At 39.4% G+C, this 288358-nt stretch overlaps 2 protein-coding genes across 3 annotated transcripts; one reads left to right on the top strand and one right to left on the bottom strand.

Annotated features, from left to right (window-relative positions):
• Positions 1-60828: 60828 nt before the first annotated feature.
• dph1 (diphthamide biosynthesis 1) lies at positions 60829-123898 on the bottom strand. 2 transcript variants are annotated; one of them, XM_031759802.2, is made up of 12 exons: positions 123775-123898; positions 118666-118815; positions 108351-108414; positions 84825-84946; positions 80853-81007; positions 79201-79322; positions 76420-76488; positions 75542-75698; positions 71728-71828; positions 64498-64576; positions 61994-62128; positions 60829-61636 (listed from the first exon to the last, which is right to left on the bottom strand). In XM_031759802.2, exons 1-12 carry the CDS (start codon positions 123824-123826, stop codon positions 61556-61558), a joined length of 1287 nt encoding a protein of 428 aa, XP_031615662.1. In that variant the 5' UTR covers positions 123827-123898; the 3' UTR covers positions 60829-61555. The 2 variants fall into 2 exon arrangements, with proteins under 2 accessions (XP_031615662.1, XP_039454265.1); XM_039598331.1 differs by lacking the exons at positions 108351-108414; positions 118666-118815; positions 123775-123898 and adding an exon at positions 88107-88239.
• Positions 123899-124584: 686 nt separating this feature from the next.
• Positions 124585-269106, top strand: rtn4rl1b (reticulon 4 receptor-like 1b). The gene is made up of 3 exons (XM_039622261.1): positions 124585-125408; positions 264822-265273; positions 265578-269106. Exons 1-3 carry the CDS (start codon positions 125396-125398, stop codon positions 266469-266471), a joined length of 1359 nt encoding a protein of 452 aa, XP_039478195.1. The 5' UTR covers positions 124585-125395; the 3' UTR covers positions 266472-269106.
• The last annotated feature ends 19252 nt before the right edge of the window (positions 269107-288358 follow it).

The following is a 288358-nucleotide window of genomic DNA, read 5'->3' as shown; positions in this document are numbered from 1 at the left end:
CAACATGACTAAAAAGTCTAATACGTAAAAATACAAATCATATGCTCATACAAGTTTTACTCACTATTTGTAACTAAAATTGATTTAAAATAACATAATTACTACTTAAATAGTAGTGTTTTTGCTGAATTAAGCAGAGACAAGATATCTGACCTCCAAAAAAACCATTTGCTGCTAATCTGGTTAAATATTTAGCTTTTAAAACACGCTCAGCTGACTGCTTGTGTGTCTTGGTAGTTTGATTCTAGATAACTTGCAAACTTCATCTCAGATACTTTAAGTGATTCATTAAGCGATTGAATTATTCTGATGTTGTTCCATTGCTTATGATTCTGGCTGTAGCCAACAGTACTTAAGCTTGAAACTTTAAATCTACTCATCATAGACACAAATGTCCACGTAATATTGGACCCAGTTGTATCCATATTTCATCTGTGCAGCTGATTGTTTTGGGCCACGTTAAAGAATTACAAGATAATCTGCGTCATCCATCTTTATCTCTTCTCTTTGTGGTTGGCAGCAAATATTCAAAGTCCAATATGTCGATTTTAAAGTAGGCACTCCTTTATTGGATAGGAGCTTCTTAGTTCATTGAAATTTGAAACTCGCTTGAAAATACACAGAAACACTGATGTTCTAGCAGCAACCAGTTCATGACAAGCCTTTGCCTTAGGTATTTGTTACCTGCTTGCTTCTGACTGTCAGAACCACCTCCATGCAGGTGAGAGTATAGGTCCTCTCCAGACCTCGGTAAACTCTTGAGCTCCTCAATAACTTGTGCAATGTACAATCTCTTTCAAAGATCTGCATTGAGCTCCTTGGATTTTTCCATTGTACAGTGTATTGGTCAATCCAAAGAGTGCTGCCAAACAAACCATTTTTATGTTGGCACAGAGAAACTACCAGATGCAGTCAGTAATGATCACTAATAGGTAGTTACGAGTCACTGGCTCTGACAAGTTAAAAGACATTTTGGAACTTTCTGAAGGCATGATTTAATAATGAAGTGGGTGTATCTACATTTTTGACCCTGCATGCATCATTTTGATCTTGTGTTTATTCCTGATTTGTTTTTATTTTATAAAAGTATGTGTTCTGTATCAATAAACGTCATGAAAAGACCAGTCAAAAGAAATTCTTGAAAGACCAACAGCACCAACATTCATTTCAAGTATATGTAAGTTGTAAAAGTGTAGCTTGTCGACTAGGTATACATAGGAAGATAACAGATCCATTCATTCCCTTGTATAGTACTTTACAGTTGCTGAAAACATGTTGCAACTTATATGTCGACTTGGTGGGAAAAATATATAGCTTAATATATATTGTTGAGATGAAAACAACCAAAAAAGACTTTTTAACAAGAACAAGAAATAAGTTGAACATGAACACCACAGTGAAAGAAAATGGCAACAAGCAATTAGAAAAACATTGCATAATGATAATAATATACCTGTAGTAATAAATCTTAAATGTATCCTTTTAGTAAAAGTGGTCTCCTCCTTCAAATGCACTTGCCATTACATAGTTTCAACCATCTGTGCTGTAATGGTTCTCAATCAACCGTGATCAGAACTGAAATAGAACTAATAGTCCCTATACTCTTGTTTTGGGGATTTTATAACGCAGACACAGACCACCTATTTTTGTGGTGTCTGCTTCAGCTGTGGCGAGTTATTCTAGACCTCACTAAACTGGAGCACTGTGGTTTGGTGAAGTCAACTAATTGGCTTATGATCACCTCAAAATTGGCTCCCAGTGGAGCCTATCAAACTCAAAGGCTAACATGAGTGGAAAGGTTGGCAGCTCAGATGTTTGACAAGGTCCTACGAGCTTCTATGTTTTTTACAGACAAAAAAACAAAACAAACCCCCAAACAAGCAGGAATATACAAAATGCTCTTATTTAATACTACTTTTTCTATGATTTAAGCATAGCTATATAGGAATTGTACCTATGTAAGTGTAAAGTCAAGGAATAGTAAACATTCAGTTATGACTTCCTACATGTGTTTCCCTGTCATTTAGCAATAAAACCTTGAGAGCATTTTGTTAATTTCCAAAATAGAATAAAACTACTCACTCATAATTTAATTTTCGAGGCTTTATTGCCATTTAAACATAGTTCATGAGATTTTGCTTTTAAGTGCAAGAAAAAAGGAAGCCGTCACATAATCCCGGAAAAACCCCTATTATATGCAAAACATATCAGTGGTATAGTCATGCAGAAGTAACCTTTTATCGCCACATGCAAAGTCTTCCATTAAAGTTTTCTACATAAGCAAGCACAAGCTGTAAATGCTTCAGAGTATGCAAACACACGCCCACACGTGTGTGCGCTTGCGCTTTTCGGTGTGTCAGTGTGTGCGCGCAGTGCTGTTGTGTTGCTGGTGGCTCGGCTTCAGGATTGTGTCGAGGCTGTCTGTAATAAATGTGCCCAGGCGAGTGGGCCCAAAAAGATATATCACAAACAGGAGGGGAGGCAGAGTGCACAGGGGAAGGAAGAGGATGGAGAAAGTGGGGGTGAGAGGGGACTGGAGTGGGAAAAGAAATGAAGAAGAGGAGAAGGAAGATGGGGGAGAAAGGGGAGGATCGATTGGTAAGGAAAAAGAAAAATGGGGGCAGGGGCTGTTTCTCCTGGGTCCTGCTATGTTTCCCATTATGTAAGCCCTGGTCACCGGCAGCATGCCAGCAGGCAAAATAAAAGAGTCTCTCTGGCTTGGCACGGCTCGTATTTTCCTATCCTCGGCGCGGGGTCAGGGAGGGGTCAGGCAGCTGGATGGGGCGCTGGGGGGATTGTGGGGTCTGGGCTGGCCTCCAAAACCCAAAAGGCCCAGGGTTCAAGTACCAGCTGAAAGCAATCAGGGGGAAATCTGGGAGTGCCACAGCTGCTCGCAGCAGCGTTGTTCTGTGGCTCAACTCTCTCTCCCTCTTTCTCCGATTCTCTCTTGTCCCAATTCTCCCTTCTCTGTTGCCTGTTTTCCCCCTCCTCTTACTTTCCTTGACACACACAAACACACACACACACATACAGAAAAAAGATGCATACTTTAAACATGAAGCCAGAAGTACATGTCTGCTGGTGTGTGTGTGCGTGTGTTTGGCCACAGGCACTGAAGTTGTGTTTGTGTGTGTTTAGATGCATGAACTGTTGTGTGTTTGCGAGTGTGAAAGTAGGGTCACTAAAAATACAAAAGGATTAAAAACAATAGTAGTGGTCCAGCCTGCTTAGACCATAGCGAATTGTACACCACAACATTGTGTGAGTGTTTGACCACAGAGCCTTGAACATCTTAGCGAATGTGCTTGTCTGGCACTGTATTTTACATCAGTGTGTGTGCGTTTGTGAAATTGGATCAGTTCAATCAAAACAAAATAATATATAATGACACTTTTAAAGATTCTAAGCCAGCTATACTGTGGAATATCCAAAGTGCCAGCCTGAAATGAAGGATAAAAGGTATATTGGAAACAGGTGGGGTGCATTTTCCTTCTCTGGTTTTGGTCTAATCTTTCCCTCAGAGGGCACAGCAAATGCCAACAAATACAATACCATTCTCAGTGATTACTTCCATCCTTTGGAAACTTTTTAACTAGCCCTTTCTTCCTCTAAGATGACTGAGTCTATATTTACAGGACACAAGAATTTGCTGAACAGTTTGATGAGCCTAATAAACAATGTAAACCTTACTCCAGAGCCAGCTGAGCACTGAGCTCTAAACACCATTGAACAAGTATGACTTATTTGGGAAACTTATTTAGTTTGCATTTCCTTACACATGCTTATGTGTAGTTTGTTATTTTCTTTTCTTGTTTTTTTTTGCAGAAGACGTTTTGGGGATAAAACGATGTTTGACTGAAGTTTTGAAAAGGAGGCAAATAGGCAGAAATCTAACAGTAACAGAATTACTTATGCTTATTTAACTCTTTTATATCTGCTGCTTATCTGAATGTAGATTGAAAGCCAATAAATTATGTTTCATATAGTAAATTTGTGTTCAAATGCGTTCAAACATGGCTATTAAGCACATGCCGTCTCCAAGTGAGTGGCTTTTAGATGCAAAATATATCAGATTTAACTGTTACACCTCCACCATGGTTTTCACTACACTATCAATAAAATATAGAATTGAGGTGGAGGAATAATGTATGACTCTTAAGGTTACAGACATGTGCAAACTTGATTTGGCAGGTTACAGCTGCCAATGAGCCCGTATGAGCTTACCTACTTGCATCATGTCATGAACACCATTTGTCTCGACTTACTTTAGAAGGATTTGGCAGAACCATTAAGCTTTGTTTAATGTTTATGATGAGTCAATGATCTCTGTTATATCTTGCTTAATGTGCACAGCAGATTGTCTCCTTGCCTGCTGTGTATCCACTGAGATGGCACCGAGTGCTCCTGCCAAAGCAAGAACACCCATACAGATGAGCCAGGTTTGCAACCTTTATTATCATCTGTATTCCCTGTGCCGGTTTCTGGACTCCCTCAACTCATACCCCTCATCCAGACACCTGGGAGGAGAATAAAGAGGGAGGAAGGAATGGGGAGAGGGCAGAGGGATAGAGCGGTGCTGTGATTGAGAGTGGCAAAAACAGAGGAAGTGATAGAGACAGGGAGCCAGCCAGCTGAGCAAGACCCCAGACACAAAAGGCTGGGAAGACGCATGCATGCAACAGACAAATACACACACACGCACACACACAGAGATACATGTGCTGACTTAAGGTCCAAAAAAAGGGGGGGACTGACAGATAAGACTTGTGCTTGGGGCATGTGCTGGAAGAGACACCCACAGTCGTTCGCTGATTCGTTCCTTGCTTGGAGTGACGGAAGGAGTGGGGCTGGCTGTCGTCAGCTTGGTCCAGAGCAGGAAGTGTGCTGGGGATAAGGCGGCCATGTGGCAGGATGTTATGTATTTCTAATTAGAGCAATTCATCTGTCAGCAAGGGCACGCTTTCACTGGAGCTTTCTCTGGCCATACTCTCGCTGGACCTCCATACTTCACACTCCCAACTTCACCCACACTTTAAACACACATTCTTCACCCAGGGCGAGCATGAACGTTCATGCATTTCCCGCGAGACTTCACAGCATTGCTTGTCCGACATACTTCATCTCGGAGTGACTACACCAGAACAAATCATTCAATCACCACCGCTCACATCAACCAAGCAGCCCAAACTGAGCTGAAGGGATCCCATGAGAGAGCTCATTCTTCAGCAGTGTAAAACCATGACTGAGATAAGGGCTGGCCAGTGCAGAAGGTGGGAAAGAAACCACTTTTTTTGCAGACCTAAACACGCCATGATGTAGAATTCTCAACTTGCCTGAAGGCTAGTGTTGCAAAGAGTGTGCTGTTCCCTGGACAAAAGCGACAATGCTAAACTTGATGTACCAGTGGCCTTACAGCACAGAGCAGAGAGCGCTCCCCGGGGAACAGACCCTGCTATTGTGTTACACCAGATATCCTGCTGGTGCTCTTTTGGACAGGAGCTGAAAATCATACAAATAAACAAACAAAGGGAGGTGTGCTATATGTCTGACATGCGTGGATGTGTCTGCATGTGAAAGAGTAAGTGATTCTGTAAAAGCTTGTAATTAATGCACAAAAATGACAAGCTGTAAAAGATGTGTGTTTTCTTGACAGGCATGAATTTTGTGCAACCCTAGCTCAAATCAGTACATTTGAACTTTTGTGTGATTGCAGTTTCCAACAACTGGATGGTCCACACTGATGCACATTGATCTGTACAGGGCCACCAACATGGGCTAAAGAAAAACCCACAACAACTGTATATGGCAGGATTTCCAAAGGGCTGCTATTCTATTTAGTTTCATTTTTTATATATTTGCACAAATATTTATTAAGTACACTGTGTGAGAGGGTAAGGAGCTCTTTTGCTCTGCACTGGTGCTGGCAACAGTGTGGTCTTTGAATATCAACATGTTCTGGCCAAAAACAAAAAAACTAAATAAAACAAACGGCAGACCTGGATCTGTGTGATGTCTGTGTTAACCTGACTTTTCATTTATTAATACATTGTTTTCATTTAATCAGTGACCTCCAAAACTATTGAGGCTCCTTCATATTTTGCACACCTTCTTGCATGTTATTTGGATTTTACATTAATAAAATTTCAGCTTTTGCAGAGATTACAGTATTCTTGGGTCAGTCTCTGTGAGCAAACTTAGATTCGTAGGTCACCCATTCTTCCTTGTAGAGCATTTCATACTCAAAATGGATGTGAAGGGCCCATAAATGGCCATCCTAAGGTTTGTTCACAGATGGGCTTTGATTTGAGTGAGTTACAGGCAGTCAAAAATTTGTACTGTCACATCACCACTGATCTCTCTATATGTTTTGTGACTGAAACTGGTGCTAGCATTGGATGATTTTGTTCTTTCAAGGATATCTGTATTTGAATGCATTGGTTCTTTTTTTCATATGCCACAGTACAACGACCACCATGTTTTACCATAGACTGCATAAACTGGGTGATGAACGGTACCATCTCTGCAGAGGATTTTTGAAACTGTATTAGAGTTACCACTAGGTTCTTTGTTACTTATTTTATCCTTGCTTGATCACTTATGCAGTTTAGCTGTAAAGTTGGTTCTAAAAAGGTCACAATGTCTTCAAATTTCATGATTATTGAGACCACCGTGCTCAGGTGAAAGTATGACTCAACTACCTTCACTCTGCAACAGACCTTTCCAGGGTGTACCCATCCTCTAGTCCAAGCAGCTGGGATTGGCTCCAGACAAGGCTGGACTGGCAATCTGGCATACCGGGCAATTGTCCAGTGGTCAACAGTGTTGCCGTCAGCCAACTGTCATCGGTCCAAAAGACATGATGATGGGTCAATATAATTTTTTTTATCTTGTCAATATAATTAAACAAGCTACATTACATTAATTATTCAGTATGCCTAATTATACAGGCCACTGCGCACCTGACCTACAAGCACTGCCAGCAGCCCATTCGGTGATTTTCATCTTTTTGGTCACTTATCATTGTGTGTATATATACCTGGTGGCAATGACACTAAAAAAAAGAAGGAAGGCTGAATCTGAGGTCACAGAGTTGAAGATGTTAAGATTTTCACTAGGAATCACGAGGAGGAACAGGATTAGAAATGGTTATAGTAGGTTGAATGGTTTGGAGTGAAAGTCAAATGTTGAAAATGGGGCTGCCAGGCAGGAAGAAAAGAGGAAGACCACAGAGTAGATTAATAGATGTAATAAGGGAGAACATTCAGAGGGTTGGTGTGTCAGAAGATGTAAGGGATATGAGGTGAAGGCCTAAGTTTCCATCTCTGTGGCGACCTCTAAAGGGAGCAGTTGAAAAAAGAACTGTACGTGTGTATGTATACATAAGTGAGTGCAGGTCAAGGGCAGTTACATCAAACAGATTTCAAGAGCCCCAAGAATGGTCTTGTTTTGTAAAGGAGAGACTTTAAAATGTTTAAGCTTTAATACCTAGCATTCATTCTGCACACTGGTGTTTTGCTTCCTGTTTACACAGGTCCATGCATGTCCAGAATGGCCTCTTGATATGCTTTAATAGGCATGTTATTATAACAGGTGATTTCTGAAACTATGCTAAACAAAGAGACTGAACAACTGTTGGTGTAACTTCAGGGATTACTTCCACAAGGCACTATAATCATGTTTCAGTATATTCAGTTTTGGCTTATTATGGAAATCAAAATGTATGGACATTTAGTCTCAGCTGTAGTTTGTTTCTAAAGCTTTTTATCAAAGTGACGGATCTTATCTTGATCTAACATATTAATGTAAGATGCATCATGTGCATGTCACCACTCTGAGGATGCCTAATCAGTTTTGTGCAATCAAGATTAAAAAGAGACATATCATGAGAAAAATAAAAATAAAAACTGTTGAAAAAAGCACGAATCATGGATATTTAGCAACATATACAACAAGTAAATACATTTTTAAAGTTTTAAAATATTAGTCTTCTAGTTTAAGGAAAAACCATTTTGAAGTAAGCGTACTTTCAAGAATTCTTTCTCCATCCAGTTTCGCATACTTTTTTCTCCTCTACAGCTCTTTAACAGCACGAACTATAAGACCAAACCAAATCATTAAAAAAAGAAAAAGATAAGGAACAACAAGAAGAAGAAATCCTGTCAGAAGAAGACAGACGTAAGCTAAAAAAACATGAGAAAGGGAAAGATGTGATTAGAGAGAAAAATCAAAAGAGGTACAGCAAGATGGGATAATGAGAGGACCCACAGTGAAGGAGTGATAAAGAAGGAGGAAAGAGGGTGTGAGAGAGAGCAGAGTGAGCCGGGTGGGGATGAGCGGGTGGTGGAGGAGGAGGTGGGGCGGAGGCTGTGCGAGGCCGGGAACACGGAGCAGCGGCCGGGGGGATGTTTAGATAGGTGCAGGCTGCCACTAGGAAGTCCACGCTCCAGTATAAACAGGCCGCCACACAACCCAGCACTCCCAACTGTGGGAGAAATCTGCCCTGAGACGCATGGAGTGGCGCTGGCCAACAAAGCGGAGGAGGGAGGGAGGGAATGAAGGAGTGGGTGGTGGGAGGCAGGGGAGGATGGGTACACGGCCACTTTCAGATCCCTGCAAAATATATACACAGCTGAAGCTGGCCTCTGGACCCATTTCCTCTTGCTCCTCTCACTGATGTCCATGCAGTAGTCCTGAGGCCATTTTGACTGCTCTTATCTTGATGTAATCTCTATCTCATAGACCCCCTTACCCACCCCCTCATATGTACACATACATAAACACACACAATTGTATTTTAAACAGAACAGCAGGACCTATCAACAATTTAATGTGAACAATATATCAAATGGATATATGTTATGTAAAAGGCTCCTTTGCAGTGACAAACACAGAAAGTTATTGGGTGGACATTTAAATCCTGTCAGCTCTTCTGAGGTTTTCCCCATATAGTTGTTTCTATTTCTACTTTATTTTTGGTTCATTTTCAATAGTCTCTACAGCAACCTTTCTATAGGTGTAGGTATCTGCTTTCAGACTTTCTGTGTAATACATTTTACAGGAATCCTGTGAGTCTTGAGATTCCTAAGAGATTCCTGTGGTGATTAGACGTGACTAGGCCAGAAAAAATTCTCTTGGGTAGGGCTGCTTGATTCTGGCCGAAATGATTAACATGAATATTTTGATAAATATTTAGATCATGATTATTTGCATTATTTGAAAATGTTTTTTTTTTATTGCTCTATCATATAAACATAACCTTGCTTTGGACGTTCATGTTGTGCCGTATGCCTGTTTCTGATTTTTAGTGTCTACAGTCCACAGTGCAGTCAAATCAGAAACTGATTTTACTTTCAGCGCTCCTGTTACAGGAGCGTTCACACTGTGTGGGGCAGGATGATCAAGATCTGATCCGTTCCAGTTTTCATTAAACCAAAAACTGCTGCTGTTTTAGAGTTAAAAGTATGTTAACTAAAATAAAAAGATGAGATCTGCAGTTTCTTCTTTCAGCTTTGTGAATAGCAAGATGAAAGAAGATGTTGCTGTTGATTCTGGGTTCATCCAATTGTAAAGAGAAGGCAGCAGCAAGGAGAATGGAGATGTTGGCAGAGTTGGGACAACATCTGAGGAGGTAGAGAAATAACTTCAGAGAGGAGCCCGTTTCCGCCACTAAAAAACAAAACAAACAAACAAAAAAAAAGTACCCATAACTCTAAATTTTGAGTTATCTTTCTCGAAATTTCGACTTATTAACTCGAAATTTTGAGAAAAGTAACTTGAAATTTCGGGTTAGCTCTGCCAATCGGAAATCTACGTGAATAACATCATTTTCTTGTTACGCGGAAGGACATGGTGCAGAGGAATGCGCGCTCAAAACCGGATCGAAACAAATTAGAGCTTTCGAGTATGTTTGCTGATAGTAACGCCATGTGATTCAGCTAATAACACAAGGATTTCATCATTTGTGAAGCCACATTGAAAATGTCTGTAATACCGGTAGCTTAGCTTTAGCATTTGTAGCTGAGAGCTTCAGGTTCCGGGTAACAAGGAAATGACATCATCATTCTAACTCGAAATTTCTAGTTACTTTTCTCAAAATTTTGAATTAATAAGTCAAAATTTCGAGAAAGGATACTTTTTTTTTTTTTTAGTGGCGGAAATGGGCTGTACAACAGGTAATATTTTACCATTTTTCATATCATTGTATATTCAGTACCAGTGTGCCTTTGGAGCTATAAGTGCAGTTTTTCCCAAACGCAATGGTCTGATTGGTCAGATCTGTTCATTTGGATCCGAAAAATAGGACAAATTAAGCTTGGTTTGAAAAATTTCACAGTCAGTGTGAACGGGTGACTCCAAAAATTAATTTTAATGCCCAAAATATTCGCACAGATTGTCTTAAATGCAATCATCTAATGATTGTTACATTGGACGCCCTGTGTCTGAAGAGACAAACATGAGAGTGATAATATTTCAAATTGAATTAAAAACATGCTACAGTGTAACACCCGTAGAGTATAATTGTTCATAATTATCAACCTGACATTGACAGCTTCAGCCTTCAGTGTATATGGGACCATTGTGGTTCCTACTCACCACAGTAATGAATAAGAAAGCAATATGAGAAACAGTGACAGCATCAGCTGACATCGATGATGACATATGTTTACAAAAGGAAATTTACATTTTCATCCAAATTCTCTTGGTTATGTTGAAAGTTAAGTAATCAAATGATGCTTTGTGCCTGAAGCAATCATTTGTACCCAAGTTATATAAAATGATAATCATGGATGATCAAACCTATCCTTTACGTTCTTCATTTAGGTCAGTTAGAATCCTTGCTGTCCTTTCCTATAAACCTTTCCAGTTGGGTCTGAGCTTACTACACGATGCACACAAGAATTTCCTCATTGTGAAAGAGGTTCCTCATTTTTCCGACCAAAAGAAATTTGGTCCTCCAAAGAAAAGAAATGCAAAAACATTCCCACCTATAAAAGACTGCTAACAGTTACACACACACACACACACACGCTTAAACGCACGCACTTAAGTCTTGTGGTTGCTGTGTTACGCAGAGGGTTTTCAGGGGAAATTCCTTTGAACATGAAACCCAGTGAAAATAAGGACAGTAAGTGAAGAGAAACATTCAACATTCCATGAGAACCAACACAATGGTAAACCCCTCCGTCACACTGAAACTCTGATTTCCAACTGACATCATGTCCTGTTAGCTATCACATTCCCCTCCACATCACCTGGAGGAGAGCACAGACACACAGTCCATCTGCACCTGGCCCAGACACCTCTGAGCTTAGTGAGGAGAAAGGCCAGTCTCACCATGTCACCATGTTTAGTCTGTTCTTCTGGCCTTTCAGAGTGTGACAAGATCCATGAAGGGCTGAGGCGTAACTGAGGGGACTTACAATGTCATGATAGATACACAGCTCTTTTCGTGTAGACATATATTTAGTGGAATATTTACTCAGTCTCTGTCACTGTGAAATAGTGTAGGTAGAATTAGGCTTGGAAAGAGAACACGTTTGTAGTTACAAGTTTTTGATTTTATGTCTTCAATATATCACCTGCGGCATATACAGCAGGGAGTAGACCAGTATCACAGCTATCTGTGCACTCAAAGCACACAGAACTTTAAATTTTAATAAAGACTGTTATTCCTAATAGATGTCATAGTGAGGCCACTTTAAACCAAATTTTAAAAAACAAAGGAACAAAAATGAAACTGATGTAAATCAGCTTTTTTCACTCTTTAAGCAATGTATAGTGGGAATTGTACAAAAAACAAAACACACACATGTGATGCGTTTTAATAGGCGATTTAATTGCATGGAAAAATGTAAAGTCCTTTGACATCCGGCAGCTCAGATACTAAATCTAATCAGATTCATCTATACTCGCCTACAGTGATGTGAAAAAGTCTTGGCCCACTTCCTGATTTCTTAGTTTTTGCATATTTGTCATACTTGCATGTTTCAGATCACTGGACATATTTTAAGACTGGTGAAACTGATTGTGTTATTTTGTGCACATAAAGCCAAATAGATTTACATAGCTTTTTTCCCCCCTGATAATTGAAATAATCATTTAAAAAATGCATTTTGCATTTACTCTGGTTAAAATTTGTTGATGATCTGAAACGTATAAGTTTGGCAAATATGCAAAAAATAAGAAATGAGAAAGAGGGCAAATACTTTGAGCACTCGGAGGATAGCAAAACACAATTTTTATGTGGCTCATTTTGCGTAATTGTGAGATAGGATGGAGTACAGTGAGACCTCTTTGCCCATTTATTTAAATGTGCACCTGATACACTAAAAAAGCTAAAGACTTCCAATTGTACACACCTTAAATTTTCCTATCTACCTATAACTATTTTAGAATTTTTAATGCTATAATTTTGCTATAATTTTACTTACTACATTACGCTACTAAATAGCTAGGAAAGGGAATTGATTAGAAATTCGTGATTTGGTGTAATGATTCTGGGTCATTTTGACCCAGCATTTTCTGTTTCTTGTGTTTTTATATTTTTCTATATTATTGTTTAGGTTCTGATTCCTTAGTTGTGCTGTTCTGATTATTATTATTATCCTCGTGTTTAGTGTAGGTTTAGTTCAGTGTCAGGTCTCTGCCTGGCATGTTTTCTGTGTTACTTTGAAAGTCCGTGTCTCATGTCAGTGTGTCTAGTTTTGCTTCCCTTGTCTCGTTAAGTCTGATTTCTCCCAGCTGTGTTTCCCTCCTGTCTCCCGTTCCCTGATTACTCCAGTGTGTATTTAAGCCCTGTGTTTCCCCTTGCCCTTGGTCGTGTTGTTAACATTAACATTTGTTCACATCCTCACTGTGCTGTGTTTTTCCCTCTAAGTTTATGGTAATGTTCAGGTTTCCCAGTTTTTAGTTTGAGTTTCATGTTTGCGTTTCTAGTTTTGCTTTCCTGTATTTCATGTTAAGGTTTTTCTCCAGCAATAAAGCTGCCGCCTGCAGTTTATCATTCACTATCATTCAGTCCTGCATTTGGGTCCTACATCCTGCCTGCCACGCAGTACAACATGACATTCAGTTTCCACTACCAGTATCACTTATCACTTGATTCCTTATTGATTCTCATTTGCTCTGCTTTGAGAGTCACCACCATCTCTAAGCAGCATATCAAAGACTTTAAATTCATACAAATTAATTACATGCTGGGTGGTTAAAACTGTGTGCATGTTGGAGGTATTTCCCCTCTTTGTTGTGATCAGTGCTGGGGTCATTTCTAAAAAAAGCCATAATGTATTACACGTATTACGTAGAACACATTTAATAAAAGTAATGCATCACATCACTTAATTACTCCCAGGAGAAAGGAATTCGCTATACTACTCTTTACATTATTTTCACGTTTCTCCATAGAAATGATCTGAAACCCACCGTCTCATAATTACCAGTTAACAATATAAACTTCTAAGCTACAGTCCCACACACCAAAACAAAGTGGGACTGATAACCAGGATCAATAGACTGGCAGACTAACAACTCCAAGGAAGTGAACTACTTGGAACCGGTTTGCTACAAAAACCGGTTCTCAGTTCCCATCCCTATAAATAGCATTGTTAAATATTTTTAGAAAGAGAGCATAACAGTCTGTAAAACAGGTACACTGAGTCATCTTCACTACAGAACAGTCAAAAACAAAGAAAAAATGTGGAGGCTTAAAAAGAGAGACAGGGGATGCGGTGGTAATTCATGTAGGTAAGACATATTTTGCTATGAGCTGTTGTCTGGTTTTTATCATTTCATCTCTTAGTTTCAGTTCAGAATGGTGCCGAGCAGCTCCTTCATGCACAAATACCACTGAGGTGGCCACTGAGGTGATGAGAAGATAACATGTTACTTGAGGGTCATTATGTTTCCCTAACGACTCGGTACTTCTAAACAGACTAACTACATAACATTTCTGTCCATATTATTTCAGTTGCCCTGATAGTAGAATAAGCCACTATAAAGGTATGAATATGCACTAATGTAGCAGTAATCATAAGACAGTGATAAACAGGGCAGAATCTTAAAAAATACTGTAATACAAATTTTTGTTCATACCACTTGATCAAAGCACTGAAAGTCCATTTTGAAACTATTAAGTTTATAAACTTAAATTATTTATATGCTTTTGATTGAGAATGCAACTCTGAAACTACAATGACAATATCTGCAACAGAGTAAATGCATCATTCTACTGGGATAGTTGCTATTGGACAAACATGGCTCTGAGCCGCTGTTTAAAGTAATGAAATTCAAAAGAAGATGAGTCGTGTGAGGGCAGCTGGGAAAGAGAGGATGAGTGGCCAAACAAGAGTGGACCAACACCCAGTCTGAAAAAAAAAATGATGCAAAGATACACACACAGACACACACAAACTGGCTGCCAGTAAACACCAACAAGCCCAGCCGTGCTTCCTGGAACAGCACCATGAAACAGCTGTGAGTCCCAGCAGAGCCTGACTCTCCCACTCGCTGGGCCTCTCACACACACACCCATGCCCTCACATGCTGATATGCATACGACAACACTCTCACACCAAACCTCACACACAGTTCTTTTGTTGGTCACTTGGTTTTCCTAATGCTTACACTTAAGAAATACAGCTATTAGATTGTGCAATGACAGAAAAACAGTACTACCGTTACAGTTTACAGTACTAAAATGACAAAAGTACAAAACTAGAATGACATGCAAAAAAAACCCCCAACAAAACATTACAACAGATTCAATTTCCATTTTTTAAATTTTACATTTAAAAAAAAAATTGCAAATTTTGTGGACTGTAGCATTAACCTTCTCTAACCCTGCTTAGTCAGTGCGTCATACCTAGAGTATCACAGCAAGCCACAAACATTCAAGGTCTCAGTCATTGTAACCCTTGAGTCTGCACTTATTGCTCATGATGCCTCAAACATAAATGGATCTTTCCTATCAATCATTTCAATCACTCAATCAATGATTCATTATTTACTGGTTACATATTAGGCATTAGTTCATCTGTACTTGACAAAACACTACCATGCTTCATGACACTACTTACCCAACCCTTGACCATTTCTCTCCTTTAACCTTTGGTTGATATCTGAATTTAACTGTTTAGTTCTCGGAGAGTGCCTGTGCATTGTCTACAGTCTTGTAGACTGCTTGTGATTGCAGACATGGCAGCCAGTACTAGAAATGTTATGAATATATTACTGAGAACAACTAAATGGAAGCTGTTAACTTTCACAAAACCAATTAATCAAAGTTGATCTTTTTGACCTAAACCTTTACCCTCTTGACTAATAGCATGTTTTCTAACCATCATCGTGGTGTTGCTGTATGATACATTTTTAATGCTAACTTATTCTATTTGCATGATATGTAGTCTCAACATCAAACTCCACAAGGTATTACATGTAAGCATTTAATTCAAAATCTTGAAATTATTCACAATCACTGCTAACTGGCAAGCATTATCCTGGGGGCTAGCTACTCAGCATATTGCTTCCTTTCTCTACTAGCATGCTAGCCAGCTCACTGTTGTGATGATTCTCAGTATTATTCAGCTCCAGGAGGATTATCCAGGAGATATGTGGCAAGAGACTCATTGGCGAGGCACCTAATACTGGTGACTGCCTTCAGGTAGCAAAATTTCTTACTTACACATTAGGCTTTGTGCACTTGTACTGTGTTGTCCAACAAAATTTCATATACAAAACTAAAACAAGGAAGGTTATAGGGAAGAAGTGGATTTGAAGAAGTGTGCCCTCCAAACAGTGAAACACCCAAAACTCCCTGCGACTGGCAAATGCATGACAAAAACGATACACACTGTTTTCTAGTTTTTGTGGTATTTCCAGATTCTGCCAGTTTCAGTGTTTACTCATAGATATTTGTGCCTTCAAAGAAAACACCTCATAGCTCTGCTCTGGGAACTGTGACAGAGTCTTTCTTGGATTCTACCCATTAGCTCATGTCAGTAAGCTCTGTGTTTGACTGTAGTAAGTATACACAAACTGTAAAGGTGTTAGACCTGTTTATGAAGCAACTTGTATTTAATCAAAGCTTTTCACTTTACTAAAAACTTTAAAAAAAAAACAGGATATAAAGTCATCTTAACAGTTACCCTTCACATCCTGCTGCTTTTAATAAAAAGTCCAGCATTGCATAATTCTGTCGGCAAGTTAGAGGATTTATTTGGACAAACAAATAATCAGTGCTCACTTACATGCAGATGTTCCAGTTTTCCTAGATCTAACCTCACATGTTTCACATTGGATTTACAGTGATTTCTGAATCTACCCAGTACATGATATAAAGAATAATGCACTTTATAATGTACAGTGAAAGTACTAGTTATCGATGTGACCTGTTTAAATGCAGGAATTACTGTCTTAAAACAAAAAACTCTGTAACTTGCTGAGACTATTGAAAATAGGCATCCAAGTGTTTCACTACATGGTACTAACAGACTCGTGGAGGATGTAAGATGCACTGCTGCACTTTCAGTGACACAGTTTCCCAGGCTTTACTCCGGCGTTTGTCTTGCGTCACTACTTCTGGTCTCATGTGGTTTTTCTGTGGTTGCAACTGCTCCAGTTCACAGAGTGAACACTACACTTCTAAAACAGCTCTAATGATTACAGATCCATCCACACATACTTACAGGCTGTAACACATTAGAAAAGCAACTCTAGTACAGACTACATATCTACCACTCAGGACAAAAATACCTAAAATAGATAATCATTGCTCTGGCATTTCAGCATGAGAAATTTGTGCCAGATTTTCCTGAATTAAGCAATGAGCCACTCACAAGCCTTGGGTTCAGACATCGCCCCAGTCTGAATGACCTTAACAGATCCCTTAGTAGGAATGCTGCAGTTAGCGTGATACTCTCTTGTCCTCTGACTCTCATCCATGGTGAAGAGAGTGGCAGCCATTTCATTACATAACCCTCTGCCCTGTGGGACATAAACCTAAAGAGCAAAATGATGAAATCTGTTCCCTTCCCCTAAGTCCTTACCTTCACCCCAAGCTATATAAGCATCCAGGCCAACACGGTAAGTCAGTTAGCGCAGTAAGCAGGCAGTGATGAAACTGTTCTTTGACATTGTGGTTCAGGAAGGAAGACAACTAGCAATGCAGAAGTCTTCTGCACATAATGTTTGATGTCTTGCTCTATTTAAAAAAACAGCTGAGGTAATGGAAGATATTTTCATTCAGACATGAAATAGTATTTGGAAGTTGGGGGCAGCTACAGCTTTGTTCTGCAGAACTCAGCTACTATTTGGATTCTGTTCATTTCTACGTGATAATTTTACGACTTGATAATTCTTAAGTTATTTGTCAGATTTATCAGAGACAAAATCTTAATGTTTTGCCCAGTAAATAACCTATATTTAGATGTGTCTCTTAACACTGTGGTCAGGAACTTCTATTAGTCTCTCTTTGAAACCAGAGGAGTCTTTTAATAGCAACAGCAATACCTCACAGAGCATGGGAGGTACAGGCCTATGTAGGAAGTAAATATCTCTCATATGTTAAATAACCTAAAGTAACCTTTTAAGGCTGTGCATAGTGCAATCCAATAATTTGGTGAGTAAGCCTATAAAATGCAAAAATATAAAAGGAAAGCTGGCAACACAAAAAGATGACCTTGACCCCAGGTGGAATCACCTGCAGGTGGAAATTTCTGATCATGCCTTATATGGAAAACAGTTCAGTGCAATAATAAAAAATTCCAGTTAAGTTGGAACATTTGAATGCTGTATGATTATGTTCATGATAAATATTTTGCAAAACCAGCTGAGTTTATTTTTTCTTTATATTAGTCTACTAGTAATTTTTTTTTAAATTTTTTACCTTAGTGTGGACGGGGTGGTCTTCTTTAAGTGTAAACAAACTTTTGAAAAAGACATCAGCCTCTTGAACTTCTAGATACTCTACCATGTTCATTAGGTAGCCATTGTTCACCCTGTGCTCTCTGGTACTGAGCTGATAGCATAGTGTCAATTGTTCGCCGAAACCACCTGTTCACCAATCGAGCATTAGCTATAAACTGTTCGGTTGATGAGTTATCTGTCATACCTATGTGTGTACGGACACAGACTTCAGAGGAACCAAGAGTAAACACAATAAAGGTGCATCGCTGTCTTTTGTAAACCCGTTCTCTGACCTGGGCGCCCATTCAGACAGGGCAGACAGCCAGGATGAGCTATAACTCCACTGAACAAGCCCATCCACAAGCCCATGTGTCTGTCCCAAGCAGTAAAGAGAGTAGTGAGACTACCCAGTGACTGCTAGTTTATAATCAGTCAAACACAGGCGTGTCAGCCCTGCACTGTGCGACACTGTGCTTTGCACACTACACAGAGCTGGCGGCCCAGCGAAAGCCCACTGAGCTCTGACATGCAGCCTTGCTTTTCACTAAACTGAGTCAATTCATTCTCATGACCCGTGACAAATCAACGTGACCCATTTACGAGGGTGTCAGTGCAGCCTCTCTGGTACATCAGGCAGAGATACAGGTCCTGCAAGTGACAGTGTGGAATTTAAACATTTCAAACCATGGAAAGTGTAATATTCATTTTTCTCAGAGTTTGAGCCAGATGGGCTTTGGCACATTCATCATAGGAACAGTAGAGAAGAACTAATGGAGCTGTGGCATGGTGCTTATCACACTTTGGGTTATTATTGGATCATGAGAGGCAGCTCTGTATTATGTCTCCCGATGCTTATAATGTAAAAGTTTGATTTTTTTTTGTTGTTAAGACTCAGATAAACAGCTATCTTTTTTGCATATTAAATTTTCTGTCTCAAAAACCTGCAAGCACAGATATTAGTATGATCAAGTTTCATTCCCCACAGGCTGCAAATGATAAAACTGACCTTACTCGACAGTTTAGGGTCTTGTTTAAATATCCAGACATCCATCAGTGCCTATGAGAAGGGCAATAACTAGAGAAAGCAGAGAGTGAACATGAAAAGGACTTGAAGAGATAAACACAGTTAATGGGATAGAAAAGAGGGAGACAAGGAAGAGGAATGTGCAAAAAGAAAAGCGCATGGGCACTGCAAAATAAAGGGGAAATTTATGATGGAAAATCCCATTTTGCCTCGCAGGTTAATCTTCTGATGTACTGAAATGTAAATTCCGATGAGCTTTTTATGTCATCATCGTGGGGTAGCTCTTGTTTCTGTTTGCCTGAAATGCGTGTCAGACAGGTTATCAGCTCGAATGGAGAGAATTATTTAAGAGGAAAAAAAGTAGCATGTGGCCTGGCGCAGATGCACTGATAAAAAAAAAACCATATACACGTGTACAACTTCACATCTTGGAATAGAGTTAAGGGTCTCAAGAGGAAACAGTGAATACTGTACACGCACACATAATGCATGTTGCAATGAGTGTGTCGGACTGATTGAGAAAGTTGCATTTGTGTGCTGCTGTTGCACATTCATGTGCGTGTGAATATGTGTGATTAAGTGGGGGGAGGTTTTGCAGGTGGCTTGCTGCGGTGTACTGCCAAGAAAGCAGAATACCCTGGGGTGGGGTGGAATAAATGAGACTGGGAGAGGTGAGGGAGTGGAGAAGGAGTACAACAGGGGAGTTAAAGAGTGTTTAGAGGACTTGATTTAGATGGTGGTTATCATAATCGATTAAAAATTGTTTTCGCTTTAGTCTCAGCGCCCTGTGTCTCTCGCTGGGGCTCGGGTGTGGCTTCCAGAGCAGGGCCCGGCCAGATGACTTCATTGCCATATGGTATCTAACCTCTCAGTCACACTCACTTACAACAATACACAGCATACCCATTCTCTAAACACTCCCTTTGTTATGCAGCACTCAGTAATTCTGATAAAGCCATGCCCATACACACCAAGTCTTGATGGAATCTACAGTAAGTGACCACAGTCATCCTCCTTGATGAAGTGAGATCACGGGTACCAAAGGGAGTGAACTTGTACTCACACATTCTCATCAGTGGGGTTATTTTTTTTTTTTGCAGTGTTCTGTTGCAATGTGTTGTGTCTGAAGCCACAGTCTTGATCTCACAAGTAAAAAGTGCTGATTGTGTGAATTTTTTGTTTGATCGTGTACAGTAGAGCAGCTAGAGGATTCATCTGTTAGGATTTTCTTGGGCAACAGTTTGCCATCGGTCCCTGTGCTTCTTCACTTATTCTACTTTTGAGCATTTGATACCCTGTTTACTGCAAGCTCCCATTTTGGACAATGCAAAGCTTCAGCAACTAAAAATGCAATTCTGGACAGGGCATCACTGCTGCTTCATATGTGGGTGTGAAAATGCAAATCTGCACTAACGAAGCTTTCACATTTGCAGTCATGCAAGTCAGCAACCTCTGTTCCCACTTCTTCATTCCACCATCATTTATGTAAAGCTAAACAATCTAATTTTTATACATTATTTGAGCACAAAATTAATAAAAATATCCACATTATTATGTCGGTTGAGACAGGCAGTCTTTGTTTTAATGGGGTTGCCCCAGATCCCTGCTGGGGTGAAATGCCAGCCTTGTGTAGGCCAAGCTAAACTAAAAATGAATCCTGTTTTCTAGTCAGATGCCAGTAGCCAGCCGGCTACTGGCATCCGTTCAATAGCCAGTCCACAAGTGATACAATTTAGTTTACACCAAAACAAATAAAACCACATAATTGCACAGCACAAAGTATACCTGAATATGAACACAGGGCCACATATCTCATCCAAATTCCAGCAACAACCTCAACTGTAGCCGTAACCCTAAACCAAAAGATCCCAGTGTGACTGAGTGTGCAGTTAAAGCATCACATACTTGTGTAATTACTATGTGTTTTAAAGAAAATGTTGCCTCTATAGAAGTCAATAGAATTAAGGGTTACAGTAGGCTGTGTGTATTGACAAGGATTTGGAGAGAGGAGAGTGAAAAGACACTGTGAAATGCTATATCAAGCCAGTAAACTCTTGCTGGTGACGGCAAAAAATATGGAATGCATTACGGAAGTGACAGAGTTGAGGACGAAGACACAAACAAACACATAAATCCGCCATAGACAGACACATAGATGATTGCGGAGACAGACAGGCACCCTTTGCCATTGCTATCTCTCCCCATCTGCACTCTCTCTCTCTGCCTCTATCGCACCATCTTGCAACCTTAACCCTCACTTTCATGACTTTGCATGTCGCACTCCCCTTTTGTGCCTCAAATCATCTATCACGCAGTTCTTTGGTTTCCATCCCCAGTGCCCAGAGCGGACCAGGTCCCACTCCTTCAGTCCATCTTCTTCCTCTTGTTTTCTTGCCTGAGGCCCAGAGAGAGAGGCAGAGAAAGTATTTGCCCTGTCTCTCCCTCTCTCTGGCTGTGTCTTGGCTCCTCTATAAAGGTTAGTGAGAGCATGGTGTGGGTGTTGGTGTCTCAGGGTGAGTTATGGGTACTACAGCCAGGGGACCCCAGAAAGAACCGAATGAGTGTACTGTTGGGAGAAGGATGAAAGGGAAAAAGAAAATAGGGAGGGATGGAGGGAGGGCAATTTAAGGGTTCAGAATGCCAAGTGCTGATGTGTTTGTTTTCCATCACTGCTGTTCCGGGCAATGACAGAGAGAGAAAACAAACGGCAACACTGATATATTACATACAGACTTTCAACTCAATTCTCAAAGCAATAATTCTACAATGAGAAAGTCTTATCGCCAAACCTTGGTTATCTCTTCATATAAAATCTTCACACGGAATCTTGGAAGCAACAAACCAACTTCAAAACCCGATTCATTAATTTTGCTTGCAGAAAAAAAGATACAGACACCCGAGTGCATGCATGAACAGCATAAGCCTGCGCGTGTAGGTGTGTCTTCGCAGCGGACTCTTCGAGCTCAGCAACACAACTGACTGTGCTGGGATGAGCGTGAACAAAAAGCTGGTGTTGGTTACATTAACCATCACTGCGACTTGACCAGAGTGCACACATATTCGCGGCATGGCGTCTGTTCAACCCCGTGACGTTTACTGTATCATTTCAGTGGTGTCTGTCAACTCTTACATTGTGCAGTGGTGCTTTATTCTAAGTGTGAATACCTGTCTTTATAAGGTAGTGCATTGCTCCTATTACGTGCAGAGACAGCTCCAGGCATGCTGGATTGTCTAGCCCTGCTGCTGTAAGGTAACGTATGGGACAAATTGGAGAGCGGAGGAAGAGGTGAAGGGAACAGCAGAGGAGAGTGAAGACGGCTTCCCATCAGTCCCTTACAGGCATGTGAATCGAGAGACATAAGTCATTCAACCGAATGGATGGAAGGACTGAGGAAAAGAAAAGAAGGAAAAGGAAAAGTTTTGAGGAAGAGAGGAAGAAGTACATGTGGGCAAAAGTTAGCCTTTTAAACCCCGATGTTCCACCAGTAGTTCAGTCATTACAGACTCCTGCTGTGTAGCCAAATGTTGTTCAACCCATATAACCTTCATTTAGGCTGTAGTGGAGATCCCACCAAGTTTCCAAGGATACCAAATATTACAGGCTAAATGATGGCTTTATATAAACATTGTAGCGCTTCAATGATGAGCTGGAACAAGCCAACGCACAATATATGTGATACTGTCAAACAGAGTGGAAAAAGGTAATTTTTTCCAACCTGAAAATGCATTAATGGGAAGTGAAAGGAAGAAAACTGGATGTCAGATGATAGAAAAAAAGAAGGAAGAGCACAATAAAAAGTCAATGGGATAAGGAGACAGAGGAAGGGGAAGACCCCCAGCAGCCCACACAGACCCAACCTGTTTGCTGTCTGACCCACAGCATTTCTTATGAATGGAAGGAAATTGTCTCCTGATCAAAAAAAAGCAAAACACATGAGCATTATTAATAGAACCAAGTCAGCTACTGAGAGCAGGACAACAGTGTGCGGGACACAATACAGGGGCACGAAGAAGGGAAATAAAGAAAGGACAACACATAGGAAGGTAAAAGGACAACAAGGGAGGTTTATTTTATTATCCTTTAATAAATATCTGACAGATTTCCTGAGGAAATATCGCAGATCACATGTAAAATAGTTTAAGACTGATGTCAACTGCAGCAACATATGAAATCTATTAGCTAGGAGCCACAGCAGACACAGGGTGAGAGGGAGTGAGAGAGCAAGAGAAAAACAGAGTGAGAGAGGGAGCGCTGCTGAAAGTCATGCAGAAGAAAAAAAAAATCTCACAGCCTATCCAAATTCTTCGAGAGGTAAAAAAGTCAGCCAAGACACAAAATCAGAAAAAGGAGGAAAAAAAAGAACAGGAGCACATGCCCGTGCTCATGCACACGCACACACACACACACACACTGATCTCCACATCCTGCTGGGTTCAGGGCCAACATTGAAATGAGTGCCCAGACACTGCTGCCAGCCCCAGGGAGGGATGGGGAGAGGAGACACAAACACACTCTAATGCAAAATATCGGAGAAAGGAAGAAAAGATAAAGAGGAGGGTTGGCAGGAGGAGAAGCCTGCCAGGAGTGCTACCATCTGTAAAATAACGTAACTTCAGGGCAAAGTCTTGAAAGTTACCTCTTTGCTCTGGTTAACCTCTTCAAATACTATTGTTTACACTGAAATTAGGGCTCACTGTACATCATTTCACCCCCAACCAACCCACCCCGTTAGCAACTAAAGGATGCCTGTGTTTGTAATTCTGAATGAAACTTGTATTTGTCAAAGTCACGTGTGAAATTTAGCACAAGAAAAACACACTACACAAGGCAGTACAAGATCAGTTTTTTTTTTCACTCGCATTGCACATGTAATTATATCTGTGAGAAAACTCATCAGTTCAAGACAGCGATACTGAAAGTCACAGAGGCGATCGCTAAATCTCACGATGTTAACACGCACACACAAGCACACGCTCAGACTCAGTGGTGGTTCCGTATTTTGGAAAGAGGAACTTGTACTGGCTCGGTGGTGCCAGTATGTCTGTGGCAGTGTGGCAGCCATGGTGTTCCGCCACCCTTACCCTTGCTCTCCACCAAGACCCAAACCACAAGCCAATACCCACAAGCCAGTGAGGCCTGGATGAATATACCCACCACTACACACACATACACACACACACATGCATGCACACACCTCTCACACAGACACAGTCAACCAACCACACATACCAAGCAAAGAGGTAGAGTTATGGAAAATGAGAATGAGTGAGGTTTCTGTCTTTCTCTGTCTTTTCTTCCCCCTTTTTAATCATCCGGGCCTGAAAGGGCACACAGAGTTCAGTGGGGACAAGGAGGCTTGTAGGCGGGGAGGTGCTGCTACAGAGATGAGCAATAGACTTACTACATACAGTACTCGACTGCCTAGCATGGGAAACAGAGGTGGTGACTTCTCCAGTATTCGTCTGTCACAGAGCACGTGTATGTGTTGGCTCAATCAAGAAATAAACAGACATACTTTCAGTAAGTGCGCACTTGCATTACAGGTTCAAGCACTAGAAGAAAACGCATTATCGGTGTTGTTCTGAGCCTCTTAATATCAAAGCTCTTAGGTTAATTAATTTATGATGAGGGATCATGCCAAGTTTTTTATTGAACACCACTCACAACCACAAGGGGACACCAAAGTCAGAAATATTTAAATTGGGCTGATATTGGTTTTAAGAGATGTAGCACTACCCCAAAGTAAAATATGTAAAGAAATGAACAGTAATAGAAAAGTACTAATAACGTAGAAGTCCTCAGCTTGTAAAATGACCACTTAAAAAATTGTTATGTTCTCAATGTGTAAAAAGCAACATTAATGATGGAATCTTCAAGTGTACAAGTACACACAATTTGCAAAATTGAACAGCATTAATTCCTATTGTACAAAAATGTATTTGCTTTTCAAGATTATAAAAGAGCAATTCAAAGGTTACCGTGTATAATGCATTTAAAAATGCAAATTGAAAGCAAATGTAACTTATACAGATACTGTTTGATAGCAGTTGCGGTTCATCTTTTCATATAAATGCAGTGGAGTAAAAAGTTTGAATTGTGATGAAGTAAATGGGAAATATGTTTGCTACAAATCCTTTAAAATTGTTCCTTTGACGCTGAGTAACTTTATCCTACTTCGTTACTTTCCAACCCCGTCCCTGGTTTCGAATCTGTTTATAATAAGAAGAGCAGTTTGAACTCTGCTTGCGGCAAAAGCATCAGTTCACTTTAGCGTGGAACAGAGTGTACACTACCCAAGGTGTCCATTTGAATCTTACACCCAGAGCTCCACATCTCACCACATAGTGTGTATATGTGCGTGTAAGTGTGTACACTAAGTGTTGAAGGTTAGGGTTCCTGTATGTGTTCCCCAAGTTGTGTAATGGCCCAGTGGAGTAGAAAGTGATGAGAAGCTGGTGTTTGAGCCCAAAGCAGGCCCTTATATGGAATGCTGGACCTGTTTTCTCTCCTCTCCTCTGTCTTGCTTCTCTCCAAAAGTGCTACAAGGTCGGAAGAGAAGAGGACATCCTTCCAAGTCAACATATTTACATATTTGCAGTGATGTGGGGATATTCAGCCGAGTGTTGGCAGGCGAGACAGTGGTCAGCCAGGACAGCTGAAAGTGGACATCTGGGCCTGGGCCTTGGCTGTGGCTCAGTTGCTTACCCTTATCAGCCTATCTCTTACAGACAAAACATTATGCATTGACAGCCTCATAGAGCTCTTTGGACAGCTCAAGATTTTATCTTTAGTGCAAACTTCGAAAGAACTTACACATGTAGAACCAGACGTAATATATGGTCATCATCTGCAATATGCTCTGAAGCAATACACGGTGGTTTTAATACGTGATTACTGAGATGTAACAAATTTTACAAGAAAAGTTTTTCCTTCACGATCAACACACAAAGACATGTCATCTGTTTAAATATCTTATGCATTACTTGGCGGTGCCCTGGGGAACCCTTTGTCCTTTTCACGTCCCCTCTACTCACCCACCCACCTTCTTTCCTCTCTTTTCCTAATGCCCCTTCCCTCTTATGTCTCCTTCATAGCTCTTGCAAGGAACACAGCACCATGTTTCTCTTGGCAGAACTCTGCAGGCTGTCCCTGCGTGCCTGAAAAACCAGCGTTCTCCCCCTCATCCCTGCAGCCAACGTGCACATTTCTCACATTTTCTGCCTGCTCTCTGTGAACAGTTCACTTCAGCCGCTTCACATCATCCAGGCTCCCAGGCACTGCAGGACAGGGCGGGACAGATACGTCCTCTGACTTACATTACATCCATATCCTCCCTGTCTCTCCTTCTCTGCCTTCAGTGTCTCTCACTAAAGTCAGTTTACTCAAAGTGCAAATGTCTTTCTCTCTTTCTCTGGCGGTTACTTGCCCTTTTTGCTCTGTCTCAGTGTGCTGAGCACAGGTGTGTGAGATATTAGGGGAAAGCTGGTAATATGAAAGTTTCTGAGCTAATAGAGAGGAAACCGGGTGTCTGGTAGGCACTCATAGACGAGGGTCAACTTAGGAGCACACAGATGTCTCAGCCAGTTGAGAAACTGACTTTCAGATTAATCCAGTTGCACAGGTGTGAGTTACAGTACTAGTCATACCTAGGAAGTGGTATACCCATTACAAAAAGACGGTTAAGCTCACTAGAGCTTAATGGAATACAGACATAAGCTTGGTAAATGTGTAGTCGTGCACACAAGCATATTTGAGATAAACTGGGTCTAATTCAAACAGCTGGAGCTGAACACTTTGCTTTCAAGAGGATGGACGTTTCACCTCTGTCCCACACACCGGGCTGTTTGGCAGTAGATAACAATCTGTATTTATTATGTAATTTATTTCTTCTAAACTTTAATTTAAACTTTATTTCCTCTGAGTCTGGGGTCTGGGCATTGCTACATAAATGAACCTTCTCAGAAATCAGGGAAGGGGAAGAAAAGAAGGAGAAGGAGGGAAAAATGAAAAAAAGTGCAGCCTGTCTCTTGGGTGCCCTTTTTGCCATCCCATTTCCTATGCATCTGGTCTGTGTTTGTGCGGAGAGGGAGAGGGGGAGCAAAAGGGGGACGGCCGTCTGGGGCCGATTAATAACCAGTGATTTATAGGAACTTTTATAGAATAATACAATAAAAATGTGTGTGTACGTGTGTGCTAGCGCATGTGTATGCATGCGTTTGTATATGTGCTCGCTTTACTGAGAGTGCACACAATGCTTTTCTAATTCTGGGGAATCAAAAACAAATTATCGGGAAAAAACACAGGCACTGCTTGAGATAAATTGGGCGCAGATGGAGGCAGGAAATAAAACAAGTGAGGAGAAGACACTCGAAGAAAAAAGCCAGAGAGGAGGACAGGAGGACCGCGGGGAAAGAAGGGGCACCAGACAAAGCGACCGAGTGGGGGCAAGACAAGGTGAGGATGCGATGGAGAGAAGTAAAGAACAGGGGTAGAGAGGACAACAAGAGAGAGGGTAAAGAAGAGGACAGAGATGATATGGAGGAAGAGGGGAGAGTGGGAGGAGAGAGAGCAGAGGAGTTCCCATGCCCTGTGCAGAGGAAATGGGCTTAAGTGAGGGAGTTAGGATATAATGTGTGTCTGTGTGTGCGAGTGGGCAATGAGATGAGCAGACCTCTCTGGCACATAGCAGCATTTCCTTGCCAAAGTGCAATCTCCACCCCCCCAAAAAATCTCTGTTCATCCCCATCCATTCTCATCACTCTGTGACACACACACCCACACAGGACCTCGGTAACCAACTGCTGGTAAACTGATGGGTCCTCTTGACACACCCACATGGCTTTTACATTAAGCTTGGAAGACTTGATGATGCACCGCTAACAGCAGCAACAGCTCTCTTACCCGTGAGCAGGTACTGAGTTTGTCTACGTATGGACAGTTTTCAGATAGCGTGTTAGAAACTAAAAATAATGACAATTAAATATTTCAACTTTGACTCAATCTATGTCTTTAATCTGAATGCAATATACACCTTCTTGCACATTTGTGCAAAATATGGCATAGTTGCTTAACTTGTTGCCTTGTGGGATAATTAAAATCCAGTATATTGGGGATAATAAGTCTCTCTTGACATGGAAAAACTACCTATTACCAACATATCAGACTAAACGGTATACTATACAATACAGGTATATTTTGACATGCTCATACTCCAGCTAATGAGACTCGTATGGATGTCAATGTATTTGATTTCCGATAAGTAACGCTACATTTGCAATACAGGAACATTAAATATACAGCATGGTTAAGGTTATTTGGAAACATACCACTGCACAAAACGGTCTTGTTTATTTTACTAGCTGTCTTGCCCATAATCAAAAGTATAACATTATCTAATTTCTTTAAAGCTTCCAAATATCAATACTGGCATTGAATCCAGTTCTGATCTAGTTCACCTAAAAGCCATTGCATGCGCTACAAATTAAGTTACTTAAAGTCTAGAGAGGTCCAAGCCTACATAAGAAAGAATGAAAAAAAAAATACAACATGACCTAATCAGAAATACAGTGTGTCATACTACATTATGTTCTATTTAAGAGTCATTTACTAGTTTCGTGCTTTGAGTAGGAGCTGGTTTGACACAGGATCAGAAGTTGAGTAACTGTACACTCTGACTCTGCTGCGGAGTGGACAGTAGGAGCCGGCAACAAGCGCTTTCCAATATGAATGACTTCCTGTGCTGCGAGCCTGGACTGTGTCCACTAGCACTCCCTGTACTCATGCTTGCCTTTCCTCCTCCTTCTTTTTCTCTCCATCCCTTTGCCCTCTTGCACACCCACTCACCCCAACTGGGGCCTGAGTCGCACAATGTTTCACTCGATTTGCTGGTAAGTCCTCCCTCCCTGCAGGCCTCAGGAATGCCCTCCCACCATCTTCTTCTTCCTCTCCCCTCTTCGACCATCCCTTGGCACTGCCACCCACACACCAATTCCTGTTGATTCCTCTGACCCCCTTGTAGCCCCCTGGGCCTAATTTTGGTTGCCCCTGGGTAAGGGTTAAAGCCAGGAAAGAGAGAGGGGTTGGTGGTTATTGGCAGGGCAGCAGAAAATTGAGAAGGCCTTCACTGGAAACTCCATCAATGGCTGAATCAGTCTCAGCTGTGCTTTACTGAGAAGTAAAAGGCTGGTCATGCACTTTTAGCCCCTGAGTATTTGTCTTTTTCTCCAATTTTGATGTCTTTATAAAGTATCTTCATGTCAGTGACCATATATGGCACAAGGGAAGATTGCACATTGCAACATTTTAAGGCTTCTTTGTGGTAAAAGACATTGTCCAACTCTAGATAGTGCATTTCACAATGAATAAATCATCATGAATTTGTAATACCCCAGAAAAACCATCAAAAACTTCTTGTTTTTAATCTTTTTTAAAAATCGCACAGGTACACCAAACATATGTTGTGATGATTTTGTATTATGAGCTTAAACTCTAAATCTCATGTCCATTATTTATAACAGGCGATGTTTTCTTTTTCTTTTTGCACACTTTTTCAGCACTTTGCCATCTTTGTATTCTTTAGGGGAAATAGCTTGACAGGTTGCCCTACAGCATGTTAATGTATTATTATTTTAAGGGAAATTTGGTTGATGTTTATTGAGCAAATGACTATCAAAACTAATCATCATTTCAGATTTGATGCAGTTTCCAACACAAATACTGGCAGCAAACAACCATATCAGGGTTTCAGTCAACTGTCATTGTGTATTGTACGTTAACATGGTATTAGAGTTTCATAATGAGAAATTCCTCTCTTTCGATCTTCATGATGTGTGAAAAAACTGCCAAACAGTTGCACTCAACATTCTCTGTTTAACAGTCTTTGCTCTCATGCTGATAGAGGCCAATGGACATCTCGTGTTTCTCCCTGCAAACCACAAAGACACATGACAATTGTTATCTTTCTGCGGACATAAAAGACAAATCATGCAGCATGTAAGGAATAAGAGTGAACTTGCTTTCGCAATCACATCCACTCAAAGAAAACGTATCAGCGAGTATGTGAAATTGAACACATGTGCCTTCCCATGCAAAAGTGACGGCTACAAGAAAGGGGCAAACGATGATACGTGCACAAATCCGGCAGAGTACGTGCCGACCTGCCACAGTGTGTATATGAAAGTGTCTGCATATGACTTTTAGCCTCTGTGTGACTGCAAGAGTGCGTGTATGTGTGACCACAGTGAAGTGAGCATGCCCACCACAAAGGGAGAAAATGAGAGAGAATTTGGAGAACAAAAAGAGAGGCAGGCGTCAGAGGTGCAGCAAAATGCCGTCTGTACAAATGTGGGTATGAAAAGACACACATATAGGCACATGATTAGAAATACACACACAGCAGGTTGACACAAAGCCACACACCCACAACTTTCACTTCTGCCTGGTGTGGCAGCACTCTTGAAACACCAAGGTTAGGGTTCATGTACAGGTCATGGCACACATACAGGAGTGGCAAAAAACACATTACTTTTACTTCAACTTATGGATGTTAGTTGAAGTTAAAGAGGTGGATGTTATGTGATACATGTTACATGGTAGTGAAATAACATCAAAAACAACAAATACGAAGTGAGGCATAAATTCTTCCTGTTTTGCACTTGCTAGTTTTTTCCACTTACTTACACATTTCCACCTTAAGGTGTTTTTAAGCTGCTGATGAGAAGATAGCTGACACTAGAATAGCTGGGTAAAAAGCTATCAATGCTGGGAAGGCCTCTAGGGCACCAAGAGATGCACGTATAAAGGAATAAAAAGAGCCACACACCAAAAACACACACATGAAGACCAGTAGAGGAATGTGCCACTGTGCCAGTTTGTGCATGTTGCTCATTATACAGCAGGAGAACACAAATCTGTCAGAATCAAAGTTTGGGAAGCAAAGCTGGTGAGAATGCTAAGACTTGCCATCGTTGCTACAGGGGAAATTAGCACATGAGAAAATGTGTTTGTGGTGACAATAAAGAGCTAAAGTGAGATGGGGAACTTGACCCTGGGAAATGAGCAGGAGCCTTGTTTTGCTTCATTTGCATGGTCGCACTAACAAACTATTTCTTAATCAACCAGCAGTGCTTATCTGTGACTTTATGACCTCTGGCTACAGAAATAAATCCACCAAAAGTAGTAGTAGAGTTCCTGTCTTTTTTCTTTCTAAAGATTAGTCAGTTTTACACCAGTGTGATGCATGTGATTGCGTGTGCTCGTGCTTGTTTAGCACATGGGGCAAGTGCATGTGTGTGCATGTGTGTGTGTGTCGGAACGTCGGCAGGGGTGAGACCAGCGCTCCTTAAGGGGGAGCGGCTGCTGGTGTCGGAGGGGTGGGCGAGTCTTTCTCATGGCCTTTGAGCCCTCTCTGGACCCTGTTCTCATCTTGTGATTGGTTAACTTGCAGACACTGTCACTGAGACCAGACAACACACACACACACACACACATACAGACACACATGCATATCTTAGAGAGAGACGAGGGGAAGAAGTACAGAAAACAGAAAAAGACACCAGCAGTCACATTGACTGAAGCAAAAGCAAAAGGGCAAAAGAGAGAAAGCACAAAGGCAAAATGGGGTTGAGTGAACATGACACTGAGTGCCAGAGTCAATGTGTCAATCAGTGGCACGGTGTTTATGCAGCAAGGTAATATGTGCAGGAAACACAACCAGAAATGCTCCTTCTGTCTGTGGAAGGAGGAGCCTGCCCTCTGCTGATGGCATTTTTAACTGCACACGTAAACTTAAACTACTCCGTTCAGGCTGATTTTGGATGTGAGATCAGAGAGCTTGCACGACTTAAGTAGCTGCAAACACAGGAAGGTTTTGTATCTCTGAGATCAAACTCTCTCAGACTCTTGTTTCACAACGCAACATGCACACTCTTTTTTTTAAATTTTCACAAGGTCAAGTGAAGCTGTGATCATGACAAAATTGCTGGTAATTTAAACACATAACATAAAAATGCGTGTTAATATTTTCTGTCGGTTTGCTGTTGTTTTAGTTGCTTTGAAAAGAAAAGATAAATCATATATAAACAACTAAGACAATCCCAGCAACAAAGAAATGTCACGTTACTGAGCTGGCCTATTAAGAGGATCATGAAAGTCGTCTATGAGCTTCAGGGCTACAAAGCTGGAATGAGGAAAAATATGTTAAAAGCTTGGTAGCTTGGTAGGACTACAATTTGAGAATTATATTTCCAGTTGATAATTTTTTATTGTTACCTTTGGGCGGGAGGAGCAATGTGGTGAAAGTGCTGCATAATACCTGTGGTCACTTTACACAATCTCTTTTGTAAGTGTGTATAAAAAACTAAAATACACCTTCAATAACAGTAAAAACTTTTTGTTGATAGATAAAAATTTCCCTAAGATAAACTGATCTTTAAGATCCAGTCATTAACAGACAAAAAAAAATCCCACCTAAAAAGTAATATTTTTGTAGTTGGGAAATAGTACAAAATTAACCTATAATTCTTGTCTTTCTAAACATGGTGGTTAATGAAATACAAAAAACCCATCAGTGGAAGTAGGAAAAACAAACCCTAAAAGAACATCCTGTTAAACAGGGTAATCTCTCATTTGATTAAAAGATCAGCAGGACACTGGTAGCACTGCACCTTTATGTGTCTGAGTCAAAGCTGCGTCAAGAGACAGGGATCTGTTTTAATGCAGCCTAGGGCACAGAGAATCAGCCATTAGTCAAACGCTAATGGCTGTCTTAATATGCAGAGTTATATAGACAGACATTAACAAGGTAATGACCCAGAGCAGGCAGGATTAAAACAATAGTTTATACAGTAGTCTTTGTTGAGCCGCCCATAAATCACCCTCAGTATCAACACGCTATAAGAGTGTTTCTATAGATTATACACACTCACTTGTGGGTGTGTATACAGATGCACTCATGCAGGTCTGGCACTTTAGTGTCAGCACAAGTGGCCAAGGTGTTTATCCTACAGACAGCTGGTAATCCCTCTGTTAGGTTAAGCGCTGTCCTTAGAAGTATATGATATGCACACGTAGCTTGAGTGGGCACACATACATAAAATCATGTGTTTAAAATAGAGCGAGTGGGGGCATTTTTCACTTCTCAAGGCCATTCTGCTTAACGTAGGTTGCAGGGTCAGGCTGCAGAAAATATCAAAATTATTATTTTTTTTAGTCAGTCTGTCCAATCCGGTCCAAGTCAATCCAGTCCTGAATCATTACTCCGGTCTTACACACATGTAGCATACATTAATCCAGTCACTCATGTATTCGAGTCTTTTCATTGAATTTGACCTGTTGACACTAAGAACAAATATTTCCAGGCTTTTCCTTTCAGCGCTTCTCTTTGAAGGATCTTATGTAGCAAGACTTCACAGGAGGAACACAGGTTGATTTTCTTTCTGTCAGTTCAAAACTGACCTCAGCCTTCATTACCACAGAGATAAACCTAAACTTATGTAAAAAAAAACACCTTGTTTTCCCACAGTGTCTGCACTACAAAGGCTTAAAACTCAAGCGGAGTTTCACTAGACAAGTGGTTTTTAACCTGGTGAGAACCAAAAAAAAAAAAAAAGAAAGAAAAAACATGGTACAAATCATAAGAATTTGCTTTCATACAGAGAAAGCAGAGAAAGACCACTTATCCCAATAAAACAAGCCTATTGTAGCCATTAGCCTCTCCATGGTTACTTTTGGGGAAATAGAAACTCTGATATGATTGTGACATACATACATACACTGACCTCTTTTAAGGTGAAATGAACCATTAAAGCTACCACACAGCTGCTTATTAACCATGCAGTTGTAGTGATGCAAAGTCCAAAACAGCCCCTGTAAGGGGCAGAACTGCCAAGGAAGACTCCCTACCGTTTGTGCATGCTTATACACGGACAATACAGATTAACACAACACAACACAAAGAGTTTAAGAACAATTGTTCAAGGGTTTTCTGCTGTCCACCCAGCACATTTTAAGAAGTGCACTGGCCTTGCCTTTATAAGAGCAACGCTCCTGCGTGTGCTGACGAGAGGCGGTAACCCTGGCAACAGCTGCCAAGGTGCTGCTATCTCTTCTCCCTGCCCACTGATACCTATCACTTGCTCAGCCTCTCTCTACCTCTCTCTCTCTTTGCTGGAGTGAGTCATGATAGTGATCATCAGCTTCCTGTGCAACCCCTCACACTTATCCTCTGCAGCACACCAAGGATATGTTTTGTGCTAGTGTGAGTATGTGCTTGTGCTACAGTTTGAAATAATTGTCGACTCTCCCACACTCTTTCACGAGTTTTCACAAAAAAAACACAACTGAAAAAAAAGAAAACAGTTCTCTAACTTTAAATGTTTTTTTTTTTTATGACAGCTTTACAGAAGAATGTATTTTTTTCTAAGGCATCACTTCTTTTAATGTGGCTTTCTATCTAGCATTTCTCATTAGGTGAAAAGTGGTACGTGTCGGGAAATGCATACCTTTGTTTCCACTCCCACGCAGGCCAACTTATGGTCATAACTGCTGTGAAAATAGGCCACATCAAGTGTGACGTTTACTACAGAAGATGTTGTGATACCAGTGGAAAAACCGTGCTGGTTTAAACATCACAGCGAAACCCTGGCCTGACATACACATGCAGTGAACTCGCACTGCAGTCAGTTTTGACACATTGAACAAGTATAAAAATGTGTGATTGCATATTCTCACAATCTTAAGAAGAGTTTTTTAATCATTTCTCCGCAGATCTTTTGGGGGAGTTTTCCTCTGTGTTCCAGCTGGCCATGTGCGTCTGTGATCCATGTGTACAGGTGGAAAATTGCTACACTGTAAAGAGCCAACACTATGATCCAGGGGCTTCCAGCATCCGATATGCAGAGGAGATAAGGTCTGTTTGAAAGGCTAGTCACTTAGCCAAGACCCATTCATGGCCAACAACAGCTGGCTTGGCATCCGCACACCTTCATCTGTCTGATCTGGCCCCAGACTCTGACAGCAGATCATAATCACATCCATTCACAATTCAATCACTTTTCTGGAACTGCGAGAAGAGTGAATGAGAAGTATGCACCTTGGCTGAGGCACATGTGTTTCATTGATGTCGAAGGGTTTCTTAGAGACGAGTATATTTTTATTGGAGGGGTACAGGGATATAAATGAAAGTCTAGGTCACGAGTATATGCTTGTGTCTGTGTATATGTGTGTGTGGCCTACTGCCACAAAGTGTGAGCACAGTACAGGATCAAATTTAAGCCACCATGAGGCAGAAACAGGTCACGAATTGCTACCAAAAATAAGTTAACATAGAATCAGATAGATATGCCAAAAAGTTGCACTTCTTCCTTTAACTCAGAGATAACTGTAGATAAGAAAACCTCTTCTGCTTGTTTTATCATTCTGAAATGTCACAATGTACTCTACATTACAGGATGACTTAATTACAAGAGAAGTTAAGACATTTCTTGAGCATAAATTGAGGTAATTTTGGTATTAAGCATGATGCCACCTCTGATACAATTTATTTTGATGTATTCATGCTGTTATCAAGAATGCAAAGTCTAATTTTTATTGATTATAAGAGGCATTTTGGAGCAGCAGTGACTGTATTAATAATCACTGTATATATAAGCTACGCATCAACAGAATTATCACTTTGAATTTGTATGAAATATTTGACACATGTTGATAAATTCTGACATGGCTTTTATACTTTTCTCAGTGGTGGGAAGTAAGTATTAAATCACCATTATTAACCACTTGACATTTGCCTGTGTGAAAATCAGCTGTAGTTTTTTTTTTCAGAATATTTAAAACATAACATCATTATCTGGAAAAAATTAAAATTATGAACACGATTCTTAAAAGAAAGAGAAGGCCTTGTTGTAGGTATTGAACATCTTCCTAATATCAACACTGACACATACGCACACACATTAAAACTTACATGTAGAAGACTTTGATGCATGTCAAGATTTTCTGTTACGTTACGTAAAGTGCATTTAGTTTCTGGAGACTTAGAAAATGCACACGGTGGATTTCTGTGTCAAACAGGAACTGAAAGAACCACAATTATTCTCCAAAATTTGGGAAAAAACCCCTCATTATTTTATGAAATATGAATTTGTTTTAGGTAATTAAGTAAAAGCCTTTGGTGCTCATTTTTAATATGCATAAACAAACAGATGAATATTTTTTTTGACACGTTTGCACAGATTCAACAGCTCTGACTACATCCTGTGGGGGGGAAAAGTATCACAGAGCGATAGAAGGTACAACAAGATGCTGCTGCTGATTTTAGATTATCTCATTTGGCTCATGGCTGCAGCATCATTTATCTTTTGAGAAAGGGTTGTGACATTTATGGCAGGAAGAAGGCCTTCCAAGGGTTTGAGGGCATGGCAGACGCACAGAGATGGAGATTTTAAATGAGGCCAGGACAACGCTGGAGCTCACTGGGTTTGGGACCTCTGGGAATTGGTAAAGCCCTGTGGAGCCAGCGGCGGCTTAGGTTTCTCCCCTGACACTTTCACAAATGCTACATTACCATTCACACAGATGTGCAACCAACCTGAGGTGGCCGTGTCTTTGTTGTACTTACATAGAAACAAAAAGCAAACACATCATGAAACGGACCTATTAATTTCACATGCATTATGAGCATACATGCAAACACAGGCATTCGCACTCGCTGAAGCTCATTTTAATATGTGTAAAATATAGGGATGGAGGTCTCCATTTAGCTTCTTCACTTTACAGAAAATGAGACCTGTCAACGATGATCTACACTTGTGGTGCAGTGTTCCATGGACTGTAATGATGCATAAAACATCCAACAACCACTGATTTACTTTTGCTTTTAATTATTGCTTGGCCCATACTGTATGTGTGTGTGTGTGTGTGTGTGTGTGTGTGTGTGTGTGTGTGTGTGTGTGTGTGTGTGTGTGTGTGTGTGTGCGCATGTGCGTGTGAAAGTGTGAGAGCAGGACCCACAGAGTGCACTGATGGGGCAGAGGCACTTCCACCCTCACTTGTGCTGTTCAAGTTGACAAGAAAACCGCAAAGTAACTTCTGCTACCTCTACTGGAACAAAAGGTCAAATATCATTCTTAGCCAACTTTCAGTTATGTCCAGTTCCCTTTAAATGCAGCTCTTGTGCAAAATATTTTTAATTTCTCTTCTTTAATTGATTCATTTATGAATTTGCAACATGTAAGTTCTTTGCGAAACTTCTACAATGTGTAGCATTTGCATTGGCCAGGAATGAAACTCAAGAAGAGCAGCAGCTTCTGCAAATGGTGTGCATTTATAGCACAGAATAATTTACTTGGTGCATCAGTAAGCTCTTCTTTGAGTTTTAGTGTACTGTTTCAGGCCTGTTGGGTTGTCATTGGGTACTTTTATGGCTTTCCTACACATTCGGCATCTAGTATTAACCGTTTCACTTGAACACTTTGCTGTTGCAACAAGTGGTGAGTTCAAAATTTCATAAATAACATTACTATCAGACCACATCAGCACATAAACTGGTTGTAGCTAAAAGTCACAAGAACAAAACCAGCTTCAATAATAACTTCATTCTTCTGTGTTCAGGTGAAGTGAAACTGGTCACAGAGACAGAACACCACAGCAGCCGAGAGCTAAAGGTCCTGACCCTCGGGTCAGCTGAGCAGCAGCATGTGTGGGACAGAAAAAGCAGCAGTTGAGAGAAGCTCACAGCGCTGGCTGCCTGTGTGGCTTCCCCATTGGTCGCTGCTTCCTTGTCTGCAGGGGAAGCAGGACAGTGCCAGGGTGCAATGTTTTATGAGCTGGTCTCAACCGAACTCACCACATTCCCACAAGCATTGCAATGAAGGACGTGACTCTGGCCACGCAGCTGCTGCAGCCAGACCACAGGCGGCGTGCACTAAGCATCATAACACATACACATTCACATAATATACTGTATGCGTACATATACATGCACATAGACTGGTAGAAATATTGACTCACTGTAGTTCCGTTAAGTAACACAAGAATTGCAAAGATTTGTTTAATTAATGAGGAATTATTCAGTCATTTCGTTTCTGAAGCGCTACATTTAGCAACTTTATTTATTCTTATGTCGCAATCTAAAATAAAATCTAAAGTTTTTACTTTCTGGCTTTTTCACTCATATCTGTTGACCTCATTAAACAAATGGAAACTTTCTCACACGTTTGGGCTTTGCTAAATCTGCTGTACATATGAATAAAAATCTACTTACGTAGCAATGCAGATTCCCAGTGTTCTCTTTTAATATTTTTGAAATTGCCTTTTGGCTTTTCTAACTCACATCATTTTTAGCACTAATATTTTTTTCCTTTTTATGTTTGTGGCATGACCTGTGAGTCAGCTTCTGCATGCAGCTTGTTTCTCAGACTTTATTGACATTCTGGACTGACTCACTACTGATGCTGATCCTGTCAAATAGTTGGAGAAAAGGCCAAAGTAAATAGAAAAAAAGCTATTACATGCATTTTTCTCACTACATAAAAGGCAAAGTTTCTTAAATTCAAATGATAAAGTATTGTAACTATCACATTACAAAAAAGATAGATGTTTGGAGCATGTGTTTGTGCATGGAATATGTGTCGACACTGATAAAACTAATCCTGTTTATCTAAACCCAGTTTTAGCAACGGAGGCTGAACTTTAATCTCAAAACTCAGCTCATCTCAAAATTAGACTTTGTTTAGCTACCTTAGCTTGCTAGTAATTATTTTGACCCTATTAATTTGACCATAGCCATCATTAAGGAGGAAAGTGCCTGATACACGCAGACAGGTTCCCAGTTTTCCTTGTCGTGTGCTCTGATGAGAGATTCGTGCACAAAGTTGACATAATTTACATCCTACAGCTTGTTTCCTGTTAATGGACTGATTGGCAGATGGTCATAGTAATAATGCCATTAAACTTAAAAATGTCCTATCATATAAATGTGGCAAAACTGAAATAACACAAAAAAAGCTTTAAATATATAGAAAAAATTAAAGAAATTAAACTTTATCCTTGTCTTATTTTGTTGCAGGGAGATTTTAAACCACTTTTCACTTCATAAATCCTAAATTTTGATCTCCATAACTCCATTCTCTGGTTGAGAAAAAGACCCAGTATTAAGAAAATGTTGGCCCCCTTTCATTATGTGCAAATCCTCTACGTTGACTCTGGCCAAATGATGTTCTCCATGAGCATAAACTAGCCTACAAATCTATGAAGTGTGGACATGGAGAATTCCAGTGGCCTTTTCATACCTGTCACACAGTCAAATGCCACATATTGTAATAATAAAAGGAAGGTTCCCATGTCCTGTTCAGCCCGACACTCAAACATTGTAATAAATTCTTGACACAATCACGCAATCACAAATCACCGCAGTCCTCCCTCGTGACTCAGATCGCAAAGTCAAAAACAGATTTTGAAAAGGAAGGCATTCAGTGGGTTTCAAGTGTGTGTTGGCATATCCTGTGTGAGGTTGACCAGAGATAGATTACACGCCCAGAGTGTGTGGTGACCTGTGCCGCAGCCAGCCAGCAGCGGTTTCGATTGTAACACTAAATCATTTCATATCACATCCATATTTGCTCTTCCCATGGCAGTTAGGAGCTGCAATCTTAACCCGCAAGTCACTACAGGAATGCTCAATGACACAAAGTTTCAACAAGTTAGAAAAATTATACAGTTTACACAAATAAAGAGTCCGTGTTCAGCTCCTCCAAATAGGAGCTTGAAGCACAGCTTACAGTGCTAATAATGATATACAAGCACCTGCATGTGTGGTATTAAACTAAGATAATAAGTAACGAGCATGCATAAGCTCTGCATGATGCATCCATACCAGTTCACAATACAATGTACAATGCTACTGAATACAAAGTGTGAGCCACCAGAAGCATTGTTTGGATAAGATGGCCTCTGTGTTTCGAATCTTTATCTCCAAGGAGAGTGAGGAGAAAAACTGAGGAAGGCTTTTATAGCTATGGTATCAGACGGATTTGAGTGTGAGAAAATGAATAACTCAATATATGAGATATGTCTTTCTTGGGTGTTTGACTTGTTTTGACAGAACTGTACCAAAGTATACATGCACAGGAGTTATCAGTAAAACTTTATCAGATCAACACTGACATCTGTTGGTGGTCTGATCTTTTACATCTCTTACGCAAACGCTAATGTCATCATCACAAGAAAATATTTTTACAGTATGAAGTCATTTAAAACCTGCCAAAGCACACATTTTTCTGGTTTTTGAATGTACTAAATTTCTAAACATTTAAATTTGTAATTGTAACTTTCTGTTAACAATTTAATGACACATAAGAAAAACAAGAGGTACAGCAGTGCTCTCAAACTTTTAGCACTCAAAAGTTATTATTTTATACCCTTCCCCTGATCTTTGCCTTGCTTCCACCTAGAGATTTATTGGGTCCTTACAGAATGTTCTTGGCTTGGTTTTAGTCCTGACATGCAGTGCTAATTTTAAGACCCTATACACATACAGTATAGCGTTGTCTACCTATGGAAACAATGTTCAGTCCTTTCTATTTGCTACAGACAGACTCCAGTCAGGTTTTATGTGCATCCCTAGGATTATTAAAACAAACAGAACGTATATTGCTTTGTAAATGTAAAAGATTTCAGCTTTTTGATCTCCAAAACCAAATTCTTTATGTCACATTTTGTGTCTAGACACACCACATTTATTCATTTAAAACCCATTTAATGACAAAAGTGTACTGGATCAACTACACCACACACGGGCGCATATAATTTTTCATGCTTTAGTGTGAAAAAATAACAAAATCAAGGAAAACACGAAAACACATTCTTCCGCGATTGCTTATAAAACGAATCACACTGTATCATCCCTTAATCACAAACGAATCTAAAAAAAAAAATCAACTTACGCCATTTTTAAAAGAATGATGTTTGCGGATAGTTTTTTTTTTTTTTTTTTTTTTTTTTTTTTTTTTTGAATAATGCTAATATTTTTTAAGGCCTGGTTCATGGTGCACTTATATAAAAAACATGGAGGTGGTATAAGGCTGCAGATTTCCAACCACGTCTTACAATACCAGCACCTTTCTGCGTTCCTCTGTCAAGGTTAGGCGGCGGAGATAATACAAAGATGTGTGAGCATGTGGGGGAGGGGTAGGGGTGTGTGTGAGTCATCTGGATGAGTCATGTGCAGTGTGTGTGGACAGCTCGGGGAAGGATGGATATGGAGAGGAAGGCTGGGGTGTGGAGGCCAGGGCGGAATAGCTAAGGTGTCACGGTGCTCTGTTTGACTGAACTGAACCACCGCTGAAGAACACATGTTTTACTGTCTGACTCCGTTCCATCAGAATAAGTGAGCAAACTGTATGTGTAAGAGCCGCTGCTGCTACTGTATGCTCTGCCTGATACATTTTTCATGTATTCCTGAGGGACGGAATGACGAATGCAGTTTAATAACATTCATATGAGTGAACGCATGCCTGCAGTAAGTGCTCACGGCCAGCAGGGGGGCCCTAAATATGCAGATAAGGCAACATCTCAAAGAGAGCTATATTGTACTGTGAAGGAAAGAGTCCACAGACTACATGAAAGTTGGGGGGGGGGAAAGAAATTAATCTTCATGGCTGTAATTTAGGCACTCATAATTTTTATGTTTGCATTTTATTAAGACTCATCTCTCAGAGTTTTAACATTTGATTCAGAAATCATCCTAGAAATCCTTTATTTTCTCATTCAATTCTCTTTTTTCTCCCACCCAGCAAAGAACAGAGTCACATCAAGGATTCCTCAGTGTCTCTGTAGCTACACTCACCATTTTATCCTTGTAACCTAGAATATAGATGGGCTGCCACCATTTCACACGGCATATAGAGAAAACCTGAGATATTTAACTTACTGACAAAGTAAAAGTGCCATGACAGGTATAAAAGTAAGCGATCAGTGTTGTGCTGTGTTAGTATCTCTTTGGTTAGGAGAATCGTGATCGGCTGAGTCAGGCTGACGAATTTGTCCAAATTTATCTGATTTATCCTGAATGAGTCAGTGGAAGACTCTATACATTGATTACACAGCTTCCTGCCTTAAAACAAGCCTGTGACGAATGTACTGTACACATGCGCAGAAGGTATGAAGGCATCTACATTACAGGATTCATGTACTATAAAAGAAAACGAGTGATCATCCTGGATGGGCAGCATATTTGGATGAGCTACAAACGCAATTTGTCTCTCTTTTACAGAGCCCACACCTGTACCAGTGAATGAACAGTTGTGTTTTGTGGTATCCAACTAGCTTCAGGTGATACAGTTTAATTAATTCGCTCCCACTAACACTGGCTTTTCAACAAGGAGGGGGTGATAGAGAGCTGGGGGTGGGGGGGTGATGATAAAAGATTCATGAGCCGTGGAGATGTTAGGATGAAGACGGAGCTTTTATGTCAGTCTAAGTGAAAGAGATGTTTTTACCAAGGGAGCCCCCAAATAAGAATACATGACAACCAAATACATCACAGTACATATGTAACATTATTTAGGGGACTGAATATGATAAAAGGCAAGAAAAGGTGAGAAATCCCCACGTTGCTTTCTTTCATTGTCGTACTCAGCAAAGGGTAATTCCAGATTTTAATAATTTTTACATAGCTCCAGGCCCACAGATCTAACAAGCTGCAGACTAGAAACCAGGCTGAATCATTGTTGTGCCTCAGTGCATGTAAAACTATGTAGCTGTGGTAGAATGAGGGACAGAGACAAGGGGAAGAAGGAGAGAGCGTGACTGGGTAGGAAGGAAAAAGGAAGGAAAAAAGAGAGGTGAATGAGTAGGAAGAGGAAGAGTGGTAAAGCAGAATACTGATTAGGGGTTTGTGGGAGGGTGTGGTGGTGTCAGGGGGGAAGTGAGGTAGGAGAAGTAGTCTGCAGGTGAACACTGAATCCCATGGGGTCTTTCTCCCTCTCTTTCCATCTGCTTATGATCTCCCTGTAACCACCACATAGAGAAATGACCAGATAGTGACCGGATGGAAAGGGACCGCATGATAGACGGAGGAGTGTGAAGAGCAGCATAATAGCAGGGAGAATCATTTGCACTTGCAGAAAGAAAAATGGCATAAGGAATCAAATAGTGGGAACACAGAAATTCCCTGGACATCAAAGTGGCACCTTCACATTACCTCCAACTTGCTTTTTATCCAGCTATCTCCATGTGCTCTCTCCTTTCTCTGATAAAAGCAACTGCTGCATTGGAGAGCAAGGCTGGTTTTTTTTTGGTTTTTTTCCTGAGGTAAAAGTAAAAAGCAACTGGGTTGAGGGTTGAGACAGGGGAGCTAGGGATGGTACTCCAGTACAACATGAGACAAACAGCGAATTTGAAGCAAAGAGTTGTGAAATATAGCCTGAGGGCAAAAAATGGGGGGTGGGTATGTTGAGGGGGTGAAGTAAGCGTAAGAAGATAAGGTGCACTGAGATTTTTGCTCCCTGTGACGTATTACTTTTTCATTCTTAATTCATGAAACCCTAGTGAGAACATTGATGGCTGGTTCTGGCATTTGTGTGAGTAAGAGGACTGACCAAAGTTACCTTTGATTGTGCATGACTTATTCATGTTTGACTCATTAGTTTGTATAACTCATCATATCTTCAGGTCTCTCTTCTAGACATGATTTTCTGGAACTCTAAGAGAGCTGGACTTTAATGAATATGGGGTTTGGGTGTGTGTAATTGGGGGAGGGGAGGTGAACTAATGGCTTACAAAATTATTTAATTAATTAATAATTAAGGGGATTTTCAAACTGCTTTTTAACTGCTTCATATCACATAACTTAGTTGGCAGCTATATCAGCAACGATTCAGACACTGACCTGATTAAATACAGTTTCTTTGTCAAAGTCATAGAATAAATTTGGGAATTTCTCTACAAGTGTCCACAGATATCAGAGTCAACTCCTCAGTTTTTTGTCATTTTGCATCTGTACACCACCACACTGGAATTTACACGATCAAGATGCAACTGAAATGTAGACTTTCAGCTTTAATTCAAGGAGTTTTAGAGAACGCTTTGCATTGAGTGTTTAGAATTACAGCCATTTTAAACACATTTTTAAAACAATTTCAGATGCTGAAAATTTAATTGGACAATCTGACATTCTTGTGAGAAAAATCCTTTGCAATCAATGATTGCCTGAAGATTAGAACTCGTGGACATTACTACACCCTGTGTTTCATCTATTGCACAGCTCTGCTAAGGCTTTATTGCAGCTACCTTCAGTTACTGCTTGTTTGTGGGTCTTTCTGAATTCAGTTTTATATTTATTAACTGAAAAGCATGCTTTATTGGGCTGAGATCAGGTGACCAACTGGGCATTAAGAATATCCCATTTCTTGAGAAATTTGCCATCTGTTTGATTTTGCAGCATTTAACTCAACACTCTGTATTTCCATTTTCATTAAATGGAAATGCAAAGGGTTGATAGTGGACTTTGAATTTGCCATCTGTTTGATTTTGCAGAGGGATGCATTTAACTCAACACTCTGTATTTCCATTTTCATTAAATGGAAATGCAAAGGGTTGATAGTGGACTTTGACAGTTAAAATGACCATGAAACTGATGTCCAAGAATGTACAAGACTGCTTATTTTGCATCTTCTTAAGTTTTAACGATCTGTCTGATATGTTTATCTAGATTATTCAGTCTAATTCTGGCCTCCTTCACTTGCATCGACACCTCTTTGGACCTGATATTGAGAGTTTCAGCAAAAAAAGATCCAAGTTCAAGACTTTAAATCAATTCAAATCAATTTTATTGCCTTAAATTGTCAGAAAAAATGAAGAAACTGACCTAATCTGGCAATGAAACTGGTTAGTCAATTACTTTGGGGCTTAAAATGGGGAACTGTACATTAAAATGGTGGTCATTCCTAAACTATATAAATATGCAGTACTGTGATATCCCCTTTTGATTTAAAGATTTAAAGTCTCCACTTCAATCACATCTCAATACCTTTATATAAAATCCACTGTGGTAGTGTAAAGAGGCAAAACTACAAAAAATGAAGTCTCATAGCATGCAGATTTTGCAGTGTGTTATTTTCTCTCCAGTTTTTAAAAAGAAAACACATGGGATCGATGTTAGGCATTAATAAAACTGCAGTGAGGCAGCACAAATAAGAGTGATATGAAAAATACTGTACCATTCTTATGGAGATCATAATGCTTACACAGTATCAGTTAAGAATTGATTTGCTTATTATAGTTTTTCATATCGTTGACTCAGGTTTTTCATCTGTAAAGATTTCCTGCTGATTTATTACAAACACAGACACACACACAAGCAAACAACAACGTACATTTAACTCATTGTTTACTTGATTATCTGCAAGTTGATGCGGTCTGTGTGATGAACTCACAGGTCTGCTATCACTCATATACTGTCCTAACCTGTGATGTCACGTGTCTCCATAACACCTTTGTTCACCAGCACTAACTCTCATCCTTTAATCCTTATATTTGTGCCCCCCCCCTCCCTCCGCTCTTTCTTTCTCACACTAAACTAGTGAATCATCACTGTCACTCCCTCCCTCTTCTGTTAACTGCAGTTTTCTTGCTTGTACACTCACACATTGAAAATCAGCCATCAGCAGCCAGTGAAAGAATACCACCTATGAGAAGGAGAGATCAATGTGAGAGAAGAAGGAAAGAAAAAAGGGACGCCATTGCAAAGATAGAAACGTATTTACAAGGATCACGACACCTTTTTGCCTCATTAGAATGTCGTTTTTAGCATGACGAAGGCTTGCTGTCTAGCCATCAGTAGCTCCTGTACACCTCCTACACACATCTGCAGCATGTCTGTCCTTTAAGTCATTATAAGTTAATGATAATGTAAAAGTCCAACTACTGCCACAACTTTGGTCAATTAATTTGGAAATATTTACGCAACACAACTTTGTGGTTGTGTCTTTTAAAACACACAGTCAAAATCTTTTTTTTTCTGCCTGTATGCTCTCTTTGATAGAGTTCGATATCAGAAAAAAACACACCTGGAATCAGCTGAGAGGAGTGCCAAAAGAAGAGGAAGTATTTTAGAAGAGAAGATGGAGGTGATATAAGTAAAATAGCTTAATATTAAGATTACAATCTTTCTGTTAAGGGAACCGTATTATATACTAAACCAGAAGGTCTAAGTATCTAATATTGTTCATATACTTGAAACACTACAGAACTGCTGAATTTGTGCATTCTGACTTAATCATGTGTGTCTCAAAACTACAGACATGTCTGTAGGTTATTTAGAGACATTAACTAAAGGTGTGCTGACAATAAACCACTAAATACCTTTCTGTTACTCCAACCTAGAATGGAGCCACCTTGTAATTGTAATTGTATGACATAAAAAAATGACACATCAAACAGGTTCATACCACAATCTCCACTTGCTCCATTTCTGTCTTGATCTGGAGTACAGTAGCTCCGTTGTGCCTCCTTGAGATGATTCACAAATGGCAAAGATCACTTGGATCTTTGTAATTATTCTCTAATGAGGAGAGGAGGGTGCTTTTTATAAAATTGGTTCAAAGGATAAATTATGTTAAGGATCATCTACTTGGCACACGCAAAGATGAGACAGAAGAGTCACACGGATCAATATAGTTTTATACGAAACAACTTTTTCCCCTCTCCTGCGAGATGTCTTGCTCACACCTCTCTGTCGCAAACAGGCTTGTGCACTTCCAGAACAATTTCCTGGAGGACAATTACAACACTGGTCTTAAATATACCCGAAAAGTACAAGCTGTATCAGGGGGTGGTATTACTGTACCCACCAGAAAAGCTAAAGTGTTTCTCCCCGACCCCTTATCATGCCCCCCCACCCCTTCCTTTCTTCCTCCCCTCGCGGAACCCTGAGCGTCCTCCTGTTGACTAAATTTTCTCGATGACGTAAGAGTCCACGTACGACGGCCATGTAGGTGATGCTTCTGAATGAATGAGTATCCCCTCCCATCTCCATTACTAGTACTACGGGATGTCTATAAGAGCAGATCGCTGGGACAGCCCGCTGAATTTCATGCGATACTGAAGAGGAAGAGCGAGATGCTGAGAAATATTGAAAAAAACACATTTAATTTACTTTGCCGAAAATTACGCAGTAGTGCCGAGGATGAGGTTAGGACATGACTCTTATATAGAGTCATGAACACGTTTGCCACCATCACGTTATAATTTTACGAGGTGGGAATGGCAAAACCTGTGTTTTCTTTATAGTTTGATCAAGTCTTGAACTAAAGAAACCTCAGCTGCGCCAGTGAAGTCTAAAGGTAAGGTTTTTTTTTTCCTCTCTCTTTTCATTATGTCAGTTTTAGTTGTCTCGAACCACATGTAGCAAGAAATTCGAAATAGTGACGAGCTCGTTAAATTAGTGTAACATCACTCTATCTAGCCTTTCACATAATTTTCCTCTGCGTGTCTTTTTGTGAATGTACGGTAGACTACAGAGGCTGAAAGTTACTGCAGTGTGAGTCACTTTGGCGCACATGGGCAGTGACAACTGTGGAAAAAAAGAGGAGAATGTCTTGTAGGGTGTAGGCTACGTTGATTGCATGTTAACCAGGTTGGATCCCCGCAGATAGTAAGCGAATCACGACTAGAGGCTGAATCCTTTTTTTCTTTGTTCCTTTTTTTCTTCTTTTTCCCCGTAGGGAATCATTCTTTGTGGGACGTGTCAGAACCGCCTGGTTTTTTTTTTTTAAATTTATTAACACCAAAGACCCGTCCATGTAATCAGGGCGATAACAAACAACGTGAAGGCATGATTGTTAGATTCAAGATGATCTTATTTATAACGAGCATCATAGCGTAAATCTTAAGGTGCCAGTCGGTGAGCTTAACGTTGTATGCATACCTGACGTATGAAACACGTACTTTAAATACAGTGACCTATTATTCAGGCGGAGATCCTCTCTATAGTTCGCCAGTTTTCCCTTTCCCCCCCCTCATGGTAAAATGACATCGTGACGTATTCTTGAGATGAAGTCAATTTTGCGTCATTCCTGCGCACATGCAGACGACTTCCAATCACACAACGGAGGGCTTTAAAGACACAGAGCGAGCCGCCTATATACGTCTGCCACCTGCATTGCGATGTGTCTCCACACTAGGAGAGAGGTGAGGGGGTAGGAAGGCCTGGGGGGTCTGATGAAAACTCCCCAAGGTAACTCCTGGAAGGGGGCATGACAAGAATTATAATGCGCATGGTCCAATAACATCTCCCACGGGTTTTTGGCTTTAATGTCCAATTGCGCCAGGTATCCACATGGGCTATAAAGGATTTGGCAAGTGCACTAGTTTAGTGTCGCTGTCCATTGTCCTGTAGATGGTCTGAAAATTGATTCGCATTTGACTGCATGTAAATGACACTGATGATTATGACAGTACAGTACTAAGAGCCGAGCGCTGATGGTTAGAGTCCGTAGAGTGTCTCATCCTCCAGAAAATTATTAATGTAAAAAAATAAATAAATAAAGTAAATTAACAGATGTTTTAGATTTTTCTCAGCGTGACCTGGGAAAACCTTTACCCAGTCCTCCGTGTTAGTTTCTGCTTTGCGTCATAGTTTAACACCAATTACTTTTTAAACTCTCTGACCTCTGCCTACCGTGTGTGCGGCTCTTAAAAATAGAGTCGCGCATCTCTGGGGATATTTACGGCTGACGTAGCTGCAGAAACTCGACCAGCAGTGTTTCTCTGTCACTGGATGATCTTCAGGACCATGGACAGTGACAGAATCCAGCTACTCTGTTAAAACTAATTGGTCTCATTTGAATGAATGAAACCCACAAAATATTCTTACATTTGTTACATTTGTTGCTCCACATGAGTAACAGCTACACTTTGATAAATGTCATTAATGTGAGAACTAATGTAAGGTACTGACAGTGACCCCATTGGAGATAGACCGAAAAACAAATATGATGCAGGAACAAGCTGAAGTCAGTGGTAACCTCTGATTGGGCTTCAACACCAGCTTCTACACTATCCTCACTCACAGTGCTTTTCCCTTTTTTTCTCCACACATTTCTAGATTCCTCCAGAAGAGAAACTGTTTATGTGAAAATACACAAATCACCATCACCAACCACTTTACCCTGCCTGAAAGAGGCCAAACAGCCAATACACAAATATCCGATGAGCGCTTGAGTGTACATAAATTTCCTGACTGCTGACGTAAGTCCGAGAGTTACTCAGCTGGGCTTGCATAAGCCGCCAATTCACCCCATTCTTCCGTCCATCTCTATCTTGTGGCTGACTCATAGATAATCGGCATGGAAATCAATACCACAAACACAAGAGAGCTATGAAACCGCCAGTCTGGCCTTGCATTGCCTAGGGCCTCTGGCAGGAAAGGCCATGTTGTTTGTTTCCTGGAGTAATGTGTCATAGTGCATGATCTAATTTGGCTAATTTCATACTATGTGCCAAAGCAATATTCTAGAAACTGCAAAGAACTAATTTTCCTTTGCACATCGGACCTTGACTTGTTTATGTAATGCAATTATGGCTGACATTACATTGTTCAGCAAAGGGCAACAGCATGCTATATCCCTTACTCTGCACCCCCACCTTTCCTTCTGCATGCTGTTATGGGCTGGTATGCGAGTACTTTACTCACTGCAGCCAGATATAATAATATGCTAGTGCTCTGTTTTATCAGTCAGTGCATCAATACCTTGGCTCTAGACTGCTTACTGCTAAAACTCCTCCAAAGTACAGTAACAGTCTACAGTCATGGCTACTGACGTCTGGCAAGCCTCTGCACTGAGTGACAAATTTCACCTTTGTGACTGTAAGAATTAAGCTGAGTGGGAAGATGCTGATGTACTGTATGAAGTTTCCTGTCGGAGCCCAGCACTACTGAAGGCTGCATCACCAACATCATAAAACCACAGAGGACGTCAGTGGTTACCACAGCCAATCATATTTCTCCTGCTGTCTCCATGGTGACCGTGGCATTAGATTGTTACTGTAGTAACAGCACCAGTGGTAACAGTCTACAGCCATGGTCGCTAGGGGGCAAAACATACATCTGAACCAGAGTGGTTCACATGAGGAAGTTTATGAAAGACACATTAGACACATCATACATCTAAGAAACAACATGGGACTTATTAATCACAGTAATAAGAAGATATTTTCAGATAGATAGATAGATAGATACTCTTGAGCTGCATGTTTGAATCTTACCACTGTAAAGTATGGCTTCTTATTAATAAATTATTTAAACATGAGCACACGACACTTTGTGTTTTTAATGATTGGAGCTGCTTTTTAATAATCAAGTCAGAGCTCAAATTTAACCACACAGGGGTGACATTTGGCTTAACATAAGTTCATTCCTTTGGGGAAGGACACAGGCTGGATAAATCAGTTTAAAAATTTAGTCAAATCAATCAGATAAGAGAATGCAATCACCATCAACTGTTTTTCTTTTATTTAAAAGGTGATTTTTGTCTGTAGATCACCACATGCTGTTTTTTTTTCATCATCACAAAAATTTACTGTTCAGAGACCAAGACTCAGATCAGGAAATTAGCACAGTAATAGTAATCAATCAGATTTTAATATCTGCAGATGTAGTAATGTGGAGATATTAAAATCTGATTGATTACCGTTACTGGGCTAATTTCCTGATCTGAGTCTTGGTAAAGATCTGAATATTTCTTTCATGCTTTGCAGCATTTTTGGCAATTTAAAATTAGAAGAGGCTGATTGTAAAGGGTTCAAAAGAAGACTCTAAATCATGCTGTGTTCTTGGTGCCAAAACAAATGAGAGGATATGAATAAAGTGAATGATGTGATGTAGGACTCCATAAATAAGCGTCATTTGGTGAATTGCTCTCATAATTTCATGGTAATCTTCTGTTCCACAAGGTAGTCTCAAGGTAAAAGATATTTCTTTTAGAGCTAGGATTCCAAGTAACAGAACGTGTTCAGGAAACTGGCTGAACGATATGCATGATATTTTCTGAATCTGACAGCTAGAAAGGATAAAAAAGGTATACAGTTGAAAAGATATCTCCACATTCAGAAAATATCATAAATATGGCTCAGCTAGCTTCTGTCTCATTTATTTTTTTTTTAAACAAACACAACTCTCTTACAGTCTTGGAAAATAAAATGTTACAGTCTTTGAAATGAAGTGAATTTTCACTGGCCTTGTTATTTGTAGCTTATAGTGATATATTTTGGACCTTTGCTAACTTTATATAAGGGTACAAAAAAAGTGCAAAATTAGATAAACAGTAACTATTATTTATTCAACCCAGAGAAATCACATTCAAAATGATCACTTAAAGTATCAGCATGCAGTTTGATTTTAGGGTGTGGGCTTCAAATCAGAATGCTGTGCAAATATAATACAGAGAAACTGCCAGTGATGAGTAAAGATCCATATGGAGTCTGCAGGTGGATGCTGGGGTGGTGGAGTGGTTGAAACACCAGGCAGCAGTGATGCTGACATGTCAGGGTTAAAGAAAGGACATTTTACAGTTTAAATATACTACCAGACTGGGAGGATGTGTTTGGTAACTTATGGTATGACATGAAGTGAGTGAGGTATGTTGCATTGCTGCTCGAGATGCCTTCCTGAACTAGCTTGCAGACTATGCTCCATTTTTCATTTATTAGTTATTACTCATTCATGGCTTTGCCAGTCTTACTAACTATTCAGAGACTTTTCTATCTCACATCTGCATCGATGACTAAGAGGTACAGCGCGAACAAAGGCAGGTTGAAACTGTGTGGGTGTGTGTTAACATTCTTAATCTTGCCAAAAGTGTGTGTCCAAGTAGAATGACTGACTGAGCTGAATTTAAGAATCTACAGGTGTCAGTTAGCATGTTAAACAGCTAAAAATCTTGACAATACAATAAGAACAGAACAATTATGACTTATTTAAAAGGGTTGCTACATAGGAGGCAGCATCTGCTGTTATAAAAGAACATGGTAGCAAAACTTTGATTTGCAAAGTTGCATCTGAATAAACCAAAAGACTTCTGGAACGATGTTCTTTGGAAAAATGAGACCAAAATGAAGATGTTCAGCCACAGTACACAAACATGTATATAATAGCTATCAAGCACACTGGTGGAGGGGTGATGTTTTGGATTTGTTTTGCAGCCACAGGACCTGGGCACCTTGCAGCCATTGAGCCGACCACAAACTCCTCTGTATACCAAAGAGACAAATGTGAGGCCATCTGTCCAACAGCTACAGCTTAGTTGGAAATGAGTCATGCAAGAGGACAATGACTCCGAGCACAGCAGCAAATCAGAAACATAATAACTGAAAACAAAAAGAATCAAGGTGTTGCAATGATGCAGTCAAAGTCCAGACCTCAATCTGACTGATATGCTGTGGTGGGACTTTTACGGAGCTGTGCATAGATGTGCTTCTATAGTTTTATGAATCATGGGATGTATTTCACAGGGCTGCATAGGGTTATGTGAAAACCCAGCTATATGTACTCAAGGTCAAATAATTAGCCCTAAAGTCTACATTTATCCACACGGTACCTGTAGGCATGTAGCCATACCCCTATTTCTGTTTGTTGTTTAAAGATTGCACATGATCATATTTTGAAGGTAAAAGTAATTAAAAAAAAATATTTTAAATAGAATTTTATTGCATCCATTAGCTTTTCTCCAAATCATTGTTAATGAGAAACCAATAAGTGACGTAGACATTTTTATTAAAGAAAATCTTAATAAAGCACATATGTACTTAAATGCAGTGTTATTTTTAATGTGTCAAAACTACTAAGAAATCATTTATATAAATTCATAATAGATTAGCAGACAAATAACAGTGATGTTAAATTATTTATTTATTTACACATTTACTGGCTCTACTGAAAATGCCAAGATAAGAACTTTTGTCATGACAACAGTTATGTTTAGATTTCAAGTGTTCATTCAAATATGAAATGTTTTATTCTTATTTTCAGTAGCTACCACAGCAACAAAGAAAGAAACATGTGAGAATAACTTAATAACTACAGCATGCTATCAAAACCAAAAAAAGTTCTTAAGAGTCTACTCCTAGTCACTGTGGGAGTGATTTTCCAAGACGAACCAGCTGCAATTAGTCCGCTTTTCATTGTGAATCTGCATGCTTACTACTGCCTTAATGGATTTCCCGTTGATTAACTTATAATCAGATGCAAATGCCATCACATCAATAATTATAACAATCATAGCGTTCACTAAGAAAGCATCATTAGCTCATGAATGACACAAGGCAGATGGCTGAAGTACATAAAAAAAGACTCAATAATGTTCAGGGCGTTTTATTAATATTCAAATCCATATGTTATATTATTAACTAAAAGATAACAGATACTGATAAAATTACATGATGTATGTTTGTGGCGAACTACTGGATGATCCATCAATTTAAACTGACTCATTTCCTCTGTGACTGAAAGAACTTCCTACAGGTCATTGATTACTCCAGCTTTTAGACAATGACCTCTAACCAGGCAGTCATGTTAAACCTAACCGTATAGAGAGTGTGAGTATGCAGATTCAGAAACATCAAGGAAGTAATCATTAGAGACAGGTACATTAGCACCATAAAGAGTGTTAATAAGATTTATTATGTAAATGATCTTTCAGTTTGGTTTTGGGAGAAATACTGAGACCAGATTTACACGTGTTTAGACTGAACTGTAGATAAAATGGGTGTTGCTGCTCCTGGACGATCAAAATCTTGATAAACCATTATGAAATAATGTTTTCATGAAAAGCCAAAAAGTGTTTGAAGGTTTTTAATAGGACTTGCTTGTCCTCACAGCATGGCTATAAAAGGCCTGAAAAAAATAAACAAAAAAGAGAAGAAAACTGCAACAATCGGTACCTCATTTGTTCAACAGGTTTCCCCCACTAAAATGAATAAGAAAGAACTGAACGAAATGAGGACAAGAAAACACTCACAATAGAGTGCAGGATGTGGACGTGTTGAGGAAGAAGGTGACTTTGTGACAGCCCTGTGCATGGGTGGTGCTTGGCCAGATGATCAGGGACAGGCTGACCTCCCACGCAGAATTAGTCATCACTTTACACCACTTATTTTTTTTTTCCCACAAAAGACTCTTATTCAACCTTCTAGCAACCTTCCTTCACATTGTTGCGCAGCCTTGTCTCCCCCACACACAACGAGTCTGCAGGATCTAGACATCAGCCTTTATTGTTCAAATTTCCCCAGGGATGCTGAAGAGTGATTTAATCAAGACGTGATTAAATAGATTGAAGAAGAGCTCAATCTTTTTTTTTTGAAACCATTTTAATCAAACTAATTCAAAGAAATACTCAGAATTACAGCATTTGAAACTTTACATAATAAGCTGTTTTGACAAATTTAGCTGTTCACTTTTGTAATTCTGTCCTCAATAGAGCAGTAACCTTTGTTCCGAGGGATTTGCTTTCCTCATTGTATTGCAGATTTGATGCTTCTTAGCAAAATCCAGAAATGGGAAACGACAAGCCTTGCTGTGTTTTGGTTTACACATGCTGTAAAGAAAATGATCCCAGAAATGTCCAGATTATGCAGAAACATCTTGCACAGTGACAGCATGCGGCTCTCCTTTTTCGAGGGCTATTCTTCTGAAATCGAAATCGCACATGCACCGTCACACCACAAGTATACTTTTGCACAGCACACAACAAGAAATCAGCAGTCTCCATCATCCAAACATCAAAACACAGTTTTTTCTCCTTCATATGTCTTTATAAACAGTTTTTCGCCCACCTACGGTGTCCTGACAGAAGTAAATACAGGCAATGTAAACGAAATCATTTATTTTCTGTTCTAATGTAATCCAATAAATGGTAGCGGGAGAAAAGAGAGAGAGAGAGAGAGGAAAACAACAGAAACACAGGAGCAAACACTGGAACACAAACTCCATCTGGATTTTATATACATGCCCTCTACTGCCCCACCTCCCCCTGCCCACCCTCTAATAACACGCAGTATGCGTTAAAATGTACATCAAAGACAAACTGGTATGAAAAAAAAGAACATACAAAATCAAACTTGCAAAGCAAATCTACTCCTCTTCATTTTTATTTTTGTTGTGGTGCCATAAGCCATAAGCCTCTAACCCCCTCCCCTACTTACACCTGATTACCTTTTTGGACAGAAATAAGAAGAAACAAATAAGCGATATGAAAAAGACGAAAAATGAGTTTACTCTGTGAGTTGCCTAAAACGCATTAAGGTGTTGGGGCTGGTGAAAATAAAGGCCGGATGAGCCATCTGTGACTCAGCCTTTCCCTAGATAAGAGAAACAATGACTAAATACATCACAGGTGCTGACATGTTTTTCTCTGCTTTCACATAGAGAGAAAAAAAATCCCAAAAACATTAACCCAGGTAGATAGTTCAGAGTTACTAAAAATGTGTTTTCAATCAATCTTCGGCTTCTGAATGATGAGTGGTTGTCGAGAGTGCATTAACTGATGACTTTTGAGTCACATCACTGCTCACTCACTGCGGGCTACACAAACAAATGCCGGGCACCAATGGCAACCAGCTAACCGTCCAGTCAGGTTACATCAGTATCACTGCGCATGGTACGTGACCTGAGCACCTGTTGTCCAGGATAACTAAATCGTGTGGCCTGTGTAGTCATAAGACCCATAATAAATACGTCATAAATTCTCCGTGGGACCAGACACTCGATGTTGACACAAAACAAAGTGCGATGGCAAGCACACTCAGGGCAGAAGGGATGCCAAGCAGGATGAAGGAGCGTGGAGTCAAATTCCCTCCACGTCTGGAAAATAATTGCACACACCAGCAACCAAAAGCACACTGGGTACTTGCACTCCACCAAGTACACGTAATCACGTGCGATCATGCAGTGCACAGCTTCTAGTATGAAAAGTGAAAAGTGACTTGAATGGCTTAAAAGAATGCAAATAAGCTGTGCAAACAGTGCCCCTTTGTGGTCACTCAGCTTTTGGCATGGAAGAAAATGTACTTGAGGTAACAGGTCAGACTGGGAGAGGCTGGCAGAGCTGTGCATGAGAAGCTCATTGACTTTCAGGTCTACCTCCCCCAAAGCCTTGCAGCTATGTGCACAAATTAAGCTATCACAATATGTTTTGAAACGGTTACAGCCAACTAGAATAATACAATCCCAACTGTGAAAATGTTGGCATGATGTTTAAAACATAAATAAAACCAGAATGCAATGATTGGGAATCTCATAAACCCACATTTTTTCCACAAAAAACACAGAAAACATGTGAAATATTTATACTGAGAAAATGTAGAATTTTAAGAAAAGTATTAAATTGTTTTTGACACTTTTCAAAACAGCTGGCACAAGCCTGTGTTTTTACCACAGTGTAGCTTTCCCTCGTCTTTTAACAACAGTCTGTAAAAGCCTGTAAACTGAAGAAACCAGCTGCGGGCTTTTGGACGGGGAATGCTCTACTCTTGTAATATAGGATTCCAGCTGCTGAGACTGAGAGCTGATAACAAGAGTTTCAAATTTCAATTTGAAATTTGATCGGTCTGATTTCAAAATAATGTGTCTGACCATAAAACTATTTCCACTTTGTCTCAGTTCATTTAAAATTAGCCTTGGTCCACAGAAGATGGCAGTATTTCTGGATCATCTTCATATTTGTGGATTGTACAGCAAATTCTGTTCACAGAGTGTGCTATTCCATCCACACCGTAACATTACAGTATCATCACTACTATCTGCTGTACCATTCACAGCCCATGCAGTGATTTCCAAGACACAATGCAGGGTGAATAAAATATGGATTTATGATGTGCTAATCATTGCATTCTGTTTTTATTTACATTTTACACATTTTCAGAATTGGGGTTGTAACAGGTTTGTGTTTTTCATCATTTCAGCTTCTCTTTTTAGACTGGTTAGTTTATAGAGAGAATTTGCTTCTTTCATATATGTTTGTTATTGTTAAAATGTTTGGTTGAATTTGTCAAGACAAAAATAAAAAGGAATTTTAACCCTCTTAAGTGTTGTTCCTTTATAATAAATTTTTTTTTAGCTAAAACCAAACTGTTAAAAAATGATGTTTTTAGCATTTCTTATACAAATATCCTTTCCATTTTGGGATTTGTCTAAAGCTTTGGTTTTACTACATTTTTTTCACATCTAGTTTTCATTTGGTTTTGTGAACTGTAATCTTGCATCCAAATACTCATAAATTTACTTTTAAGTATTTGATTTCCGTATACAACACAAGAAACACACGGGGACTCATCCCAGGGGAATATTTAATCAAATTTAGAGCATACTTCAAGAGCAATAAAAAGTCTTTAACATCCTCAGACCAACGCCCTTGTTTGGAATCCATTTTTAATTTCTCCTAGTTATTTGGACCTTTTACGTATAAAACTAAGCATTAGCTTTGAACATTAAAAAAAATAAATCGTCTTTATGAGGGAAAATGAAGCAAAAGCAAAATGAAGTATAAGGTGCTTAAAAATCAAACTAGAAAGTGTCAAATTTCAAATGATATATTTAGTATGTTTAATTCTTATGTAAATTTGAGGTGATGGGCATAAAGGTGATATTATTATTATCATGGTATTGATACACCACATTTCATGTAGAAGCTGTAAATGTAATTTGTTACTCTAAGGATTTAAATGCATCAGAAAAAAAGTTATTATTGATGATTTAGTTTATCCTCACAAAAAACTACAACAATGTCTGGTGCTTTTTGGTAACATTTCCTAATGACCATCATTTACAAACCTGTAAACTGATAATTTGTTACAGTTAAATAATCAAATAATAATCTTCACTCGCTGATTAAAAATGATTTTGTTAGCTATATATACAGTGGCTTGCAAAAGTATTCGGCCCCCTTGAACTTTCCCACATTTTGTCACATTACAGCCACAAACATGAATTAATTTTATTGGAATTCCACGTGAAAGACCAATACAAAGTGGTGTACACGTGAGAAGTGGAACGAAAATCATACATGATTCCAAACATTTTTACAAATAAATAACTGCAAAAGTGGGGTGTGCGTAATTATTCAGCCCCTGAGTCAATACTTTGTAGAACCACCTTTTGCTGCAATTAGCAACCTTCCTTCACATTGTTCTACCAGCCTTGTCTCCCCTACAGACTGAAAGTCTGCCCATTCTAGACATCAGCCTTTATTGTTCAAATTTCCCCAGATGCTGAAGAGTGATTTAATCAAGACGTTTTCAGATTAAATAGATTGAAGAAGAGCTCAATCTTTTTTTTTTGAAACCATTTTAATCAAACTAATTCAAAGAAATACCATTCCAATTACAGCATTTGAAACTTTACATAATAAGCCTGCTTTGACAAATTTAGCTGTTCACTTTTCTAATTCTGTCCTCAATAGAGCAGTAACCTTTGTTCCCTGTATTTGCTTTCCATCATTGTATCAGATTTGATGCTTCTTAGCAAAATCCAGAAATGGAAGCGACAAGAGCTTGATGCTGCCACCACCATACACATGCAGTGGGGAAAATGATCCAGAAATGTCCAGTGTTATGCAGAAACATCTTGCACAGTGACAGCATCTGACCTCTCCTTTTTCCACATATTCTTCTGAAATCGAAACATGGCACATGCAAACTTCACCACAAGTATACTGTTGCACAGTTTTCAACAAGAAATCAGCAGTCTCTTCATCCAAACATCAAAACACAGTTTTTCTCCTTCATATTGTCTTTATAAATTCCCCACCTTTGTAGCCTGCAGCTCCCAGAGTCACGGTGTCCTCTGACAGAAGTTCTGATCACAGGCAATGTAAACCTGAAATCATTTATTTTCTGTTCTAATGTAATCCAATAAATGGTAGCGGGAGAAAAGAGAGAGAGAGAAAGAGGAAAACAACAGAGACACAGGAGCAAACACTGGAACACAAACCCATCTGGATTTCTATACATGCCCTGTTGTTGCCCCAATATTCTCCCTGCCCACCTTCTAATAACACGCAGTATGCGTTAAAATGTACAACAAGAATGGGCAAGAATTTCAGTCTCTAGATGTGCAAAGCTGGTAGAGACATACCCTAAAAGACTGGCAGCTGTAATTGCAGCAAAAGGTGGTTCTACAAAGTATTGACTCAGGGGGCTGAATAATTACGCACATCCCACTTTTCAGTTATTTATTTGTAAAAAATGTTTGGAATCATGTATGATTTTCGTTCCACTTCTCACGTGTACACCACTTTGTATTGGTCTTTCACGTGGAATTCCAGTAAAATTGATTCATGTTTGTGGCTGTAATGTGACAAAATATGGGAAAGTTCAAGGGGGCCGAATACTTTTGCAAGCCACTGTATGAACTTTATTTAGAAAAATATTCCCTGTGTGGAAACTGGTGTTTTATAAAACTTGTAAATGGCTAATAAATACAGTGGATTGCAAATATAAAAATATTTCATTTCTTACTCTAAATTCTAACAGATTCTTCACATACTTTTTTTTAAGGGGTCTATAAGCAGGGAGGTGAGGCGGCGTTACCAAACATTACAAAACCTGTGAACCAGTTTTTGTCCCGTTTCACTAACTGCCATCATCTTTGATGAAGTTTAGATCACAAGACTGATCTCAGCAGTATCTGATTTCAGCAGTCAGTATTTGAGGTCGTCATAATTTTTTAAGTTTACTTGACTAAGAAAGTAATAATGATCTAATTTAACAATTTTGTATTTAAATATAAGGGAGGCATGGTGGTGGTGGAGTGGTTAGCACTATTGCCCCACAACAAGAAGCACCTGGGTTCTTTCTATGTGCAGTTTGCATCTTGTCCCCATACCAGGCTTCTCTCTTGATACCCCTTCACAGTCCAGATACATGCATGTTAGGCTAATCAGCAATTCTAAACCTGCCATGTGTGTGAATGTTGAGTGTTGTCTGTGTTACCATGCAGTAGACAGACTGGCAACCTGTCGAGGCGGCACAGCGCCTCTCGCCCTAGCTGTGAGTGGCTACATCACCTTTGTGACCCTAAATCAGATAAGCAGCAGAAAGTAAATGGCTGGATATTAAATATTAATTTTTTTTTTCCTAGCTCGTTTCTAGTATGGTTAAATTTACAACCATAAAGTTCAATGTATATGATCTGTCTTTAAAAAAAAAACCAAAAAACCCTTTTATTTATGTTGTAATCAGTAAATCATTTTTTATTTAAATCATGACAAATCTTTAGACTGGGATAACAAACCTGAAGGGTTATTAGAGGAGGAAAGGGCAGATTGTTAACATTCCTCCTTCTTTGCCTGTGACAGAACAAACTAGAATATAAATCGAACATCAGCTGAAAGAGAGCTCTGCTGGCCAATAATTTATTCCCGACTGCTATGCATAACACACGGTACTGTGGCAAATACTGAGCTCTTAAAAAATGTAGCTGCTAGCGGGACACGTGACGCATCCCGGATATGTCTGGCAGTATCGCTCTATCTCACTGGCATTTGCTGTTGAAGTGATACAAAGGTGGAAAGCAGAGTGAGGATGTGATTGGAGAAGCTGGGTAGTTGTTTAGAATTAAAACTCTCCAAAGATCACCTGTCACACTGTGCTGCCACCTGGGGAGGGTTCTTGGGATCAGCTGAGGCCACGGTGGGCTTCTGTCAATCAGTTTTTGCTGTAACGGCCAAACAGCAATAGGAGGATTATTTATTTATTTATTGACAGACTCCACCATCAATAAATAATGAGAATGGAGAGCAGTCGTGACTAGCTCTGCACGCATCTAGGAACTCATACCACTCAGCTTTAAAAACAGGCTCATAGCTTCAGAACAGCACTGCATTTAGGGGGAAAAAAACCTGCTCCCAACAAGAAAGGTTTCATTTCTGATTTACTGTTTTCACAATTTCACCACAAAAACAAGAAAGCAAAACAGGGTCAGGTCGCATCTCAACTGCTCACATATCGGCAGAAAATGTGAAAGTATGAAAAACACAAAATGACACGCTGAGCGTACAAAAGTGCTTCCTACAATGTGGTCGGCTGTTTTTAAAACGCAGCATAAAGCGAATCTCATTTTAAGTGTCAGTTTACAGTGCTTCGCCCAAGTGGATTGCATTTGACTAGAGCCACCCACATTGGCAGACACTTAATTCCTTACAGCATGCTCAAGGTCATCTCACGCTTTCTTTTGGAACAATCATAAAAGAAGAATCTCCATTACAGAAAGGCCCACATATTTCCCCTTTGCAGGCAGAATTCATTTCGTAGCACAGCAGGAAGCAGCTTCGTCATAACAATCAGACTGACATGAACATGCAAGAGCCTGAAAATGTAAGATATTCTCTCACTTGCATGTATTTTTAAACCAGAATACATGCAAAAAAATAAAATAAATAATGGAAACATTTTAGTTTGATCTGCTGTCCTGTAAGATTAGAAGCCATATATATAACTCCCAATCTATTTGAAAAAGAAGCTGAAAACTCCTCTGAAGTTAGACTGACTGAAATTCCCATTTTTCCTCTTCTGGTCTGACCTCCCTCTGCTTATTAGCAGATGCAGACACACGAGTTAAAGACAGCGCTGGTCACGATGTGTCATTCCCCTTGGCAGCCACAGGGGGCGCACTGGTTCTGCTCACAGTGCTTGGCAGGAATGGCTGGCTCCGAGCCTTTTTTCTGCAGGCAGGAAGAGGGATAGCATTAACACTTGGAGCGGTGACAGTACCTACCTCAGACATACAAATGGTAATACTGGGAAATACGGCTACTGTATCCACAGAGCAGTAATTAAATCAATATCTATGCATCCTTCTTCATTTTTAATAGGTAAAAGGAACATCAAGGTCAAGGTCATAGCCACGCCTTACAAAGAGATGTCGAGATACATGTCCTGTTGTCACGGTGCCACTGGGTGTCAGTGTGGTGACATTCTGATAAAGACCATCAAGCATGAGTTGAACAGTGTGTAATCGCTTTTTATCAGCGTTCCCCACCCGTCACTCATTCTTTTTTTTATCTCCCAGCCCTATTCACCTGGGTCTGTCTACGAGCAGGCCGCACAGGTTGGTTGTCAGGGTGGTTAGGTGCCCACGGACCCAGGCTCTGATTGGAGTAGAAGTCCATGGGGTAGACTTCCTTCCAGCCTACCTCTTGTAAAGCAACAGCTGCCTGAAAGATACCAAGAAATACAGATGGCGAGAGAGTGACAAATCAGAACCAAATCAAAAAAGGACAAGAAACCCGATAAGCAAAAGGTGCAATAATGGCACCCTCCAAGGTGTTATGGTACATGATTCCGCTGATTTTCACTGTCACCTAGTACTGTATCTGCAGTTTTCAGCGTTTTGGACAAACAAGCGGCAGGAAACCACAGAGTGATGAGAAGACACAACAGACTGACTATACCGACAAGACAGGTGTCATAATATTAAGCTTGGATAACAGGCAGAGTTGTCATGTTATCCCTATGCAGCTGCACTGAACGCTACAACAGCTGTTAGAGAGGAACAACAACAGTGGCATGACAGAGCTGTGACTTAAGTGAAGACTGCTCCATATGGAAGAGAAATGCCTGTGAATACTGATTCCGAGCGAAAGTAAAAGCATACATAACAAGCGTTCTGAATGAAAGAACAAATCATTTGAGTGTTCATTTATTCATTTATCCGAGTACTCGTTCATCTTTCAAGCTGTTTAGATGCCAAGACCTAACTTCAGCTTTGAACTATTTGGAATAATTCCGATGATGTATGGAATTATGATGAGAAAACAAGTCATAGAAATTTTATAAAACTCCAAATACACCCGTTAGAGAATTTAGTTCAAAGGAGACATGAAAAATTCAGCTTCAAAGTGATGAAATCTTTCTTCTAGTGCGACATAATTCATCACTGTTGCGCAGCTTGTGACTGTCGTTCGTTAGTATAGCGCGCACCCAAACCGACAAGGCAGTGTTCGGTTCGCTTACCCAAAGGCTTAAGTTTTCTGAATAAAACCAGAAGTAAAAACATTATTTTTCTTTAAAAGAAAGTACTGGAAACTTAATAAAGCTTCTTTCTTTCTTTTTTAAGATATAATTGCATCCCAGCTATGTTAAAAAATCTCATAAATATGTGTTTTTCAGGCAAAATAACTTTCTCCATATCCAGATTTTAAAACACAATCTATCAAAAAAATAAAAACACTACAGAGTAACCATCCCTTCCTTTCTCCAGGCAGCCTTCTACCAGAGTCTCCTCCTCTCGTCTACCCCTTATTCAATCAGTTTCTCGCTTCTCTCTCTTTTCCCCACTGCTCTCGTTCTCTCCCCTCTCACACCAACTGCCTCTCTCTGTGGAAGCTAGCTTCTCTTGCTAATCCCTGCTCTGACAGGAGAGCCAAGTGTGTCTTATTGACTATAAATATAACATGAGACGCACTGAAAATAAATCTCCTTGCTCACTTCACCCTCCCATCTCGTTCCTCTTCATCTTCCTCCTAAATGCCACAGTGAAAAGCATAGCGCACCGAGACGTGTAACACTCATAGGTATGAGATGCGGGTGAATTAAGACTTATCACAAGCGCGCATATACAGACACAAGAGCAGCACCAAATTATTTAAATGCACAAACATCGTTCCCAAATAGCTGGCGGGGAGAGCAAAGCAAACTGTAGCACAAAGGGCTTAAGAAAACAGATTGCTGCTTTCCTCATTACAGCAGGGCGAATTTCCGTCTTCGCATGCGCCGTTATAGACCTCAGTCAAAAACAATGCAAAATAACCATTACTTTTTCTTCTAAGGTGAATGCTATCATTATTCTTAATGGCCCCGTTCTGAAATCTAAGTGCTTTCACGTCGTGTGCGGCGCACAAAGATGTGTAGTCTGAATATAACAGCAGCCATTTCAAATCACAATCCAATATTCAAGACAGCAATTCCCCTTGCAGCCATTTCAGTATTCAAATCAGTGGCATACATCTGAGGGAAAAAAAATTGTTGAACGAATTAATAGTTGACTTCAAGTGCTAACCAGTGAGGTCACATAACAGCATAATGTGACATAACTGCCAAGCTCATCACAAAACAAGCCTGCTTTCTTTTTGCTACAACAGCTGCAGACAAACAAACACATGCTTTGAAATGGATCTTTATGGGATGCTGTCCGATCCATTTCTCTCCCTTTAGAAAAACAAGATAGCTGAAAGGGGTGGGGGGTGTCTATATGGTTCTGCAGCCAGCAGGGGGGGCTAGTCTGCTGCTGATGGTGTTTTATATGCGTGTGCTGGCGTGCTTTATGGCAGGGAGAGGAAGAGGGAGGAAGAACTAGACATAATTCTTCATCTCCAGCACAAGCAAGGCCTTGATGAGTCTTATACAACTTGAAAAATCACTTAACAATGTAACTTTCTCCTTCTGCACTTTGATGAAGGCTTCAACACGACATCAGTCAGGTTATGTGCAGACAGGAAGGTCTGTGTGTGTGTGTGTGAAATGTGTGACACTTGTATGAAAAGCGATTAGCGGCTTGTTGAGAGGCTGTAAGGTTGATGCTTACCTCATATGGAGAGAGAAGGGGTTTGGAGAAGGCAGTGCCCCAGTCGATAGAAAGGCGTGGACAAGCGATCTGAACCCACCTGTAAGAAGGAGTAGGTGCAAATTTTAGCTCAAACGTACACTTGAGAATCAGTGCAAATGCGAGTGTAACAGTTAAGCAATAACGTTGAGAGACTAAGATCCTATTAGACAGGCAGAGCACATCTACAACTGCACACTGCATGTGGGTACGTGATGCAGTGGGTTGTGCGAGGAGACTCCCTCCACCTGACCTCCAGCATCTGTTGGAGAGATCTGTCCTGATTTGCAACAGTTCTAAAGACAGCCATGCGACACCATCTGAATGCATAGTCAGAAAGAGGGAGGCTAAAAAGACAGGGATGAAGGCTTCAAGTGGTCTAGTGGTGCCGACTGGTTGCAAGAGGCAAAAACAGAGAGGAAAAAAAAAATACAGCAAAAGATGCAAACAGGGGTAAAAGGAAATGCTGTGAAAGGAAAGAGGAAGAGGTTAGGTGAGTGTGAATAAAAAAGCCGCACCAGCCGGTCTCCACGGAGGTAGCCTACATTGCTCGCAGACAGGGTGGCGGAGGGATGGGGTGGGGTGGGCGTAGGTTTAGTGGTGAAGCGGCTGTGTATTAAAGAGATGGGGAGGGGGGTGGGAAAAAAAAGAGAGAGAAGGACACAGATACAGAGCGATAGGGAGAATGAGCAATGAAGATGAAAAACCGGAGGGGGGGTTGAAGAGGCGCAGGCAAGAAGAGAAGACAGAAGTGAGGCAGAAGAGAGGAAGAAGACAGGCAGGGAGGAAAGTGTTTACTCTGGAAAATGCATGGGAGTAGGATGAGGAGGGTGTAGAAGTAAACAGCTGCAGGGAAAACTGAACAATGGGAAAATGGAGACGGAAAGTGGCTGGGGCTACGGGGGTTAGCTTTCACAGATCAATGCTATTCACAGCTCCGTCTCTACTGAGGAAGCATAGCATTCCCTGTCCCTAATCCTTATGATGAAGATCCATCAGAATGATTGATAAATACAAAATGAACTGCAGTGTATATAAAGACTAATGCTAAGTAAATGTCAATGAGGACACACCAGTTTGAGATTTGGTTTGCGTGTGCTTGACTACTTTCAAGTGTATGGTACTGCGTCAAATTTCCTTTCTGTCTTTCCCTCATTTTCCAACTTTCACACAGTTTCTCAGCTGCAGAATTGATTGCACCGCTGACGCTCACTCCACTCTGCTTTCTGTCACAGAAATATTCCACCCCCTCTGGGCAAATGCATGGCATTTTCTCATTTTCAAATAACACTTAAAAAAAAAGGCTCCCCCCAAAGAGTGAATTCTGATTCATCCTCCTAATTTGAGAGCCAGCTGAGTCAGAGACATTTCAACCAAGCACCAATCTCCTCAGTCCTAAGTTGGCCAAGTTTAGATGGAGATTGGAATCTGAAATGTGACCTTTAGGTCTATCAGCCGCTATTCATAACCAGAGCCTTTAAACACACAAACACTGCACGTGCATCAAAGCAGCCTTAGTGCAGGAAAACAGTGGGGAAAAGGGCTAAATATAGGAGGAAAACCGACAGTTTGTATATGCGTGTTTTTATATGCAACATGTTTTTGAATATGCAAATTTGCAGTGCAAGATTCAAAAAGAACACTGGAAGTGATAAAAAAAAGAGAGAGGGTGATTAATAAGCAAAGAGTAAATCCTCAGGGCTAACTCTGAGAGTAGAGAGGGAAGTAAGACAAAAAGCATGAAAAGGGAAGGAAGAAAGGATTCGTCCTTCATAGGGAGAAGATAGCTGATTGGCACATGAACTGAGGCGGGACTTAAAAGTGTTAGCAATGAGATTTTCTGAATGTTGCAGTGTGGTAAGGCACATAGTGCCACTGTATTGTTCCTTAAAAGCAGTGGAAACAGTATTTATAACCCCTATCTTTGAAATCATTTTAGCAAGTGTGGAAGAGAACTGATATCATCATGACGTACAGTAAAACACAAAGACTTCAAAAAACAGGAGAGGTACATGTCTCATTTGAGCCTTGTTCCACAATTTGCTCACAAACCAAGATTACCTAAAATAAATAAACAGTGGAACAGACTGTGGGCACAGTGTGGTTTGTAGCTCAGCTGCAGGGGAGGGGTGGAGCAGTGGGTTTAGGGTGTGGTATCAGGGGAGGATGACCTACAACGTTGTTTTCCATCACCTGGTCATGCCTTCCCTATTTCAGTTGGATGCAGGGACCTGAAAAGAGAGCTGTGTGCTGTAAGGGGACAAGGCAGCGTGAAAGTTGCGCAAGAAAAGAAAGTATGGCAAATAAAAGCACCCATGCTGTGTGCCTCGGGTACTGCATACCACAATGGGACCAAAACCCAGTCCGGTGAAGGATGATGGACCAGCGACTGGCGCAGCCATTGAAGGGGCTGGCCCATATGGTGGTGAAGCTAGCTGCCATGCATATGGAGCAGGCGATGGTGCACCGGAAACAGTTTGACCAGTTGCAGCACCTGGCCGAGCACCGGACCAGAGTGTTGGAGGATCTGGTACCACAGTGGTCAGCAAGGTACATGTGGCGGCGCTGAGCCTCCCCACAATGGTAAAGGTCAGCTTCCAGTGTGTTCACCAGGCGATACTGGATCGGCTGGAGCTCACACCGAAAGACCATCGCCGCAGTTTCCAGGGAGACCTGATGGGGCCAGCAGATCTGCCCTCGCCAGGTGGCTGCAGCCTGGCTCAACCAAAGGAGAGGCTTTGCTGCTCGAGCATTTCATGGAGAGGCTCCCAGTGGACACAACAGAGTGGGTCCGCTACAACCGACCAGTCGGCCTGGGGCAGCTGCAACCACGAGTAGTTGGCTGGTCCCGGCTCCATGGAGGCAGCTGCGGAATGCATCACCATTGAGGCCCGCCACCAGCATCATCTACCCTTCCCACCTCTCTGTCTCTTTGCAGGTCCCACCGCTAAAGATGGCACACCTCACTCACCGGGAGTTGCACGAGGATCAGGGCAGGACTGCTGGAAGTACGGACGACTGGGATATGTCCGGCAAGAGTGTGTGTGGATGGAGGTGGGACAAGTGTTCCATGTCGCTGGCCCTCCAACACCCTCCCTCAGCCAGGATATGGTGGACTCAGGCTACATACAGAACCTGGTCAACGAAACCCTAGTTTGGCCCGGGGCTTTAATGGAGGCAAAGTGGGTGGAGGTTAGGTGTGTGCATGGGGACATGCACAAATATCCCATAGAGCCACTTCAAATTAAATAGCAGGGCAAAACACAGAGTAAAGGCTGGAGTTAGCTCGCGACTGATGCATCCCTTAATTCTTGAGACAGGTTGGCCCGGGGTTTAATAACCTTTTGGCATAGTGTGTGGGGATGCATTCAAGGCCTTTAGCAGAGTGTAATGTCTTCGACCAAGTGATAAAAACTGATGGTCAAATGGGGCACCCTGAAGCAGCGCCGACCTACCTGCATTTTGTATCGATTAAGGAAAGGTTTTATCGAGTTAGTCATGACACCCTCACAGAAGAGGAACACACCCAGTTGTTGGTGCCTAAAAGTCACCGGGAAATTACTTTCCAGGAGGAAAGTGCTTTGAGTCTTTCATACCACACAGACTTTTGTGGACAGTTATTTAGTCAGCCTCTATGAAAATGATCTGTCTTCTCTAAAAAACATGATGCTTTCAACACAACACAACATATAAGGTTTAGAGGAGCAGCATGCAAGTGATATATAAAGGTAAAACTGCCTGACATTTAAATCTGGATATGCAATGTGAGCTCCAGCCTGAGTACACTGCATTACCCGCTGTGGCCCATTACACCCCAGCCTCCACCTGTGTGGCTCTGCTTCAATTACACTTACAAACTTGACCTGCCAAGAGCAAGAACAATTAACCTTTCAGAACTCCAAGGAGAGAACAATTTCTTCACCTTTGATTGCAAACTAGCTAATTGAATTAAAATAAACAATTTCTTTTTCTTTGGAGCCCCCCTCCCAGACCCCAAAAATATTCGAACAGAGATAAAAGGCTGAAATATAGCGGCTGGCATTTGCTGTCTGGCTGAGATAAGTGTGTGTGCTGTGCAGATGTCTGCACAACAGTTTAAAACCTGCTTGGGGACAGCCTAATTACACTCTTAAGAGCATATGTTAATGGTGCCTCTCACTTTATATGAGTGAGTATGTGTGTGTCTAATGACAAAGAAAGCCTGAGGGTGGGATCTGTACAGTGTGCTATGTTGGTTAGTGCTGAGCAGTAGTGAGTCTTTTACCGCCTCACCGTCTATCGTTCAATCTCCCTCGCTTTGTCTCTCTCTTTAATTCCTCCTTTAACACAAGCAGATTTGACACAGCTTCAAACACTTGGTGAATTGTATTGTCTATAATTGTCTCACAAACTATTTGGAGGAGCAAGGTGAAAAAAAATAGTAGAGGTGAACAAACTAATGGTTTGATAAATATATAAATAAATGTTAAAATTATCATCAGAAGAATTCCACTTAAAGTTGTCACCCCTAATAAATATTTATCACCAGTAATATGGACAATGTTGGCAGCAAGTCATCTTCAAATGTCAAATTTTTTAGGCTTGTTAAGGAACTATTTTATGATTACAGACAAAGCCACATTATTAAAAATGAAGGAAATGGCTCTAAATAGCCGACAATCGTCCATCAGTCCTGTTTTTGTTCTTTTGCACTCGCTGAAATGCATCTGCAGCAACAAGTGTCCATAAAAATACTGGCAGGCATCGGTGCTACCCCTTAGCCTCCTAGTACAGCGGTCCAACCCCGCGGGCCATGGAAACCATCAAGCCTAAAACCCTCCACAACTACCACTAACCTGGTGAACTCCAGCTTCTACCAGAAATGAGTCTGACTTCTTATTGGTGAATAAATGTCAGCAAACCATGCTGATGTGACAAGTGTACAGGGAAGGAATAGCCCATAACGACCAGCCCAATAGTAACTTGAACTATTTAACCAAACATGAACTAGACAAGATTCTCAGATAACTTTTATGACCAGCACAGAAACTCAGGTTTTGTGTTGGCTCCAGCACTCTGAAATGATAAACAGCCCTAGTCTGCAATAGTACAAAGGCAGACTACTCCTGCACTATTTTCTGATGTATATACATTCCATGGACAGCTTATTAGGTGCACCTAGATAAAACTATTACAAACCAATAAAACAGCATAGCAATAAATCATCACCCTGAAGGTTAATAATATTCTGGTTTTGTTTCTAGTTCCAGACCTGCTGTAGTATGGTGCTAATTTAACTTCATGGTCACTTTGGGTGATAACATGAATTTGTCATCTATTGAAAGCTGGGTTTTTTTTTTTTTTAAATAATTAAAGGAAAATCAAATCTAGGGTTTACTGATGGTATAAAAAAATTGTGTAAAACCATACAATAAATCTCTACCTGAGATACATGTGTAGATTGGGCTTTAGTTTTAATGTTAGTGAAACAGATCTTGCTGGAAACCTCTTTGTCTGTAATGAGGGTTTGTTTTGGTTGAGTGAATCGTGCCTGAATTACATAATGTTTGAGTTGTACTCATACGTCAGTCTGAAGACAAGAGCCAAAAAAACAAATAAAAAAATAATCTTTTTACCGTGATCGCTCGCTTTCCAAACACAGCCCCCTCAACTACCTCTGCATCTCTCTCTCTCTCCCCAACTCTCTCTCAGACCTTCTGTCCCTTTCTCACCCACTCCTCCCTCACACATCACACCTCTCATTACTCCACAGTGAGAGGCCAATCTGAGGGAGTGTGAGTGCTGTGCCTGTGCGAATGTGATTGGCGCTGCTGCACATCAGTGTTTCACTAACCCCTTATCCATCTTTAACTCTGCTCTTGTGGTTGGAAGTCAGATAAATCAGAGAAACTGAACCTTGGAGCCAGAGTACTTGATATTTCATTGAATAAAACGTGAGGAGTTCATGTCTAAAAGACACCTGTAAGTTGCTGGACTGGGTTACAGTGCTACACAGCAGAGAATGCTTCAGGACCTGCCACTACACATATCAGGCTGTTAAAGTCAAGACCTTAGTGTACGAGGGAATGAGAGCGTCTTTATCAAGTTGCTTCAGGTTTCCTGGCTTCACAAGTAAAATTCTTACATAAACAGAAGTAAAACCTAAAGAAAAAAACCCTGAATCTTCATCAAGGGCAAGGTTGATGTACTTTCTACTTTAACTTTACTGCAAAACAGACTGAAAGTATGCACTTCAATGTATGATTTGTGTATAAAGATCCCTTTTCAATGCACTTTGTGCCAAACTGAAATTTTATGGCTTGTTCAAGTTCATTACATTGGACCATTTGCTTTTATGCCATATGCAAAATCATGGATTCTCCCCAGGACTTGAATGCCAATTTTGTGTATAAAGCTATAAACTCTGTTTGTCAGCTCCCTGTTATAGCACCCATTTGCAAATTATGCTGACTACCCAATTAAGTGTGCAGTGATGCTTACAGAATACATTTCAAATGCTGCTGATTGCAAATTTTAGGTGACTACTAGCTGCTGAACACTAGATTTCTGGCAGGGTCCTTGATGTGAAAGATAAATTACCCAGCCTTTATACCAGAGAGACACAGCAGTGATAAAGAATTGGCAAATGAAGAACACAAAGAGCCAAAGGAGGAGTTTTAGGGATGTGTGTAGGTTAATTAATTTTTGGATTTAATGTTGCTGTATGGCATAGCACACGAACAAGGAAAAACAGAGCACAAAACAGAATGAAAAACAGTGCAAGAGAATATGAGAAATCATTTTGCTTCCTCTGCTTCGGCTCAGCATTTCTAACTAAATGAAGAGCACGCTTTAATTAGGGCATGCGTTAGCGCATGTGTAAATAAGTCCATATTTATATTTGTTGCAACGCATATTCAGGAATTTGGGTTTAAAGGGCAGAGTTTCAGATTTAATTTGAGAAGTTGAACCACAACACCACAGTGAGAAAGTAATGGCTGTTTCATACAGACTCCCCTGTTTTCAGGGACTCAATATACCAATGAATAAGCTTGAATGCTTATTTTTCATACTGTGTTTCTAGAGTTGTATGCATTTCCTTGATCAAATATATGTCTTTAATATGTCTGGGCAAAAAATAATTATTTCTTTTAAATTGTGACAGTGTCAAACAAACCATCAAATGAATAACATTTTGAAAAAAAAACTGTGTGTATGCATTATAATACTCACGCATCTACATCTGGTATCAGATCCAGTTTGCTGGGAAAGATCTCAGAGAGAAGCACTCGAGTGAAGGACTTGCCCAAGGACTGGAGCTTTGACTCCAGGTGCTGGAAGAAAAAGAGATGAAAAAAATTTTGCCTTCTACACATAAAACAACAATCTATGGCTGTGAAACTCAGTCACATATAATAAAGTACAGGTCACATGATGCATGACATTAACATGTGCTGATAATCACTCCAGAGGTTTTGCTCTTTCACAGTTTCAGCTTGACTAGACTTTTTCATCTGGATATCAAGCTTTGAACTATCGCATCTCTGCCTATTTATTTTTTCTGCTAATGCACATTTACACTTTGGAAACAGCATCTTACACTCCATCCAGTATAATGTGATTCTCCCCTTCAATCTCTTTCCAATTAGCTCTGGCCTCAACACCTCAACAGGGAAGCTTAAAGATTAGACCCCCAAACCAACTGGCTATGTTCAGAGCAAAGTGCATAGTGTACTATTCCAGCCTCTATACAGACGATCAATCTCTTCATCCTTTCGCCATGTGTCCAGGCACACTCTAAAGATAATTCTTTATTGGGCACTTACAACTGAAATCCCATTCTCGCAGTCTCCACCTAGAGCTTAAAGCTGTAGGAGAGGGCAGGAATTTAGATTGAGCATTTGTGCCTCAGATTGGCTCATTTAAATGTTTTGTACAGTGTCTGCATTACTGTGGTGGATTAACTAACTCATCTGTCAATCTAATATTTTATGGTCACTATAAAAAAAGACCATATGATCCCCACCCTTTGATTAGTAATATAATTAATTACCATCCCCAAATCCAGTGTTTTCAGGCAGAGTATTATATCGTCAGACATGGAAGTGTTGAATCTCGCAATCACTTCAGGCTTGGCAGTAAACTGTTAGATCGGGTGCTGAACAGTCTGATGAAACCTACACAATTACATCACCAGCAAAGCTGCAGTTCTAATGTGCCTGGTTTCTCTCCACTCTTTAAGTCCACCTGGAGATTCTGTCCATAGATTTGACAGAACAAAGGTTTAAAAAATAAAATAAATAAATCAGCCCAGCTACTACTCAGAACACACTTTACTTGGTGAGGTATTGTCCACAATAGTTTTGAGCTTTTTCTGCACGGAAGGTTTCCAACACAGTTAGCAACTGAATCATCAGCTTACGGCTGCCGTGAATACTCAGAATAAGACCTCTGAGTGCAAACTGGATTACATCTTGGAGAAGCTCACTGCGGTCGTGAGTTCTCAGAACTCGGCTCTTTGAGCACAAGAATGACAACATCACGGAGCGTAAGTTTGATAACATCATGGAGAAGCTCACGGCTCTCCAACGAGAGATTGAGAGACCAGTGTGTTAGAACAGCTTTGAAATTCATATGAGTTGTTTGCACTAAAGTAAAAACCACCATTACTTCATGCGGATACCCCTTTGGCACCAGCTGTGGTCTCAAGGCTGGAGCTGAACAACAACACCCTGATAATGGACTGTGTTTAGTCTGTTCTTCCCATTCTATGCAAGGCCACCTGGGTTGGCTGGAAGACTGTTTACTTAGCCTGGCAGGGCGAAGGACACTGTCTCAGCTGAACTCTGGACACATACACACACACGCACACAGACATGTATACACATGCAGATATACACTCATCCCCCCTCCCCCTCCAAACGCCTTCGACGCTTATTCCCTTCCGATGCTGACGGTGGATCATGGAGACCAGTGCATAGGCTGCAGGCCCGGATGTACTGTCTACATTGGCTGTCTCTCACCCTTTACCCACCCCTGTTGCTTGTCATGTGTTTCTTTGGTGTATTAAGAGTTTTTTCATGTGCGATGTGCAGAGGTGTTTTTTTTTTCTGTTCTCAAACTGATCTCCCTCTTCGAGCTCAGTCTGGGGGGAGTTATTTTTTTCTCCTTATCTTTCCTCATGTGGTGCATTTTCCATTGTTATACCTCTCTGACCTGTCTTCCCCATGTGATGTTTTTGTGTAATGTATGTATGGTTGGAGGGTAAGATGGCGCCGCCATTGCATGCAATAGGTCGGCAGCCTTAACATGAAATTTCCAATTGTGGGACTAATAAAGGTATATCAAATCAAATATCAGTGTCCCCCACACCCATCCGGTAAAATTCACTTTGGCAATTCTGGAAAAGGGCAGTCCAGCCAAGAGTTTGGATGCACAGTTGGTGCACTGTGCAGCGCTGACTCCATAAAGATATTTGAACTCTACCATTATAAAAAGATTTTTCACAACAGAAAAGTGACAAACAAGTGAGACAAAGACAGTGTGACTGGCAAGTAGCAGTCTCACATGTGGCTATCATTCCTCAGGGTCGGTGAATAAAGCCCAGTGGGCACAAGCCCAGTCACCAGACCTTATAAAACATGTCATTAAATGAAACTGTTTAGCCAAATGAAGGAACTTGGTTCTTTTTCTCACTCTGTCTTTTTAGTTGTGGGTAGCGGACTGAGGCGTTACCTGGGAATCTAAAAGGCAGACAAACCAGAAGATATCCCATAAATCTTTCTTTGGTGAGATATAAGTAAAATGTGACAGTTATCCACTGTCCTTGGGAGTATCTTGCAACATTTAGATCACTGTGCTCTTATCAGATAGTTCTGCCCCCTTACTTGAGAGGTTATCTGACACTACACCTCCTAATCTTAAAAGATCTCTGGTGAGTTTGTATTCAAATCCCTTTTTTTAAATCCACCCCCGAAATGCAACACAAAGATTAAACTTTTCACTCTAGTTGACATTTATACATCAGTGCTAACATAATCTCTTGAGTCTGGATATTTGCAAACAAGTCAAGTCTATGGATGTACACTCGCTGAGGAAGTATTAAACCATTTACATCTAGCATTTAGATGGAGGCTCCAGTTTTTCATACAGCAATCCATACAGCACTGAAGTAAAATTCAAAACAGTATGGAAAAGAAAGGGAAACAAAACAAAGAAAAGGAACAAACAGGAGAAAAACAAACTGGCAATCGAAGAGAGGGCAAATCAGGAGGGCCAGCTGCAAGTTAAGAGTGACCAGAGAGACCTTCACACATGCTAATACATAATATCTTGTACTTGCACAGACTCCGAGTTTCTCACTTATGAGTCTGCACCAAATATACCAGCCTTTGACCGTGTGCACTTACTATACTATTTATGAATTCTCATGCCAATAGTTCTGTCTAAGCAAGGTTTGTCTTACCTACAAAGTGTGATGAGAGCCTTAAACAGTTACTGATAGATAATCTAAAATCATTTGTGTATAAAAATACTCCACATTTCACTGAATTATTACAATTAACCAGTTGAATACTGCTTAGAAATGCTTGCTGAACAAGATCGTGAGCTGCATTTCTGAGTGGCTGAATTTTCCAGAGTTAATTTATGCAAATAATGTGATGGGACTGCTGCAAAAAGCTTTCACAGAGGAAAAGTATAGACTCTGTTCTTTATGCTTTGAGATGTTTATTTGTAGTTGTTTATTTCATGTTTGTATTGTGGAAGCAATAACAGAAAACGCTCAAAATCATACATCACTAGTAACACTCAAATACAGTCAAGCTTGAAGCCAGCAGCGAGATCAAGGATAAGATTTTCTATGGCTGTTTGGCTGCATCATCCTAAATTTGAAATAACAAGCTCCCAGTGTGACGACTTCTTGTCTTATTAGTACTTCATGTCACCAAATCACTTGTCAAAAAAAACTCGCGCTAAGAAATATTACAAGCCGTTGCACAAATGGCCTCGGGACATGTAGAGTGTTGAAATGAGGATGCAAACTCACCTCCAGGACTTTAGGGCTGCCCTGTCGGCCAAGCGTACCCAAGATCAGTCCCCATCTCTGGGCCAGTCGAGCCTTGTCAATAGCCTGGAGCCTTAAAGCTCGCATGGCTTCGTGGTCGTAGTATTCCCTGGAGAACACCTTACTGTAGGGGTCGTATCTACAAACATAGCCAGGCAGAAAAAGGCTGAAAATCACAGATGTGAACAGGACGTGCCGATACTTTTAAAAGGATGAACCTGATTACACACATTACAATCTATTGTTCTGGTATCAATCTCAAGGACAGAAATGCAAAAAAAAAAAAAAAAAAGTAAAAAAAGGTGAAAAATCCAATTACAAAAAGTCATCAAATACAACAGGAGTTAGTGTATCTGAGGGAAAATAGATGTATTTTTGAGCATCTAATCTCCTTTTCTCTGGTACAAGGGGTACACTTGAGATTAGAATCTTGTTTATGAGAGAGACCTGTGATCTGTGCAGCAGTGCATATGTCTATAACAACACAATTTCACTTTGCATGCAAACAAGCCTCATCAAAACAGAACTTGAGCTTCACATAATGTTATCATGCCACTGCGATAAGGTGAATAATCAGGACCGCAAGCAGTTTTTAAATTTAAACAGCAATAAAAAGCATCTTGAGATTCTGAGCCTTAAACATAATTTGAGGATCCAAAAAGGTGATTATGAATGTAAATCGCTTCCGTACTTAAAAAAAGTTTCACTTTTTTCACTGTAATTATTACAAATAGCTTATTTTACATCATTTCCTCCCAAATTATCAAACTAACACTAGTGCTATAATCAAATCGTTGCACTATTTTGTATATCTGATGTCAGCATATAAAGAGAGATATACATGAAATATGTGACTATACCTGTAGGCAGGAATGTCTGGGTTTGCAATCATGATTGATTCCAGGTGAAATCTTCCATCTCCAAGATAACTGTAGAAAGATACCAATCAATTCAATGTTTGAGGTGAATGAAACGAGAGGAAAAATAAAGTGTGCACAGAAAATTCCCCGAAGACGATTAAAATTCATTGTGCAGCCATAAGAAATGCTGACCTATTCTCTTATTCTCTCCATCAGCATTTTCTCTCTTTTTTTTTTTTAACATTGTCTTTTAATTTATGTCTGCAGCCTCTTAACAGAAGACCTACGGCTTGGGTGGAGGGTCTGCCCACTTCTGCTGTTTGGGAATGTGACCTCAACGAGCGGAGCATGCTGTTTACAGAGAATACAAGCTCTTCCAATTAACCCAGGGTCTGGTGCTGGGGATTCGCCAGAGCGCAAGCAGACGTGGAGTTCACAAACCGCAAACACTGAGTGACATGGAGGTGTCTGAAAATGCAAGGTCTCTTACATAAACGCCCCTTGGGGTCAGGCTGAGAAGAATCCTGTTGTTAGTGTGAGGGGGACTAAGGTCAGTACCCCTACTCATTACTTAGCAGGGGTCTCAAAAGGCCTACTGTGTCAGGACGTGCAATTAAACCCACTAATTGGTCAGTGTTTAGAGTGGCCCAAAGCAGGCAGTGGGTGGTTTGCCATACAGGCTACCAAGAGACACAACTAGCCGAGGCTCTATTTGTTAGCAAGTGCATGATTGTGTGTAAGCACGTTTGTCTCTGTTTGCATCTGTGTAATAACACTGAGCACAAAATGAACTCAAGGAGAGCCTCTGTTGCACTGCCTCTCTTTGCTTAGAAACATCCAAGGCCCTCGTATAATTATGTTCCCAACAATAAGCCTGCTGCATTTCAGTCACGGTTGTCCTCAGCACTCTGCGGCTCTAAAAGGTTGGTGTGCTTTAACTCTCCCTATGACCACAGTCCTTCTATCTATATTCTTTATTTTTCAAAAGTGCTCTCACTAGAATGGCAGAATGCTGTGTGTCTGTGCGTTACGCAACTGCCTATTTTCACATTCACATCTTCATATTGTTCTATTATGAGTGAGAGCTAGAGGTGGCAGATCGAAATGGGCGAATGGCCATTTCTCATAGTCTATTTCAATACACTTTAAAAATACTTTCATTATGGAAATGACAAAGACTAAGACCTTTTAGAGCTTCAAAATCACCCTTAAAGACTAATGCATCACTATTCATTCTCCATATTGCTCAAGTGGGTCAAAACTTTGATAAAATGCAATTACAGCTTGAGCACACACCACTTTTTGCTCATTTCGAATTCATATAGGATGACTTGATATTAAATATTCATTTATTGCTATAATACAGGTGCTGAACAAAACCATGCACTGTAAAAAAAGAAATCATATTAAGAGCAGATCTGCTCTGCTTTCGTTAGTGACAGTGAACAATCAAAGTGCCATTACCCGAATAATTCGTTAAAGTAAAAGGAGACTGATCAGCAGAGGGAAACCATTTCGCTGTAGCTGTACTTCCGATATAGCTGTCACATAAAAATAAAATGTTTCAGCTATATATTTTTAGACTGAAATTTAACACTAGGGGATGGTGCTACCAGTGAGGTTAAAGTCCTCATCATTGCTCATGTGTTCAATGTAACACGTGTGGATTAAATGAGAAAGAGAGCAGCATACATCCCTCAGGTAGGCTAATCGATTTTCTCTCCCAGCACACCTCTGCACAAGCCAGCTGACACATCAAAGACAATGCACATTGGATTAGAAGGTGAAACACACTCTGACCCTTCCACAGCTTTCACACATACAAAGAGACACACTGAAACAGACACAGTACACATCACTTTTGTATCCACTTATGCATATAGCAAAGCCCGTCCTTGTGCAGCTGTTATGCACTGGGAGATTTTAATCGCATGGACAAACATTAGATGTGTGCAGATCAGACATATGGGGCTGTGCACCTAGGCATAATTATATCAAGGGAACATCATCTCACTGTGCACTACAAAGCATAAGATTTATCTACTGCAGACCAGCACCAGATGTATAGACACACAGTAGCTGCGGAGGTGTTGTTTGTTAGTTGGACCTGTTACTTTGCCAAAGCACTTTCCTCCCTGCAGCACAGGCAAAATAAGCATCACTTTGACACATCGCACATGAACGGTGTTTTTGTGAAAATACACAGGAAGAAGTCTTTTAGGGTACATGCAGCTCCTGACTGGATGCATCATCTTTTTTTTCTGATTAAGATTCAATAAATAGGGAAAATAAGAAATTAAAACGGGCAATCACACAAGCTGAAACAAATTTACAGACAAACTAATATATTAAGGAAACCTGTCGATCTTTACCATGGCACAGTATAGTAGGTGTCATATTTTGCTAAAGCGTTTCTTTAAATGTAAATTATAAAACATGTGAATATATTGACTCTGGCTTGAAACAAGCCAAAGGTGTCTGAATACATACAATTCAAGCTATTCAAGGTGGCTGTTTCTGGCTGCTTATAGCTCACAGATATGGCTGGTTATCACAGCCAGCTCTGTCTGGTGTGACAGGCATTATGGCATACAGATTATTACTCATGCCACATGGGTGGGCATGGCAATAGCAGGCTTTACTATGGAAGGAAAGGAGAGAAAAGACAATGGCTGCATGAGTCAATGCTGGATCTCTGCAGCTATCTAATTTGTGCTAACTAAAAAAAAGGAACTGGGCAGACACCGTAAGGTGGGAGACAGGAGGAATAAGATTTCTTACACAATGGCATTGACATGGCGCTCCAAGCGAGGGGAGGTGCAGCCCAAAATTTCTCCCGGTGACAGGGGGCGACACTGTGGGACAAGCACATCATACTCTGGCTTGAGGGCTGCACTCACAGCCTGCAATATGGAGGAAGGAGAAGGGATTATATTCTCTGTGCACATATTTAATCAGGTTCTTCACTTTTGATGGCTCATTTTTTACATTTTTAATAACAGAAAGATAACAAGAGATGCATCGAATATGAATGTAGCTGAGTCTGAACCTACAGAAAATATACAGACCAAACATTTTTCTTCATCTTCCATCAGGCTCTGTGCTGTAGGACATTTAAATAAAAGAAAACAATGGATACTACATTAAAGCCAAGTCTGCCTTTTAATGGGTTTCAAGGTTTGCATTGCAATTTTACATTTGATGTAAATCAAGTGATATTAATGCAGAGACCTTCACTTTAATGTAGTGTCCATTGTTTTATTTTAAATTGAAAGGGCTCAAAATATGAACCAGAGGAATAAAAACGTGCAACTGTCTGTGGTCTCGATTCAATGTATGCAAAAGGGAAAAGCAGAATTAAAAGTCAGAAGATAGGGGATTACCACAAGAAAATGGTGCAAATATTTAGAATATTATAATAATATGATATTTTTAAAAGACTGAAAATGTCAAATTCAAGTGATACTTAAAGGGTCATGAATGATTTTCTCCCAGAAGTATAACTCTTAACACAGCCACTGGTGTTTAAATCCTCATGCTTCTGCAAAGCACCAAAAAAAGGCATCACAAAAAATGAACTAGTTCATGTGTACTCATTTAGGTGAAAAGAAAGTGAACAATTGAGTGAACAATTATATAAAAAAAAAGAAAAGAAAAAGTGTGTGTGTTCTGAGGCGGAAGGATAAACAAACGATTTAAGGCTAATTTAAGGCAGTCCACAGGGAAAACGGGTGAACTTTTCTCGCCCGTACTGTGTGACCCCAACAAGCCTACACACCATAAGACACGAGTGAGATTGAAGCAGGCGTGAAAACAAACCACAGAGACTTATGCAGACATATACACATGGACGGACTCAAACATCTCATCATATAATGTGACCTGTGAGGGTAGAGCTTGATTTAAAAATAGTGGTGGTTGCATTAGTAAAGGTCCAAAGTGGTGCTGGTTCAACACAGCATATGAAAGCAGCAAAATGCATTATAGAAAAGGGAGGCAGCCAGCCTGAAAGAAGGCTGCTCGAGCTTAATACTATAGCTGCTGCCACTGCTTATATAAAGAGCACTACTGAGCACGATGCTGAACCGAGCGGCCTTCCGAGTTCATTGCACCTTTCAAATCCAAAATAACTGCTGCCGGATTTGTCAAACCCACACTTGAACTGAGCTTTAAGAGCGGCGTGTGAGCTTGTTCATAAAAGCCAGGAACTGGAAAAAGTATACTGTACAAATGCAGAGACGTGTGTGTGTGTGTGTGTGTGTGTGTGTGTGTGTGTGTGTGTGTGTGTGTGTGTGTCCTGTACTGTACAGACAAATATACTCTTTATGTAATATGGAAAATACAAGTGACAATAACTGTGTGCGTCAGCTCTCTCCGACGTGAGAATCACACACAAATGCACACAAAGTCTGACAGAACCAGCGCTTAATCACCTGCAGTGCCGCCACAAACTGAATTGTGCTGACGAGTGCAAGGGACTGTCCAGGAGAGAAGTTGAACTTGATTGTGTCCAGGAAGTGTGCATTGTCCATCTGGATATCCACAAACACATACAGCATCTTGATACCTGCTGTCGAGTCTATGGGGACTGCAGCAAGACAAAGACAAAAGAAAGACAGATGAATACTTCAGTCCTGCTTCTTTAGACTGCTGTATACAGTATTCATGGAACATCAAAACATCAACATATATACACATAGCAATACAGCTACACAGATAAACCGTATGTGAGCATACTGCAAATATAAAGATCATACAGTACGCACCTGTGTGACATAACTGAAACATATGCAGAGTGAGTCTACCATGTGCAGGAACTGATGCAAAGACCTCAATTATTTAGGGAAGGAGAAGGACACACGCGATTACTATTAATGCCATTAATTTCACAGACCATTTACTACGCGCCCGGGCCTGGGAGACGTAGCTACAGACATGCTGAGTTAGATGCTGAATAAAGCAGGGGAGAGTCCAAGAGACAAGGGGGGAAAGGGCACAGATAAGAACGAAGAATTATTGTTTGTGTTGATCATTATAATCGGTCTTCCTCTCGTGCTACAGTTAATTTGCAGATCAGAAGCGAGGGGACTTTTTTTGTTACAATTAAGCAAATGGCCCATTATGGTTGAAATGCTTTATGAACAAGTGCAGCTCACTTGATGGCCTAGATTAAAGCAACACTGAGAGAGAGAGCGATATGGGAGCAAGGCTCAACAATGTGCAGATAATAGGGAGTGAATAAAGAGGGGATGGTGGGAAAACATAAGAGCTGTCTTAACAAAGGACTGAAGGCAGCTGTGATGGAAATAGGAGAAGAATGAAACATTCCCATGAAAGTAGGCTGGAAAAGAGAGAAATTTAATTTGGGGGTGTGGGCAGATGATTTTATAATAAACTGTATAAAGAGCAAATGCTTTGGAATAGGAGGCAGGAGTGGAAAAAGTAACAGGATACCGAGTGTGTGTTATGGGTATTTAGTTTGAGTGTGAAGGGTAGGTTGTCAATTAACTGGGAACAGAGGTGATGAATGGGCTCACATTTCAGCACAGAGTAAAGGAGAACAGATGGATACATATTTAAAACAGTGGGGTTTGCTGCAGGCCACACGCTGAGTGAGAAACCAAGGAGTTAAATACATCATGAGGGGGAGATAGGTAAAAATCCAGACTGAGACCAACAGCCGTCTGTTGCTTGTTTATAGACACTCCCAAAACATAAAAGGGCAGAGGAAAGTGACATCGATCTGTGTTCACATTAGCATTGTAGCCTGAGAGCACTTAGGTGCTGCAATCAGAGACACAGTCAATGAGACAGACACGACTCACTTGCACCATCACTGGTTTTATCCTTTTCATGGCAATAAGCTCACTTAGCACAGCTGCTTATTAATGCCCATGTAAACAAACACAAATGCACACTCAAATTGAACAAAAGGCTGGACATAGTGCTATACTGGCTTGGTTACAAATGGTCTGTTTAAAATCAATATGTAAAAACAAAATCTATTCTGATATTGCACCTCTGTATAATTCATGAACAATAAGCCACAATAATCGTTTGGCATATTGAAAATGTGGTCCTGAAATAATCTGTATAATCTATGTGGGGAAATGTGATAGCGTTTAACTTGGATTGGAGAATTGATTTAGCATTTATATAATAAAATAAGAGATGCTTGCTATGCTATTATGGTTTAATAAGATATGACATTCATTTGACCTAAAAGTTGGGAAATTACAGTGTTAAAGTAGCCAAAATATAAAAAGCAACCTAGTTTGATAAAATAAATAACCAAGAACGACACAAAATACACAAAGGAGCTCAATTTAACAAGAAAACGGATGTGTGTGAAGAGGGCAATATATAAAAATAGAAATGTAATACGATATGGTACTGTGGTGTTGTAGAGGGCAGTCAAGGTTATACGTTTATTAAATTTATTATCTAAAGCTATTCACCATAGCCACAATCATCTGAATGACTTCTCTATTGCCTGATGGAGCAATCCAAACTGTGTATTGATTCACACTGAATTCAAACATTAACAGCAGGACATGAGAGGATTCTCAGTTAAAGTTAATGTCACAATCTGATACTGCTGACAACATTTCAACTGCTCAAAACAATCAATACAGTCGTATATAATAAAAATCCCACGGCAAGTGTCCACAGATGGGAACTGTTACCTGGGCTGTTATTAAAACTTAAAATCTGTTATTCAGTACCACACAAATACGACTAGCTACTCTAAAATCGGTGCCATGGCCATGTTATGAAATGACTTCAATAGTGAGGATCTGCTCATGATGTTTAACCTCCTAGGACCTGCCGTCCACATATGTGGACATCACATTTTGGGTTATTTAGACCAAAATATTCAATTTTGCTCTACATGGGCCTGATATCCACTTATGAGGACATTATACTGCTACTGTTCTATCATAATTTTAAATGAATATCCTCATTTGTGGCTCTCATTTTTCTTAAAAACAAAAATAAGGTAAAAAAAAAAAAAAATCTGGTAATTCTTTGTTTTTACATTCATTGGGCCCCAATATGCCCAAATATCAAAGAGAAATTAAAAATGCATGTTGTGGAAGAGTTCGGGTCTTAGGAGGTTAAGGAAGACTAGTAAAACTTTCCTGGCATTATCTGGGGAGATCTCCTGACAGTTTTCCTTCCTGGAGGCAGATAAAAAAAAAAAGGAGTTCAATTTTGGTTTCTATATTTTGATTCCAGTATGTTTCCCAGTTTATCTCAGGCTGTTCTGTTCCAACTACTGTGGTATTCAGTTTAAACGTCAACAAAAAAAGTCCCCAAACTCATATCTGCAAGCAATGTTAGAACTTTAAAACACGGTTTTATGATGTTGCCCATATTGTCCGGCACAAAATGGAGGTGCTTTATGATTAGAAAATATGAGAGGACACCACTACTCTCAAAAGCAGATACCGCAGAGGAAATGAAAGGGAAATGAATGAATGCGGGAGAGAGAGTTCCTCTGTGAGTCAGTCAAAACACCGTGTCTTTCATCTCCCACAGGTGGCTGACATCTTGGGGAAACAGTGCAGTGATGTCCTCACGACTGAGAGATGAAGGTCAGGAACGGATGCACGACGCCACCATTACATTCGCATTCTCTCAGGATCTGCAGTCCATTTGGGTTTGTTTGTTTTTTTAATCTCTTCCATCAATTAATATCTGATCTCCATCCCAACCCACAAAGATTTTAATGCTTTATCCTTGCATTTGCTGGGCTGCTCTCAGCATAAACCGGTACACATCTTATCTTTTGTAAACATACATGCCTGCATACATAATTGCTCCATGATAATCAAATTATAAATATGCCAACAGCACATACACAAAGACTAACACAATGAACACAATAAAGCCAAAAGAGAGACAGAGAGCGAAAGAGAGAGTTTTTCAGTAATATTAAAATTCTGTTGGTCATTTCTGGTATTTGGGATAGGTGAGGTCGTTCTGGCAGAGATATATCAAAACTATTGATTTAACATTTCCTCCCATGTTCTGCGAAAGGCAGACAGTGGGGGCGAGGGTGAAGGTCCTCGAGAACTGCTTGAGGTTTTCAAAGAACGGCCCTAATGCATGTCCTCCATTGATCTGCTGAGTAAATGTGATGCCCAGGCTCCAAACATCTGATATGCTTTCCATACTAGAGTTGGGAAGAATGCACCAACTAGTAACATTTTCCGTTGATCGATGGCTTTGTCTGTGAGTCTGTCGTTGTTGGTATGTCTATGTTCTGAAGCTTCTGTTTTTTTAATGCATCCCACTCTTAGTAAGTGGGTGTCTTCGATGCTAGATCACTTGACATTCTCTGCACAAAGAGTCATGAAGAGAGAAAAAAAAACATCCAAATAGACAGTAAAGAAACTCACTTAGGCAACTGTGGCCATAGTGCACCATGAAATCAGCTCCCAGGGCTCGAGCAGTGAAGTCGTCCACACAGCAGGCGCCGTACGTCACATCCCCCATCACAATTGTATCTGCATCTGTGAACCTGGAATTTAAGCAGAGGCTCTAATCACTATTGTTACAGACCATATATGCTGTTGCTTGTTACCATAGTGAATAAAACAAATAGCATCCAAGGCATGGTGTGATTATGAGCGAGCTGAGTAAGATCAACCCCTATCCACTTGCTGCAAATAGAGTAGACTATAAAGCATCTGACAATGCTACCAGTCAATGACTGACTCACAGTACATCAGGGTGACACATTGCTATTCTTTTGCTCCTTATAACTGGGAGCCAGCGGCCAAAGTACAGTACAAGCTGTCTGATAGTTAAAGCCCTGCCAGACGAGGGTTAATGGGTCATCAGTTAGCCTGGCCACAGACAGAACGCTACACGAAGAGGAGAAGCACAAAAGCAAATGTATGACTGATACAAACAGTGAGATTAGAGTTTGCAAAGGTCTTTAACAATCTATTTCCCAGATTTGCTACACACCTGCCTAGGAAACGACAACAGCTAATGTTTGAGAGAACACAAACACAAGAGAACACACTATTCAGACTAGTTGTTTTACGCCACAAGTAGGCTGTGAAATACACAGACCATGTGGGCCCTAATGTTCCACCTTGCAGATGTAAAAGGGAAAAAAAACCATGGCCTTCTTGAGAGGAACACTAACAAATTACACAGGCATCTGTGGACTCAGTACTGTTAAAAATAATTGCAGATTGTGCTACTGAAAAACAAGTGCCTACTCATATCACCCTTTATGGGCAAATAAAATGCTAAGTAAACCCATAAAGACTAAGTAAAATGAATTAAAGCGGGGAGTAACAGCAAAAAAGAGCTAATGAACAGAAGCTTGAGGCATTGTAAGGGAGGGAAGATGGGTAGACAAGGGGATGTTTGTGAAAGGAAGTTGTTGCCAGGTATTCGTGGCTGGATTCTGACATATTTAGGCTAGACAGAAGAGGTAGAACTGAGACGAGAAGAAGGACTTGGGGAGAGGAGAGGAAAGTGATAAACAGAAATGGCTGCACACAGAACAACATCTGTAGCAACCAACAGATTCTTAGTAATACGTCTCCTGCTGCCCAATCTTTCAACCAACATCTACTCTCTGTTTATTCCTCGCTCTGCACCTCGCCAGGGGCTTCACACAAAGTTTCTATTTAGCCTTTCCTCCCTCAATTTCTCTCATGTAATCTCTAGTTTGTGCTCTCTCTAGGCCCCTCATCATTGTCCCCTAGATTTCTATGTAGTTTCTCTCCAAATGTTCCTGTCCCTTCTCCTTTAATAGCAGCTCTCAAGTGAAAGGAGTACAGGCCAGCTGAGCCCAGGAAAACACAGACAGAGCAACTCATCTGATAAATAAATATTTGCATTCAAAGGTTTGAATCAGTGGCTCTCTCTCTTTCTCTGGGTTTTGATTTTGTCTGCATGCATCTGTTTGTGTACCCTTGAATGTCTACCCAATAGCAGGAAGGTAATTAAGGATCACAAAAAATGATACAATAACAGGGATCATTTAAGGTTTCTGCACAACATTTCTCACTCACTGGAACGATTATTTTTCATAAACGTACAACAACCTTTCAGCTAAAAATACTGTCCACCAGAAAGAAGAAAAAAGAGATTTCCCCTGCAATTCACTGCAGACCACGCAAAACCATCTACAATGCAAAACACAGCACTACAGAAGATTATTATATCTAATCAGCCATCTATCTGCCAGAAATATCATTACTACACTGGCAGTGCAAGCTGTATCTAGTTATTTCCAGGGTAAGTACATTGAAATTTTATGGTAATAAATGCTAAGAATCTGTTTAAGAGGCTGATATGAGATGTGTAATGCTACTGGGACATGGACAGAGTAATTACTGGGCAACATATAGTCCCATATCCCAATGGGAGAGCGGAACAGAACGAAGACGCATGATGAGAAAAAACAGAGAGAGGACAACAACTTGAAATGTGTATCAGTGTAAATCACAATCGCATTATCTCAACACAGGACACTACTGTGCAGACATAAAGCCAAAATGTCCTTCGATCCATCCCTATTTAGATTGTTTCACTTTCATTTCCTCAACTATCACTCCTCTTCTCTATTGCTTCGCGTACTGGTGTCCCGTGTCTTGCACAGTTCCGATTTCTCTCTGCATATCAGCAGTGGTTTTGCCTCATCTTGTGGTACTCAGTTCAGCCATTCCAACTGAAATGTCATTAAGATCTAATTAAGATGTCAGAGGAGCTTGTGAACTCTATAACAGCTCTTGTTAATTAGCTCTTTAGCATACAGCTCAATATGTGTGAGAAATTGCCAACTGATTTGAATCTCCGTTACAAAAACCACTGTGCTGGTGTGTGCTACAAAAACAAGCTTGAGTCTACAGCAAGAATGGAATACATGTATCCAAGTACACTCATGTGCACACGCGCACACATGGTGTAGATGTATTGCCAGCTGATTGTATCACTACTTATCAACAGTTTAAACAACTGATGTGTTTTTACATAAATGGCATGTTTCTTCACTGCATCATTGTCCTAATGTAGTTGGGTAAACATAAAAGTAAATGCATTTTTCTGTTCTGTCCTCTGATGCCAATTTCCTTTTCCTGACTTTGACAGGAATTTCTTCTGATGTCACAAGAAAGCAGAGAACTTGTTGGTACCAGTGCATTACACCTCAAAGATGTTGCAGCAGACAAAGAGAATGCAAAACTTCTCCCGTTTCACAAAGCCATTCTGTCACAGATGACACTTATCTGTTCATGAAAACTACCAGACTAAATTAAACTAACAGGCTTCCCCCATCTATCTAAATAACATATGATTTAAGGTTCTGAGTATTTTGCGATGTGTTAAGTTGCAGATATATTTCATTGACAGTTTTACTATTGGGCCCATTAGCCTGAGAAAAAACGACTGTTTAAAAAATGATATATAAACAACTTTCCATTCTAAAACTGCATTGTACCGCAGCTAATATGTCAATGACATATTTAAACTCTGAGCTAGCTGAAAACTATGATTACATTATACATTTTATAGTATTAACACTGCTTTCTCTGGTAGCGTGTGTTAATTTCTATTTGTGTATTACTGTGTCTGTACAGCAGGTAAAGTATTGAACCAGTCACCAATTTTCGAAGTAAATATATTTCTAAAAGGTGCTATCGACATGAAATTCTCACCAGATGTCGGTAACAAACCATTCAATCCATATATGGAAAGAAATCAAACCACTGATGTCCATACATTCAGTTATGTGTAATGATGAGAAATGACAAAAGGGAAAAACTATTGAACACCTGAATAAAGGGAGGTTTAAAAAGGCATGGGAAGTCACAGCACCAGCTGAAATCTATCAGTAATTAAAAAGCAGTCCTACAACTTAGTGCCAATTAATATCAGCTGGGTCAGTCCCAACTGATGGCTTAAAAGAAGTGCCTCATTACCAAGGTATCAGACAAGAATCAGACTTACTGTGGGTAAAACCAATGAGCTCTCTCAAGACCTCATTCTTAAAAAACATAATGATGGCAGTAGTTACAGAAGAATTTCAGACAGTGATCACTGTTAGGACCGTAATCTGGAAGTGCTTCCCGCAAGATTTCAGACAGAGGAGTGAAAAGAATTATCAGAAGATTTGCCCAATTCATGCTAGTTAATCATTTCTAGGGACACCTTGGGCCCCTTAGTATCAATTTAGAATCATTTAAACGCAATAACCTACCTGAATATTGGTGACAACTATATCCATATATAACCATATATACAGTTAAGCCCATAATTATTCATACCCCTGGCAAATTTTGACTTAAAGTTACTTTTATTCAACTAGAAAGTTATTTTTGACTGGAAATGACACAGGCGTCTCACAAAAGATAATAAGATGATGTACAAGACGATCATTGTGGAAAAAAATATTTCTCAGCTTTTATTTACATTTGAGCAAAAAGTATCATGTCCAGAATTATTCATACCCTTTACAAACTGTCACAGTCTCTGGGAAAATCCAAAGTTCCATACCATCCCAAATAGTCAAAGCTGTTCTAAAGCATCGTAATTACCCTGATTAATTGGAAATAGCTGTTTTAATCAACTCAACAGGTGAAAAACAGCAGCTCTCTGCAGGTGGTCTGTGGACATTCATGGCTAAGACAAAGGAACTCAGTGAGGACCTGCAGCTGTGCATTGTGGCTGCTCACAAGTGAGGAATGGGCTACAAGGCCATATCCAAATGTTTTCAAGTTCCAGTGGCCACAGTGTAAAGTATTATTACAAAATACAAGATGTTCCGCACTGTGGAAAATCTCAGAGGACGTTGTCGGAAGCCAAAAGTGAAACCTGTGTTGGCCAGGAGAATAGTGAGAGAGGTGAAAAAGAATCCAAGGATCACCACCAAGGCCATTCTGGTGAATCTGGGCTCTGCTGGTGGCAATGTCTCAAGGCAGACAGTCCAACGGACACTGTTGGGTTCCACGGATGCAGACCAAGGAAAACGCCACTTCTCCAGGCACTTCTAAGGCATGCAAAAGCTCGTTTGGCCTTTGCAAATGCTCATCTGGACAAAGAATAAGACTTCTGGTCTTCAGTGTTATGGTCAGATGAAACAAAATGAATTATTTGGTCACAATGATGTTGCCTTCATTTGGCATAAAAATGGAGAAGCCTTCAACCCAAAGAACACCATCCCCAATGTCAAACATGGTGGTGGGAACCTAATGCTTTGGGGGTGTTTTTTAGCCAATGGACCAGGGAACCTAATCACAGTAAACAGCACCATGAAAAAAGAGCAATACATGAAGATTCTCAACAACAACATCAGGCAGTCTGCAGAAAAACTTGGCCTTGGGAACCAGTGGACATTTTAGCACGACAATGACCCAAAACATACAGCAAACGTGGTGAAGAAATGGTTAGCAGACAACACCAGTAACGTTTTGCAGTGGCCTAGCCAGAGTCCTGACTTGAATCAATTGAGAATCTGTGGAGGAGCTAAAGATCAGGGTGATGGCAAGAAGACCCTCCAACCTGAAAGATTTGGAGCTCATTGCTAAAGATGAATGGGCAAAAATGCCTGTGGAGACATGCAAAAAGCTGGTCTGCAATTATAGGAAGCGTTTGATTGCTGTAATAGCCAATAAAGGCTTTTCTATTGATTATTGAGAAGGGTATGAATAATTCTGGACATGATACTTTTTGCTAAAATATAAATAAAACCTGAGAAAATATTTTTTCCACAATGATGCCTCTTGTACATCGTCTTATTATCTTTGGGGAGACACCTGTGTCATTTCTGCTCAAAAAATAACTTGCTAGTTGAACAAAAGTAACTTTAAGTCAAAATTTGGCAGGGGTATGAATAATTATGGGCTTAACTGTATCTATAGCCAATTTCCTGATGTCTGTTTTCAACAGAATAACACATCATACCACAAAATAGGAGAAATGGGAGAGTTTCCTCGTGGATGTAGGGTAACTGTGCCATCCTGTTCAATATGCACTAAAGTCTTTGAGGAAAATTTTCACCTTGTTGAATTTATGCCAATAAAAACTAAAGCAATTCAGAAGTGAAAACAGGTTCTAACACACTAACATCAACGTGTACCTAATAAAGCAGCTGGGGAGTCTAACTATAAAAATTGTAGCATTTTCTATTATATTTTTTTTTAAATGTATTGTATTGTGATTGTATTGTATTGTTATCCTATATATTATCCATGTGCTAATCAAAATAAAGCCCTAACTGCATCGCTAACTAACATCATCATTACTTTTCTGTTTTGAGAAACCAGTGAAATTAAAGGTAAAATATACAAAAAAAATTTGAAATTTGACCGAGTGATAATTAATTAAAATGCTTATCTGCCAAACCCACATTTCCCAACTGACCAAGCCTGTTTCACTAGAATAACATGTATTCCATGAATTACTCAGCAAGTGTGGGAACTGTCAACGAGCCTGTCAGATCTTTTTTTTAATTTTTTTTTTTTTAAAGGGTGATAATGTCTATAGTGTGTGTGTATGTGGGTGGGGTGTGGTAGAGTGGAGTGGGCTGAGGGTGGTTAACCGCTGAATTTTTCACAGTCATCCATGATCATCAGGTGGGCTAATCCAATTTACAAATTTGCATGCCTCCTTATTCCCCTGCTGATGTAAATGAATTTGTTCAGCAGTAGCTTTATAAGATGAGAGCAAAATGAGTAAGAACATAATGAAAGTTTGCCCAAAATTGCAAGGTTTTAAATGTTACATATTTTGTTGTAAAACATCAGTAAACGACACAGTTTTTATGCTACATAAAGGTTCCTTTCATTATTTCTTTTTTAAATATGACTCATTGATTTAATTTAAATGGTGTTATGACAGTGACCAGCAACCAATCACATGTTACTTTGGCAGGAGAGTTTAATAGTTTGCAAGGTCCTTTTGCAAAATAGAGTTCTATTTTTAATCTTCAGCCAAAGCCCTTGCTATAATAGGTGTGCATTCTCTCCTGGTGGGTGTGTGGGTTTCCTCCAGGGTCGCTGAATTTCTTTTACTCCAGAGAAATGCAAACAGATTTTGACTCTAAATTGCCAAGCAGAACTGTGAATATGTTGACCCTGATGTATTGGATATCTGTCCAGACTGTCTCACTGCCTTTCACTCGGTGCATGCTGCGGTGGACTCAATGGGATCCTCTAGACTGTGGTTTTCAGAAAACCAAGTATTACTATATGTTCTTATGTCAAGGTGACCAATATATGACTCTTGTGGTTTTCTATATTAAGATGCATTACAATACACTGCAAGCTGTACCATTTTCAGAAAAGCACTATAGAGGAATATCTTGGAGAATAATATCGTCGCTACACTGAAACTCATCAGCAGCGTCTGGCAACTTTGTATTCTTTGGCATGCCCATACTGAGCATTAACAGTACAACAAATACTTAATTGTTATTGAAAATAAACAGTGAGGCGCTTACTGATGCAGATGGATATTAAACAAGATTACTGATTAATCTTAAAGGAATATAAAGGGCAGGTAAGGCTTAATGGCAGTGCTTTTCAGTTTGCATCAATATGGTAATCCTCATTTATAACCTTATAAACTGAAATTTGTTCATTTTCGAGAATTGATTTCCATTATCTCTAAGGGATAGCAGTGGCTATTTCTCAGCACAGTATAACTATGCATGCATATTTCAGTATTAATAGTACAGTATAATAACTTATCAACAATATCAATAAGTGCCTAATTGATCAAAACACCCAACTGCTTCTCTGTTGTGTTTTCTTATACAGTGTCACTAAACATATTGTAATGCCTATGGTAATGAAAAAGCTGTTGCAGCAAAAGCTGAAGGGGAGAACATTTTTTTAGCTTATCACTATGAATTATAATGTGCATGAAGCTGAAGTTTTGTCCTTACATTGGTTATTATCCCATTAGAGCACATGTGATTCCTAGAGTAGAACAGCAGGAAGGCCTATCAGCTATCAGGCTGCTCATCCTATGGAACCAGGTCCCAGTTTGGATTCAGGAGATGGACACACTCTGTAGTTTATAAAGATCAGGATCGAAAAACTTTCCTTTTGATGACGTATGTACTTACAGCTGGATCAGGTGACCCTGAGCCATTCATTAGTTATGCTGGCATATGCTCAGGGGGTTGTACATGGGGTTACTTCCCAAGATGCACTTAGCCATTCCTTTCCACTCCTAATGCATTTACATGTCGCTACTGGATGTCAAATTTTCCCTACAGTTTGCATTTTGTCCTTGTATTTATTTATTCATTCATTTATTCATTCATTCATTCATTGTCCTTGTCTTTCCCTTTCCCTCACACCTCAACCGATTGCTCTAGATCGCTGCCCCTCCCTGATCTTGGTTATTCTGGAAGTTTCTCCTGGTTAAAAGGGAGTTCTTCCTTTTCACTATCGCCAAGTGCAATGAACTCTCCAATTGTCGGATTTTTCCTCCCATATTCTTGGGTATTTACTCTTGCAATATGAAGCACCCTGAGACTACCGGCACTGTATTAGGAAAGTTGAACTGAACTAAATTTTACAAGGTTTTTTTTGTCAGGTTCACCTTATGGTATGAAGACCAGCACAAAACCCTGCCTGTCTGTATTCACTAAAGTGGCTGAGTGTCAATTCTGCAACTGATGTGTGGACATAGGATTTTTCCAGCTGGCCTTGGCATACATATCTGTAAACATTTCCCTTTCAAAGCACACAATATGGTGAAAATATGATTAAAACGAACTACACAAACATAATTTACTAATGTCTGCACCAGACAACTTGCCACAAATGATGCATAATGCTAAGAAAAAAAGGCTGTGACAACTTCCACTACAGGTGTAATTTCTTTGAAAGCCAGAGGGAGATGTTATCAGAATGAGCAGATAAATGAATGGGTGGATGGCTCAAAGCTGTGAAGTCCTGACCCTGAGTATCGCCAAAGCTCCTATATTTATGGTTTTCTACAATACTAGTATTTTGACCAATACAAAATTCATACATGGTTTAGCTTAGATGTCTGAGATGCCCATTACATTAAGTTGCATTTTACAGTGAGAGATGAGTTTATAGTGTTTCAATGTTTCAGTCAAAGTGATTCTGATTTACTTGCCTCTCCCAGATCTGAACTGCCATGCTGCTACCGAAGAGACAAATATGCTTAAAATCAGCACTTACACTCTATTATTTCTGATAGTAGATTAACTTTCTCCCTCATTATATCTCCTTGTTGTTGTTCTGCTAATTTGAACTGCTTTTATTTGAATGTGTCAGTCATGACTGAAATCAACTGTCTGTGTCTTTGTTAGTGAACCACCCACAGATCTTTCCTCTCCCATCAACCCAATTCTGCAACCGTATCCTAAAGCTAATGTGGCCTCGTTAGTAAATCTGGACCATGATCTATGCAAGGTGTGCAGAGACACTTAGCTTATACCTTCATCTGCTATTTTTCATATAAACAGTAGGGTCAGAAGGCTACTCTGAATTAGCTGGCTCTACTCATAATAAAAGAAATGCCTCAATAAATTGTATTTGAACTATATTGCTGGTTAAAAATGAAAGCAATGAGTGGCTGCATTTTACTGAATTTCATGCAAGACACACAACACACTCTTACACATACTAATAAATCCTTCTTAAATGGTTCAAGGCCTACCTGCCAGAGTTATTATAGCTTTGTATTTTCTACTTAGTTTTTATTTTGTAATTCAGTTTAGTTTTGTTATTTCAGTTTTTCTGAATTTCTCACATTGTGGACTTCATAATTTATGGTAGATAATACAACTAAAACACTCAAGAGATTCTGGTGAAATCTAGAAAGACAAGAGGAAGATCAATTGTTTGACTATCAAGAATTAGAAAATTCACATAATTGTTCTTCATAATTCCCCCAAAAGAGCTCAAAGCCTGAATCAAACAAGATTTGGAAATATTTAATAACAGATAATTCAACATTTTTGAAGCATTTTAAAGTATTCATCACAAAGTTTTAACATAAGCTTTAAAATATTATAGTATAATCCATAGCAAAGGCACAACTACCCTTACATATGTTTGTATTAACACATCTGAAAGATACAGCAGAATTAATCATTATGTAGCATGAGGAAAATAAAAGAGCTGAGGGTTAAAAAGGGAAAAGTGGCATTTTTCCTGTTTTCCACACACCTGTGCATTCCAAGTAAATGCATCAAAGAGGTCGGTATAGCATAACATGCATTAATTGAATAGGGTTTGGCTAAAGCATAAACACAGAACTTGCTCCAGACAGGATAGTCTGTATCGTTATAGTCTACCCTTGGAAACACTACAGTGCAGCTGCAGAATACAACACAGTAAGTGTCCATGGGGCTGTCCATATGACTGTGTTGCCAGCGACATTTTAACATCTGAAATCTAATAATAGCAAAGGCAGCAGAATGGCCTCATAGGAAACAAAGTGACAAGCAGGTCGGCAAGGTGGGTACAGGTGCAGCAACACACTGCTCTTACACGGTTGCCACTGTGGGCAGATAGCACAAATGAGCATATGTGGTGCGTTTGCATCCCAAGACAAAACACATACAGGCTAACATGTGTATTAGGACACAAACTCGCCTTTCCTATACACAAAAAACATGTGGATTATTTCCTATGTCTGGAAAAAGTGCATCTTTTAATTACATTACATTTTCGATATCTGCCCCCATTAGCCCATTGTTACTGTGTGAGTAAGCTTTGGCAAGGGGAAAAGCAGACTGGCTCAGGAAAAGAAGCTTCTCCCCAAAGGCAGCAGGGGGGCTAAGTAGAGATGAACCTTTATTATTTCTTAGTTCATTTTAGGCAAATGATGACAAACACGTGTGTTGAAAGGCAGAATGAGAGAACAGGAGTTCTTGCCACAGAGCACCAAGAGAGCGCAGGTCAGAAAAGATGAAAATGAGGATACTGACAAAGAGGAGATGACAGTCTATGTAAGACAGATGAGCTGTTTGCTGCTGGGCTTGTAATATTAGCAAATCTGATATCTATAATCTGCTTTCTGCACATATAACATTGAAAATATCCTAACAAACTGTTCCCTTCCAAAATAAATTTGGCATGGGGCTCTGAGCAGGAGGATTAAATGATTTCCACTCCTTTTGCTTGCAGTTGATGCCTCTCCCCTTACATATTTCACTTCATTTCACTGTCATATTGACACAGGAATCCTGGGCTGCCTGTCTTCCCCAGAAAAAAAATAGGAGAGAAAAACCCCCAGTAAAATATGACAGTCTAACCAGAGTCATTGAACATCTGCCAGGAATGAGTAAATAGAGAGAAGGGCAACACAGCGAATATGGGATGATGCTCAGACAGATGTTTTCAGTAATGCTATTAGATAATCCTTTAACTCCCTGAAAAAAACCAGCATCATTACCACTATTTCTGTGAGTGTATCTCATCTATTTGTCATGGCATTTATTCAAAAGCCTGAGCCATGGGTCATTATGGAAAAGCCTACAGCTTTATCAAGATAGAGCCCCAATCTATATAGCATAGCATTGCACAATTAAAGAGCTGCAATCCAATTTACTAAAAAGAAAAAAAAAAGGCAACAGCTATTATAAGTGACTGCTGTTGGGCTGGTATTGCTTAAGGAGTTAAAAAAAATCTCAGGGCCAGGCCTATAACCAGGAATACATCTAATCTCTAGGGATCTCTAAAGAAATAATACAGACAACTAAATTGAGTTTGATACAACATTTATCAGATCTGCAGGGCATAAAGACAGGAATCAGTGTAAGTACTAAGGAGGACAGATAATAGGGGTATTAAATTCCACTGCACTATCACAGGAACACCAAAGCTTCCTTGAAGACACCGATTACTGCCTGGAACATCTCTTCTTCTACCTATTGTAATTAATCCACCAAAGGCATTCATGGGAAGCCTACATGTAAAAAAAAAAGAATTAGGGACTACATCAAAAGAATTTTTTTTAAATGAACCATTTCTGAAAAACATGCAAAAACATGTTAGAATGTTACAATTCTAAGAAAAAAATGGAAGCAATCCTCAATTTACCAAAACTATTCTTAAATATTTTTGGTTTTTTTACCCAGAAATTGTTGATTACAGAGCACTCTCACTGTGCTGTTCATCGTTGATTTTGGTTACAGTCTACTACCAAACATAAGTCAGAAAGAAAATAACAAAGTAATTATATAACACAGCATTTGGAAATCTAAAAGTGGAATATTTTTTCACAAGGACACGTAAAATATTAGTCACAAGACTTAAAACTACACTCAGAATGACAGCTCTCTCTACAGACAGGTCAACAAGACAGCCTGAGATTCTCAGCACGCCTCGTCCCCTGAGCAAAAAGCAGTGTGAACACATATATCCTGTGTATGACAACACAGGGATGTTCACTCAACACCTTCGCTAATCTAATTCAAAAGTGAATAAATCACATCACGAGCAAATAAACTATAAACATCAAACCAAGGCTGAACAACTCATTGTGACATGAGTAACATTTGAGGTAATTTCCACAAGGTTTTCTAGTGCAAGAACAAAACTTCAAGATGCCAACATTTAGAAGACAATACAAACTCACCAGCAAATGTGTCTGAAACTGTTGAATTTGTTCCAGTCAAAACTGGTTGTGATATAACAGCAAAAAGTGATCAAACAGCCAGACAACATCTTCTCTGCCTATGCAGACAAGTGTAAATTCTGTTTCATTCATTGCATGGTGAACAGGAAGCTCACCTGGGTAAGAAATGGTCAACAGAGTAAGAGTTAACCTTCTCCACAAGAGAGGGTTATGTTTAATTTTGTTAATATGATGATATAATAATATAATATCGTGGCTCAAGAGTTGGCAGTTCGCCTTGTAATCAGAAGGTTGCCGGTTCGAGCCCCGGCTCCGACAGTCTCAGTCGTTGTGTCCTTGGGCAAGACACTTCACCCGTTGCCTACTGGTGGTGGTCAGAGGGCCTGGTGGCGCCAGTGTCCGGCAGCCTCGCCTCTGTCAGTGCGACCCAGGGTGGCTGTGGCTACAATGTAGCTTGCCATCACCAGTGTGTGAATGTGTGTGTGACTGGGTGGATGACTGAATGTAGTGTAAAGCGCTTTGGGGTCCATAGGGACTAAGTAAAGCGCTATACAAATACAGGCCATTTACCATAATGAATACAAATGTTCCCTTGGTAGAAAGTGCAACAATAATGTTCAGGTGATGTTGTATGTGGACTGTGCAAACATCTCCAAAATCAGCACTATCATTTTGGAATAAATTTTTAAATCCAAGACTAAACATCAAAAAAAAGATGGCCAGCTGATGGTGAGTCAGCGTCAACATTTTTGCTCAATTAACACTTAATCTTACTTTTAAATGACAAGCCCTTATATGATCAAACCTACTCTAACCTAATAACAATTATGAGAACCTTTTTTTGTAGAGATTGATGTTGTCGCATCTAATTTCTCATTCATTTATCCGTAAGACATCACTCCATCTTAATCTCCATCTGTCACTTGAGTCCCTTAAGTCATTTCACAGTCTTTCACTTCTCTCTTCATTTTCTCAGGCTTTTTTAACTCTGTTCCTCTCTTCCTATACTCAGTGCTTTAATTTTTCCAAGTTGCTTTCACCAAATCTTACACTTAATTTTCTCAATGCTTGAACATAGGTGCATTCCACAGTAGCCATTTCTCCCCACTAAGTTACACTGTCTTCTTCACTATTCCATGTTGTTTCTGTTTAAGTGATTGGATTTTGGTGCATGTTGAAAGGAGCAAGTTGAGACGATTTGGGTATCTGATACAGATGTCTCTTGGGCACCTTCATCTAGAGGTTTGCCAGCCATGCCAAACTTGGGAAAGAGCCCAGGGTATAACCCAGAACCTACTGGAGAGATTATGCCCACAGATACCTCAGCTGGCCTGAGAAGGCCTCAGGATTCCCCAGGAGGAACTGTAAAGCCTGGCTGGGTAAGTGGATGTCTAAAATATCCAGGTTAGCCTAGTGCCATCACAACCTCACTTTAGATAAGTGGGCGATGGATAGAATGCATGTCAATTTTTTCATTTGAAAATAGGAAACAAAATTGAGTTACTACTTTTCTATAGCAAATAGAAAAATATGCAAGACATCTTGTGTCCACCTGACTAGTCTATGTTCATTTAATGGGGATTTGAAATACTAAGTTGATCCCACAAAACTTTAAAGTATGCATTTATACATTTTTTTTATTCCTCCCAGTTTGCAGATTATGCAACCCCACTGTGTGCCCTTCAACTGCCACAGCAATGTCAGTGGCATTACTGTGAAAGGACATTTTAAAAGCATGTGTAATATTCTTCTGATACATTCTTTCCAGGGTGTGCATAATATTACACGGCTCTTTGTGAGTACAATTACATGGCACTGCCTGGGACTGCGCCATATGAAATGAGAATGATTATGGCCAGTCTGAGTGGTTATGTTGGGGAAAGAACAGCAGGACTGTAACCTTCAGCACTAGGCTTGCTTATCTCTTCTACACACTGGGAAATGTGCTAATATAATTACTTTATAAGTATAAAGTATCCATGCTAAGATAATACCAGTGGTCTCATCACTGTCCTCACCCATTACTATCTTCACATTTCATTCAGCAGTCAAAGGCTAGATTTTAAGAATAAACACTCCAACATCCATCTGGCTTACCAAGTCTAGTCTAAGTCCAAAATGGCCACTTCTTTTCTTGCTCTATCTGTAGATGGAATCAATTGTACTTTCATGACAGCTAAGGCAATTTCTAAGGTGCTATCGTCGAAGATCTCATATTACACAGTGTAAGTGTCAGCACCTATCAGGATTTCCACTCTAGGACATGATGCCCCCTACACCGCACCAAAACCAGATGAGATGTGATTACGCTTAGAAAAGACAGAACCAGGAGTTTTTTTTAGGCTTTTGTGTGCGTGTGTGTGTGTGTGCGTGTGTGTGTGTGTGTGTGTGTGTGTGTGTGTGTGTGTGTGTCAGTGTGTGTGTCTGTCTTTGCCTCTAGTCACATACCTTGTGCCTTCTAGTTTACCTTTGCCCATACACCAGGGGTTAAACTTGAGATAAGTAATGTTGCAGCTTGCTTTCTTCAAATACAACATAAAATATTCAAACCAAAGGCTTGTTTTCACATACAAAAGTAAGAAGGGGTACAGGGTGGGAGATTTAGATTTTGCCGCCAGGATTATACCTCCATGTCTTTTTTTGTCACAAGTACAGAAAGGTAGTGGACACTGAGATATTGTTAAAGCATATGTTTCAGGTAGTAAAGGTATAGATGGCAAGAGAGCTAATTAGACAGCACATGTCTTTATGGGGGGAGCTGCTGGCTCATTTATGAGAATCTCCTGTTTGAATATCTTATAAAGCTGAATAGCAGGCAAAAGCTTGAATCACACAGAAACACAACCAGGGTGCGTGTATGGACAAACCCAGACAAATATGCAGATAAAAAAAAAAAAAAATTCTGGCACATATACACATTCACTCACTCATCTATGCCCAGATCTGATGCTACAGCTCAGCTGTGCTGTGGGAGCTGTGAAGACTGTGACGATGTGAGGGCAAAAAGGCGTTGGAGGCTCCTACCAGGCTCCTTCCTAATGGTGGATTTGACATTTACCCTGGGAGGCTGTGGGCTGTGGCTGCTGCTCCCACAGAAATGATTCAACCTGTTGTGCAGCATGTAGAGCAATCTATTCTGATGGATGAAGACAGCTATGGTGAAGGACCTAGAGATGTCTCAGGGCTCTGTGTGCCTACTGTACCTTGATTTACCAACAGACCACATCTGTCACAACTCTTACTCGAGCCATCTAACACCTATGTTGTCAGTTATCAACGTTAGTACATGATGGAGACAGACAGAAAACAGTCGAATCACGAGGTAAGTGCCTTCCATCTCATGGGTTTATGAAACTTCTGCAGACAGCTCTACAATGAGCATCCCAGAACCAACTGTCACCACATCAGCTCCCCTAACTGGTCAGACCTGACTGAATCCTATTCTTGCTCAGACAGTACTGTTAGTGCACACTTTTTTCTGACATTTGTCTTTTGACTTCTTTACCTTTTCTGAAAAAAAAAAAAAAAAAAAAAACAGTTTTAAACACACGTATCTGGAAAAATCTATCCATGTAACGTGTGAAAATATATTCCATCTATATACTGTTTATAAAAAATAAATAAATGAAACCAGTGTCTTTTTAAAAATTTGACATGTTCACACACATACCCTTCAAGGAAACTAAAGGATGCGTGTGTGTCACTGTGAGCTAAATACTTACATTGGCATGCTAACATTCACACTGCATTAGTCATTTTCTATGACATCACTTTCTTCTTCTTTTTTTTTTACGAGTTAGACACCATTTATTACGGCGCAGTGTTGTTACAAACTGCAAATCCCTGACTCATCACTGTATACTAAATGCGGTGGTTGGCCATTTTTGTCAATGCGTAGGCTCAGTCACCGTTCTATCTTTATTTCTTTTGCCACTTTTGGGAACGCTTCCTTCCTACCCATGTTTCTATAAATATGGGCCTCATTAAAAGGCACTATAAAAACCTGGAACATTTTTTCTGTCAATCTGCATAAAAACTTGAACCTGAAGGAATCATTCTAAGGCAACAGCCAGGTTGGAAATGAACATTTTGGTCACTGCCAAGATTTTCTGTAAGATGACACTCGTATTTTAATTTACTGATTCCTTGACCTAATTTTTGTCTGTCTTTTTTTTCTTAAGCATTATGCAGTCAATTGTTTTTTAACAGATGTTGTGCTATATGTCGGTCTTTACAGCATGGGGGGAAGGGGGAGATGATGTCATGTGATCAGTAGAGTGCAAATTCTAGGCTTTCTTACATGAAGCACTGCAGAATTACACTTGTTAAAGACTAGTATGCATAATTTGGATTAGAACTTCCTATGCAAAAATCAGATTTTCAAATGCAGCACTAGAATAAATACAGTTAGACTCATAAATATTTGGACAGAGACAACTTTTTTCTCATTTTGGTTCTGTATTGAACCAAAATGTATTGTATTGTATTGAATTTTAAATGAAAGAACTCAGATACAGGTTAAGTGCACAATCCCTTCATTTCAGGGACTCAAAGTTGGACAAATGAAATAACTGAAACTAAAATGTTAATTTCTAATACTTGGTTGAAAACGTTTTGCTGACAATGACAGACTGAAGTCTTGAACTCATGGACATCACCAGATGATGGGTTTCCTCCTTTTTAATGCTCTGCCAGGCCTTTACTGCAGCGACTTTCAGTTGTTGTTGTTTGCTTGTAGGCCTTTCTGCATGAAGTTTAGTCTTGCTCAATTTGGTTAGGATCAAGTGACTGGCTTGGCCATTCAAGAATATTCCACTTCTTTGCTTGAATAAACTCCTGGGTTGCTTTGGCTGTATGTTTTGGGTCATTGTCCATCTGTATTATGAAATGCTGCCCAAACAATTTGACTGCATTTAGCTGGATTTGAGCAGACAGTGTCTCTTAACACCTAGTATTCATTTGGATTCTTCTGTCCTGTGTCATATCATCAATAAACACTACTGTCCCAGTCCTGCTGGCAGCCATGCATGCCCAAGCCATCACACTGCCTCTGCTGTGTTTTACATGTGAAATCCTTTGGATCATGAGCTGTTCCTCACCATCATTCTGGTAGAGGTTAATCTTGGTTTCATCTGTCCAAAGCACGTTTTTCCAGAACTGTGCTGGCTTTTTTTTTTAAATGTTTTTTTTCGCAAAGTCTTAGTCTTTCTATTCTTGAGGCTTATGAGAGGCTTGCACCTTGCAGTGAACCCTCTGTATTTATTTTCATGCGATCTTCTCTTCATGGTAGACTTGGATTTCAATACACCTCCCTCCTGGAGAGTGTTTTTCACTTGGTTGGCTGTTGTCAATGGGTTTCTCTTCACCATGAAAATGATTCTGCGATCATCCACCACTGTTGTCTTCTTAGGCATCCAGGTCTTTTTGGATTGCTGAGTTCACCAGAACTCTTTTTTTCTCACGATGTACCAAACTGTTTGCCACTCCTACTATTGTAGCATTTTCTCAGATGGGGTTTTTTTCTGTTTAAGGATGCCTTGTTTCCCCTGCATGGAGAGCTGGTTTGACCGCATGTTGTCTGTTCACAGCAAAATCTTCCAAATCCAAGCACCACGCCTCAAATCAACACCAGGCCTTTTATCTGCTTAATTGATAATGACATAATAAAGGAATTGCCCACACCTGCCCATGAAATAGCCTTTGAGTCCATTGGCCAATAAGTTTTGGTAGAAGGTGGCACATGTTAAGGAGCTGAAACTCCAAAACCCTTTATCCAATTTGAATGTAGACACCCTCAAATAAAAGCTGTGAGTATACACATTATGTCCATGTCCTTTACATAACTGTAATTTGTAAACAGGTAAAAAAACAAAACAAAAAAAACTTATATAGTAATTGTATAGTAAACAAAGGTAAAAGCCTGAGTCACTGCACACTTTTTTTTATTTTCTTTCACTCAGTTAGTTTCATTCAATTAATATCAATTAATTGAATGGATATTAATAAAAATCAAATATGTTTGTTTGATACAAAAAAATAATAGAACTGTTCATTACTTCATCAGAATGAAGCACACACTTAAATACTGCTTTATCAGAAGACCTTTTTACAAATTAGACAAACAAAGTTATATAATGGATGTGTTTGAATTGTTCTATTTTATATTGTGCAATTAATAAACAGTATAAGAACATTGTGTTCATACACAAAGAAACTGAATGTTTCATTTTTCACTTCAGCTTTTAACAACAGAAGCTTTGTGTAAATCCCATGTATAGGAGATACACATGCTTTTTCCTTGTCTCTTTATAGTCATACACTGTCAGGAAAGCAGCTGAAGTAAATACTGTTTTAAGTTCATGAAAGTATGTTTAAAACCTAGAACGAGACAGCTGGCATACCGTCAAAGGCAAAAAAAAACACACTGAACTGTGACAGGACATATTTCACTGCTGACTCTAAACAAGTCTCTCTTTTGTTTTGAAAGCTTTTCTTTGCTTACTTCGCATCTGTGAATTCACATAGCTATGTCAACATTTGCAGAGTGTTGTAGGTAACTACAACGGGCTACTATTAAACAGCTCTAAGGTATCTGTAGAAAATAAAGTCAACATACGATTGGGATTAGCGTGACCAAAAATGTTGCATTCTGATAATAAAACCTAACTGATACAGAATTTATAGAGAATTCTTTAGATTAATGACAATATCTGGTGATTTAAAAATCTAATATATAAGCCCGTATTTTCTTTTCTTTCAGACACACAAAACTTTAAACAGATTTCCCTAATATTTGTCATGTGAAGTCATTTATGAGTCCTTACTGAGATAATATTCCAACGCGGTTTAAAAGTTATGTGTTTTAAGGTCACAATAAGTTGTGGATTACTCATGTATGCTCTGCTCCACTAGTTGTTGTGTTTGTGACGTTCCAAATACACGCTGCCAACTGGTATGCAGACTGCCCTATAGTGAACAAACTATGCAACATCAGTACTCATAACATAGCTGAAGGGTGTTTCTAAGATCTCATCTTTATTTTTTATATTTTCATTTATTGGTCATCATACATGTCAATATCAATATATTGGCAAATAACCAATACAAATAATATCTGTATATGTACAAAGACCTTTTAATTTTCTAACACCACCTTTTAAGATGTTCTGAATAAATTACATCTATAATGCAAATGAGGTAACAACAGTTTTCAGCCCTGAATAGTACAAGCTGGTTTCCTCTTACGTTGATTAGAACTCCAAGATCCTACCCCAAAGACAATGTGCCAATATACAGTCTATCTCAGCTTGTATATTGCCTAAGGTGAAACCTAGGGCAGTTAAAGTTCACAAATGACTTGGTACTCAAGGAAAGGTTAATTTCCTCGAGTGCATAATAACACTGAAGGTGACTCGCATGAGTCACATTAACCACTCAGAGTATCATTTTGGCAGCTGGGCAGTAAGAGGATAATGTTTAAATAGATTTTAATACTAGAGCCAAACGGAAACTCTAAACGTTGGAGGAGGGACAGAAATACCATTCTGAACATTAAGACGGATATGCCCACCAATTCCCAGTGGAAATTACACCACTGTTCATGGTACATATGAGACTGGCTGATCTGTTAACTCTATCAGAGAGCAGTGTGTTGTTCATTCATTAACATTTATAGGTACAGATCTGTTCTAAGCTCTGTTCATTCACTACTGTCTCTGATTTGTTGACTGTTGGGCTTTAATTCTTTTAAACCATTCAGATACAAGTAATGTAGCAATATTGTTTTAAGGTGTTTTAGACACTGTAGTCTGTGGTGCTATGTCATTGTAATTGCATAACTATGAGTGCAATGTCTTGTTTTTTCTCCTGGCTGTTACAAGTGAATATGGATTAAAATAAAAAGGCAGAGAGAGAGATCAATCAATCAATCAATTTTATCTATCTATCTATCTATCTATCTATCTATCTATCTATGAATTGTCATGCTACTCTTTTACAGTCACCGTGGGGCAAGCTAAAAGTATGCATTAATACAGTTTTGGCCAAAATGTATTAACTGTGCCATGGGCATAGCCATAATTCAGAGCAGCTTGTCCTCATTAAGACTTAGCAGTCCATCCAGCTGAAGCTTCTTACTCTGAGGGCAGCTTAGGCCTTTCATCCCCATTTTCATATGGACCTCAGTCCCGTCTCACGAGTACAAGGGTGATAGTGATGGTGATGGCAAAGCTGCCCTGTGAGACCTCTGGTAGCCTTTAACATAAGCTGTGTGACACGAGGTCAGCTGCAAGCTGTGCAAACTTCTAAAGGTTCTTGTCATTCATCTAATTTTGTCCTTGATTCATCTTAGGATGCTCATGGTGATTTGCAGAATTACGATCAATGAAACATTTGTCTCGATTTTCAAATTGTAATTACTATAGAGGGATTTCAGGTTATATTGCAATTTTAAGACCTTTATCATGACTGTACGTAATTGCAGGGCACAAGGTTGTTGCTGCAGTAAAAAGAGTTAAACCATGGCCACCTTACAAATGCTCCAATTACTATACAGAGTATCCACACACCAGGATCAAAGATTATACCCTAAGGAGCCCTCCGATGACGGTTCCTAGATTAATTGTTTGATCCAAAAAGCCTTGTGGCTATCGCATAATTAAAACAAAGTATGTCTAGGAAGATTCTCAGTCAGCCAGATCAGGATATCACAATATAGGGAAGTGGACTTCTTGTGTGCTATTAAATGACTTCTGGGAATCACCAGTTTCCTATTTAGACATAGAAAAACTGACAGATTCATGGTGGCTCTGTACTTATGAGTCAGCCACTGCTAAGCCCTGGCTCTCGGGGTGAAATGAGATATTAAAAAAGTCAGAGTTAAAAAAACAAAACAAAACAGTACCTATTCTTCACAACTTTTCATGAATTCTGGTCATTGTTCCCAACAGAAGTGAACAATTTAACCCGAGTTTTGTAAATATGAAGATTATCCATCATATTTACTCTACCTAACAGAAAAAGAAATGTGAAATGTAAATGTAAACTCATTGCAATGTGACGTTAACGGCATGTCGGGCATGTGCACAAGAGTGATTTGTAGACTTGTAGTACCTGACCACTACAAATAATGGCCAAAAAAATAGAAGTCCAACTGCAATAACCTTGAATTCTAAGACAAAACCACAGTTGTAGGGCTCCTTGTGACCAACATGGATGAGCATTGTTGAGAGCTTTTTTTTTTTTTTTTTTTTTGCAGAGAAGACTATGTCAAAATAAGTCGATGCACTCAAATGATACTTGTCAACTTGTCAATCTGTTGGAAAGATGGCAGATACTCAGTACTTTGAGCAGGCTCTGATGTTCATCCAGTAATCAAAGAACCCATCTGTTAAATCTGGAAAGTATGGAGCTGAAATTCTTACTAAGACAGCAGAGACAGAAGAAAAAGTCTCTGGAGGGAGGGAAACTATAGCGCAGAACCTAATGAAGGAAAACCGTGAGAACCATCTTCTACTCTGCAGCCTGGAAGACAAATGTGGATGGTGAGGAGGGGGTGAAAAATACACAGGCACAAGAGATGGAGAACGAGGTAGAAGACAGCGAGAAAAAGCAATTAGTGTCTTCTAATTGCTCTCATTAGAAGAGATGTGGCCGATTTAGCAGATTTATGATGAACAGTCATAACTTGAACATATAACTGTGGACTATATAACTGTGTGGTTTAAATTTCATGAAGCACACAGTAGCAGCTCTCAGTCCGATAGCAATACGACTGATAAGATCAGATCCTATCATCAAAACTTCACTATCATCTTTCTTGTGATAAAAAAGTAAGAAATGTCTGTAAAGAGAGTGACAGAAAGATAAAACAGGAGTCTGGATAGAGGAAGAATGATACAGCAGGAGAAAAGATGAACAAAAATGATGGTGTCAGAAGAGAAAATGGAAACGACGTAAAGCAGAAACACATTTTAGCAGAGTGTTTTTTGCCATAATAATATAAAGCACGTCTAATTATGAAAACCATAATAATGGTGCACCCTGCCTGAAATATTTATGGTAAATCCTACAACTATTCTTCATCTTGCCCATCACATAATGAAGCTGCCACTGGCTAAATACATATGAAAGGAATCCACTCTGGGTGTTTAATCATAACAGCCATTTTCTTAAAGAAGACACTTATACTAACAAATTCCAAAGCAGTGCTCTCACTCGAGTGCGCTTTATGATTTGTGTTTTCCTAAACACTGAATAACCAATTTTATTTAGCAGAGAGCAGGGTAAACCACAGGGTAGCTTCAAAGACAAACTGTTAGGTCTGGTGGACATTATTGCTGAAGCACTGCTCACTGTGGGATGGATGGGGGAAAAAAAAGTTGTGGTGTCTGTGTGATTGAGTGCTGGTGTGTAATAGGGAATATGCAGGCTGAAACGCACTGTAATTAACAAGAATAATATCGCTTCCCTCCTCCGCTGTGGGCTATGAGCAAGGGAAGCTGTTATCTGCTCTGTCCTAAACCTGAGTAATGCTGCATTTTCCTTAGAATCTCTGATTGAGTCAAAGGTGGGGAATTATGATAAGGCTGTTGCTCTCCAATACCAAGTGGTCATGATGCTGGTTTCTACACCAGCTGTAAGTGGAAGAGGATGTATGGATATTTTCTAATAATGTGGTTACAGTGGGCCTCAGTGTCATGCTAACTTTGCTTTCTAAAACTTTGATGTAGAGAAATAAGGAGTCACACAAAACAGAGTGTGAACATCTACACATTGGTGCGTAAGTACTTTGACAATGACACTTGTTTTGTTTTGCCTCTCTGTATCACCACAGGGGATTTCAAATCAAACAGGATGTGACTGAAGTAGAGACTTTGACCTTTCTCCACCACATGAACTACAATTATAGCTATGTTTACATGGTCCACCATCTACAGAGGCTCAAACGAAATAGGACAAATTATAGACAAAAAAAAGCAATGGCTAACTGAAATTCCACCATCTTGATTATTCCATTTAAAGTCCACTGTGATGGTTTATCGAAGCACAATTTAGGCATTTATTCCCTAAAACCTATAGAGATAATTTTAGGCTTTAAATAAGCTAACTGCAGCTTTCCAAACAAATCCATCTAAATATGTTCTCAAATCTGACAGAAACGTGAACACAGAAAGTAGCTGCCTGGGGCAAATAAGTGCAAATTATAACAGTGCAAAGTTAGAATGGCTTTTAAAACCACAACACAACATATTGGTGGGAAGTCTGAGATTGAAATTATCTTTCAAGCAATCAAAGTATGAAATCACTTTTTTTTTTTTAATGCGGCTTACCTCTCAATGATGTCACTGATGGTGCAGGCAAACATTTGCAGGCCCTCTGGAAGCTGCAAAGCAACTGGAGAGAGACCGGAGAAAGAAAACAAATAGAAAAGTTACATGCTTGCATTATAGGGATGACAACATGTTATTTGATACTTTCTCAACTGTACAGCTATACATAGCTGCTGCTTCTGGTTCAGAGTGCTCCACTGACAGCAAACAGTGACATTTCATAGGATTTGTCCTCTTTCCACAGTAGTGCTCTTGGTTTATTTTAGTGGGTGACAGGTTGTTGAAAATATAGTCCAAACCAATAACCACAGGTCTGTCTCTGCAGCTCATGGCCTGCTACTAGAGCTTTTCTTTTTTTTTCCCCACAAGGTGGGTGGATAGGACTGGTTGAAGAAAAGAAACATCACTTTTCTACAGGTTGATGCTTGAACAGGTGTTGTGATAAATAACTCTCTTTAAGGCTTTTTTACTTACAAAGGCTCTCATTTTTACATGGCCTGAGGTTATTTTTTTACCCCAGCAAAACAATATCTTTATGTTCACCTGCATTCCTTACTTGGATTCACTGTCTATACCACAATGCTGTGTATTTGCTGTCTGCAAATATGTGTATGAGCGCGAAGGCTGACATATATAAAGGGGAAACTTATGACACGAATGATCGGCAATTTGTTTTTGTGTTTTTAACCATTTCTCTTCTTCTTTTTTTTTAAAGAGAGAGAAAGACTGGTGGAGTTTTATATTTTTAATACTTTTAAGTCGAGTATTTGTTTGCACACATTAAATTTACTCCCAAATGCAAGCAAAACACTCGCACTCACAAGCACTGAAGATAAACTGAATCAGTTAATTTGCACTGATACTTCTACTGATATGCTAAACCACCTGAGATGATAGGGCAACATTTGCCAAAGTGCCTAGTGTCTCATTTAAATCTCTGAGCTTTTTTTTTTCTCCCCTCTTCTTAAACTGCTCTCTGGCTGCAATCAGTGAAATGAAACTCCTTTATGCATATTCATTCAAAAAAATAAGAGAAATCAGTGTTATATGAGAGATTCTTAGCCACTAGAAAGCAGACAATTTTATTAAATGTACTCTGTCATAGGCAAGTGTTTTTTTGTTCTCTCAATAATGATGACTGGACATCACACTAGACCTAAGTCCAAATTGGACTGAAATAAATTAGCTTAAATGAACATTTTGTGAGCTTTTAAACAAGAAATATACCAAACCTAAGAAGCAAAAGCATAAAAATCAATAAAATGTCAATTATATTCGTTTTTGTGACACTTTTTTTAATGTTAAAAAACTATGACACCAATATACAAATTTTTTATCATTTTTTTAAACAACACAACATTTATATTCAAAATACATCCCAGCCACTTGCCAGCTATATCAGAAACAGTTGTGTACTGAGATTACTGGTTACAGGGCAAATATACTTGGATTTACTTGGAAAACAAAGTAACTACAAATTGAAACTGGGATTTCTTGACAAACAGGCTGTGGTGTTTTTGCAGTACGTTTCCTACATAATTCACTAAGAATCCAATGATGTTCCAGTTACATTAATCCTGTCATTTCCCCACAAAGCAAAAAAGCTAACATGCTGACTTCAGCAGAACCAAACTCAAAGAGAAACAATTTTCAGTGATTAAAAAAAAAATGAGTCGAGAAGCCGACAGTTTGTCTGGATAAAGGATGTAAACATTTAATCAGTTATCAAGATGCTTGGAAACCAATTTTCTATTTGCTGACCAGCCATCAACACTTGAATATTACAGCAAAGGCTGACTGTGATGCTAAAAGACTTGACTTGCGTATAGATATTCTAAAAATCAGGAAAAATGTGTACCTGTGATGGTAACAAAGGATTTTTTTGTGTGTGTTTGCCTGTCTGAAAAATCTGAAACACGGGTTGGCTACAGTAGTTTGCTGTTTGGGACTTTATTAGTCTACACTGTTTGTATACTAGCAATATCTCCTGTCAGTTGTTTTCTTTTTTATTTATACCTTTTGTGGAAGTTAATATTACAGACATGCAGGCACAAGGTTTCAACAGTTCAGTGTGAAGTCTCTGCCACCAAGTCTGACACACTGAGCGGGTACCTGGGAACAAAGGCGTTATTTCAATCAACCGTGACATTTTCTTCCCGTCAAACTCTGTCACACCTTAGTTCAATAAATCCATCAATGTCTCAGTGGAGAATTACAACTCGAAGACATTGAATTCAGCGTAGAAATGTTTTCAGATGACTAGCCCTGAAACCATTTCAAGACTTCGGCACCAGCGACGGCATTAAACAATAAAAGCTGGGACAAATAAAAGACCGAGGAGGTTGAAGGTGAATAGTCATGAGATGGAGTGATAGATAGAGCAGTTCTAAAGAGAAAGAGTCAGAGAAGTTCTTACTGATGAAAGGTTAAGGGATCACCAAGTGTCATGCAGACGGTGAGAGGCAGGTCATTACCTAGGAAAGGCCAAGTTTATTAACAGAGAAAGGTTTCAGACCACACCTCTGCCACAGCTGACAGAAACAAAGAGCTTTCTCCATCTACTCCATCAAATGAAAGGTGAGTCAGATGGAAGAGGTGTGTTAGGCTGTGTGAATGCATGTTGTTGTGTTACATAAAGACAAAATCCTGCCACTTCCCTCTTGCTCTCATTTGGACATTCTTGACCAAATAAGAGTAACAACCCAACCATATGGCCATTATAAGCGATCAAATAAGTATATTAAAAGGCTAAATAAAAATGCAGTTCATATATGCATGCCCCTTTCTTAACTTTCTCAATAAGAAAGAAAGCAAACCTCTGATTTATGCATAAAATGTCAATCAACAATCATCTAATTTTGTATACCTATTGTTGCAACACTAATGGCTGCACAGGTAACCAAAAAGCTACATGTGGGATTATGTTAACAATCAAAAGCAGGAGGCAAACTGCAAAAGTGCTGGAAAGACCAATTTATCAGTGGATGGCAGAGAGAACGAACAAAGCCAAAGATTACATGAAGTTTTCACAACGACAGACCTGACCAGAAGGATAAAAACACACCATAGACTGGGTTTATCCCATAACAAAAACACCTTTTGTATACATGTGATTATATGAGATGTCCCTGTGTTTCTATCTGTACAGTATAATGTTAAATTCCAAGATGAGTAGTATTAAAAATAGGCAACATAATAAAGTTATTTCATGAGTTTTAACACCTCTGACTTTCAATTTATTAGAAAAGTCTATCAAAAAAAATATATACTACTTTTATGAAAAATATATGCTCACTTCATATTGAAATAGCACTTTTACTGGTACAGTTTTACATATCTTAGATTAAGATGAGGTATGTAAAGCTTAGATTAAGCATAAAAAATAAAGTCATTATTGTTGACTGATAGTTACAACATAAATTGTAATAATCTATATACATAGTAAGTGATTAATCTGGTGACTGATTTGTGTGATCTGCCCTCTATTGGCGCAGTGGTCAGCAGTACTAAGAGTGTCTTCCATTGATGATTGATGATGTGGGAATGACTAACTATGTGGGTGTATGTGGGTATGAGGTTTGTCATAATTTGAGCAGCTATTCTTATATTTCACAATAAACAATTAATTAATTTAAGTTTGTGCTACAACCTCAGCCCACAGAGAGCATCTTGGTTTTCACTTTGACTAGCTAAGCAGTGTTGATTTAGCAGATATTACCGGTTTACCATGACAACCCAAGTAGCTACATTGTAAGATGGAGTACTGTTAACCAGAACCTTGGGCACAATGGCATGGTCCTCGGCAAATGATATGGTTTCAGAATTATTAAAGCTGTAATTTCTTGTACTATCGAGAGCTGTAAGTCATTAAATTTATGTAAACTGTATTTAAAGTGCAACTCTTAAGACTGCTTACGTTTTACTGCTGCTTTATTGTAGTGAGACACCACTGGAGTTGTAGTAGCAGAATGGTTTATTTTTCTGGGAATTCCCCAGATTCATTTATACCTACAGGTGTGTGAATTGTCTAAGTGTGTGAAGAGTAAATGGAAGACAGAAAGAGACATTGAATTTAAACACAATGAGCACAATTCCTCTGTGTGAGAACTCTGTGTCATCCCTTCAATAAAGGCACAAACTGTTCACACAGAAGAAATGGACATCTTGTACTTTAAGTGGGCATTTATTTTGTATTTAGTATTTAAAACAAACATTTTTAATTGGGGAAAGAATTAAAAAAAACTTTTAAACAAAAACTAATTGCCAAACAATTCTCTAGAAATGAACTTGCCTACAGTAACAAAAAAAATAGGTATATCACCTTGATATTGTTGTCTACTTTAAAATATCTGGGCCAAACAGAAACAAATATAAATATCTAATTTAGTCATTAATTCAACAATGATATCAATAGATCAAGTAAAAAAGAATATCTTTATCCTCCAAAGTCACTTCCAGCACAAATGGATTCATGCTGGTGTTTTACATAAATGTCCAGCAGCTTTTCTATTTCCCGGTATGCCTTGAATTCAGCTTAACAGGCAAAATCTCTTTACGATTATGGGCTCATCCACTGTGACAACAACAGTTCCGAGCATACCTGCAGATCCACTGATTAAATTTGGGATTTTTCTGAGACTTTTCCACTCATCAAAATGCCCTGGACAAATTGTCCTTTATTTGAAATGTGCATCACTTGTAGATGACTTCCTTACACTGAAATGATTTATTTCAAATACTTCTTTTTAAATCCCTTGTCAGATGTCAGACTCTTGGCTCGAGAGAAAATGTATATTCCTAAAAGATGAGAATTATTTTGCAATTTTACAGCCAAAAATCACAAAATAAGTTGGCGTGACCAGTTTGATACTAGGGGGATAAAGGGTTAAACTCTTTAGACTTTTTATTCCTGCAACATTGTGAATTCTGGGAGCATCTTGTGAAAATTATTCTTCTTTTCTAGTCTGAACTACTGTAATTCCTTGTTCTAATGATGACCAAGAGCTATTTGAGTGGCCTCTAATTAATCCAAAAATGCTGCAGCTGGAGCACTAAAAGAAACTACATAGAAAGATGAATCATATTTCTGCTATTTGTTTCCAGTTTCTTTGCTTGTTCTTTAAAAACCAGGCCAAAAAGTCTTCATTGATCCATATTGGAGTTTTCAGTAGTACAATAAGAGGTGACTGCTTCAGCTATCCGGCCCCACTCCTGTTGAACCAGGTCCAGTTTAGGTTTGGAAAGCAAATACCAAATCATGAAGTTAAAAATCCTTTTTTTGATTAAGCTTTTACCTAGGCCTGCTTAAGATGGCCCTGAATTGTCCTGTACCTTTATGTTTATACCCTCAAGGCTGCAAAGAGACCTCCAAAAACCTAGCCTCAATTTTCCTCTGTTTCACTCTCAATACATTCTCACATCACTATTGCAGCTCAGTTAATGTAGTTTGTTTGCAAACATTTGTTCAAAAGTGTTTTTTTCATAAAGTATTAAGTGTTTTTATTTGCAGACAATAAAAAAATTAACCTTTTTATTGAGCCGTAGCACAGACCACTGCTGTATAATGATGTGATTTAATTTTGCAATACACAAGCTTGGAAAATCAAGTTAAAACTGAAGATTATACTGTGTGTAAATGGGAAGATAAAGGGTTTGAGCTTTCACTTGAGAAAGCATTATGCCAAAAGCAGAAGAAATTAGTTTAGACTTGAGAAAAAGAATTGTTCACAAAGCAAGCAATGGACATACAAAGTCATCACAGCATATCCAAGTGTCAAGAACTGGAGTGAGACGTATGATCTTCAAAGAGAGCCATTTAGTAGAGAAGAAGCCTCGTAGGAAAACTAGTGACAGATGTGTCTAAAGACCTCAAAAAACTCCTTAGTTCAATACTGCGGCTTCCTGTGTCTGAACAGCGGACATTAATAAAAGTGACTGCGTTATGATGTTGCAACAGTGCACAAAGCGACCAATGCAGACTGTATACTGGCGCTTTAAGGAGTTTCTGATCATTGACACCTAATAATGTGTTTTATAGTTGCCCATCTTCATAGATAAAGAAATACAAATGCTCACTATTGACTTCAATCACTACTACCCAACAACTTTCACGGAGAATGTAGAAAAAGGTGGACAGAGATGTACAAAAAGAATTTTAAAGGCTTTTTGAATTTTGAATCCTCTCGCTTTTGCAATTGTTGGTCCTTCAGCGAGCCACAGAAAAGACAACAGGTATAACATACAAAGAGCTCAAGTTAAAACAATGTAAAATGTCCGCTGGAGTCATGAAGCTTCTCACGCTGTTCTTGGATATCAGATTTTTTACATTTCTCTCTTTAGGTGGTGACCTATGCTCCTTTTGCTGCCCAGGCCCACTTTTTAACCTGCTACGCTGCCCATAGCATAATTCCTGTTGGGTTATGTGCTGTTATCTTTCTGAAGGACCAGTTTACATACATATAATCCTTGTCTTTGTGTAGGCAAATACAAACAGACAGAAACACAGTACCATGAATTCCACATTAGCTGGATGTGAAGCTAACATTGTTTGTGATTATAATTCAAAGATAATTCATAACCCAATTTTAAAGTTTAGAAAATTAATGACTGCAATGAAACCAGGATTATTAGCTTTAAGATATTATCCTATTTTGCTTGATCGTGCCTCTAACTGCAACATGGAGGATTACTGTCGAAACTAAAAGATGGTGTTAAATGCTTCACATAGAACTTAATTCTTGTAGTTCAAGCAAACATCAAAAAGAAAATGTCAAATGTACTCATTTAATTATCTCTGGCTTTTTTACATGTTTATTGACATGGAAACTAGTGTTCTACGCCATCAAAAATCACATTTAACACAATGCAAAAATAATTACCACAAATAATCCACATACAGGAGTTAATTTATACTGAGCAATAAATCATCAGCTTCAATTCATTTCCTAATCAAAGTTAGAAAATGAACTATTCTTATCCATTTAATTGTATAAATATAATACTTGAAATTCAACACCAAAGACATAGTTGCCTCAAGTCACCCAAGTTAATATTACCTGTTATTACTTTTTTGGGTCTTTATTTTAAGTGAACGGATGATGCAATCGCAACAGCAGAAGTTAAAGTTGCTGAAAAACTAAATTGTTCACTTGCCTTTATTTTCATTGAATGTATGATGTAATTATGATAGAAGACAGCCAACAGCCAAAGTTGCTGAAGAACGAAAATGTTCTGAAAATTGCATAATAGATTAGATTTAAAAAAAAAAAAAAAAAAAGAGGCTGGGGAACCAAAATAAAATTTTATGGTATGATGCTCAGTTCTCAGTTTTAACAGAAGACTATGAGACCACTGCAGAGTTCAAAGGAAGACAAAGAAACAGATGGACACAAAGAGGAACAAAGAGAGACTGGGGTGATGAGGTGAGTTTTCAGTTCAGAGACAGAAGCTCTGATAAAAAGAAGTCGCATAACAGAAAAAGCAAAGAAAGCAGGCTGCAATAAAACAAACACTCCCCACAGGGACAAAAAAAAAAAACTATCCTCTTGGCATGCCATCTGCATACTACTACCCAAGGCATGAAGGAGTAGAAAAAATACACATTTTGACACATATATTAGTGAAAGATCTTTTTTTAAGGCTGGAAGCAAATACTGACACATTATTCCTATGCCGCTGCACCAGAAAAAAATGGCATCAGGAAAAGTCAGACTATACATGCAGCAATGCATGAGGGTAAAAACACAAGTCTGTATGTGAAAGTATGTAAGAGAAAAAAGTACTGATATTTTTGACTTGCAATCTTAATCTCTAAATTGTCTGTGTGCAGCAACTCATGTAAATTTGAATAGAGTACAATGCACACAAAGCACAATTTGCATTTTCAGGAAAACAAAAAATAAAAACCTTACCATTAGATTTGTTGCTAAACCAATAAGCATTGATAGAACTGAATGTATCTACAACTGCTGTTTATGAAAAGTTCAGACACCCTGTCAAATGCAAATAAACTAGAATGTAATTTTTTGCAAGTTGTTTAAACCATATTTTTAATAGAAACTTAAATCCCTATCTTTGATCCCAGCACCACTTTTCACACGGCATCCTTCTTTTATTGACATGCGCTTACAACATTACACTTTTATAACAGAATCAAGGGTAAAGATGGTCAGGAAGAAGCAAAAGCAGAGGTGTGCAATGTCATACCGTCTGCGATAATATAAATATTTATATGATATATAGGTGATATCAATGATATAGCAATGCCATGTGTCATGTTCTATAGTACGCAACAATGACACGAGCCTAGACATATCTAAGAGCGAGAGCTCTGTTTCAGCCTCCAATAAAAACTTCGTAAAAAGGGAACTACTTCATCAGCCTCCAACAGAGCACAATGCTTTGCAAATTACTCCATATGACAGGAAGAGCAAATGTGGATGGAGATTACAGATTTGGTTACATGATGGAAAAGCAGGGCTTTAAGCAACTGGTTAAAAAGTTCAACCCAAGCTACAAAATCACAGGCAGAAATATTTCTCAGTTTTATGATGTGACAATACTGTGCATTCTCCTAACGAGTTACTTACTTTAGTTATAGTTGAAGCGTTAAGCAGTTATACATTTACTTAAAATTTCCAGGGAAAACATGACCTAGGCTACTTTTGTTCTCATATTTGACTATGCTGAATCACCACTACTATCATTTAATGGGGCCATTATGCACCTCTCGATTTTTGTAACCTGGTGCATTGCACTATGGCTGCCACAGCTAGGTGGAAGACACAAGTGTACGATCATGTCAGTTTTTACCACCATTTTAATGACACCAGAGCTGATCAGAGTGAAAAAACACTCAACAAAGTCTTGGCTTCTAGTTTTGATTACTTCTCCTCTTATATCAGAACTTATGTTGCGATATTATCCGAGTGGCGACACCTATCGTTCAAGAGAATATCGTAGCAGCTTCCTGCGCCTTATTAGCAGGTATAAATACAAGTGACTGTAAAACGAGGTTGGGGTGGTGAGCGAAGCAACCATTACAGCAGGTATACTGGCACCTTACTGCTGCTGTTGACGTTACTGGTGGTGTTGCTCCCAGCACCTTGTGGTAATTGATTCACTCTTTGAATTAGGTCAGCTTGAATGACAGGAGCTCTTTGAAAATGAAGGACAGACAATGACTTTCATATTGTTCGCACTACTAAGTGCTGCTGGCTGCCAGCTGCACTGACCGATAAAAAAATAACACTGTTCAGTATTTTTTTCCTATATCATCAGAAATATCACTGCTGCAAATTTCCTTCAAATATCTGATGTCATTTTGAGGCTATTGCGTCCACCCATAAAAGACTCAAGAAGACAGTCCAACCATTTTATTAACTGCTTATCCAACTTAGGATCATACGCTGGATGCTTTTCCAGCTTAATTTTTATAATTTATACCAACATAGCCTGAATCTGCTACCCACACATGAGAAGCTAAATGCAGCAGCATGTATATTACATCTGAAGGCATGCGGACCTTGTGTTGATGTATTTTCTTCAGTTCCCTACACTGATGCTGATTTTAATGACAGTAACTGTGGATGATGAAGGGAGCCTTTTTCGCTTGTCCCAAACTGGATAAACCTGTATAAATCTTGCACATTAACAACTGAACAATAAAGTCTTCAAAGTAGGTCAAAGCACAGATGCACCCAGGGACAACATTTTGAATGAAAGCATGCATGCATGGTATTTCTGTATATAAATGTTCAATGCTCTGCTTCCCACACGTTCTAAAAGCTTGCAAAACAGCAGTAAAGCAAAAGAAAAATCTTCTTTGTGGAACTGTTTCATAAACCTTTAGGTAATATTAGTTGTATGTTAAAGCTGACAATAAAATGAAACAGACATAAAACAAATATTTTTCAGTTAAAATAAAGAGGGCCGCAATGCACAGTTGCTCGTGTCAGAATATGGAACAGATATTGATCAAGAAAAGCATCATTTCTGCTCACGCTGACCAATAATTTGCGCTACATATTAGAACCGTTTCTCTTATGAAATCCCAGGCTGTGTAAAAGACAGCTACAGATCCTTTACTTCCAAATAACTTCATCCAACCTCTGACCCAATTCAGTAGTTAAATCAGAAGCCTGCCGCTCATTTTAAAAGCTTATAGCACAAGCAGTTTAGGTATTTGTGAATCTGGGTGAGGGCACAGCCGTACTCTGAGAATTGTGACATTGTGGAATTCAACTACAGATTCTGTTTCCATTAAAAGCTTATGCAAAAAAACAAAAAAAACAAATAGGATGTAACAGAAACTCACCTCTCTGAGCTTTTGCTTGTCTCACTCGCCAAACTGTCTTGTGGATCTCAAAGTTGTAATTCGCAGGCAGGGCTTTGATTGCCTCCTGTAACTCAGGGTCTTGGAGGATTTCATCTGGAATTTGATTGGCTACCCGCCGTGGTCCTCGAGCTAAAAAGAGAAAGTTAAATTATTGACCTGTTAGCAATGCGGTGAACACAGTCTGAAGCATATATAATGTACCTAGGTCTGTATAGAAAGTTCACTAAAGTTATCACAAAACTAGACTTTATAAGTTAAGCAATACGCCAGTTTTTGCCTTAAAAAGAAACTACAGGAGTCCGTCTCTACAGAGTATTTTTAATAAAAGTGATTTAACACAGCAGGAAACATGCCCCTCTCAAAAACTTTATTAAAAGTGTTGCTGACATTAAATTAAAAATGTGCATATCTTAAATCTGATATCATATCTTTGTCCTGTTTTCTATTACATGGAGTATTTTAATTATTTTCAAATCATTGCATTTAGAATTTATTTTAATTTTAAACAGTTCTTTAAAGAAGTTTCATTATGTGGTCTCTGATGTTTGGAATTTTGTCAGCTTAGTTTTCTATTACTCATTGAACTTGCAGAAACACTGAAACCTGGGGAAGTTTAGAGCCAGAATTATAGTCACAATGTCCAGTATCATCCAAAAGTCTTGAGCTGCCCTTCATCTTCTTATAGTTTTCTAGGAAAGTGTAACATTGGTGCAGCAATTTGTTTGAAATATGCAAACATTTTTTAATAAATCCCTGCAAATATTTCTAACAGGTTTGAAAGCCAATATTTGGAGTGACCAGCACTATTCTTCGACACAGCCCAAACTGTTTTAGGTAAGCTTTCTTGTAATTTTTTAAGTAACCTTCAGGAATTCCTCTATTCCTCTTCTTGAAGGACATAAATAGCTCTTCTCTGATGTTGACGGCCTTTTTTCAGTTCTCTTTCAAGATGATTTTAAAGTGCTTCAATAATGTTGAGCTCCGGGCTCTGGGGAGACCAGTCCACCTCAGCCTTTTCTGCACTGTTCCCCGTCTTAAGAATGGCTTCTTGACAACCACACTTCCACTAATTCCATTTCTGATGAGGATCTCCGGTGAAGACGGATCAACTGAAAGGCCAGATGTTTCAGGTCCTGTGTTTCTGGGTTTTTTTCCTGCTTCTTAAAGACTTTCAGATACTGTTCTTCTATTGTAGATGGGTTTTTAGGCCACATCTTCATTTTTTTCTCCACTTCCTCAGATTCATTTGAGTATACACTGTACTCCATGATGAGATATTCAAAGTCTTCAGCTAATTGTGCTTTTGGAACCACCTTGTTAATGCGAAAATATTATTTTATGTGTTGCGCGTTATATTTGGCTTTTTATTGTAGATTTAACTAAAGAAACAGGAACAAATGTGTTTTTGCGACAGGCTGCTAATAGGAAAGTCCCTAATAACAGAATTTAAAATATCTGTTATGTATAGACACAACACTGGCTCATCGCTTGAGTTTGGTGCCCTTTTTATGCTTGAATGATTCAGAGGTCAGTGTTAAGTAGCTTAACAAAAGAGAAAAAAATAATGAATACGCGAACAATGTCCTTAACAAAAACTTTGAAAGACCTTCAAAAAGAAAACCTGGAGAACTATTGCTCAAGTCCACTTAAAAAAAAATAAATAAATAAAATATGGCTCCCTTACACCAAAAACATAAAGAAATGATCACTGGCCCAAGACATACCACATTACCATATAATTATTCAACTTTGACACTGGCTATTACTTGTCCTTATACTAAAGAACACTTTATTTTCCTCCATTTTTTAACAATAGATTTGGCATTGAGTTAGAAATGTGACATATTTTTTAAAAAATGCAAAAATCTTTTGCCTTAAAGTGACAAATTAGCTTTTTTTTCATTCTGTAGGAACATTTTCCTGACATGCAATAGACCAACTTATCTTCTTGAAGATAAAAGTCACAGCAAATCAATACAAAGCTGCTCTGAGTGATCACCTTAGTGCTGTGATGAAACAGCTCTAAAATGTACAGTCATGCATCAACTTTTCATTTAAATCTGTCACTTCAAGAAGAGGCAATTTCTTCTTGGCAAGATGAGTGACAAAACTTTTAAGGAAAAACAATTTGATAACATCTAACCAAGTCAAAAACACTCTGAAAGAAGTAGGCATACCATTGTCAAGGCCTACAAACACAAGGTGTAAACCGCTGGTTACACCAAACAGCAGGGAGGTCAGATTAGACTTTTTCAGAAAACATCTAAAAGAGCCTTTACAATTCTGAAAATAACACGTTGCACAAATGAAACCAAGACAAACTTGTACCAGAATGATGGAAAAAGAAAAATATAAAGGAGAGAAACTGTTTGGATGAGGATGAATTCTGAAGTGTATACCCCCTGCTCAGTATTAGCCAAATGCTGCAAGACCAATCAGACAGTGCTTCACAGTACAAACAGATAATGACTAGCAGTATTGCTTTGCAGCGTCATTGGATAATGACCCAATGATACTGCAAAACAATACTGATGTGTCTCAAAGTGAAGAAATGGGATACTCTTCAGTGGTCAAATCAATGACCTAATCTCAGCCCAAGAGAGAACGCTTTTTAGCTACTGAAGAAAAAACTTGAATGCAGAAAGAACCACAAACAAGCAGCAACCGATGGTGGCTGCAGCAAAGTCCTAGCAGAGCATCTCAGCCACTGACTGAAAAGTATTAAAGATAATCATTCTATTTAAAATTATGCTAGTTTATCCAATTAATTTTGAGCCTCTGAAAATGGGGGACTATGTATAAAAATGACTGTGGTTCCTAAAGCATTAATACCTTACTTTTGTGAAAAGCCTTGAATGAAAGCTGAAAGTCTGCACTTTAATCACATATTGATTGTTTGGTTTTCAATCCACCATATGTACAAAAGCAGAACTACAAACAAATGTGTCTCTGTGCAGCAAATTATGCAGCCAAATGTACGCTGCAAAAGCTGGTTGAGTTTTTAAAATATACCAAGAAAATGTGCTTCAGTATAGGGCTGGGCTATATCATACCGTTCACGGTAATACCGGTGTAATTTTGGGCAACGATAGGAAAATGAAATATCGCGATAGAATATGGGTAAAAGCAGCGCATGCGCAGTGCCTATTATACACACACGGCGTCAGAATGAGAAGAGCGAAAGTGGATCGTTAAATGAAATGGATGAACCAGAATTGGTTTGTAAAAATGCTGCAACTTCAGTGGTGTGGAACTGGTTTAGCTTTTATCCGTCAGATACACAACGAAGCACTATTTTTGGTAGAGCATGCTAGCGGGCCGTCATTACCGTGTTGTTTGGAAAATACGGCACACTTAAAATCAATCCTTTGATTTTCTGAAAATCGTCAGTGCCCTTATAATCCCGTGTGCATTATGTATGAATTCTGGTTGTGTTTACTGACCTCGAAACGATTTTATGTGGTACACGGCGCGAAAATCTGTCAAATGTTTTAGTACGACTTTGCTAAGCTACGAAGCCGCACCGCTTGATGGATTGTCGGAGCATTACGGCTATCGTAGCGCCTCAGCTGAATACTACTGTGCTTCAACATAATATTACCGTATTGTGTGTGTATAACCTCTTTTTAAGTTTTGTGGATGTTCACATGGTTATGCTGAGGATATGTCGGCCAATTTCCACTGGAAATGCCTTTTGGTTAAACTGTCAGCAAGCAGTGTTACATTTTATATAACTTTAATGCACATAAAAAACAGCTGCTTGTTTAAGTGAAAATACATTGATGGGTTTTTTGCACTAATAAAGTTGTGGAGTTGTAAAGTATTTTATCTAGTGTCAATTATATCGTCAGTTAAATCGTTATCGCAAATTTTCAAATGTATATCGTGATAAATATTTTTGGTCATATCGCCCTGCTCTACTTCAGTACTTCCTTCATTACCTTATCATGTCAGTAATTTAAAATGCCAGTTTAATAAAGAGTTTCTGTTTAAGTACATGGGGCAATCATTTTGTTTTGGAGTATTGAAAATGGCATAATGGTGTTGGTACAGTCCACTAAATTTCTGGTATTGTGACATTTGTGCTTCAGTCACAGAAAAAAATAATGAGGGCCGGATTTACAGTAGTTCCACTTTCCAGCTGGAAGAACATATTGAGTGGATAGGAGTAACTATTGTCAATGTGACAGGCATTTCATTTATCTGAAGCAGTCCTTCACACCCTTTAGTTTACCTCATGACACTTTCCATTGAGGACAGAGAAAAGTGAACAGTACCTAGGAGACATGAAGAATGGGAGTCGAGTTTTCTGGCCTATTCATTCGCAACCATGATCTAAATACGTCCAGCTGGCAGTACGACCAAACATAGCGGGTGCTGGAAGTTCAGCTTGTGTTGGACAAAGGCGAGGACATCCAAAAACTTGCTGCTGTATTTCTATCCCTATTTAAGAGACCTTTCACTAGTCACACAAGTGCGACCAGTACAAGTCTGGACAGCTGATCCGAACATTTAACTATCTACATTTATTTATAAGGGTAAACTCTGATACCGTGTGGTCTAAGGAGCTTGGAAAGAAAAGCGTCTGCTTGAAGACGTTTCACCTCTCATCCGAGAAGCTTCTTCAGTTGTGAAGGTGAAACGTCTTTACGCAACTTAAAGAAGTCCAGACACTTTTCTTTCCAAACTCCTTAGACTACGATGACCTGGATGACTGAGAACCTTCCTTCACAGGCTGATACCGTGTGCAGCACCTATAAACCCAACGCATTACAAGGCATCGGAGAAATTTCTATATCTGAAATGTCTCTCTGCAGACACTCCGCAGCGATCTCAGGACGTCACATCGACAAGTGTGAACGTGGATGGGATGCTTAGTGTTAATATACAAAATGCTTTACCACGTAAATGTATAATGAACACCTCTTTTATCTACTTAACGTCATACAAGCTGGACGCGCTACTCACTTTCTTGTTTGTACTATAGCCATACCTGTTTTCGTCGCGGAAACCGGATGTCTACAAAACACTCATGCGAAACAGAATTTCTTCTATATTAATTAATTCACAGACGAAATGAATATTTACCTGGGGGCTTTTTGGCAGGAACAAGTTGCACTTCACTCGAGGGCGCTGCCATCTTTCTTTTCCTCCAAAACACACACGCACGTGTGAGGAACGGAAAGGGGAAACCAATCGATTACAGAGAACAGTGAAGAGAAGCGGAGCACCGATGCAACCGATTTAGCTGATCGGGACCAATGACTGTATCGGGACACGAAGACAGGGTGACCAGACTTGATTGACCTGAAAACTTCGGTATAAAACTTTTCTATACTGCAGGTTAAACAGTAATAGCAAAGAGCAAGAGCCAATACTCGAAGTGGGAATAAAATTTAATGAAATAGAACTCATTTTATGGTCTACAACCTATTTTATTAAGAAATAATAATAATAATAATAATAATAATAATAATAATAATAATAATAAAAGAAAATATACAATAGAAAATATACATAGATCATATACATTTAATATAAATTAATAGAAAATAAATACAAGGGTGTGGGTGTGTGTGTGTGTGGGAGGGGGGGGTCGGTCTGTTATCTATAATACAGTTGGATGGATGAATTTGCTTTGCAAATCAGTTTCTTTTATAACATATCGCCTGGTTTTCCTGACATTTTGTATGCTGATTAAGATTATTGTCGGTGATTGAAGTTTTTGTTGTTGTTTTGGGGTTTTTTTTCTCTCCTTATGTCATTTCATATGTTTTACGAAGCCCGCTGGTGTCAGGGAGCAGTGTGTCTGACAGGGGCAGAGGCACTGAGAGCGATGGAGCAGTGTGCTGCCCGGTGGAGGGAGGCTGAGGCGGTAACATACTTCTCCCTCCTTGAGCGCATCAGCAAGCCCTGAACCATAGGTAGAAAGCAGAGAGAGAGAGAGAGAGAGAGAGAGAGAGATCTTCACAGACAAGATCACAGAAATGTAATAATTACGAGGGGAGAGCGGAAAAGTGGGGGATTTTAAGAAAAGCGACGCCATCAAAGTCTACATTATTAAGGAGGATTTGAAGAGTCTACGTTTATAGGCTAATCCGACATCAGAGGCGAAATGTGAATCCAAATAACTTATGTTAATTAGAGATTTTAAATGTGGTGAGATTTGAACGACACCGAAGCACCGAGAGAAGAATTTGAGATTGGCCACTTGAATTGAAATATCTGTGGGGGTTTTTATTCGGAGTCTTCCTGTGATCACCGTCGACTTGCCCCCCAGAACTGATTTGAAGCTTGCACGGTGATTCGGGTTTGAAAGGAGTTGGCTGTAAGGGGCTGTGTCGGACTGTACTGAGCGTTTGCGGACATCACTCACATTGGAGTTAACATTATTTCGGACAGAGGGGGGACGCTTTTAGTTGGTCTGCTTTCCCGGTGATTTCTGCCTCATTTCCAGATCTGCCAGACTTTATGAAATAGAAAACTGTTGTTTGTTAATATTTATCAATCCCGCGGCAGCCATCCTGCAACTGCAACTCAATACAGTGGATCGCAAGAAAATCCAGAGGAGTGACAGCTAACACTCGCACGACGAGCCACGAAAGCTGTGGATCAACTTCAAAACTAAAAGGCACAAGTTCCAAGTCTGGAATATAAGAATAGATGATTCTCAGAGGACATAAGACGAAAAACACCTAGGCCTGCAAAAATGTTCAAAAGGGGTGAGTAAGTCTCAACTTTTGCCCCCCAAAATGAAGTAGTATTTAACCACGACGAATTCTGCTTTGTCGTAATGCCCCACGGTATGTGGATCTACAGCGTGCACTTTTTAGCGTTATGAAACAGATGTTTAAATATGACACAATCATAATGCACCACGCTGCCCCGCAGATGTGTTATTACAGCCGATGCGCCATTCTAAGCGCATCTTTAATTTGCAAAACACGCACTGAAGGTTTCTGGGAATGAAATATTCATCTGTGTAAGGATACACGGGGACGAGTGTGTGATATTAATACAGCTGATGCCGCACTGCAGTTTATGAGTTGTACCCGGGTCACAGGGCTATCTCTCCGAGCACTTCCCTCGGTTGAAGGATTATTATTTTGCTCTGTGTCAGTACATTTAGATGTGATGGATCAAATCGTAGTTCACAAGGTTATTCTCCGCTGGCTACACACTATATGAGCACTCAAGACCTTTGGCACTTAATATAAAAAGGAAGAGCTCCTGAAACTTTTAATATCGAGATCCCCCCGGTAGATAGCTATCGGGCACTCTTGCTTTGTCCCTATCTTTGCTCCGAGGAATGGTTTCTTTCATTCAATGCTTCAACTGACCAATCAGCTGTATAGCTGTCTGCACTAGATGTGTAACAACAGTAGGGAGACTAAAACCTCTAATGAGAATGGATTAGAGCACTATGCTCCCACTGTGCTTTTATTGAGGGAGTGGAATAATAGTGAAATTAAACTGTTTCTCATTTTGCTGTGGCCCCTGGAGACCCTTTAGGGACCCCTGGAGACCTCTAGTCTCCACTTTTCCAGCCACTGCATTAGGATTTACTTTTCTCTGACTTTGCCATGACATACAGCAAACGGCTTGTGTTGTATTTTTAGCTATTTGTTCTGTCTTGTGATAAACTGTCTGTTTAGAGGGTTTGTTTCTGTCATGTTCCTCCAGGGCAGAGAAAAACAACATGTTTTTTTAGCTGTCATCAGATCGATTATTGCTGTTCCAACAGTTGAGATGAAACACACCGTGTTTATAGCTGCTTATAGCTCTGAGAAGAGGTTTAATGTCTAAGCCTGTATCTTGACAGTTTCTCATAACTGATGTGGCTCCACACGAAATAGACAGTTCATTCACAGCTTTTATGAGAAGTGTTACAGCTGGATATCTGGGAGAACTGGCGTGAGTCATGATGTACGTTCTACAAGAAGCTCTTTTCCAGAAGAGAGTTTAACACATGAACAAATATGTCTCTCTCTGTTCTAACTAACAGCCACGCTGGTAAGTGCCGAAGTGATAACATGTAATTATAACGAGCAGATTCTCAACGAGAAGATTCCCCAGAGCACACATTCATTTTTTTTCTCTTCCAGTGTATATGGCAAGGGTTAAATTAAGAACTGAACTGTACAGAGGTGGCCTCTGAGGATTTGGTACTCCTGCTACATTGTCACTTGTGAATCAGCTGTCCAGCCACTGCACAGTGGCGGACAGAAAATCACTTAATTCAAAACAAATGACTTGCTCAGCATGCCAACATGTCTGGGTCTACAATAGTGAAGCAGAGATGCGTCAGCTTTGGCAGGAACACTGCAGAAGTTCTGTGGTGAATTTGAATTTTTTAACCTAAAATAACACATTCCAGGAAGCCTGTCTGATGCATCGGGCACAGCATTTACTGTTAGACACCCACCATTCACATACACATAGAAGGAAAGCATCTTAGCTGACCTATGTTGAGAGTACACCTCAGGATGACTCCATATTGTAGTTTGCTGTGGCTAATTACCATCTTAATGGAATGGGCACTTAGAATTTACAATGTTGATCTCATAAGCTTTAGGCAATGATTTTGTAGAGGTTGTTTATTGTTGCAGTGAGGTAATATTTGTATGGCTGTGTCCATACAAACAACAAACATGTCTGAAAATGTACATTTGTTATAGTGTATATTCAACCGAGATAACACAGTCCACACATCTTTGTTTGACTGATGTTTATGATTCTGCTTTGTGTCTTTTCTGTGACTTAGAACAACTTAGAACAGCTATGAGGTTGAGTCTGTATCTGGGTTCAGTACGTGTCTGCTTTACGTAGCCATGCAATACATGTCACTCCATCTCTGTCTTGACTCTTCTGTCTTTCTCACTTGCACCGTCTTTCTTTTTCTTAAAACCAGTCAGCCATAGAGTGGACACAAGGGATGATCTGTCAGAACAGCTCTGAGATGGAAAGGACAAGATGTCCACTGAATATACCATGCCGCGGCATGCTGTAATTGCTGCTACATGTTATTCAGGATTATTGGAAGAGGCTCAGCTTAGGCTTTTTGTACTTTGGCATATAACAAACGATCCATGCAGACAGGCATAGAAAGGCATGCAACTTATGTACTTGCTGACTCACTTGTGAAAAAAAAAAATCTACTCGCTGTAAAAGATAAAGATGCACATACCCTTGTCCTTTCATAATTACACAGATAGATTTGTTTATGCATGCTTTAGCCCATTCAGGATGTACTGCAGACCTGCATTTCATAGATTATTTCACTTCAGTAAGCAGCCACAAGTTTCTGTTCATTTTGAGGTAGTATAAAAATCAATTTTCAATGGCTTGAACATTGTTGAGAATATCACAGGCAACATGAAATCACCTTTATTAATTAATCACATACATTAATTTTGCACTGTCATGCTATTTCACACAGGGAACTGGATGGATGTGTTTTTTTTCTTTTTCTTTTTTAAACTGGTTATCTATGGCCAGGAAACATAAACAAAAAGGCTCTGTTAATCCCCAGTGCTTGAAAGACAAAATTCAAAGAGCAACAAGAATGCATTATCACATGACATTGCTATCAGACAGGTTTGATGCTTTAGAGCATGAATTCTGCAAAACTTTGCCTGCATATGAACAGGGAGAGATCAGTGCAGGCAACATGTATGGATAAATAAGATATTGACATACTTCCCATTTTATGATGGAAAAAAAATGAAAGCAGTCTTTTAAATGCAAAAGTAAAGGGTGTCTCATTCACTTCCAGCATGCACTGATAATGCAAAACATAAGCGTATATAACTTAAAACAGAGCTTGTTTATAGTTTCTAGGAGTAGCTCTTCATCGTGTACTGAAAAGAATCACCTACAAACTTTGTCGTGCTTTGAAAACTGCTATGCTTTGGCTGTAATGAAGAGGAAAAAACATGCAAAATCATTGATAAATATGATCTCTGTATTAAGTCTGAGGCAGCAGTCATTTACCAAAAACGTATTAGAGAAACACAGAAAAAATGTCTTCGTATATAAAAGCAACCACCATAGTTGCAAAATCTCCTACTTATGTGTTTCCACAGAACACCAATCCCCTCTAGACACCTCCCATTAGATTCCTTCCACCATTATTCCCATTCAGTATTGCACAAGTTTCCACAAAGTGACATCCTTTTCCCATTAAAATATTCCCAGAGCAACGTTTGCTTCCCCGAAAGTTTCACAATTTGCACAAGGAGTTGTTTTTCAGAGCAAAACACTCGGGTCAGCATGTACTTGGTTCAGCTTGTTGTTTGGACAGGTTTAACACATCTGATCTTTTCCTGCTGTTCACCTACTACATGTTATTGCATCTGTCTCTCCCATAGTTTAGCCCAGCACACATAATAGCAAACAGCATGAGGAAAGGATTACGTGTTTCCTTGGAAATTCTATAGCATAAGCAGCACAAGTTTTACCTCAGCACTGATACCTTATCTTTGCACTAATAATTCATGACCATAAATTCATGTTCTAAATCTAAAACAGGATTTTCACTGTCTCCTGAAAACAGCTGTACATGTGTGCACAAACATACTTGCAAACACTGAAAGTATGGTAAGGTTTCCTTTTTTGTCAGGCTTTCAAGATAAGACTACTTAGGAAATACATTTGCACTGACTTCATTCAACATGATGAGCTTCTTATTTTTAATAGAGTTTAACTGAAAAAGAACAAAGGGAACTGGAAGAACACCACAGAGCATGGAAGCTTTATGCTGGTGAGGACATGCATTCACATCAGCAATTATATGAATAGTAATTAAATGAAAATTTGAACATGGTAAACTCATAATTGAAAACAACAACAGCACAGTGTCCTCTTTAATCTCCCAACTACAGTGATTGACAATATATACAGGGATAATTGCTTTTTTGATATGCTGTAGCATTTAGTAATCATATTTGGAAAATCAGCTGCAACTACAAGCACTGACTTTAAAGTAGCACATGGCTCGTGTTATTTTCAGCACTAGCTGGCTGGGCTGGAGGATTTGCTATTAATGATTGCAGCACAATGAATATAGTGTAAGGGGAACACCTGTGGCCTCCGCTCTTTAGCTTTCCAGCTCTGCTCACTTATGCAGGTTGTATCTTGTGGACCTGTGTCAGTGGAATCAGAAATGCTCTTTAGCCACAGCTCCAATAATGCCCTCCACAATATCAAATAACCACAGATGTCAAGGGGCTACTCTTTTTTTTTGGCAGGAATTTATTTAACCAGAGCCTGGTATGACTCATAGACATCAAGTGCCATGCTGCTGATCATAAGGCAAAACATTAAAGGAAATAAAAAAAATAAAAAAAATGTCTTCTTGGTTTTTTCTGAATAAGAAACATGGGTTTTGCCCTTATCCATCACAAGTGATTTGAAATGTTTGCCCATCCGTCACTGCTGCAAACTTGCAACCGTCCTCAAGACTCAAAGATAGTTCTATTTAAAGAGAATAGATTCCTTGCTCACATTATCACCTTCCTAATCCGCTCACAGTGTCAGCCTTTTGCTATCACTCCTTGTCAGCTCTGCATTGTTGTACTTTTCAGCGTGACTTGTGTTTCTGTGCGGGTGTGAGGCAGTGCGGACTGATGTCTGAGGGTTTGGAGGAGAGCAGGTTTGAGAGAAGTGAAGAGGATAATGTAGAGAGGAGCAAAAATATAAACCTCAAACTGATCCTCTAAGTCTTTCTAAGCTGCCTGAAAAATAGAAAGCAAATCTGAGCGGAGGACGACATTTCTGGTTCTCTCTGACAGTTGTTTAAGGGCGTAAATTTTAAGACCTTCTACACATCTGTTTAAACTCGCAGGGTAATCAAAACATGAAGTAGATGCGTGAAAATGAAATAAACCGAGAGCAACTTATTTTTGTGCCGTTTTGCATAAGCTTTGGTGCAAGCCATGAAGGCAACGAAGAAAAAAAATCTATAAAATGGCCCATTGGTAGTCTTAAGACCTATTCTAGAAAAACACAGAGTCTAGGGTAATTGACAGAGGAACATTACCAATTATTGGATAACTGAGTCACATTTATTATCCTGCCACAGTGCACCTCTGCATTCCAAATATCTGATTTAGCCAAAGGAGACTGCTCAAACCCAAAAGCCATTTATTTAGTGCCCAATACTCAGGAGTGTTTCCAAAAAAGAGTCTGGCACGTGACATCTAACAGAAGATGACAAATAATTAACAAGTGTTTGTGTGTGTGTGTGTGTGTGTACGAGTGCGTGCTCGTGTGCGGTGCTGTGCCTGTTAAAGAATACAGCCCTCGCTGGTGTGCATGACACTTCTTTGCTATGAATTGTTGTTGTTGGTTTTTTTTTTTCTGGGAGCCATTTCACACTTCCCTGTCAACCATTTCACATTGAATTAGGTCATGAGGGCTCTGAGTTCAGAAGTGGATGCTGTGCTCTTACGCAGCTGAGAACTCTCTTATTAATGCGGTCTGAAGAGACATCTGAACGATTAACTCCGCACAACATTTTGACTTGGAATAGGAGTCAAAATTACAGAGCGTGCAAAGAAAAGTCCGTCCATCTCTGTTTGCCCTTTAAAAAGTCACCTGATTCTTGTGCGAACGCCATTTCCTCACTCTTTGTGGTGGAAATGAGATGCAAGGTTGGTCATTAGCGGATGATAATGAGGTGAAAGAGACAAACAACCTAAGCCCTGTTGGTTTTTCTAATATTAATAATTAATTTGTGATTAAGTGGCTAATTGGAGTTTAAAGGTCAATGTCATCGAGAATACCATGGATCTTCGAAGACAGGAGGGAGGTGGGGAAGAGACAGAGGGAGACAGTCCAAGAGACTGTTGACAGTAATCCCAGGTGCTCTCCTGTTACTGTGACAGCTCTCCCCCTTCCTGAGCTATCCTCCCCAGGCGACATTGCCTTTGTGTGCTGAGGACAGCAATTCAGTTACACCAGCACCTGGGCATCTGCCCTTTTGCCATTGAGAGTTAGCAAGTTCTCAAAATGGAGTGGCATATCATCAAGACACAGCAGAGGTTAACAAGAGGGGAGAGGGGGATGTCTATCGCACACGTTCGTTGTTCTTATCATCGGAAGGGGAACATATTTGGTGTTTTGTGTGGTCGAGATTAGAAACTAAATGTTGTAAATGGTCCATTATGTTTGTAATATTGGCTTGTAGGTGAGCTCAGTATAATAAAGCTACCTTGAGCAGGTTCTTTCTGATCGCCAGTCTGTTGCAGAGCTTCTATGTGTAACATAAAATAATCTAAGTCCTGGCATTGATTTATCACGCTTATTATGCCTCAGATTATTCTCACACTCCATCCATATCACAGTCAGAACTCATTTGTTTCAAGGTGCTTGAAGTAAATACAATGGCTAATTCAGTTTCCCGAGTGTGCAGGTTTGAAGATGCTTCCACGTAAAAGTTCTGGCAACTAGGGAAAATTAAAACACTCGAAAGGGAATGAGATGAGGGCAGTAACAACCGTCATCTTTTCATTTTTCTCCTCCTGCCTCCCGTCTCTGGCCCTGTAGCTTTAGTTTTCTCCCCTCCACATCTCCAGTAGATGTGGCCTGCTCATCGCTGGCATTAATGAGGCAGGTTACTGTCACAGTCACATCTGAGCTTAGTGCTTGTAATATCTGCCATGTCTGTGTTCTGGCTAATGTTATCTATGCTTGTACGCCTGTCATGGCTAAGGCTGACTTTTAAGAACAGGCAGGGTTCAGGTAATTGCTGCAACGAATTAATTCAGGCCTGAAATGTGAATTCACACTGTGGCCTACAACTGCAGCACCACTTAAAGAACAGTCTCACACTACCCAGTCACAGGATAATTTGGCTAATTGTGGCTAATCTTGGAAGAAACTTAGCTTGAACCTTTATTTTGATTCATCTACTTTCTAGAATTGGTATATATTTGACTCTTATTTGAAAGCACCATTTTCTTTTATTAAATATTTGAAGAGTGAATTGATGTGATACAGCCTGGTACAAGATGTTGTCTCATATAATCGCTTGAGGGGGACAAGAGGATTTACTATAGAATCCAAAAAATAGTTGAATAGGGAAATGTGTGAGCATTATTTAAAAGGCAGGACTGAGAGACAGATGGAGTTGTAGTAATTACAGAATATAGGCCAAGGTCTTTTCTACAATCGCACATCTTTTTATATGCAAATCCCTGACAATTGTCTTAGAATGGTCTTAAATTCAGTCATTTACAGCAGCAGAACCATGTTTTGACCTTATTAAGGCTCATAGAAAGGGGATAAGAAAGGATTGGAATTACCAGATTCAATTTACCCTCCATTTTTTTCATATCTGGCTAAATCTGAGTCAAAAATGTCCTACTGTTTTTGCAGCAACCTTACTCAAATTGAAATCTATTTCTGGTGCAGAAAGGACCTGTCTTATGCTCCCGCCTTATGTACTGGAGTCCTTGACATTTGTCGGCTTTCCTTCCCTAACAAACACTGTTCTTCTGAATTGGCCCCCACTCATAGAAATCACTGAAGCCAAAAAGTGCTTGCATCATAAACACTGGGCATCAAACTCACAATAGAGGAGCAAGGTGCCGTTTTGTGTGGCAGAGATAAGCGTTTTAATTATTCAAGTATTTGTTAAAGAGTATAGAGGACTAGCTAGATTTAAATGACACGCTGAGGTGGTTTGTGACACATAATGCATGCGGCGAATGCTTAAAACATGTTAGTATTGTGCTGCATTGCAACTCCAGCCTGCTTAACTGTTGTTGCTGTGCCTTTTTTGGCAGAGGTGTGGCTGGGAAGACTGTACTTTAGGATGGGGGAGTTGAAAGAGTAGCGAGGACTTGTGAAATTGGGAGCAGGTTGTTTTACATTCCAATCACCTTGATCCTGCTGGAATTCAGGTGTGCATTTTAATGAAGCAGTTTCCTTTGCACGTGGCACCGGATAAAATCCAGGTGCCTTTCTGTTTAAGATGAAACTGATTTAAAACAAGCTGCTCTTGAAACATCTCTTTGCTGACCATCATTATGACACATCAAAGGGACAAATGTCACAACACTGCGTTCTAAAAGCTTGACTAAGGCCATTTGTATAAAAACACTTTCAGATATGGATTTTTCTTTCTTTCTTTTTTCTTTGCCTGGGCAGCGCAGAAGCATATTTTCTGTTGGGATTATAATGGTAAGCAAAAGGGGAAAGCTCAGAGCTGTTTTTATGAGGTTTCCACCCATCTGCTGTGGTTGGCAAGGGACCTTGAAGAGAAGGCTGCATCCTGCTTTGCCCGCAGTCAAAAAAAAAAGGAGAAGAAGCAACAAAAAAAACTGTCAGGCTAATAGAAAGCCACTACCATGTATGCTGTGTCTTGTAGATGCTGCTTCCAGTCAAGGCCTCAATCACACACTGCTCAATTCCCATGGGAGACCCAGGAACACAGAGATGCCACAGTCTGACAGTGAACACTGCAACTGCTGTGCCCCAACACCCCAGTATAAGATCACTGTCTAAGCCGTGTGTGCACTTCTGACAGCTCCAGCTCTTGCTAAAACTACAAATCTCTTTATTCCCTCGAAGGCCAAGAACAGCCTATAGTTTGCCCTCACCAATCATGCTAATATGTCCCCAGTCCCAATACACAGACACGCCTGACATTAACGTATTGTTTAGAAATAGAGCGTAATCTAAAGAGTAAATATAGCAGATGTCATCTGCTGCCGGCTCTCTGGTGAAACAATAAACAGAACACGCTGGTGGAAAACGGACTTTTTCTATTGCTGAGCTGGGGTTACATATGATTTATGAACCGCCACTGCGGTAACAATTCTATGTAGAGGGGATTGATAGTGTTTGGTACTAAAACTCCTCCGGCTGGGACATTAACTTAGCAGATTTGTCCCTGTCTTCACAAGCAGAGCCTTGTCAATTATTTAAAAGAGCAAAACAACAGCACAGAAAAGACAGCACTTGGTGTGTGGAGCTCATTTACACATCTCTATTCCCAGAAGTGTGCTCATGCGTTTAGGCCATAATAAGAGCTGGTCTTTCATCCCTATGTGTCTATCTGCTAATTCACACCATTTCCAATGTGGGTCCCTTCATCCCTCAAAGATGAGGGCATCAAGGGAAAACAAAGAGGTACTGAGGAGAAGGTAAGAAAAAAAAAACTATTATTAAAGACTTGTTTAGTTGCTCACTTCACAGGAGCAGTAAGAGGCAGACCACTTCATTATTGTAAGTGAGCGATCCAGGGCCAAAGAGAGAGGGAGAGAAAGCGCAAGGACAGGCATTAAGGTCCGTCAGGGCTCTAATGGAAGAAGCAGGTTTTTTGTGTCACAGCTGCACTCTCCAATGATGGATGGAGAGGTTAACAGTCACTATGAGTTAGGTAGCCCGGTGCACAACATCCTCAGGAGCTACATGACAGACAAATCCCTCTTAAAGCCAGCCAAACTGACACTTTAACTTTTAACCCATTGTGATAATAAACTGTAGCTGGGCCACTTTGCCCCCCATGGCATCTGTTATGCAGCAAAATGTGCATTGTTTCAAGATTTCTGAGAAATGTCATGCATTGTCTTTAAGAGACCTCAAAATTTACCAAAGCAGTAGAAGGTAGGTGTTTATATGCATTGGTGATAACGCAGAGCTCTAACCAAATACATTCACAGGTTGTGTTGCTGTGGGAGAAACAGAAGTTAATAGATTCAATGACACTGTCAAAAAAGAACAAAAAGAGCAGAAAGAACTGATGGGATGGAGATTGGGTAGATGGAGGGAGTAACGGGGGGAGGGGATAGATGTTAAAATGTCTAGGGGATTTTGTGAGCCTAAGATGGTATCATTGACATGAAAAACAGTTGACCCCTAAAGCTGATGCGCATTTCCATGGACCAGGGCAGGTGAGATTGTTCTACTGAAGACATTTATTACAAATATATGCTTATATGCAACGCTAGAAACCAGGTAATAAACATTCAACCTCATGCACTAAAAAAATGCACACTGCCGGTCTCATGTCTCAAAGACATTGAGATAGATGTGTTAAAGTCATCTGTACAAGATGTTGTAATGGAGCATTTTGATGAGGTGTGTGAATACTTTTTTAATTTCAGTCAAAGATTTTCACTTCAGACTTATTTATCTAAGCTCTATTGCCATTCATCTATCCATCCATGCATTTTTCACCACTTATCCAAGTCCAAGTCATGGGGCAGCAGTCTAAGCAAGGATACCCAGACCACCTTCTCCCCAGCCACCATCTTTCAGCTAGCCATCAAGATGTTCCAAAATCAGTTGGGAGAATAATTTCTCCTGGATGTCGTGGGCCTCCACCTGGTAGCACAGACACCAGAAACACCTCACCTGCACAGGAGGTGCAAAGGAGGCGCCCCAGCCAGATGCCCAGGTGTTTGTAGGAGTCTTTTCTCTGAGTTTATCAAATACATGCTGCTTTATGGTATCACTAAAGTAGTAGAATAGGCACGAGTATATTCAAAGTTGAGAGAGCTCAGCGCATTTACAACAGCAGCAGTAACTTCATTATTTATAACTATTATTAATTATTGCCAGCACAAAGTCAGAGTGGATCAAGACCTATAAAAGGGGATCAAAGGCAACTATTGGCTTTAGTCTTTAGAGTGAAATGATTAAACTATAGGAAAACCTTTTTTGTTTATTTTAAATGTTTTTTAATCAAATCTTCTGTTTTCCATATAGTTTTTTACACTTTCATGAAAACTAAGCACATGTCATGAATTAGTATACAAATCAATTTAAAGCAAAAAAGAGCCGTTGGAGCATCACCTACTACGGAAGCTTAGAAGCTGTGGATATTACTGTCAGGCAAGATGTTTCATTTAATTTCTTTGGTTATTTTGAGTAAAAAAGTACATTTTTAATACTCCACAATTTGCTTTACTTGATGCATTAAGAAACTTACAAAATGCATTGCCATCATGCATAAACCTCAGGTAGCATTGTAAGAGTGATACCCATAAACAAAGGCAAAATAACTTGGATACTCTTAGTTATTCGACTGGAAAATTAGATTTTGATTTCTTAGGGATCAAAGAACATAAGAAATATTTCCTAATCATCTTAATAATCATTTTCCAATTTTTATTTTTCTAAAAGTAAGTTTGCTGCTTTCATGTTTACAAGAAAAATAGCTTCATATTAAAGTGATAACTTGAGCAAATAAATAATATATAGAAAGCCACTGAAACTTTTTTAACTGCACTGGATGGATTGATTTGTTTCAACCAAGTGAGTGTTGATTGTTTGCTTTGCTGTATTTCTGAAAGAATAATAAGGATGTAAGGGCACCTGAACTCTACTAATTTGTTGCTTTGATTAACCAGATGCTCACCTCTGCCATCCTCTGGATGTGACCAGAAAATAATGAAACAATGAGCATGCTCTTTGTTTTTTATGATTCATTTTGAGACTTATCATAAGGATTTATGCACACAATGTTCGTAGCCAAAACAACTACTCTTAACAAGATTAAAAATGCTTTACATACATTCAGCCCAGTTCTGTCGTTGCCTCTCTTCTTGCCGGCTCTTTCATTATTGCTTTTGTTGGCATACACGATTTTTATGGCAGTCAACATAAGCTGGCACATCTAGTGTGTCCCTGTGTTTTAGGCAGCTTTATTGTGCAGCTCTTTCTGCAGTTTGGCTTCTTTGGTATTCAGATTCATTCCCTGCAGAGAACTTTGCAGAGAATTATTAGTAAAAGTGGCATCCATTAAAAGAAAAATGATTTTCCTTATTTTTATTGTTTTTCTTTTTTCTGCTTAATTAAACAGCACGGAAACAACGTGCTCTTTACAATAGTAATTTAATTTGTAGGGAAGTAAATAGTGACAAAAAAGCCTCTGAAAAGGGAGAAAGATTACCTTTCAGTAACCCCTCCCTTTTCTAGAAGGAGAGCACTCCATCAAACCCATGTTTATTTCCAAATTTCACACCTTGTTTATGATGTTAATATCATCCTTGTCCCAAAGTCTCCACGCAGTACTAGCTACATGATGTGGCAGTGAGAAGAAAGCGCACCCACATCCCAATCTGTCAGCGCCCACAACAACAGGCCCTGCCACACACATGCACACACACACAGCACTGCTTTGCATCTGTCTCTTAGAATGCATACATTTAGTCGGTTTCTCATCTGTGCATGGTGCCTCAGCTTATGAAACCATGAGATGATGGCGCTATTATCCTGTTGATCGGAACAGCTCTTGGCACTGTGTGGGAGAAGTTGGGCGATCTGGCTGCAGGTGTACACACACATGCACGCACATGCATATGTACGCTCTCTGTCTTGCGCTCTCTGTTGGAGTTTCACACTACTGTTGCTACATCCGTATATGTATGAGCCCTCTTGGGCTCTCTGCCTCCCACCTAGCAGGTGCAAGCACTTCTATAGAACTAAACAGCTCCAGTTTTTTTCTCTCTACAGACTATTCATCTACTTATCGTGAACCACGTAGTCATCCTGAGGAACGTGATATTATCACGCATGTGGGAAACCAAACAGTTTGTACTATCAAGTTTGTGTGTGTGTTCACAATTGAAAATATAACAGCACAGCTTTTTTGTTTTTGTTCATGTTTTTGTTTTGCTTAAAGACTGGAATTACTGCTGAAGACCCAAGAGCTGTAAAAAGCTTGCTTTAAGTACAGTTGGTGGTGTGGTGGTTAGTCCTTTTGCCTCACAGCAAGACGGTTCTGTGTTCAAATCCACTATCTGGCTGAGGTTTTCTCTTGTGGAGTTTGTATTTTCTCTCCAGGTACTCTGGCTTCCTCCCACCGTCCAAAGACTTGCACTTAGTGGTTAATTGGTGATTATAAATTGCCCATAGGTGCAAACAGCTGTCTATCGCTCTGTCTCTTGCCAGCTGGAATAGGGATGGATTGACTGTTTTAGTAAAGAATTAGTAGACAATACAACTAGAACATAATCCTTTAAAAGGAAATATGCTAACTAAGATCATTTTGTTGTGGCAAGTTGTCCTTAGCGTTCTGCCTTGTGACTCTAGTTTGTGGTATTAAAGATAGTATGAAATGTTTGCAGAAAACCTCTTAAGAATGGATTCTTGATTATTATGAGCTGAAATTCACATGGTAGAAAAATGAGAGACATCCTAGAAGTCAAAGGCATTGAAAACCAAATAATCCCGATACCTAATGGCAGTCAGGGAGCCGTTCCCTAGCCAGAAGAGGTCAGTGCATCCCTCAGTGGTAATGCAATCATTGATCCACCACCAAAAACCAGTCATTCTGAACGATGTTACAGGCAGCATAACGTTCTCCACAGTTTCTCCAGAACTCTTCATGTCTATCAGATGCGCTCAGGGTGACCCTGCTCTGAGCTGTGAAAAGAACAGTGGGCCAGTGATGGACCTGCCAATTTTGGTATTCTATGGCAAATGCCAATGGGGCACCACAGCGAAGGCCAGTGAGCATAGGGCCCATTACAAGACACTGGGCCCTCAGGCCACCTGCATGAAGTCTATTGCTTATTGTTCTGTCAGAAACATTCAAACCTGTGGCCTGCTGGAGGTCATTTTGTAGCTCTGGCAGTGCTCATCCTGTTGCTCCTTGCACAAAGGAGCAGATGCCTGCCCTGTTGATGGGTTAAGGACCTTTTATGGCCCTGTCCAGCTCTCCTAGAGTAACTGCCTGTCTCCCGGAATCTCCTCCACGCTCTTGAGACTGTGCTGGAAGACAGAGCAAATCCTTTGGCAATGGCACATATTGATGTGTCATCCTGGAGGAGTTGGATTTCCTGAGCAACCTCAGTAGGGTCCAGGTATCACTTTATGCTACTAGTAGTGACATTGACCATAGCCAAATACAAAATTAATGCGAAAGTAGTAAGAAAAGATCAGGAGGGAAAACCGTTCCTGTTTAGAGTCTCATTTTTGCCCCTGTAGTGCACCTGTTGTTAACACTATTTCATTAACACCAAAGCATTAACAACACCCTCTGCTACTTAACTGACCAGATCAATGTCCCAGAGGTTTATTTGACTGGATGCTATACTCTGATTAAAAGGGTTCCTTTAATTTTTTTTTTTTTTTTTGGAGGGGGGGGGGGTATATTTTAAGACCTTGTGATGAAATATAGACAGAACCCGACTGAAAATAACAAACCCTGTTCTAGCCTCGTTTAAATGTTTTTTTCACCCTGTGTCTGACATAAATCATAGCACATTTTTGTCAAACTAATTTCATAATTTACACTTCAGAAAACTTCATTCCATAATGAATGTTAGACTTTTTTATGAGTACAGCAGTTGTTGTAACTTAAGACAGAAGTAAGTAATGGACTTGTTCTATCCTTGTTTGTGCAAATTAGTCTCCTGTCTTGAGAAGCAACAAGTATGCAACATCTGTCTGGGTTGCTGATGATTCATTGCTGGGTCGGCTCCCTCGTTCTGCAGTCAGCTCAGTCCTGCTGTGTGTATTCGCTCCCTCTTCCTTGGCTTATGATTAATAGGACACGTCTAAGAAGTGTGCTTGTGTGTTAGCATTTGTGTTTTTAGACTTAGCTGGACAAAGAAAGTGTTGTTCCCTGAAGAGTCTGTCTGAACATAAAGGCCATGACCTCTCAGCACCAGTTCTGTGACCCCCACATTTCAGCACGCTCAGCCCCTGCAGCCCTGTAAACACTCACAGATCCAGCTTATCTCCAGTCACAACAATAAACAAGGTACTGTTGAAAGAAGATAGAAGTATTAACAATGAGGCAGGTAAGGTGTTCTTCTTCTTCTTTTTTTTTTTTGTCTGATCCTTGAGGAAAAGTGTGTTTTGTCTGATCCATCACCTCTTGCTGACTGCAAGAATTGCTGGCACTTTTTCATTCTGAATGCAGATACATAAGGAACAGACTAAACACGTAACAGAGGTCACGGAAATATATTTTAACACAAGCGCACGCACACAAACATTGTTACAAGAAGCATCCAGAAATTTGCTTTCTTTCTTTTGAATCTATTGTTGTCCGATACACAGAGAGATAGCCTTTAACGTGCCATTACAACCTTATCCAGGCAGCCAGCCATCAAAAAACAGGACAGCAGACATACCAAGTGGTGCTATTTGAAACAGGACAGCATCAACACAAATGATCGGATCTCACCGCAGCATTTCCTCTTTCCTTCTGGCAGGGATTGTGTGTGCCGCCTCAAAATGAATAATTAATGTAAATTGGAATTGTTAGCAAGAGTGGCAAAATCACAAGGGCTCTAACTAATTGGCAAATGTTTTTCCACTCTACCTTCTTGCCAGTGGTAAGAAATTAAGAATACCGGGACGCAATGAGATGTTGTTTGGGCCAAGTTCGAGTGAAGTAGAAAAAAAAATCAAATGGCCCAATTAATTCGACACAAACTTCATTTAGAATCCCACTTTGTACGTAAAGGAAATTCTTGTCTGAGAAATTTCTTGTTCAAACTGAAAGATTAAACCACAGTAATTGTAAAAGTTCTCAATTATAGATTGGTGGTATAATGTGTCCTTAGGTACAGACACAACATAGTCCATCACCCACAAAGAAAATAAATGCATATTTATACATGGATCTTTTTTATTTGTAAAAAAAAAAAAAAAAAAGCCTGATTCCTAGCCATATCTGTGCAAAAATATAAACATGAATGAGCCAAGACCATATATACAGCTAAAAGATATTTCTATACTCTTACATAGTACTATAGCGTAACCATAAAGCAGTAATTTAGACATACTGCCCAGACTGCTAGTTTTCATACAGTGTTGGATTCTGTTTCTCCCTGTCATTTCTTTGGCTTCCTTGCTTGCTGCAGAATTTTTTCTCCTCTATTCATCCTGAATTATTAAAAGGTGTTGTGATTCCCAGTATGATTGTGAATCTGGGGCTGCAGCTCTCAACTGCGCAGTCACATTTGCTTGTTTTTCTCTCTCCTCACAGTGCTTTTCCCGTCTTTCCTCGTGCTTTCTCGCTTGGTTCACGAGCCAGAGCGTGATGATGCAGTGTCTACACCCCAAATCTCACCTTGAAGGGCAAAGGGGGAGGGGGGAATTTTAGATGATGAACACTCTGAAAGTCGTGTCAGCCCTCATCTACAGGGCAAGTGTTTTTCATCTGGATCTGTATTCAGGTCAGGGTGCTTTTCACAGGGTAGCGGAAAAGGAGGGAGGGATATTTTTCTTTCCCATCATGCACCAGCAGTAGGACCCAAATTGGCACAGGGGGTTGGACAGTTTCTCCAGGGATAAGCATGCTGTCTCTTGCCTGATTCCCTCTGAGGGAAATCTGCCAGGGACGTCCATTCACAGCAGCACACATGTCCGTTGTTTCCTCAAACCTAACCAAAGACCCAAGAGACCAACACGTTCTTCCTCCCACAGCTGACCTGTCACCATAGCCAGTGACCCCGCCTCTTTTTCTTTTTTTTATGCTCCTTCAGATTCCAGTTGCTGCCAGACTTGATGTGCCAGTGACTCTGGCAGTGAGGAAAACCACAGTAGTTGCCCTGTGAAAAGGTTATGAAAACAGCTGCTGGCAAATGAAAGATTCATGCAGTGTTACCATATATTTGAGTATCCCTGCCTCATCCTCTTCCTCTGTCTCATTCTCCTTCTCTCTTTCTGGATGATGCACAGATGACACACCAGTCAGTACAGCACTTGGGTCTGTGGCTCTTTTGTCTCTGATCTGTGGGAGAATATTAATGTAGTGTGTGCTGTCTGAGATGGATCAAACTATTCAGTAAAAAAGGAGGGATCTTTATCTGAGTCCACAAGCACTGGGTTGTAGGGATTTTAATGTGGCACAGCCTGGATGTACACTCTAATAGGCCAGTGTGGAAAACATGAGAGGGATCCTTAGAGAGCAAGTTAGAGGAAGATATGGAGAGAACTAGATATGGATGGCTAAAGGAGCTGAAAGCACTCCTAGCTAGTTGAGTTACTGAATTTGGAGCTTTTTTTTTTTCTTGCATTCAGTTCCTGGCTGTAGCTCAGGTAGTAGAGCAGGTCTACTACCTGCTAATCGGAAGGTTGGTGGTTCAATGTTAGATAGAAAGCACTTATCTAGAAAATAAAGTGCTTGTGTGAATGAGGCAAGTTATATAAAGCGCTTTGAGTGCTCAGAGTAGTAAAGCGCTATATAAGAACCAGTCCATTTACCATCTGTGTTGCTCCCAGAGTACATGCATGCATCTCCTCAGAAAATGTTGCTCTGTAACGGATGTTCACCATTTAATGAGCTCAAGATGTATCTGGGAAGAACATAGAATAGCAACATAAAACTCAGACAGCTTTGTAATACTGTGTGAGACAACCATCTAAAGTAAACTAATTGCTTAATTAAAATACTCAGCAAGCCCATGAGTATTAGATTGCAAAGTTCTGTAACACACCAACATGATTATATTGTACTGTTCTGTAAGTCTGACATGAACTAGCACCCTCTTCAAACAGACACTTGATCTTCAATCTCATGTGGTTTTCTTCATACAAATCTTGCCTCGGTCCTTGGAAGTAAGATTTCTTTGACATAAAAATATCATTTTTTGAAGAAAGCACAAAAACAACAAAACCAACTTTATTCCTCCAACACATTTTGTTTTTGTTGTTCTGTTGTTTTTTTGTAGACCACTGTCCCAGGCTGAGGTTTATGAAGTAGTAAAGATGGCAGTCAGGAAGAAAAAAAGTGAAAATCAAAAGTTCACTGAAAAGAAATGTTAATTAAAAATGACCAATTAAAAATTCTATTGTCAAATGTAACTTTAATTCATTATAGCATTGATAATAATTAGTAAACAAATCTATTACCTTGACCCATGTGATTAAATTCCATCCATCCATCCGAGATAAGTTAGGGTCTCTAAGAAAAGAGTATGGATGGATTCAGTATGTTACAGTACACAGTATGCATGCATGCTTTCAGTGCTCTAAAGGTCATAAGCATGTTTTCGGCATTAAAAGAAGTAGTGCCAATTTAAAATATAAATCACATATGCTTGTTCAAGTGCTCAATATTAAAGATATTTTACAAAAACGCAGGGGGGAATAAAGTTAACATTAAAGGCCGCGGGGATTATTAATAGTGGTTTAATGAGGCAGTAGGTAGATATTGTGGGACTATGTAGCCCACAGTGCCTCAGAGTGGAGCCTTTTTTTCCAATCAATGTATGGTAATGAGTGAGAAACAGAGTTTGTCCAGCAGAAGGATTGGAAAATGAGTACAGGGTTACAGGTTGTTAGGGCTGCTACAGTAAGGAATTGGCAACATAATGATAATGATTGTTAAAGACCACTGAAAGACTGAGGCCCCTTGTATTATGCACCTGTGGTATTACTTATAATGAAGTAGCAGGGGACTGGGCGATAGAGTAAGACAAAGGATGGTGTTTTTAGCTGTGATATGTCATGAAACGTTTCATTCTTGTAGTGGGAATTGCCTGTGGCTTAACTATTTTGAGTGATAATCAACAGGCTTCTCAGACACAGCCATGCATTTACTGTAGTCTTTCATAGCGATATTAGATAGCATCTATTCTCACTAGCTGCCAAAGGCATATTAATGTGAATACATTCAGCCTCTGTGCACATAATCACACCCCGGGAGGAGCAGAGGCTACCAAGATAGATCATCAGAGGACCAGCGAAATCAGAGCTCTGCAATGAAATCCAGTGGTCTCTCCTCCCCAGAGCATGCCTCCAGGCCTGGATGTGTCCACACCGAGACAGTCTGTGATCAGCTTCAGTGCAGAGAAGACTACTATACACAGCCGAACATGTGGTGGTTGGAGTGGAGGCAATTTCAGTTGGACATAGTATAAAAGTGGTGCAGAATAGAAAGTCAACATATGAAGCCTGTCAGTTTTTTGCGCTTAAAAATTTCTGTATAACTCTGCACTGTAAAAGCATTTGAAAACAATATCTTTCTGCTTTATGGGTATTATTCAAGCTTCTCTCCATTGATTGCCACTCTTGTCTTAAGTTAGCTCCCTCTTCTCTGCCTACCACCATCCCAGCCGCCCCTCTTTTTTTATTTTGTCTCCTACACTATCATCCACTGCACTTTTCAGAGTGGAGAAAACTCTTGTTTTGACAGCTATGATAGCTGACTAAATGTCATATGTCTGGTCGAAAAGGTTCTGTGTAACATTTGAATTTATTGCACTTAGTTTCATTCTTCCTCCTATGCAAGGTTTTTGTGTGTATAGGTCAGCTTAGTGTGTATATTTTGGCTAGCGTTTTGTGTGCTTGTCCCTTGTCTCATCGTGAATACATGAACAATAATTTGTATCTTTGTATGTTTGAAGCTCAATTACAAACGGGTTCTTGTTTAGAAAGATAAATGGGGACTCTGTGATTTCTGCCTGCAGTGTTGCTGCACCTATTTTTGCTTTTTATTGAAGAGCAAGTGTAACCTTCCCTACAAAATAAAGCGATCAAAAACAACTCTATTGTGTGTGTGTCACAAAATCAAGTTTAATATAAGCAGAATAAGCAGTTTAAATTCACACTCTTTGATGTGTCATGGGGGACAAGTTTAAAAGAAAAGGACTAAGGTGGAATAATTATTTAGCTTGTGTAGAATTCATGGCAAATAAACATGTACTCGCTGTTATTATAAACATAGTCACCCCTTTACTCATCAGGCCTTGAGGAAGCATTAGAGAACTATACCTACTGACATTAGTGAAGAGGAGGTATGTGTAATATATGTTGGGAACAGCCTGAGTCTTTTTAAAAATACTGAATATATTATTATATAGTACATAAATATCAGATGATAGAAGGCATGTTTAAGTAAAACCAGCTCATTGCTCATGGTGTCTTATTTTTCAGGCTTACAAGGTTGGAAGGTTGGAATATATATATATATAACAGTAAGAGCTATTAACTGGCATCCAAAAGGCTCACCTCAGGTGTGTTTACTGCATCCAACAGTAGTCGAAGATGCAGAAAAAAACCCATTTTATATCACTAATTGCTATTTCAAATCTGTTTTAATATATTGAAAATGTCCTGACACCGTTTGGTTATATTTTCTGGCTACTAATCCAAGACCACATAATGAAGAGCATTGAACAAAAATGAAAAACAAGTGGTCCTTGATGAGCCTACCCCCACACACATTCCCCCATGCACACTTGCTTTTCTTATTTGTGACACTGCATATTACTGAGTTAGGTGTCTCACTGTATGTTTTTACAAATTGGCAGATAACCTCTCTGCTGCTGGGCAATTGCAGAAACCTTTAGTTTAAAATATACAGAGCTTATCACCTTTTAATAGGCATCATTTCATTGTTAACTATGGCCTATTCTTGCCCTGGAATAACACTGTTTAACACTGCATTTCTAAAAGGGAATTGAACGGGTTTCCAAACACAATTTTGGCAAAGCACTATTTTCACGCACATTTAGACACAGTATAAAAGCGAGTCCCTTTGGAGTATAAGTGGCTCCCACAATATAATATAAGCAAAGCCAAACACATTTTATCAGTATCATCGGAGAACTTTACATTGCCCGTTCCCTGTAGAAATCCTCGGTCTATGTTACTCGCAGGTAGTTGGAAGAATTCATAGAGGTGCCATCATATTATCACTGTGCAAAAACACTTTGAATCTATTTTTGAATCTGGCAGAACCTCCTGTGTTTAAAGTGTGCCTCTTCACAAAACAGATAAAAAGAGAGATGCTGCAAAAGCAGATGATAGGTAACATTTCTCCAGAGAGGGAAATCAAGCATAACCGTCATTTTCAGTCTTGCACTGGGTAGGGATATTAAAATCTTTTAGCGCCGTGAGATGAGTTGGGACTCTTTTGTGACTGGAATGCACAGTTGACTGGCACAAGAATAAATCTATTAGATTTTTTTCCATGACTCACTAACGGTCAAAGTTGAATCAGCATTTTTGTGTTTTACTTTGACGAAAGTGGTTAATTACAGCTCTTAACGTTCTCCCTGAATTTAGAGTTTGACCCAACCAATCACAATGTAACACTCGAGGGTTGTGCAACGCAAAACGGAGAAGGAAGCAGGGATGTGTCACCCAAAACTGTGGATGGAGTGTGAGAGACACTAGAATAATGCGGCCCGATGCTGCAGCCTCCTCAAATGGCTTGGTCAGTTGTCTCTACTGTGATATATGTGAGATCGAGTGGCCCTTCACAGCTGATAATATGACACTGGAGGACTACACAGGAACAAGAAGGAAGTCTGATGAAGAAAGGACGAAACTCTTACACTGGTGTGTTACCATGACAACAACCATCAAGTGCACTGTCAGTTGCATGTGTGCAAGGTGAAATACAGTAACTTAACAATTTTGCCTCTTCAAATTGTGTATCTGACTCACACAGGGCAGCAAGTTATGGGATCAGGTTGCTAGAGCATTATAATTTCCCCAAAGCCTTCTACTGCAACAGAGAACAAAAAGTCATACCTTGAAAACAATGGCTACTGAAGCAACCTCAGACAACCCCAAAATAAGCAAATGAGGACTCGAACAGAGCTTAAGCTACCTAAAAACATTTGATTTCATGATATAAGTGGATTATTTTATCACTCTGTGTCTAAAGAGCTTCTGTGAGCTGTGTTTTGTGTTTAGCTAAAGCTTGAACACATATTAATGAATACAAGTTGCACACTCTTTTACCTTAACTTACAGAATAATACAGTCCTCTCAGTTTGAATATACTTTTGTCAGTTTTTAACAAAAGTGCAAATTTAGTTCTAGATTCTTTATCCTACTGGTTGTGTTTCCCACCCTACATCAGGTTTTAGACACATTTCGTAACTCAGGAAAAATGTGCACACAACACAAACCCAACAGAGTTGTTGAGTTGTTTTCCCCTCCAGTGGAGGAAGAACTTGACCTTCTGTCTGTTCTACCAAAGCTGCTGAAGAGATCTTACCATACTGTAGCAGCAACCCTGCTCGAGATGCGGTTGTCTGCTTCCTCTCTGTTTAATTTGAATTGCATTGTTCAAGGTCTGAACCAGTCTGTTGATCCTATTTAATTTTACAATTTCTGTAGCCAACAATTAAAAAAAAATATTGAAAAGTTTGCTATGAAAAATTGAAATGTTTTCCTGCCAGCTGTAATGGTTTAATGGTTGACCCTGATGAGGTACTCGCTCTGTTGGATGTGACGGACCAGATGGCATATGTGGTGGCCTAGTCTTTGTCTGGCTGTAACGCCACAGGAGGTAATGTGTGGAGGATACCAGGAAGGAGAAAAAGGGTAGTGTCCATATTCAGGCACTGTGGATATGAAACTTCCCAGCTGTGTTAAATAGACAGACAGGGATTTATTAAAAGGAAGAGTGTCAGGCAGCTGAGACAAGCAAAACAAAAAATGTCTCCTTGTCTTTGTCAATTTTCTTTTTACTTTTAAGTACAAACTCAGGGTCATTTTAACAAGATAAAGACAGACATAAAGATTGTAAGCAGGTCATCTCTATGTATAGTACAACTAAAGAATATCCTTAAGGGACATAGTTATAGATTTTATGTGTAGAAGTTAAGATGGATGCAACAGCTAAGAGGTGGATATGGTCACTGTACTGTACCTGCAGTGGAGTGGAGTGCTTTAATATGCTATCATTTAATACAATTCCCAAAACAGTTGCTACTAGTGACTTTTACTAAAAAATAACTGATAGAAGAGCCTAATGGTAGATCTTATTTTCTCTAAGGAGCATTAGTTGATTACCTTTAAGCAGGTATTTTTAAAGACTGTCTTAGAAGGCAAAATAAATTTAAAACAGCAGGAAGCAGTGCAGGCAGAGTTAAAGTTAGGGAGCACTGCTAGCAAGGCAGTGACATCTCTCTATAAAGTGTCTTCATAAAGCATTTTCCTGTAATTATCTTCTGTCACGGTCTTTGCATTTAATGGAACCAAGCAACAACAACCTCCTCCCCAACCCCACCCACCCACCCACTGCTTGTAGCCTATTATTTTGCTGTGAAGTTGTACAGTGTGTGCAAGGATATAGAAAATCAGTATTTCATGAATTAGAGGGCAGCCTATCTACTATCTAAAGTAGGAGAGACGCTGCAGAGACACAATGTTGCTTGTCAAAGTTTAATCAGACTGAACTGAACCGAGTCAGGAGCTCATAAGCATATCTGTCACCTATTTACGTTAAAATATATTGGAACAAATTTAAGCCTGACCACCTGAATTGCGGTGTAACAGGACACGCTCTGCAGTGCTCTTTAAGAGCAATTTTATTTTTGGTGTCGGTAAATATATAACAATATATTATAATTAGTTATTTGCAGACTGCAGGCACTTTAGTTCGTTACTGATACTGGGTGAGTACGTAATGAAGATGTTCTAAAAGACGAAACTAAAAAGTGGTGCTTTTTCTGTTGTCTAATCACTCCCTGCTTGTGTGTGAATACACATCAAACACTGCCTTTTATTCTCTACATCCTCTCCTCCCATCTTGATTCACTCCTTCCTTTTCAACACGACAGCAAAGAAACAACAAGCGATTTTACCGAGCAAACCCTGAACCTGTTTACCCCTCAGTCCTCCAGGGCACTCCTACAGAGACTACAAAATTTCTGCTGATATATAGTTAGCATCCAAGCCATTCAGTTTAGAAATGTTGCCACTGCTCTCGTAAGAAGTGTGGGCAATAAGAGACCCACAACAGCTTGTGTGAAAAGGCCATACCAGTGTGGGTGATACATTACAGCTCCATATACTTTCCCCGCATGGAGTTCTGCCGTGTGTGAATCTCTGTTTATGTATAGTAACATCCAAACCCATGCATCTAGATGATGTGCCCTTGTGAGCTATAGAGGAAGGAGACTGCACAGAAGTGAAATAAACCTGTGATAGCAAATTCATGATAGCAAATTCAGTCTGTTGTGGGAAAAACGTGGCCTCTTGTGACTCGGGGCCAACTAATAGGTTTTGAAGTATAAACAGAGTAAGGTTGGGAGCTGTTATGAGTGGTGGGACATCAGAGCAAAGATTGTCAAGAGGAAAGAAAAGCAATCATGACTAACATTAATAAGAAATGGCAGCGGCACTACAACAACAAAATAAACCTAGAATTGCAGCAACCATGTAAGTCTATGATATCAGCAGGAATAAGGGAAAAATAAACACGCAAAAAAACATGTTTGTCAGAGCACGCTAGTGAGCGAACACATGATACCTGGGGCAAATGATGGCGGGTTTGCTGGTGTAACAAAAGCAAGGACGCACTGGCAGTTAAAACCCGTGTTTTAAACAAATTGACACTCTCTTTTTTTTTTATATGTGTAAATTTATTTTAATGCATTTTTATCTGAATGGTGGGATGTAATTTGCATCCATTACCAAAAGCGTTCCTTATAGCGTGCTCTTTTTCATTCCTCTTGCTTTATCTCACCCAATTTCCAACCTTTTCACACTGTCTGTTCTAAGTGTCTCACCAACCACATATTCAATATTCTAACATATAATTCACAATCCATTTCAGAATCAGACAATATGACACACGGGCTCGGACTATCGAGAGGTTTTGTGATGGAAAAACCTTTGCCCAGTAATTTTCCTGCAATCGCAGGAAATCAGCCAGGTTGGGTGCACAGAAAAGCTCACTGTCACTGCTATACTTGACCCAGTAGCATCCAACGTGCTGTCTTTACATATTCTCTCTCTCCCCCCCTCCCATTTTCTTTAGAAATGTTATATTCTGAAAAATTGTCTGTACCGCGCTGACCCACCAGAGCCTTTGAACACAGCCCTTCAACAAGATGCACTCAGGAATACTTCAGTTTTGAAGCCTCATTCAAAAAGTGTCTGTCATTTCCGTTATTACCTTAGAATATTGCAGTCTTTTTTTAAAGTGTTCAGTGGTTCTCCTTGCATGGAGCCCCTAGATTTTTTTCTGAAAACTTGTGGTGTTGTTGATGGTACTTCGTTTTCAATTCTCTTGCTTTCATTGAACAAAGCTTGTGACCGACCAACCTGTTGTACCAGGGTGACAAATGGAGGTGTTCTTTCTGATAAGTCATGACACACTGGTTGTATAGATGCATAGCAGCCTCTCTTGGGAGCTTTGTGTTTTGCACTGTTTTTGTGAATAGCTGATTAGTTTATGTTCATCTTTGTCACACTTGCTGGTTGGGTTCCAAAAACTACTCAGATTGGGTTAAAATGCACATGTTCACTTTGGGAGTCAGGGGCCTTCTCATTACTGTACATGCCCTGGCTTGTTAAGTAACTGTCAGTAGAATGAAACTAACACAAAGGGAGGAAGCAAATCTGTATAAAGTCCTATGGAACATGTGATCTTTGGAAAATGCAGTATACAGTACCTTGCCCCCCTCCCCCTTGGGGATCCCCAACTCCACTGTCTGAACTGCAGATCCAAAACATGACAGAGACTCCACTATGTTTTACTAATGGTTGTAGACACTCAACACATACTATTTCTCACCTCATTTTGTCTGTACATGTTGATGATGATTAGAACCAAACATTTCAAATTTGGATTAATCACTCCATAAGACCTGCCGTCACTGGTTTTACTCTGATCTTGTAAATATAGCATATGTCAGCCTTTTCTTCTCGTTTCTCTTTGTTAACAATGGCTTCTTGCCAGCGACCCTTTCACTGAGACCGTTTGTGATGCAGCTTCAACAAACAGCCAAAAATCCAGATACATCTCTCAGGTCAGTGTCGGGTCTTTGTGTGATTTTTTCCCCTAATTCTCAACGACATGACTTTCACATGCAATTCATCTCCTGTTGATAATTTTTTAGGCCTGTCACTCCCTTGTTTATCCTCCACTTGTCGGGTTCCTTCAGATTTTTTGGCACACTGCGCACCATGCTGAGGTATGCCAAGTTGAGCCATGCCAACTAAAGAAATTGGAGCAAATTATATCTTTTTGCGACAGGCAGCTAGTAACGAAGAGCTTAAAGTTGATACAATTTGTTAAGTTATGTGCAGATACAACACTGGTGCATCCTTTAACTTTAATCTTTTTAAATCTTGAATGATTCATATATCAGTGTTAGGTAGTCAAAAAAAAGAAAAAGAAAAACCTTTCCTCTGAAAACCTTCATCTAATAATGGTTAGATACAAAAGCTAGAGTGGAAATGAGTGGAAAAAAACAGCCAAAGGTCAAAAGTAAAACATTGAAATGTCTTCAAAAAGAACTATTGCTCTAGAGCACTTTAACAGATAACAACACAGTCTGGCTCATTGGAAATAAAATATAAAAGAAAGAGTCTGAGCTCAAGACTTTTGCATGGTACTGTACATGTTTGTAGTTAACTTGCACAAAACAAACCAAAAGACTACATCATGCAACATGATGCAGTTTCATCCATTAGGAATCAGTTTTTGTGATCTGGTTCTGTAGATTAGGATTAAAACAACAATTAACAAGCAATGAGCACTTATGACAGCAGCAGACAGGCAATCAGCAGAAGTCACCAGATGGAGGAAAACACTGCAGTCATCATGAAATTCATTAATAACACTTTCACAATTATCCATGGCACATGATTAATGGCAGCAGAGTTTAAATTGTTTTGTGGCCAATGGTTTCACTAAAAAATACAAGTTGCCAGCAGCACACATCTGATTTAAGGCATTCATGCAGATACACATACACGCACCGACGCGAGCCTGCTGTGTATTACACTCACAGACTTTGACTGTTCACAAGATCATTTTCTCACCATCTTATGATAGATATGCCACTCAGTAATGCCTGTAGCTCTGCAATTCAATGCTTGCAATCTCAGCTGGTCCTGTTTTTTTTGTTTTTGTTTTTTTTCCTCTCTGATATATCCTTTTTTTTTTTTTCCAGATTTATCATTGTTCTCTTCCAGCCACCCATCCCTTATGACACTAAGTGGAAGAATAATGAACCCTCTGCCCTGTTTTTGCCCCTTACATTCAAGCTCCATGGCAGCCGCTCATTTGCATTTTCTCTGTTGTTGTTTGAGGAAAGGAAAGGAATTAATTTTAAGGAAAGCAATACAGGTTCTCTGATTCTTTATCTGTGCCCAAGTGATTGAATGAGTCTGGAACCCAGCTGAGCTGACCTCGAGACACTCTCTTATATTTGTGTCTTCTTTACTCCACTCTCTCACCTGCTCTTTACTCTTTAAATGGCCTCTTCATCTCTAAACCTAGGAAGTAATACTCTGTCAGTCTTTGTGAGAGAAGCCTAGTTAAGTAAAAGGAAGGGGAAAAGAGGTAAACACACAAAAGGTTTGAAAAACAATTAGTAATAATAATACAAAGTGCTGGTGCCAATGAGTTCTTAGTTTAGAATATTAAGCCTGTTTTCCTCTTGAAGAGTGTTGATGTGTAAATGCTTCACATTCATTCTCTTAATGCTTTTTGTGAGTATTATATAACAGAAAAACAGACAAATCTAAGCTTGTAGCTTGAATTTTAAGTAAGAGCAATGCAAGCTTTTGCTGTTAGTGAATCACAGTGTCCAGAGGAAATGCCTTGATTTTAAACCCCATTGTGCACATTGTTAAACCCACACTTTCATTAAAATAGGAGTGCTATGGTACAGACTGCCTTTAGGGGTTGAGGGTGTGGGATGAAGCTCAGCTCTTTGTAATAGTGGGCTCTGTGGTGTGTAGACTGTGGATGGCTGCCTTCCCTGCAACAGGCATCATTGTTTTTCCCTCTGAATTGGAGTCATGTGGTGCAAGCTTTCTTTTTCTTCCCCTCTTTCTATTTTTTCCTTTAATTCTCTTTATTTCTCCGTCTCCTTTTCTCTCCTTATATATCGCTATGCTATTAATAGAGAATTCAGCCCCTGGAGGATGTAAACAGGGTAGCATGGGAATAGAAGGAACAGTGGGTGTGTAAGGGTGAAAGTGAAGTGGTTGAAGAGACCAGAGCAAAGTGAAAAATGAGAGAGTTGAGAGTTGATGAAGTGAGGACAGTGAAAAGGACCATAGAGCTGGAATGAAGAGGAATAGCTGAGGTTAGCTTAAAAAAGGAGAAAAGCTACACAATGTTACACAGAAGAAAGAAAAGAGACATAGATAAAGTGGAGTTAAAGCGTGTCATACGGGGGGGGGGAAACAAAACAAGAGAACTAGAGTGAGGGAGAGGGGACACTTGAGAACTCTAAATCCATTTTCAGTTGTGTGCTGGCAGGCAAAAAGGAAAAAACAATGAATTCAGGTGGGACCTGTTTGTGAGGACAGACCGGCCCCAGTCTCCAGTGTCATTCTGTAACTTTAAGCATTTTGTTTTAGACCCCTGGTGTTTGTATTTTCACAACGACAGTCTCCAAAACAAGCTAAAGGAGACGTTGGAGTATCTTGCTAAATAAAAAGCATATTCATTTATTCACCTTTAGAGTTACATGTTCAAAAACATGTTGTTAGATTGGAAAATTTACTGAGACTACCCTTTTTCCTTTTATACCTTATTTTCATGGCTTTCTGTTGGAGTGGAAGTAAGTAATGCTTTGTTTAAAATTGAGCAGAAGTACTGACATGTGTTTCTATCAGCCTTCACTGCATTCAGTGTTTTTGTTATGCTCGCTTTTCTGTCACCTAAATAGAAACCCTTTTTACAGTATTTCATCTTCTTTTTATTATTATTTATCAGACACTGATTCAGCTTTTTCCTCGTTTCCTCAAATTGAAAATGTGCACAAAACCAAGCTGATGGAAACATATCTGATCTTGTTATTATTATCTGAGTGTTGTCAGGTTTCACAATTTCAGTAGTGATTTTAGAGCCATCAGTGTTTGGGGTCCATTTTCCCAAATGGAGAGATTTAAGCACATCAGCAGCCTTAACAAAAAAAAAAAAAAAAAAAAAAAGCTCCTCCACTGCTCAATTTCACGGCATTCGAACACTTGGGTCTGCAGGTAATTGAAAATAGCCTGTTGTTTGACAAGCTATAAAACTATTCACAGTCATTACCCAGCCAATGAAAAGCATGTTTTCCCAATTAGGCTGCTGATAATAAAGTCACCTGGCTTGAGGTTCAGATTTCTTTGTGGTACTGAGGAAGGCAGGCAGGCCACATGTGAAGGCAGTGATTGTAGTCTGACCTCAGAGCCTTTGCTTCTCTCTGGGGCCACAGCTCCCACTGGGCCTTAATTACAACTGTGTGCAGCTCTCAAACATTGCCATATCTGATTCCAGATTAAACCACTTTGACATCCCTAATTGAAATGAGAATAGACTTTCTGTGAAAATGCACATGGCTTAGGCTGAGTGATGGTAATGCCAGAAAATCACAATGGATATATGAATTAAACTGCTGATTGTAGACCTGAGATGCTTATTCTAGATGCCACAATAGCTTAACCAATTACCTGCTGCATGTAAGGTGGATCATATCATGATAACCTGAAGTCCCACAGCTAGAGTTTGTAGGTAAACAAGACAAAGGGAAGGTAGAAGAGGTTATTGTGCAATTTTCTCTGTCAGAAACTCCAGCTGTGGTCAGTTAGCAGTACTGTTTTTCTCATCAAACTGGTTCACAACAGGGACTTATTGGCAGTTTCGACCTTGTTGAGGTTTTTCTCCCTTAGTTGTTGACTATGCAAACCTTTCAGTGGGTGGATTCCTCCATCTTCCACCTTTTATTTCACAACAGTGAGACGTGACTCAGCTGTGTCGCATTTGGATCAGTTGTGGAGATCCTGCTGAATAAAACAAGACAGACAATGTCAGCATGCAGCCAGGTATAAATTGCTTTACTACCGATCTTTGCACTGCTACAGGTGCTATGTTAAGAATGTGTGTTGGACCACCTGGTTTTTTTCTGAGCTGCAATTCACCCTTGCACTTGATTGGCTATCGATGACATGCTACATAGTATATAGCTGAGATTTATTGTTTGCTTTTGAATAGTAGAAGCAGATGAAACAAATATATTCATCTTCTACAGAGTGTAACTCTTCTGTTGTCATCCTTCCTCTTTTAAATGACCTTGAAGAGGTTCGGACCTCTTGGATCGACATAGGACCTCATCTACAGCGAGTTTATTTTATATGCAATGCAAAATATTAATATAAAACATTCTTTAGTGCCTAAGACCAATGCGAGGTACTGTTAGAAAACCTACAGCACTATGCTACCTGTGCATTTCACATAATTTACCATAGTGATGTGTTCCTGGCACGACTGTGGAAGCGTGCAACTGTGACAAGTAAAATAAGGTATTTCAGCTTTAGCGGCAGACTCTTCTGGCCTCCCACAACCTCTTTTTTTCTCAGGCTTTGTGTCGTTAGCTTGGTTGTCCTTCAAAATGAAATCAACATTCTTGAATCGTGACATTTAAAAGAGAAAATAGAAATCTTCTTATTCATCGTTGTAAAAATAGAAATAAAAAAAAGCATCCAGGGTCTTTTTTCATCAATTTTAACCATGTGCTTCTTTAACCATAACATTTTTGTGCTTATTTTCCCTAAATTGTGACTAAAATTAACTTTCTAAATCCTATTCTTCATGGATATTAGCTATTCTAATTTTTATTCATACAAAACATCTGTTTCAGAATGCAATATTGAGGTAGTATTGAAAGTTTGCCCTGTATTAGCACACAGCATTATTTTGCTAAATTGGTAAAGCCCTCATGTTGCACAGCACTTTGCTCTTACCTCTAGTTCCCCTTTTGTATTGAGTTGAGATGGTCTGTGAAATGCTTTAACACCCTAGGAAAGAGTGAGTATGGTTGTTCATTGAGAGATGAACTAGCTACCTAGGGAAAATATGGTGAATGGAAGAAATCCAAGATATTCATATGCAAATTACTGAATCCTTTTAGCCGTGCATGCTGGATGAGCAGTTGTGGCACTGTCTTCTACTAATCACCAGTTAAAAATACTGAATTGTCAGTTTGGAGAAGATACTTTATAAACTTTCAAAAATTACAATCGACCGAATTTGAAGTTTTGAAAGGCCAGTGTGTCTGTGCCCCTGCCAAACTGATGCTTGCATAAGGAAAACTGATGACTGACCTTAGTCTAGAGACATGATTCTTTTGCACTGCTGGGCAGGTAAATCTGAATAAAAGTAAAACCGACTCTGACTGGAAACATTTCTCACATTCAGAGCTTACATTAAAGAATATTTTTGCCATGCAGAGTGAATGTGCAGCAGTGGGTGTGTTTTGGCCAAGGCTTCCAGTGTGTCTACTCAAAAAACTAATGAAAAACTAAAATAAAATGCCCTGCCCTTTCTAATGGTGCAGTGAATGATTATTCAAAGAGGAAGGGAGAAGGAAAAATAGAATAAGGAGAGCAAAAGATGATCCCTATTAAAACGAGATTTCAATCCACGAACCAACGACAAACACAGAAAAAAAGTGAAGCTGGTGAAATAGTCACCGTTGAAACCGGCACACACACATTCTGACAGTAATTAATGTACTTTTGGGTTGCAAATGGTTTGCCTGATCCTGCATTAACCTTCGTCAACGCTGACACTGTACTAATCTCTTCTCCTCTCTGACATTCAGGCTGCTCCTGATGAATATAGGACACTGCACTTGGAGTCGAGCATAGATTGACAAGAGGGGGGCCATCCTCAGCCCTTTACTGCTCCACCCTTGTGCCATTGCTTCTATACTAACGCAGTAATTGAACAGCTAATGCTGTCTCATTTGTACTAGGAGAAAGCAGGTAGTGGGGAGGTGTTGGCAGACCCCAGTGCATTGAGCTAAATGCAACGTAACAGTAAATTAAGTGATCCAGTAACTGTGAACTGAGTTTGTCTAAGTGTTTGTTCAGACACAGAGCAAATGGACAAATGGAGCTCTACCTACTAACCATCCCACACATTGAGTGTGCTGTTAGAGTGACACCATCTGATCTTTTTCATTTCTTTCCCTCATGTTTTTGTACATTATTTGTTGACACTGTGACATATGAGGATCCATCTCAATTCGACCTACTAGGTTTGATCTACTAGGCTGAATTCACAGATTTATATAATCTGTCTCACCTTTGAAATTCACTGCACATTCATGCTGGACCCACCTAAATACAAAACAAAGACCAAAAAATACACACTTTGACCAATTCACCTGAATTTTTCAACATTTTTCCCACTATAAACCTCTGCCCAGAAAAGAAGTTTCTATTCCCATTGCACCATGTTGTACTATTGTAGTTCAACCCTGTATCCTGTACCAAAGTACAGTGGTGTTTGCTTGAAATGTCTCTTTGCATCTCTATTTTTCTTCCTATTTTGTTTTTTTTTTAAATCTTATTTTCTTCACATCAACCTTACCAGCCCAATTTCACTTCCACTTTGTCCCATACTGACACTTGCTCAGGAACCTTAAGTGTTGCATTTTAAAGCACTGCATATCCCTTAGGTAGCATCATTTTTTCTTCATGCAGGATAGTTTAATTGATTTCGATAGATCCCTAAACATCTAAAAAACAGAAGCTAAGAACACACAGCAAGTAAACTCTGCCAGTGTCTCCGAATGCATCACTGGAGAAAATGGTGGAGAAACTTGTTACCCAAATGGGCAAAATACTGAATTTCGCATTGCTCCTGAGAGCAAGCGAGCACTTTGCATGGCAGTCATTAATGTGCGACTGTGTGTGTAAAGGGCTTTGTTGAACTGAAAAAAGCTAAAAAGCACCATATGTGAGTTCAGAACAGCTTACATTTTTTAAACCTAACCAAGTAGTTTTTAGTGCCTAGTCTTTTTGGTGCCCAAACAAAACAGCAGCAGAAAAAGAGGAGTCTAAAAGCACAAGTCCCGGGTGGGACTGCTGTGTTCGCGTTAGAAGTTCTGTGATTTATTGCATCCGTCACACCACCTACTTCCTTATGTGTACTTTTTGTCAGTTGTTATTCATTATCAGCCACAAAAAAAGGGTATTCTGGACCAGTGTACTGCATGTTGAATAATCACACTAAATAGGTACTCGGTGTGTTAAAATGTGAGAGGAAAGAGTCCTGACCATGCGTCAGTATGTGACAAGTACAGGGAGAGAATGTGTTGTACCTTTTCATGTGGGGGAAGCAAAGCAGTAAAAAAATCTATTTTTTTGAGGGTTGTTCAGCGGTTGTTGGGATGCTTGTGGATATAGGGATGTTGATGGAGAACAGAAATATTAACTTGTGTCTCTCTGTGTGTATTTATGTGTGTAAAGGAAAACTTCTTTCCCCCTTTTTTATGCCTGCTTTTAGGAAAGATCCACCCATTCGCCAACCCCTTGGGGCAATCAACGTGGCAAAAGTGCTTCAGGACTCACTTCCACAAAATCTATTTTCCTTTAAGAAGAGGTTGCTATGGCCTATGCATGTAAATACAACAATATGTGTGGATAAGGGAGGGGAAGGGGAGAGATCTAGGCACGTCATTGGATTAGGGAGGGAGAGAAATGTTGAGAGGGATAACAGGGAAGAGAAGCATCAGTGAGAGAGAGCCCTTTCATCTCTTTCTGGCGTCTTCAAAGACAATGAGCCTCTCCCACTGCACTCTCTGTTGACATTAACACATGCACACGCGAGCACACACTATGTCAAACATCTGAAAGCACACACACAGTGCGGATACACATGTATCTCTCCTCGTCTGCAAGCTACGTTACCACATGCCCTCTGCGCGCGTGAGTATCGCAGGTGACGCTGTAATTAACCCAAAGAGTCGTCACAAGCGTTCACAAAGATCTGTATGGCCACACATGAGTGTAAGCAGCTGACTTACAAGTGGCGAAGATTGTTAACGTACGTGTCAGAGTCTCTCTTTCACTCTCTGTCACTCCAGCGCTAACTTCATTGATGGGCGAGTACATCAAAAGAGGAAATGTTTTGAAATAAACTCAGAATGTGGGCGGGAGGCAACACAAAAGCCGGCTCGAGGATGATGTGACAGACATAAGAAGAATTATATCAGTGTGATATTGTTGTTTTCATTGTTTTCATTTTCACTAAAATGACACCGTGTTAGCTGCTCGACTTTGTGTTAATAGACAATTGTACATAGTTGATGCAGTATTGCACCAAAAACTGGACGCAGCTATTAGCGCTATTTCAAGTTGTGGACCAATGGAACAATGAATCAGTAATGAATCAAAGCAGCAATCACACAACTATAACTTTGTAAAGATGCCAGAAACACAAAATATCATTAATTGTCTTTAATTTCCACAAATATCTGGGATGAATATTTGTCTAAACCAGGGGTGTCAAATATAAGGCCTGGGGGCCAGAATACTCTGGAAAAGGTCTCCAGTTTGACCCATTAGGCAATTTTTTACAATCAAGCAATTCCTACAACATCAAAGTAATTAAGTACTAAATAAACATTTTTTTTAACAGTGGGTTGTCAGGAAGTTTATTTCTTAAAAGTTAAGCCTAAAGAGTCGTGCCGACAGATTTCTTTCATTTCTTTGTCATGTAGAAAAACTGAGCTGTAACGTCTTCAGAGTGACAGGCACTTAAGATCAAAGTGGGCTGCATGTGGCCCGTGATGTAAAAAGAGTTTGACACTCCTGGACACTCCTAATCCCTCAACACCTCACGATGAACAGCTGGAACCTAGTTTGAGGAGAGTTAACCACAATTGCCACTTTGGAAACTGTAAAATCAAGACAATGAGCTAAAACACAAACAACATATTGTAAAGCTGGCAATACCTCCAGAGTTGGCTGAATTAGAAACACAGTTAAATATCAAACTGATTTAAACATTGAGATTCCAGAAATAGATGCAGGTAATAGAGGTGGTGAGTCTAACCTAGATTAAAGGTTTGGGCTAAGATCTTAATCGGTAACAGGTTACTTTACAATTTACAAAACCCGATTCAGCTACATGCTTTATATTCTAGAAATTATTCTATGGAATCATGTCATGTGAGATAATACTGCTGCACACAGACCAGGTGCAGGCAAATGAACTCCCAACGTAGCGAATGCAAACCAATCTATGCGTGCTACAAAGAAGTGCAGCAACTCTATTTACTCAAATGCTGCACTACATCTGCATGAAATAATGCATATGTATCTCAACATTCAAGTGCAATTGTTTAAACCTCTCACCCACTTTTTTTTTCTTGTGGCTGCATTTGTGTATTGAGAATTTTATTTTCTGTGCAGTTAGAAGTACTCAGAGCTTGTAATTATGAGCAAAATGTCCTCTAGCTATATATGTCTCTCTGGTTGTCTCCCGCTCTGTCTCTTCCTGTCTGTTTCTACTGCAGATGAAAAAGTTGAAGAGTGCAGGATACACATGTATTTATGTCTCCATGTGTTTTACTGCACATACACATCTTTAGAGGGTGCGTTTAGTTCATTTGACAGACAGAGAGTATTTTGTGGTATTGTATTGGATGCGAGAAGGTAAATAGATAGAAGAAAAAGCACTTTACTTTTTTAAGATTAAAAAAAGAGCAAACACAGCGTTCGGTGACGTAAAGAAGAATTAGCCTGTATTTTTTTTCAGTCGGGGTAGGGGTGGGGTTTTTTTCTATCTGTCTGCAGACAGCTGGACTACAGGTAGATAACTGCGGCACTGGACTGATAGAATTTTTGCTTTTAGGTATACTTACGCAGTGCTATGCAAAAATCTTGAGCTACCAGTCATTTTTCTATATTTTGCTTCCAATGAGCCAGACTTCCTAGTAATTTTTGAAGTGGTTCAAAACAGTAGTTCTCCAGGCTTCCTAAAGGTCTTTCAAAGTTTTTCCTCAACATTTGGCAGCTTTTTCATTCATTCATCCCAGTCCTTGTATCTGGCCATTTTCAAAGGAATGTTTTGTTTGTTAAGCCACTTAACACTGACCTATGATTCATTCAAGCATAAAAAGGCACTTAATTCAAGGGATGAACCATGCCAAAAATTAGAAAAGATCCAATTTAAATGGTGTCTTTAGCAACTTTGTCACAAAAACGCATCATATGTTCCCAATTCTTTACTCTATCTACAAAAACTGCCAAAGAAACAGTTTAACATGCATAAAATTATATGTTTGCTTCAACAAGGTGAAAACTAAAGAGCTAAAACTTGGCATATTTTAGCATGCTGTACAGTTTGTGCTTAAAACATCTGGGAAAACTGGACAAGTAAAGGGCAAAAGAAATGTCAGGCTTAAAAAACTATCAACAGCAGATGAGCAGTGTCTGAAAGTTGTGTCCTTAAGAAAAAAGGAAAAAATATAGTAAAGCTCTGACATAGAATCTTCAGTTGATCTACTGTTCACTGAAGCCTCATTAGAAATGATCTGCGTGGAAGGGTGGCTGTCAAAGAAGCCATTCTTAACAAAGAAAAACAGGGAGAAAAGCCTGAGGTATGCCAAATTACACAAGAACTGGACTGAAAATCAATAGCAACAGGTCTCATCCAAATTTAAAATTTCTGGTTCAAAGTCAATATATATGGAGACGGTCAGGAGAGAGGTAAAACAATGAGCGCTTACGGCCATCTGTAAAATACAGTGGAGGCTCTGTCAAAGCTGATGGAATTATAAACACAGAAACGTGTAGTCAGATTTTGATGCACTTTGCAGTACTATTTGGAAAGCATCTGATTGGCTTTATCTTTCAGCATGACAATCCCAAACTCACAGGTAGAAAAAAGACACAATGGAACACTATAACACCCCAGAGCCTGGACCTCAACATTACTGAAGGAGTGTGTGATCACCTTGACAGAGAAGACAACAAAAGGCCATCAACAGTTTGTTTTTTCATGTGGCTTAAACAGCTAGCAAAGGTTTAAACCGACCTGACTTTAGCAATGTATAAATAAAGGGATGTTGTATTTATAGTTGATCATAAAATGGTAAATGGCCTGTATTTGTATAGCGCTTTACTCATAGAACAAAGAAGATATGGCAGATTTTACAGTAGAGGTTTACAGAAAAATCATTTAAACCGTGACTCCCTTTTGTTTTTAGTTAAAGAGAACCAGACGAGCTTGTCTAATGAGATTCAATGGTAAGTCAAGGACTTACAAAATGTAATAAAAGTGCAGTATCAAATCAAGAGTACATGTGTAAAGATAATAGCAATATAAAACACATAATATTACCCTGATTAAGACAACTGCAGATTGTGCAGCTGCATTCTGTCTACCAGAAGATAAGCATGATTTGTTTTTAAAAGTGATACATATGCTTTCCCATATTTGCTAGAGAGGTCTACCTTTGCTGTACACCCACATAAAGCCCACATTAGCATTTGAAGCAGTCATGATGGTATTGACAAAAACTCAAGTAAGTTGTGTAAGAGCTTCCCCAGCTGCACTGAAGTGTGCCCAGGGCTGATGGGCACACGCCAGCTCTTAGCCCTGTCAGTTGGCGTTGTGACTGGTGTGTGTGAGTTGGAGGTAACAAGGTGGCAGCAAAGGGACCTGGGTGAGCAATGAGCAGTGAGGCGCATGCAGGCCATCTGCAGTGAATACTGTGTTACTGCCCAGAGGTCAAAAGCAGAGAGGGATGGAGACCACAGAGCTGCTTTTATTTCTTTGGCCTAAGTGACCTGCAGTATTTCTTCTCATACAGGTCCACATATTCCACTGATGGCAGGATTATTTGTCTATGTGATCCTGCAAGTTATCGGCATCTCAGGGTCTGTGATGACTAACTAAATTCTGTCTCTCAAAATGGACTCTGAGAGAGTCTCAGCTTACATATACGGACCCGTGGCTTAGCAGCAGCCTGAAAAAATATCGTAATATTTCAGAAAATCTAATGTACTCTTGTCCTCCTCTCTGAGAGGATGAAAAATAAACTGTTGTAGGTTTGATCTCTTTAAATGCACTTATCAATTTATAATAAACACTCTTTTGTACACACACCATGATGCGGATACACGGACACACACAATATGATGTTGATAAATGACTTTGATAACCAGGAGACAGTAATTCTCCAATTTCACTGTCATTTTAATCAATGCTGAGAGAGTTTTCTCCAGGTCTATTCCAGTGTAATAATCTCAGATATCTGTAACTGCTGATGGTAATGAACAGTGATGCTTGAGATCAGAGGGTTCACTGTATAGAGTACAAGGAATTTGATACATAGTTGATGCAGTGGTAAATGACTGAGCTGCTGGTGATGTTTCAGGGAGGGATAGAGACAGTGATTATCTCTCGTAGAGGAATGCCAGGAGGTTAGCAGGATGGGGCAGATGCTGAAGATAGGGTGCCACCATCAAAGCAGAGATCTGTGACTGTTGTTGTCACAAGCAGGGTTCCAAAACCTTTCATCTGTCCATACCCATTCGTGTTGTCCCAGATGGGCCATGCCCCGGCTAAGTCTATTTGCTGTGCAAACCATCCGTACAAGCCATGTCAGACAAGAGGGACTTCAAAAGGTAAAAACTCAAATGCAGTTTTTATCTGATTCTGAAAGCCCACAACTACAGTCCTACATTCTTTCCTGTGACCCTAAAGGAAAGGATGAGGAAACGCCAGAATTAACTGACATAAAACTGACATGTTTGTTCAGTAAATCAGAATAAAGGAAAACAAATAGCATACAACGCATTATAACAATAGATGTAATGAGAGCTCCAGGTCGCCACTTGTGCCCACGTAGCTTTAGCTTTACATCAGCATCCAGGAAAACAAAAGCCTTGTCTGGATCTAATGGGATATTCAGGTTGACTACAAATTTCAGACCTCAGTCTGTATGGTGGAGAGTGTGACATACAGCATATTTCCCATTACCACTTTCAGTCCTGTAATTACCCAATGTCCCTTCTGAGAGGCTGGCACACAACTGTGCACGCATGAAGCAGCCCCAGCAACCCCAGCAACCCCACTCAACTGTACTTCCACTCTTATCTGCCCTCCTTGGCATGCAGCATTGTTCATATCCCATGGAGAAGTACAGTATCTATGTGCTACATGATTGTTAATCTGAAGGAGCCCAAACCCAGTCATGTAAGGCACACAGTGGTCTGGAGAAACTCTTGTTACAAAATGCGATCATGAGATCTCAGGAAATTCTTTGACAGCTATTCATCTGTCTGTGAGTTTGAAATGTTTGCCTCAGGAAACAGCATGACAGGTTGGGCACAATTATCTTATGTTCAGTTTGTCATCATTCAAACACAGCCTTCATCTCTCTTTTTTTTTCAACCAGCCCATACTTTAATTTCTAGAGAGTATAACTCAACAAGACAGAGGCCTGTCTTTGCAAGCTCACATGACAATAGCCTAACGTTTTCTCTGATTAAAGGTCCAAATCAATACTGACCCTCTGGATGTTTATTATCTGAAGGTAGATGTAATATTCAGTTTCTTAAACAGAAATCAATCTCAAGTGCTTTTGTGATCATATAGCAGGTTTAGCAGCCCCCCCATCCTCCCTCCTCCCACAGACAAAAACAAAAAAAATCACAGAAGAGCTCTGAAGTAGCCTTCTTCCGACAGGTAAGAGAATGTGTGTTTCACTAACCGGCATTTAACTCCATATGGCTGAGTTTGAAATCTAGTTTGTCCTGGAGGAGGGTAAACAGAGCGGAACTGACCCCAAAATGGACTCATCATAAGTGTGATGGCAACAGATGAGGGAGTTTAGTCCACATGGCCTCCTTTTGCTCATTAAACAGACCTGCACCTGTGTTCCTGCTGCACAGCACATCTGTCAGCCATGCCCTGGCTCCTCCTTCACTGTTCTCACCACATGTTTCTCATGGGATCATGATGCACCCCATTCATGAATACTGACACACATATATTACTTTTAATCCTCTCTATCAGACTCTGGGTGCACTAGCTTCTCGTCAGCACCCGCCCAAGCATATAGCACTGATTATAATGATATACAGTATTGTGCAGACTCCAGTTCTCCGTGCTAAAGGATACACAGTCAACAAAATAATTCATATCTCTAACACCGCAAGTTTCTTTATCACAGTGAGTCTCAGATCCTTCTCCTCAGATGTTTCTTACCTGGTCTCTTTCTATAATCTACACTCTGATGTGTATGCACCAAGTGCCATTATCACTGTAAAGCAATATAGTGCTGCATATCCATAAAGGTGTTGCTAAAAGGGTACATCTTTACCCAAACATTGGGATTCGCATTCAGTGCTTTTATAACCATGATTGTGTCTTTGAATTCCACCGTTATGATAACATTAACTGACACTGTGACACTGTCCCTTCATGTGTTCATGATATGGCGTGCTGAATAAAAAAAAACAGGAAACTACTGCATGAGAAGTTAGAACTATTTGTTTAGAGCACACTGTGATTAACTGAGTCTGTGCTTCGAAGACACAGCTGCAGCTACAGGGGAGAACTTTATGACTAACCTGCACGTTGTAACCACATTTTCCATTTAGGGATGATTTTTTCTTATTTGTACAAGGAAGAAATGATTACTGAGATTAGTTTTATTTGATGTTATCTTGAGGAGTGATTCACAGTCTGTTTGGGGCTGTTAGAAGACATCCCATTTGTGTCGCACGTGCCATCTCAGCTCATAAGAACAATGTCTATATAGGGTACAATGTTAAAATGTCATAATAGGAATACTATACTGTTTTCTCATGTATTAATGTAATTGTTGCGATGTTGGGCTCTAAAAGGGAATACTCAGTATGTTCAAGTACTCAACATTATTCATTTATCCACTATTATTAAAAAGCTCTTTGGTGTGGCCCCGTCTGCGCCTGTCTTACCATCTCTCTGAACTTAGACCTTTTACTCTAAGAAGAAAGCAATATGGTTCATAATTTAAATTAAATGCATGTCCAGCATTATTTCAAAGAATGACGTAGTTGTAGTCCAGTTGGATATTCACATATCTGACTCAAAGAGAATGCTGTCTGGATGAGTCGTCTCCTTGTTGAGCAATAAAGAATTTTTTTTTTCATTTTTGTAGCATTGAAACTGGACCCCATCTTTCTTTCTTTAACCTAATATGAACTGAGCAATGCCAAACTATCTTAACTTTTTTAATTATACACTTTGAACTGCATAATTCCCTCTAGACCTATAGTGGCGTGTTTTTCTGCAGTGTTTGTGTTTTCCACCTGCCCCTCTCATCTGTATTTGTGTTGAGCTTACTTGCATTTGTTATGGATCCTTCTGTGTTTGGGTACACAGGATAGAGCTTTGCAGGAACATACGTGATATGCAGGCAACTTCTTTTTGCATAACAGGAAACAAGCAAAATTTTATGGTTCAACTGTCATAATAATGTCAAGAGGAGCAAGTTCTTCTTCGTATTCTGCTTATTTCCATTGGGCTTTGTAGTTGATGTGAGAACTACATTAAGACAGCCAGGCAGACATGTTTATTTTTCATTTATGCTGGCAACTCTTATCAAGGGCACCAAACAATGCAGTCTACATTCCTCTGTTCTTTGTCTCACGTGGGCAGCGGAAGGGAGATACTAATGAGAGAAGAAAAATGCAACACAAAGACGATGGCTGCAGTTTGGCCTGTTAGAAATGTGCAGGTTTTTTAACATCATTAGCAGAAATACTGTGTATGAGAGTGTATAGAGTCATGGTGGTGGAGGTGGTAGCTGTAATGGCTTGCCAGCGACAGTATTAAAAGTGCCTTATATTGTGTAGGTGTCCTTCGTGCTGCCAAACCAGATTTGACCCCACAGAACACCTTTAGAAGTGCCCTTCTGAATGTGTGGCATCTAGCACTGAGTATCAGCAGGTCTTTTGGATCCTATAGTTGCACAATGTGGCCTACCACTACACTGGACCTTTTTTGGCACATCCCGCAAATGCTGAATTACTTGGATTTGAGAAATTGTAAAGCCGGGTTAATGCCTTGGCTATATTGCTATGTTCTCTAAGCCTTTCCTGACCATTTCGCGTGTGTGTGTATGTGGTGGGACACACTGTCCTGCATTAGGGGTGTGCTTGGTATCCAAGAGGGTTTAGGCGGCTGATTAACGTGAATGCAAGGTTTCCTAGTAAAACACTGTTCGGTGTTATTGAGTTGACCTGTGTGTTAAATGTTATGGCTGATAGGATTATGGTCATGTTGATGTGTGTTTGTGAGAAAGATGAAATTATGGCGCGTTAGAGAAAGAGCAAAGGCAAAGTAAGAGTAAGAGAGCCATTTCAGGATGTTGCAAAAGTGCAGTAGTGTACAATATTGCACAGTTGTGGCTTGTGGTACAAAAAGTAACATACAACTTCTGAATCTGAAAACATGACACATGGAGCTGCTGAAATGAATTTTGTTCCCTCTTGGAGTGATGTGATTCGATATGAAATTAAACTTTGTTCGCTCAAAGGAAGAAACATGATTTTGGTATTAATATATAAATAAAATTCCTATGAATGTGACAGTGAGGAAAACACTTGTAAAGTATGCTACAATTGTGTCAAGTCAATATTTATGTGCCAGAGCATTATTCTGTGTACTTGCTCCAGCTGACATTTAATAGTCCTGAAATGTGTGTTTAGGCAACTGAAGGATTGAGGAGTGGGGGGAAAAAAAGGAAGATGGAGTCAGAGTAGCAGTAGAACAATCCAAGATGATGCAGTGTACACAGTTGCTTCTCAGACTCCATTAAGGCTGATGGTGCACCCATAAATCTGTGTTTTTCCTGCTTATGCTCTTTTCCTCATTCGATACACAAAGTGACGTTTGAACCTGACACATTTAGGCCATAGCTGGTTTAGGCTTTGATACACATATTTCTGTTGTGCACATATTTTTCTAAACACTGACTCACTGAAATAAAGCATTGCACTTCTTATTCAGCACTATGAAAAGACAGGGCCCCAAATCCTCTGTGAAGCTGTCCAACAAAGACAGGGAAGCTCCTGCATGACTCTACAGCTTTTTTTGTTTGTTTTCCCCCCTCTTTCTGCAGCCATCGGTACACAATGTATTCATATTCTGCCAGGTTGAAGATAACTGTCGGGCTAATAGTAAAAAAGATTGCAGGGTCCTGATTTTCTCCTTTCTGTCTTACCCAACTTTGTTAGCAAAGAGTACCTAAGCCTGACAGCAGAATTTGCTTAACATATTACAACACTTAATATGCTGACACAAAGTCAATCACCCAGCATCAATACTTTTACTTAAGGAAGCAAACTCTTTACAGGGGTTCAACTTATGGATCTGTACACTAACGTAATTGTTTCAGTTCAAGAGTGACCCCCAAACTGTGTTGAATCCAGACATTTAAAAAATGTATTCATTTTTGTCCTACAAGCAGAACACAATACTAAAGGTAATACTGAACTTGACAATGAGTGATGGCCAAAAATAAAGGTAGTATACATTCTATAGGGGAGCCGAGCATTCAGCAGAACAGAAAAAAAAGGGACACAAGCAGGAAACAAAAGGATAAAAATATCCCTTGCCCTTGAGAAGAATGAATAGATAAAAAAAATGACAGATGGACAAGAAATTTCTTTTAAAGATATTAGGATGGGACACAAAAATGCAGTAAGTAACTGTCAGAGGGAAGCAGAGTGCAGGAGATGAGCAGTGGTCCAATGGGACATGTAACACATGGCTTGATATTTACTGGATACAGTCTTCTATCACGTTCGCGGTGTGCTTCGTTTGATGTTTTACAGGCTTTCAGGACTATAGTTTCAATACTGGTTATGGGCACCAACGGCAAGCATGGCAAATCTTGTTTATGTCTGTATTTATTTATTTAATTATTTATTTTTGCTGACAAATTACACTGTTTATCAAGAATGCAGAGAGAATAGACCATGTGTCGTTACTGGTGAAAATTGCTGACATTGTTTGAACTCTACAGGCTGCATCGAACATCCAGTTCATTACAAGTGTTACAGGACCTGTGATTCCTGCCACCATTAACAACATCACAATCTCACAGCAGAATGAGTGACCCTCCATAACGGATGTCCATTAGGTAGCCTTGCACTCTCCAGGGTAATGGAAGAGTGGACAGAGGACAGAAACATGTATTAACTCCCAGTGGATTGATTCTCAGTATAGGGGCAGTGGGAATGGGGTGGGCACTCCTGACATTTATAGCACCCTATGGATGAGGCAATAGGGGTGAGAGATGTAGTGGTACTTTGGTACAGGGTGATGATGAAGTGACCCTGGTGCAAACTGCCGCTTCTTCTCCATGCTGCCCCTTTGCCACCCGCTGTAGCAAGGATTAATGAGCATGAACTGGTGAGGAGACACTGGGCTAGATTACAAACATACCACTTTGTCTTATGTGCAGCAGTTCCACAAAGTGTAGCACTGCTCCCCTTAATTGGTTGCAATCCCTCCAAAGCTGTTCTCTCTCTGCACGACCAGCCCATGTTCTGTATTGTTCTGTGGGTGAAGGGTTGGAAGAAGCAGGAAAGAAGGAACCCTGGTTAGGAGAGTAAAGCGCATGTGAAAAAAAACAAAACAAAAACCCCCCAGTTTTCTCTTTCTCGTTTTCTCACTGCTGGGCATGCGTGTTCATGTGTGTTTTCCAAAAGCTGAATATGAAACATTAAAACTTTGGATGGCCTAGATTCAATGTTTTTTTTTTTTTAATTATTTTTAAGTCAGTCCAGAAACATGAAAGGTTGAAGAAAAACTGTTTAAATTCAGCTTTTTTTAAGCGCTGGGCTTGATAAGACTATTTTTGTTGGTGATGGTGAAGGAGGAAGGATTGATTGTGTTTGCAAACTATTTGAATTACTGCAAAAACTGAACCACATCAAATGAGGATGAATAGGAAAGAAAGATTAGAGGAGAGGTGCTGGCATAGATTTTAATAATTCCTCCCTTCGAGTAGCAGGTGCAATTCATACACAGGTGCTCACTTTTATTAGATCTCAGTGTTGTATCCTAGCAACCTGGCTCTGGGAATAGGCGGGTGCCCCGCCCATGCCCCAGGGGCTGCTGGGATTGAGATTCTGATTAAGGCTTTAGGCCAGTCGGAGAGGGGATTGCAAATCATCAGTGCAGCTTTTAAGAGTTGTGGGAACCTGGCAGCCCTGAAGCCTTGAGGGTCCAAAACCAAACCCAGCAACGATTTGAGAGAAACCTTGATGACTCAGCAGGCTGCATCCTTATTGCCTCGTGGCCTGATGATCATGCGCTCTGTGGAGAATTCACAGAATCAGGCGAGGGAGCATGTTTGAGCATATTCATACACAGCAGGCAGATTTAATTGTTGAAAGTCCATGAACTTGTGTTTGTTGAAAAGCCTTTGAGCATGAGGCTTTGTTTGTATATGAATGTATTCTGATGCTTTAGTGTGAGGCTATGCATGCAAGAGTGTACTCTCCTGTGAGCACTGTGCATTTATTATTTTTAATGCGATTCCTGAATCACAGTGGAAGGCTGCTAATGAAGCTCATTGGGTGTCTGGGCTTTAGTAACCTACTCTTGCTCTTTAGTGGCTGCCCCCACCCTTTTTCTTACTACTTTCTCCTTACTTTCTCAGTAAAGCTACATACTACAAAAATCTACAGAGATCCATAGGAAAGTCAGAAGACGAGGTATTTGAGTGGTAATAAAAGAAATTAGACTGGCGTCAGAAACAGAAAGGGACATGTTTGAGGAAAACAGAGGTGACTAAATTGGCTGAAATAAGAGAAGGGAAGGGGAAAACAAAGAAGCTGTGAGATACGTACTGAAAAAGACATCAGAGTGAGAGTTAGTGAAAGGGCTGCATGATGAGGAGTCTGAGATAGTGACTGAGAGAAGAGGCAAAGGAGGTAGATAATATGCTGACCCACTTTGCAGACACCACGCTGAGATGCTAACCAGTGCTGCAATAAATAACACACGGCAGGCCAGCAGAGCTTAACAGCTGCTTGGTGGCAGTCTGTCCAACCACTGCCCCCTCGTCCCCTGCCATTGCTGCCCTACAGCATCCACTCTTCCTCTCATACCAGCACCTATTATTCTCACCACTCACATTTTCATACTCTGAAGAACTGGGACATTTTGTGTATTTGTCTGAAAAACTGCAACATGCCTCAGGCATGTGAACTGATGTGCGTTAACTACATAACTATCAACATAACTATGATTAGTCTGTAATAAGCAGATGCTTGATCACTGAGAGTGATGTGCACGTTCAGCAAACTTCACTAACCTAGAGAGTTTATATTCCTGATTATACAAATCTTAGGGTAAAATGTCAAATTGACAATAAAATAATATTGTGCTGATTGAAGTGGGAGAAAAACTGTTACTGCTTTACTTTAGCTCAGCATTTTTGCAGAGGTTAGGAACTTATTGGCCAAATAAATTCTTCTTTAGTGTCAACAATGTTACCTTAGGGGATTATTGATTTGCAGTTTTTATGTACCTGAGTCTCCTGTGAACAGAAAGGTACATTCATCAGCGACCGTGGCTCAAGAGCACTTGTTAGTTGAGGCACGTTATTTGCTTGAATTTACTGCAAAGTACAGCTGGGTGGGGATCCAGTGGGTTTATTCTAAGTGATTACCTTCATCTTATGATGATGCACTTCTATCCTGATAGGAGTGATCTCAGTGACAATGATGGCCTCATCCACTGGGCAGACATTTTTTTAATAGTTTGACGAGAATGGAAATGATGTAAATCATATGCTATAGCCCTCATCGTCATCTGACCTCAATCAAACTGAATGCTTATGAAATGGAGTTCCATCACTCCATCAGAACTCCCAAATGTCTGTATTTATCAGTTTAGTAATGTCATATCAATATCAAAGCCATATTAAAGATCTTTCAGTGTTATTTAGGGGGCAAGTGCCTTGTTGTTATGTTTTCCCTTTAATCCGATATGTTTCTCACATGTGTATTGAATGGAATAGGCATAAAAAATCTCTAAAGTGTTTACTTTATGAAAATGTATGTAAAAGTAAAACTTGAACAAAGTATGTAGACACCGAAATGCAATTCTTTGAGATATACCATCATTACTAATTACTAAGCAGCCTACAGCCTTTTCAGAAGTTTCTGGAACCTTACTAATGTTACATACTTTAATTCAGCCAAAGAGTGCTAATGAGGTTGGCTGCTCAAGCTGAGAGATGTAGCTTGGTCAGTTTAAGTTGATCATAATGTGCTGGTTGTGAGTTGAGGTGAAGGCTCAATTATTGCATCTTAAATTATAATTGTATGCTCTAGCATTAGGATTTTCTATTAATAGACCTTAGCCCAGTCAATGAAATCCAGTAGGGTTATCAGCATCTTTTAACTCCCCCATAAAGGCTTATATGCCGAAATGCACTGGCATTTTTTTTTAGGTGAAATGTGACCGTGTCATGAAAATAAAAGCATTTTTAAAAAATATTATTTAAAAAGAGAGTGACTTAGAGTTCTTTGATGTTTAAGCTTATATACCAAAGAGCACCTCAAAGAAAAGCAAATTGAATCCAGGAAGCACTTCTTGTCAACTAACTGTTCAAGGGTTGCCTACATACTTCATGTGCTCATCTGGATGCTTGCTGCACTTACATTAACATGTGTGCCCAGCAGCAGCAGTTAGCTCTGTCTCTGTCAAACCTTCTTCAGTATAGAATGAGATTGTTTGCAGCTGCTCTGTACTGAATTTGTCATCAAACACACACACACATACACACAAAAAGCACAGTGTACTCAGAGGCCTGTTCAAAGCAAAAGCTCAAGGGACTTGTGTTTCTCTCTCTATCTGTGTGTGTGTGTGTGTAGGGGCTGGGTGAGCATGTGAAGCCACTTGTCCTTGGAAGGGGATTTAGCCCTGGTGCTGGCAATCAATCAATAAGTGGTGTTGGAGGAAGGGGTCATGGAGATATAGCCCTTCTCTCTCTCTCTCTCTCTCTCTCACTTACCAATAGGAGGCTGGCTTTTTTGTACATCAAACAGAGGTGGTTCCGCAAATATAAAAAATTTGATTTATACAAGATCAGATGCATAGCCAAGTTCATTTCTGGCTAAATTCCGTGCTTGTGCTTGAATGGACACGTCAGATTATTCCTGAGTCTCATAAGTAAAATCGTCTTTCTTCTATATCACATGGAAATATTTTTTTCCTTTGTTATTTGATCTAAATACCACACATAGAACCATATCTTTTTCTTTTTTAAAAAAAAGAAAAGGTTGAAAGTGAAAGAAAAACCTTTTTTTCCTCTGGAGTGGTTACTTTGATTGTTTATTCAACAGCATTAGCCTTTTAAGGAAAGTTCTGACATTGTGCACAATCTAAATAAGAAAGAAGATTTTACTGCCAAGAGACTCTGCCTTCTATTTATGGTATAAGTTAATTACTAACCTTTGTGATAACAATAACACAATACATGGGAATACAATAGGCAATCTGAGATATTGTTACGCTGAAGAGAAGTGCTGATGAAGATAATCTCTGTGTTATTAGATACTTTGTATTATTAGACTGGAAAAGGAGAAGTGAACAGAAGGAGAAAGAAGAGAAGTGGAGTGATGCTTCTGTGAAATGTCAAGCATGAAAAAGCTGGTTGGGTGTGGGCCTTTAATTAATCCACTTTATAAGGAGAACTGTTGTCACTGACCCACACACAAGAGCGTCATCAAAGGCAAATCCACTCCGCACTCACTGAATTAATTGATTTAGTCACATAAACGCATAGTGTTAAATGAAAACAGTGTGTTAATTTGCTAAAAACTTTGCTGTACGACTGCTCACATAAAAGCTTAAACTAGTGGGCTAAAATAGGGCCTTTACTGCTTAGGTCTGAATTCTTGTCAGCTGTCGCCCCTGCTGTGATAGGATCTGATCACATTAAATAGATATCTTCTGATCTTAACTTCTTTTGTGAGCATGTGTGTGTGTGTGTGTGTGTGTGAACAAGAGAGAGAAACAGGCATTGCAGCTTTGTATTGCTTGCCATTGTGCTCTTTGGCAGTTCCCTGTTGGCAGCAGCCACAAAACATTAAAATTATTTTATCCAAACCAATGTGGCACCTCCTCTAATAAATGGCCGTCTGGTTTTAAACGATGAAAAAAAGAAACTCAAGTCTTCAAGCTCACATTTTATATAGTGAACCATTTTTTTTCTTGTGTTCCTAGTGGGGAGGATAAAAAAAAGAGAACAGCATCTCTTACTCTTCACAGCAGTGGTTGTGGAGACAACATAAATCACCCAGTGTGTCAACAGCTTTGTGATGGATGACCAGATATAACATATGGCAGTCTACATCACTTTTGATCTGATCTGTACATTCACACTGAATCTAAAATAAAAAAAAAGAGTTATATATAGACATGATTCTGTCTCTAGTTTCCCTCCATTCTTATTATTCATTGAAGGAGATGCAGGTATTTTTGTTGCTGTTTATGCATTGTGACATTCTCTCCTGATGGGCTGGCTCAGGGGTGGAGATAAAGTGGATACAGATGACATGGCTGACTGTGCTGGAGGTGAAACACCGAGAGAAAGTGATGTAAGGCAACTTAAAGTCATCAGAAGGCCACGGCTCTGCAGAATGATAAACGATGCCATGCCACCTGTTTAATGCACCATCGTTTTTGGAGGGCTCTCTTTTGATTTATATCCTGCATTCCTTTTATGGCATTTTGTTCCTTTCATCACGATCATAAAGGTGTTTAATGTCAACAACATGCATGCAGCATCTTCTGACAGTGCATAATGGTCCCAGCATGGTAGCCTATGGATAATACAGATGCTACGTCAAGCTTTGCAGACCCATATGTACATATTTAGCCATCTACTGCCACTTGGGGGCAGTGTCAAAAACATTTCAAACAAACATGGAAACTTTGTTTCTGTATGTTTTAGTACGTTGTTGGTCCTTTAGCTTTGCACCCTTCACTCAAAAGACAGAAGCAAGAAACTTGCTGATTTGGAGTAAAAAGAAGAGTTAAATTAAAACTCTCCACTCCACTTTCTATGTTTGATGTGTACTTGCTCTTCTTTCTCTTGGTAGTAAACCCTGCTGTGGTCATTCCCTTTTTCCTATTCAAGCTGATTTTTTTCAGGCATTCAGCATGGAGGACAGGATGCAAGCCCATCTCTGTATCCTACAGGTTGCTTGAATTCCCATTGTCCTTCTCTGCGTAGGCTGAGATCTACACAAATGGGCACAAATGTAGGACCATCAATCCGTCTTGAGGTGGTTTTCTGTGAAAAGTACAGAAATGTGAGAGCCTAAGCTGAGAAAGATACGTAACTTGGACTTATTTATTGTTTACTCTGAACAGCAGGCTCAGTCATCAGAGAAGATCTCATTATGTGATTTGTGAAATGCGAAATGTTGACCTTTTACTATACACATCATTATATTTCTTTCCTCAAAATGCCGAAATTCATTATGCATTATGCATGGTGCAAATTTATTCTTAAGTTTAGGCCTGGCATTGTATTATGTTACTACCATACTTTGTTTAATTTGGTAATACAGATACACGTATACACATGTTACACATATTTAACAAATATTAGCCGACTATTGTAAGTGGGCATCTTTCTTTCTTTCTTCCTTTTCTTATTTCCCTGTTGTACTGTAACTTTCAAACAGAGAAGTGAGCCTTACCGCTCTAACACATCTTCAAATGAGCTAAGATCTCATAATAATCTGAAGGTGGCACTGCTGATTGCGATCATGTATCTGGTAGTTTTATGTTTAATGAGGCAGACCCACCTGGAGAGAAGGGAATCATCCGACACTGCGTGTTTCTTTTGTGAAAAGCTTTTCTGTAGCAGTTGGTTTAAGTCATTCTGGGAAATCACAGACTGAAAAGGGAACTGATGATGCAAGTTGAAACTGCAAAAAAGAAAAGACAATTACAATGTGCTATTACAAATGAAACATCACAAATTGCTGATATATAACCATGCAAAGAGCAGACAATGATGGATTTTTACTTTACTGTAAAATTGTGTGGCAATGAAAGGAGCACTGACTAAATATATCATTGCCTCATTAGAATAATAAAATAACGTTCTCTTTCTTTGTTTCAAGCAACCCATATAAACATATTAATAAATTATCTCCCCAACCGCTGACCAGGGTCAGCTTAAATAATAGATATACTTGAATAAACCTTTAATGCCCTAAAACATGAGGAAAGAGAATATGTAGCACTAAAGCATCACTGGTGAAATGCTAAATGCAGCATAGACGAGTGATCCAGAGGGGGAAGTAGTGTTGTTTATTTGTTAAGGCTCATCCACATATGCCTGGTGCCTCGGGGGCTTCTGGCTCAAGCTTGGTTTTTCCTCCTCATACTGGAGGCTATTCACCCCCTCTCTGACTTTGGAGGTTACCTTTGCAGGATCATTGTGGGTAGAGAAACAAGACAAGATTTTTTTAATCTTTTTAAATCAGATTTCCTGTATCAGTTGTTTTAAAAGTGATATAGCACTTCCATAGAGACCGTTCAAAACATTTTATTTGCCACATGCCAAACAGCCTAATCTGTGGAGTAGTAAAGCAGACTTTCTTTTTGTCTAAAGAAGTAGAAATACATTCAGAAATGGTTCGCATTTAGTCAGTCTACTGTCATCTCAAAGAATTTCCTGTCAAAACTCAAAGAAACACTTCAGAGTGGTTACTTGGCTTAACCGCCTCATGCCTGTGTGGTATGTGGTATCACTTGGGTAATGTCTTTGTCGGTAAGAACAACAACGGTTCAAACCTCTAGCTCAAATTAAATTTACCGCTCAAGCAACCACTCTCACAACATGATCCATTCTTCCATTCTTAACAGTTTGAAAGACAATACTTTCTCCTGCAAAAAGAAAAAGTCAGAAAGAAAGACAGATATATTTGGCACTCTTGATTTAAAATGTCTTGTAGTCTTGAGAGTTGGTAATAACAAGCACTGTTCTATATGCAGTAAACAATATGTGCCATGATTAATATTAACAAATATAAATCCACAAATGTTTTTACACAATCTGAAGCCACTGTCTTCTATCCTGTACATTTTATGTTACTTTCTTGTAAGCTGCAGTGTTTTTCTCTGAGCTCTTTCTGTTTCATTTTTGACAACAATGGAAGCCTCCGACTGGTAAGACTGCAGGCGAATAACATAACATCTGACCATGGAAAATACAGTTTAACAGTAGCTTAGTTTTTTATGAGCAACAATAAATACAGGAGAAAATCAAAGAGACGTTTTATTTTACCATTTGGCTAACACAAATTCTCTGTGCAGACAGCAATCTATGTAGTGATAAGGTTATGCCCTATACACGCTAGCTTGCAGTTGTACAGGATATCATCTAGGGGTCTGTCATTGCACAACTTTGCACAAGCACTGGTAGACTTTATAGTCAGTGGGTTGTGAAGATCTTGAAAGCTTAAAGCTCTCTTCTGGGAACTAGAAGAAAAGCCTGTGGTATCTGCAATGCCCTTCTACTTTTGTAATGGACCAGACAGCCATCAGAGGTAAAGGAAAGTGCAGCTGAGTTTAAGGCTCCTTGTAGACCACTTAATGGCCTGTCACCCATTGAGACCTTGAGATTTTTGTGCTGGATTTCTGCTTGGGCAATGGGCAAAGGTTGTAGCAGATGATGCTCTGGGAGTTGATTGAGAATGCATGATGAGAAATGATACATAGTTATGGAATGGGTATAAGGGACAGAAACCACTGACGTCAGCATCAAAAAGAGTGGGAAAAGTAGAAGAGGGAAACTTTGTCACATCTACAGCCATTAATGCTTTCCGTTGTTTTGGCTGAATGATAAAAGTAATGTGAGTCTTAATGAGAAACAGAAGGATAAAAAAACCTAATGAATGTCTTATGTGACCTAGAAACAACCAAAACTGTGTGTTTTAAAATCCAAAATGATTAAATTATACAACATCGCTGCACATGCTGCCAAATGAGAAATGAAGTGGCCACACAGCTAGAGAGATGAACTAACAAAAAGAAGGTTAATGACCGTGACAAGCTAAAGGGGGAAGAAGTGAATCAAACACATTGCTTTCTGCCATAGCAGAGACTGTTAATGACCCTTTGAGGAAAGCAGTGAACCCACTATTGCCTGAAAGTGGCACAGTGACTAATAGCGCCATGTGGGTCCCAGGTGTAAATACTGTAGCCTATGTGTAACTTTATGACATTTAGCAGGACAGTGCAGAGAAGGGTAGGCATGCTCAGGGAACTTTTTCTGGGTGAGCAAATGGCAGTTTAAAAAAGTATGGTGAGAGTCAGTGTAGGGAAATTGTGGTGCATTAGGGTTTGCAGTTTTAAATGGACTGATTCTTAAATTGCACTTTTCTACCCCACTTGAGCACTCAAAAAGCTTTACACAATATGACCCATTCATAGAAAGTGCTTTGTATCTAACATTCACAATCCAATAAAAGCACTGGGAGTGACTCAGGGTACAGTATCTTGCCCAAAGATACTTTGGCATGCAGAATGGAACATCCAGGCATCAAACCCCCAACCTTCTAAATGACCTGCTCTGTTTCCTGAGCCATAGCCACCCCAAATCATATGCACGCTTTTCTTCAAGGGAGATTATCTGTTTATCTGAGATTTAAATGTGGTGTGAATTCAACAAACTCAGCAACCAGCTAACTCTGCAAAATAACAACAAAGTGGTCATTAGATGTTTGCATCTTTCTACTACAAAAAACAGCAATAGTAGAGATCAAACCAAAGATAAAAGTCAGAGTGAGTAGTATACTTTGTTTCATCTGGTGGCCAGAAACACAGCTTCAAATGAATTATAATGTTCCTTACATTACAACTTTCAGTTTTGCTGGCAAAAACACAACAACATAAAAAGCTTTCACAACCTGAGTAAAAGAAGTCTTTTCTTCAAAGCAGCAGATGGTGTTTGTGTGTGTGTGTGTGTGTGTACTGGGTTAAGGGGTTTTGTCTAAATGTTATAATTGAACTGTACATCGGTTTTACACTCATGGTCAACACTTGAAAAAAAAATTTTATTCAACATTTCTTCTTCCTTGTCAAATCCAGGAAAATACATTATCCACATTGATAAACAACCATAAACAAATTTGAATGTGTTATGCGCTCTGAGTAAGTAACAGTATCAAAAAAGCAGCATGGTGAAAAAAGCAACAAATGCTTTGGGGTTTTTTTAAATTAACTTTTGAAGGACTCAATCATTTATTTAAAAGGATAAAGTACAAAAATATCTGCTATCCCTTTTCAGCATCTCGGTGTTAAACTGCTCTATTTGAGAATGAGAGACACTCTCGAGACTTATTATCAGCCTCTGTGGAGCTGTGATCTGAGGATATTTTTAAACCTTTGATAAATAAACCAGTTATTTTCTGGCTAAGGTAAACACAACTTTCCAGTATACAATTAAGACATGAACAATAAAATAAAATGAGATCTGAGGTCTATGATACAAACCCAAGTGGACCACGTGGGTATCTGGATGTAAATATTTATATATCGTGTCCATGTGTTCATACATTTATGTATATATATTCAAGGTCACTTGAAAGCCCAGCTAAAGCTGTTTGACTGAGCAGAAAGGATTCTGACAGCAGTATTTTGTAGCTTTAACTAATTCCAGCTCTACTGTCATGCTTAAATACCTTTTCCATGTACCTTCCCGTCATTCTGGAAACACTTCAGAGGGAAGAACAGAGAGCCATAGATGGAATACATTCAATTTTTTCTTTTTTCTTTCTCAGTCTGCTAATCTGAAGTGTTGCCCTCATATAATGCAGACTTTTTTTCTCTTTGACTGTACAAGTGTAAAAATAATGCATATTTTCCAAGCTGTATTTTAATGTGGCTCCTTGCACATTCCTATCCATTTGGGATTTGCCTTTCTATAGTTCTTTAAAAAAGAGGAATCTATTATTAAGTCATGATGGTACAGTGAGTATCGCAAGTCTTTCTCTCTCTCTCACACACACACACACACACACAAACACGATCAATTTTAAACTGCTCAAAAAAATCAATTTGAAGCTTCTGAGTCCTTCTGAGCAAATTGTGGTTTGCAGGTTGTCCACCTTAGCTGGTGCTGTTCATAATGATGAAATATGAAAAACTAAATCCAATCCAATTTAAAGTGTCTTAATTAGAGTAGGAGCTAAGGCGTGGAACATCACTTTTTCAAAAGATATTCCTTTATTTGGGTTTTTGATGATGGTGGTAGAAAGTACTGTCTAATACACTTGTTCATGGTTGTTCACTAGGTTAGGACGTGGTGACTGTAAAAGCCACAGTGTAAAACCATTCAGTGACCCCTTGCTTACTGTGTTTTCCTGTGTTGGGGAATTGCTGTTCTTGACATGACTACTGTTATCAGGAAGGAAATGTTTCCACCTAGCCATCCATTTTCTTAACCTTTTATCCAATTTATGGTCGTGCAGTAGCTGCAGCTTATCCCAACTGACAGTGGATGGGAGGTGGGGTACACCCTAGACCTCCTAGCCAGGTCGCCAGTCTATCACAGGACTAACACAGACGGACAGTTTAGAATCACCAGTTAACCTGACGTACTGGAGGAATCCACAGTACTGAAGAAAAGGGGGCATTGCTATTCCTCCTGCAGGATCAACTGGAACATGGGTTTCTTCACTTTTCCTTTAATTTCTCAAGAGGATGGATGGATGGATTTTTAAGAAGCCATATATAGCCACCAGAGACAAATTCAGTCAATTCAGCTTTGGTCATATAAACTTATGTGAATAAATGGGAGTTGATAAAAACCTCCTAACAGTTATACGTGCTGCTTCAAACTCCACAAATCTAAATCTGGCTTTGTTTACACTGAGTGATAAGGACTCCCACTATCACAGTCATCATATAAACTCATTCAGGTGAAATACCATGTTGTGGGGATGTTGCCAGAGCCTTTCCAGTCACATAGTGCAAACTCTTGTTTGTTTGTTTGTTTTTTTTTCATTTCTCATTGTCTCTGTGGAGGAAAGATCACTTCAAATGTGAGCGATGCCCCACTGCCCTATCAGATGCAGTTTTAAGCGACTCCAGCATAGTCAGGATGAATTTAAGGCGTTAATTAGCAGTCCAGAGTAGTTACAGAAGGAAATAAAATATGTTGGGACATGTTTCATTTGCTATGAGCAAAATCTTTTCTCTCTCACCAAGGACTCTTCATTTCTAATAATGCAGCATTTAGAGCTCCTCAATGCAGCTTTGTAACTACCAAGCTTTTCACTTTGTTCTTTCTCTTGTTTTTTTTTTTTATTTCTATTTTTTAGTTTGGCCACCTCCACCATTCATCCTTACTTTCACTTAGAGGTAGTTGGCATGGTGACCATCCATCTTTATTGTCTCCCCATCAAACAGGACTCCCCTGCAGGCCCAGGCTCTTTGTAGCTCAATGCCAGGCGCTGTGCCTGTTTTAGCTATCCTGATAGCTGAGTGGCCTTGCTGGAGCTGAACGTTCAGCCTCCCACCCCCCTGGGCAGCTGCTGGCCCTGATGCACTACTGTGGGTTGGACTAAATCTAGATCTTAGTATGGATTCCCTCTCTGATCTTACACGCTGTAGTTGGAGTGTTTCTTAGTAGAGACACTTAAAAAAAAATCCCAGCCTTAGACAAATTTTTAAAAATGGTGCTCAACTTGCATTCATGAAATAAATGTGTTCACTCAGATCAGTATAACAGAATTTATATTTTTCCTTAAAGTCTCTGTGGAAAAAACAAGTGGATGTGTGTAAATATTGCAAAAGCAATTTAGTTTTCTTGTGAAAGTTCTTCTTTCTGTTGCTCTCTGACCTCCGTTTCTCCTGGCATTTCATTCCCTATGCGGCGAGAGCAGCCAAAACACTGTCCCTATGCGGCGAGAGCATCCAAAACACTGAGCCAAGAAGACTCTGAATTAATGATGCAAACATCTCTAACTGGTGCTGCAAGTTTGCTACACTGGCCACTGAATGGACAGACTGTCGTATGTAGCCCAGCCATGATATCCATGCAGCTCATCATACACTGTCACATTTCATACCTCAGCTGCGAAGCCGTATGGCTTATCTGGCAATGCAGGCTTTTCATTTCATTGAATTAATTCCTCCATTTGCTTTGTTTTGCAGGGTGCTCACATATTCATTTATTCACAATGGGATGCGTATCGTGGTAAGCGGATGCCTCGTCATTGTCATTCAGCTAGAGACAGAGCACGTACTTAACAAGGAAAAGCTCGTTAGATTAATTTTGTTTTCCTTTTTTTTCCCAAGCACGCTACTCTCTCCCCATCCATTTGTGTAATGTGAACGCAGAATGACTCTGTGATGCACCATATCATGGCTTTTGAGCTGACACCATGTCACCAATAATAATGGCATTACACTAAAGATTAAGGAGTTGAGCCATTTGTTGCCACTGTAAAGCCCCTTTGCTGATGTTTTTCAGTCTTGCAGCAGCTATTGTGGAAGTGGTTTTGCAAATGTTTCCAGCTTATTTAGCTTTTTTCCATCCTGACATCCATTAATCCCTCCAGTCTGCCCAGTAATCTTACACTGCCACTGCTGTGCAGACTAAACATTACTTTCTCCACCAACTTCTATACTGCATATTATTCTCTTTACGTGCTCTCATATTTTTTTTTCATTCAGAAAAAGGCCAGGCAACCAGAGGAAAACTTATTTCACTTTTTTGATCCAGCCAAAATTGCATGACCATAGTCACAACCAGTGCCATCCAACAGCAAAGCTTTAAACTGCGGCCTTCACTTTCTTGCAGTGCTATATCCTGACATAACACCTACAATAAGTGCAGCTCACATCCCCCATTAATCCCATGATCCTTCTTACTGTCACACATGAGTAAGACTTTGAGGGCATGTTTTCCCCTCTCACATGGCCAAAGTAGCCAAAAAAACATTTTTTTTCCCGGTGACAGACTTAAAATGCAACACTATCCACTGAAGATCAAAGTCAACATAAACCATAAAATCATCTGCAAACACAAACAAACATAGAAACAAATGAAAAAAACACCAAAAAATGTTTAGATTGCACTTAACCCTTTACAGTTGCATAAGGTACAAAAAGTCAAATGGCAAGCAATTTTTTTTCATGACTCCTCTCAATATCTAAAACCCAGGGTCATACATGCGCTCCTAAGCAGAGGCATATGCAAGGGTTTCTAATTCGATTCCTAAACTACCTCAATTAGTGCTTTTTTTATGGCTAAGGAGAAGTGGTTCTCACCTCGGACCTCACTCTCTCCCTAAGGATGAATCTTATCCTCTCTGTATGTAAGAGGTAGAATGTAGATAAACCAGTAGACTTAGAACTTTGCTTTTAGGCTTTTCCTGTTGTTGTTGTTGTTTTTAACTTAAAACTTGCAGGTCATGATCCTGGATTTTGTACACAGTATTTTCTGTTATGGACCCAGTTTCCTGTTTCATATTTTCTGTTTGACATTGTTGGAGTTTTCAGTTTGGATATTACCTTTCCCTAGAGTATGTTTTCATTCTGATCTTGTTAATTGTTAAGTTTTTCCTGTCCTACCATGTTCCCCGTGCCTAGTCTGTGTTTCTGTGATATCTCCCGTGTTTAGTTAGCTTTGTCTTTGTGTTTGCTTTGCCATGTCTCAGTGTTCATTTCCTATCTTATTTTGATAGTCTCTTGTCTTGTGTATTTTGTTCAGTTTTGCTTCCCTCCCTCCCTCGTTAATAGATTCTGTTCACCTGTGCCTTTTTTCCCCAGCTGTCTCTTCCCCTGATTACCTTGTGTGTATTTAAGCCCTCAGTTTTCCTCAGCTCTTTGTTGCATCATACTGTTTGTCTGCCTAAGTGTTTGCCTCGTGGATTACCTGCTTGGATTACTGTTGAACCCTGCATCCTTCAGCTGTTTTTTTTTTTTTTTTTTTTTTTGGTTTGTTTGTTTATTAAATCCTGTCCTGGAGTCTGGATTTTGGGGTCAAGATTTTGCATAACCATGACAGTTACTAAATTATCCATGAGACCTTTACTTATTTTGGAGGAGCAAGACACCATTATATTTAAACTCTTCTTTGGCTCCTTTATATAAAAATAAGGAGGAAAGATGAAATCAAATGTCTTTTTCAGATTTTGTTTTCCATCTTCAAAGCAAAAGCTTTTCTTTTGGGTGTCTCTTCCTTTAAAAGGTATAACAGTGAGCTGATGATAAGGATTTCAAGCTCACCTAACTATACTTAACACTGTTATGCTCCATAATATAGAGGGGGTTCTAAGATTTCCCCACAGAGGAAAGAGAGCTGAAGTGGATACTGATGTGCCCCGTAATTGAAATTAACAATCTCATACACATGGATCCTCCGAATCACGGCATAATTGCTTCCCTCATTAAAAAACATGTGTTGCGTCTTTGTGATCTGCACCAGGTTTCATATTAAACCGGATTATTGCCGCTACCACACACAGTAAATTATATCATTCTTCTTCTGTCAGGTCATTTGGTGACTACATAGTGAGATAGCACTGTCTGGTGGCATAGTATATGCTTTAAGTGAATAAGCTTTATTGCAGAGGTTTCGCTCTTCTGAACTTCAATTCCTCTCAATGTCCAATTCCCCCTTCATATAGAGCCTTGATCATTAGAAAATTTAATTAAAACCCTTAAAAAAAGGAAGGAAGAAAATTTGAATCAGATGGATTATCCACAGTGGTGAATCTTTGTTCCAGAGTGGGGGGTGATTCCAGACCCATTAACCAAGTCTATTTAATGCTGTGCTGAAATATGGCTGCACAGTGATTCAGCAGCCATTATACTGCATTGCATTGTCACATGTAAGCATGGCAACCAAGCATATATATCAGATAAATATATAGGCTTAAATCTGATCACTAAATAAAGGCTGAAATATAATACTAAAAGTACATGTAACCTGGTGTTGTATATCATTTTAATATTTTAAGGTCTAAATGTAAATGTTTGCTATGTAAACAACTGGACAGCCTTCTCTTAATCGAAAAGCAAAACGTTTTCATCACTGTTCTTGTGCTTTTGTCACTCGTCTGCATTAAAAATGAGAGTCAAAAGAAAATATTACTGTCCAGTATTGAGAATGTAAGTGGACTGGTTCTTAAATAGCACTTTTCCACTTTTCCTGACTACCCAAAACGCTTTATACAACTTGCCTCGTTTACCTTTTTCTGCGCAAGTTCACACACATTCAGACTCCAATAGTTGCACTTCAGTGAATTTCGACTTGGGGTTAATATCTTCCACAAAGATATTTGAGTTGCAGACGAGAGCAGCCAGGGATCGAACCACAAACCTTCCAATCAGTAGATGACCCGCTCTACCTCCTAGATGTAATATCCTTGTTACAAATTCTTTATTGTGCAGGTGTGCACCTAAAGACTCAGGAAGTGAAAGATAAATGTTATTAATAATGCATTCTTTAGCTGAAGTGTTGAAAACAGGTGTCAAGAAGAAATGGGTCATCACCACTCATATGTGTTGATAGATTATCTCACTCTCATTCTTTTCTCCATCACAGTATGACTGCTCCATTTGAAAAGCTGCTCATTATTTAATGAAGCCACCTTAGATCTCATGACTTATCTTGATATCAGTGGGAAATTTTCTTGTTACAAACATAAAAGTTAAACTACTTTAGTTTTATACTTCACACCCATTGCGAGTAATTCACATTTTATAGAGAATTTCACATTATAACCTGAGATTTTAAAATTGCCTTGATAAGTCGAGTTCACTTAAATTTATCATTTTGGAAAAGCTCGTCCCACCACACTAAGAAAAATCGCCTTCTGTTGACTCATTGGCAGTCTTCAGTATCCAAATAGTGACACAAATCAAGGAAATCCATTTTAAGAGCTTGGAGGAAGGCTTTTAAAATCCTGCAGAATGACAAATCTGGCCTGTGACGATGAAGTTTAGCTCGAGGCACATAATCCATTTGTTCCCCAAATATTCTCTAGAAATGCTTTTTCATACTTACTCCAAAGTTATGCTGAAAGTTGACACAGTTGACAGCATCATTTACAGCCAAGTTGCCGAAAAAAGTGACAGGATTATCACAAAAAAAATTACAAAAGGCTCAGGTGTCTAAGGATTTAAGATTTTAACATCTCATAGATAGTCTTTAACTTTGAAGATGTCTTTTCATATTAATATCTATATAGTTATTTTCAGTAGCATGTAGAGAGGGAATGCAATAGATCGATACCTTGAAAATGTTTTTTCTCATATTGTCAGTAATAAATGCTGAGATGCAGTAAAGTGGAAATAGTTGCAATAACATGACAAAAATAAGTGTGATACCGTCTATAGGCAGTTTTTTTTCCTTAATTAATTCAAAAGCAGGCATATTGGCTCTCAGCAGTTTGAGGATTTACAAACATGTCAAAACATAAGTTATGACATAGAAACTTAAGAAAAAATCTTTAACATTTGCCATGATTTCTTGTTAAGCAAATACATTTGAGCAAATTTGTCATAGTCACCATATTCATCTGTCATATGTCATCCTTCCATTCATTTTCTTAACCACTCATTCGGCTAGAGGGGTTGGATCATGCCCAAGATGACAGTGGGTGAGAGATGGGGTACACACTGGAAAGGTCACCAGTCTGCAAGGCAACTGACACAGACGGAAAGACAGCCATTCACACTTGCATCCTAAGGGCAATTCAGAATAATCAGTTAATCAAACATGCATGTTTGAGCTGTGGGAGGAAACCAGAGTACCCAGAGAAAACCCACACAGACACTGGGAGAGCATGCAAAACCATGTGCACTCATTTGAACAAAAGGTCAGATTTCCTTGAGTTGTAATCTCCCAATAGAAGCTGAGTCTTTTTATCAGAGAACCCTTCAAGTAAATCAGGCTGTAGCCATTGTTCACCTGTAAAATACAAGGTGAACAATGGCAAAAAAAATGCTTACTGAGTAGCACTGATACTGACAGATTGTTATTTTAAACTGCTTGAGGGACTTTCTCAGCGTCAAATCACAGCAAGACTGAAGCAGGACACTGTGTTGGACTCATTTGACCATAACTGCACCGTTTTTTTTCCAAAGCATGATCAGCCAGACCAAAAGTTACCACACCATCAAAAGATGTTCACTGAGAGACAGACATGCAACTTCATCAAAGATCCAAAATTGTCCAAAAAATAAATAAATACATAAATAAAAACACGACTCTGTTTAACAGAAGCTCTGCTACTTGGTGCTTTACAGGAACAGAAACAAGACCAAAACACCTTGTGTGATCAAAGTTACACCAGCATTTTATAGTGGATGACTTCTGCTGTGAAGGATGGATAAAGATAAAAAAAAAAAATAAAAATAGAGACACACACTATAGTGTATGAACCCTTTGTGGAAATACTTATGTCTTTGGATGTTTTTTAATTTACTTTTGATTATTCATCCATTATTCAGAGATCAGCGTTTCACTTAAATGCTATTTTTAATGGATTTTATTTAATAAATAAAGAAAATAAAGAAATGCAAAGGGTTTGTCAATATGTTTCACCTCTTTATGGCTTCACTGCATCAACCATGAATCATGTGGCAGCATTATATCTTATCTTTTATCCACTTTGCAGCCCATGGGCCTATGCACCCTCCCAGTGTTCTTTATGTATAGGTTCAGGTTAGTACAGTAGTATACTATCCACTGTGCTTTCTCTTCTTCCTCACTTCATCTGGTACTCTGTGCATCCTGCCATTGAGATTCTGCTCACACTGGCCTGTCTAATTAGAGTGAGGCAGAGAGAAAGAAAAACAGAAGCTCTTCTTTTTGCCTCCTTCCACACATCCTCTACCTCCTCCAGCGCCTCTAGTTTTCTCTGCCCCTCCCTCCCATTCTTCAGTTAGCTGGATAGTGCTAATTGATTTGTTAAAAGCCACTCAGTTTCTAATTGCATCTGAAGGACTTCCCAGTGACAAAATGGAACAAGACATTTTTTTCAAAAAGTTTTTAAAAAGTTACAGGACTTGCGTATTAATGCCGCTCCTCCATTTCTGTTGATACCTACAGCTGTAGGGTGCAGCTGTGCATGGTGGCAGAGATTGTGAGATAGTAATGTGAATAATTCATTTGTTTGGAGTAGCCAGTCTAGCTGCTACATTTCCCTTTACAGGTCTGTGGTTTGCCAATCTGTTTATTTATTTAAAGTCAAACTACATATTGGGCCCGTCCACATATCAGCTGCCAGCTCTGAGAATAAATTATACACCACCTATTGACATTCTCAAAAATGATCAGTGTAGGGCTCAAAGTATAGCAAAGAAAACATGATGTGTGCAGCCAGGAGATTTTGCTGAGAAACCTATTCCCTCATATCTGCATTACTTTGTTTCATCTATCTATCTTTGTGTCTGCATGCGCATGCTTCCTCTGCTGTGGAGAATGATCAATATTTCAGTGAAGTGTCATTTCGGTTCCAGGTCTGTTTATTTCCCCTGTCTCGTTCAGGGATTTGAGATAAGCTGCCTCTTGTGCCTTCATCCCTATAGAAGCATGTGCATACATGCGCCACAGTGGCCATATATGTATGAGCACACACTCACTCTCATGCGACAGGAACATTTTTCCCCACCTCAGCTAACACAGCTGGGCCAACAAATCGCACCACACAACTCTCCAAATTACCCAGCTGCCCCATGCTTGTTCCAGCTGCCCCAGCGTGCCATGCTCATTTATAACAGAACCTATGTGGCAGGCTCCAGCAATGTCCATAGACACACACACAAATTCCACTCTACAGAAAAGCATGCATTCCTCCATATGTGTCCGTCCTGCTGGTGACTTCCCAGCAGTTAGGCTTCGTTTCAGCTGGGCTGGTTCTCCCTCACAGCCTGCCACCTGCTGCCACATACACATCCTGATCAGTCACTGTTAATAAGAAAATTCAATCAGCAGTTCATCACACATTTCTTACCACACTTTCTTACCAATTTCCCAAAGTCTGTGAAAAAAACAACAACTAAAGAGTAAAGAGAGAAGGAGATTCTGGCAATAAATTCCACATTTTCAGGTCTGTACAGTCAGGTATCACCATCTTGAATTTAAAAATATCTTGGATCCATTCCCTCGATTATATGGATGCAAGCAAGCTGTCAAACCCACGTAGCAGGCGCCACAGATAGAATTGTGTTGTTTTGTTAAAGAGAACAGATTTAGCGATGTTCTTGTCCTTGCCTTGTTTTTGTTGTACAGAGGCTTCTGCCTAATGATCTGCATCAGATTAGGAAGACAAATCATTAAACACAGCGGTTTGTTGCCATCCTTAAATTGACCTCCTTAGCCATGCAATGGAGTGGAAACCATGTTTTTGAAGCAGACACTTTTTAGATTGTATTCCTGATATAAACCTTTCCCCTTCACTAGGGGAATTTCCTATCTCCTGCGCTACCTTCCCCCCATTCGCATTAATTTTTATTGTCTCACCTCATTAAAGCCATTTTACACTCTTTGCTAAAAAAAAGTGTTTTTCTCACTGTGTTTTATCATAGTTAATTTCAACCTTTACTGTCATCCATAATAACCTGTTCAGCTTCTGTATTGTGATTTGCATCCTTGTATCTTTTTTCAAAACACATTCTGACTGCAACCTTTTGCTGGATTGTAGCTGAGCGGTAAAAAATTCAGTCATCGTGCTTGTTTTTGGTGATAACATGGAGCAGGCGCTGTACTTTTTATGGCTAAGACACATTCTGCCATGGCAATTACCACTAGTTCATGAGCCTTCCTTAGCCATTTCTGCAGGACAAAGTGTGCAGGAAGAAAGACGAATTTATTTCTCAGCAAATGACTGTGCAAAATGTTTTGAATGCTCTCTTTTTGCATGATTGGGATTTTTCTTGAGCGTCTTCTCTCTATGTTGGAGTGTGGCCCAGCTCACACAAGATATAAATGAAGCACTTTAAGAAGGTTTCTCCTTTTAAATTCCACTCTGCAGTTTCTAGTTAATATTTTAACTAGCTTCCCACATTTCAAGACTCACTGTGGCAACACCATGATATTTTATATTATGCCCGGCTAAGCCAAACACTTAGCAGTGCTTGAGTCATTGAAATGCTGAAATGGTTCAGGGATAAAATTAGGGCATGAAAGCAAAACAGGAGAAGCAAATAGTTATCAATAAACAGATTTGAAACAGCAGATGGGTCTCTTGGAGAGAAAGCGAGCAGAGATGAGTGACTGCCCGTTGCCACTAAGCACATGTAGAAAAAGGGAATGATTTTCTTACCAAGTTTATGCTAGTTTTACATTAATATCTACACAGCAAAACATCATTTCTCATGACCAAAAGAGAATTATCCAATCTTGTTGTTAAAAGGCACTGCGAGCACAAATATAACTGAGGTTGTGGTCTCCCTGGCTGCACTGCAGTTGCCAGAAAATGGTCCTCTTATAATGGCAAGTGTTGTCATGATGGTGCAGAGCATTTCTGTGCAGCAGACAGATAATAGTAGTTTGGAGTGCATCACTTGGCTGTGTGATCGGTTCAGTAATAAAGTTCATTCAAGAACTGTGAAGTTGTTGTTGTCGTTGTTTTTCTGAGTTTTTAGTGAATTTCAGCTTTGCCTTTCAAGGCAGTTATTACACATATTATTTGCAACCCTAATGTTCTTTTTTGGTATCCAATTGAGTTGTCAATATGTTGGTGTTTTAGTGGAGTTTTAGAACAATGTATACACAGAGAGCTCTAACCAGAAGCTTGGCCTCCTATTAAAAAAACCCTTCTGACTTCAGGGACATGTAATGCTATATATAAAAATGTACATTTGCTAAGAAATAACCACTAAAAGCCATCAAAAACCATAAATTCCTCCTGTCTTCCTTTCTGATGTTGCGCTTCATTAGAGTTAGCAATTTAATACTTGGCTTCATAATTGTTTTTAAAGCTTAAAATAAATGACAATTATTATCCTTATGATTATAAGCAGAAAGTTATTTGGGTCTGGCACCTAAAATTTACCATGCTTAGTCACATTTAACATAGTAATTATCATAAAATAATTTATTTCACTGAGCCCTACATTTACATTGATATTTATTCTTTAAAGGCACTTACACAGACAAATTACAGAGACCTGAACCAAGGGCATTTTAATATGAGTGGGGGGAACAACCTGACAAATTTCTCCCTTTTTAAGCTGCAAATCCAATTCTAATCAGAAGAATTATTGACTCCTGCAAATAAACACTTGAAGTGAATTAGCTGGCTGGCAGGGCAAAGTCAAGTACATCCGCCAGACAATAATTATTGGATTAACAATGGATTCCAGTGTGTCTTCCAGTGCAATCATTAAAAAGGTTAATTGAAGCCACTCTGAAATGCAAAAAGCTTAATAGCACGTTGGAATGCTATTTCCATTTACCTTTGCAAAAATCACCAGATTAATGCAGAAAACCTTATTATGGGGATGCATTTTACGTTATAATGGAAGAAGCCTTTTCAGTTAAATGTTGTAGTGTTGGTTCTAAAATCTATACATTCACACAAGTGGAGTTGTGCTTTGTATGGCCAACAGACTGCTTCTGTGAAACCAAACATCTTTTTGAGGATGATGATGATGAACACGTCCTAAAAAGAAAGTCTCAGATCGTTTATGTTCTGTGGCTGCCCACAATACACTGACTGTGCCCTAGGGACACTCAACTCCATCAAACAGGAGAAACAAACAGCATCAGCAACAGACTGTCTGCTCCTGCTGTGTAGTAGAGTATGTCCTCGGCTGGTGGAGCTGAAGATTTGATGATGTGGGTGTTTGTGTGAGTGTGTGTCTTTGTGGAGTGAAAAGTGATGAATGAGAATTGATGCTCATTAGTTTTTCCTGACAGTAACATTGGAGGGTTACACCTGTAACATATTTCTGATGGAAAATAACGTTCCTGTTTTCGAGGGGTGACCGGCTTTGAAAAAGAAAAGGCAACGTGCAGTCGTAGTGAATTCTCTGACAGCTGACAGACAGCCTGAGATAGTCTCACGGTCTGTGTGTGTTGGGTTAGATGAGTAAAACAGGATCAAAGAGCTGTGTGGTTTCACTGGCAGAGAGAAACACACTTTACCAGCGTGCTTCTCCAATCTCTACGTTCCCTGTTGTTACTGAAGCAACCACATGCATGCAATGACTGTGGCCAAACACTGGCTGTGCTGTGCTGGGCTATTTTGTTGCTGTGCAGAAAGACAAACAGGCTGAACTCCTCTGGTGTCCATCCACCAGACCAGAGCAAACCAACCAAGCCCAGCCGGCCGCTGCAGCATTTCTGTGCTTGTTTGGTCCCCCTCAGAATCTGCTTCGTCTGGCACTGACCCAGCACCAGAGCCACCTTGCCATCATAGGCAAATGTCCTAAAAGATTGATGAGCAGCATGAGCGTGCAGCCATCACGCAGGTGCAGGGAAACAGCTAATGAGCTCCTAGACATACAGAGACTAGACCTGTTTTGTCTTAAATCAACTGACTTAGATCTACTCTGCTCTATACAGGCTGCTCTCTTGTCAGCCTCACCTTCATAATAAATATTCTAACTGCAATCCACAGTCTCCTCAATTTCTTTAGGGATTTAAACAGATTTGAACTTTGATTAACCCTAATTCAACCACAGAAAGTCAAATCTCTAAGTTGTTTTAATGTTCTAATTGTTGATACAGAAAAAAATATGGTTGAATGTAACACTTCTTAACCTTACATGGAACTGAGTTTTGATAGTGAATCTTGGTTATAGGTGCATGTTTTTCAGTTATATATCTTAAAATTGTTCAACTAGTAAAAGCATATAACAATCCTTTTCAATGTTATGCAATTACAACTTTATGCAAAAGGTGACTAAAGGGAGAAAATAATTTAGTGTGTCCTTTTTGTGGGAATCTTCTTCCCATTAAAGGCTATAGTATGATATCAAACGACTGCCACATTTTAAGGTTTTTTTATGATAATATAACTGTAACTGATAGCAAGTGCTCCCTGAAATAATGGAAAAAGCATGCCACATTACACACTGTTCCCACCTTGCAGAGTAATGGATGATGTAGGTCAACTTTTACCAGACTTGATTGAGTAAAAAACCAACCACCCATGCGGAACACGGGTACTATGCAAAGCTCAGTTAAATTAATTTCAATCTGCAACCCTGACTCTTCAACCTCCCACCCACCTTTAAAATGGACCCAAAATGGCCAAAGGAAGTGTTACAGTGAAAAATCACAAGGCTGCCAGATACGGCAGTGAGTTTGATGAATTTCCTCATCAAAGACTCGTCACGCCATATGGCAAATCTCTATTTTGCATCTGACCTTCTACTGTTAAATACCTTGTTTCACTGCAGCAAGGTAAGCAGATAATAGCCTTCACTTACACTGCAGAAACTGCCATCAAACACTTCTGGCGATGCACAACAATGTATATGCATAAAGTCAAAAAAGGGGGAAAAAAAAAAGAAATTCTTTACATTAAATCATTATACATCCTTGATCAGTGCTGTGCCAAGCTGTTGATTGTACTTGTGAACTATTCACCACTATGATACAGGGATAGCAATGACATGCATATTTAAACAGATATTGTAGATTGGACTATATTAAAAGCTACAGCAGGAAATGCTGATCTTTTGATTGTCTCCAAGCTGACTTCATCATGGTATATTGGTCAGAGCTGAGCACTTTTTAATTCAAGATGTAATCTTTTTTCATTAGAATAAATTATACCCTGAAGACATCAAACTAGGAAGAGGTCATTTACCAACTGAAATCTGAGAATGACCCCTCTTGGGTTCAAATGAAAACCCATTTAGGAAGATTTCACTAACAGTTTTGTTCCCCTTCCTGCGGTTAAATGGGTTCAGTCTGTTAAAGTTCTTCCACGTCTACACTTTCTATAACAATATGTATTTTTGTATGAATGTGGAAATTTGGTATATTGATTCAACAAAGTGCGCTTACGCACACCAGTTCTTAATAAAGCATCTGAAAGACAAATAAGTCTTGAGTGTGGATAAAAAAAAAAAGAAAACAACAAAAAAAAAAACCTCTTAAATGTTGTACTGGTAATTATTTGATATGAGATCAGGTACTAGCAATAAATCCCCGCACCCACCTACATAAATCCACCCCACATAACCTACACAGACTACTGGGGACCATGGCTGGACAGGCTGGGTGTGCATGGGTGGCTTTGGAGAAGTGGTGTTTACTAGAGTGGGCTTTGAGAGGAGGGATTAGTCCTTTTCCACTTAAGCAGTGGGCAGTGGTTTCTGGCTCTGCTGCTGGAGCAGCCAGCTCTCCACTCAGACAGATAAGGCAAGCAGAAATGGCTCCTGAAGCATCTTACTGCATATGTTAATACATACTGGCATATACTCTTATAAACATATGTGCATAGGCAGAAAATGCAAGTATGCATATATGTATGTACCCAGAACGTATCCAGTTGTTTCAAATTGAATGAGGAAGCTTGTTTTTAAAACTCTTATTTAAATATATGTATTTGGGTACTCCTCAGATGCATGAGAAATAATTACAACACATACGTTGAAGCTCATAAACATGAATTAACTGGCTTACTTGTGGGAGGGATTAGAGACAAGTGGAGTCATAAATGGAGTAAGAATAAACAGATAAGGAAAGATGAAGAAAGAAGAGTGGAGGCGCGAGACGTGTAAGGAAGGCAGAATAGAGTTCCCACAGAGTAATGTGAGAGCAGAGGAGGTTGTGAGAGGTATGATGCAAGGGACTGGATCTTTCTAACGGTAATCGCTTAGCTACCCAAAGGGGACAACTCCCTCTTTCCTGCTCTCTCTCTCTGCTCACTCCACTGTCAGCACGAAGACGAACAGGCACTGGATTGAAATGTAAAAGAGGCAGAGGATCAGAGACAGGTGGGAAATGAGAGGAGCAAAGGGCAGAGTAGGGGAGAGATGAGGCAGAAATGGTGCCAGTCCCTCCACTTGCACGGGGTAGAAGCAGAGCAATTGTGCCTGTGTGGTTGTGTGTTCTTCTGCGTGCGCATGTGTCCATTCCTGTTTATGAGCAGGTCTCCAGAGACACGGTGTAGATTATTGTTAGAAAGGATCTATTCTATCGAATCACTCCACAAACCCCCTTCAGGAATTGTCACTCGTGAACATCTCCTGGGAAGACGGGAGAAGCAGGATGAGTGAAAAGTAGAATGATAGCCATCAGTAATATAAACAGCTGGGGGTAATGCTGAGACGAGGATGCATTCAATGCTCTGACTCCCCTGCCAGTCAGCCCAAGGCTAAAGAGTGCTACACTATGTTCCTACTATGTGAATGTTATGCCCTTAACACATAACAGACACAGGACACAAAGTGAAACTATGAAGTGACAGGAATTAGATCAGGTCTTAAAGGTTTAAACTAATCATACAGATTACATAAAAGTGGGTAACTATTGAAGCCATATTGCAGATAGATATTAATGGAAAGAAATAGTTTAAGGCTAGAAGTGAGCTTATATTTACAAACTAAAACACAAAACTAATAGTATGATAGCTAAGTACTCATCTGTATAAGTGGAGGAATGTTGAGTTTATATTAAATTAAACACTGAGAGGTTAATTCTACCATTTCTTTCGGAAATTGCCGGCCAGCTCTGCCTGGCTCCATTTAAAAGGAAATCAAGCTGAAGCCCTGACAATCAGCGATCATTCTATTGTAAGGCAAATGGTGCATAAGGACACACTCCTCTACTGTGGGCTTGATGCATGTATCATATGCAGGCATACATTTTTAAATGTTAACTAAATGAATTATTCATTGAGCTAATTACAGCCATGACTCATTAACATACATGTGGACTATGCCTGATGATATTCAAAGAAAAAATGGCTATGAATCATGGATCGCCCACTGTGAACACACATCAATCAGCAATGCCTTGTTCAATAAATAGACAGTAATTGGGCCCAAAGAAAGTTAGTTATTTGCAGCCAGACCTTGTTAAATTTGGAAAAAAAGAAGGTTTTAGTTGGTCCCCAACTGAAAGTGATGCTTTTTAAAGACTACATCAGAGTTTTGGCCTAATTCAAACAGATGAAAATATAAAGTGCTTATTATTTTCTGCCTAAGTTTTAGCCTGATTTCCCATTTCCCAGGGAAGTCACTATACAGTTTATAGTCTTCATGTCACAACATGCAACTTCCAAATACAGCTATTTTGTATGTTGTCATATAATTTCTTGAAAAACAATTCTGCCTTTTCTTTTAATCAATCAAGATTTAACTAAGATTTTTTTTATGGAATACAGCATCACAGTCCTATAACATAAACATCACACTTTTTCTTTGTTTCCTCTTTACTGGCTTTCTCATTTAAATGTACAGTGAATCAACACTGTCTTGCAAAACTCTCTGAAACAACATCTAGAAACTGTCTTTGCTGTTGCATCCAGAAATTTAAAGCCTTACTGACTGACATCTGATATTTCAATTATTTCTTACTAAGAGGAATCCTTCTTCATAACTCCAGTGTTAGTTCACTTTCTCTGTGCTCGAAAAGAGACTGCCTAAAAAAACAACACTGATAACTTAATGTGAGTTTTCTTAAATTCACCAGTGGTGCAGCTGTTAAAGCGAGCCCCTGCACTTTTGTCACATAAAAAGTTACTTAAAATGTTTTTTTTCCACTGCCATGGTCCCATCTGTTAATTCTGATTTTAACAGGAAACTAAAAACGCAGTTGCTGTCTGAAAGATATAAATAGTCAAGACTCAGAAACTCCGAAATTGATCACAATAATGTGAATTTTTTTAAGCATCGTTTTAAAATTTTAGCAGAGACAGTTACCATAATGGGCCAATGTTCTCTTCATCTCTTTAACACTCTTGCTAGCATCTTATACACATCTGGGGAGTGGAAAGATGTTTCTCCTCCAGGCTCATCATTAGTGCCAAACATAGGGACTGGTTCACTTGATCAGATTTTCCCTCTCTTCACTACACATGTTCTCACCCATCTCTTTTCTAGCATTTCCAGCACCAGACTTTTCTTGCCTGACAGCCACTGAACAAGGCAGTTCTATTTTCAGACGAATGCCTCTGAGAAGTCATCAGAAATAATGACAGGAACATTTAATAACGTGAAGAGGAGGATGGCTATAATGTTTCGTAGCAGCCTCAGGGAGATAACATAACCCCAATCATAAGTCCAATGTAGCAAATAAACAATAAGGAGCATGTGTAGATGTGTACATTGTGTGCAGAGGGCTCTTCCTGCTGTGTAATGCTTTTTCCTAAAGCGAGGGGGGGGGAGAGTCTAATGAACAGGTGTGAAAAGTGTCAGTGTGTTTGTGACTATGTGTAAGTAGCCAGCATGCATTTTGGTATGCTTGCTCACATTTATTGATCAGTAGCCTTGGACTTCCTGAACCCTTTTAGCACTGACAGTCAGGCAGCTTACTCTCACCCAAACAGCCCCCAGTGCTGATTGAATGTCAGTGTTGAGGTCGCGCAGCACTGCGGTTCTACTTGACTTACCATGGTAGCATATCTTGGAAGTATTTTATATTTTTAATTTCCTGCCTGTGTCATACACACCCATTCTGCACCACTGCATGAGGAAACACTTTAGCAGTGCAGGCTGCCTTCATGCTCAATAAAATAAAACAGAGGAGATTAGAAAGCTGATTTGCACATGTGCAGAGGTGGCAAAAGAACAGATATACTGCACTTAAATAAAAGTACAGATACTTGATTTTAAAATACTCTGGTAAAAGATCCACTGCTGATTCAACTTCTCTATTCAAGTAAAAGTGAAAGTTACTTAAGGAATAAAAGTTACCAGCAGCTCTTTGGAGAACATTTCTAGCAGCTATTTTTGTGCAAAGCTAACTGAACCTCCACCTGCCATATTAATATAATTATAAACATAAGTATTAATACAAGTGAATACAAGCTCTATTTCAACTTAAATTCTAATTCTAATGAATTTACACAGCTTGAACATCTGTTAAGTGGAGCACAAGCAGAGGAGAATAAAGGATGTTTTAAATAAAAAGCTCAATTTGCTCTTGCCTACACTGTAGATGAGTGACTTTGCCTGTAAACAGTAAAATGAATATATTTAGAGATTAAAGTGGGATTTTGAAAGTATTTTGTAGTGGTACAGAGGAGAAGACTTAAGAATAAGTCACAATTATTCCTATTGTGACTTGCAGTACAGTTGGTGTATAGGCTGTAATCAGCTGATCTGTGCTTCTGGTGCTTTTTGTGGATTTATGTAACTGAATTCACTAAGATACAACAAGATATTACACAAGCTATCACGACAGATTTCCAACCCGTAGACAGTATAAAGTCAATATATAGTTACTTATATAAATGTCTGCTAACCTTGATGTTGACTATGAACACATACAGCTACTCTACACTAGTCCAACATAGTGCACTACTGTAAAACTTCACTACAGTTAGCAGAAACTAGTCAGCTTTAAATATCCAGTTTATCAAATGCCACTGAGCAGCCCTTACTATGAAAGGTAATCTGTTTTCTTCCACCCCTGCCCTGCCTTTATTACATCTCACTCTGAATTAATTATATTAATTTGGACTCTTTTGTCTTGCTGGGAAATACAGCAGCTGTAGCTTCAGTTAGCAGATAAAACTGCACAGAAACAGTTTTTGTGTCTGCTGAGATTTGGTAAGCTGATAGCAACATTGCATGTAAAGTTACTTACTCCCTTTACTTTCACTCCTCCTCTTTAGCACTAGCTAGATGCTATAGTACCACGACCACAAGCTCTGGATTGTTCCACTCCACTTTAATCTCTGAGTATAGAGGTACAAATGGTACATAGATTTAATATGTTTTGCCTATTTTATCATGACAAGTGCGATAAGTGCTGGTGATGGACACACCGAGCGGACTGTTTAAGTTATTGTTCCCTGCATTTAGGATCAAATCAACTGAAATCAGTTGAATTCAGTTGATCAGGAATTGAAAATTTAAGGAGTAGAAAGCAGAGCAGAGTGTAAAAGTGTGGGAAGTAAAAAAGTAAAATGTCAGAGAAATAAATACTCAAGTAAAGCAACAAAACCTCGAAATTGTGAAGTGCAGTAATGATATATTGGGCTTTGTTACTTCCTACCTCTGTACATGTGACATTGCATTTCCCAGGACCTGATGCATTTCTCACTCTACCTGGGACTGCATAGATCTAAGGTTAGCTCATGTTGCTCTCTTGCATTTTATGGTTGCCTTTTCTGTATTGTTTTGAGCTTAACTGATTTATGGTCCCTGTCAGAAAATAAACTGTCACTATTTCCATGGCTTCCAGTCTTGTTTATTTAATTGGTCTTGATGGGCTGGCTTGGAAGCCCTATTTCCCACTGCTCGTGAGTGGAAGCCTACATGTTGAAAAGTAATTTTATTGCTAAGTTGCCATGAGCCTTCATTTCTAGGAGAGCTCATTTATATCAGTAAAATAATTTCATTTATCATCTTCGAGAAACGATCAAGGAGGAAAAAGCAGTAAAGCTCCTAAGGTGTTAACTTATTATCAGATCATTTTCAAGCTAAATCAGTGCTAGCATTTTGTTGTAAATCATTTACGAATCATTACAGAATGAGCTGATTGTCTCCCTTCTGTCTCATGTTAATTTTCTATGCAGTATTACATGAAATTTCACATTTAACAAATTTTTATAAAACCGTTTAGAGTCGTTTGGCTACATGTGTTACCTGGTAGATTTTAGTAGTGCTTAAATGCATCATATCCTCCCTATGATGAAACTTTGCAAGTGAGCGATGAAATGACTTCCAAACCTGAGGCAACATTTGCCACTCTATTAACTGTAGCTGGCAACTACACACCACAAACTTCTCAGCCAACAAACTCTCTGGGATTCAAAGTGGGTCTTTTTTTGTGTGTTATTTTTTTTTCCTGAATCTTCAAAGTACTAACAAGCTTATCAGAACAATCTAGTCCAGATAAAAGTGAAAACTAACTGCATTCTTTCGAATTGATGCAACCCAATTCTGTCAGCTCAGACTTAGCTATGTCTGTGGATCATTTGAAACATATTCCACAACTATAGCATGCAGCAATCAACTGACACGCAACGTAATTACAGATAGAGCTAGAAATAACCTGACTGATGTAAAATGTCTGATGGGAATGATGGGAAATTGGCAATCAAAAGTTTGTGTGTGTGGCACATGTGCTTATGAGTGCAACCCAGTACTGGCAGACAGGGCAAAGAGCTACCCCTTTGGAGCCTATTTCTGCTACTCAGGTCTTATCATTTCTTTGTCTGTTTCTCCCCTAATTCACAAACTCCTATTCCATCAAAACTAATGAATTTGACTGCCCCATTAGCTTTATAAGAAAGCCCTTTAACAGACTTTCATGTACACAGTAGACCAGTCTAACAGCCATGTTCAAAGTACAACACCACTATGATGACCAAAAAGATGAGACATAGTGATTATTTAAGATTAAGGCTCTAATAAATCTACATTGTTTGTAGTGTGGACCACAGCACGCGCCAAGTGTCAGCTGGGACTGGCTCTAGCACCCTGGTTGGACGATGATCGGATGGATTTCAGTAAATCAGTAACTTTTATATTCACAATATAACCATGCTAGAGCAACAAGACTAGCTCCCATCTGAAAAGCTTCTTCAGTACTGATTTCTGAGGAGTTTAAGGCATTTAACCTCACATCTGACCTCAACAGTTTTCAAAAACCCCTGGGAGTACTTACCAATTAGTAGAGAGAAAGCTTTCAGTTTTCAAATTCAAGCAAGTCCAGCTGTCTCGGTGTAGTATTTAAATATGCTTACGTATTCGCGAGTACCAAAACTATTTACTTAAGGCTAAGTATTGCTTTGTCTATGTGTGCACTTTCTCAGCTCCACTGAGAGGTACTAAACCAGGTTTTACTGTCCCTGTGCAATGTCCAGTCTTTCTCCCCATGCCTCCTATGGGATCCTTCGAATAGCTTAGACCTTTCAGGTTTAATTCTGTTTGGATGAGCAATGACATCAGGCCATTTCAGCAGCTGTGTCAGCCACACTGGTGAAGAGGACTGCAAAAGAGCCAATGGGAGATGATGTTAAAGAGCTACACTTTATTTTTTTATATCTTGGAAACTCTTGTGTACAAAGACACTCACACACAGCCTCTTGCACATATGGAAGGATGTTAGCTTAGCCTTAAGCTCGATGTCACACTAACCAGTTTGAATGGAAAAAACAAAAGAAAATGATAAGAGAATGTCCCCTGAACTCGCACCAAGGACAAAACTGTAAATTGCTTTGTATTCAGAGGAAAATGGTGGCTATACTGCCTATGAAGCAGTGTGTGTGCGAATGTTTGTGTAATTTATTTCAACTCTGACAGTCTCCAGTGCCAGACCTTGGAGGACATCAGCACACATACTGTACATGGTTTAAAGGTGTCCTTGCTTCAGTAATGTTGGGCATTATCAGTGCCAAACCAGCCACTGTTCCAGACCGTCTTCCCACCCAAAGCGCCAATCTGCCAACTTTTGCTGGCTGACTACACTGAATAAAGTCTGACAAAAAAGAAAAACAGCAAACAGATTTTTAGATGCAGAGCCTTTGGTTTTGCATCCCCCTTTATCAGTAGGATGTTTGTGTTCATGGATGACTGCAGCAGAGGTCACAATCACACAGAGAAATAAAAAGCAGGAGGATGACTAGAGAGAGTAGAATTTGTTGTGCTGTGTGTTAGGCAGGTCATTTAAATATTAGGATTTACCTTGATAAAGACAAGCGCAGGAATTAACTGAGCGCGCAAGAACACAAACGGAGCAATTAAAAATGCAAACAGAACATGGGATGCAATTAATTCTATTAGGAGGACATTCCCAGAGGAGTGGCGATAAAGCCACTTACGGATGTGTCAACAGAGGCGTCAGCAGAAACAGGAAAGAGATACATTTGATTAGGGCCCAGCCTTGGTTAACCACACAAACACTTGATATATAGTGAGGCGTCGAAACTGTCTGTTATCTTGCAGAATCAAACAATCACAAGCTTTTTTTTTCTTTTTTTTAAGAAATATATGATGAGAAAGTTGTTTGATTTTATAGAAGATAAAATAAGCCTGAAGACAGTGACTGAGGTGCAGTTTGATAGTGCTGAAGGATACAACACTTTCTCCTCTGATCAAAGTGACAACAGCACAAAGAGTGATTACTGTATAGCTCAGTGAACTGAGAAACTTATTGAAGAGCACTTCTTACAGTTCCTCGTTTGAAGTAATAATTGAATTATTAATTTTTTGTCAGGATAATAATTACAGTTGCTTTAGAGAAACACAGTGTTCCATTTGCCTTCTGTTAATTTTTTACTTTACTATAATTTCCTTTTCTGCCATCTCTGTAAGTAAGGAGATGACTGCAGCAGGGAACTATAACACGAGAATTGGTTATGTACAAAGGCCACATCTGTTTAAAAATAAATGTGCAGAACAACAGAGTGCTGAATTCTAGCAGGCTATCTGCATAGATATCTTGTTCTGTATTGATCTTGATTTAGCAAATAGCCCTGTGGCTGTGAAGAGGTACAGTGAGAACTGTGGTACATTGATTACCACAACTAGTTTAAGTCAGTATAGATAAAGCAGTGGACCCTTTGTTTGGAATGCTAATAAATATCTGCATGAGCTCTGCCTTTTACCATGTGAACATCAAGCAAGTTTTGTTTCTGAAACAGGGGCAGGTATATAATGTAATCCTACGTCATGCAGTATACCCTTTGTAGTGTGAGAAAATTAGCATTTATTAATAGTAGATGGACTTTTAAAATTACCCTCCATTTCTTCATCTGCTGACAGTCATGCACACCAACAGGAAGATGCATTTGAGTACCACAAGCAAAATGTTAAAGCCTGTTATTGCAGCTAGCAAAGTTTAAATGTTATTGAAGTGAACTGTCCTGAAATTAAAATTTAAAACAGATGGAGACACATGCCAAGTAAGTCTCCATAGGATGGTTTTTTACATAGCAAGAACATGGCCCTTAAAGCAGCAAGTCTGACTGGTAAGAAGTACGATCAGGAACCTCACGATTATCTGACCCTGCTCTTTGATCACTGGGTGGTGGCAGGGACTCTGTAAAATCTTCCAGCAGGGCGAAAGAAATAGCCCCTGTCAAATCCTCTGATATAGGCTGAGTTTGCACCTAGAAGAAGTCAGGGAATGATGAATGTTTTAGAAGCTAGCACTCCAGGAACTGGGATTTTACAGGCAATCAGCTTTGGGTTGAATTGAACCAGACAGTCACCAGGGAGACACCAATCTCAGGAGGAGCAAATCTAGACTACAGACAGAACAAGAGATGCAAGGCTCTGCTTGCGCCACAGTTGCCTTACCAATCTCAAGAGATTTCTCAAAGCAGAGAGTTGAGGCAATTATTAATTATTCCTCCTCTTTTAGAAGGAGAACTACGAAAAAATGTTGATAAAATGTGTGATAGCAGAGAAGACTGAAGGAAACCATCTTGACTAAGCAGTTTTATTTTCAGTTTTAAGGCATAATCAACTTCAATAACTTTTGAACAACTCGAAATATAAAGTTTTATTTGTAGAGCAACCAGAGGAGAAAATATATATATATATATATATATATATATATATATATATATATATATATATATATAGGTATTCAGTAAAGTCTGACACATTTACTATTTTGTAAAATTTCAGCTTGTGCTACTCCCATTAGGTAGTCCCAAAAACAAACAAAAAACCCCAAAACAATATTTTTAGGTTGGCTCGGGTAGTGCTGTGCTTCCTGTGACTTGGCTCTAAATTTCTGCTGCTGATCAGATAAGAGTTGTTACAGTAAACTGAAACTTTTTCTCACTAGTTGACACCAGAGATTTCTCAGAATCAACAGTTTTTGAGACAAATAATTGTGTTATCCTGTTAAATTAACGCCATTTATTATAAATTTAGAGACAGGAAGGAATTATGTTTGCTGCCCAGTGTTAATATTACTGTTTTATTATTAGCCAGAGCCTCTACTTGCTACCTTAATATTAAAATAACAGATGGCAAACTTGCATTAACTTGCACGTCAACCAATGTTCGAATTCAATGTTGTTGAAACCGGGGCCTTACTGACTTCTCAAAATTCCTCCTAAAGTGTTGCTTAGTGTTCTGAATGTCAACTGCTTCAGCTGCTATTGAAGGAAGGGGCTGTAAGCCTGCTTGTATGCAGCATTACTGCGTAGTGGCTATGCTGGTAGTGATACTATTGCAAAGGGGCATCTAATCTAATAATAACTATTAGTATCTGAGAATCAATTTTTTCACAGTTCTAATATAAAGTGCTGTGCAGTTGTTTCATATTGTCTCAGCATAATTTGATAAATCGATGTCTCAGTTAATACCACCTGCTTTTATAACTAATGCAGATATGTAAGGCATATTGCTGCGATTCATGGCTATTTGATATAAAGTGTGAAATAGCTGTAAAAGGAGGAAAAAGGAGGAAAAAAAGGAATGACCTTGAGCAAGTCCTTGGTCTTGGATGTGTTTTTCTTTTTCCTGGTGAAATTGCTCCACTGCACATCCGTCTTGAATTTTTCAGTAGGAGCAAGATTATGCTTGCCACATGTTCACTGAGTATATGCACTGCTCAGTACATCCATCCATGTTCCCTTTTTTAATAATTTCATAAACTCTGCATAAGTTAAGACATCCTTCTACCCATAGGTTCTCTTTTGTCAGGAAGCCAAAACATGTGGACATGCTTGTCTTATTTACTATCTTTTCCCTGTCACTCAGGCACTGTTAACACAAGCAAGTTTTAGTTTAAAAATGCACAATTTTTCCTAAGTTTAGCCAAATTTTCACTCTGCTTCTGAACTTCAAAATGTCTAAATTTGAGATTGTTTGAAACTACCAAATCTGTGTATGTTTGAAGACATCAGTACTGTGTTTTAGTCTTGAATGGAAGAATTATTAGTAATAATGTCACAGACATGTGTTTGCTGTCTGATTGGGTCTTAAGCCTTGATTACATGCCACTGTGGTCGCGGACAGCTGAAGACCCAGTGGCCATATAATCATTCCTGTTATACTTCTTTGAAGTCCATTGCCTGGGGCGCATGCGTAGTTGGTGCATTATAATGTGAATTCTCCTCAGACGAGCCCACGCACTCACAAAAAACAGACAGGCACGCAGATATCCATATGGACCCTCACGCTCACCATTTAATGAGAAAAAATTTTATCACTAGCATACTCACAGACATACTCTCTTATGATTTGTCCCAGAAAGTCCAGTCAAGTCACTGGCCTCATCTAGGATGTCACATTTCTCTGTGACAAATTCAGTCATCTTGCCTGGTCTGCAGGACGATGACAGTAGTAAGGTAGTGGCACTGGCCTGTAATGATGCCCAGTTCTTCCCACAGCTCACTGGCATCAGAGTTGGCAGTTGCTTGGTCCTGGAGCTCTGCTGAGTAGGCTAGCTGCAGCAATATGGCACTGAACGAGGCACTGGTGGTGATCAATTTATATGACTTGCACGCCAGGGAGGATTGTCAGCATTCGGCCTTGGAGGGCAGGAATTGACAAGAGGACATAGAGATTTTCTATGAAAACATTTGAGATGAGAAGCCACAAGGTTTTTCACTGTGTAAATTTGGTAAATGCCTTTCTCGATCGTCTCAACACAACCAAATGCTGTTGCTCCCTTCACAAGCTTGTGTGATGAAAATGGCAAAGCTAGCAGTACATGACTACATCCCTGCACTCACTGAAAAACTGTATCACCTGCTTATTAGTGCATTTTGCTTTGGGGAGCTTCTTACACTCATTTTGTGAGCTGGAGATCTCAGTCAACATTGTGGGGCATTGGATTGTTACCTTTCCAGCTGCATGTTTTGTAGCATTGTACAGCTCCATGCCACTAGGCTGTGTGTCACGATTATTTTGATTGACCTGCCGAGCTGCAGAAATGTCATCCATAGGAGGCTAAGAAGGCGTTGTTCTCTTTTTCCAACATGAGGTGTTCCCACGCTACTTTGGAGAAAATGCTCATTAGCTCCTCATTATCCTCAGCATCAGCCATTAGCAGGAGGACCACATCCATCTCATTGCCCCACTTGGTGCCTAGTGTGGCAATCTCAAGTATTCAATTGGCACCTTGTCTGAGGACTTCATTGGGTCTTTTTTCAACAAGCTAGCCTGGTAGGCTAGCCTGTGATGAAGGCTTTTCAGAGTAAAAATGGGTGCAGAATCCACATGAGCACAGTACAGAAACAGCAGCTTAGCTGTGTTGCTACCCAAGAAACAGCACACATCTATGATGAGTCTCTGAACATGAGACGAACGCTGCGGTAAAGTTCCCCACAGTGAAAAAGAAAACAAGTTAAAGTTCTTGCTGACCTCCTTGTCTGTGCAGCTGTTATGCAGTTAAACTATGAATTTTATCCTGCTTACAACACCCACATCCACAGGGATCCGAATGGTGATGTGTTATGCATTTTCAGTTGTGTTGAAATAATATCTAAATATTTGCGACAATGTTTATATGGATAGAGACCGTCATTCACATTTTTTTTTTCATAGAAACAATAGCATTTATTGTATCACAGAAAATACGCCTCAAAAAAATACACTCAAACTGATACTGTCTTCTGGTGCTGCAGTTCTTTTAACTCAGCAGATTAAATATTTAAAACAAGATTTTTGGTCTTACTTAATTGCATGTCAACATGTCCTCCACTATGACTCAAACTGCTCTGTGGGATCAAGAAGGAAGTCTGTCTTGGGTCAGTGATGTTTTTACAATGCCCAGCAGACCCTGGAGATAGATGGGTTAAACATGAGAATTTTAAGTGTGGGAGTTTCAGTCCTAACAACACCATTACTAATTCATTCACTGGGTTTTAACATACTGGGCTAAAGTTGCCCTTCAGATGCACTTTTACTTGAATCTCTATCCTAAAGGCATTCCTCACACATAATAACATAATTCCAGCAGGACATTTTGCATGTGGTGTATTGATTGTTGAGCAGAGTGCCTGGAGGGGTGACATTCATCTGTTACAGTATATGTAGACTCAGGGGCTATGTAAAGGCTAAATCTTTGTATGTACGTCTGTTTGTTTGTGTATTTGTGGCTCCAAGGAAAACGACAATGCCCAGCTGTGCTGCATGCGTTACCCCAGGTGATTCATCGATCGGTGATATAGCAGAGCCTGGCTCAACAGTGAGTGTCTAGACATGACAAAGAGGTGAGGAATACAGAGATATAGAGAGACTGAATCAGAAGGGGGAAAAACGCAGCAAACATGTGATGCTGGAGGTAAAGAGATGCATTTAGACACTCCAAATGTACTGCAAACTCAACATGCATTACTTAAACAGGGACTCAAAGACTGACACATGACTACATAATTATGCAGTGTCACCTGAATTTCTCACCTCCTACCATGAAGCTCTTTCTTACATAACCTCATGCTGCTCTGCAAAAAAAAAATCCTAATGGCTACAAGGCCATGAAACATGTAATGTCAAGTTAAACGCATTAGACTGTACCCAGGTCTACTAAAAAGGTCTGATCTGTAGGGGAAGAAAGAGGAGGAGAGAGGAGCAGGATTTAATTTTTTAATGTATTAATTTACTTAATTTATTCATTTATTGCTCATAATGCAGTCCTGTTGGCTTAAAGCAGAAGTTCTTAAAGTTGTAATCACCAATTTAGGACAATTAAATGATTTTTGTAATTGTTGCCTATGCACATAAACACATTGGATTTTAAATCAAACAAGATATGATTGAAGTGCTGACTTTCAGCTGTAATTCAAGGGGTTCAACTGAAGTATTGCTTTAAATCTTTAGGAATTATAGATGTTTTTATACGTACTCCCCCATTTTTAAAACTCAGAAATAATTGGTTATATGGAAATAATTTTAATAATAGGATTCACATGGTTTGGATCACAAGCTGTTCCTCTTCTTTTCTAATCATTCTGGTTCCATAGAATTCCATAGAATTTATATCCAGAACTGTGCAGGCTCTTTTAAACATTTTCTATCAATATCTAATCAGCTCTTTTTGTTTATGAGTGTAATCAGTGTAATGTTTACACCTTATTGTAAACTCTGTATTTATATTTAAGAAGGTGGCTCTTGAATGTAGACTTTGACATCATATGGCGATCTCTGTAATAGTGTTCTTGACTTGGCTAAATGTTGTGAAGGGGTTTTGCTTAACTGAAGAAAGAATTCTGCCATCATCCCCAATAGTTATCTTTTGTAGTTTTCCAAGACTTTTGATGTAGCTGTCAGTTAATTTTCCTTTTTTATAATGTGCCACATTGTAGTTTTCTCTGATAGGTTTATTTTGGGTTTTCATCATAATGATGGCCTCCTTCACTTGCATCGACATTTGTTTGGACCTTATAGAAAGAGTTTCAGACAAAGCCCAAATGAAGTTCAGTTTTGGAATCGTTTCCAAAAGTTTTATCTGCTTTTATCTGCTAATTTGTAATAAAATAGGGGAACTGTCCCAACCTGGCCATGAAACTGCTTTTTAGTTAATCCTATCCATCCATCTATCCATTTTCTACCACTTATTTGTGTACAGGTAGCAGTCTAAAGCTTCCTTGAGCAGGGGCAGTGCAAAGGCAGGGTTTGTTGTCAGATCCGGGCAGTGTCAAAAACATGCAGAACTGGACTGTGGGCTTCTCTTGCTTGTGCTGTTGTTGGTCCATCAGCCAAATGTGGAGTAAAAATTCCTGATGATTTCCACTGTTGCTCCTTTCCCTGTTTCGGCCCACTTGTCCACCAATAAGCATTTTACCTATGTATAGGTCATCCATGTCCAAATATGTCCAGTTGGGATCTTGGAAGACTATGGTAAATGGGACCACATTCATGGTGTGTTAAACGCCTTCTCCTTTTACTCTCTGAACGGAAACCATATGCAAACAGACACATTTGTGGGACCATAAATTACCCTTAAGAGGAGATTATCAGACCTCCCTTTTCCCTGCCACCTCTTCCAGCTCTTCCGGATACCAAGGTGTTCCCAAGCCATCCAAGAGATACATTTTCTTCCTTGTGTCCTTGGTCTGTCCAGAGCCTCCTAAACATTTAAAACATGTCTTTTGCTTATGCCTTGATTTAACACTCTTTAGTACATACATAAGCAAAGGCACAAAAATTGTGTCACGGTATTTATGGACCTATCTGTGACTGTGTGAGTTCTCACAAGAAGAATGTGCACACAGAGAAGAAATTACTGTTTATAATGTGTTTGATTTTTTTTTTTTTTTTGCTATCAGGTGCCTTTTAAATTTCTCTAAACTATCTGTATTTGTCCATTTTTCTATGCTGTTGTATTACAGTATGACATGAAATTTTAAGGAACTAAATGTACAGTAGTGCACTCTTTGCTTGACACATAAAATGGTACAAAGGTTCCCCACTGGCCTTGGACTCCACTTTAAGAAACCTGGGCCTGGAGAAGTAGACTTGTTTAAAATACTATCCATAAGCCCATAAGATAGCCAATGGAATATGGTCAGTTATGGACTTGTCTAATGCAGACATCAGATCATCACCTCCATGCATCATTCTGAACCATAAGCTATCCACTATCCATTCCCATTAGCCTCCTATATTAGATTTCCATTTGATTTGATGAGAGTTTTCTTTTTTTTTTCTTCTTCTTCTTTTTTTTTTTTTTTTTTTTAGAAGCGAAAGAGAGCCACTCTCCAAACACCAATTTAAAGAGGGATAGCAAAGTAATCAATTCACAAACCGGAGACTGCAAACTGAATTACCTGGATGGTGAGCCTGGTGGTGGTAGGGATCAGCAATGAGAGCCGGTTTCACACCTATCCATATCAAAGGCTTTAAGGGCAGGAGAAGGAGCTGTGAGTTCCTGAATAGTAGCAAGGGATCAGTGATGATTAAAGCTAACCTGAGCATAGCAAGAAGGCAATACAAAGAGGCTATGTGGAACTCACACTTATGTTCCTGATTGATTTTCCAGGCTTCAGGCTTTGTAATGTCCACCTTCTTCTGTGGCCCTTTTAAAGGTGAAGCAAAATCTCATTTTGCTTCGCCTTGTTTTGACTAGCAGAGAAAGACTCTTTTCACTATCTTTTTTAATGTTTGTCATTAATGTTTGTTTCACTTACATGTTTTTTATTTCATAACTGGTATCTTCAACTATAGAGATATTATTCTACATCTGAAAAATTCTTAAGGGCCACTATGAGTTGCGTTGTAGCAATCAGGTTCATTGTTGGATCAAAAATCATAACACAACAAGAGAGATAAAAGAGAGTGGATAAAGGTTCAGCAGTAAAATATTGTGCTTTATTCTAACCAAGTACAACCTTAATAGAGACAGAAATAAAACTGGATGAAATAATAAATGCTCAGTGACAAGAAATCAGAGATGTGCCCACTTTAAGCATTTACACTGTCTGAGAGATTATGGCTGGAAATAAAGCAGCACTCCATGTTTACATTAGTTACATTAGTTACATTAGTTACGTTAGTGCTCGGTGATCAAATACAATCAGCATGGTTGAGCAATTTTTGCCAAATGTCAATGTTTTTATGTGTTTTTGTAATTTAGGATTTATTAATGTTAAACTGTACTTGCCTCACCCATGTGTGTGTGTGTGTACTGGGTTCTGATTTGTAATGAAATGGAAAAGATATATGTGCATGTCACTGGCGTGCCTGCTGGAAGACCTCAAAGATCTTAATACCGTTTCCTTCATTGCCCTCTCTCTCTCTAGTTTTAGTTCGTTGCAATGTGTAAGTTATCTATAATTTTAAACGTCCAGCTATAAATCTTCATTAGTGGTTAGAATAAGGAAAGGATTTTTTTTCTAGTTCTTCAGAGCAGTTTTGCCATGTAGAAGAATAGGGTGAAGTCATGGGGCAAAAACTAATCTGCACCTTGCAACTGACTAAAGGGTATTATTGATGGCTTTTACTCTAACTTGGGTGGGGGAAAGTGCATCCCCAACCCCTATTCATTTCTCTCTGAGACATAGACATTCAGAGCTCATTAGCAACCAGGGTAAGGTAGGAAAACAGACTCCAGATAATTTCTCACTTTTCTCTGATTTCTCATTATATAGCACAATGGGCTGTTAGAGAGCTTTTTTGATATATTTGCTTAGGTCCTAATAAGATAACAAGCATCGTCAAAGGTCCTGTTATGGATTTTATTACAGCTTATTTAAGTACTCAGGATAAAATGCTGTAAAAACAGATTCCACTTATATTCTTTTTTTTTATTTGCAGTATGAATGGGGTGGGTATTCTATCCCCCCCGGCTTGCTGCCGGCACGTTGGGGTTTTTCCCGTGGATGAGAGGGTTTGTTCCCTGCGCCTTAGGGTCGGGGAAGCGGGTCCTGACTGTCATCTGCGCTTATGCGCCGAGTGGCAGTTCAGAGTACCCAGCCTTCTTAGAGTCCCTGGGGGTGCTGGAAGGTGCCCCACCTGGAGACTCTGTTGTCCTGCTGGGAGACTTCAATGCTCACGTGGGTAACGACAGCGAGACCTGAGGGGCGTGATTGGGAGGAACGGCCTCCCTGATCTGAACCCCGAGTGGTGTTTTGTTATTGGACTTCTGTGCAAATCACAGTTTGGCCATAACGAACACCTTGTTCGAACATAAGAGTGTCCATAAGTGCACGTGGCACCAGGATGCTCTAGGCCGCAGGTCGATGATCGATTTTGTAATCGTATCACCAGACCTGCGACCATATGTTCTGGACACTGGGTAAAGAGAGGGGCTGAGCTGTCAACTGATCACCACCTGTGGTGAGTTGGATCAGGTGGCGGGGAGGACGCTGGACAGACCCGGTGCACCTAAACGCTGTGGTGAGGGTGTGCTGGGAACGTCTCAGCAGAGGCCCCAGTCCGCGAGATCTTCAACGCACACCTCCGCAGAGCTTCAACAACATTCCGAGGAGACTGGGGACATTGAGTCCCGAATGGACCATGTTCAGCGTCTCCATTGCCGGCTGCTGCATTGAGCTGCGGCCGCAAGGTGGTTGGTGCCTGCCGTGGTGGGAATCCCGAACCAAATGGTGGACACCAGAGGTGAAGGGAGCCACCAGGCTGAAGAAGGAGTCCCATCGGGCTTGGTTAGCCTGTGGGACTCCAGAGGCAGCTGACAGGTATCGACAGGCCAAGCGGAATGCGGCTCGGGCAGTGGCTGAAGCAAAAACTTCGGGTGTGGGAGGAGTTCGGAGGCCATGGAAAAAGACTTTCGGACTGCCTCAAGAGATTCTGGCAAACCGTCAGGCGCCTCAGAGGGGAAAGCGGTGCTCTACCTGCACTGTGTATAGTGCTGGCGGTGCGCTGCTGACGCCGACTGAGAAAATTGTCAGACGGTGGAAGGAATACTGAGGACCTCCTTAATCCCACTGACACGCCTTCCGAGGAGGAAGCAGAGTCTGGGGATGAGGGAATGACCCGCCAATTTCTGGGGTCGAGGTCACTGAGGCAGTTAAACAACTCCTCGGCGGCAGAGCCCCTGGTGTTGATGAGGTCCGCCCGAGTTCCTGAAGGCTCTGGACGCTGTAGGGCTGTCCTGGTTGACACGCCTCTGCAATGTTGCGTGGAGATCAGGGCAGTACCCCTGGACTGGCAGACCGGGTGGTGGTCCCCATCTTTAAGAAGGGGGACCGGAGGGTGTGTTCCAACTACAGGGGGATCACACCTCAGCCTCCTGGGAAAGTCTATGCCAGGGTGCTGGAAAGGAGAGTTCGTCCGTTAGTCGAACCTCGGATACAGGAGGAACAATGCGGTCCGTCCTGGTCGCGGAACACTGGACCAGCTCTTTATCCTCTCAAGGATACTTGAGGGTGCATGGGAGTTTGCCCAACCAGTCTACATGTGTTTTGTGGACTTGGAGAAGGCATTCGACCGTGTCCCTCGGGTGTCCTGTGGGAGGTGTTGCGGGAGTATGGGGTGTCTGGCCCATTGCTACGGGCCATTCGATCCCTATACAACCGCTGCAAGAGTTTGGTTCGCATTGCCGGCAATAAGTCGGACTCGCTTCCGGTGGGTGATGGGCTCCGCCAGGGCTGCCCTTTATCACCGATTCTGTTCATAATTTTTATGGACAGGATTTCTAGGCGCAGCCAAGTGGCGGAGGGCTTCCACTTGGTGGCCTCAGAATCTCATCTCTGCTTTTTGCGGATGATGTGGTTCTGTTGGCTTCATCGGTGAGGGCCTCCAGCTCGCACTGGAACGGTTCGCAGCCGAGTGTGAAGCAGCGGGAATGAGGATCAGCACCTCCAAATCTGAGGCCATGGTTCTCAGCCGAAAAGGGTGGAGTGCCCACTCCGGGTCGGGGATGAGTTCTTGCCCCAAGTGGAGGAGTTTAAGTATCTCGGGGTCTTGTTCGCGAGTGATGGGAGAAGGGAGCCGGAGATCGACAGACGGATTGGTGCTGCGGCTGCCGTGATGCGGACGCTGCACCGGTCCGTCGTGGTGAAGAGGGAGCTGAGTGTAAAAGCGAAGCTCTCAATTTACCGTCGATCCACGTCCCCGACCTCACCTATGGTCACGAGCTGTGGGTAGTGACCGAAAGAACGAGATCGCGGATACAAGCGGCAGAAATGAGCTTCCTCCGAAGGGTGGCTGGCCTCTCCTTTAGAGATAGGGTGAGAAGTTCGGCCATCCGGGAGGGGCTCAGAGTAGAGCCGCTGCTCCTCCACATCGAAAGGAGCCAGTTGAGGTGGTTCGGGCATCTGACAAGGATGCCCCTGGGCGCCTCCTGGGTGAGGTGTTCCTGGCATGTCCCACCAAGGAGGCTTCCAGGGCAGACCCAGGACGCTGGAGAGATTATATCTCTCGGCTGGCCTGGGAACGCCTTGGTGTTCCCCGGATGAGCTGGAGGAGGTGGCTGGGGAGAGGGAGGTCTGGGCTTCTCTGCTTAGGCTGCTGCCCCCGCGACCCGATCTCGGATAAAGCGGATGAGGATGGATGGATGGATGGATGTATGAAAAAAAGCACTCTCTGGCTGAAAGTGACTTCCATCACTGCATATTTTAAAAGTCACAGCAAATTCTGTAAAAAAAAACAAAAGAAAAAAAAGAAAAAAACGAGTTAGCCATGCATTAAAAGTGTCCAGTAGGTGCTTTAAAATAGACACACTCTGAATCATCCAATTGACACTCTTATCCCACCAAGCTAGATAGAGCCAGGGCTGGATGTAGACATTTTAAAATGCCAGCCTATCTTTGTTTCCATCTTACAGAGTCCTTATTCAGACCGTACCACAGGAAGTCCATTACCCAGTGATACCCACTGTGGATGTATAGCCTATCACAGAAAATTATTTCAAGTTCACAATTCAAGAACTGGTGATGTATTGTGTCAGCACATTCCTTTCATACTGTATATCAATGAATTCCATCCCTGTAAGTTTCACTGTATCTCTCCTGAAACATTTAAAAGTGGAGACACTGCAGAAATAGCACCGTACCAAATGATGTTTATCACAAGCGAGCATTTCAGCACACAATCTATATGGCCATTCTTTACAGTATTGTGTGTGTGTGTGTGTATGTGTGTGTGTGAGAGAGAGAGAGAGAGTGAGTGAAAGAGAGACATTTCCCTCCCTTGAGTATCAGATTCATCTCATCTCTCTTCATTACCATTACACATCCATCCACTGTGAGCTGAACCCCTGGCTGTGGTACTTCACACAGTATTACTTCGCAGTCCCCCATGTGCCCTGGCAACTTCCCCATGCCACTCAGGCCCAATCTACCCATATTACTTCCCCTCAGGCTTCATCTAAGTGTGACTGATAGGGCCAAAACAGGAGAACAAACAGCAGGCCTAACTTCCAATAGGATTAGGAGCTGTGAAGCATCAGCACAGTCTTTCTCCCCCTCTATTCCTTCCACAACAATAGATCAGTCCATCCCATCTGCATGCATGAAGGAATAACTTTAGAAAAGTTGCTATGAATGAAATAGACCTAAGTCAGTGTGGGCTGGAATGAAAGCCTTAGAGCCAAAGCAGATTTTATTAACTGGTCAACAACGCTGCTCAACAAATGTAGTAAAACTGGAGAGAGAACCACTTTCTGAAGGCTCAGAGCCTGTCTTGCTTCTTTATTATTAACGCCCACCAGTGACGCCATGTTTCAGAGCAAGTGCATGCTGTTACAAAATGAGATCGGGGTTAGATTTCATGAGGCTCCTGAGTGCTCTTACTGTACAGCCCAGTGCTGCTCAGTTACGGGTCATTAGGAACGCCTGCTCCTGCCGTGCACCACGCCAGCCCATTATCTGGCCGCCTGGTGCAGGGAGCTTGCTGGGCAAGGCTAAACATTGGTGAAGAGTTTCTGTCCTAGACAAGAAGTTATAAGCTGAAGACATACAGTGAGGAGTAGTAAATTAGTATCATCTAAAAGTGTACAGGAAACAAGAGTTCGCTTATACTCTGTGTGACACTGTATACACATTTTCAAGTCCATGAATCGTAAGGAAAATCTCATTTGTAATACTCCACTGAATGTCTTAGTACAAATTAGCAGTTCAAAAAGATTTTAAGAGCTGGTAAGAATAGTTAGAAACCATCTCAGCAGGCAGAGAAACTTAAAGAAGTAGCCTTAACCTAAAACAAACAAATGCTATTTGTGATATCACTAAAGGGTCTTGAAACAAGCATTGTGCATGTTTTTGTCTTCTTCTTCTTCTTTTAGTTGCTGCCTTTAGAGGTTGACCAGCTGCCTTGATCTCACACTATCCCTAACATCCTCTTCTGTCACACCAACCCTCTCCATGTCCTCCTTCACTACATCCATGAACCCCCTCTGTGGGCTTCTTTGCACATATCAAAAGCATCTTAGCCTTCCCTCTTTTGCTTGGCTTTAAACCATAAAAGTGCCGAATAGTGTGGTTCACATAGACATTAAAAAGCATGTTTTCAGCACTGTGTGAAAAAGCTGTTTCAGACTCTATAATTAATTAAATCAATTTGCAACACTTAAAATCAACCATTTATTAAGTCTTATTAGGGCCTGGATTTTTTGATTGATATTTTCAGTATCTTTGCAATACAACTTACTAACCAAGTTAACTAGCATTAGCAGATAACGCCATTCTCTTTAGTGTAATTTATGTTTCCAAGAAAAAACAACAACAACAACATGATAACAGGCAATATTCTAACACTGAGACTTTAAAATGAGGCTTTAAAATCCAGTGGGTGAAGTTATGGTGATCACATCTGTCTTTACTGGAGATAACTAAACAGATGTCTCTGTTACCTTATCAGTGATGATTGTCAGAGGATAGAATTTTGCCAGATGGTCAAGCGCGGATATAGTTGATAAAAAGAGATGGAAGAAGTGGATGAGGGTCACTGAGTTTCTCAGTCAAGGCTCTGAGATCTCTTTCTTCACTCTTCAAAGCTTTGATATATTTTCTTTGTGGTATATCCCCAAAAATATCTGTACGCTTTACTCTGACATAATCGTTACAGAGTCAGTATTCTTATATTGTAAATATTACTGGCTTTAGAGCTAGCATATTATTAAATTTTCATTTTTCTATGCTATAACGATTAGTTGGGGAAGAAAACACATAACTGACATTTCTATTAGAGCAGGGTTTTAAAGTCAAATACATTCTTTAATCAGGCAACTGCTCAATGATTAAGATCTTGTACAAATTTGCATCATATGCTATTTGACTTTTTTCAGCTCTCCATTGCTCTAAGTAATGGTCCCAGTATCACTGGTGTGTCTGCATGGGAAGCACAAGCAGCAGGAATCTTTTGGCCATTTTTACCATGATTATCTCATACTTCCTTTCTGTGAAACAAGACAAGATGTAATAGGTGAATCTTTCCTCATATTTGAGATTCCTGGGTGTATTTGCCGGTGAAAAGGTTGTGTAATTGCAGAGAGCACAAATGTATTGTGTGCTCAGGTGCAGCTGTAGGAGTTACAGTAGATTTGGCAATAGAAGTATTATTTTGAATACTATTTGGCACAATTTCAAAAAACAGTAAAAAACAGTAAAAAAAAAAATGTTTAAAAATATACAACCAACATCTGTCGTTTTAATGCCAGCAAACCAACCTATACAAGCAGGTAAGCATGCTGAGATTTATATTTATCATGAGCTGTGCAAAATCTACTTTACAGACAGTGCACAGGCAAAAATCATGCTCTATCAACTGCATGCAAATGAGCTCTCTCCATGGGAGCAACTTTAGTAAGTGTGGGTTTGAGGGCTCCATCTCTTCAGCACTGCTGAGTTCATGCATGATTGAGAGTATTTTACTTCATGATGCTGTGGTTTCTATTCTCATTAATGGGAGGACACATATCTAAAAAGACTAAGTGAGTTTTGTCCTCTGAGACATCATAAAAAAACTGGTGAGGACTTTATTCAGTACTTATCTTGTTTACATTAAGCAGTTAATTGCACTTGAAAGTTGATTACGCACACACATGTATGCACTTACACACACATAGTCTCTATACTATACTCTTTTATATATAGTTGTATGTACCTCACCCATTAGCTGGTTCACACTCACATCACCATCATGACCAAGGATCTATACCCTATGCAAAATACACTGTTTAGATATCCACTGTAATACTTTGCAATGAATTGTTTTTCCATCCGGATGACCAGCACAAACATACTTTTGGCCAGAGAGGATTCTGAACTGATGACAATGAACTATCCATTTGAGATCAGCAAGCAGGAAATTACCTAATAATAACATCATTCAAATGCAGCTTTATAGTTAATGCACTGGTTAGGCTGCTTAATGCTTTTTATCGACATCATTCTATTTATCAATAATTTATTAGATGTTGTATTTAAAAATCAATGCTTGAACTGTAAACTGTAACAAAATGCTACGAGAATGAAAGAAACTATTTTTAGCAGGCTAAAAAAAATTCCCCACAGATTTTTAGAGGTTGAAACACAAAACTCGCGGTGGATGATACCGAGATATGTCACTGAGCATTATAAAGATCATTCAAAGCACAATTATGCGTAAGCGATACCGATGTTATTTCACTTGGATTTGCTCATCATAGTTGACTACAAGGTATAAAAGATGACTGGTTACGAGAAGCTCACAAAGATGATAGCCTCTTTCTCTGTCCTGATGGTAGTAAGATATACTCACTATAAGAGCATGTCATACATCACTAAGGATCTCTCTCCCTTTTTCCACCACTCGGGATGCACTAAATTGTAATGCAATGCAATGTGTTGTAGATTCTGAGATAGTGCCATGATTTAGTAAGAACTAATTTTAAAAGAGATCTTCCAATTCAGTTTTTAGAAGAATGGAGTAAAAAAAATGTAACAACATGACCAAGTATACACACATTCTCTCACACACACACACACACACACACACACACACACACACACAAAAGAGCAAATAAAGCCCCAAAACAGATGCTTCTTTGCAGATATCTTTGAAATTCATTAAAAAATCAGCAAAAATCATTCACTGACTCAGAAACTGCAATATAAAGACACTAACACTTAGCTGAGGCTGTGCAATAAACAATGGGTCATTAGAGTCAATTATGACCAGCCTGTCTTCTCATCACCAAATTATATTATTGTATCTTTGATGGGTGGTTGAATGGATAGACAAATAGGGAGGGTGGGGGATTGTGTGGCATGTTGTGTCTGTAGAGTGAGTTCTCGAGTTTGTCTTTCATTTAGGACTTTAAAAATATATATCAAAAATCTATATTAAAATGTTCTGCTTGTTTCTGCAACACACGCTGCTAAGAGCATCTCTGTGCTGACCTGCATTACGCAGTTATATTTTAAGGTCTTCACTCTACCTCAACTCTTGACCGGCAAACTGCATTCCTGCACTGGTGCACTGTCTTCATACTGGGGACTTCAATTTGAAAGGGGAATTTGAGGATTATCTCCTTAGTTGTTATACAGTGAGGCTAGATATTAAGTGGGTTTATGAGATTCATGAATCTCATGCATCTTCTCATTAAAGCGATGTTAAAGTGCAGAGGTTTCAGCATCACTTTGTCACATAACAAGAGAACGTAGGGAGACTGGAAAGTATGAAATACTTGTCAAATGCTGAATTATTATTTGTCCATCTTTGCATTTTAATATCATGTACAGTATATTTCAACAAGAGAAGTGATTAAACTCGACATTCCACATGTGCCAAAGGTTATGAGAAAATTCTGTCTGATTTAACGAAAGTAGGAATTTAAAAAAAAATCCAATAAAGCTTAGCCGTGCCCCAGAAAGAGAAGATGTTAAACCGAGGCTGGTTTTTCATTTAGACTTTACCTCTTTCTCTCCCTCCCTTTTCCTGTTCCCTTATTACCCTGCAGCTCAGAGAGGAAGGGAAATTATTTTGGTTGAGCCAGCACTGTAGTAAGGACAGACTGACTGAGACCTGTAGCAGGGGGCTGTGTCTGTGTTTGAGACTGAGCTGGAACAGAAAGGTCTAAAATGGAGAGAAATATTATTTCAACCATCTCTCTGACCTCAAATTCAACTGCAGCATCGCTGTACATCGCTGTTTCATTCATGAAGATGTTGCCATATGTGTGTGAATGCATGCATTGGAGTGCTTGGCCTCACATGTGCACACTGCAGTGGATGCTTGGAAATGTCCTGTCCCTTGCGGGTGATGTGGGGGCTGTTCACAGATGGCTGCCAGTGAAACTCAGTCTTAATTGTGGTCCACACCTGTCCTCTCAGGGGTAATGACAGCGTCTCACTTCGCTCTCTACCATTTGATGTCTCCTTCCGCTATTTTCCACACCTCTGTCCTCAGTCACTCCCGATGATTTTCTCTTCCCCAAGTGGAGCAGGTGAGCTTTTTTGGCTTTCACCGCAACCTCAACATCCCCACAGGCATCTCTTCTTTCCTGGTATGACAAGAACAACAGCCATGTCTATTCATCATCTTATTAACACTGACATAAAACTACTTGTTTCCAAGTTGTATCTTCTTATAGCATCCTAATTATGTGAATGAAAATGTCACGCAACAGTTTTCATGGGTGTTGCTGTTGAAAATACTACACCTTCAGAAAGATATTATTACAGAAGGTGTGAAATGAGAACAGTCTCCTAAAGGTGACAAATATCACAAGCAGGCTTTTCCCGAAGAATCCAAAGTTTAATTACACAGATATAAATATCCCTTAGCCCCCTTTTTCTCTAGCAGCTCACAATCGACTCTGTACTTAGGCTCAATTTATGCACAACCAAAGCAACAAAAACTGTTGACAGCTGATGATGCTGCATTAAACACTGGGCGTATCAGTCCCATTGTTCTTAGTCATTTTTCAGTTTTAGATTCCTGGTTTTCACAATGATTCTGGTCATGTTAAGTTTCAGTACTGTTTTTGAATGGTTCTTGATTTGATTTGATTTTCATTCTGCTGGTGCCGAGTGTCAGTTTTTATGATTTGGGGTTTGTGATCTGGTGAAATTTTTGAGTTGTGTCCCCAGTGTTTATGGCTTGTTAATGGCTTATTGCAAATTCATTTGCGCATTCAACACAGTGGTAGTAAGCCTTTTGTGTGTGGGACACTCACTGGAATAACAGCTCAAGTGGCTTTATAATCCTATGAATAGGGATCATATTAAACTTTTGTTTTCTGTTTTGGCTTTGCTGACAAATAAACAGCTGTTTGGCATCCTGAATTGTTCTGTGCTGCTTGCCTTTTCTTGGGAGTAGAAGAAGTGGGAAGCAATCCCTAGATGGGGGTCAACACCTCATGTTATATATAGCTTATCTCAGTTCGAGCAGCAAAATCCCTAGATGGGGTGGCTGTAGCTCATGCCCAACTCCCCCAGGCTGCATCCTGGTTGCATGCCAAACCCCCCATGTTTGAGTTCTGTTTTAAACACCGTTAGCTTATCTCAGTTCGAGCAGAATAAAATATTTTATTTTTTTTAATTTATAGATTATTTAGTTACATTAGAGGCAAAGATCTTGTGTCTGTCTTGTGTCTCCATATTTCACTGTTTCACAGTTGCTCAGTGATCCTTCAAAGACCAGCAGGAGCTGCCTGGACAAATATGGGGAGTACACAAGCAATTCTTCTGATAGTGTCAGGGTCCCCCTTGTATAAAAGGATACTACCAGCAGCCAGTAGTACTTCACAACCACCCAGTAGATGCACCTATGATCTGAATTTTAAAATCCTACAGTGTGTTGTTTCACCCGGCAGGGTGACGACAATAAGCCGTCAGTCTTTTACTGCTGAGGGGTAAAAATACACACAAGTGTTGCACATATACTCATATATTCCCTAAAACCATCATTTTCCTTGATTTAACCCAAACTCTTGGATCTCAAATCCATCTCATCAGATACAGGTCAACTCCAACCAGGAGCGGCATCAACGTACAAACATCTGAAGCATCTGTAGAACAGTGTAAAGTTTTAAAATATTCTTTTTTTTTGTATTTGGCTCACTTTAGAAAAATTAGCAGTGTTTTTAGTATTTTTACTGCTGTCAAATGTCAAAACTGGTCAAATTTGACCCAGACAGTATGTAAGGATTAAACCTGCCTACATGTGCTGTATGCGGGTCCTCCCAACAACCAACACATAGCGCTGGGAGCTTTTCAGTTTAGCAGCTCAGTGGTATAATTCACAAATACTAAAACTTTTTTGTGCTCTTTGCCTGAAGCGCATCAACTGATAAAATTAAATCTCTGACAAACTACAGCAAAGAAAGCGGGTACAGAAAAACAGACTGAAGCTTCTGTGTACTGAAAGAAGAAAAAAATTGACAGAAGCATTAAACAAAGATGCCTAATGACAGCAAAGCTAATACTGCCCATACAATTTAGACACCCATTTCATTACCATAAAGACTAGAAAATGTATGTATATGTATGTATATGATATATATATATATATATATATATATATATATATATATATATATATATATGTATATATATATATATATATATATATATATATATATATATATATATATATATATAAATATATATATATATATAGATATTATGGAAATGATGGAACAAATGACTGATTTAAATGCAGAATAAAGAAGCAAAAGTGTAAAGTAAATGTTCATTGTAAAGTAATTTTATTACTACATTCTGTTTTGGCTTGATATAATACAAAAAATGAAATTAATAGTTAAAAGAGTTTCATTTTTAGACCATCTGTAGTATTCAAATGACTCATTATGTATTTATTTAATTATACTGTGATTCACCAACATGGTTTTAGTGAAAAATTTAGTAAGTTTGGGATTGCATAAATCTCACAAGGGACACTTTTTTTTAAGCCAGACTGCACAGCTATTTATAAGACACTCCTTTATTTATTTTCCTTGTATAGGTTCTTTCTGCAGTGGCTGTTTCCTGTGAAGATGTCCATTTTCCATGGTAATTTCCACTCCATTTACATTTAATAATCAGGTTTCCATTATAATCAAAGGTAATCCTTTCTTCCCACATGTAACCGTATCATCTGCCTGGGGACGTGAGCAGAAATCCAATTACCCTAGGAGCTATACATAGTTTATTTAACCAATACTGACATATCTTTGAGGTCATGGTGTAAATCAAAGTGCTTAATAGCATGACAATATTGGCTGATTCCTTTTTAAATGTGCTCCAAATGAACTGGTGCATTTGGGTAATTTGCTAAGGAAAAAGGCCTGGTTAATGCTAATAGGTGCAGTAGCTCCTGCTGTCTGGGCAGTGGTTATAAAATGTCTGTGTCCTCTGTGGTGCTGCTTGAATTACTGAGTCTAAGTGTGACTATTACATCTGCAGAAAGGAGAACAAACTAATGTTAGTCTTGCCATGTCTTGCCACAGCACTGCCTGAAAGTCAGAAAGAAAATTAACGGCTGTTTATTATTTGCAAGGGATTTAATAAGCTCCCATGAGCAATATCCACACCCCTTTGCTTTAGACTGTATCTGGCCAAAACAATGTGACTGGCCTTCACCTCATATAAACAAGCTGTGTTTAATAGTATTAATAAGCCAAGAGTAAAATGCCATCTGTAAAGTAGCCATTTGTAAGGCTGTCAGCTCCAGTCCAGCAGGCGTGCACCAGCCATAGTTTAAATGTCATCTGTTGGCTGTATACACAGCCAGGGCAAGCTGAATAAAACTTCAGTCAGTCCAATAAACGGATAGTATGATATGGCCTCTGACACGGCAATCAATAGACCCTGTCTGTTGAGGGAATACTGTGTTCCTCTCGGCACCTAGGTGGGTTGGGCATTGCCGTAACCAGAACCCCATGCCAAGCAGGGTGGATTACAGTAGGCAGGTTGGGAAGAAGGCATGACAGAAGCTGAGGCCATACTGAGTCACAGCTTACAGAAACAGCATGGCCCGATATGGCCTGTCTAGCTTTTACTCTCTCCCTTTGCAGACCTCACACCCATAATGCTGACACATGTATGCAGGGATTTCCAGGCATAATCTGCCCTGCTTTCTGCAGTGCTTCACAAGTCACATCTTTTCTGGTTTCACCACCACCCCCCACACACACACGCCGCGCCTGTACAGATACAAATAAACACAAATGTGCAGCCATACACAAACATATGCATGCTCATGTTCATGCTGTCGTTCCAACTCTTTCATCACTAGGTTTATCCCTTGCTGGTGTTTTTTAGCCAGTGTCGCTGCTCATAGCTGTCGCTCCAGCTGGGACCCATCCATCCCGACTATCCCTCCCATCCATCTCAGCCTCTGACTACAAGCCAAGAGGGAAGAGCTGCCTGTCAGCACAGGGCTTCGTACAGGGATTCATAACCTCTTCAATGCCCTCTCAGTTTCCCCTCAATGTCTTTTTCCAGACAGGCCTTCTAAAGTTTCTGTCAGAGCTCCATGGCCAAAGTACAGTCATAGTGAAAGAGGCTGTCAACGAGGGGGACTAGGTCTCTTGGCTCAGACACAGAAAGACAAAAAGATGGACGGACATACACAGAGACAACTCATCTCGATAGATAGTTCCCAAGAGAAAGAAAAAGCATAGGGACTCACTGAAGATAGAAGATGGGGTGACTGAGATAAAAGTGTTGCAGCGGTGCAGGAAGGAGCAAGGAGGCAGGTGGAACAGAGAATGGGAGGCAGGATGGAGATGAATAGAGACAAGGCAAGTAAACAGACAGAGGCAGATGAAAATATCATGATAGATGATGGACAGCAAGACAGGAGAGAAAGAAAACCTGCCCTGTCCTAGCCTGTCTCAGCCCTGTCTGAGAGGGTTAATGTACGCTGCTCACCAGCACTTGAATAACATAGCTGCCGTGGAGTTGAAATGGATAAAAACATAAAAGATGAATCACTCTGTCATAGAAGCTGACTACAGTATGTATAAGTATACATGTAAGCGAAGACTTACATGTATGTTATTGCAGAAACAATAATGTAGATATCACAGTATTTGTGCTGTAAAATCAAGTTCCTCTCTGAGATCTCAGATTGACATATAAGCATAATAAAGTCAGCTTTGAGGTTGCTGATAAATAGCAAATGTAACATAACATTGACTAAAGCTAGGGCTGTCAGTGGTGAGGCATGAGGCCTCGGCACAGCCTGTCAAAAACAATTCACAGCAACAAAGAAAAATCTCAATCAAGGCAGTCTTTGGTTATGGCAAACACAAGCCACTTCCATGCTGTGTCATCAATCTTGACAGAATGCAGAGTCATTAATAAAAATATAAATGCAAAAGGGAAAAAAAACACATGTAAGCTACAATCTCACACATGCATATATTTGCACACACACAGAGGCACTTCAGCACGCTCAGTCTAGCTTCCTCTAAAGCCTCAGTGGTCTTTCAGTTCAATTAGTTGAGCTAAATCCATCTCTTGTTCAATCCCAGTACCCACGTCAATCTCACAGTCAGGACCTGTCACTGCCCTGCTTTCAGCCTGTCAGTCCCAGTACACACTTATATTCACTTACATGAAAGCCAGAAGCACACATATACATCTGCTTAACCATTCCTTCCCTCATCACACACACTGAGCACTGGAAAACTTTGAATATTTCTCCAAAATCATTAAAATAAGGAAGTATTTCTATGGCATGCATAATGAGTGTGTGTGCAGTAAATACATGTTGAGGATAAAGAAGTGCAGCATGAGTGAGGAAACCACATTAGGATTGGTGCTGGTGAGGAGGTATGGCAAAAAGTCCCTCAAAGATGGAGCATTGTATGATAAGAATACATGGCTTTATGCTAAGATAAGCTAAGCTAACCTGGTATTGACTTTAAACAGAGTGATATAAATCCAGTGCTTGCCTTACTGTGGCGGGACGTGCTTTGTGGCACAGCTGGAGGGGAGACTGACACACTGGAGGTCCATCAGCACATCACAGCCGTGTGTGAAAGGAACAGCAACCGGAATAAAAAGGTTAAAAGAACAAACTATGCAGTTGGGTCCGTCATTCGTGCCACGCTTACCTATTTGTGAACATGTACATTTTCTCTTGGCTAGATACAGCTTTAATCACCATCAAAGAACTTATTATAAAAGCAACAACTAGTGCCAGTTCCTCTCTTTGGGTTACTTATGACTAGGGTTGCCAGCTTTTTAACTATCAAATAAGGGACACTCTGGCGTTGCACAACGCACATCCAGCTGGGCATAGTGTAAATATGCACTGTATGTGACATTAGTAGAATAAGCGACAAACCAATTTTGCTCATTTTACGAGATGTTCCAGCTCAAACGGGACACTTGGCAACCTTACTTATGACTTTCAAACGCTCAAACTCAGTTCAAATAATGTCATATTTACTCGATATAGAGGACAAGTCATAAGTGAAAGAGATGGAGAGCCTTGGAAGTGAATTTTCTGTTCTATTTTTTTTCCCTCTCATATGACCCTTTTTCAGCACCAGCAAAAGATATAAAAGCAAAGTATCTGCAGATAAAACCCAAGAGTTCAGAGGGAAATATTTGATATAGAATAAACTGCATGGTGGCTGTAAATGTTATTGTCCCATTAATCAAAGTGACAGCCCTCATGCCCATCACACATACGAGAATCGTCTTTGGTGACATAAGTAGGTGGAACAGACGTAGAATGAGCAACTCCTTTCAGTGGATGACAAAAGTGCAACTGACCCCTTGCTTCTCATCTATTTCAGGAAGTGCCGGTCGGGCCCGCGAGCTGTAATTTAGCCAGAGTAATGCATCTGCAATTTCATGCTAGCTTCGCTATATTTTGAGGACAATGGAGGCAGCGTGTAAAAAATTAAATAGATAGACTCCTGTGTCATCATGGATTTGTATGGGATTGTCGCTGTAGTTAGAAGCTATTCAGGAGGATTGTGTTTAACAATTCTGCACAAGACCTCTGCTGTTTTTGCTGAGAAAGGAGTTGACAGAAAATCAATCAAGGGAAGCATGACTACAAATAAATATTTTCGATGAGAGACAATCTTTTTGCATAAACACTACTTAATGCCCCAGAAGCAGAAGGCAGGCATTATTTATTCCTAAATTACCTTTCCAATTGTGCAGACAGGAAAAATGTTAGGCATCTGCTGGCCAGTGTCATCTATTTGGATGTTAATATGTATATTTTTGACAGTTCTGAAGTTATGATGACAACAATGCGAGTAAAGAGCCGTTAAAATTATCAGATAATTTGATTTTGATAATTACATAAAGTAAGCAATTAACAGTTGAGATGGCTTTAAATTAGCTGGTGTCAAACTAGTCAGGTCTTCATATTAGTGCGATTCCATGATTGTTGTGCGGAAGTCATGCAGTCAATTTTCTAAATGGCTAAATCCTCAAGGGATTCACTAAACACTAACATCATTCATCAAGAAGCCTAGTGAAAAAGAGTAGAGCTACGACAACCCCACGGCAACTCAACGGAGTGACCTTCTGTCAAAAATCAGCATCCCTTTCAACAAATCTTACTCTACTCCTTTTCTATTCCATTTTGTTTTCTTATCAATTCTGCAGCTCCTTCATCTGCTACCAAAGATTGTATGGTCATTGTCCCTCCTGAGGAGGGGTTTGAAGAGCCTTTCTGTCTGCTTTGGGAGCTATCTGGTTCCCCATAGGAGCACCCTGTTATTTTGCCTCCTTCTGCTTTTATTGTGCCACCATGCAACAAACAAAAAGATCAAATATCGATCAGCCACAATGACAAACCACCTGCTCCGGCAGTAATACAAAAAAACCTATGCACTGCACAGCTTTCTAATAAAAAAGCTTGATTACTAGAGCAGACTTTTACACATGCACAAACACACAAACATGCACTCTCACTCGGTCACATAAAGAAACCAGAACACAAGACAGATGAGCTTTTGAGAAATACCTATGCAGGATTATCCTCTACATTAGGTGGCATAAGTAATACAAAGCAACAAGAAAAAGAAAGTGTTGTTGTTGTTCTAATGCAAATTATTGAAAGATTTTGAAAAAATAAGAGATGAGTCTGTGCTTTACATGTGAAGACTTTACATTATAAACAACTACATGCAGTGAATACCGTCTAATGAGTGTAGTGATAAATGTGGGTAGCATGCTCAGCCCACAAATCTGGTATATCCGCTGATGAAAGCTGATCTTCATGCCACGCTGCACCAGCTAATGGCTCAGCTGATCTTCTAAACTGCTTTTCTCCAGGTGTATCAGCTTTGTTAGGTTATTTGATTACTCTAAATTGCTCTTATGTGCAAATGGACGAGTGTGTGGTTGTATTTCTCTGTTTGGATAGGATGCATCGATGAAACTTCACCAAGCTGTTCATGTATCAGGGCCAGGAGAGGGACTCAGACACAGTGTTTAACTGTAAAAAAATATATATATCACCAGGGTTCTAATACTAGAATTTCATCAGGCAAGCTGAACCACTTTAAATTTTAGAATTAAATTGTTTCCCAAAAAGATGTAATTTGGGTGGGTGGATAAAGATAGAATGAATCCTTGAAGAACCCGAGTATGCTGCATTCTTAGATCTTCTCAAAGACATTTTGCAAGTCATGTTGTTGCTACATAAAGTGTTTATAATTTCTCACCTATATATGTCAACCTATTACAACTTCCATTAGCATTCATATCTTTTGCATGAGAACCACATAATCATTTGCCTTTTCTGCTACCAAAACTAAAAATGGATATTTGCAAAACACAGTGTCCAGGGCAGAAGTCTGTTAGTAACAATAGCTTCTCAAGGTGACATGAATTCCTGCATTTTTACCTCTCACTCTTCCTGAAGGCTCAAGTATAATTGGACCAGCCAGCCCTGCCCATCCAGTCTACACTTGTGCTGGCTATAGCTTCAGTTTTACACTCCTTGCACCTCTCACACACACACTTTCCCATTATTGCCTCAAGCTATCTCAACCTTGTATTATGCTTCATGTATCCATAAACAGTGAGCCATTTCAGCAAACAATATTGAGCTGGATTTCAGTTGCCTATTTACAAGTATTAGCAATAATATGAAGTGTATTAGGAATAGAAACGTGGAGATGAAGGTGGGTTTATTACTGTCATTCCCTGAACTCTTGCCAGGTAAATCTCTATAGTGTGTCAGATTGAATGGAAAGGATGAGCACTGAGAATTTCTATGAGGTAGAGTAATTAGAAATCAGAAAAGATCCATCTGGCGCACGTGGATATGTAGGTTTATGCAGCTTGGATAAAATAAACTGAGTGTGTATTGTGCTTTTGTTTAAGTGGGTCTAGCGCTAGACACTGATGAAAAGGTGACTGTTATCAAATGCCACTGTGCAGGATAGCTTCAAGTTTGGTAATCCTTATTGGGATACAGCCTCTCTTGGGGGTTCATCTGAATCCAATCCTGTCTTTAAGGCATATCAGAGTAGGGCAGGTCTCTGTCTTACAAACTTATCACCTGCAAAGTCCCAAATCCTCATCCTACCAAAAACTAATCTGGCAAAATATCTTTCATGGCCTTTGGAGCATTAGGATTACATATTTAATCTATAATTATCTTGTAGTTAAATCAGTCACAATCTCATTATGGGACAAAAATGCCCTGCTTTTCAGCAGCCAGTTTCCCTAGGAGCTTGAGTCTTTCTGTATTCAGGTCCCACACTCATAGAAAGGCTGAGTAGTAGCTCTGATTTAAATCCTGACAACTCACTTTGGAGAACTGCACCTTGCCAATGAACAAGTATTTGAGACAATGGGATAAGCATGAAAAACCCAGTATAAATTCCAGTAACAATCCACCCACGGTCTGCCCCTGACAAATATGATATTTGTTATACAAACAACAAATAATAAGAAGGTGAGATAAGAGTTGAATGCATATGTTCAATATGTTAAAGTTACTTCATGTCAGTTTTGATGACTAGCAGTGCTATTAAGCTATTTTTATAAAACTGAGCTCCTGTTTTGTTAGTGACTGTCACAGTTATGCACAACACAATTTTAGAGTAGTCTGCATCAATGCCAGTAGAATTACATAATTCAATTCGATACCAAAACAAAGCGATTATCCCGTGTACTTAAATGTAAACTCCTTTATTAAAAAGTCATTTTAAATCTCTGATACGGTGATGGAATTTTAACATTATATTTTGTTGATACCGAGCCCTGCTAATAACTATTGCCGTGATGGCTGTAATGCCAAGCTACAAGGAATAAACAAACAAAAGGGACCCAAATGTATTCAAATGCTGATGATGGTGGGAAAAAAACCCTGAAATAAAAAAAAAACAAAAAACAAAAAAAAAGAAACTTATGTTGCCTTAACTAGTTTTATACCAGAAGTTTAGGATTTATGTAAAATAAAATACAATAAACTAAAATAAAATAGTTTCATGTTTCATGCTTTCAAAAATGCCCTCAGTACCATCACTAGTGACATCACCAATAACTATGTTTACCAATGACATAATTATGGCAATGACACAATCTAAAATTGTATTTTTCCCTGACCAAATAGTTTTAGTGCCTAAACCTGTCCAAGTAGGTTTATGTCTCATTAAAAACTAATCAAACAGCAACCAAAAAGGTAGAGTCAAAAACAAAGTAAAATGAGCTGCAATTAAAGCGTCCCTAGACAGAACTCTAAGGTTGAAGGTTGTGTTATTTATGTGTTTCTTCAAATTAGATGCTAAATTGGTATCCCAAGGTCTGTGAAATATGATAGGAATGGGTCTCTGACCCAGCTTCACTATGCAAGGAGAGAGAATGTGTCGGTTTCTCCTTTTAAAATTTCTCACAGCCTTCATTTGCGTAAACTACTGAATAAATGATTCCCCTACACTACTCTGTGTTTGTGAACTTCTCAGCTAATCACATCTCAGTTTTTGGCATTAGTAAAGCTGCAGCAATGATGTGACGTGTGGTCACAAGAAAGCTTTGCTTTGTTTTGAGGTAGTCACAAAACAATAAAAATCACATTTAATTAAGAGAAAGAAGAACAGCACTTAATATGAAAAAATGCACACAAACCACTACAGGTTAGAGATGATGAAAAGTGGTTTGTGGAGCTTCTCTGACATGATTTAGTGTTCTCATATTTATCAAATAAACATTTTTCTTGCAATGTCTTTTTGATGTGACATCCCTTTCCTTTGTAGGGTTTTTTAAAAAAAAAACTCCTCCTAAGCTTTCAGTGGGCTGTGATGGTACAAATTTCCCGAAGGAGCATGAAAAATGATTCACCCACTATTCCTGAATCATTCATCACACAATAGTTTCATCAATATAGTTTATCATCACCACTGTTTGCTGAAGGGCGGTAAGGCTAGAGAGACAGAGCTGGTACACCAGCAGAATGTACTGCGACAGAGCATTTAGGATGCAAAGTAAATTTGGAATATGTTAATACAGACACATACAGCATAGTGATTATTATAGGCATATCCCGTATTCCTGTACATTTCTAGGCCTGCTAACGCTCAAAGAAGTGCTTTAAAAAAGATTAAATTCTTTTTAATAAGGGTCTTTAGATTTGAGGACTTTGTTGTGCAAAATGTAGATCATTTGAGCTTGATATCATTAATTAAGTGTAGAGCTATGCGATCAACATGATTGGAGTCTAACGAAAAATTCATTTCAATGCTAGCTGTAAGGAACAGCACTCAAATTTGTATCTGGACAGAAATTCCTCACATTCATCGCATCTGCCATCACTATAAAGATCAATTTGGCAAACCTGGATTGTGAGTCAAAAAACCTTCATTTTTTCAGGTCTGTTCACATTAGTAAAAGGTTATATTTTATTTTTGTATTTATTTTATGCGTGCATGTGTGCCCCATTCTGAATGTGGTCAGTGCTTGCAGCTGTGAGAAGGGAGGATTGAGGTGCAACAACAGTGCTATCAAGAACCAATCTCAGTTAGATGAATCTAGGCTACACAAAAAAGGCTGGATAACAAATACGTGTCTGGTAAGTCTGCTGTTATACATGCATGGATTCAAATGTGTTTTACCTCATTGTCAATTACTCCTTTACACATGGTTCACTGGTGCCAGTAATGATTTGATTGCTAGTAACAATTTCTATACTATATTAAATAAATGTATAATAGGGCTGCTTTTCACCACAGGTTGCTGCAAACCATTTGTTTCTTTGTTTTTATGGCATTTATGAGGTGACTTTGAGTCCCGGATATACGTTCTACAGTTGCAGTGGGCAATTTTGGTATAATAAAATACTAAACTGCAATTCAATGTCAGTGAGAATGGCACTTAATATTCCCAAACACTTCATTACATTTCTGTCAGTCTTCATTCTTTACCAACTCTGAGTCTGGGTATCAAGGTCACTGTGTTCAGCTCATTCAATACAATGTTGCTGGCAGAGCATAAGTCCACAGATCGCAGCTAGCCCATTTATCAGTGATAGAGTACGGTGGCACTGCTACTGGATGGAAACCTCTCAGTGTAAATCTTCTTGTTACAATGATAATTGGCCGGCTTGTATGTTGGAAATGTAAATGTAGGCATTACTGTATTTCTTGTACCTATTTTCATAACACCAGAAGACAGAAGGACTGTTTAATCTAATGTAATATGATAAAAAATAACGATGCCCTGTTTTGAAGCCAGTGTCGCAGAGAAGCTGGCTGAAATTTATGGTAATGTTTAAGGCAGCCATTCATCTTTGGTGGCATTAAACTGTTGTATGTTGAACCAGTGGTACAATGTAACAAAGCACATCTACAAATAGTCAGGTTGTTTTGAAGTACTGACATTTTATTTTCTTCCACACTATATCTTATACGCTGTTTATTCAATTTTAGTTGTTTTTAGGGCACATCATAGCACAGGAACTGCAATTTTTTAGGTTTTTAATGTTCTTCTCTTAGCAACTGGCTTGGTCAACACACTGAACTGGGTTATGTTCTGATCTCCTACCATTTTTATTTTATAAACTGCTGCATGATACATTTAAAGTATAAAGAAAGTTTTATATGCTACAAAATTTCAGCCACAGATACCATTTATATTGAAAGATATTTTCTATAACTTCAGTTAGTTAAACACCCGAGACGTGCATATTGGCCACTAAATACTTTTACATTTCAACAAAAAGCATTATTACATAGTCCACATTGCCTATATTATTGGACTGCTGTGATCTAATAATAGTAACCAGAATATTATTTCTGTTTTTTCTTTTTTCATCTAGAAAAATGTAAAATATGCTTCTTATCTAGGCTAGAGTGTTAGAACATTGAATAATGAATTCAATTATCTACCTTATGATTTCTGTGGTGTACTATTCTCATGCCTACAGTACAACAAATCATGTGAAAATTTTGGCTGATTAAGAAATGCCACCTCTAAATTCATCTCAGTAGTTTTGAATCCCTTATTTTAGTCATTTTAAGTTAGTTATAAACTATACAGCTAACTGTAGTTTTAGCTAACAGCTAATGTAATCTGAGATCTTCGGAGAGGTCTCTTCTGGCCATTTAATGTGTTTAAATGTGTTGTTCAGCTCTGCAATAACCTACCAGAAGAAATAAGCTAATGTATTCTTTTCTTGCCAATTTTTACTTAAAAGGTAGACCTGTTTTTTGTTGCGATCACTTTATATTTATTGGTATAGTACTTTTTCTGCATTTAAGTTAAGGTTTTATAAAGAAAACTATCTAACAGACTATAAAGTTGATCAAATAAGCTGTATCTCAAATAGCTGCTCTGTTCTGTTCATACATGCTTTTTGTGTGATTTTGAGGATTTATGAAGGAGGAGTAGAAAAATTAATTTTCATCATATTGCTAAGACACCACATGAACCAAAATATACTTTACATATGAAAAGGCAGATAATTGCCTCATATTATCTGTTGTGTGAGCCAAACTATAAATTAACATTCCACAGCGTGTGAATTAGTGCTGATTTTGTTTCAGATTTAGCAAAGTCGGTGGGGATTAGAGGGTAAACCAAATGGAATAAAGACAGGATAATGCAGCTTTTAGACAATAAATTAATGTAATATCTTAAAACAACTTCATTAGAACTGGCTGATGACTTGATAAAAATATATCTCCATATTTCTCAAGCTTTTGGTAGCATAAGAATTATAGTAATATAGTTATGTCACTATATAACTATCACTATTTAATATATACACATACAACATCCAGCACATTCTCCTATACTTCTGTAAAGTCAAATAAAGATGATCATATTTTACATTAGCACATGATATGCATAAACAAAATGGGATTACAGACTTGGCTTGCTGCAAGTGGCAGCTGCCAGCTGAGAAAGCGTTTGACAGCTTGCCCCAATGTTACCTAATTAAAGAAAGGTTGCTCTTGAATTATTATGTTACATTCTCTTTTCGCACTGTACTTAGTTCATGATGTGATCACATCAGCTTTTACTTTCTTAAATGGATTTGTTTAATCAAATAAATACAAACGTGTTGACAACAGAAAGCCCATTTTCAAATATTGTTTTTAGCAAGTATTTATGTTTTTTTTATTGAGCAATATCTCTTAAATTGGAAACACCCTGTCTCAGAGTAATGCTGAAAAAGTTGTTTATGCATTTGTTACTTCTAGACTGGATTTCTGTAATTGATTATTATCAGGTCATCCTAAAAACTCCATGAAAACCCTTCATCTGATCCAAAATGCTGCAACAAGAGTACTGACAGGGCCTAGAAAGAGAGAGCATAGTTCTCCTATATTTGCTTCTCTTCACTGGCCCCCTGTTAAATCCAGAATTATCTCTTCTCCTCACATACAAGGTCTTGAATAATCAGGCCCCATCTTATCTTAGAGCTCAGTAGCATGTCACCCCAGCAGAGCATTTCACTCTACGACTCGTGATTAGGATATTTAAAAGTAGAATGGGAGGCAGAGCCTTCAGCTTTCAGGCCCATCTTCTGTATGACCTGCTCCCAGCTTGGACTCAGGAGACAGACGCCCTCTTTACTTTTAAGATAAGGCTTAAAACTTTCCTTTTTGACAAAGCTTATAGTCAGGGTTGGATCAGGTGACCCTGAATACACCCTTAGTTTTCACTTCCAATGATGTACTGAGCTTTTCTTCTTCTCTCGCCCCTTTTCCTAACTATGGGTTTACACACCACCGTGCATTTAATTATGAGCTAGTATTAATTTCTGGCTTTCTTCCACAGCATGTCTGTTGTCCTGTCTCACTCCCCTGCACCTCCCTGAGCCTGGTTCTGCAGGAGGTTTCTTCCTGTTAAAAGGGAGTTTTTCCTTCCCACTGGTGCCAAAGTGCTTGCTCATAAGGGGTTGTCTGATTAATGAGGTTTCTCTGTATTATTGTTGTGTCTTTACCTTACAATACTGAGTGCCTTAAGGCCCTGGTGTTGTGATTTGGCACTATATAAATAAAACTGAATTGAATTGAACTGATTTATAAGGGTGAATTTGGGCTCAACGCTGTACCTTACTGTAACAGCTTAATCCAGACATGCTTTCGATTGTGCTGGCGATTAACTAGTAACGTGCAATTTATCTGCATGATGAATAAATTACAAATCACATGTTATTGCACATAATTGTAATTATCACAGTAACTGATAAAAATGCAATTATTGTTAATAATAATATGTTGAAAGGTTTGTAATGTATTTGGCAAATATATTCTTAGATGGGGGGGGGGGGCTTACAAGGTAGAATTAACATTCATTCTGCTGCTCTGATTATTTTTGCCTTCGAGTAATGCCACTTTTGGCATTTTTCCCAACAGCAAAGCTGTACTCAATTTTTGAGGATTAATTACTTTAATTGGATCCATTTCTTTATAATTTGAGCCACCTCATATACAAATCATATCACATTGCTCAAAATAACCAAAATTTTAATTCTGATATGAAAAGGAAGTTTTCACAGCTACACCCACCTGTGGAAAATTAAGTACACCTCATAATTCAGCAGCAATAACTTGAAGTCTTCATTTTCTGTATGACTTTATCAGTTTCACGTCTTTATTGAGGAGTTTTGGCCCACTCGTCATTCCAGTGTTGCTTCAGTTCGTTGAGGTTTGTGGGCATTCATTTATGCACAGTTCTCTTAAGGTCACACCACAGCATTTTCATTAGACTGTGGTCTGGACTTTGACTGGGCTCGATTTCTTTTTCAGTCATTCTGTTATAGATTTTCTGTTGACTGGGGGGTCATTGTCCTGTTGCATGACCCAACTTCAGCCTAGCCTTAGCAGTCGGGTCTCCCATTTGACTGTAGAATAATTTAGTATACAACAGAGTTCATTGTCAACTCAATGACTGCAAGTTGCCCGGGTCGGTCCTGTGGCTGCAACATAAGCCCAAATCATCACCCCTCCACCACCATGCTGACAGTTTCTATGAGTAGTTTGTGCTGATGTGCTATGGATTATGGTCGAACATCTTCACACTGGTCTTGTATGTCCAAATGACATTGCTCCAGAAGTCTTGCAGTTACTGGCAATAATTCAAAACAAGCGATAGTTATTTTCTAATTCTACTGTCACGAACAATAACATTTAACATGCTGAGGCCTCTAGGACTGACATGTAGCTCTTGGGTTTCAGTTTCTCTGAGCATTTCATTGATCTGACCTTGGGTTGAATTTGGGGTGACATCCACTAAAAAGATTTGTGTTAACACACCTGAATGTTCCAGACCACTAAACCACCAAAGCTTCTGCTTTTATAGTGATGTTCACACTTGCTGGTGATCAACTAATCGAAGGAATTAGTTTTCAACATGACTGTAGAAGAAAGAGGCTCAGTCCAGAGTGCAAGGCTTTTTTTCACAGGAAGGTTTTTTTTGTTGTATTTTTATACAGCCTGTAAAAATGCTGTTAACAAATCCTCAGTGTCAAATCTTACCAAATTAAAAAAATGTCTGTAATCATTATTAGATACTTTGGAGGTTTGCACTGCCTGCTTTGTGTTTTTATCTTCTTTTTTCAGCTTTACTGCTGAGTTTCAAGTGTTTGTTGGAAAAATAATCAAAAAGTAATCAGATGTAACAAGTTACATTATCTTGATGAAGCAATTAGTTTGGGCACATTATTGTAATTTTGATGGGGAAACCAGTAATCTTTCAAATACTGCCAACTACATTATTATTTAACAACTCTGCAGTTATTACCTACAAACTCACACAGTGTTTGCAAACTGCTGAGATAGACTGACTTTGATGTGAGCGTGTCAGAAAACACTTCTCTACAATCTGACACTTTGCATCAGATATGTTTTAGCTAGCACATAATCTTGCATCATTTCAACTCGTTAACTCACAGACATGTTACATGCTGCATTCACACCCTTCCTTAAGTGAAGGTGTAGATGCCATATGCTGCAGTGCAACAGCTTTCTATTTCATCGTCTTTTTCGAGGTCTTTAAAGGCTCTTTCAGGCCTCTCTGCATGCAGCAGCAGCAGGCAGAGCCAGTACTGTGAAATGTGATGTGAAAGCTATTGTGAAGCCATGCAAGTTATATTAATCATTATAATGATACATTATGAAAAGAAGCAATTACTCTTTGAAGAGCGTTAACCATATTTTTTCGGAAAGTCAGGAATTTTTACCTCCGTACTCATATTTCTATCAGTGCTTAAATCAAACACAGACACCAGAACCATAATCCTGGGTTAACAGCTGTCTTGTGTGCATCAGTTATGGCTGCTGCTTTTTATATTGCTGCTGACCCCGGCACTCGTGTCTGGGGAAATGCAATCACAAATCAATGTAATCCTTGCTTTCTCTTGGGAAGTTGAACCAGGGAGAAATAAAATGATTGAATGATTTTATTTGATAAATTGTAAATACTTTCATCAAATGTACGAACCAAAGCTTCTGCACGCTAAAAATCACCACAGGGCTCATATATAGATATATATACAGGAATCAGCGAAAATAAGAAGATGAGCCATTGTCAGTTGTTTGTCACTATTAGATTTTTTTGTGTGTGCAGACTGCTGGGTATTTTGCAATAATGTGTTTAAGCTGACACTTTAAATTGTCATGTTTCCACACTTTTAAAACATTTAAAAAATTTGCTACTTTTAGCTATTGTTTAAAGGTCAAACAGATTTTTGCGTTTTTGCAGCTCAAGGAAAGAAAAGTGGGAAATGGCATGGTTAAAAAGGAAATGCAGTGCTCTTTGGTAAGTGGTTCTTTTTTCTTGATATCAAGGTAATTGTGATATTGAATAAAAAAAAAACAAAAACAGAACTCCAAGTAAAAACTTTGAGCGCCCACACAAATTCATGCATTTGTGTACTTGTGTATTTCCTTTTGTGTGTGATTGTATGCTGTGCTCCAGGAGGCTGGCTTCCAGCTGTCAGGAAGTGCAGCCTACAGTCAGTCAGGGAGAACAGGTCTGTGTAAGCTGCCAGTCAGGCCCAGCACTGCAACTGCTGTCCCCGCAGTAATGATGATGGGAGAGCACATCGACCACTACGGGAGCTCATTAAGGGGAAATAATTGGAGTTTGTTAAAAACAAAAGTCTTCGGGCTGGGGAGACAGGTGTTTGTCCACATTTGGAAAGAGTCACTCGCTTTCCTATTTTCACCTGCCAGCTACCAGAGATGTTGGATGAATGCATGGATGGGTGGATGGATGGATAGATGGATGAATTGTTGCACACTTTATCCAGAAGTCTGAGACCTTGGCAACATTGTTTAGCTGAACTTTCATGCCAATAAGCTATCTGAATTTGAATTTGAGTTTGAACAACCATAACAGTTCTCAACTGAAACTGTCATTGTGCTGCCTCCAAGCTCTCATCTTCTATCAGCAATAGCAATAAAAGAGAGAATACAGCCTCTCGTACACAAAATCCTGAAAGCCTCTTCTGATTCCCTGCTTTTACACTGACAATCATCATAATTATTACTGCTCTCACAAATAAGTGAGAGTTGGGAATCATTTAATGGTGAAATCTAAAATTAAACACAACACATGTAAACACTGCCATGGAAGGAAAAACATGTCATTATTGGTAATTACAGTGCCCGTTTCTACCACAGCAAAGTCAGTCAACCTCCAGTGCTGAAGAGGAAGCTGCAGATTGCGAGAGCTTAGATCAAATACAATTTTTTTTTTCATCACTGTAGCAATGCCAGCAAGTAAGTGTTGTATATGCCTTGGAGTTTTTGATATAAGAATCTCTGGGTTATTATTAAATATTCATCAGGAAGATGACAAATCTGTCCATAAAGAACATGAAAACAGCAATTTTTTGATTTGATAAAGCGACACAAAATTTCAGTCCCATGAAGATGCTTTTAAATTGGCATGGAGGACCGAAATTCTCTTTAATGTCTGGGAGTGGAAACTGCGTATCATGCGGTGATTATGCTGCCTGCTCCTGTGTTTTCTATGTTCCCTCCTGAGTCTTATCCTCTTGATGCCTGACTCTTGGAATTTAAGCTCAAACTTTTTATTTGAATCAATGAAAATCCTTAGGCAGTAATATTTGTAACCATTGAAAGACAATTTGATCTAATAGGAGACTACTAGAAGACAAATGCTACTGAATATAAAGATTAAGTCTCGATAAAGACTCTGTTAAACAGAATAGTCAGTCAAAGGTGTTTTTGTTGTCGGCAAAGGCTCATTTTGGACCTGGGCCTGGACTGGACTGTACAGAGTTGACTGTTAATCATTTCGGTTATAAAGTCACTAATGGATGCTGTCAACTTGTCTTTGAATGTAAGCTACTTGTGTGCAATGTCAGCAGGGTCCTTACCGGTGGGAGGTCTGTGGCCATCAGAGATTGCGAGAAAAGGGCAAATGAACTTGTTAAGTCCTGTATCTGCAGTTCTGTGCATCGCCAATGTTTCGGGCTGCTACTTTCGTCTGTGTAATTAGGACACTAGATAATAGTATTGTACAAAGTAAACATGAAAACACGCTGACAGATTTGATGTTACTGGTGTTTTTGCTCTGCTGCGAAAATTTAAGCATTAAAGGGTTCGTGCGTGCACGTTTGTGTGATAAGCAATTTTGAAGATGAGCAGGGGATGTCATTGCACAGAATGCTTAGCTGTAATGGAGCATAGCAGCACTACTGTCACTTTCTCAGCTCATAGCGCCTAATTTATAAAAGGAAATATAAATATAATGGTTTGAAGGCTACGAATGTAAAAATATCAAGGAGCAATGCATTTACAGACTTTCATGGGGGATATTAGAGCTGTTCCTTATGGTGATTGCCTCTGATAAGATTAAATGTCCAACCTCTGGCAAATGATCAGAGCTATGTGACTCTAATTACTGCAGCAGTTTAGCTTTTAAGTGTTATGGGGATGTAAGAGGAACCAGAGTTGGAAAAAAAAAAAAACAGGCTTTGTGTCCACTGAATTTTGACCAAATTATATTCTAAAAAGGAATAAGCCTCGCTCAAAAAAGCTGCTGTCCAGAGATAATGATAGCCTGTCACATTTTAGGGCAGCAATTATGCAGATTTTATTCTGAAATGGCTTCCAGAGCAAAAAGTCACTCAATAACAGATTCTCACTCAAACATGACCAGATATTCCCTCCATCAGTAGTCTCTGATTGGTGGTTAGCACAGCAATATGGCACAGCATCACAAAGTGACTCACTATAATAGGCCTGGAAAATCAGCCACTCCATGATAAAGAGAAACTCAAAATTCCATCACAAGTACCTGTACCAACTCATGCATGGCATTACGACAGATGGTACATTTATATACATGTTATGAGTTCATTACCTCAATGTCATAGTGTTCTCTCCTCAAAGTGAGAACTGGCTGCGAGTGTATAGAATACTGAGAGCCACGTTTACTGGTTTATCAGGTGTAATTGGCTGATCTCAAGTGTTTTCAATAATCCAGCATGCCTAGAATTTTTTGAAAATAAAAATCTGGGGTTTTTTTTGTTTGTTGTTGGGTTTTTTGTGGGGGTTTTTTGTTTTAACCTGCCAAGGGAGCTCAAGCTTCAATTGCTGATTTCCAGACTGTCTTTCACCAGTTTTCCCAGAAAGAGAGAGTAGTGCTCAGCTCAGTTAAGTGCAGCAGCATCTATGGCAGTTAGAGAATTTTTTTTCCAGTTGAGGAAATACGAGAGTCACATCTGTAACTCTAAAGGTGACATGTTTTGTGGCTGCATTTCAATTTGCTTTTTTCAGGCTGCCGCTATGAAGAGTTTCGCATCTCCACCTCAAAATATTTCTCTCTGCATGAGCCTTGAACATCGGTGCAAATGGTTATTCATGAAAGAATAATTCGCTATTTGACACTTTGAGACTGAAACTGAAATGTTTTTCAAACAATGTAGATATTCTGATGTCAAGCACTGAACTCACTGATCAAATGCCACTCAGCAGTTTGGATTTTTCAGTTCTGAGAGTGTTTTATTCAGACTGCCTTATTCTAACTTTTCCTTTTCATCATTCATATATAGATTTAAAGTGAGCCCATATATTTTAGAATATGTATGTATTATCTGTTAAAGATTTAATTGTTTAACACTTTCACAAAAAGGTTTTATCTAATTGTTTTTTCTACTTTTGCTCCTTTACATATCAGTGCAGGGTTTTTCTTATAGATCAGAGAATTCAGCAGCTAAACTACACCAAAGCATAGTCTCCACCATGATCAGCTACATTATTAAATACTCCTTATGTATTAATGAATCACTATCAATTATTCAGTAGCTCGTTATATAAAACATTACAACTATGCCAAGGACAATTTTGCTGCATTAAAGACTATATTGTTTATGTTTTGGGGGCTATTTTGTACACTTTACTTCATTAAGTGCATTTTTAGCTTTGTGTTAAAAAAAAATCTTTGGCATTTTTTACCCATAAGAAACAAATCTCAGTTAGCAGTGGGAGGTGAGGAGCAACCTTGCTGGCCCACCAGCCAGGTTTTTCATGTGATGAGGAGATGTGGCCTGTCATCAAAGCACAGCATGAAAAAACTGACCATTTGAACTAAGCAAAGAAGCCAGTCATCTGAAAGCAAAGCTGAGGCAGATGTAATCATTGGGGAAAAGAAGGGAAAATATTTGGCAGTTATAAAGCCACTAAAAAGGAGAGGTCCTTCAGGTGGAAGCTAGTTAATGCTTAAAAATATATTTGGCAGTTCAAGGCAGATCAGTCACAACGTAATGAGATGCCTCTGAGGAAAGTCACACACTCACATTTCCATGTTTTCCCACCATACCTAATTTTACTGGAACTATTTCTGCAGCAGTTCACAGGGGGTCATTTTTATACCTACAGGTAACTTTCTTGCTCATCTGTGGTTTCTGAAAAAAAAAAAAGTCCAAATATGGAGCAATGCTATCAACACTCACTAAAATGTCAAGGTCAGTGATTGCTTGTGTTTGCCATTTCTACATCACAGGGGTTGCTACAGTGCATGAAAAAAAACAGGTTATGCAGTTTGAATGTAAACGCCACGGGCAGTTAACTACGCTGCAACCAAAAAGGTAAGATAAAGTATGTGCTTTTGAGGTAGAGGGTTATCATCAGTGCAGTAATACATCAGTAAAGAGATGCTGACATAGGATTTTCATTCAAAAATCACTTCGTCTACATGCTGTGAAAAGCAGAAGGTATATTTCTGGAAATAACTTGAGATTATATCAGAAAGACAAGAAGAAGCAAAGGAAGGGTTAACTTTAACAATATCAAGCATTGTTAAAGTTAACAAAACTGCCTTTCAGAGTTTAAACTGTCGCATAAATCAGCGTCTTTACATATTCATCAATTAATGAAAAATGTAAGCAAAAGGCAAATGTCAGCAAAAGTTTATAAAAGGACAATCCAAATGAGTTGTTAAACGAAAAACACAGAGGATCAGATGTCAGTGTGGTATTTAAGAAGGATTAATTAACATGAACTCCCACTAGCTACATGAATGATCTACTTTGCACAAATGCTGTGGACAAACAGAAGACTGACTGCGAGTCTGAGGAGATGCAGACAAGACATGAGTGATATAGCAGAGCAAATAGCAGTCACCGAAGAGAGAGAGATGCGACAGATGGCAACGTAGTCATAGCTCGGGCACTCGGGCTGGAAAAGCCGACACTCTGGCAAGTCACGAAAGTATATAACAGCAGTGGGCAGCTGCATAACGGAGTATGTATAAGGCTAGACAGGACAGACTGTTTATCCAGCCTGACATGCACAGTTTTAGTCTTTAACACAGTCGGGTGTCACTTGGGCAAAGGGTAGTTGTTACATGACACCTGATGACACACATTTGTGTGGTTAGGAACATGATTTATGAGATGGCTACTAAGATGCTTCAGGCAAAGCAATAGCTATCAAATTACTTTTACATTACAAGTAATATTATATTACTCGCTCGCTCACAACAGAGTGTATAAGCAAGAATATTAGTATATAAAACTAGTAGAAGGACATAAAAAATGGGATTGCATGTTACAGTTTAAATATCACAGAAACAAGTTGATGAAGCTCATGTAAATAGTTTTTACCTACCAAAAACTAAGCTATAATAAATCTTAAATCACAGGCAAAGTGAGATTTATGAAGAGCCAGTCCTTGTAGGTTTCTAGGAAGAAGAAGTTGTACTGAACATTAAGTTATTAAGTTATTAAGTTTTTACAGTTCACTTTGTTCGTACCCTTTGCTAGTACAGATTTTGACACACTTTTAAATTCAGAACTGCGGTCATGTCTTCATGAACTCGATTCAACAAGGTGCTGAAAACATTCCTCTGAGATTTTGGTCCATTGACTTGATAGCATCACACAGTTGTTGATTTGATTTGTTGGCCATGATGCGAATCTCTCATTCCACCACATCCCAAAAGTGTTCTATTGGATTTAGATCTGGTGACTGTGGAGGCCATTTGAGTACAGTGAACTCGCTGTCATGTTCAAGAAACCAATTTGAGATGATTTGAGCTTTGTGACCTGGCACATTATCCTGCTAGCAGCAGCCATCAAACAGTTGTTCTAAAGGGATGGACATGGTCAGTAACAATACTCACGTAGGCTGTGGCATTGAACTGATGCACAGTTTGTACTAAGGGACACAATGTGCCACAAAAATATCTTCCGTACTATTACATTGCCACCACCAGTGTTAACTGTTGGCACAAGGCAGGATGGATCCATGCTTCATGTAGTTTACACCAAATTCTGACCCTACCATTCAAATATTAGAGCAGGAATTGACTCTACAGTCTTCCATTGTCCCAGATTTATTCGTTCCATGTTAATTGTAGCCTCCATTTCCTGTCTTAGTTGCTGTGGTAAACATGTTCTTCCAGGTTTTATGTGGGAATTTAGAGATGCTTTTCTGCATACCCTGATTGTTATTTAAGTTGCTGTTGCTTTCCTATCATCCTGGAGCAGCCACTAGTCAACAAGGCATTTTTGCTGGATTTTTTATCTTTTTCCGACCATTCTCTCTAAACCCTAGAGACGGTTCAGCAGGAAAATCTCAGTGGGTCAGCAGTTTCTGAAAAACTCATGCTAGTCTGCCTGGCATCAACAACCATGCCTCAAACAAAGTCACTTATATCACCTTTCTTCACCAAATGCAGTTTAGGGAAGGCGAGTTCAGCTATTTTATTGTCTCATTGCATATTTGGTTTAACAAGCAACTGAACAGATGCACAGTACCTAATCAGGTGGCCGGTGAGTGTATGTGGAGTTTAGTGTACCCAGAGGCACAGATGGTATGCTTTTTAAAACATATAGTAATTCCAGAGCTACAAAATGATCCATAACATATTGGCCCTACAGGGAGCTGAACAGAAGTCCCTCTGCTTTTTCAGCAGTGAACATGAATGTGTTCATGACTCTCACACACATCATCACCGATGTCTGTGGAGCTGTTGGACTGTAAAAATGTAAAATGCTCTGAAATGCCATTCAGGGCTCCACTCTATGTCCCACAACACATCAGCAGAATTCTTCTTACTCCACAGTCCCTGCACCATTATTTCTGTTAGAGAAATATTCTTCCAATTTCTGTTTTGTCATTTCTAACTAGAGCAATTTACTGAATGCATTCCCAAAGCACCAAAGAACACGTCATAAAGAGAAGCAGGGAGAAAGAGGGGACGTACACAAAAAAAATAGAAAATTACGAAGAAAATCTCCACAACTTAACAGGAAATAATTCTTCTTGACTGAGAAGCATTTGCAGCACAAGTTTTTCACCATCACTATTTTTCAAACTCCCCTGGTGTCATTAGTCTCTGTGCGAAGAAGGGGGAGGGGAGGCTCATTTTCTCTTCCCCTCCAAGTATAGGGCGCAGTGCATTATCTCTCTGCAGATTTACACTTTCAAACATGTTGGCTGTCGTTGGTGGAGGAGCAGCCTGGGGATAATAAAGTTTGGGTGGTGAAGGCAATGAAAATAATGCCATTTGCTGCTCACTCACTCATTCGTCCAGTAACTGTGTGCGTGTGTGTGAGCTAAAAATCCCAAAATTAGTACACCACTTTAATATTGCTTCTTTCACCATGCCCAGTTTCAAACTGGAATTGCATTTGCAATATGATATGCAAGTAGCAGCACAATAGTAGTGCAAACTTTTTTGGGGGGGGGGGTGTATTTAAACACAGAAAGAGATGTGAGAAACCACTTTTTTGTATTGTATAGTGATGGAGGGCATGGGGGATCATTATTCCTTTCATTATCTCATTCATTTCTTAGGTTTTAGCCATTTAACCACGTTCCATGTGTACTTTCTACACCATACTCTTATTTCTTTCGAAGCTACATTAACATCTCATTGTCATGCAGCTATAAACAGAGAGAGCTCTGAAACTTGTCATGGTGCTCAGGGAAGCACTGGCATCTGATATTTGAGATTCTGTAGCTGAAAAGCATTGCTCACAAGGTTTTTTTCTTTTTTTGTCCTTGTGAAACCAAACCTGGAGGACAAACAATGAGCAAACATGGCTGCTGCTGGAAGCATCATGTAAATTTAGAAAGTTCACTCTTGAGTTGTGCAGCCTGGTCTCCTAGCAGCACAGAGGCATACCGAGAGCTTTCAAACCATTTGGACACTACGTAAACACATGACAATTTAATACCTGTGGGTTACTAAAAGGCAGAAAGTCAAAAAAAATTCAAGGTGTAGTCTGAATTAAATGGGCAAAATTCCTGACATGGTCCGTAAACAGTTGTAAAGGGGCATTCATGAATCGAGGGAGAAAATAAATCTTTAAAAACTCCACCTGCTTGTCATGCAGCCTGGTGTACGACTGCATTAAGAAGCCAACTTCTTAAAAACATCTTCACCTGAATAAACACATCACATTCAAAGACACACAGTCTGGCACTTAGGGCAGCTCTCAACAGAACACAAACATCTTGGGATGTCGGATGGAATAGTATGAGAATTTTGAACTCAAGAAGTTGAAAATAAAAGTGAAAATGTGTCTAATGAATATCACTTGAAAGCAGTTGCAAAGTGAATGTGAGGAGGTGAACGGAGAAAGAATTTTACCTCATTTCAACCCGTCCACGTTCATTTCTTCAGCTTCAAGTGGCTTTCTATTTCAGGAAAGTGACAATAGAGGTGTTCAGGTGATTCCATTAACAAGTCAAGCTGGGCAGATTGTGACAGAGTTTTTGTTGTGGTTTGGCACCAGATCACAAGCTGTGATTTGGTCTGGCACACTTACTGCATGTCTGCCAGTTCACTGTTAGCTAACAGTTGGCAGTTCGCTAACAATGAGGAAAAACAAGACTTTGTGTGAAAGTTTTTGTTTCTCTGATTTTTTTGAATTCTACTTTGATATGCAAGTCATGAGCACTTGTACCACTGTTCGCATCAGTAGTAGTTATATATTTATAGCTAGTAGCTTTAATTCAGTTCAGATAAACAAAGATATTTTTTAATCTAGATTTTTTTGGATTCTTTGACATGTTTGGGGTTTATCCTTTATTTTAGCACACTCTATGGGTAATACTCTATGCCACAGGTGGCTCGTATTTAATTCAGACTAGTAATTTGTTTGTCAGGCCCCGATGAAGCCTTTGTCAATACATGTTTTTTGCCAAAATGTACAAAGAATAAACTAAAGGTATACTTTCACTTGAAGTCTCACGCTTTCGTGGTGTTCCATAGTCACTCATGCACCGCGGGACTTCAGTCTACTGAAGAGCAGCCTGTCAGATCAGTCATCAGAGCTGCCTCCATCTTTGTAAATATCTGAAGAAGACTGATTTTTCAAGCACTGTGCACCTTGTTTCTGGAATGAGTTGCTGCTTTTGGTGTGAAAAATGAGGTCATGCACGTCATTTCACCAATGAGGATTTAACAACATTATTACCTGACTGTGTACAGTTATGAGGTTGTTTGCATAAGCTGCCCAGATGCTATTTATATCTTATCAAATTGCAACTGCATAGTCTTGAGGAGACCATTTTTTTCAGTTTTTTAATTTAAAAAATAAGAAACATTTTACTATTGTGTGGTTATCTAATTAGACCATAATATTTAATGGCACTGGGTTGATTAGATTAGATTACATACAGTATATGGGTTAGATTAACCATGTAAAAATAAGGGCCTGAATAACTGTCAATTGCAGACACATCGGCTTCTGTTAAAGAAAATACTGTAAGCTGTGCTTTACTGTAGAGATTTCGAGACTGACACTCCAAACAAATAACCCAACTGTACAAAGCATCTCAGCACACTGAATTTAGTGGAATTTGTCACAGACTTCCTAGCAGAAGACATCCACCTGCAGTACTTAATAGAGTGATCTAATAACTTGGTTTCATACTTCTGAAAAAAGAAAAGGAAGATAATATGTCGGATTCATTAAATCCATTGCAATGGTCAGAGTAAGACTGAAGTATGACAGATTTCAACTAATGGGGAAATGGGATTAATGTGCTGTATATGAATTATTGCATGCTGAAACTGATAGCTATTAATATAATCTACATTCAGTTTCATCATAATGCCAACTGCTACTAACAGTGCAACACATCGAAAGAGAGTTTGCTGAAAGCAGATGCACATTTGGTAAAGTGCTTATTACTGCAAATGTGCGATGTGTAGCTTTAACTGTTGAGTGACTGAAATCGGTGAGTGAAATAGAGCAGCATAAAGAATGTAACTGTAATTTTAAGTATTTTATTTAATAAAAATGAAACTACAGTCTTTGTAGTTTGTACATTATGAAAAAGAAAACAAAATGCAAAAAAACCAACAGAAAACACAATGTAATATTCATGCAATCATAAGAGACGTGCAAGCTAAATCAGAAAGCCAAAAGGCGAATGAGACTCCCTTAGAAGCAGAGGTTTAGTGTTGCACAGACATCCAGTGGCTCTGTGATTAATACGGTACACAGTATATACCATATTTGCCTAAGAATAACTGACATTTTGCAGTCTTTGATTAAACCTGTGATATTTGCTGCACACAGATCCTGCCAGCAGCATACTATAGTACACTGGTAAAACTGCAGTCAATAATAGATCGCAACACTTTAAATTAAACATTGCTAATCATGTTAGTTTGCATTGCATTCACAATTCACTTTGCTTCATAGTATTCTTGGTTGTTTGATCATGATGCTGTATTTTTCCCTTTGAAAATACAGTCATGTTATTACACAGCAGTGTGCGATTGAAGTTATTATGTCTCATCTTAGAGTTAAAACCTACCTACAATATCATCAATATACAGGAGGAACTGGATGTACACATTTGCAGTTAACCCTGAAGAATGATCATTTATGCTAGTGTGAGAAGGGTATTTTCAATGAGTAGGAATAAAATGTGTTTTATTTCATTTTGTTTTTCTCTTATGGGAACCTAAAATTATCGCTTATGTGTTTTCTTGATTTTCTCGACAAGATTACCACATGGTGTATATTAATCAGCACCACGATCACTTTAGGCTACACAAACTCCCCACCTTTCTACCTTCAACCCACCTACTTACCCACCCACACATCCCTTTTTTAATGCAGCCAAATGTTTCTTTCTTTTACTCATCGCTATAAAGAATTGTGGGCAATTCCATAAGGGTTGCAAAAAAAGAAAAATATTCAATACTGGCTTGTATCTTGTCACGTTTGCAACCCTGAGAGATTTTAATGGCAGAACTCTATCACTTTTATGTCCTTTTTTTGTTCACTATTTCTGCTATAAAAAATGTAACTCACAATCCTCACATGAAATTTACACAAAATAGTCAAATATTCTATGATTTTCTTAGTTTAATGAGCGTCATCACTTCATGGATGCCTCTAAAAAACAAAGAGGTTGATAGTTCATCAGCGCACATGGCAGAGTGAGTGTAGAGCATTCACATCCAAAATAAACTTTTATTGTTGGTGAAAAAATAACCACAGATCTCAAATAAAAGACTTGCACATTCTATTGATATTTATTGCACTGTGAAGCTATTCTATTGTGCAGATCTTTTGTCTGATTCTGACACTGAATTCTTTCCTTTTTTTGAAGCAGCAGATTGTTTCCTTGTAATAATGACATTGGGACAAAAAGCCCATGAATAAACCAAACAGACAACGTGTTATATTTGTCTCAAGTTGATGCGTTTTGATTTGGATGGTGGCACTCAGCCTCAAGCTCATTCATTATTGAAGGTATTTAAAACAGGTAACAAATATTGGACAGCTTGTTTTGAAAGAAAGAGGTAAGGGTCCTCAAAGAGCAAGGTGCTCGATTTTTGCCACACATTACTCAAACAGAAGTAAAAATGTAATTTGGGGAGTACTTTCAGATATGGATAAAGACACAATTGTTACTCTGCTGAGTCCTTACTGGAGCAGATAGGTATTTTGGATTCACTCAGAATAAACTGCAGTGTCAATATTTATGGTAATGAAGGAACACAGCGCTAGAGTGAAGCTAAACTGTGTGATTTTTATAGTGCTTGGGCAACAATAGAGGTCATGCCACAGAGGAACAAGCTACACAAACAATGTCCATTCATTGTTGTTTTCTGCTTTTTCAGGGAATTTATTTACAGTAAGAAGAACTGTGGAATATTGCAAGACTTACACTTTTAGTTGACTTACCCTCAGAAAGGACGTGACAAGATTGTTTTATTAAATTGTATTCATATTAAGACTGTTAAATTGCTATATTTAATCCAAGTGGTGAAATACTTTTGGCACATAATGATTTTAGCTGTTGGTCCCTCTTTTGCAAAGTGCATTTTAACTCTTTTAAAAGTGCCTTACATGCTTCACATTTGCTATTTTTTCAGCATTGTGAGTTAAACAGAAAAAAATCACTCTGGCAAACTTGGTCTATTTGAGTTTGGGCTTTTGCCATTACAGCTTCGCATGGCTGACTGGGGCCCAGTTTAACCTTTGAAACAGCCCTACCAACGATTCTGCTTCAGGGTAGAGCAAAATAGGTAGGTGAGAGGCAATGACATGGTGAGGAGCTAACATCTGTGGTGGTGAGGGCAGAGAGGTGTGAAGATAATAGCCCCAATGGGGAGATATGCAAGGCAGGGGTGCTTTATGAGGCTCGGTCAGTCTGCTGTGAAGGAGTCCTGCATTGCACACAAAAACCAAAAGAGTAATCTCTAACTTATTCCACAGAGGAGCCTTTGGATCACTATCTTACTTTCATTTCTTTCCTGTCTCTTATTTTTTTCCATCTCAAATTCAATTTGCTTTATGTCCATGGCTATAATTAAATGCAATTATTCTTGCAGACTATATCAATTACAAGTGCATTTCCGTTAAACAAACAGGATCGGTTCAATTTAGCTTAATATCCTCTTCTGTCCTTCTTATGCTTTTCTGTTTTAGATAGTATGCAGATGCTTCTATATACACAGTATGCAAGTAATCTGTAATTACTCGGAGAAAACCACACACACATACCGACACTCACAAAAGAATGCATTACAAAGAAACATGTTACTGTAGTTATGTTTTGTCTAGAACAGATGACTGTTGCAATATAACTTTGCAGTTGCTGATCAGTCACAGTTACAGTGACTTCCTGTATATGGAGGCAATACAGCTGATGTTGCCTTTGTTTTCTTAGACATGTGACTGAGGATCGGTTTTAACCACAACAGTTTTATGAAAACTGATCTTTGTGCTGTTTTTCATCAACATCCCAGTTAGCTTTCTGATAAAAGAGACAGGAAGGGATCTTGTGTAACCCTTCTGTAGTCTGTATGTGTATAGGTGGGCATACAATAAATATGAAGAGGGGAATATTTATAAGCATTTTCTATAACAACTCAACAATTATGTAGTAATAAGGTGGAAACACAAGATAGTAGTATAGAAATAGCAAGTTATTACCACTTAACTACCAAGTAACTTATTATTATGCTATTAAAAAATTATCATATAGTTTATAATATGGGTAAGGTGGTCAGAAATTGTGGGTAATAATGTGGAAACAAACATGTTCCTATGAGGCAAAACAAATGAATAATAGTGCAGTATTGCTAACAATATTATAACTTGCTACCATTAAAACAGCTGTGCATTAGAATTTCTATATGTGGACTTGTGGTAGTAACCTCATATTACTAAGGTTAAATTGGTTGATGGCACTATAGCCATTTCTTCTAAAAAGCACCAGGCAAATACTGTTATCAGATTTTAGAAAAACTGAATACCACACACAGGATAAGGTGCTTTATAATTGTATTCCTCCTTTACAGCTCACTTAAAGGTGGCTTAATTCAACTTAGCACCCATAGGTTTCCCTTCCCTTCTTTCTCTGTCTTTACACTGTCTCATTGTCTTTCATTTTTTCTGCCTTTTTTCCTTTCTTTGAAACTCCACCCTCACAATTTCTTGTGTAAACAAACCCCTCACTGGTTTTCTCTCTCTCTCTCTCTCTCTTCGTCCTTGACTTTAGTTTTCCTTATCCATCTTCAAGGAGAGATGGAGGGAAAGTGGCTGGAGGGAATCATGTTTCATCATCCAACCATACGAACTGAGACAGGGCCTGACATCTTCTTTTGCAGCTGCTCGTCTGAATATCATTGTTGTTTATAACTTGCTGCAATATTCAGTGGAAGGCTCTCTGTTTGGTCACATGTCAAAAGAGTTCAAGGGACCAAGTCATTACATGCAACAAAAATTAGTCTCTGGCCATCACTGTAGTGGTGGGGGGGGGAGAATAAACCACTTATCTGTGGAACGTCTGCAGCAAAGCACTTGGCTTTATAAGGAGAGAGAGGATTGGGAGCACTCACTAGTGAGTGGTAGTTGCATGCAGACAAGCAGCTGAGAAGGAGGGGGAAGCACTCACAAAGCCGAGTGTGGTTTGCCTCCAGAGGGTTCAGGTTTACAATGGAGAGCAGGAAAGCAAAACAGAAACTTCAAATGGCAGAGTTGTGGCAAAAGCAGCAGCTCTCTTGACATGATGAAACACCAGCATGTTTTCTGAAAAGACGGGGCGATTTTTCATGATCCTCAGATTTCACTTCATAGGCAACTGGCAAAGCATATGGAGTCAAGAATGAATTATTGTGTTATATATTTTTTAGGATTTTGGCGATGGGACACTTTGAAGTGAATCTTTGGTTTGGTGTTGTGTGTTTTTTTTTTTTTTTTAACTGGCTTACTAAATCCCATAAGCTGCTATAGTATCTCTAACAGCCAGACCGGGCTTTCTTTAATCATAACTAGACAGTGGCTGTGTTTTATCCAGCAAAGCCTCCTGCTTTGTAGTTTTGGGAAAGAACAACAGAATCAATTAAACAGCAAGGGGGACATGGCATGAGCAAGGAGGGGAGTAAATAATTGCAGAGACAGGTCGTAAAGAGGAACAGTAATTAACTATCCATTTATAAAAATGCAAGAGATAACATTCATGAGCTGTCACTGTTTACTCAGGACTGGAGGGACTTTATAACTGTCTCTCAGGAGTGAAGCATCCATAAACAGGCACAGGTACTGTATGTGTGCATTTGTTAAATGGAGACACACAAGTGACTCAAGGGCAACTCTAATACGCTGCAAAGAATGGAGCGAATGAAATGATAAGTTATCATGCTCAGCTGGAGCTAGACTATATGAAACCAAAGATGAACTGAATGAAGACAGAACAGTTTGAATAAAAAAGTGGAAAGACCAAGATAGAATCCAATCAGGAGAAAAACGGGTCTAAATGTGATTAGATGAAAACTGAACTCACCAAAGTCTTTTTCCCCTCTCATGAATCAAAAGTTACAGTAAATGCTGAGTGCGTTTGTTGGGAAAAAGTGTTGGGGGCCTTCAAGGTGATAAGGCCTGTAGAGGCCCAGTACATTAATGAATTGACATTACCCAAGGATCAATGGTGAAGCTCTCAGGATTTGAAAAACTACACTTAATGAAAAGGGATTACTCTCTTAAGATCAAGGTCCTCCACTTCACGTCTTCCCCTCGCTCCTCTTCTTTGGCTCTTTTGTATTCTGTTCCAAGCTCCCCCGCCTTTTCAGAACAATAAACACAAACACAAGCTCTCATTTGCATTATGACAGGTTTCCCCAATCAATTGGTTTTAATGAAGAATTTGGCTAGAAACGTACCATTACTGCATTTCATCTTTGTTGCACTGCATAGCTGTATGTGCACACTTTGTTAATTAGAGTTCAATTGAGTCTATATTGGAAGTAGATCTTATTTTATGATTTACCTTGGTTTTTGCTCTCTAGGATATGAAATGCGCTGAAAGTTTGTACTTTCTCATTTTTCAGAGACAGTGTGTGCAGTCACCTTAATCACAGTGATGATCGATTCTAATAGCAGCTCAGAGCTAAGGAAAACAAATCACGCTAAAATATATGGAAATTAGCTCCAAAAATGATTCTGAAGAATCTTTAGTGATTTATAACATAGGTTCCCAACACACATACAGTAGTTTCAGGACTTATTTTTTGCTATTGTATCACCTACGAAGCACATTAAACATTTGGGGGATTTTAGTGCATATTAATAGCAAGGTGAATTATTACAGTGCAGACATTCTTTTTGTGCAAGTTTTTGTGAATGTTTTGGTATATACATTCATAGCCATTATTTTAGTAGTCGGCTGAACCCCTTTTGCCATCAGAACTTCCTTAATCCTTCATGGCGTAGACCCAACAAGATGCTGGAAACATTAACCTGAGATTGATGTGAATTGCCACTTTTATCACATCCTAAAGCTGCTCTTTTTAATTGGAATCTGGTGACTCTAAAAGCCATTTGAGTACAGAGAACTCATGTTCAAGAAACCAGTTAGGTTGTTTGGAGCTTTCTGACATGGTACCATATCCTGCTGGCAGCAGCCCATCAGAAGATGGGTACACTAAAGAAATAGACATGGTCAGCAACAATACTCGGATAAACTGTGGCGTTTAAATGACGCTCAGTTGGTACTAAGGGGCCCAAAGTGTGCCACAAAAATATTGGCCACACCATTACACCAACAGCAGGCTGAATTATCGATACAAAGCAGGATGGACCAAGCTTTCATGTTGTTTATTTCCAAATTTCTACGATCCACATGCCGCAGCAGAAGGTGAGATTCATCAGACCAGGCAATGTTTTTCTAATGCTCCGTTGTCTAATTTTGTTGAGCCCATATCAGTTGTAGCCTCAGTTTCCTGTTCTCTTAGCAGACAGGAGCTGCACCCAGTGTGCTGTAGCACATCTGCTTTAACGTTCAGTGTTTTGGGCATCAGCTTCTTATCAGCTTTCTGGTCATCATGAAGACATTTTCACCCAGAGAACTGCAGCTCACTGGACATTATGTTTTTTTTCTTTGGTAAACCCTAGAGAAGCCTGTGTGGGACAATCTCAATACATCAGCACGGTCTGAAAAACTCAGACAAGCCTCTTTGGCACCAACAACCATGTCAAATTAACTAAAATCCTCTTGCTATCCCATTCTGGTACTTGAATTAAAACAGGGCACCTTGACCATGTCTACATGCTTAAACGCATTAAGCTGCAGCAATGGGATGGGCTGATGCGCGTTAATAAACAGTTGAGTAGGAGTACTTAATGAAGTGGCTAGTGAGTGTATTTATCTTATTGGTGGAAGGAACAAGCTATGGATTACCTTGTAACAGTTTCTTTCTTTTTTTTTTTGTCCTTTTCTACATTTGCTTTTTTAATTAGATGGTGACTTTCACAGCATCCTGTTTTTGGTATTTTAATGGTCACACCCACAAATATGTGAAATGTTGAGGAAAACCAAGGGCTTTAAACAGCTTTTTGAGACTTTCCTTCTGCTGCTACAAGGCACTGGCTTTCTCTACTGAATTTTGGGTGTTTACAATCATATTCGCTAACTTCTGAAACAGGCTGCTTTTCTAAACTCGCTCGCACTGAGCGTTTGGCACTCTAAATGCAGAATTTGAATGGAGTTTTCATTTGCTTACTTGATCATTTGTTCATTTGTGTTAATTTGTAAAACTAACACAGTTGACCTGTATCAATTTATGTACTTCATGAGAGTGAGCACCTGCACATTTCATTTGTACACTGTGTGTACACAGCACTTAATATAGTGTGCGGTACAAATGTCTGCTCACACTCATGCTTGTATTGCATACCACATCCGCCTCTAGATTGTCTTTCAGCTCTGACTTCCACCGTGTTTGTCCTCGCATCTGTTGGTCATCTTTTGAACATATGAACCACATTGAATTGTTGTTCCCTGTGTAGGCTTTTTTACTTTACTTCTATCTAAAGCTGTTAGTTAAGACTCTTGAAACTCTGTGTGTGTGCATGTGCGTATGTATGCCTCTATGTACATGGAGCACCAAACTCTCACCTGCTATGAATAATTGATCTGTTGAATCTAGGGCACATGAGGTTTGTATGCAAGAAGGCAGCTGCTGCAGCAGGAAGGTACCTTACAGTTTGTTTTAAAAGAAACATGTTAGGGCTACCAGGATGTCGAGATTAGTGAACTAGAAAATGGCACCGTTGTCTGTAGACATGGATCTATACTGACCTGATGGCTCCAAAGCAGAGCTATGCAACTCTAAATCATTATTCAGAAAAAAAGCTTTTAGTAGCTGGAATGGGCTATGCAAAAATATAAAAGGAGAGCTATTGTCATCTCTACATGTGTCAGCATGGTGCAATCAATCACAACAATTGATGTAAAAAAAATCTGAAGGAAATTTTCAGGACTTGATTGTAGAACAAAGGTTCTTGACAATTGGGAAAAAATGTCACAATGTACTCTATATTTGTTTATAAATAGCAACACAATGACAATTTGATAGGTAAAAACAATCTGAACATTTATCCGGTAAACACTAAATTATTCCAGTTAGTGTGACATTGTTAAGCATGCAGTAAACTCACGTTACCTTTGCTAAGATTATAGTCTTTCAGCTGACAGGTATGTGGAATGAAGGGGAGTTTGATGTAAAACTCCAATCAGATTGAGGCAAATTGTAGGGTACATCACCGTGCTATTAGACTGATTGGAATGTTATAAATAATAGATTTTTATATTTTGTGTTGCTGTTTGAATTTGAAAATGAGAAAGAAATCACTTTTACTTTTGGCCCACACTGGTCATTCCGCTCTGCTTTTCTAAGCACTGTGTTAATTTATTAACTCCACGGGGAAATTTCAATACTTTGCATTCCCCTTCTAGAGAAACATCAAAGCACAGGGTCAGTTAAAGAGCATCAGCCCTGGAGCTGGTAATGATTCAATGCCTTGTTCGGTTTCTTCATTGGGGAGATGCTTGCTGACACAAGGCTTGTAAGCAAGTCCTCCGGTACATAGAGTAACTGCAAGTCCTGTAGACATGTTTTCCCATGTGCACTGGCACTCTTTAAAAACAACCTCCCACTTCTCCAATTACTTCTTTCTTAAATTAGATGGAGTCGGCAGATTAACTTATTGTTCGAGACTCTTTTGTCATTTGCTCCTTCTCCATCTGCCGGCTCACTGTCACACAGTATCACTACAGCTGAGTTGTCACTCTGACAAAGACATGCAATGATTGGCTATGCTGCACTCTGTCACTGACATACATGCGCATGATTGAACAAGACACAGCAACTGGACCAGCCAGGCTGACTGACATCCATCCAGTCAGCTGTTAGAAGCTATAAAGTCAGCAAGAAAGTCTGCAAAGAATTATTGAGTGTGCGGCACAGGAAACTGGAAGGAGTGCGGAGACCCTGTGTATGCTAAGCTTTAATTGCTTGGTGCATTTATTTTTAAAAAGCCAACTATTTTCTCAATTTGTTTAATCAAAGAGAAATCATAATTTCAATTAATTTAGATCCACTCTTCCAACTCAAAATATACTCACGATAATTAAAGAAAATTTGCAATAATGATATTTATGACAATGTTTTATCAGTGATTGCAGCTTGCAGCCTGCAGCATTGATTAGTGCAAACAAAATGAAGGGCGCTTTCCATCCTTCTTTTCCAATGAGCTGCTGTCATTGATGACAGACTACCCTTTTCAAAATGTGAATCTACTGCCACAATTTGCCAGCAGCAGCATTATAGTGCAATTGTCGTGATACAGCATTTATACAGTGACACAGCACAAGAGCAGTCAAATAACAAAAGTATCCAAGGTTGTGTTTTCAGTGGAAATTTTAAGTTAACACATAACTGCTTAACAGTTTAGTCTAATGAGGACAAAAGTAGCTTATAATAGTTGCACAATCTTGTGACATAATAAAACTAAGAAAAGAGACATGTTGTGTTTTGGGTCAAAGTTTTTAACCAGCTGCTCAAAGTGCCCGTTTATTATCATGTAACTACTTCAGTAATTTACATCAACCTGCTTATTTCTCCAGCAAAGTTAGTAATTTATTTACTTTTGGGTTGCACATCACCAGCTGTTAGTATCTCCTTAAATACCTTCATAGCCTGGTTGTTCTCAGCGCTGTGTTTTATTCTCAAACGGTGAAGCAAGTTTGTTGTTTTCACCTTTAGCAGGAATAGTTTTCTTGCATATGTTGCAAAGTATTATGTTTTCTTTTGAGTAGCTCCATTTTTAGGTACTAAATCTGTATCGGAGACTGACATGTGGTTCTCGATCTCAGACATTCCTGGGCTTGTGTAGTTCCCTGTGGAACATAAGTACATAACGTCACTGTATCACTGCTAATGCTTTGGTTATCTTTGTTTGCTAGCCTTTAGGAAAAACGGTAGGTGTGATCAAAAAGTTTTGAGAGGAGATCGACAAGAATAAAAAAATAACCTTCAATGATTTCAGTTCGGCTGTTCTCACATTCAAGGCCCTCTTCTTGGGCATGTCCAGACAACATCCAGCGCAACTGCTTTTCCAGATTGCTCCCACTGAGGCAAAATCAGAAATAGCACCCAGTCTGGAAGTTTATGAGAATGTCACTTTTAAATTGAGAAACACACAAATGAAAAAAATGTGAGATTGCTCAAATTTAAATCCAGTAATGCTGTTGATTGTTAAGAATCTCTTCCCCACTGGCATTCATCTAGTATTACTTTATAATGTTCTTTTAATCATCCATTATATTTTGCTAAATTTGTCAGAGCTTTGTAAGACTATTTTAGCTGATAAAATAACATAAGATAAGAAGTACTACTTTAAGTAAACAAAAATATTTGATTCAGTTCACTGCAATTTTATTTATATATCACTAAATCACAACAACAGTTGTCTCAAGGTGCCGTTATATTATTCATTCTGTTATTACTACAACAAATTCCAATTGGCTTATTTACACATATTATCTCTGTGTGTTATTAAGAAAAGTTTTGTTGTCTTATTAACAGTAAAAGCAATGGTGCAATGTTTTTTGGTTATACTGGCTAACAAGACATGGTAAAGAAAGCTTCAAATGAATTAAAATGGTCTTCTTCTCTGGGATCTCATATGTACAGCTGTACTTTCATTCAGAAATAAAATTTCAGTATCTTGTGAAATAAGACTGAAGAGGTATAAATATCCATTCATATCCATTTATATTGCGAACCACACTGTAAAGATTTCTCTACATTTGTAGAGTTAGAGCCTGTAAACACCTCTGAGAGCCAATATAAAGGATAATTATTAGCCACTCCACCAATGGGAATTGTGTTATAAATGCTTTCTATCACTTTAATAGAACTACAGTTTGTGAACTACATATGGATATGCTTTGGATGATTTATATAGGTTTGGCAGAACCATTAATTTAGTTTGGGCAGTGCAGTGCAATATCGCCACGGGGAGTGCAATATATTTGAATCATTTTGCTTTGTGCTGTCGTGATAAATGAAAGTAGTTGGTGGCTGATAGTGTTGCTGTCAACAGTCGTGATTTTTGGCTAGTGTGCCTGTGTAAGAATACGCATGGATGGTGTGTACGTGCTGTATGCATGCATAAGGGTATGTATGCATTTGCAGCTGTGCACACATGCATGATGTATGGCATCAGTGAATTTTTAAGAGAATAATCTGAAGGTATGAAGTGTAAAAGAGCAGCAGGTACAGATGCTGTTTAGAGTCCAAGCGGAATTAACTCGTAAGTCAGTTAATTAACATGTTGGTATTAAACATCTGCGGATAGCTCAGCCATCAGCCTTGCTCCTCTTTGCCTGGCTTCTTCAGCATCTCCAAATTCCGTCTTTGAAATACATGAACTTTATATACTCGACACTCTCCACAAATCTTTTCCATTAGTCTATACATGCGCTGTAAGATGTCGCTTGTTTAGAGGAGTTATTTTTAGGACCTCTGAACTGAGAAACACTGTTGTCACTCGCACAATGTCTGCCTACTTTATGTTTAACTTCCCTCTGGTTTGTCTGCTCCTTTTTTATGTGCTGGTGTGCTGTGTAGCATCTAACCAACATTCTCAGTTGCAACTGTCTGCAGCAGGGAGTGAGAGAGGCTTCTGTCATTGTTTTATAGATCTATCAAGGGCCACACAACTGACCTGCCAGTACTGTTAACAATACCAAACAGCCATAATATAGCACTTGGCAAGTTATAAATATCAGTCAAGTGGGAAATACAATGGTCTGTATAACCCTGACATAACTTGGCAGCTTGTGCCAGCCTGCTATGTGACTGGGCTTCAGTTCTCACCTGCTCTCTATACTTTTACTGTTCTTCTCTCTTGGCAGGGATGTAATCAGAAACATGAAGCCATTCTGTCCCTTGAAAAGAAGCCAAGCAGACAGAAGAGTGATCAAATTATAATTAATGTGCAGGAAGTGGTCACACTGTGGAAGACTGTTGACAGCTTACAGCTTCACAGCACACACTGTGCTGATATGCACGGAACAAATCACAGGAATAAAACATGGAAAAGAACAACCAAATGTAAATCATCAGCAAGAGCCCTGCTGCTCTGAAAAACAACTTGTGGAATTTAACTTAGTCCTCTGAATATTTTATAAAGATCCCGACTCTCCTAAAGTCTCATTATATGAAGTGATGAGGTGAATTAAGGTAAAAACTAATTGATTTCCTGCATAAAATCTTATGCAGTTAATATTCTCCTCACACACAGACAGGAAAAGATCCCTCAGTTTGTTGATACCTCTCCAACGGGAGAATATCATGGCGATAGTCTGTATTCGAGCAAAAAAAAAAAAAAAAAAATTATATTCTGCTACATTTCTAAAAGTTCTGCAGCATTGTCACTGTTCTCACCCATTTTTATTTCATTCACCAGAAGAATAGTCATGCAACCTTATGAGGCAATATTGCCTGCAGTGGGGTCGGGAAATGGCAAATGAGACAAAATCTATAACATTTTGCAGTCAACTGTAAAATAGAGAAAAAAAACAAATATTCCCCGGCAAGTGTTGTCGGTTACAGCTGTTGGCAGGGGTGTTCATGTGTGAGTTTGCTGTTCAGTCAGAGAATAATGGCAGTAATCAGTGCTTTTAACAAGTCAACAGAGAAATACTTTAAAAATGCTAATGAGAAAGAGCTTGAGTGAAAGTATAATTTTTGTGCCATTATGGCTGTTTCTTTTTCCTTGAACAGTAAATACTTGCATGTGTGCTTTTGTTCCAACTTTGCTAATTAAAATAAATATGCAATCACTGACCCACACTGAAAATGTCAGGAGTTGACGTTCTGCTTGCAATGAAAGGCTTATATAAGTTAACACGAACAGAAACGATTGAATGCAAAAAACACAATTTAAAGAGGTTAAGTTTCACTGAGGCCTTAAGAGTCTTGTTAAAATTGTTTAATGCTTGCAAGTCAAACCATCTAGGAAAAACACACACAAATATATAAGAAGATGTGATCATTTATTCAACAGTCCAGTGCACTGACTTATAATTATTGACCACTGTATGCATGACCATGATTGCAAACATGTTTTGAGTGCAAAGTGAGCTGAGACATTATTTAGAACCAGCCAATAGTAGAGGCAAAAACACCAGAGAGCTTATCAGGGTCTTTGGAGAGACACAGGAAATTGAGTTTGTCCAGTCTAATGATGGGCAGAGTCTCACGGCTTTACAGACGTACCATTTCTCTCCTATTAGCAAAGATGTGTTATTCATGAGGGCAAAGCTAGTGTGAACTACGTTTCATTGATATTCTACACAGTCACTTCTCATTGTCTGGCAAGGGACCCGTGCCATTCTGTTTTATTCATTTATTTATCTTTTTCTATTTCTAACCCTCAAAGAAAAATGGAACCTGGTGATGACGACGGTCAAGGGGTCAAAAGTGATTGTCTCTGTAAAGAGCTATCCATACCTTCTCTCATCAGTGGGAAACTTTATGGGAAGACTGGAAGGTGAAAGACCTGTGATGCAAAGTGAAGTGTTAATAGATGGGCCAGACTCTTACCAGAAATAGCTGTGCTTTTTCCTTTTCCAAAAACACATTATCTCTTTCAGAGCTTCGCCTTTATTCTGCCAAATTCCAATAGGCACTATTGGCATATATATGCACTGTCATGCCCAAAAGCTATTTATATAATACAATCTGAGCTGAAAGGCTTATTGTGTGAGCACACAATGCAGTTATGATAAACTCTAATTTTTTTACATTTAACGTCAGCATTCCCACATAATGCTTATTTGTTCTTCTGTGCTGAAAACCAGTCTCCCTATTGAAAAGCTCTGTAAGCAAGAGTAATTCAGCCTTTTATGCTTGTCATGCTGACATGATCTGCCATGTCGCTGAACCGGCTACACATGTTATGTGATGTGGCATTGTGTGAATCAGTCCCTGTGTGCAATTATATTTCCATCTGTATTTCACGTAGCGTTTAGTGGCGCAAGTACAATGCATGTAGAGATCACTGAGCTGGCAGGTATTAAAGTCTCCAGTGGAAATAGTGGAGATGCACGTTACGGCGGCTGCAAAACAGAGCACAAATGCCTTGAGCGTGGCTGGAAACACTGAAAAAGGTGTTTGGAGCTCCCCAGAGCCTAAATATGCATGGAGAACAGATTATGTCAGATTGTTTCACCATCAAAAGGGCATCCACATTAAATTACATGAACATACTGTATAAAGCCTCATCTGGGCTGGCGTTAAAACATTTTATTCATAGGGGAGGAATAAACATTGCACCTTTTTCTGCAAAGTGGTAAAGAAATAAAGAAACATCCATTTTAGGGGAACAAATTTAGCAGGGTAAAGAATCTATTACTTTGTCCTGACAAGCTGAGGAGAGTGAGAGGCGAGGAGGCGCATCCCTATGTGTCCAACATGATTAGCAGATTACTGATTCAAATAGTCTCCCTATCAAGGCAGCATCTACATTCTCATCCCCTCGCTTTCCCCGTGTATCAGACTTATCACGGTCTTTGGCCTGCTCAGATAATTCAGCTGAAGACATGCATGAAGTAAGGTGTTAATGGAAATAGTTTAAGGCCTCAGAAAATAGTTATTTGAGTGATAAGATCGGTTTTATGAAAAATAGAATCCCTTGGATGAATTCCTGCAGCGAGCCTAGTGAAATAAGTATCTAATCTGAGAACGAATATAAAAGCATTAGAAGGATGACATTTGTTTTATTGTGTGCGTTCTTCCTCAAAATGTGTCTTCTGTAAAGGTCAATATACTAATAAAATGTGACACCCATACCAAATGAAATGATTAGAAAGCCGCATCTGAAGTTTGCGGTTGTTCCTGCGTAATGCAAATTTTCCTGAAAGCTTGGCTGGAGAATTTACTGTGTCTTGTCTTATTTGTCTGATAAATAAAGCAAACCTTTATGTTCCCAATGGTAATGCAAAACATTTTCACCTATTTACTCAGTCAGCGGGTGCCACGCTTGATACATGGCCACAGAAATGGAAAGTAGAGAGAAAAAAATTGAGGTATAAAAAAGCACCTGCAGAGTGACAAATTAGTGGAACAGTTCTCTTGTTTGTTATTGATTGTGTTAAAAAGCCCTGGTAGCCCTGATGCAGGTCATGACAGTAACATCACAAGTCTAAATAAAGATAAGGTTTGTTGAAGTTCTCTCACGGCATGTCTCGGTCTCTAAAATTATATTCACCTGTATACCAGCACACAGAAACACGCTCTTACACTCAACCTTTTGACTGTGTTCAACTGTGAAGAATCACCTCATTTAGTGAGCACATTTCTGGTTCAGGAGGATGCATGCATTTCCATTGTTGCCCAGTGGCAGGGCTTAACAAATAGGATTAGATCCGTGCCCGAGAGAGCACACTTGTGTTCAGGTGACACACCGCTCCATGCTTCGGCTCTGCAACTAGACACAGAGAATTACTGTTAAAGGTCAGTGGAGTCAGACACTGAATGTCACAGCTTAGCCACAGTTTGGCAAGAAAATACATTCAGATAAATAGCCCCGTCTCTTGGTGGAGAGTAATTCTGCCCCTGAATTTCCAGCATAAAAGACCCAGGATTATAGGGTGAGTTAAAAGGCAACAGAGGCATATCGATTAGAGGCAGTGAATCACAGCTCCACTATGCTGTGAATAATAAACTAGGTAGAAGACAGCCAGGGGTTTTCAGATGGAACCTTCATGACAGGCTGTGAGTTGTGCTCATTTTAGATGAGACCGTGGATAAGTCACATCTCCCATCTCAAGGATTGCAGGAATCATGTCACTGATCAGAAAGCGCTTCAGAGTAGCTTACTACAAGTTTAAATAAGCATTCCACACCCCATTTAACAACACAAACTGACTGATCACAGCCTGCGCTCCCTGCAAAGAAGTGCCAGTGGACTCAGCAAGGGGAGTGGACTCTTGATAGCATATCTCCCAAAGGTGGGAGAGAATTGGAAAGCGTCATTTCTGAAATAGCTGCATATGTGTCGAATCAGAGAAGTGTTGCACCAGAGATTCAGTCAGCTTCACTGAGGCATCTTGTGACTCAGTGGAGCAGGTGTTATTGTTTGCCGTCTTTAATAGACTCCTCATTGCGGGTCTAAACAAACTTATCTGATTTGGGCTGCAAACTGTGAGTGAGAAGGTCCATATGCGTACACACTCAGTGCCACGAGTGAAGCGATCAGAGAGCTGATGTAAGCGCAGTGTTAAAATAAACCACATAATGGACTTAGGATGAGCTATGCATGTCTTTGACTGGCACAGAAACAGATGATGAAACAGTGGAAAAATCACAGATTCTCTGTTGTTGTTTTCTTACCCGTGTTGTATAACTTCAATATGATGCTAATTTTTACCCAGAGAAGTGGTGTGGATATAGGGATAGCAATGTTTGTCTGTTTGAACAACCAGCCTTTTGGTCCACGATGAAATATGAAAAGCAGTATGTTGTAGATTGCCAGCCATTTATTCTACAGATATATTAAAGGTTGAAACGGGACCTTTACTGTCTTACTGAAAAATAAAATGTGATTACAGTATTGCATTACTTTGTAATGGTTTACACTCAAAGCTGATGGTTTTATATGCAGTATTTAAGTTTTTTAAGTACTGAACTAAATACAGAGGTTCTAAGTCACAAGTTGCAGTTATTTAATTTTTCCTTGTTTTGTTTCTTTGTACGTGTGTGTGTTCTAACTGCAGGCTGTGGACTGGAGTTCCTGCTGGTTCTCTGTGGGCTTGAGTTTTCTTGGTCCTGCCCCCGTCACTGTATCTGCTACAGTGCACCCAGCACCGTCTCCTGTCAAGCCCACAACTTCCTGTCGGTACCTGATGGAATTCCTCCCGACAGCGAGCGCATCTTCTTACAGAACAACAAGATCCATCGCTTACTACGAGGACACTTCAGCGCCAACACCGTCACTCTCTGGATCTACTCCAACAATATCACATACATTGAGCCATCAACCTTTCATGGCTTCACACTGCTGGAGGAGCTGGATCTAGGAGATAACCGCCACTTGCGGTCCTTGGCTGAAGATACTTTTCATGGGCTGAGTCGGCTCAACGCACTTCACTTGTACCGTTGTGGACTGAGTTCACTTCCAAATAACATTTTCCAAGGTCTCAGAAATCTTCAGTATCTCTACTTGCAGGTATACTTTGTACACAATTTGTCTTTTGCATGTTCATTTCTTTATCATTAAGACTACTAATGCTGTTCATTTTATATAAAAATGCACTCAAACAACCCACACAGTAATCATGCGATGTCAAGACTTTGATGCATCAACTAAATGACAAGCTAATCTTGCATTGGTAGGGTTAGGAATGCTCTAATTGAGTAAAAGTGAGCTTATTCTCTGAGACACTTGAATTTGAAAAGACGATAACAAATTGAGCAGTAGTCTATTGATGAAACTTCTTCATAAAGATTTTTATTTCCATGTATCTCTCCAGGATAATCACCTGAAGTACCTGCAGGATGACACATTTATGGATCTCCACAACCTGAGCCACTTATTCCTCCATGGAAACCGTTTGTGGAGCCTTAACCAGAACACCTTCAGAGGTCTGCGAGCCTTGGACCGTTTGCTTCTGCACCAAAACCAGATAGAGTGGGTTGACCGTTTGAGCTTTCATGACCTAAAACGTCTCACCACCCTCTACCTGTTTAACAACTCCCTGATAGAGCTGTCTGGACAGTGCCTAGACACGCTGCCTGCCCTGGAATACCTACGTCTTAATGACAATCCTTGGTCATGTGACTGCAAGGCCCTGTCATTATGGGAGTGGTTAAAACGATTCAGAGGTTCAACATCTTCCGTTGGTTGCCAGTCACCAGTTGATATGGTTGGGAAAGACCTCAAGGAGCTGCGAAAGGAGGACTTCCCCAACTGTTCACCAACTGTTCCAAGCTCAGAATCCAGGGCCCAGACTAACAATTTATCTGGGACAGTGAATCCATCTATGAATCGTGGAGTAGTACTAGGATCCGGAGGGCAGACCAACATAGTGCATCCCTCAAGGCCTGGCCGTTCTCGAAACTGCACAAAGCCTCGTAACAGGGTGAGCAAAGGGAAAGGTGACAACGAGGTTCACCATTCAAAGGAGGTCATGGCAGACAAAGAAGATTCCTCCCCAGATTTCACAGAGGGGGGAAAACATGACCACACATCCCCAGATGGCACAGTCACAAGAAGAAAGCACAAGTGTACTCCCCGGACCACTGTTCGCCCCCCTAGTGGGGTTCAACAAGCCAACAATAGGGCAACCTTATCCCAGTCTTTACTACATGCCAACGCCCTCTTTGTGGCCTTGATAGTGACAAATACTGACTACATTCTCCGCTGACCTTCAGAGGGTTTAGGCAATGCTAATCACAAAAAATAAGTCCTCAGATCCTCTCTTGCTCCTGCACTACAAAGGCCTGGGTGTCTTTTTATGTATGTGTGTGAATTGATTATATGTGTAAATGTAGTGTAGGGAGCTTACCTGTTCAAACTGAAACGGGTATCAAAGCATCAAACATCAACAAGAGCAAAACTCACAGCACAAAAATGGGAGAGACTGAGAATGATAGGTGACATGACAGGTAAATGCAGACCAAGCTTGCACTGCCAACGCCAATATGATTTAATCACTGTACGTATTTGTGTCTTATATGTTTTAAGTTTCCTTTTAAGTAAGCAGGAGTTCTAATAACCAAATTTTGGTGAAAAGAGAACAAAGAAAACGGTGGAGCTTGCAGGGTAAACCTTGTTAGCTAGTTGGCTCTGAAATGGATAAGACAGGTCTTCAAGTGCCCCATTGAGCTTTATGTTTGAGTATAAATGTGAAGGCAATGAACCTGTAAAGCCTCCAGTGTAAGTTTTGTCTTACTCTCATCCCATCTGACAAATGTGTTTTTCTGTTGCATCCTTCGCTAACAACAGGTCCAAACAATTCGATGTGTTTCTCATAAACAAAGAGGTAAAGTGTAAGCATGGCAATAAATTGTGAGTCGATATGAAACACAGGGATTTGCCATTCTCACTACCAAGTGAAAATCTATAGCCACAGATGTTTTTATGGCCATAAAAAGAGCAACCAGTAAGCTCATACACAATACGAAGCCGTAACAAATTCTAACCATTTCTCTCTACATAATGCTGGGTTTTTTTCAGGTACTATACCTTCTGCCTAACAGCATTTCTACACAACTTTTTCTGACACCTTAGTTTACACCACTTCTCTCTTTTTGTGCAACTGAAGACTAAGCTGCTAATTGTTTCAAGATGATGAGGACTGCCATCCGCTATTTTCATTCGCTTGGAAAGCACTGCGCGCCTCTGGGAGATCAAGCTGTGAATAATGAAGAGTTTGTCTATATCTTGTGTCAGATGTTGTTCATTTTATTTTATTTTTTCCTAAGACACGAAAAGGACCTAGAAATGGATCCCCGCTACAGGGCCCACAGGAGCCTTTGAGGTCAAGGGTCAAATGGGGGCTTCTCTGGTTCCCAGTGAGGATGTGTTAAATGATCCCTCTTGAGTGAGGACATCCTTGCCTCATTGAGAATATGAGGAACACATTTTTTTTAGAATCACCTTCAAAGACACAACAACAACTCTGGCGAAAAAAATGTGTGCTTACATTAAACGACTCTTGCGATCAATAAGTGTTTAAAAAGAACAATTTGAATGGAGCATGGCGAAACTAGGATCATGCGGTGAGAATTATCCCTCTTTATTAACTGATGCGATTGTTCATGGATGTAGGGATCTAAGAGCAAGACAATCGCGTCTGAAGTAATAAGAGGATGGAGTAAAACGCAGATTGGAGACTATTACAGGACATGCTGTACCGCTGGAGCTGTTGTGCCTGCCTAAAAAAAAAAAAATGTACTGATAAGACAGTGTCCATATCAGTAATGTGAACTGTACCAGTAACAATGGAGACGGGAGGACTTCTCGCAGTGCTGATATTAATCATTTACTGTATTACTATGACAAAAAAAAAAAACAATATCAGTGACATCAATGATGATAACAGGGTTTCTCACTCCTCCTGTCAGGAGTAGTTACATTTTTTATTTTCTGGTGACTTGTTTATTTTTCATGGTATATTTTTAGAACCTCTTATTTGTTAATGCACAATTCCTCACCTCCTCTTTCTTGTTCTGCCATATGTCTATTAATCATTCTTTTTTTCTTTGCCATAATTAAATTGTTCAGTAAGTTATCAAAGAACAACCGTACAAAATGTTTATAAAGATATTAAAATCTATATCTTCTTATGTCTACCTCTGCAGTCTGCGCCTGTTTATTTATTTGCAGTTAAGACTTGGCTTGTTTGGATGAAGTTAATTTTATGCTTAATCCCCCTTTCTTGGCTTTTTCCTTTTAATTTGTTTAAAGCAGAAATTGATTGTGTCAGCAAATTTAGCGTTTTCCTCACCCCACTTACCCCTCTGTCTATGCTGCGCTTTGCAATGTGTCTTCCTTGATCAGGCACTACTGGCTAAACTCTAGCTGCCTCTAACTACTAGCTCTCTTCTGTCTGTAAACACTAATATTTGGTATACAGTATATGAATGTACAGAATAAATATTAACCTGTTATAGGATTGACAGGTGGAAGGAAAGTGTGGCTAACTTCCTGACAAATGGAAAAAAAAGAAAAATTCAGATATGACATTCAGACGGTAATGTAATAGACTACAATTCAATAAATCATATCAGAGCATTAGGGATATTAATGAATGTGTCTCGTAGAATCTGTAGCTATTCCAGGTTATCATTATTATTAATGGGCCTATAGAATAGAGCTTCTATTTCCTCTCTAAATTCCTCTCACTGTGATAGAAATTGATCCACACATGAGTAAATTTAACTTTTTTTTTAAAAATTCCAGTTGAATTAAATTCCTGTTAAATGATAAATGAGTGCAGAATGAGTGGTTGTATGCATGGATGAGAGCGTTGTACAATTATATTTAAATTAATAGCAGGTCTGGTGTCTGGTTTTTGATACTCTTTTACCTTCCACTTCCACCACTTGTAACCTTCAGCTCATTTGAGCACCCACACATACTTAATAGGTACTCCTACTCTGCATCTTACAGGGAGTTTAATTCATTTAAATAACTCCATCTACAGTTTGGTTTTATAAAGATTTTGCCAAAACACTGAAAATGAGATAAAGAAATTTGAATAGAGGTACACCAGATTTTATCACACACAAAAAAACATGCACAATTTCGAGTTTTGATGATGACATAAGAAGCAAAGGTATTATTAATGAGCTAAATTTTCTCTTTAAATGAAACCAAAATCATCCAGATGGACATTGTGCATTTTCTGGACTCCAAGTCAAATCAAATGATAACAATCAAGTAGAAAGTCAGCCAAATTAATTTTTCTCTTTTCCATATTCGTATTCGAATGAACTAAACATGGTGAAAGATAAGCAGGAAAAATATGAGGGCTCCCTCTTTTCATTTGGAACTCTTGCTGAAGCCAATGAGCTGTGGACTGTCTAATAAGCTTCTTCTCATGCACACAAACAGCCACTAATGTTTAATTTGGTGATCGTACTAAAGAGAATTAAGCAGAGATGTGCGTTTGTTTTATTATCTGCTGTGCTTCTAGCTTTGTTAACTGGAACATTTCACATTTTATAAACATTGTGTTGTAGATTGTAACTGACTAGAGTTTGAATGAAGACGAGCTTTATATGGAAGCTGAATTTGCTGTTAGAATATCTGAAAATAGATACATTCTAAAAAGCAAATTGCTAATTATTTTTCATGGTATCTGGTAAATTAGTATTTTTAAAAGTGGGATTTCATTCTTCACCTTTTTGGGTCTTTCTGCTACTTGGTAGAATAGAATAGAATAGAATTCAACTTTATTGTGCACATGCACAGGTTATGGTCTAAACTACATATACAATTCTTCATAATTCAAATTAGGACACATAATAAGACTAATGTTGAGCACCCAAAGTGCTCAACATTAGTCTTAAATGATAGCATTTACCAAACCCTTAGAGAAAATGTTACCAGCTCTCAGTTTTACCAGTTTAAAGGCCACAAGGCTGAAATGTTAGCAGGTTTGATGAGCTGTCCAAAGTAAACTAGTGAAATTGAGACATCTCAGCTGTTTGCCTCAACTTTTGCGCAAATGCCACCTATTGACCTATTGGATATTAGATATCAGAGTATTGGGGTTAGAACCACAGATCAATATATAATGAGCCAGTTCTAATCAATGAAAAGGATGAGCATCATGAGATTTTTCAAAATTTTGGCAACTAAAAGATGAATTAACAGATTTTCCATTCTTTATGCTAAGCTAAGGTTAGTGACTATCGGCTATAAATTCACCATATGCACTTTTATTCTACATCTTTTATTCTAACTGTTAGCAAGAATGTAAATTGGAGTATTTCCAAATTATCAAGACATTTAGTTTAGGTGTTTGAGACCTAGTGTAAGCGCTCACGCCTTCTGATTTGAAAACTCTCTCTAGATGGTCCAAACAACTGACAGCTGTCAGCAAAAACAGCTCAAAACATTAGCTGAGAAAGTTGTAAGAGCTGGGAAATGGTGCAGGCAATTATTGAACAGCAGCATTTACATACAGAATTAGGCTGACAGAGATTACGTCATCTCCCACAGATCACCTGTTGTAGCATGTCTTATCGCAAAACTTAAATAATTTCCAGCCTCTAGCTCAGATGTTCTCATGTGATAATGTCTTAATTACGCAATTATTACATGAATATGCAGCACTCATGAGTTAAACCACAACAATTTTTAAACTTGGCACCTAATTTTACCTACAAACCTGTGCATACATTCATAAGATATTACATCAACAATATCTGTCCACAGACATGCAGACACAGGGGCAGACTGTAAAAACCTGCCACAGCAGTCAAAGCTGCTTATGTGTTACTTCCTGCAAGGTGTCCAATGGATCATAGGATGCCATGAATTAAAAACACGCACACACATACACAGAACTACAAGGTGAAAACAATAGCAGCAATGCTGTTACAGCTGGTAACTAGCTTAAAGCCCTAAAAAAAAAAAAAAAAAAAAAAAAAAAAAAAAAAAAAATGGTGAGTGGCTCTACAAAGGTTTTAAAAAAATCCTCATCACAACTTGGACTTAGGCTGCCATTTTTTGTCAAATCTAATCTCTGATATGAGTGAAATGAGGTAAGTGTAATATTTTGAATCTCAATGAACATGCTAGTTGGATTAATTTTGTTGCTCTATTTATTTAGCAGCCCTAAGTGCAGACAAAAGTCAAAGAATTAATGACACCAAAACCTGTGCGATAAGTACTCTGAGTTTTACATCAAATTGTTTGATTTTCCGCAACTCTCATCTGAGTTAACCCACTTATTTGGAAGGTGCATCAAAGACGCGTGCATAATTGTAATTGTCTCATTGCAGAGGAAATCTCGAAGCAATCATACAGTCAGTACTTAATTCAGCTGGAAGAGCCTCTATATAAAAAAAGGTAGGGCACCAACTGTAGCATTAGAAGCTGGGGCCAAAATGCTGCTGCATAATTAAAACACAAGATGAGGAGAAATAAGTTCTAAAATGTGGAATCATTAACAAAATGAGAGAAGCGTGGGGAAAGAGCAGGAGGCTACAGTACATCAGTAATTGAGTGGTTAGAAGGAGGGGAATTGGCTCAGATTCATGGGGGAGGAAGTGACACATGAAGGGAACACAACCAGACATGATATCACAGCAATGAAACAGAGAAGAAAGGAAGTGGGAAAAACAGAGGAACAGTGGAAAAAACAAATAAAAGAGGTGTGTGTTATTTCAAAGAAGCCCAAAAGTCTTTTTTCCTGTAAACACACACACAGATACAAACATAAAAAACACCAATCCCTTATCACACATCACCACAACACACTGCTGGCCCTAATATAGCGCCAGTATAAGAAATGTTCTCATCACTTATTCATGCAGGAAAGATGTTGCTTGTTGATTTATCCATGTCGACAGTATTGTGAACACAACACAGAAAACAGGTCAGAAAAACCCGCACACCCCTTTAAAAAAAATAACATCCTTTGACTATCTGTGCCCATTTCTTGGTTTTTAATTGACTCGCTGTCACTGCTGTGTGGCTTTAATTAAAACCATGCAATTAGAAAATTGAAAAGGAGATGAAGAAACTGGGTGAGCTGGAAAGAGAGACGGCACACTAGGGGATGTGATAATTAAGAGCCGGAAAACACCACAAAACGCCACAACACTTGCACCTTATGAGACTCTCCATTCCCCCATCTCCTCCGAGTCCCACTCTCCCCGCTCAATCACAAAGCTAATATCACCTCTTTCAACATAAAAAAAAAAATTAAAAAAAAAAAAACGTTTTTATTCTGGCTCTTTTATTTTGTCTATTTATTTAGCTTAAAATCCCCCCAGAGCAGTGGCGTGCTCCAATTCTCCAAACCAGCCAGCCTGCATACTAAACTAAGAGGACTTGAGCAGCCCAAGGCCACAGCACCACCTGCATGGATTTGAGGCTTGCTAATCCTCTTTATTTGACCTCAAGTCAGATGGAATATGCAGAAAAATTACTGAAAGTCAGCGTGGCATGTTTCTCTATAACAATACATCTAGGTTAAATTATTTTCTGTTGGCAGGTAGGGGAGGGGCTGGTTGGGGGAGTGTTTCTTTTCATGAATCATATTTCCCTGGTGCTGATTTTACTGGGGTGAATTCTCTGTTGTGTACTGTTGTGCCCTAAAGTTACCCTGAATGTAGTTGCATTCCAGCTGAACCATGCATCATCACAGTTTAAATGTCCACTCTCAGAAGTGCGGCATCACAAAGAAGCCAGTTCTTTGGCAGCCACATTTCTCATGTGGTTTAAATTTGATGTGCTTCCACTTTATCCGACTGACTATAGACTAAACTCAGTCTTTCTGTGTATGCAGTCTATACTTGTTACATATTGAATACAATGCACATTCAAAGGCCACTTCATTAGGTACACTAGATCAGCGGTCCCCACCCAACCTTTTCTGCACCCCGGACCACTTTATGTCCGACAATATTTTCATGGACTAGACTTTAAGGTGTCGCGGACAAATACAACAAAATAAAACCAGTACTGGTATCAAAAAAAAGAAGATTTATTCATAACACACGGGGAAAAACCCAGGGAAAACCGTGTTAACGATAAAAAAAAATAACGACAAAAAAATAACAATAAAAAACGATAAAAATGCTGAAAACCATCAATTTCACACCCGAGCCTCAACTCTCGCGGGCCACTACCAGACACCTCGGGGGGCCCGGGGGTTGGGGACCGCTGCATTAGATCACCTGGCGCAAATCAGCAAATCAAATGTCAGCAACTCAGCAAACATGACTAAGAAGAAGAACTCTCTGAATGTACAACACGTCAAACTTTGAAGCAGATGAGCTACAGCAGCAGAAGACCACACCAGGTACCGCTCCTGTCAGCTAAGAACAGGAAAGTGAGGCTAAATTCACACGAGACCACCAAAACTGGACAATAATGTCAATGAATCAATGAATCTCAATTTCTCCTGTGACATTATTAGGTTCTGATGGTATAGTCAGAACTTGGTGTAAATGACATGCAAGCATGTCTGCATCCTGCCTTGTATCAACAGCTCAGGCTGGTGGTGGTATAACAGTGTGGAGAACATCTTGGCACACTTTGGGACCCTTACTATCAACTGAGCATCATATAAATGCCACAAACTACCTGAGTATTGTTGCTGACCATGTTCATCCCTTTATGGCCACAGTGTTCCCATCTTCTGATGGCTGCTGCCAGCAAAATAATGTGCCATGTCACAAGACTCAAATCAACTCAAACTGGTTTCTCGAACACTACAGCACGTTCACTGTGCTCAAATGGACTCCAGAGTCACCAGACTTCAATCCAGTAGAGCACCTTTGGGATTGGAAGATTCATATTAGGGATGTGAAACTGACAAATCTGCAACTTTGTGATGCTATTATTTTAATATGGACCAAAATCTATGAGTAATGTTTACAGCACCTTATTCAATTTGTACCATGAAAAATTAAGGAAGTTCAAAAGGCTAAACTGTGTCCAAAGTGGTACTAGCTAGGTGTAACTAATGAACTGTCAGATGAGTATATGTGCACATCCTCGGGTTTGTTCTTCCTGCTTTCCATCTCATTTACAATTAACCACACACCATCAGTTGAGGAGGGCTGAGAACCAGAGACATGACACTTTGAGCATGAAGCAGCCGTGGAGCCTATCACTGCTATCACTCCTAGAGGGGTCCACAGTCAAAAGGCTAATGACACACACACACACACACACACACACACAACTAATCACTTCTTTAGCAGCTCTGACAGAAGGAAAGCTCGTCTTTACAGCATCGTTTTAATCTCTTCTGGTCTGCTGATGAGATGTCCTTTTGTGTATTGTACACTGAATACATGGAGATAATTGTAGCATTAGAAAATGCCAATTAAAATGTTAGAATAAGCACAGTTTCTACATCTTAAAGAAGTACAAAGGAACTTAAACATGCTGCTACATGGTTTGAAGAAAATGTATAATTGTGTGTTTCCTAATTATAATTATTATTTCATCTAAAATGTTGGAAAGAACCATCAACCACTGACCAATTGAAGGTTTGGTATTAGAACAAAGAACCCAGTCGACATACATGTACACCTATTGCCATTTTCATTTATACAGATTTGTACTTACTGGAAAAGCCATTAATGAGCTCAATCTGTGCATTTTTCTGTTTCTAAAATCCTGCGAAAAAATAAGTTTTATGACAGTGATAAACCTGTAATCACAAGAGGGGGAAAAAGATACACAAAACAGAAGCAGGATAAGGCATGACAGATTTTCACAAAGTATAGAATGACATTTCTCATTTCCCAGAGAACAACAGTGGAAAAAACAAAATCTTTCCTTAAGCAAGAATTTCAATTACATCATAACTCAGTTATTTGAAATATTAGCTCTGGAGTCCATAAACAAACAAAAAACTACTCATTTAAAAAACAATTACACATATTATTTTCTGATATTTGTCGGCACTTACTGTAAAGAGATCTTTAATATCATTCCTGGCATCTTCTGGAGTCACTTACCCAGTTTGGGATTCACCATCCAGAGTGCTCCAATTACCATTGGGACCACTGCTGCCTTCACCCTCCACGTCTTCTCAAGATGCTCTCTCAGTTCTTATTATTTTTCAAACTTCCTTCTTCCCGATGTTGCTATCACTTGTTATAGCAGCCATCTTCCTCTGCTTGTCCACCACTACTAATGTCCGGTTGGTTAGTCATCACCGGTGTGTCCGTCTGTATCTGGAAGTCCAATAGGATCTTAGCTCGGTCATTCTCGACCATCCCAAATGGCATATCCCATTTTGACTTCGGGACTTTTAGGCCCTACTCAACACAGATGTTTCTGTATGCTGTGCCAGCCATTTATTTATGGTGTTCCATATGCCCTGCCTGCTAGCATCTTGCTCCCTGCAATCTGCTAGATTGTCTCAGTGGCATCTTTGCACTTCTGCGCCTGAGGTATTGCCTGGTGTGGTAGACCCCAGCCTCTATCGATTTTGTGGGCAAAGCTTGTTCCTGTGCTGCCGTGATTAGTGCCTCTCTGCTGTCTTTCAGTCCAGCTTTGTCCAGCCATCTAGTTTACAAAGCATGTGATCAGTTGTGGCCATCTTCCTGATGTACTGTGGATCTTTGTTTCATGCTGGATAGTGGTTTCTGACAAACTAGTCCTAGGCCTCTTTCCTTGCACTTACTGAACAGTTAAAAATTTGAAAAGTAGCTTTGCTTTGTAAAAAAGGACAAGCACATTAGTCTGCCTCTGCCATGTTTATTTATTTAACACAAAATAAGTGAAAGCTAAATTGTGTGGGTTATTTGTTGGTTGGTTATTTGATGCTTGTGAAAACCTGCACAAGATAAATGTATCTGGTTCAAAGAACTTTGCACTTTCCCTATAAATTATGCCAGATATCATTATTGTCAGAAAAATTCCTAGAGGTAATGTCAATGCTGGGCCCACACGACCCGAAGTGACTGCAACTGTATGATTTGTAATAGTTTTTTGTGTTAGTGTTTAATAACAATCAGTCCTCCCGCCTTTAGACATAAATCGGTCATATTATTCAAATAAACACAAAGAATATCACATTATCTTGGTTTTAATTTTAGCAAGACCGCATTGTTTGTATATCATTGTGCATTATTGTGTTGCAAGATGTTATAATTTGAGCTCCTGGTGAGCTACAGGGCAACAACATATAGCTGCTTTCCTTGACAACTGAGCAAAAAAAAAGACAAATTGCTGCTTTTTTCCCCCACCATACATTCTGTGCCCTGATATCTCCCAGTTTTTAATTTGAATAAAACTCTGTTCTGATCTACTGACAAAGTGGCTCTCTGGCTCTTTAACCGCTGGGTACAAAGAGAATGAAATATGCTGATGTTGTAGTGATTTTGTCACTCACCTTGAGGCTAGCTAGTGACAGACCCTCCCAAACTCACTTAATCCTCTCTGCCTCTCTAAGTACTGAGAAATACCACGGTCTTACCAGAGAAGCCAGGGTGCTCCCCTGTGCTTTAACAAAGGAGTGTTTCATATGCAATGAAGGGTGTCAGTTGCAGCTGATGGACCAGATCACTGGGCCAACTGCAAAGTCTAATTATCGCTGCATATTCTGCACACATTCAATACAACACTGGCAAAAGTCCCAAAGCCAATACTTTGTGTGAAGCTGTGTGCTAATTATGTACAACAATATAATAGAGGTTAATAATCAAAGAGTGTTTTGCTTCTTTCACTCTGTCTTTAAAAACATTGCATTTTCCGTGGATTCAAAAATGACAACAGACTGCAGCATCAACAATAACAAATATAACAGAGAAACAAAACCAAACAACCTCCTGTGTATCAATTCAGCCTCATTTTCAAAATACTAATGTAAAATAGGAAGTGCACAAGCACATTAATCTGCAGAGGCTTTTCAGCTACCGTTCCAAGATTACATGTCACTAAGTTTTGCCACTCCAGCAAAAAAAAAAAAGACATGAAATGCTTGTCCCCTCAAATTCGCATGCTCCCACTCAGTGGGAGGCTGTAGGGGGGCATCTGAGGTTGACTTCAAGCTTGTCTCACTCCTTCGTTCTGTGCTCCTGCCCAGCGGCACAAGCATCACGCTGATAAACACACACCCACACTAACACATAACACTGCACATTACAATAACACAAACATACACTTACCAGCACATATTATTACATGATGCTCATCGCCCTTTTCTCCCTGAGACACATATGCCAGCATACATGGGTGGTATCAGTATGCCTGTATGGCTTCCAAGTAGGTTTGTACCACCCACACAAGTACCAGACCCCAGCTGTGTTTACAGAAAACAAACCCTGCTGATGAACTCAGTCTGTGGCCAAATGCCAGACTTTGTTGTGTACGAATACTATATCAAAATGTATACACAATATGTACAATTTTTGAAAGCAGTTTGTTTGGTTAATATTAAAAACTGTCCGTGAAAGATGGATATACCTACTATATCAATCACTGCTGCGTTGCCATTTTTGTTTGAAGAAACTAAATGTCATAAGCAATTGACACACGTGACTGAGAAAAGGAGGGTAGTGCATGCTCATATAGTAATATAGTAGAGACTTCAGTATTCACTACAGCTGTAAAATTAATCCTTTGCATTTTAGCCAGAGAATATATTGAAATGATAGCCTCTGGGTGTGAAAAATGAAACCAATGCCAAAGTACCTTAAAAAAAAAAAACGCTTGGATATTTCTGGCCCGTATATAAGGTCATTATAAGTACAGTTGTGGTCAGAAGTCTACAGACACCCATCATGGGCATGAAAGTCGTAGCACTTAGGGACTTTTAATGTTTTCTTTGAACTGGTTTCTTTTTCCAGCGTGAATGATTGTACAGCATACAGCTTTAATTACTTTAAAAAACAAGAATTGGGTGCAAAAGACTGAATGCAATTTTTTTTCTCTAATTTAATCTGGTTGTTAAGTGATGACATATGAATCCTGCTTCCGGGCCCAAACTACTCTGTGTTTATTAAGGTTGTTGTTTTTAACATGTTTTAATCCTTTGTATCTTGTTCTATTTAATCTGAGCAAGCCCCGAAAAAAAGGCAGTGATCACTGTCGGCCTCTCTCGGTTTTTATTACCACTATTCATCGGCAGCATGCTTTAAAGCTCAGTTTTTAAAACCTTACGTTGTAACTTCAGCACAGCCCATGCAGCAGTATATTAAGGACTAACCTCGTATTAAGGATGGATTATCTCAGTTATTTTCCTGACTTAAGTTTGGTCCTTTTACATCCTGCCATGCGATTGCAATTTTATTTTTAAGAAATTCCTCAGGCAGAACATTGTAAATCATCATTAGATGGAAACTAGCACACTAACTTCAAACTCTGTTAAACTTCATAAATTCTGTTTTCGTGGATGACTGGATGTTAAACTTAACTGTTACGCCTGGTAGAGCACACTTATCATTTTATTAAAGATGACAGAATTTAGACAGTTTGTAACTCTCAGTGATGCCGCAGTTGTTCGTTTGACCAAATTTGGGACATGAAGCGAAGTTTGGACCCGGAAACGGCTAATGACATCAGACTTAAAGACCGGATAGCCATCAACAAGCTTCTGGCTGGGGATCTCATCACTCATGAAATGATCAAGTTAATTTAAATTGACTGGTGTCCTTACGTGGACCGGGCTTTTAAACATTGTCCAAAAATTTTCAGGAAAATTTGGGTTCATTAGATTCCGGCAAAGCTATTCCAGAAATTTCATGTTAGCCTGCTTTATCCATTTCAAAACCAGTTTTAGTGTGTGTTTGTGCTGGGACACTCAACTGTGTCCACATTTCAACCAGCTGTTGATTTGAGGTGAAGTTAAAGATTTTGGTAGTAGTCATCCTCCTTCATTATTCCAGCCACTTTGTGCAATGTACCACTGCCAGTGGTAGGAAAACAGAGCCAGAGCTACCACCACCATGCTTGACTGTTGGTACAGTGTTCTTAGGTTTAAAACCCCACTTTTACTCCTGCAGACAGATTTCCTGTAACTGTGGCCAAATAGCTGTCTTTGTCTCATCTGACCATAAAACATTTCTTCAGTAAGCATTTTACTTGTTCATGAGGGCGGCTTCAAATTTCAGAAATGTATGAAGGTGTCAGCTTCTTTCTTGTTCAGCGCCCTCTCACTCCTTTGCGAAGTAAAACTCCTTTTAATGTGTGAAGTGATGCTCATGTACCAGCAGTTTCCAGTTCATGACAGGCTTGAGCTTCCTGGGTTGTTTGTGAATATCCTAATTTTCTCTGATCTGAAGCAGTTTGGGTGTTCTTTGAAACAACAGTGGTGACACATCGAACTATCTTCTTGGAATGAGCAGTTGTTTAGAAAAGTCTCCAAGAGACCTTTCCAACTTGTGCAAGTGCACTTGTTCTTCTTTGATCTTCACTGAGCTCCTTATACTTTCCCATTGTTCTGAGCACTGCGCAATCCAATAGGTGCTGTCCACAAATTCCATTTATAATGACAAAGAGAAAAACTATCAATTATAGTCAATCATGATCACTAACAGGAAATTCATAGGCCTTGGTCTTGTCAAGTTAAGCGAAGTGTAGAACCCTGAGCACAAGTTATTATAAGATTGTATCGTACTCATATATTTAAGCCTGTATGTATAATTTTTTTTCTTGTGTGAATTAATTTGCTTATACCCGACAGTACTTCAATACTTTTGTGTTTTGTATGCTGTTGTGTCCCATTCAGAATGCAGACATAAGGTAAATGATGGTAAAGGAAAGAAAGACAGCACTTTGTTCGCACTATCTTAGGCACTGCTGCCTCTCACATTAGGGAAAAGATCTGTATTGATTTTGTGGCAAGTGAATCAGGTTCTGCTTTAATTGGATGTGTGCATTTGCAGTTCTTCAAGCTAATTGCACAAGGCTATGGCTTCTCAGGGTGAACTGCTGAGAATGGACCAGCATGATAGGTTTTACAGGCACTGAAGTCTCTACCTTTGCATAGAATAATGACTTTAGGGCTGCCAAAGAGGACAGACATTGTTTTATCACTGGTGTGTCTCAGGTGTGACTACACTGGAATCCCAATATTATCCCTGGAGGCATGAGTTCTGGTCAATAGCTGATGAGTGATGTCAGAAAATCAGCCTGGTGGAAGTAGGCTGCTGCAGGTGCTAGAATTGATTACTTCAATTTTATGTATCATTAGCTCTGTTTAAAAGTGTGACCTCTTTTTTTTTTTTTTTGCTTGTATTACCAATCCTCTATTTTTTCCTACCATAAGTTTGCTATCACAAGCCCTGTTTTTGTTTTGTTTCTTCCTCCTTGCATTTGCATTGTCGCTTCCACATCTCTTCTTTATTGCCTTTTCTGGCAAGTTGCTGATTTTGGCCAATAACTGTCCATCACTGCAATAGCATGTAACTGTTTTCAGGAATTTGTCTGTATTTGTATACATTCAAGCATTTTGAATGTGAAACATGCAGGTCTTCACCTGAAAACAATAGCATTAATAGCATTGCCAGTGGTCAAAAACTCCAACTTATGTGCAACACGCGTCCCGCGCTTTATTGAGAGGGGCCCTGGGTTCCTGTTGTTACTTACTACTGACACTCCCTTTTTGATGTATGTGACATGAAATGTGCAATAAAATAGACTATATGGAAATGAACCACACACAAGTGGGTCAATTATAAATTCAACTCCACTCCCAATTATTTCCAATAACAAAAAAGAAAATAAGTAACATTAATAAAGTTTGTCGAGCAATGGTAAGGTATCTAATATCAACTGAAACCAAATAATTAAATAATATGGTGGGCCCACACACACTCTCACTGACACACACACCTTAACTGCAACAGTCTTTCTGTGTTAACAAACACCTTGTTGCAGGCCTGAGTAGTGGCTCGGGTGCGATGGGACCTAAAACAACATGGCCACTTCACTTGTTGCCAAGCAGCAAAATAAAAGCACAAAAAACCAGTACTCAGCCTCCAGGCAGTTCAAGGGGATAGTTGGTGAAACTGGGTCAAGGCCGCCAGCAGGGCGCGGCCCAGCACTCACAGTTGCCGTGTCACGTGTTCCCACGTTAACACATAAGCACAGCACACCAGCAGAAGGGTCCTCTCTGGCACCAGCAAGACGTCTGTCTCCTCCTACCGAATCAAATAACCCAGCTAAATGCCAACTGTCATGCTTTTACATACTGTCTCCGCGACATTAGCATTTGCTAAATACATGAGTACAGAGAAGGACATGAGCAAAGCAAACATGCTAGGCTAAGCTAGAGGCTAATCGCGGCTAGCCCGTTTTACATGGTAACTTAAGACACAAGTTTCAAACACAATTCACAGATTCATATTTACCTCGCGGTAGGGTACAACAGCTTTCACAGTCCAGTTAACTGATCGTCAACCTGAAAATAAAAGTTTGTTGCCTGCCTATGAACTCTGCGCCCACAGACACTGATGCTCATCTCTCCTGTCTCTCTTCCCGCGGAGTGCACACGGCTCCCCACTTACTCCCTCCCCTCTACCTGAGACTACTTCAGGGTAGGCCGGAGCTGTAGTACATACCAAGAACTTTGCAGAAAATAATGACATACAGGAAGAAGGCTGTGCATTTGATTGATACACATCAGATACCTTACAGATGTTTATATACATTCTTAAACACAGAGAACATTTGCATTCAACCATAAAAATAAATGAACTATTTATATAGCCAGAGCTACATATGGTTTTAAAAAGGTTTAAAGGTTTGTGTAAAAATAAAACAAAGACTTTTATATGAGGCAGGAGAGACCTCAGTAGTGTTACCTTGGGAGTGAACTGGGTGCACTTGATGTATAATTTTAGGTCCATCCTTCACACAGCTTCAAACCATATCAGGAGTGTTTTGGATGTGGAGCAAATGGTCTGCAGAAGGACTTTTGTTTGAGAATTGACTGGATCTCTGTCTCTGTGTCATTCTTGCGCTAATTTTAAGAAACACGGAGTGGAGTTCCTTGATGCTCCTGGATACCTTTACTATACTATATATAAAGATTAAGATTAAGCCTGCTATATGTTAAGATGTATATGCTTCCCCAGTATAATCACACCAAATCAGCTGTCTGCACTGCTGACAGGGAAAGTAAATGTCATTTAGCGTCCTGATAAATCTCTCCATCTCAGAAATAATTGATAATTATGAGTGATTAATGAAGTGACCTCTGTTACTCCATGAGATTTAAATGTGCACAACAGGTTTTACAGATGAACATTGATTCTGCTGTTGTGTGCTGCTGCTGCCAGGATTTAATAGATGGAAGACTGTTAAGCTGCTGGAAGCAACAAACAAAACTTCAGCTCCTGCTGAAACTGGGCTTTGATAATGAATCCTGCATTTTGCTATAATGGGTTATGAAGAGGAGTTAAATACCAGAGTATCTTGGACAGCTCCCATAATCATAACTACTGTGTGATTGAGGTATTTACACTGGTTGTGACACTTTATTATTTATATTTTGTATTGTTAAACAGCACCAGCTGTTTGATGTGTAGAATTCACCGTGCTAAGTGGTTTGGTAAATTTTATGTGTTTTTGTTATGCTCACTATTTTGGATGTTAAGCTTAAATTTCCCTCCTATGCTTTAACAGTCACCCTTTTAAATTTCCTCAACCCCTACTGATGTGGTGGGACAAACTAGTTTCTTCAGAACCCTGTAGATTTCTAGCAATCAGTCCAGTGTTGGGAAGGTTACAGGGTTAACAGTTACTTAATATATTATCCTGTTTACAACTACATGAATGTCCTAAATCTGTGCTCCCTGTAGCCCCTCATGGCACAGTGCAACCCCTACTGACCGTGCCAATAATGTGCCTCTTAGCTTTGGAAGAGCACAGCTGGCAAAAGCAGGTGCACAACTAACATGTAAGGGAGTTCTCCATGCTCCCTGATGTCCATTAATGCACTAGTTTCTTCAGAGGAATTCCACTAGCCCAGTAGATTTCTAGCAATCAACTCAGGAAACGCAGAGAGAGCTTACCATATGTCTAATATAAAACACAATCCTGATATGAAACAGAAGTTTTTTATTTCCAAAAACTGTGACCACCTTGCAAACGAATCTTTTCAATTTTTCTGAATATTATTTTCTAAAGATATATAAAACACAGATAAGGTTTTTCCATTCTCTTTTTTAATGTGTTGTTATTCTCTAATGTTTAAAAAACTCAGTTATTTTTTGCCTCTTTCATATTTACTGTAATTGTAAAAATGTTGTTTTTTATCACTGGAGGTTTCTTGCCTTTTTTTTTTTTTTTAATCACACAATTGTTTCACTGTGGGGCAGATCAATTTAAAGTTCTCACTGCAGCAGGGTAAATTGATTTACTGGGAAGTGATTGATTTACTGGGGGCAGATGGCTAACTGCCTAAAATGAAAACATGTAAAGAAAAACAATGAGGTAAGCGGTAGTGACAGGTAAATGGAATGAGTGATGGAAAGGTAGAGACAGCATAATGACAATGAACAATGGTGAGCCTTTTCTCCAACATTTCAATATAATTGCAAGGAATGGTCTTCTATTTTGTGAAATAATGTTTGCGGAGTGTGTTGTATAAATGTACGTAGCAGAGTCCCTTGCTATCTCCCTCAGGGTTTGAGCTGGAAGATCAAGCTCCAATGTCGCATCCCCAAAGCACTGACAGCGAACGGTGAGGCAGCGCTGTGTGTGCCTCTCCATCACAGGGGACAAGTGGTACTGCTACTCATGTCAGCATGCCTTTTTCTCCTCACTGCTAAAAATAAGATGTTAAACCCTTTAAAAAAAAAACTGCCTCCCATCTCACTTAGTTTTTTTTTAAGTTGCTTCAACGCAGAGACTATAAAAGATTCAATCTTTCCCATCAGCTTTGGAGCGACACTTCTCTACCCCACAAACACTGGGGAGGGAACTGTCAGATTCGAAAAAAGCTCTGTTACACATTGAAATGATTACCTCCATAGAGTGCGACATCAGTCAGAATAGAAGGTGGTGAGCAGAAGAAATAACTTTTCAAGGTCTTTTCATGAAGGTGGGTTTCTGATCAAAGAATTCAAAACATTGCAGGATGACTATGATGCCATGAATTTGTAAACCCAAACCAGGAGGAACACAGACTCCCATGAATACAGGTGGGGGGGAGGTGTTTCTGCTCTCTTTGGTGACTAACAAAACATTTTCAGGTCCACCTAGGGGGTCTTTGGTTGCAGATAAACTTGATTTCAAACATTTGCAACCCACACTGTATGGCTGACTGTTGCTACCGTTCAAAGTGAAATGTGCTACCCCACTCTATACTTACATCAGGCAGAATTGTCAACTGATTAAACTCTGTTTCTGTCTTCAGTCTGCCACTGCATCCAGTCTGGTAGATTTCCCATGGGGATTTAATTTTGGAATTATAGGGAAAGGTATCTGCTTGAGTATAAAGTCATTTCAAGCTTGAGTTTTAAGAGATTAAAGAATTAAAGTAAAGATAAAATACAATACCACAAAAAATAAGGATACGTAATAGTGCTGCACCTTTGGTCCCCACTGTTATTGTTCCTGCTATTTAGCTCTACTGCACAACGTTTAACAAATGTGCCAATCCCGAGCATGATGCTTATTAGCCAACCGTCCTCCATCATCACTTACTGGGAGGGATTAAAATGGGCCGGAACCATCTAGAATGGTGTTCCGGTACTTTGAGTTAATGACTAATTACAGTGCAGTGAAAAAGTATTTTGTCCTCTTGCTGATTATTACTTTACGCATATTTGTCACACTTATATGTTTCAGATCATCAAACACATTTTATTTCCTAAGTAAATTAATTTTTAAAAAGCACTTTGAATTGATTTGTGTTATCTTTCTCTAATATTAAAAACACTATCCAAATCTACCTGGCTAATGTGAACAAGTAATAGCCACCTAAACCTAATAACTGGTTGTAAGTAAGAACTGCAATCAAGCATAGTGAGCCTTTCACATAACTGTGGATGAATTTTTACCCACTAGTCTTTTGTAGAATTGTTTTAATTCAGCCACACTGAAGGGTTTTCGAGAATGAAGGCCTGTTTAAGGTCAATTCAAAACATTTCAATCCAATTTCATATGGGGTTTTCATGTAGAGACCAGAGTTCATGGTTCTAGCAAGTCCTGAAGCAGCAAAGCAACTACAGACCATGAGTCTATCAACACTACCACCACCATGTTTATGAAGTTCTCTGTATAAAATGCTGTGTAGCTTTTATGTTAGATGTAAAGAGACACTAGGCTTCCAGAAAGTTATGCTTTGTCCTCAGAATATTTTCCCAAAATTCTTGGAGATCATTAAGATGTTTTTGGCAAATGGGAAATTACCCATTGTGTTATTTTTGGTCAGCAGTGGTTTTTGCCTTTGACCTCTCCCATGGATGCCATTTTTTTCTAGTCTCTTTCTTACAGTTGAATCATGAACACTAATCTATACTGCAGCAGGCGGGTCTGTGGTTCTTTAGATGATGTTGTGACCTCCTGGATGACTTGTTGGTGCACTCTTGGAGTCATTTTGGTAAGCCAGCCACTTCTGGGAAGGTTCACCACTGTGCCAGGTTTTCACCGTTTGTGAATAACGGCTCTCACCATGGTTGGAGTCCCAGAGTCTTAAAAAATGGCGTTTGCAACCTTTTCCAGACTGAGAGATGATTTTGTTTCTTTATATCGTCGCAAGTGTTTCTTTCAGAGGTCTTTTAATCTACCTCACTTCATCAGATAGGTTCTAAGTGATTTTCTTGATCAGGCCTGGATGTGACTAGGGAAACTGAACTCACCCAAGAAATTTGCTGAATCACAATTAAATCTTGATTTTTTACAATTCAGTGTGGATTGCCCTTTTTCCCTTAATAAATTATATTTACTTGGATTATCTTTGTCTAATATTTGTTTGATGTGTCACAAATATGTACAAAAATGGAAAGGGGGAAAATACGTTTTCACAGCACTGTAAAGCTGATTGGCAGTTTAATAGAACAAACTGTCAAGCAATTTCAGATTTTATGAGCTGCAGTCTGTTGGTCCTGTTAGCTGACAGTTAAGTTAGCACATGATGCTGCCTGCACACATCCTTTTGCCATCTCATCCCTGTGATATGTTCATGGTTCAGATGTGAAGCTGCGTTTTATGTACTTCAGGTTCTAGCTACTGCTACAGAGGTGGAGTGAGCATTATCAGTAACTTTTCTGAAGTGTCAGGTAATTTGAAATTTAGCGTTTCAAACAGCCCAATATATATGACACACAAACTGTTTCTGTGTAGTCTGGTATATAACAGCTAGGTAAAGGTACAGTGACTGTTTCCTAGGGAAGAAAAAAAATTAATATGTGATCATGTTACTCTCTGAGATGGAGAACGATTTAAGAAAGAGAAGACATGAGAGGAAGATGAGAGAGTCTTTGCTAAGCTAAAAAACTGCTCAAGTGTGATTTGATGAAGTGGAAATTTAAAGCATAAAGAGTGTTATTATTTGATCACCTGATGAATTTGTAAGTTTGCTGACTTGCAAAGAATTAAATAATCTTTAGTTTTTTTTAATGGCGAGATGCAGAATATCAAGCATTTGGGAAAAAACATGTTACATAAAAGTCAGAAATTGGCTTGTATGTCACTGAGTGAACTAAGTATTCATCTCCTACAATCCAATTCTGTCTCCTACAGACTATCCATTAGTCAGTCAATCAAATAATTACAGATACTTCTAATCTCAACTCATTCTGTGTATAAACCACACTTGCTTCCATTCCATCCTTTCCAGCACAATGGGCAAGACCAAGGAGCTGTCAAAGAACATCAGGGAGAAGATTGTAGACCTGCACAAGACTAAGAAGAAGAAGGTTGATGCAAAGGTGACAACTGTTGGTGAGATCATTCGGAAATGGAAGAAATATAAAATGACCATTAATTGCCCTTAGTCTGGATCTCCTTGCAAGATCTTGTCACGTGCGGTTAGGGTGGTCATGAGAAAGGAGTTGGATAAGCAGAGCTTGTTGATGATCCAAAGGCAGCTGGGACCAGAGCCACAAAGAACGCCATTGGTAACACACGTCATCAGCTGATATCTTGTAGGATCACAAAATCCCCCTGTTCAAGAAGCCACATGTACACACCCGTCTAAAGGTTGTTAGAGAATATTTAAATGATTCGGAGAGGTTTGGGGAGAAAGTGTTGTCATCAAATGAAACCAAAACTTTGCTCTTTTGCATCAACTCGGCCCGTGTTTTTGAAGGAAGAGAAATGATCCAAGGAATAACATCCCCACAGTCAAGCACGGAGACGGAAATATGCTTTGGAGCTGTTTTTCTGTGTTACAAGCAGACTTGACTCCATTGAAGAGAAAATGGATGGGGTGACGACCATAAAATCTTCAATGAGAACTTTTTCCCTCACCCAGAATACTGAAGATGGGTTGTGGATGGGTCTTCCAGCATGACCATAACCTAAAACATACCACCAAGGCAACAAAGGAGTGGCTAAAGAAGAAGCACATTAAGGTCAATGAGTGGCCTAGCCAGTCTTAGGACCTCAATCTAAAATCTGTGGAGGGAACTGAAGCTTTGAGTTGCCAAGCAACAGCCAAAAAACAGATTTAGTGAGTTTCTGTAAGGAGCAGAGTTAAACTCCCTCTTGATATGTGTACAAACTGGTGACCAATGACAAGAAACGACTTCTCTGTGCTTGCTAACAAGGGTTACTCCACCAATTACTAAGCCATATTCTGCTTGTCGATCAAATACTTATTTTACTCAGTGACATGCAAATGAATTTTTATGTGATGCATTTTTTCTGGATTTTTTGGTTGATTTTCTCTCTACTAAAATGAAGCTACCAAATCTCACTTTAATCCCTTCTGATAGGACTTATTTTTCAGTTGATTCTTCACTGCATTCATGTTACAACCAGTTTTTGGAACATGTTCCAAAGTTATTGTAATCACATTACATTTTTCAGCACGGTAATGCATTACTGTATTAAATTTAGTAACTACAGGTAGAGTTATGTTGTTACTTGCTTTACAAAGGTTCTTCAATTTTGTTTTGGACTTTGTGTTCATACTTAAACACCAAAAGAAAG

Source organism: Oreochromis aureus, linkage group 14 (assembly GCF_013358895.1).
Source record: "Oreochromis aureus strain Israel breed Guangdong linkage group 14, ZZ_aureus, whole genome shotgun sequence".
Taxonomy (NCBI): domain Eukaryota; kingdom Metazoa; phylum Chordata; class Actinopteri; order Cichliformes; family Cichlidae; genus Oreochromis; species Oreochromis aureus.
The sequence above is the reverse complement of the archived record's forward strand: the minus strand, read 5'-3'. Positions and strand labels throughout refer to the sequence as shown.

Bases quoted from the DNA above. Each gene is read 5' to 3' on its own strand.
- rtn4rl1b (XM_039622261.1), top strand. The intron at 265,274-265,577 runs GTATACTTTGTA...GTATCTCTCCAG, and splicing joins TTCAGTATCTCTACTTGCAG to GATAATCACCTGAAGTACCT.
- dph1 (XM_031759802.2), bottom strand. From the start codon at position 123,826: ATGGCAGCGCCCTCGAGTGAAGTGCAACTTGTTCCTGCCAAAAAGCCC. The intron at 79,323-80,852 runs GTGATTAAGCGC...TCCATATTGCAG, and splicing joins AGTTTGTGGCGGCACTGCAG to GCTGTGAGTGCAGCCCTCAA. The intron at 64,577-71,727 runs GTGAGTATTATA...TCCTTCTTACAG, and splicing joins CTGATACCAGATGTAGATGC to GTGGGTTCAGATCGCTTGTC.